Source organism: Aquarana catesbeiana, linkage group LG07, assembly GCF_042186555.1.
Source record: "Aquarana catesbeiana isolate 2022-GZ linkage group LG07, ASM4218655v1, whole genome shotgun sequence".
Lineage (NCBI taxonomy): Eukaryota > Metazoa > Chordata > Amphibia > Anura > Ranidae > Aquarana > Aquarana catesbeiana.
In genome coordinates, this window is record NC_133330.1 from 239786141 (window position 1) to 240042582 (window position 256442).

At 43.5% G+C, this 256442-nt stretch overlaps 2 protein-coding genes across 2 annotated transcripts in view; both read right to left on the minus strand.

The window, feature by feature from the left end:
- The window catches only part of BTBD8 (BTB domain containing 8), a 159775-nt gene extending 119820 nt beyond the window's left edge, over nt 1-39955 (minus strand). The window contains exons 1-4 of the mRNA XM_073593149.1: nt 39708-39955; nt 36034-36152; nt 17079-17261; nt 11234-11442 (exon numbers count right to left, since the gene is read on the minus strand). Coding sequence (XP_073449250.1) covers nt 11234-11442; nt 17079-17261; nt 36034-36143 — 502 coding nt within the window. The 5' untranslated portion in view covers nt 36144-36152; nt 39708-39955. The remainder of the gene's footprint in view (nt 1-11233; nt 11443-17078; nt 17262-36033; nt 36153-39707) is intronic.
- A 56567-nt stretch (nt 39956-96522) lies between these two features.
- On the minus strand, nt 96523-230920 carry EPHX4 (epoxide hydrolase 4). Its single transcript, XM_073593151.1, has 7 exons — nt 230591-230920; nt 180962-181047; nt 161059-161216; nt 134868-134996; nt 118826-118929; nt 112002-112150; nt 96523-97692 (listed from the first exon to the last, which is right to left on the minus strand). Exons 1-7 carry the CDS (start codon nt 230825-230827, stop codon nt 97458-97460), a joined length of 1098 nt encoding a protein of 365 aa, XP_073449252.1. The 5' UTR covers nt 230828-230920; the 3' UTR covers nt 96523-97457.
- Between the last annotated feature and the right edge of the window lie 25522 nt (nt 230921-256442).

The window sequence follows — 256442 nt, forward strand, 5'->3', positions numbered from 1 at the left end:
TACACATGAAAATACAAAAAATGAATGACTAAAAAGGTTTCAAAGAAAACCTGTACTGAAGGAATATGAAGGCTGCCATTGTTGACCTTTTTCTTTTTTAAATGGTAGCAGGCTGTCACTTGCTTTAGTACTTTTTGAGTAATGGACACAGAGGGGGTTATTTACTAAAACTGAAGAGTGCAAAATCTGGAGCTGCACTGCATAGAAACCAATCAGCTTCCAGGTGATCTTGCCAAGTTAGCTTATTCTGTGTATGGTGGCCAATTGACCACCATACAAAGCTGCACCAGATTCTAAATGTTCCAGCTTTAGTAAATCTACCCCAGAACATGCTTACAGCTCAGGAGCCCTGACTTCACTCTGATTTTTAATCTCCTGCTTGCTCCAGTGCAGCAAAAGTTCAGTTCAGCTCCTGCAAAAGTTACTCAAACCAGATGCGCCAGGCAAATAGCATTTTTAAAAGAGATCATAAATACCAGCCTCCATATTTTTCTTTCCTTCACTGTCCACCCAGTGACAAATTTTTTTTCCAAATATGGACACTGCCCATAATTGGGTAATGACATCACATGTATCCCTTTTACATGTAGCTTTCAGTTTGGGAATTTGTTGCCACCACACTGCAAAGGTTAAACTCTCATTTAGGTCTAAGAAGGGAAAAGCATTTTTACTTGCCCAATCACTCTCTATGCTCCAGGAGTGGACTGTTACTCAGCGTCCTAATGCCCAATGCATAGATGTGTGCATTGGTCTTGATGACATCAAATGACTTTCAACTGTCAGGTCATGGGGGGGAAGAAGAGACTGGTCTTGCAGCGCAGAAGGAGCCTGAGCCCACGTTCACACTGTGGGCCAGTTTGAATTTGCACGATTTCTAACCGGCATTTCAGCCCGACTTTGATTTGACAGACATCTGTGCGGTTTCAAGCACAGATGTTTATTGAAATCGCCCCCGAAGTCGCCAAAAGTAGTGCAGGAACTACTTTCAGGAATTAGCGTGGCGCTGCAAATTGGACAGTGCCATTTCTGGCAATAGGATCACATTCACCAAATCGGCCCAATGTGGGCTGAAGGATCGGGGGAAGCAAAACTGCTGGGAAGGCGGGTTGCCAAGCCCAAATCGCGAGTGCCCGACCTGCCATCCCAGAGCATCAGTGTTGAGAATGGGGCCGGCGGTAGAGGAAGCAGTAGAGAGCAGAGCCAACGCTTCCTGTATAGTGCCAGCTCCGGTCACAGGCAGAGCGAGACCAAATGCACTCTGCCTGGGACAGCAACAGCCAGTAATACCTGCTGGGCAAAGTGAAGTTTGTGTATAAAAAAAAGGCAGTATTTTTTTTTTGGTTTTGTTTAGAAACACATGGCAATAGGCATATCTGTTCTAGTTCTGCACTGGTTACTGCTTTTTTTTTGGGGGCTGCTTTCAAAAACTGACCTGCAGGTGCAGCGCAGTGCACCAGCAGGTTACCTGCACTGAGCCATAGACTTCTGTTATTACCTGCAGGTTTAGTGCACCACACCTGTAGGATATAAAATAGAAGTCTATGGCAAAGTGCAGCTAACTTGCAGTAAAACGCAGCAGTGTGCAAGCAGCCTTAAGCGCCTTTCACATGATTGGTCTGATTTGGTCCACCTGTCCATTTTTCAGGCAGCAATCGGACCTTCCATTCACCTTTATGGTGGACTTGGGTCCATTTACACCTTCTTAACTCTAAGCCAAATCACACAAAAAAAAAAAAAAAAAACACCCCAGCAGACACAGAAGGGGATCTGTCAATCTGTCCCCTTCCATGTGGGCAGATCAAGGGTCCAGTGGAGCGGCACCGGCTGCATTTCTGCCCACTCTGCATATGCGTGGACACAGGCCCATCATCCGCCCGCTCATTGTGGCTCGCGACCGCTTACCAAGTCGCTTAAGTGGCACTTCAAAATTTTGGGTACCCCTGCCCTAGACCTAAATTAGAGTTTAACCTTTGCTTTTAAAGCGGAGTTCCACCCAAATTTTGAACAATATCTGTATGTATTCTCTTCCTTGCCTAGATGCTGACATGCCGTTTAAAAAAAATTGAAATCGCCGTAATTACCTTTTATTTTTCTATTCTTCTTTGCACTTCCTGGTTCTCCTCCCGTGGGAGTAGGCGTGTTTCTAGCCTCTCCCAGACTCCTGGGAGCTAGTCTCAGGCTTCCCAGGATGCCACTGAGCATGTGCGGGAACGAGCGGTGAATGCTGGGAGCACAGCATTCACCACATCCAGGAAATAAATGCTTGTGGGCTTCAAATGCTCACAATGAAGATGGAAACCGCCTGCAGTGAATAATATAAGTTATACTTTCCGACTAAATCTGACACAGGCGGACATATTATACACAATATGTGAGTATGTAATGCTGAGAAGAAAAGTTTGTGAATGAACTAAAAAAAAAAAAAAAAAAACGATAGATAGGTGGACCCCGCTTTAAATTAAAAAAAAAAATTAAGTTATTGTGCAAAATTACATAAAGTACAAAACATTCCAAGTATAGACTCTGCAAGCATTAAGAAAGCAAACAGGGAATCATTTTTCTCTGCATAAAGTATGAACTTGTCTACATAGAGTCCACACCATGCAATCAGTAGCATTTTCTATTCAAGTAAAATAGCAATTTAAACTAAACAAACTCAAAAACGAAAAATAAAAAACAAAAACTCGTACAGTGTATGTATCCCTCTTCTATCTAGGTAGTTTTCCAAGTCTGCCTATTCCAAATTTGACACACCATTTATAGAAACATTGACCAAGTTTCCTTCACCCTGCTGAGAACACAAAGCATTCTTCAAGTCTGAAGTAATCTGGTAAGTATGAGCTAAGAAGGAGCCACCCCAGGAGTATCTAGCCATTCCTGCCACACTTTTTGAAATTTATGGAGGTGTATTCCTGTGTGGATACATATTTTTTTCCCGAACTAAGATGTTATTAACCGGTTGATTCCACTGCTGACATGTAGGGGTTTGAGGGGACAACCAGAACTTCGCTATCAACTTTCTGGCCAAATAAAGCAGCCTGACAAGTGCTAGGGGGATAGAATTCTTCTGACAAACCACATAGAACACACAAAACTGGGTTTAATTCAAGTTGTACCTGATAAATAGTATTAATCAACCTGATAACTTCCTGCCAATATCTCACTCGTTTGGGTAATTTCCATAGCATATACATTAGATTTGCCTGGTGTATTTGACATTTCAGACATAGAGGAATCCCTCCTAGGGCTGGGCAATTTTCTCAAAAAAAAAAAAAAAAAACAAACACCACACACCTCGATTCACGATTCGAATCAAGTTTTTTTTTTTTTGGACACCGCACTGGTCCTGAGGAGCCTCACCTAAAAACTCCTGCCCGCAGCTCCTCAGGACCGGCGCGGTGAAAAAAAAAAAAAATCGATTTGCTTAAATTTTTAATCGATTTGACCTCTCAACTCGATTCAAGATTTAGATTGTTTTTTTTTTCCCTAGCCCTAATCCCTCCTACCCCATTTATGGAGCTGTACTGGCATGTGATATGCACGCTAAAGTATAAATTTTTGCGCCGCCGATACTGACACCAGTGGGCCAGCTGCCAAGATTTGTTCCCAGGCATCCCCATCTATAGGGCCAATATCTACTGCCCATTTTTCTCTACAAGGCAACAGGTCTGGGGCCTGGATATAAGTCAGCATAGCACCCCCTACCTAAGGTAGGTAGGTGCTAGGTGTAGGTTTTGTGTAAGCTGCCAGCACAGGTAAATTTAGGCAGGCCTATGCTGTGAGCTAGGTCTGTTTGTTTTGATCTGGGGGCAGGGGAGTGGTTTAGTATAGCAGTAGGTGACTGACATGTGCTTCAGCTCTTGGGCACCTCCTCAGTTTCCAGGGAGAAGGTTCTGGAAAGGAGGCAGGGCAGAGAGCTGGAGTGACATGGAATGCCTGTGGGAGCCCTGACCAAACCCAAACTAGGATTGGCAGGGGGCAGGCTATTTTTTATATATATATTAGCCTGCCCCCTGCCAATCCTAGTTTGGGTTTGGTCAGGGCTCCCACATATATATTACACCCCCATGGTCAGCCCACTGGGGGAGGAGTTATCGGCTGGGTGAACTGCAGGATTCGCATTAGACTGTCGTGTTTGAGGGAACCCCCTTTCTGGGAGGGGGGGTGCCTCTAGGCAGGGAGCGGGAGGGAGTCTCTCTTTACATGGTGATAGAGAGGTGTCCTGGAACAGGAGCTGGAAGAGACAGTTGGTAGCATGTCCGAAGAAAGTCATTCAGGAGGGATCCAGGCTGGGCGTCGGTGCGTGGAAAACACAATGGAAAGCTCTGGAAGAGACATGCCAGGAGTTGGAGCTAGAGCCAGAGGGAGAGACTGTGGGTGTTGTGTGTCAAGTCGCAGCAGCCAGGAGGGCGGACAGGATTTGCTGGGATCAGTAGTCCATCAAGTACATTTATTCTTCTCAATCAAATTGGTTGCTACCACAAAGGGGTACTGCAGACCCCTGCCTGCAAAGGGCTATCAAGAAAAGACACTAGGACTTGAGGCTTAGTCATGTGCTAATGGTGTGACAAGAGGCTAAATTTGGACAGTGGAGCAAGTGCATAGCTCCCAACTGTTCCTGATACATACATTAGCAAGTAGGTGTCCCTCATTCCCATCTCAAAATGTTGGGAGGTATGCAAGTGTTCCAAAGTAGTGTGCTGGAGGAACTGTGCTGAGGAAAAAAAACTGTCAAGTTTAGAGTCAACCCATCTTTAAATTCTATAAAGAACTATTCATCTTATGGGCATCCCATGTCCCTTTTCCCCCCCAAGGAAGTTAATCCCCAAATAAAAAACAAGCAAGAGATTGTTCATTGATGGAGGAAGTGTGCCTAATGGATGTCTGACCAGCAGGGTGAAATGTGTGGATGCTGTAACACGTAGCAACTCCATGGGGGCACCGCTACATCAGTAAACAAGCATAGATACTAGAAATGATTCTTTTTTTATCTGACTTGGAGGAAATAGTAAAGACATTTAAGACATTCTGAGTCCTCTGCTTGTAGTGTGGAATTTCTACCCCGCATTCTGATAGCATGACGCAATTGCAGGTACATATAATCGGTTATGTAATAAAAGGGAACTCTATACAAAGTTGATCAAAGGATTTCACCCTTTTGCCTAGTAAAAAGCTGTAAAAGAAATTTAACTCCAGTTTCTATCCATATTGAATGGTTTACAAGCTTACACAGTTCCTCGTAGGACCTGTTGCGCTATATAGGGGTACAAGCAAGAAAACCGGTAATACCCAGCCTATGCTTTAACTCCACCCTGAGCTTTCCTAGTAGCTGTAATGTAGGACAATTGTAGGGCATCTCTGGCAGGCCCATTTCCAGCTGACACATAGCAGAGAACTCCAATAAAGGAGCGAATCAACAAAGGTCCTGGAGGGGTCAGCCACCACTGGAAGATCCCACCCAGCCAGATGCTGCAACTGGACTGCCAGAATATATGTAAGGGAAAGTGGGACTGCCATTCCACCCGATCTTTAGGATATTGCAAAGTGGTCAATTTCTATATTGGGAATCTATCCGGTCAAACCAATACTTAGGAATCCATGGACCTCCAAGGTAGTATTCTCAGGAATACTACCGGTACATCGAGCCACACCAGAAAGGCAGAGGGAGATTAGGGAAGTAAACAAGTGGCTGAAGAGCTGGTGTAGTAAGGAGGGGTTTGGGTTCCTGGAGGACTGGGCCGACTTCTCAGTCGGTAACCAGTACTATAGAAGGGACGGACTGCACCTAAATGAGGAGGGTGCAGATCTGCTGGGAATGAAGTCAGCCAAAAAGTTAGAGGGGTAAACTAGGCGATGGGGGGGGTCCAGAGGCAGCGATAGCCAGCGCGGAAGATATTCCAGAGGGTAGTATTGGGGGCATTAGTGGTAGGTTAACCAAAGCACAAAAAAAACACAAGGTGAGTATAGTAGCAAGTCCTGGTTGCAATCTCGAAACACCCAATACGAGGACAATATGCGACCGGTCTAAAATATGTGGCATGTTCACCAATGCCAGGAGCATGGCGGACAAGATGGGTGAACTAGAGATACTGTTGTACGAGGAGGATTTGGATTTTGTGGGAATTTCAGAGACCTGGTTCAACAGCTCTCATGATTGGCTGGCAAACATTCAAGGGTATACCCTATACCGCAAGGATAGAGAGGGTAAAAAAGGGGGAGGGGTATGCCTATATATCAAGAATAATGTACAAGTGAATGTGAGAGATGACATCACTGAGGGAGCTAGAGAGGAGGTGGAATCCTTATGGGTAGAGCTCCAAAGGGATGAAGCTAAGGGGAAAATAATACTGGGAGTATGCTATAGGCCCCCTAACTCGAGGGAGGAAGTGGAGACAGATCTATCACAATTTGGATTAGCAGCAAGGATGGGAAGCGTTATCACAATGGGGGATTTTAATTATACAGACATAGACTGGGCGGAGGGAACCGCGCATTCATTTAAGGCTCGCCAGTTCCTTAATGTCTTGCAGGACAATTTTATGGGTCAGATGGTAGACGTACCAACTAGAAATAAAACATTACTGGATCTACTGATTACCAACAATACAGATCTGATCACGGATGTGGAAATACAGGGCAATTTAGGTAGCAGCGATCACAGGTCAATTCGTTTCAGTATAAATCACACAAATAGGAAACATAAAGGGAATACAAAGACACTGAATTTCAAAAGAGCCAACTTCCCTAAACTACAAACCTTGCTAAAAGGCATAAATTGGGATAAAATATTAGGAACAAAGAATACAGAGGAGAGATGGGTTTGCTTTAAGAGCATATTAAATAAGGGCATTAGCCAATGTATCCCATTGGGTAATAAATTTAAAAGAGCGAACAAAAGTCCTGGATGGCTTAACTCCAACGTAAAAATGCATATAAAAGCAAAGGAGAAGGCCTTCAAAAAATACAAGGTTGAGGGATCATCCTCCGCATTCAGACTTTATAAAGAATGCAACAAGAAATGTAAGGGTGCAATTAGGACAGCTAAGATAGAACATGAAAGACACATAGCGGAGGAGAGCAAAAAAAAATCCCAAGAAATTCTTTAAGTATGTAAACCGTAAAAAAGGGAGGACAGACCATATTGGCCCCATAAAGAATGAGGATGGACATCTGGTTACAAAGGATGGGGAGATGGCGAAGGTATTGAATTTATTCTTCTCCTCAGTATTCACGAGTGAATCGGGGGGCTTCAGTAACCAAAACTGCAGTGTTTATCCTCATGACACAACACAGGAAGCACCTCCATGGTTAACAGAGGACAGAATTAAAATTAGACTTGAGAAACTTAACATTAATAAATCACCGGGACCAGATGGCTTGCATCCGAGGGTACTTAGGGAACTCAGTCAAGTGATTGCTAGACCGTCGTTCCTAATTTTTACAGTCTACTGGTTGGAATGGTACCAGCTGATTGGAGAAAAGCCAATGTAGCACCAATATTTAAAAAGGGCCCAAAATGCATCCCTGGGAATTACAGACCAGTTAGCCTAACATCAATAGTATGTAAAATCTTGGAGGGGATGATAAGGGACTATATACAAGATTCTAGTAATAAGAGCGGTATCATTAGCAGTAATCAGCATGGATTCATGAAGAATCGTTCTTGCCAAACCAATCTATTAACCTTCTATGAGGAGGTGAGTTGCCATCTAGATAAAGGAAGGCCAGTAGACGTGGTGTATCTGGATTTTGCAACAGTTCCCCATAAACGTTTACTGTACAAAATAAGGTCCGTTGGCATGGACCATAAGGTGAGTACATGGATTGAAAACTGGCTACAAGGGCGAGTTCAGAGGGTGGTGATAAATGGGGAGTACTCAAAATGGTCAGGGGTGGGTAGTGGGGTGCTGGGACCAATCCTATTTAATTTGTTCATAAACAATCTGGAGGATGGGATAAACAGTTCAATCTCTGTATTTGCAGACAATACTAAGCTAAGCAGGGCAATAACTTCTCCGCAGGATGTGGAAACCTTGCAAAAAGACCTGAACAAATTAATGGGGTGGGCGACTACATGGCAAATGAGGTTCAATGTAGAAAAATGTAAAATAATGCATTTGGGTGGCAAAAATATGAATGCAATCTATACACTGGGGGGAGAACCTCTGGGGGAATCTAGGATGGAAAAGGACCTGGGGGTCTTAGTAGATGATGGCATGCAATGCCAAGCTGCTGCTAACAAAGCAAACAGAATATTGGCATGCATTAAAAAGGGGATCAACTCCAGAGATAAAATGATAATTCTCCCACTCTACAAGGCTCTGGTCTGGCCACACCTGGAGTATGCTGTCCAGTTCTGGGCATCAGTCCTCAGGAAGGATGTACTGGAAATGGAGCGAGTACAAAGAAGGGCAACAAAGCTAATAAAGGGTCTAGAGGATCTTAGTTATGAGGAAAGGTTGCGAGCACTGAACTTATTCTCTCCGGAGAAGAGACGCTTGAGAGAGGATATGATTTCAATATACAAATACCGTACTGGTGACCCCACAATAGGGATAAAACTTTTTCGCAGAAGAGAGTTTAACAAGACTCGTGGCCACCAATTAAAATTAGAAGAAAAGAGGTTTAACCTTAAACTACGTAGAGGGGCAAGGATGTGGAATTCCCTTCCACAGGCGGTGGTCTCAGCGGGGAGCATTGATGGCTTCAAGAAACTATTAGATAAGCACCTGAATGACCGCAACATACAGGGATATATAATGTAATGCTGACACATAATCACACACATAGGTTGGACTTGATGGACTTGTGTCTTTTTTCAACATCACCTACTATGTAACTATGTAACTATGGGGGGGGGCGTTGCAGAGAACATACAACAGTTGAGAGGTCCACGCCATTTTCATGAGGTTGGCTCTGCCAGTAACAGATAAGGGTAACTTAAACCAGCTTGAGCACTTCTGCTTAAATTTTTGGAAAATGGGTTTAAGGTTCAATGGCATATAGTCTCCAACATTCCCCATCACAGTGATTCCCAAATATTTAAAAGTGTTAGCCTCACAGGTGGAAGTGGTTATCAATGGGAAAACTGAGGGTAAAGGATCTAAAAGGCAATAGAGAGAGGATTTATGCCAATTGATAGCAAACCCAGAGTGTTGCCCAAATCTGTCAAAAAGCCACATAATAGCCTCCGGGGAGCCAACTGTGTCTCTCAGGTATATCAAAGTGTCGTCTGCATAGAGGGAAAGTTTATCTACCCTCTCTCCTCTGTGGAACCCCATTATGTCAGGAGATGATCTCACCATAGCCATCAGAGGTTCCAATGCCAGGGCGAAGAGCAAAGGAGACAGTGGACACCCCTGCCTAGTCTCACATTGCAAAGGAAAGGCCTCTGAAAGTACCCCATTACTTCGAAGTCTCGGCTGGGGGCCACAGAGTAATTGAATCCAGGCAATAAAGGATTTCTCCACTCTGAATTTATGCAAGACAGCCCACAGGTATCTCCACTCTACGCTGTCGAAAGCTTTGGCAGCGTCAAGTGAGAACACTGCCCTATTGCCTGGATATCTACCGGTAACTGTATATTCAGAAATAACCGGATATTTAATGCCATAGACTGATCAAGATGTACCAGTTCTTTCACCACCTTTGCCAAATGCGTGGCAAGCACCCTGGCTAACAGCTTGTGGTCTATGTTTATTAGCGAGATTGGCCTATAAGAGTAAGGCAATAACGGATCTTTACCAGGCTTTGGCAATACTACAATGATAGCTTCTCTCAGAGCATGGCAAAGTACCTCTCTGGACAGCATCATTTAAAGCAGCCAAAAGTACAGTCAAGAGAGGCTTGCTGTACCGTTTTTTACGCCTTTGCAGTTAGCCCGCCAGTCCCCAGGGATTTGCTATTGGCCGCTTCAGTAAGTTCCTAAATTGTTATGGGCGCATTCAACATTTTTACTACCCTGTTTTGACAGCGACGGGAGGGTACATTGGTTCAAGATCTGCACTAGTTCGATCTCTGTGGGATTAATAATAGAGGCAAATATCTCCCTAAAGTAATTACTGAAAACACCTAAGATATGATTTACATCTGTACGGTATCCCCTGTGGGTCTCTGGATGGAACCAACATGTGGTACTCCATACTTTGACCGAGATATCACAGCCAACAGATGCTCAGTGTTTTCCCCTTCCTCAAAGTACTTCTGCTGCATGAAAAACCTTTTATTTTCAGCAGTTGTAAGGGTGACCTGCTGGTGTAGTGACTGCACTGCCAACCAACTTTGTTCTGAGGCAGGTGAAGGGTTGTGAAAAAAAAAAAAAAAAAGATTCTCCTCCGCTTTTCTAGCCTCACTAAGTACCAATATTTCCCACTCCTTAGGTGGCAAATTTAATGTTGGAAATTTGCTTAATAAGGCACTGAATATTTGCCTTAAGGGCACCCCAGAGTCAACTGTCCCCCTATTATATTGCATAAAAAATTCGAATCTCTTCAGGTATAGGGTCAGTGGGCGGGAAGAGATTAAACCAGGAAGGGTTAACCTTCCATGATCTAGTACTAGAGACACCGGAAATGGAAACCTGTATTTTTAGGAGCAAGTGGTCAGAGATACTGCGCAAAACATTCAGCAATGTGTACCATAAGCAGTGCCACGGAGTTCCATATGCACAGATCTATACAGGATAACCCTCTATGTGAGGCAGAAAGCGTTTTACCGTTGTAGTGTGAGAGCGTCCCCCACTGCAAGGGTGGATTTTTAGATTTCGCTGGAGAGTTTAGCTTTGGGGTTGAACCGAAACCATAGATAGAGGAATTTAGCTTACAGGATTGTAAAATTCAAATCCAGCAACAGTAAATCAGTAAAAAGACCACAAAAGCAGTCAAAAGATCAAAAAACAAAACAAAAAAAAAAAAAAAAAAAAAAAAAAAAAACAAAACACATTTTTGCAGAAGACTGCATAAACAATTTTTAGGATTGTGAAAATGCTCCTTCGAGGTTATATTTGGGGGCACACAGCTCAAGCTTTTCACTACTGGCTGTATTGAAGCCAAATCCCTTCTACAGCAAAACGGCCTTGTCGTGCCACCAGACTTTGTGATAATGTCAAGTGTACAATGTGTCACATGTACTTTATATAAGCATTTAGGGCATATTTCAGGTGTTAGCACTGGCAATTACATACTGCAGGTGTGGAAATGCAGATGCCATCACAACATTTGAGTTCACATCTTACCTTCACAGTTGTGGTTCTCCTCAGAGTGTGGATTCTGCTCTGGAGATTTGTTAATGGGAAAATCAGTACTTTCTTCAGTAGAAGGTGAACTACTATGCAAGTTAGTGCATCCATCAGTGTGATCCTGATCGGAAATAGACTGGCCCTTTATGATCTCAAGAATATGGTCTTCTGTCTCTTTAATACTCCAGAGGGAGCAGTACACAAGCCTTTAAAAACAAAAAATAAATAAATAAATGAAGGCTCAAAGAATGGAAATATTAAGTCCCAATCTGAAAGAATTTGCGAGAAATTAAAAACAAATGTGCAATTATGGATACACTGCAATATGGATATCAAAGCCCATAACTTAAAGGGTAACTCCACTTTTGTGTGAAAAAAAAAAAAAAATATTATATTAAATATATACACAATATATTGTAATTGAATGTTATCAAAAATTACCTTTCCTTTTCAATCTGTAGCTCTGTACATTTTTTGTAAAATGCAATCCAATATGTCTACCTGGAGGCGTTCTGTACACAGATTGCGTACAGGACACCCCCCAGATATGTAATTTTCTACATGTGCGATTGGTTTTACTTATTTTCTCAGAAGTCTACACTAAGATACAAATCAGAGATTGAGCATCCTCGGGAACAAGAAATTTCATTTTTGGCGAGATACTCCCAAAAGGAAAAAAGATCTAAAAAGGGATGCAGACCCTGCCAATTCCCTCAGAGCCCTGAAGGTGCAGCAGCTGATTGATAATTATAAAACCACTCCCATACAGATTCACTCAGGACATGGACACAGAAACTATTCCTTCAGAGTAACAAAAAGTAAATAACAAAAGTAAAGGGAATCATATCAACATAGCCATCTAAAAATCCTATGTGGTCAGTGGAGATCCAGATATTGGCTATTGTGCACTATCTGGATCTCCACTGACCACATAGGATTTTTAGATGGCTACGTTGATATGATTCACTTTACTTTTGAACACTCATGAAGTACTATTCCCGGGGATCGCCGTCTCCTGCCGATGTCTCCTGCTGTTGTGTCATGGGTGTACCGCTTCAGTTCCCGGGGCTGATGAACCATGCGGCCAGCTTCCAGCTCTCCACACCTGTGCCCAGATTCACAAGTGCATCTACACCTACCTTTACATCTGCTCCCGATGAGTGGCGGCAGCCACGAAACGCGTTTAGTTATTACATGCCCCCTTCTTATATCCCAAGACTGTTACCAACATGTTACCGATCATGCCTTACTGGATTATACCAATGAATTAAGGTTATGTTTTTATACTGTGGAGACACGGCATAATGATTCGTTTTTTTTTTAAATAATGTTTATAACATGAACAAATACGTTACCATCCTGTTATAGAATCATGTTACTATATTTTCTGTATGAAATAACATTTACCGTATTTTGTCATACATTATATTACTATGCAACTTTTATGGTTCTTATGTGCTATGTACCTGCCAGACACATTCTTTTCGTGTTATCCCCCTGGCTGCATGCTTCATATAAAGTCCCTGTGATGGAGCCTGGACACCCTGTTGGGTATTTCCTCCAAAAACTGCTTCCCAAGTTTTGGAATACGAGACCAATGGATCTGGCTATAGTACCCCAAGAACCAGACAACACCAGTCTAATGCTCTGTACACACAAACACGATATGATTTTCCGATGGAAAATGTGTGATAGGACCTTGTTGTAGGAAATTCCGACCATGTGTAGGCTCCATCACACATTTTCCATAGGAATTTCCGACACAAAGTTTGAGAGCTTGCTAAAAAATTTTCCGACAACAAAATCCGTTATCCGAAATTCCGAACACATGTACACAAATCCGTCACACAAAGTGCCACGCATGCTCAGAATAGAGACGAAAGCTATTGGCTACTGCCCCGTTTATAGTCCCGACGTACGTGTTTTACGTCACCGCGTTCAGGGCGATCAGATTTTCCGACAACTTTGTGTGACCGTGTGTATGCAAGACAAGTTTGAGCCAACATCCGTTGGAAAAAATCCATGGATTTTGTTGTCGGATTGTCCGATCAATGTCCGACCGTGTGTACAGGGCATTAGAGTACACCAGAAACAGAAATGCTTTATTTTTAGAAACACGCTAAATTTATACAGAAAACCCATCAGATAAGGGCTTCTCCTATTATCTCAGACAAAGTTCATCTTAGACAATAGAGCTAATCCTATTATTATAACAATGACCACCTTAGACAGTCTGGCTCCCCCATAGGACTAACTTCTGCATAAGAAACCAAAAGCAATTAGTGACCAGCTCTGGATAACTTAAGAACACATTAAAAACAGAGTTCTCCAGGCAATGGCTCTCCTGCAGCCCAAAGTCTGACAGTCCCAATTCCTTCCCCCATTTTATTTAGCAATTAGGGATGGAGGCATTCAGTCCACACTGCCTTGTGCCTCATATAAAGTCCCAACCTCTCTTTTCTCTTCATTGCTAACTGTCACATTTGCTTGTCCTCAACCAAACCATCAAATGGCTGGTGTCATAACTGATCACATGTGCAGCTCCATGGCAGTTGCAGATCAAACAGAAGCAGCTTCCTTGGCTGCAAGACCAGTTTTCACACTGGGGCTGCCCGTGCATTAGCGGTAAAGTGCAGCTCGTTTTAGCGGCGCTTTATCGCTGTTTAAGTGGCGCTTTTTGGCCACTAGCAGGGCGCTTTTAACCCCAAAGGGGTTATTGCAATGGGCAGGGGCGTTTTGGGAGAGGTGCGTACAACACTCCCAAACCGCCCCAAAGATGCTTCTTGCAGGACTTTTTCTAACGTCCCGCAAGCGTACTGCCCGGGTGTGAAAGTACCCATTGCAATGAATGGGAAGCAGTTTTCAGGTGCTATTTCTAGTGCTAAAATGCCTGAACACTACCTCAGTGTGAAAGGGGTCTAAAGAATAGGAGGGTTTGATTCTGCTTTAAGGCCCTTCCCCCCCCCCCCGGTCCATACCAGGCCCTTGGGTCTAGTATGGATTCGGAGGGGACCCCCCCATATCAAAATTTAGGAAAGAAAGAAAAAGAAAAAGAAGAAAAAGAGAAAAATAGGTGCTTTGGGGCAGGGGGAACTCTGCGCCCCCCCTCACCCCAAAGCACCTTGCCCCCATGTTGATGGGGACAAGGGCCTCTTTCGGACAACCCTTGCCCAGTAGTTGACGGGGTCTGCGGGCGGGGGGCTTATCGGAATCTGGAAGCCCACAAATCCCGCCCCCCCCCACATGTGAATGAGTATGGGGTAAAGACCAGTGTTAAAAAAATACAGTAGACAGTTTTTGGCAATTCTTTTTTATTTACATGCAGCGGGAAGCCTGCTGACATATGATGACTCACCGATTGTTAAGGACGAGGCGGCCGGCTTCCCGGCACCCTCCTTAGCAACCAGCTATATACAGTGTAAAAAAAAAAAAAAGAGAAGGAGAGAAAGAAAAGGCTGAAGTTGACCAAGCACCGGAAAGAACGCCACTAGGGATGCCTCTGTGGGGTTTCAAGGATGTTTAATAGGACCATGAGTGAGGTGGACATATTATATTCCACCAACAATCACCCCCACAGGCAATGGGCAGAAACGGGCTGGGCCCACCAAGACAGAACAGAAGGCAAAACAAGGAAGAGAGGAGGGGGGGGGGGGGGGAACACCCATACTTAGGCCAGTCCCTACATAAAAGAAATGGCAAATGTCAACGTTTATTATATTTCAACAGAGAAAATGTTTCTCTTTACCATTGGTCTGTGTATCCTTAATATGGCTCATGACCACTACAGGACATTCACAATACAAACTCAGATATATGCACTACATCAAAAGCACACATTTTAAACATATAAGTTTTATTGCTATTAGTGCAATTTTTGGCTGTAGGTCTTACCAGAGGGGGAGGGAAGGGGAGGAGAGGAAAAGGGAGGGGGAGGAAAATAAAGGGGGGGGGGGGGGGGAAACCCACAGTTGGCATTTAAAGGAAAAGGGGCATAACTGATGGCATCATTCAACCCTGGTGGTTGAGTGGCCCTCAGTTTGTAAATAAATTTGGCCTCTATTTGCAAGATTTACTGGTCAAAATCACAGCCCCCCCCCCCAGGGGTGAACTCTGGCCAGTACTTGGAATTTTAACCACTTCCGGATCGGCTCATGCCAATATACATTGGCACTTTGAAGAGGAATATCGTTATGGCAGCAGCTAGCTGCCATAAACCCGGTATCCTTTTCCTCAGGGAGCGGTCCAGCTTCAGATAAAAGTGGTCTTTGTGGCGGATTCGCCACAAGATCACTTTTATCGGTGGCGGGAGAGGGGGGCCCCCTCCCGCTGCGCTCCGGTGCCCTCTGACGCTCAGGAGATTGCTTTAACCACTTGAAGCCTGCCACATAGCAGAATGATGGCCGAAAAGTGGTTGTATTATCCTGATGGGCGTCATATGTCCAGTAGGATAAGCCGTGGAGGCACGCAGCGCCGCGAGTGGTGCGTTGTTCTGACACACCACATCTCCAATCCCGGTAAAGAGCCTATGACGTAGGCTCTTTACCATGTGATCAACTGTGTCCAATCACAGCTGATCACATGGTAACCAGGAAGTGCTGCTTATTGGCGGCTCTCCTGACAGTGTTGCATGAACGTGCAATTGTCATTTTGACATTGCTGAAACCTCAAAATTGGCCTGGGCAGGAAGGGGGCAAAAGTTCCCTGTATTGAAATGGTTAAAAAAAAAAAAAAAAAAAAAGGCCTGGATTCTTTCCTAGGTGTACATAATATAACTGGATACTAACATTTATATGGAAAATTGATCCAGGGAATATCCGATTGCCTCTGGGGGGGGGGGGGGGGGATCAGGAAGGAATTTTTTCCCCCACTGTAACAAATTGGATCATGCTTTGCTGGGGTTTCTCGCCTTCCTCTGGATCAACTGTGGGTATAGAATTGTGTATATGGGATTGTATTTTTTTGGTTGAACTAGATGGACGTGTCATGTCTTTTTTCAGCCTAACTATGTAGCTATGCAAGGCTGTCAGCAGACAGGGGTGCGACAGTATTACAGGATTTTAAACCATATAGACACTTATTGTTAATGTTTTACATAGCTATACCTGCAAAAGGGGCCAGCCTGAAGTGATCTAGCAGGACGTAATTGTTAGTGCCACTTTAAAGATCTATACAAAAGCTGGATAGCTTTTTAAAAGAAAATTCCCAGGACACATCTTTAATTCTCAGAGTCTTCAATACAGTCATGTGACAAGCCCTCTTTAATCACCTCAGCATGGGTGGTCAGTCCTCTGTTGCTCAGACCCACAGGAACGGTATGAAGTGAGCGTTTGTTTAGGTAATATTACATTGTGAGCCCAGGCTGCCATTGATGCACCCTTGGATCACAGACGGGCAATGGCAGAACCCTGGAAACAATGGCAGAGCCCAGCATTACTCAATCTTGAAGAAACCGGCACTAGATGATGACTCAGGTACTTTGTACATACATGTGGTGACAAGGAGTAAAATGACAGGAGCTCAGCAGTTTGTCGCTACTCCTTCACTGTGGGGAAAAAACTAGAAAAAAAAAAAATTAAAAAAACATTAAAAAAAGGGGAAGGAAGATGAAGTGCAGTAACTGCAGATGAGAAAAGTAAAGGTCATCAACTTAGCTTTGTCGGGCAAGGCTGTGCATATCTCAAAACTGGATGGACAAATACATATCTTTTAGCTAATGATACAGCTTCCATGTGCCATTTTCAACCGTTTCCTTGAAGTTCAGCTATAACTTGCATAAACAATATGCATCAACTATATATACTTTTTATGGAGAAATTCAACAATCTGACATGGTGCAACTTACTTTAAAAAGCCTTTTATTTCAGTTGGTTCCACATGCTGCACAGCAACAGTGTCTTCAGTGGCCTTTTGTATAATAAACCTATAGAATCTTGGAACTCTCGCCCAGAGAACAGCCTTGTGTACTTTAAATGTTGTCTGTCCAACACACAGAGTGAGATCTGGGTGGATTTCTTCATTTAGGAGTCTGCAGAAATATAACAAGTTAGAAAAGTTTAATGTTTATGTACACTTTAACTTAGTTTCTCCTACTATTGAAAGCATTTTTAACTTTTATTGAACAGATAAAAGTTAGCAATCCAGTAAGTTTGTAACTCTCTGTGTTCTACTGAAATCTCAAGCATTGTTATCGGCTCCACAGTTTACCTCTGAACTACAAAACACATCTCCCCATGTTATGAAGACGAGGAGAGGGAGGTTTTTGTGCCATTCAAAAAGGACTGTCATAAAGATTAACACAATAGTGTAACAAATGAGACTGACCCAATCTAAATTTTAAAGGGCAACCCCTTTTTTTTTTTTTTTTTCCCAAAAAAGTGAAGAGCAAAAAAATAAAATAAAGAAAATATAGGTTATACAATTGCGACAAGTCATATTGTAATTGAACATTAACCACTTCAGTCCCGGAAGGATTTACCCCCTTCCTGACCAGAGCACTTTTTCCAATTTGGCACTGCGTCGCTTTAACTGCTAATTGCGCGGTCATGCAATGCTGTACCCAAACGAAATTTGCATCCTTTTCTTCCCACAAATAGAGCTTTCTTTTGATGGTATTTGATCACCTCTGCGGTTTTTATTTTTTGCGCTATAAATGGAAAAAGACTGAAAATTTTGAAAAAAAAAAAAAGATGATATTTTGTACTTTTTGTTATAAAAAAAATCCAATAAACTCAATTTTAGTCATACAATTAGGCCAAAATGTATTCGGCCACATGTCTTTGGTAAAAAAAATGTCAATAAGCGTATATTTATTGGTTTACGCAAAAGTTATAGCGTCTACAAACTAGGGTACATTTTCTGGAATTTACACAGCTTTTAGTTTATGACTGCCTATGTCATTTCTTGAGGTGCTAAAATGGCAGGGAAGTACAAAACCCCCCCAAATGACCCCATTTTGGAAAGTAGACACCCCAAGGAAATTGCTGAGAGGCATGTTGAGCCCATTGAATATTAATTTTTTTTGTCCCAAGTGATTGAATAATGACAAAAAAAAAAAAAATTACAAAAAGTTGTCACTAAATGATATATTGCTCACACAGGCCATGGGCATATGTGGAATTGCACCCCAAAATATATTCAGCTGCTTCTCCTGAGTACGGGGATACCACATGTGTGGGACTTTTTGGGAGCCTAGCTACGTACGGGGCCCCGAAAACCAATCACCGCCTTCAGGATTTCTAAGGGCGTAAATTTTTGATTTCATTCCTCACTACCTATCACAGTTTTGAAGGCCATAAAATGCCCAGATGGCACAAACCCCCCCCAAATTACCCCATTTTGGAAAGTAGACACCCCAAGCTATTTGGTTTGAGGCATGTTGAGTGCATGGAATATTTTATATTTTGACACAAGTTGCAGGAATGTGACAATTTTTTTTTTTTTTTGCACAAAGTTGTCACTAAATGATATATTGCTCACACAGGCCATGGGCATATGTGGAATTGCACCCCAAAATACATTTAGCTGCTTCTCCTGAGTATGGGGATATCACATGTGTGGGACTTTTTGGGAGCCTAGCCACGTACGGGGACCCGAAAACCAATTATCACCTTCAGGATTTCTAAGGGTGTAAATTTTTGATTTCACTCTTTACTGCCTATCACAGTTTCGGAGGCCATGGAATGCCCAGGTGGCACAACCCCCCCAAATGACCCCATTTTGGAAAGTAGACACCCCAAGCTATTTGCTGAGAGGCATGGTGAGTATTTTGCAGCTCTCATTTGTTTTTGAAAATGAAGAAAGACAAGAAAAAAAACATTTTTTTTTTCTTTTTTCAATTTTCAAAACTTTGTGACAAAAAGTGAGGTCTGCAAAATACTCACTATACCTCTCAGCAAATAGCTTGGGGTGTCTACTTTCCAAAATGGGGTCATTTGGGGGGGGGGGGGTTGTGTCACCTGGGCATTCCATGGCCTCCAAAACTGTGATAGGCAGTGAAGAGTGAAATCAAAAATTTACGCCCTTACAAAGCCTGAAGGCGGTGCTGGGTTTTCGGGGTCCCGTACGCGGCTAGGGTCCCAAAAAGTCTCACACATGTGGTATCCCCGTACTCAGGAGAAGCAACAGAATGTATTTTAGGGTGTAATTTCACATATTCCCATGGCATGTTTGAGCAATATATCAACTTTGTGCAAAAAAAAAAAAAAATTGTCTCTTTCCCGCAACTTGTGTCACAATATAAAATATTCCATGGACTCGACATGCCTCTCAGCAAATAGCTTGGGGTGTCTACTTTCCAAAATGGGGCCATTTGGGAGGGGGGTTTTGAACTGTCCAGGCATTTTATGCACAACATTTAGAAGCTTATGTCACATATCACCCACTCTTCTAACCACTTGAAGACAAAGCCCTTTCTGACACTTTTTGTTTACATGAAAAAATTATTTTTTGTTGCAAGAAAATGACTTTGAACCCCCAAACATTATATTTTTTTTTTAAAGCAAATGCCCTACAGATTAAAATGGTGGGTGTTTCAGGTTTTTTTTTTTTTTCACACAGTATTTGCGCAGCAATTTTTCAAACGCATTTTTTTGGGGAAAAAACACACTTTTTAAAATTTTAATGCACTAAAACACACTATATTGCCCAAATGTTTGATGAAATAAAAAAGATGATCTTAGGCCGAGTACATGGATACCAAACATGACATGCTTTAAAATTGCCCAAAAACGTGCAGTGGCAACAAAATAAATACATTTTTAAAAGCCTTTACAGGTTACCACTTTAGATTTACAGAGGAGGTCTACTGCTAAAATTACTGCCCTCGATCACCTTCGCGGTGATACCTCACATGCATGGTGCAATTGATGTTTACATTTGACGCCAGACCGACGCTTGCGTTCGCCTTAGCACGAGAGCAGGGGGGGACAGGGGTGCTTTTTTTTTTTTTTTGCTTTTTTATCTTATTTTTAAACTGTTCCTTTCATTTTTTTTTTTAAATCATTTTTATTGTTATCTCAGGGAATGTAAATATCCCCTATGATAGCAATGGGTAGTGACAGGTACTCTTTTTTTAAAAAATTGGGGTCTATTAGACCCTAGATCTCTCTTCTGCCCTCAAAGCATCTGACCACACCAAGATCGGTGTGATAAAATGCTTTCCCAATGGCGCTGTTTACATCCGGTGAAATCTAAGTCATGAAATGCTCGTAGCTTCCGGTTTCTTAGGCCATAGAGATGTTTGGAGCCACTCTGGTCTCTGATCAGCTGGCTGAATCACCAGCTGCATTCTCAGGTTCCCTGTTGAGACAGGAGAGCCAGAAAAAAAACACGGAAGATGGTGGGGGGGGGGGGCATTCCCTCCCACTGCTTGTAAAAGCAGTCTAGAGGCTAATTAGCCGCTAGGATTGCTTTTACATGAAAGCCGACCGCTGGCTGAAAAGAATGATACCAAGATGATACCTAAACCTGCAGGCATCATTCTGGTAGAACCACTCAAAGTCGTGAATGGCGTACCTGAAGACAAAAAAATGGTTAACAATAAAACACAGTAAACGGTAAAGTATAAAAAATTGCATACCTGAAAAGCAAACATTATAACAATAAAACATTGCAGAATAGAATACAGTAAAAAAGAGGGGTGGGAGAGAGAGAGAGAGAGAGAGAGAGAGAGAGAGAGAGAGAGAGAGAGAGAGAGAGAGAGAGAGAGAGAGAGAGAGAGAGAGAGAGAGAGAGAGAGAGAGAGAGAGAGAGAGAGAGAGAGAGAGAGAGAGAGAGAGAGAGAGAGAGAGAGAGAGAGAGAGAGAGAGAGAGAGAGAGAGAGAGAGAGAGAGAGAGAGAGAGAGATTCGGGTCTCTCAAAATGCGATGGCATCTTGGGAGACCCTGTGAAAGTGTGCCTAGTTTGTGCAGTGCTGTACCCTACGCTAATACTCAACTAGTGAATGGTAGCATTCAAAACATTCACCAATGCAAAGACCAGGATTGTCAGGACAGGAGGGACAATAATAGCGGGTGTCACGCCTATATCCGCGCTTGCTGCAGACACATCTTTTTTGGGGGGATTCGTTGGGTAGGGGTACTCAGGAGGACATAAAGAAAATGCCTCTCATGCAGCCGACTGCATTTGGTTGGGGATGTGAATGGGGGAAGTACGGGAGCTGCAGAAGTGGTGGGTTCCCAATTAGGATTGGCGAATGCAGCAGGAAGGGCATTATGGGCACGACGGGCCTGTTTGTCTTCTTCTTGGTGGCAGCGGGACACTACTTGTGCTTGCCACCTCACCAGCTTGAACTGCACTTATGGGACTCGCCACATCACCAAGTGTTACTGCAGAGCTGGTTTGACTATGACCAGGGTGTACTAGGCCGCTGGCGCTTGCCAGTTCACCAAAACGCTACCAAAAAAACTGTTAGCGATCGCAGGGATCAGGCCTGACTCTGCGAACGCTGCAGTTATGCGTTTAGTGTTTTGTAAGTGACAGTGATCAATCGATACTGCACTTGGGTGGGCTGGGCCGGGCGGAGGGGCAAAACGCAGGTGCTAGCAGGTATCTGGGCTGATCCCGCTAACACTGCGTTTTTGGGAACCCTAAACTGCTGGGGACGCTAGTACAGATCTGATCGGATCAGATATTGATCCGTTCAGATACTATACCACTAAGGGAGGTGTACGGTGCATGCGTGGGAGTTAGCGCTACTGGCACCAACCTGACGCTGCCCGGGGCTGGTGCTTGCCAGTTCACCAAAAAACCTGTTAGCGATCGCAGGGATCAGGCCTTACTCTGCGAACGCTGCAGTTATGCGTTTAGTGTTTTGTAAGTGACAGTGATCAATCGATACTGCACTTGGGTGGGCTGGGCGGAGGGGCAAAACGCAGGTGCTAGCAGGTATCTGGGCTGATCCCGCTAACACTGGGTTTTTGGGAACCCTAAACTGCTGGGGACGCTAGTATAGATCTGATCGGATTAGATATTGATCCGTTCAGATACTATACCACTAAGGGAGGCGTATGCTGCGTGCGTGGGTGTTAGCGGTACTGGTGCTAATCTGATGCTGCCTGGGGCGACGCATATCACTGCCGGGCGATCAGGGGGCTAAACCTTTATTCGGTAATAAACGGCGGGTGCCCTGACACTATAAAAAATAAACGAACTAACCAGCGTCACCCGTAACGGTTATACGGTGATCAGTGGTGAAAGGGTTAACTAGGGGGCAATCAAGGGGTTAAAACATTTATTAGGTAGTATATGGGGGTCCCTGTCGCTATAAAACACTGACAGCGAACCTAAATATTTACCTCCCTAACTAGCGTCACCAGTGACACTAATACAGCGTTCAGAAAAATGATCGCTTAGCGACACTGGCGACGGGGGGTGATCAAGGGGTTAAAACTTTATTAGGGGGTGTTAGGGGGGTACCCTAGACCTAAAGGGGGCTAACACTAACTGCCCTACCACACTAACTGTCACAAACTGACACCAATGCAGTAATCAGAAAAAAAAAAAAAACTGCTTGGTGTCAGTGTGACGGGGGGGGGGGGTGATTAGGGGGTGATCGGGGGGGTGTTATGTGTGCCTGGCATGTTCTACTGTGATGTGTGTGTGTTTTACACTCACATTGCAGTCTTCTCTCCTCTGCGCCGGAACGGAAAATGCCGAGCCGAGGAGAGATGACATCATTTCCTCTGCCTCTGTGTACTATACAGAGGCAGGAGAATGATCTCATTGGCTGGGAGCGAGATGGGGCCACGAATGGATGGCCTCCCCCTCATCTCTGAACGCTCCCAGACCAAAGCCGACCGCCTCGGGCACCGGGGGGGGGGGTCCGATCGGACCCCCCGCCCGCGGGAAAGCAATCACGTACCAGGTACGTGATTTTGCCTGCCCGTACCATTCTGCCGCAGTATATCTGCGTGAGGCAGTCGGCAAGTGGTTAATAAAAATACCTTTACTGTTCAATTTGCAGCTCTGTCATTTTCTGAAAATGCAATATGGCTACCAGGAAGTATTTTGTACACAGATGGTTTACAGAATGCCCCCAGAAATGTAATTTCCTGCTTGTGTGATTGGCTAACTGAATTTCCCAGAAGTCTGCACTAAGATACAAGTTAGATTTTGAGCACCCCTCATATCTTAAGGCCCAAAAATGCCAGAAGAAATACCCTCCAAATGACCCCTTTTTGGAAAGTAGGCAGTCTGAGATATTTAGTAAGAGGCACGGCAAGTTTTTAAAAATTGTAATATTTTGTCAGTGGTTTTGAAAATTAAGCAAATAACTTTTTTTTTTTTTAAATACTGTCACCAGTGCAGTACAGTGTCATCATATGACTGGCGTGGCAATGATCAGGGATACTAACTGGTGACCGTATGTAAAATTTGTATTCAATTTTTTTTTTTTTTTTTAAAACACACATACTCAGAGTAGTTCACCCTAATGACATTACTACTCTGAAGGGGTGATTGGGATTTATTTATTATTTACACTGTTAATCACTGTTCTAAGTAATAGTTATAACTGTCATGAATGGCTTTTATGCACGACGGCTTGTTTACTATTGTGATCTGTGATTGGTACAGCTAATTACATGGTACCAAGTACCATGTGATAGCTGTGGGCCAATTATAGCAGCACAATAGTAAGCAATCATTAATGGAAGCCAGTCACGATGGTTTGGTTTACAAGCAATTGCTATGATTGTTCATAGCAATCACGATACCCCAGCTGCTCACAGTGGCCGGGTACCAAGCTCCACACAACGGTGACTGGATCTCGCTGCTGTGCACCCCATGGGGCGCACTAGTACGTTGTGGTGCCTCAAGCTGTCGCCCGCTCACAGTACGTATACTGTGCGTGGAAGGTAAGTGGTTAAATAGAACTAGAAACTACTGGGTTTAACGGCTTCCCACCCGGGTCATTGTAAAATGACGTTCAGGTGAGAACCCTATTGTTCTGGGAGGACGTTTTATGATGTCCTTCCGAGAACAGGCCTTGCTCCAGCACCATGTGATCGCTGTGACCAACCACAGCAGATCACATGACAGTTGTAAACAATGAATGGCTTCCTTTCATGCCACTAATTGGTCACATGATACAGACAGGGCCAATCACAGACTATTTGTACCATGCGATTAGCTATGGTCAATCACAGCTAATCACAACAATACACAGCGTCTACACACTTTGATAGAGTGTAGAGAGCGCTCTATAACAATAATTAACTAAACAAAATTAAAGCGGGGGTCCACCTATCTATCGTTTTTTTTTTTTTTTGAGTTCATTCACAAACTTTTCTTCTCAGCATTACATACTCACATATTGTGTGTAATATGTCCGCCTGTGTCAGATTTCGTCGGAAAAATAACTTATATTATTCACTGCAGGCGGTTTCCATCTTCATTGTGGGCATTTGAAGCCCACAAGCATTTATTTCCTGGATGTGGCGAATGCTGTGCTCCCAGCATTCACCGCTCATTCCTGCACATGCTCAGTGGCATCCTGGGAAGCCTGAGACTAGCTCCCAGGAGTCTGGGAGAGGCTAGAAACACGCCTACTCCCACGGGAGGAGAACCAGGAAGTGCAAAGAAGAATAGAAAAATAAAAAGGTAATTACGAGGATTTAAGTTTTTTTAAACGGCATGTCAGCATCTAGGCAAGGAAGAGAATACATACAGATATTGTTCAAAATTTGGGTGGAACCCCGCTTTAAATAGTGAATTATACTCAATTAACATTTGTATATACAGATAAAGTGCAATGTGCCATATACACAAGTGATATAAATATGTGGTACTGGCTATATGAAAATCAGGAATAAGGTGTGCAAAGGAATAAAATGTCCCAATTAAACCACAAAAGAAATCCAGATAAGCTTCTGTGTTGGGATTCTTCCAAAGAAAAGTAGATATTCCTTCACCAGGTTATATAAAAATCTGCTTACCAGAGAACATTGACTCCTTTAATTAAAAAGCGAGTCAAAATAAACTTTAGTAAGATAATGTTTGCTGCAAGGTTGAAGGCTATGGATAAAGGTAACCCCTCCTCCGCAGAGATCATAGATGGGATATGTGGAAAGGTAATAGGGAACCAATAGCGTAATCCTGTTTGTTTTAAAGATTAAAAAATACATATGCCAAATGGCTGCTTACATGAAGACGCTTCCTGATGACCTAATAACAAAACGTACATCGAGGCGGTACTTGATCACGTTACTTCACACACTTCCGGTCCCTTTGGTTGTTCCGGGTAGGACAGTGGAACGCGCGCCAGCTACGGGGGCTAACCGCGAGGCAACTTCCGACAACAGTCACGCTTGCAGCCCCAGTGCCGGACCAAGGCACATCTTCATGTAAGCAGCCATTTGGCATATGTATTTTTTAATCTTTAAAACAAACAGGATTAGGCTATTGGTTCCCTATTATCTTTCCACACATCCCCATGATCTCTGCGGAGGAGGGGTTACCTTTATCCATAGCCTTTATCATTGCAGCAAGCATTATCTTGCTAAAGTTTATTTTGACTCGCTTTTTAACCGCTTTAGCCCCGGAAGATTTTACCCCCTTCCTGACCAGAGCGTTTTTGCGATTCGGCACTGCGTCGCTTTAACTGACAATTGCGCTGTCGTGTGACGTGTCTCCCAAAACAAAATTGACGTCCTTTTTTCCTCACAAATGGAGCTTTCTTTTGGTGGCATTTGATCGCCTCTGCGATTTTTATTTTTTGTGCTATAAACAAGATAAGAGCGACAATTTAAAAAAAAAAAAAAAACGCATTATTTTTTACATTTTGTTATAATAAATATCCCCCCCAAAAAATTTAAAAAAAACATTTTTTTCCTCAGTTTAGGCCGATCGTATTCTTCTATTTTTGTTAAAAAAAAAATTGATTGGTTTGCGCAAAAGTTGTATCGTTTACAAAATAGGAGATAGTTTTATGGCATTTTTATTAATTTTTTTTTTTTTTTTTTTTACTAGTAATGGTAGCGATTAGCGATTTTTATTGTGACTGCGACATTATGGCAGACATTTTTGGGACCATTGTCATTAATACAGCAATCAGTGCATTGCAATGCACCAATTCCTGTGTAAATGACACTGGCAGTGAAGGGGTTAACCACTAGGGGGCATGGAGGGGTTAAGTCAGTACTAGGGAGTGATTACTAACTGTAAGGGGGATGGGCTAGCAGTGTCACTACACTGATCACTGCTCCCAATGACAGGGAGCAGTGATCAATGACACTTGTCACTAGGCAGACCGGGGAGATGCTGTTTACATCAGCATCTCCCCATTCGTCCTCTCCGTGAGGCGATCGCGGGTGTCCCCGCAGCGATCTAGTCCGCGGGACCCGCGACCCGACTCACGGAGCTCCCGGCCGGTGTGTACGCAATGGCACGGCGGCAAATTCAAATGGACGTACCTGTAAGTCCATTTGCCCAGCCGTGCCATTCTGCCGACGTACATCGGCGTGCGCCGGTCGGGAAGGAGTTAATTAGAGGAGTCAATGTTCTCTGGTAAGCAGATTTTATATAAGAGCACATTGGGTGTATTCTTATCAAGCTGGTGAAGGAATATCTACTTTTCTTCGGAAGAATCTGAACACAGACGCTTATCTGGATTTCTTTTGTGGTTTAACCACTTCAGCCCCGGACCATTTGGCTGGCCAAAGACCAGAGCTTTTTTTTTTGCGATTCGGCACTGCGTCGCTTTAACTGACAATTGCGCGGTCTTGCAAAGCGGCTCCCAAACAAAATTGACGTCCTTTTTTTACCACAAAAAGAGCTTTCTTTTGGTGGTATTTGAACACCTCTGCGGTTTTTATTTTTTGCACTATAAAACAAAAAAAACAAAAAAAAGAGTGTCAGTTTTGAAAAAAAAAAAAAAAAAAAAAAAAAAAAAAAAAAAAAAAAAAAGGAAGAAGAAGAAGAAGAAGAAGAGCAATATTTTTTACTTTTTGCTATAATATATAATAAATATCACCAAAAAAAAATTTATATATATTATTTATTTATTATGTTTTTTCCTTAGGTTTAGGCTGATACGCATTCTACATATTTTTGGTAAAAAAAAAAAAAAAAAAAAACACAAACACACACAACGCAATAAGCGTTTATTGATTGGTTTGCCCAAAAGTTATAGCGCCTACAAAATAGGGGATAGTTGTATGGCATTTTTATTAATTTTTTTTTTTACTAGTAATGGCAGCGATCTGCGATTTTTATCGTGACTGCGACATTATGGCGGACAGATCAGACACTTTTGGCGCTATTTTGGGACCATTCACATTTATACAGTGACTGTGTAAATGTGACTGGCAGTGAAGGGGTTAACCAGTAGGGGGCTCTGCAGGGGTTAAGTGTGTCCTAGGGAGTGCTTCTAACTGTGGGGGGATGGGCTACATGTGTCACGACACTGATCACCGCTCCCGATCACAGGGAGCGGTGATTAGTGTCCTTTCACTAGGAAGAATGGGGAAATGCTGATGTACATCAGCATTTCCCCGTTCTTCCTCTCCGTGAGACGATCGCGGGTATCCCCGCAGACATTGAGTGTGTGGGACCCGCGATCACACTCACAGAGCTCTCGGCGGGCGCTCGCCCACAATGCCGCGTCTTAAAGGGCAACGTACAGGTACGTTAATATGCCTGTACGTGCCCTTATGCCAATGTATATTGGCGTGAGCCAGTCGGCAAGGGGTTAATTGAGACATTTTTTTTCCTTTGCACGCCTTATTTCTGGTTTTCATATAGCCAGTACCACATATTTATATCACTTGTGTATAATCACCTATGGCACATTGCACTTTATCTGTACATGCAAATGTTCATTGTTTCAGTATAATTCACTATTAATTTTGGAGAGGGAGGGGGGGAGAGGGAGAGAGGGAGAGAGGGGGAGAGGGGGAGAGGGGGAGAGGGGGAGAGGGGGAGAGGGGGAGAGGGGGAGAGGGGGAGAGGGGGAGAGGGGGAGAGGGGGAGAGGGGGAGAGGGGGAGAGGGGGAGAGGGTGTATATATCTCCCCCAACACACAAAATGTGAAAACTTTTTTTTTTTTTTTAAAAGAAGGCACCATGCCTCTTACTAAAGACCTTAGACTGTCTACTTTCCAAAAAGTTCATTTGGGAGGCATTTGTGCTGTACTGTCCTGGCGTTTCAGGTCTGAAATAATGAGATAGTCAGTACATCAGGATTGATTTTCAGATATACAGTATCTCACAAAAGTGAGTACACCCCTCACATTTTTGTAAATATTTAATAGATCTTTTTATGTGACAACACTGAAGAAATGACACTTTGCTACAATGTAAAGTAGTGAGTGTACAGCTTGTATAACAGTGTAAATTTGCTGTCCCCTCAAAATAACTCAACACACAGCCATTAATGTCTAAACCGCTGGCAACAAAGTGAGTACACCCCTAAATGAAAATGTCCAAATTGGGCCCAAAGTGTCAATATTTTGTGTGGCCACCATTATTTTCCAGCACTGCCTTAACCCTCTTGGGCATGGCATTCACCAGACCTTCACAGGTTGCCACTGGAGTCCTCTTCCACTCCTCCATGACGAGATCACGGAGCTGGTGGATGTTAAAGACCTTGTGCTCCTCCACCTTCCGTTTGAGGATTCCCCACAGATGCTCAATAATGTTTAGGTCTGGAGACATGCTTGACCAGTCCATCACATTTACCCTCAGCTTCTTTAGCAAGGCAGTGGTCGTGGTGTTTGGGGTCGTTATGTTGGAATACTGCCCTGCGGCCTAGTCTCCGAAGGGGGGAGATCATGCTCTACTTCAGTATTACATGTTGGCATTCGTGGTTCCCTCAATGAACTGTAGCTCCCCAGTGACGACAGCACTCATGCAGCCCCAGACCATGACACTCCCACCACCATGCTTGACTGTAGGGAAGACACACTTGTCTTTGTACTCCTCACCTGGTTGCTGCCACACACACTTGACACCATCTGAACCAAATAAGTTTATCTTGGTCTCATCAGACCACAGTACATGGTTCCAGTAATCCATGTCCTTAGTCTGCTTGTCTTCAGCAAACTGTATGCAGGCCTTCTTGTGCATCATTTTTAGAGGAGGCTTCCTTCAGGGACAACAACCATGCAGACCAATTTGATGCAGTGTGCGGCGTATGGTCTAAGCACTGACAGGCTGACGCCCCACCCCTTCAACCTCTGCAGCAATGCTGGCAGCACTCATACGTCTATTTCCCAAAGACAAACTCTGGATATGACGCTGAGCACATGCACTCAACTTCTTTGGTCGACCATGGCAAGGCCTGTTCTGAGTGGAACCTGTCCTGTTAAACCGCTGTATGGTCTTGGCCACCGTGCTGCAGCTCAGTTTCAGGCTCTTGGCAATCTTCCTATAGCCTAGGCCAGTGATGGCGAACCGTGGCAACCCAGATGCTTTGGAACTACATTTCCCATAATGCTCAACAACACTGCAGAGTGCATGAGCATCATGGGAAATGTAGTTACAAAACATCTGGGGTGCCAAGGTTCACCATCACTGGCCTAGGCCATCTTTATGTAGAGCCACAATTCTTTTTTTTTTTTTTTTTAGATCCTCAGAGTTCTTTGCCATGAGGTGCCAATTTGAACTTCAGTGATTTTATAAATTATCAATCAGCTACGGCACCTGCGGGGCTCTAATGAGGAAAGTGTCAGGGTCTGCATCCCTTTAGACGTGACTTCCCTTGGAGAGCGTCACCAAAAATTACATTTTTGCTGCAGGGGATGCTCAAAATCTGACTTGTATTCTACTGCAGACTTCGGAGAAAATCAGTAAGCCAATCACACAAACAGGAAATTATATTTCTAGGGGGCGTTCTGTACACATCTGTGTACAGAATGTCTCCAGGTTGCCATATTGGATTGTATTTTACAAAACGAAAAGGAAGTTTTTAATACCATTCAATTACAATAGGACTTGTGTCACAACTAGATATGCTATATTTTTTTCCCTTTGAAAGCAGAGTTACCCTTTCACTGCCAGGTCTGTATGTCGCACGGAGCTGACAGCGGGGGGGGTTCACACACTGCAGTCACTAGGATTGTGTGTAACTCTGACAAACAGACTCCTGCCTGCTGCTCAATTGCTTCCACTCACCCCACAGTAACGTACCCCCTCCAGTGCGCACCCCCCCCACCACCATGTATCTTGGGCTTCGGTTACCCATCTGCGGGCTTGAGACAGGCATAGCGGGTGCTGAGCGGACTCCCATCCCCTCACCTCCCCTCTTTGTTGCTGACCAGGAAAGCAATGTGTTTAATGTCACTTCCAATGTCCCTGGCCAGCATGACCGGGAAAACCCCCGTTAGACCCCCGTTAGACTTACCAGTAACGGTATTTCCAGGAACCTTCCAGGACAGCTACTTGAGAGATGATTGGCTCCACCCTCTACAGGAAACACAAATCAGATACAATTTAAAAGGCCCCTCCCTTTCCTCTGACCCTCAGTTGTTTAGAAGATCAAAGGTGCACTCAGCAGAGGAAAAAAACAGAAACCATAAAACACACCATCACCAGGTAAAACATGGTCGACCAGTGCAAAAATAGAATAGGCTGGGAATATAGATGCTGTCCTGGAAGGTTCCTGGAAATACCATTACCGGTAAGTCTAACGGGGGTTTTCCCCCCCTCACCTTCCAGGGCAGCTACTTGAGAAGATAAGCAAGATTTTATATCTTAGGGAGGGACGACAGCCTGAAGCACTTTCCTACCAAAGGAAAGGTCCTGGCTGGAAAGCATCTGAACTCTATAATGCTTGACAAATGCATGAGAGGAGGACCAGAAGGCAGCTTTAGAGATTTCTTCCCATGAAGCCCCCGCTCTTTCTGCCCATGATGTGGCCATGGATCTCATTGAATGGGCCCTAATTCTAGAAGCAGACGCTTTATATGCCTCACAGATAACTCCCCTAATCAACCTAGCAATAGAACCTTTAGATGCTTTGGACCCTTTCTTGGGGCCACTGAACAAAGCCAACAGTTGGGAGGAATTCCTAAACCCACTGGTCTTTTCTAGATAAAGCAGAAGACACCTCTTTACGTCTAAAAGACCAAACCTTTCCTCTTCTGTATTTTTGGGAGAGGTGCAGAAACTAGGAAGGACTATCTTCTTCTCGTGACCAACTTACGGCTGTCCAGGATAGTTGAAATAACCCTCTCTGAACACCCCTTTAACTGTAGGATGCGCCGCTCAGCCTCCAGGCCGTCAAATGGAAGGTCTGAGGGTTTGGATGTAACACCGGTCCCTGATGGAGCAGATCCTTCCGAACTGGTAGGGGCCAGGGAGGATACACAGATAGGGCCTTCAGACAGGAGAACCAACTCCTCCTGGGCCACCAGAACAACTTCTGCCCTGTCCTGAATAATTTTTCGAACCACTAGGGGCAAGAGGGGAAAAGGAGGGAAGGCATAGGCCAGAGTGAAGTCCCACGGGAAGGACAGAGCATCCGTCCCCAAGGGCTCTGTTTCTCTCTCAAGAGAGAAGAACGCCGGCAGTTTCCTGTTGAGACTGGAGGCAAAAAGATCCACTGTGGGGAGACCCCATCTTAGCACCACCTCCTGGAACGTGCCTTGATGTAGTTCCCAACCGCTGAAACTGATGCTGACCCTGCTCAAATAGTCTGCCAGCACATTTTCTGACCCCTTGATGTGGACTGCCCTTACTGAAGTGACATAGATCTCCGCCCAGGACAGAATCTGCTGTGTTAAAGACAGAAGCAATTCTGAGCGAGTGCCCCCTTGCTTGTTCAGGTAGGCCACTGTTGTGGCATTGTCTGAAAATATCAATAGGTCTTTTGAATAGACCCTCTCTTCCAGAGATATAAGTGCTTTCCTCACAGCGAGAAGTTCTCTGAAATTTGAGGAGCGACCTGCTTCCTCTGGCAACCAGGCTCCCTGTGCTTGCCAGTCCTGTGAGTGAGCACCCCAACCCCACAGACTGGCGTCTGTGGTAATTTTGACCAGGGAATGTTGTGTCCAATCCTTTCCTCTCTGCAGATGTTCTCGCTGCTCCCACCAGGCGAGATCGAGAAAATTCCCTTCTGGTAATTTTACCAGCTGATCCAGAGAATCCTTCCTGCGATCCCAATGGAGTAAAAGAAAAGCCTGAAGGGGCCTGGAGTGCAATTGGGCCCAAGGCACCCCTGGAATGGCCGCAGTCATCAGACCCTGCAACTGCATGATCCGCTGAAGGGAGGTCTGAGGGAACAGCTTGAAGGCCTGCACAGAGAGAAGAATTTTCAAAATCTTCTCTTCGGGAAGAAAATTTTTTAGGGCAACAGAGTCTATTAGATAACCCAGGAAAAGTATGCTCTGTGAGGGTACCAGGCAAGATTTCTGCTGCTTGACCTTCCACCCTAATTTTTGAAAAGTCCGCAAAACCAACTGCAGGTCTTGAACAAGAGACTCCTTGTCTCGAGGAGAAAAAAAAAAAAAAATGGTCTAGATATGGGACGATCGATACACTTTGACTCCGAAAAAAGGCCGTGACTTCGGCCATGATTTTTGTAAAAATCCTCGGTGCTGCCGAGAGACCAAAAGGAAGGGCATTGAACTGCCAGTGAGATGACTTGTTTCCCATTAGAACTGCAAACCTGAGGAACCTTTGGTGGCTCTGGCAGATTGGTACATGAAGATAAGCGTCCTGAAGGTCAGGGTCACCATGAAGACCTTTGGCAACAACAGATTCCTTACTGAATAAATGTTCTTTCTTGACCAGAAAGACATGAGAATAAAATCCCCGGAACTTCTGAATTTCTGGGACAGGAGAAATAACTCCCTCTGTTTCCCACACAGAAATCAAATTTATCATGGCTTGCCGTCTCTCTTGGTCTCTCGGCAGGTGGGTAAGAAAAAACTTCTGGGGAGGAAGACTTTTGAATTCCAGCCTGTAACCCTTTTCCAAAGTTTGAAGGATAAAGAAAGTGGTGGAAATTTCTGCCCATTCCTTGACCAAATGGCACAATCTTCCCCCTACCCCAAACATGGCATCACTGGGTATTTTTGGAAGAGGCTGAAGGAGCAAAGGGAGCCCCCCCTTTTTGCTTGTCTTTGTTAAAAGGACCATTTCTTTTTAGTCTGTTGCCTGTTGGCTTTAAAATTAGCCTTGTTTTGGAAGCCACGAAAGGGCTTCTTATTCTGGGGCTTATTCCTTTGGGAAAAGGGGAATTGTTTACTTTTCTCAGAGGAACAAGCTAAGACCTCTTCTAAGGAAGAACCGAACAAGAGTTTGCCTTCAAAGTGAATGTCACAGAGCTTATTCTTGGAAGTAAGGTCACCTTCCCAAAATTTAAGCCAGATAGCTCGCCTAGCTGAATTAATGAGAGCAGAAGCTCTGGCTGCGGATGTCACTGAATCTGCTGCTGCACCAGCTAAGAAGGCGACTGACTTGGCAATAAGTGGGAGGGACTCCCTAATCTCTTTTTTGGGGGTGTCAGATGCAAGAAGATCATCCAGACGCTGAACCCATACGTCTAAATTTCTAGCCACACAGGTGGATTCTACTGCCGGGCCTAAGGAAAAAGCTGAAGCATCCCAGGCCTTATGTAGCAATGAGTCAGCCTTTCTATCCATTTGATCTTTAAGGACCCCAGAATCATCAAAAGAAAGATCTGATCTTTTGGACACCTGCGACATAGGGGCATCTAATCTAGGACACTTAAAAAAAACCTCCTCAAATTCAGACTGAAAAGGAAATCTTCTTTTGTGTCCCCTGGATTGGAACAACCTATTTTCAGGTTCTTTCCATTCAGACAGAATCATGTCCCTAAGAGACTGGTGTACCGGAAAAGGTTTTTGATTTCCGTCCCTGTAGGCCCCTATACATTTTATCCTGTACAGATTGGGCTTGTTGTGGCACCTCAATCTGCTCTGAGGTATATATTGCTTTTAGTAGTTCATCAATATCCTCGACTAGAAAAAGATGCTTAGATGAGCTACCTGTATCCTCCTCTGATGCAGACTTTTCATCAGATGAAGAAACTGGATTCTCACCTTCTTCCAGATCAGAGGTATCGCGTGAACTAATAGTCTCAGATACTAACAAGGGAAAGGACCTGGCAGAGTTAGAAGGGTCTTGGGCTATGGGTCTAGATGAGGAAGAGCCTAGACTAGTAACCCTGTCATTAAGTGACCGAAAGGAGTCCACTACCTCCTTCAAAGAAGTCAGTAACTCCTTAAAAAAAGAGGAAGACTCTGAACTAGTTCTGGGTGGAATACAATCCTCACAAAATAGCTTTTTATAAAAAGCCTGGCCCTACAGTTCCCACATTTCTTCTTCACTGGTTTGGCCTAGAAAAAAAAAAGCAGAAACAAGGACCATAAATAAAAAGGTTCCATACAAAAAAGTCCCTTGCTGTAGACTATCCACAGACAAGGGCTTACCTTGGGGGCAGTATGGGACCCAGATGCTGCCGCTGGTTCAATACGAGCAGATGCTCCATCCTCAGACCTGTCCTCAAGCGGAGAACGGCTGTAGAGAAGACTGCTGCTGTACTGAAAAACTGCACTTAGAACGGCGTTTTTAGCACACTATACCCCTGCAGCATGTCCTCAGTGTCTCCACACCATGCTCCTTTAAAAAAAAACTCGGCGTCCGGAAGTGCGCCATGTGACTTCTGGTTCCGGCGCCATCTTGCCGCGTCACCGGAAGACCTCCTGACGCCATCTTGGTACACCGAAATGAAGCATTTAGGACACAGTTCCACACAGCAGCGCTGGGGAAAAAAGGAAGGGAGTTGCCACCACTCACATAGGCAAGTAGCCCTTAGAAATAGGGAACCCTTCAGGTACAGACTATCATCCAGGAATTGGCCACAACTAGTCTTGGATGAAACCAGAGAAGGGGGGTCCACCAACCACAGTTACCAGACCTTAAGAAAATAAAAAACGTGTCGGTGCTCCTGGAGGATCTGGAAAAACAAAACAACTGAGGGTCAGAGGAAACGGAGGGGACTTTTAAATTGTATCTGATTTGTGTTTCCTGTAGAGGGCAGAGCCAATCATCTCTCAAGTAGCTGTCCTGGAAGGTGAGGGGGGAAAGAATGTAATGCAATCTGCATTACAGTACATTACATTCATTGGCGCACAAGGGAGACATCCAGGGTCTTTAAGGCCAAGGATGTCTCCTTACAGAGAACCTGTCACCCCAAAAAATCCTCAGATAGGGGGGACTTTTTGGCCCTATGTGATTAAAAAAAAAAAAAATGGAACTACCACTGGGTTTATTCTCTAGGGTCAGCTATTCTACTACCCAAAGAGAATTGGTGCAAAATACAAAAAAAGGGGTTTGGGGGGACACCTTGGGCCCAGCTTCCAGGAGGGATGAGTGATGTCTCTGGGCCTCTCCACTGCCTCCTGGGATAGCTGGGTACTTAAAACTTCTGAGAGATGGCTCCCCGATCCATTCATGTGGGATTTCAAGGGTCCAAGAGGAGCGGCGAGGTGGTGCACCTCCCAGAAACTTCAGGAGCCAGCTCTGTGTGCAAGAAGCCCATTTCTGCGCCTAGGAATCACGTGTTGATGTAAAGATGCAACCTGTACAAAATCAATGAAAGGCTGACAGATCCCGTCCAGTGGCACTCATCCATCACTGTATATGGCCAGTATCTGGCAGCCTGTCATTGATTTGTACAGGCAGCTGTACACCGACACATGTTACTCCTGGCTGCAGAAATACGCTGAACACCTGGATGCGTATGAGTAATTACCCCGTTGCTAGCAGAGGCTGAGCTGTGTCCAGGCTCTCTGCAGACACCAGGTCCATAGAACATAGTCCATAGCACATTACCTGAGCAGATCTCTGCTGAGCTGGTCACACAGGAGATCTCTAAGTTTGCGTCGCTCAGCCCCCAGCTTGGCACGGAAGCTCTTCAGCTCTCCCTGGGCTGCAGATGCCATCTCCAGAGTCTGCAGGAAGAAGACATCAGACAAGCAGAGATCCCAGAGACACCATTCATCACCAGTCTACAGACAATGGGGGTTATTTACTAAAGGCAAATCCACATTGCACTACAGTGCACTTGGAAGTGCAGTCGCTGTAGATCCGAGGGGGACATGCAAGGAAAATAAACTGCATTTTAGCTTGCACATGATTGGATGATAAAATCAGCAGAGCTTCCCCTCATTTCAGATCTTCCCCTCAGATTTAAAGCAACTGCACTTCCAAGTGCATTTGCAGTGAACTTGTAGAGCAAAGTGGATTCGCCTTTGGTAAATAACCCCCAATGTCACCTGTACACACACACACACACACACACACACACACACACACACACACACACACACACACTACAGATATGTCACCTGTACACACACACACCCTACAGACAATTTACACCTGTACACACACACACACACACACACACACACACACACAGCCTATAGACAGGTCACCTGTACACACACACACACAGCCTATGGACATGTCACCTGTACATGCACAGCCTATAGACATGTCACCTGTACACACACACAACCTATAGACATGTCACCTGTACACACACACACAACCTATAGACATGTCACCTGTACACACACACACAACCTATAGACATGTCACCTGTACACACACACACACACACAACCTATAGACATGTCACCTGTACACACACACACACAACCTATAGACATGTCACCTGTACACACACACACGCAGCCTATAGACATGTCACCTGTACACACACACACACACACACACACTATAGAAAATGCCACCTGTACACACACACACACACACCCTACAGACATGTCACCTGTACACACACACCCTATAGACATGTCACCTGTACACACACACACACACAACCTATAGACATGTCACCTGTACACACACACACACACACACACACCCTATAGACATGTCACCTGTACACACACACACACACAAAACCTATAGACATGTCACCTGTACACACACACACACCCTATAGACATGTCACCTGTACACACACACACACTATAGACATGTCACCTGTACACACACACACACACACAACCTATAGGCATGTCACCTGTACACACACACACAACCTATAGACATGTCACCTGTACACACACACACACACACACACACACACCCTATAGACATGTCACCTGTACACACACACACACACAACCTATAGACATGTCACCTGTACACACACACAACCTATAGACATGTCACCTGTACACACACACACACACACACACAACCTGTACACACACACACACACACAACCTATAGACATGTCACCTGTACACACACACACACCCTATAGACATGTCACCTGTACACACACCCTATAGACATGTCACCTGTACACGTACACACACACACACACACACACACACACACACACACACCCTATAGACATGTCACCTGTACACACACACACACACAACCTATAGACATGTCACCTGTACACACACACACACAACCTATAGACATGTCACCTGTACACACACACACACACACACACACACACACAACCTATAGACATGTCACCTGTACACACACACACACAACCTATAGACATGTCACCTGTACACACACACACACACACACAACCTATAGACATGTCACCTGTACACACACGCGCAGCCTATAGACATGTCACCTGTACACACACACACACTATAGAAAATGCCACCTGTACACACACACACACACCCTATAGACATGTCACCTGTACACACACACAACCTATAGACATGTCACCTGTACACACACCCTATAGACATGTCACCTGTACACACACACACACAACCTATAGACATGTCACCTGTACACACACACACACAACCTATAGACATGTCACCTGTACACACACACAACCTATAGACATGTCACCTGTACACACACACACACACACAACCTATAGACATGTCACCTGTACACACACACACACACAACCTATAGACATGTCACCTGTACACACACAACCTATAGACATGTCACCTGTACACACACAACCTATAGACATGTCACCTGTACACACACAACCTATAGACATGTCACCTGTACACACACACACACACACAACCTATAGACATGTCACCTGTACACACACACACACACACAACCTATAGACATGTCACCTGTACACACACACAACCTATAGACATGTCACCTGTACACACACACACACACACAACCTATAGACATGTCACCTGTACACACACACACACACACACACACACACACACACACACACACCCTATAGACATGTCACCTGTACACACACACAACCTATAGACATGTCACCTGTACACACACACACACAACCTATAGACATGTCACCTGTACACACACACACAACCTATAGACATGTCACCTGTACACACACACACACACACAACCTATAGACATGTCACCTGTACACACACACACACACACACACACACACACACACCCTATAGACATATCACCTGTACACACACACACACACACAACCTATAGACATGTCACCTGTACACACACACACACACAACCTATAGACATGTCACCTGTACACACACACACACACACACACACACACACACAACCTATAGACATGTCACCTGTACACACACACACACACACACACACACACACACACACAACCTATAGACATGTCACCTGTACACACACACACACAACCTATAGACATGTCACCTGTACACACACACACACACACACACAACCTATAGACATGTCACCTGTACACACACACACACACAACCTATAGACATGTCACCTGTACACACACACACACACAACCTATAGACATGTCACCTGTACACACACACACAACCTATAGACATGTCACCTGTACACACACACACACACACACACACACAACCTATAGACATGTCACCTGTACACACACACACACACAACCTATAGACATGTCACCTGTACACACACACACACAACCTATAGACATGTCACCTGTACACACACACACACACAACCTATAGACATGTCACCTGTACACACACACACACACAACCTATAGACATGTCACCTGTACACACACACACACACACACACACACACACACACAACCTATAGACATGTCACCTGTACACACACACAACCTATAGACATGTCACCTGTACACACACACACACACACACACAACCTATAGACATGTCACCTGTACACACACACAACCTATAGACATGTCACCTGTACACACACACACAACCTATAGACATGTCACCTGTACACACACACACACACAACCTATAGACATGTCACCTGTACACACACACACACACAACCTATAGACATGTCACCTGTACACACACACACACAACCTATAGACATGTCACCTGTACACACACACACAACCTATAGACATGTCACCTGTACACACACACAACCTATAGACATGTCACCTGTACACACGCACACACAACCTATAGACATGTCACCTGTACACACGCACACACAACCTATAGACATGTCACCTGTACACACACAACCTATAGACATGTCACCTGTACACACAGAGCCTCCACCAGTCTACAGCTCCATGGCAGCAACAGGCTCCTCCCCCTTCTCCTCCGAGTGACAGCTCCAGCCAGCTATGGAGGAGAGCCGTACATTACAGGTACAGGGAGCAGCCTGACCCGCACACACAGCACGGCGTCGGACTAATGACGAAGCACAGCCAGCTGCACCTTCCACTTTCTTTTCGAACACAAACTACAACCCGGCTGGATGAGGTCATGGACGGAAGTAACGCCCCTAAACATTACAGATGACCAATGAAAAGCGCCTGGTTGGCCGGTCCTGTCTTCTAATTGGTTACATGAGAGCAGGTGGCTGCAGGGCGGGAAAGAATCATTTGTTAACTCTCCAATGACCAGACCCCTACCGCCCCTCCAACTCACATTCCCACGTTCCCATTTCCAGTCACTGTCTGTTAACCATCTCCATTCCGGCCTAGCTCTGATATTTCTCACATACGTGTGAAAAGCAGTATTTTTTTGCTAGAACAATACTTAGAACCCCCGAATACTACCTATATGTGTATATATATATATATATATATATATATATATATATATATATATATATGAATCCACTTGAGATGTAGTGCATGCAGACACAATATAACACCAAATTTTTTTTGTACAGTATAAAAGATGATTTACGTCATGTAAATAGATACCCAACCGTCAGTAAATTTACTGTCAGTTTATAAAAAAGCTGTGAATTTTAACTGTCTGTAGATAATCAGGGGCTGATATTTTGTCATGCTGTGTAGACTTGTGTAAGTGTGAAGCTGGCAAACTACTTGTTATGTGTATTGCCAGTGTTTCCATATTGTGTTTATGCTGATGTAGTAATAACTCTCGGTGGAGCTGCTGGTTTAAGCGGGCTTGTTACCTTCACTCTCCTTCACTCTGTTTTACCGGCACCGGTCTAGGGGTTCAGTTGAGTTTACCTCAGTACGACACACGCACCAACACTTGAGTACGTTTTCAATGCTTTATTAAACAATTTACTAAGGAAGTAGCAGAAAAGAGGCAGAAGGGAAACCGCAGAAGAAAGTCAAATATCTTCTTGTAAGGTTCTAGACAAATGTCCGGTAGAATTTGGATATTACAATAGAATGCGTTCCCCTCGTGGGACACACTCTTTGCTCGCCTGGATAGGCCTAGCAGCCAGTACGCAGCACGAACAAAAGTCTCTGCCACAGACTTGTTTGGGATAAACCGGTACGATCCTCTGCCACAGGATGTATGGGTTTTCTGCAATGAACGTCAGTCACAGTGCTTGAACCTTTAAGCCAACCCGGCAACACTATGCTGTATAGTTACTTTTAGGATACGTCCTCCAACCGGCCCCTCTCCAGACCAGCACTCTGCATGATCCTTCCATGATGGGTCCCCCCCTGGGATCTCCTCGGTTGTCCAGCTTCCTCCCTTTGGATAGACAGCTCAGGACCATTCCTCGGCTGCTGTGGTAGGCCCCAGACAAGCTTCTGGGCCCACCCATGGATGCAGCGACGTGGGCCTCCGGAACGGAGGACCAAGAGATTGCTCTCTAACGCATACCTGTCGGCCAGGAGGGCCAGCAGGTGGCTGTAAAACGAACCCCACAATATGGCATCTGTCCCATAAATACCCTCACCCAGAATGCAACTCGGAGGACCACCTCCACCGAGTTGTCTCCAGGACAGAAGAGCATCCATACGCTTCAACATGTTGCCTTTCCAAGACTGACCAGTAATAACAGCGACACCCACGGGTCAGTATGGAAACACATGCAACGTCAGCCAAGCTGGAACAGAGGCAAACCTAACCTGTTTAACCACTTGCCGACCGCCTCACGCAGATATACTGCGGCAGAATGGCACGGGCAGGCAAAATCACGTACCTGGTACGTGATTGCCTTCCTGCGGGCGGGGGGTCCAATCGGACCCCCCCCCCCAGTGCCCGAGGCGGTCGGCTTTGGTCTGGGAGCGTTCAGAGATGAGGGGGAGGCCATCCATTCGTGGCCCCCTCCTTGCGATCGCTCCCAGCCAATGAGAATCTTCCCCTGCCTCTGTATAGTACACAGAGGCAGGGGATGTGATGTCATCTCTCCTCGGCTCGGCAGTTTCCGTTCCGGCACCGAGGAGAGAAGACATCTGAGTGAGTTGCACAACACAACACACACAGTAGAACATGCCAGGCACACTTTACACCCCCCTCTACCCCTCGATCCCCCCCGATCACCCCCTAATCACCCCTCCCCCCCCCCCGTCACACTGACAGCAAGCTGTTTTTTTTTTTTTTTTTCTGATTACTGCATGGTGTCAGTTTGTGACAGTTGGTGTGGTAGAGCAGTAAGTGTTAGCCCCCTTTAGGTCTAGGGTACCCCCCTAACCCCCCTAATAAAGTTTTAACCCCTTGATCACCCCCCATCACCAGTGTCGCTAAGCGATCATTTTTCTGATCGCTGTATTAGTGTCGCTGGTGACGCTAGTTAGGGAGGTAAATATTTAGGTTCGCCGTCAGCGTTTTATAGCGACAGGGACCCCCATATACTACCTAATAAATGTTTTAACCCCTTGATTGCCCCCTAGTTAACCCTTTCACCACTGATCACCGTATAACCGTTACGGGTGACGCTGGTTAGTTCGTTTATTTTTTATAGTGTCAGGGCACCCGCCGTTTATTACCTAATAAAGGTTTAGCCCCCTGATCGCCTGGCGGTGATATGCGTCACCCCAGGCAGCGTCAGATTAGCGCCAGTACCGCTAACACCCACGCACGCAGCATACGCCTCCCTTAGTGGTATAGTATCTGAACGGATCAATATCTGATCCGATCAGATCTATACTAGTGTCCCCAGCTGTTTAGGGTTCCCAAAAACGCAGTGTTAGCGGGATCAGCCCAGATACCTGCTAGCACCTGCGTTTTGCCCCTCCGCCCGGCCCAGTCCAGCCCACCCAAGTGTAGTATCGATCGATAGTCAGGCCTGATCCCTGCGATCGCTAACAGTTTTTTTGGTAGCGTTTTGGTGAACTGGCAAGCGCCAGTGGCCTAGTACACCCCGGTCAGAGTCACACCAGCACTGCAGTAACACTTGGTGACGTGGCGAGTCCCATAAGTGCAGTTCAAGCTGGTGAGGTGGCAAGCACAAGTAGTGTCCCGCTGCCACCAAGAAGAAGACAAACACAGGCCCGTCGTGCCCATAGTGCCCTTCCTGCTGCATTCACCAATCCTAATTGGGAACCCACCACTTCTGCAGCACCCGTGCTACCGCCATTCACATCCCCAACCAAATGCAGTCGGCTGCATGAGAGGCATTTTCTTTATGTCCTCCCGAGTACCCCTACCCAGCGAACCCCCCCAAAAAAGATGTTGTGTCTGCAGCAAGCGCGGATTTAGGCGTGACACCCGCTATTATTTTCCCTCCTGTCCTGACAATCCTGGTCTTTGCATTGGTGAATGTTTTGAACGCTACCATACACTAGTTGAGTATTAGCGTAGGGTACAGCATTGCACAGACTAGGCACACTTTCACAGGGTCTCCCAAGATGCCATCGCATTTTGAGAGACACGAAACTGAAACCGGTTACAGTTATAAAAGTTACAGTTACAAAAAAAAGTGTAAAAAAAAAAAAAAAAACACAAAAAAAATATAAAATAAAAAAAAATAGTTGTCGTTTCATTGTTCTCTCTCTCTCTATTCTCTCTCTATTGTTCTGCTCTTTTTTTTACTGTATTCTATTCTGCAATGTTTTATGTTTTATCATGTTTGCTTTTCAGATATGCAATTTTTTATACCTTACCGTTTACTGTGTTTTATTGTTAACCATTTTTTTGTCTTCAGGTACGCCATTCACGACTTTGAGTGGTTATACCAGAATGATGCCTGCAGGTTTAGGTATCATCTTGGTATCATTGGTATCATTCTTTTCAGCCAGCGGTCGGCTTTCATGTAAAAGCAATCCTAGTGGCTAATTAGCCTCTAGACTGCTTATACAAGCAGTGGGAGGGAATGCCCCCCCCCCACCGTCTTCCGTGTTTTTCTTTGGCTCTCCTGTCTCAACAGGGAACCTGAGAATGCAGCCGGTGATTCAGCCAGCTGACCATAGAGCTGATCAGAGACCAGAATGGCTCCAAAAATCTCTATGGCCTAAGAAACCGGAAGCTACGAGCATTTTATGACTTAGATTTCGCCGGATGTAAACAGCGCCATTGGGAAATTGGGGAAGCATTTTTATCACCGATCTTGGTGTGGTCAGATGCTTTGAGGGCAGAGGAGAGATCTAGGTTCTAATAGACCCCATTTTTTTCAAAAGAGAGTACCTGTCACTACCTATTGCTATCATAGGGGATATTTACATTCCCTGAGATAACAATAAAAATGATTAAAAAAAAAAATGAAAGGAACAGTTTAAAAATAAGATAAAAAAGCAAATAAATAATAAAGAAAAAAAAAAAAAAAAGCACCCCTGTCCCCCCTGCTCTCCCACTAAGGAGAACGCAAGCGTCGGTCTGGCGTCAAATGTAAACAGCAATTGCACCATGCATGTGAAGTATCACCGCGAAGGTCAGATCGAGGGCAGTAATTTTAGCAGTAGACCTCCTCTGTAAATCTAAAGTGGTAACCTGTAAAGGCTTTTAAAAATGTATTTATTTTGCTGCCACTGCACGTTTGTACGCAATTTTAAAGCATGTTTGGTATCCATGTACTCGGCCTAAGATCATCTTTTTTATTTCATCAAACATTTGGGCAATATAGTGTGTTTTAGTGCATTAAAATTTTAAAAAGTGTGTTTTTTCCCAAAAAAGAGACATTTTTTTTTTGCACAAATTTGTCACTAAATGATATATTGCTCAAACATGCCATGGGAATATGTGAAATTACACCCCAAAATACATTCTGTTGCTTCTCCTGAGTACGGGGATACCACATGTGTGAGACTTTTTGGGAGCCTAACCTCGTACGGGACCCCGAAAACCAAGCACCGCCTTCAGGCTTTCTAAGGGCGTAAATTTTTTATTTCATTCTTCACTGCCTATCACAGTTTCAGAGGCCATGGAATGCCCAGGTGGCACAAACCCCCCCCCCCCCCCCAAATGACCCCATTTTGGAAAGTAGACACCCCAAGCTATTTCCTGAGAGGTATAGCGAGTATGTTGCAGACCTCACTTTTTGTCACAAAGTTTTAAAAATTGAAAAAAGAAAAAAAAATAAATTTTTCTTGTCTTTCTTCATTTTCAAAAACAAATGAGAGCTGCAAAATACTCACCATGCCTCTCAGCAAATAGCTTGGGGTGTCTACTTTCCAAAATGGGATCATTTGGGGGGGGGGGGGGGGTTGTGCCACCTGGGCATTCCATGGCCTCCTAAACTGTGATAGGCAGTAAAGAGTGAAATCAAAAATTTACACCCTTAGAAATCCTGAAGGCGGTGCTTGGTTTTCGGGGCCCCGTACGCGGCTAGTCTCCCAAAAAGTCCCACACATGTGGTATCCCCGTACTCAGGAGAAGCAGCTGAATATATTTTGGGGTGCAATTCCACATATGTCTATGGCCTGTGTGAGCAATATATCATTTAGTGACAACTTTTTGTAATTTTTTTTTTTTTTGTCATTATTCAATCACTTGGGACAAAAAAAATTAATATTCAATGGGCTCAACATGCCTCTCAGCAATTTCCTTGGGGTGTCTACTTTCCAAAATGGGGTAATTTGTGGGGGTTTTGTACTGCCCTGCCATTTTAGCACCTCAAGAAATGACATAGGCAGTCATAAATTAAAGGCTGTGTAAATTCCAGAAAATGTACCCTAGTTTGTAGGCGCTATAACTTTTGCGCAAACCAATAAATATACACTTATTGACATTTTTTTTACCAAAGACATGTGGCCGAATACATTTTGGCCTAAATGTATGACTAAAATTTAGTTTGTTGTATTTTTTTTATAACAAAAAGTAGAAAATATCATTTTTTTTCAAAATTTTCGGTCTTTTTCCGTTTATAGCGCAAAAAATAAAAACGGCAGAGGTGATCAAATACCATCAAAAGAAAGCTCTATTTGTGGGAAGAAAAGCTCTATTTGTGGGAATCCAGGCGGAGATCAGAGAAACCAAATTCACCAAGCGGGTCCTTCGGGTGTGGTGCTACACTAGTAATGGTGGCGATCTGTGATTTTTATCAGGACTGCGACATTGTGGCGAGCAGATCGAACACTTTTGACACTATTTTGGGACAACTGACATTTATACAGCGATCAGAGCTAAAAATAGCCATTGATTACTGTATAAATGTCACTGGCAGGGAAGGGGTTAACACTAGGGGGCGATCAAGAGGTTAAATGTTATGTTAAAAGTCCGCGCTTAGGAGAATAAACAGAAGGACTGTAGCCTCCCCCTAATTAATTCCCACTGGGAGTTAACTGAATGTATATGGAAAAAGAGGTTGGGGAAATTGGCGCTGCCCTGTTAGCAGTATCTATTGCTTACAAATTCAAAGTAATGATAAAAGTGATTAAATACACATACTAAAAGTGATCGTGAAATATCTATGCAAATATCAAGCACCTATGCAGTCAGGTGACAAGAGCATGTATGAGGGGAGATACGCTTATAATTTATCCCCTGAGTGAACGAACCCTTACGCATGTGCAAAGGTAGATGCAGAGAGCAAATAATTTAGGTTAAAATAAAAAATAAAAAATAACAAGATATATATATATATATATAAGCCCTCTGGAAATAAACGTGCAGCTCCTCTGTGTTATATAAGTGTGTGATAAATCTCATGTGTTCCAACAGATGAAATGAATTTACACTTGCCCATCTTGCAATATAAAATTGTACATTTCCAACCCCAACTTTCAACGTAATTTTATATAATGGTGTACCACTCCCTGTTTTGGGGCTACCAGCATCCGTGAAAAAACACTATATTGGGGCTACCACCATCCGTGAAAAAACATAGAAATTAGTTAAAACATATCAGCAGCATGTGTAGTAACTAAAGTGCACTGTGTTTAATAGGTAAACAATAAATTCCTGAGACTCTATGTTATTATATACTAGACCCCCTCAAGGCTCATATATGATTTAAAATAGAATCCATACAGGCAATTATGTTATAAGCAATATATATATAAAGTCTCTATGGTGGAACCAGGCAGAATTGAATGTCTATTTGGAGAAACAGGAGTTCTATAGAAGCCCAGGATCAGTCAGCATGCAGTTATAAATGCCAAAGGGTAATGAATGGTGACTTCCGTGCATGTACAAGCTGGTGACTTCAAGTGCTCCCCCCCCCGTGCTCCCCCACTTACCAGAATCAGTCACCCCCACAGGGGTACTGTGCAGAGGAGTGGGTGTCTTTAGGATGGCTGTCTCTTGTAGATGTCCCGCTTAAGCTCCGCTGCTCCGTGCGATCGCTCCGGTGATCCAATTCAGGGATCCCCACCTAGTGATCCAGGCCTGGGTTCTTTCACAACTCCCCACCTCCGTTCTGCTATATCCTCCTCTCCTCCCGCCTCTCTCCGGACCCCAAACACATACAACTACCGTCCTCTTCCGTCCAAGAGGTTAAATGTGTTCCCTCAGCGTGTTCTAACTGTAGGGGGGATGGGACTGACTAGGGGAAGAGAGAGATCGGTGTTCATACTTAGTATGAACACACGATCTCTCTTCTCTAACCTAAGAGAACTGGGATTTGTGTGTTTACACACACAGATCCCGGTTCTCGCTCTGTCACGGCCGACCGCCTGGAAGTCATCGCGTCCGCTGGGCATGTGCATCGTCTCCGGGGACAGGTGGTGGGTGCGTCCGCGCAATTGTCAGTTAAAGCGACGCAGTGCCGTGTCTCAAAAAGTGGCCTGGTCAGGAAGGGGGCAAATAGTTCCGGGGCTGAAGTGGTTAAATCATCCACAGGTGATGCTTTAACAGACTTTACAGGTTACCCGCTTAGAGGTAATCAGGAGGTCCGGTGCTGGAATATTGACATTTGTAGCGGCCCCTCACATGTGTGGTGCGATCACTGTTTACATATGCATGTAGGACCTATGTGCTCTGGAGGCATTGGGGGGGGGGACACAGGTTGCCTATGGGTTATTTAGATAGTGGCTGACCCAGGCTGGGAAGGGGTAATACTGTGCCTTGCTGTTCCCGGGCTTTTTGAACCAAGCCTATCCGCCTGGTATTATAAAAAGGGAAAGGCCGGGGTCCGTGGCCTTTTTTCTGATTCCCGCTCAGCAGAAGATGTGAATGCTGCAGAGGAGGACTGCTGTGCCTTGCAGTCCATCGGAGGCACCAGGAGTCTGGAGATCTTCCAGCCCTTGAGAGCACCAAACGTGGACTTCTACCTTTTGGAGGTAAGCCTGGGCAGCCTAGAGAGAGATAGTAAGGGGGAAGCTCTATTGTTTTTGTTCATGTTGGACTGTATTGTTGAAGCATTTCAGTAAAAGTTGTATCAACCGTGCCAAGCTTGGTCTGAAGTTCTTTAAAGGTGTGCATAATGGTTCCTGGCATATCAAAAGAACAAGAGTCAGTAAACCACTCAGGTATGAAGTAAAGCCACCACAAAAGGTTGACTCAGCAAGTCAAGCAGGAGTAATGCAGTTGCTAGGGGTAACTAAGAACTAGTACAAGTTATGTTGCAGCCACCTGTGAAGCGTGGCACTTGGCATTGGTGAAGGGTTCCCCAGTAGCGTGGGGGTCGGTGTTCTGGCTCCCTCCTCAGCAGTCAGTTTCCATAGGCAACCGGGACCGAAGTTGTGTTACGGAGACCCATAGCCTGGCCGCATAGAATGGGAAGGAAGGAGTTAGCAAGTGCACGCATGAGGTTCATACTATGTGCAAGGCAGGACCCCATTCTGTCACTAGGAGTGAGGTGGCTGAGGTTCCATGGACTGGTGGAGAGGGCACGGGCCCAGCAGTGTCCCTCTGATATGCAACACCAGACAACAGTGTGCAGTGACACGGGACAGCACTTTTCAGAGGAACTCTGTTTTATTACTGCACAAAGTGTCACGGCTCATCTCTAAGTCTAGAAACTGCCTTAATGTTAGATTCTAACATGACCGCAGTCCCCGCCTGGTCCCAGGCATTGATGAGCGTGTTCACAGCAAAAGGTACCCCCACATGCAGGGTGAGTATCCCTGCCCAAGTGCCGCCTGTAAAAGTGACATGTATAGCCACCACTTCCATCTGTGGATGTACAGGTACATCCTAAGGACAGGAATTGATTAAAGCACTCTGAATATATCAATAGTAAAATGGTTATATAAGAACAGATAGGTCAGATAGGAGGTATTTTTATCTCTTTATTTTTATTTTATTTTTATTTTATCTCTTTATTTTTATTTTTACAAATTAAAGGTTGGGTTTGATAGTCCTAAAAGTAATACTAATGATGTTTCACCCAAGGTGCCAAATTTTACCAGACCTAGCCCTGCACTTCCAGCTTTCTCATCCAGGCAAGTATGACCCATGGGATATAGCAGATCTCAGGAGGCTTGAGACAGTCTCCATCACACTGCACATTGCAAGTCTTCAGGAGGTTGGTTGTCTCCTCTGGGATACTCCTGACTTCTTAGAAACCCATGTCATGTATCCCAAGAGGCTTGGGGCCAATTTCCACCCCACCCCGTGTGTCATCAGGAAACCGATTATAAGAACATGGAAGAGACAGCCACAGCACATGCAAAGCGTAGTGGAGATCGAACCAAAGCCTTCTGGGATGCATGATGTGAGTATCCCAGGAAGGAAACTAAACACATCAATTTAACTGTTTTCCCAAAACAATTATATTTAAGGTATGCCCCTTATTGATAACTGTCACATTTGCTTGTGTGCTTCTGAACAATGTTTGTCCTAACGAGAGTTAAATATTTACAAGCTTGGCTTCATACTTCATTGTATGTTAATGAGAAGGAGCTCACCCTGTCAACAGACTTTCTATTGGGACAGAATACACAGAATTTGTTCAGAAATGCTTGCAGGCAACCATGAGCTTGGTGTCTCCTAAGAAACATTTAAAAAGTGTTTAGCAAATATAGACAGGTGCAATCTACGTTCTCCAGTGCAGGTTATGCTCAACCGCAGCGACATTGCAGAGGGAGAGGAAGTCAAGAGAAACACGGGTCTTCTATGGTTTCCTGGGTCACTGGGGAAGCAATCCGGTTGGATGCTATCTCCCCATGTGATTCCAGCAGCCATCTTGGGTCAGGCAGAGTCCAGAGACCCTGGCTCCCAGTCTTGGCATATATTTCGAGTGTGGGTAGTGTGGACAGAGGTCACATGTCTGTCAGGGACAGTATTAGCGATAGGAGAAATTCCAGAAGAGTAGGGAAAGAGCAGGGACATGCTATCCTTCCTGGAAACCTCCCCTTTTGGGCACAGACCAGCAAGGCCGCATTCCATGCCTGGAAACAGACGCTGTCGGTGCATTTGAGAGCAGCTGCTTCACTGTTCTTTTCAACCTACTGTGAGTGCATCCAGTCGGTTAACTTCCTGCGAGGTAGTTGTGCGGGTTTGAACTACATTTACAATACAGTTTTGTTACTGCATCTGGACTTTGAGTGTTTACTGCCGCAACACCACACTGCACCTCTCCACACACTCACCCCCGAAGGGGCCACTGGAAATAACCCTGGCCTCCCTTATCTGTTCACAGGCTAGGAGTTGTCTTTTTTTTTAAGATTTATTGTAGCACGTAAACAGGTGGAGAAATGAGTGTGCAGAACACTTCAAAACACATGTAGACATTAGAGGACAGATTCTCAGACAAAGTCCTTTAGAGGAGACAGCCAGTTAGTCTGAGACTCTGTAAGAGTAGTGACAGTCCTTGTCACTACTGGTGTCTAACCCTCAAAGCACAGGTATATCTGGAGCTCAAGTCAAAGGATCCTACTCACAATGTCCAGGGACAACTCCCAACCAGCTTCCCTGACACTCTCTTTAGTGAAAGGGGTCCTTCTCTAGTCCAGCTTCCTGAGTTAGCATCCTCCAGTAAAATTTCCTAAATCCAGGCTCATTCAGGCCCTCAGCCAAGCATAAGGCTCTGAGGCCTGATAATAACAGCTCTTCGAGTAAAACTAAAGGAAAAACTTTTATTTTCACAGTGAATAGAGTAATGCCCCGTACACACGGTCGGATTTTCCAATGGAAAATGTCCGATCGGAGCGTGTTGTCGGACATTCCGACCGTGTGTGGGCTCCATCGGACATTTTCCATCGGATTTTCCGACAACAAAATCCGATCGCGTCAATTCTGACCGTGTGTGGCCATTTCCGACGCACAAAGTGCCATGTATGCTCAGAAGAAATTCCGAGACGGAACAGCTCGGTCTGGTAAAATTAGCGTTCGGAATGGATACAACACTTTCGTCACGCTGCAATGTCAAAAATAGTTTAATGCAGCGCACTCTCTTCTTCTTTATAATGTGAGAAGAATGAAGTAGTTTTGCTGCTCATATTCACACAGACTTCTCACAAACTTATTTCTTTATTATTTATTGGGATTCCCTCAATATATTTACATTTGTCACATCTGACCAAATATTTTTTGGGATGTTTTTAAATATTTTTTCTTTTTTTCAAGGCTGTTTTTGTATTTGTTTGGTGGTTTGTATTTTTTCCAAGGCTGTTTTTTTTTTTTTTTTTTGTGGTTTGTATTTATAAAAAGTCTGATGTTTTTTGGGGTTTTTTTGTGTGTGTTTTACTCCATAATATTTTTGTGTGTGTTTTGTGTGTCAAGTTACCACAACACCATTATTATCTTGTATTATTGAATCTCAAGGAGATTGTTTGGTGCTGGTGTCTCTTGTTAATTTCACATTGTATATTTGAAATGTACCTGCCTCCTCACAAATAAACTGTCCTTTTAAAAGGAAAACACACATATAATTGTAAAAAAAAATCCTTTATTAGGGGCTCACAACTAAACAAAGAGGGAGGCAACTCTGGAGAAACAGCTGAAATGGGTGAAGCCTTTGGCCCCCAGGGCACACATCAACTATTTTCTTGCAAAATTGGTGGCCTGAGGAGTCCATATCTAAGGGAGTGCAGTCTGGTCCATAAGTCCCAGAGATCCAGAAAGCAGCAGATGACATCTGTGTCCCCAGGCTGTGGTTATACAAGAGCCTGCATCTTTGGCCAGACCAGACTGAACCCAGGGCCATCACTCTCTGGTCTTCCTTCCACGCTTTCTTCCACGCTGTGGCTGTGGTGGTGGAGTTGTGGCAGCAGGAGGAGGAGGAGGAGGAGGGGCCAACTCACTCAGGTGGGTATTGGGTGTTAGTTCACCACTCACCCCCTTACTTAGGACTTTATAAAGCAGGTCCTCACATAGCTTGCGTTGACCCTCCTGCATGCCCTTCAGTTTGGTGGCAGCCATGCAGGCAAAGGCCTCTTCAGGAGTGGGAAAGGCTCTGAGGGACGCAGAAGCCTCCTGAATGAGCCTGAGAGCAGAATCCTGCATGCGAGTCGCCTTCCTCGCTCATTTGTATGGAAGGCGGAGGGGAGGGACCTGCGATTCGGTCAGGCTGCGACTGGTCCCAGGCTTCTCCTGGCTGCCACTTAGCCCCGCCTCCTCCTGGCTGCCACTAACCCCCGCCTCCTCCTGGCTGCCACATTCCACAGCTTCCTCCTGTGTGCCACATTCCACAACCTCCTCCTGGCTGAGGTCTTCCTGTGTATGAAAAAGGGACATCGTTTTAGTTTTTTATTCATCAATCACACACAATTTTCATCTTATGACTGTTGCAAATTGAATGTTAACAAATATAACAGACTATCCTTCTGAGCCCACCATTTTTCAGTCTTGTCCAAAATCTTTTTGCCCACTACTGTCTATTGATATGTAAAACACTTTTTTCAATCAGCAATTAGTGATCAATAATAACATCTAGTAAACATCATTTATTTATTGACCAGAAATCTTTAGAAGAATGCTATACCTGGCTCCATCTGGGCTCCTCCACTTCTTCCTGGCTGGAAGTCCCAGGTTGGACATCAGAAGCCTTAGCTGGGGTGGAAGGAAGAGTGGAAGGAAGAGTGGAGAGGGATTCCCTGACTTCAGTGTGGTCTGACAGAAATTGCAGTCTCTCATAGTACCAACTTGGGGACATAAATGTCATCTGCTGCAGCTCCGGATCTCTGGGAATCTGTGACCTTCTTGCGCTCCCTAAGATATGTGCTTCTCAGGCCACCAATTTTGGTTTTTAAATAGGGGATGGTTGCCCTGGGGACCACTGGTGTCACCAACTCCAGCAGTTTCTCCAGCGCTGCCTGCCTCTTTTGTTTATTATTGTAATGTGGATATCTCACCTGCCACAGACAGGGCAGCTCCCTGTACTTGTCTATGAACAGGGGGAGGAAGTTGTGGTCATTGAAGCCATCCATTTTATTATCTGCAAGACACAACACAAGACAAACCCTAATGTCAGCCTAAAGTCTACTAAACTTGTGCAAATACAGGCCTCAATCTAGAAGCAGTATTGGCCCAATGTAAAATCTTACCTTCGCAATCATGATCAGAGCCTCCGTTACTCCTTCCTCCTTCACAGATTGTACATACTACGCACGCGTGTTACGCTTTATAGACACTGCGCGTGCGTGAAACTCCGCCCGTCCCTGACGTTCTTTCTAATCTATTCCCCGCCCCTTTTCGTTCGGTGCAGTGGGGGAAGAGCACATGGCGGAAACACAGCAGGTGTCTGATAATTACACCAACGAAGAGGAGGAGGAGGAAAGCCCGGAGCCTGAAACGTCCAGAAGGAGACGATATAAGGCATCAAATATGTCCTTTGGGGAGATGTTGGAGATGGTCGACATCCTGAAGAAGGCCAACTATGATGGAAAGTATGGACCTTACCCCAACCCCAATGTCAGAAAAGCCAAGATAATGGCGAAAGTAGTCAAGAGTCTGCACCGGAATTTCGGGGTACGACGATCGAAAGATCAGCTCAGGAAGCGTTGGTCGGACCTCAAATTAAGAGAACACGAGCAGTACAGAAAGATCCGGAGAGTGCTGCAAAAAAGTAAGTAGTTGTGCTGTGTTCCTATTCTTTATGTTTATTTCGTTTGTGCTGCTCCATGTGCTTTTCTTAATAACTGTTATCCAGTTTAAAATGGCAACTTTCATGTTCATGGGCACATTATTTGTTCGTTTCAAACATAGTTCGTTTGGCCATATGCAATTGCAGTCATTTTTTGGGGCCTACTTGTGTGAAAAGAATTGGGTGGTGTAGATGTGTTTGTTACTAGAATGAAATGCCAACTAGATTCTGTGTAAGGAGAGGTCACTCAGCAGCAGTTTTCACATCTGGACGCTGGAGCACTAGTGTGGGACACAAGAACACCCTTTTTATTAGGGGGCCCACACAGGTGCTCCAGTGTATACTATAGGGGTGTCTCCATCTGTGAAGCTTGTACAAGACAGGTAAAGTATTGAAGCTTGACAAAGGAAAATGCTACATCTTGGAACTCTGCCAAAATAGACAATTGTACCCCACTTCCAAGCAATGCTTCATATTTATAGTTCTGACATTAAATATCTGTGTGCTAAGTATACCTATTTTTTTTTACATAGGGGATAAAAAACTCGGAGGACACCCCTCATCCGAGGAGACCACAGAACCCCCACCTCTGGAAGAAGGTGAAATCCCCCAAAGACAAGAAGAGCAGGAGGAGGAAATTGTCACCACAACAGGTGAGTGTCTGCGACCACAGGCTCAGGTAAGAGATGGATGCCGCCATATTTATAATACCTGTTTTTTTTTTTGGTTTCTCTCTTTTTAGGTGATCGTGATGTTGTGGATCCTGATCCTTTCACCTCTGAAAGTGGCCAGATCCTGATCGGGGAGATCATGGGGTGTAATGTTGCATTGGAAAACATCAAGAAAAACATCAATGAGGTTCTTCAAAAAAATAAGAACATCATTGATGTTTTAGGGCGAGTTTAAAAGCCCTCCAAATCCCTTTGTTATTTGGTGTGCTACAATTTTTGAAAATTTAAAAAAAAATATTAGAAAAGCCAAATTTTGAAGATGCACACAGTGTGTCAACATATGCTCTCTGCCATCACGGGAGATCAATGGACGCGTTTTGGGGGTGCAACCCCTTCCTCAATAATAAAGTAGCTGTGAGGAAGGGGTGCAAGCACCCCCAAAACACGTCCCTTGATCCCCCATGATGGCAGCTAGCACATGTTGACATTCTTAAATTTGTGTGCATCTTCAAAATTTGGCTTTTCCTGGGGTGACTTCACCCTATCTGAAAGTAATATCAAACTCAGTTTGTAAATACTCATGTCTGATATTGCCTTCAAGTTCTACCAAATGTGAACTTTGTAAGTTCAAGATTTGTGTTTTTCTTGTTGGTTTTAAACATGCCTGTTTGATCTAAAATGGACATTTCTAATTTTTCTAATGTGACCCCAAAAATTGTTAGACAACAAACATGTTGGTTTGTTTTAAAAACCTTTTCTAAATGCACATGTGATTGTGCTGGTATTAAAAAGATTGTTAATCAAGATTGTGTGGATTATTGTCTCAACGCTACAAAACTTTTGTTTTGTTGTGCTGTAATGGGTGTTTTCTGTGACAATGGGTGTTATTTCCTGAGGGGAAATCCACTTTGCACTACAAGTGCAGTTTCAGTGCAGTTTCAAGTGCACTTGTAGTGCAAAGTGTCTTTGCCTTTAGGAAATAACACCCAACAGTGCTTTGTAAGGTTACACAATCACACCAATTTCAGGACTCACTACATTTCTCTCAGGGTCAGCTAAAACAAACACAAGCAGGAAATGTCACCAAACCTTGGTTTTATTTTTTTTTATATTTAAAAAATGTTTTAGACATTGTCTTGCATATTGATGGCCCCCCTACCCGCAAAGAATTCAAGGTATCTTAGCCGGACATCACGGCACTCGGGGGGGTGCAAGCCAGGACGGCCACTTTCAAGCGCCGTCAGGGTTGGTTCATTAGGAATTCCGGCCTCAGGCCCAACTGAGCCAGCATAGTTGGCAGAATGTTTCCGTAAAAAGTTGTGTAGAACACAGCACGCCAGGATAATATGATTCAGTTTGTACTCCGCCATATGTATGGGTGTAAGAAATAGGCGGAACCGGCTGGCCATGATTCCAAACGTGTTCTCCACCACTCTTCTGGCTCTGGCCAGTCGGTAATTAAAAACCCTCTGGTCCGGGGTGAGGGTCCTCGTTGGGAATGGCCGCATAAGATGGTCCCCCAGCGCAAATGCTTCATCCGCAACGAAGACAAATGGGAGTCCTTCCACATTGTCTTCTGGAGGTGGCAAGTCCAAGCTGCCATTCTCGAAATACCTGTAAAACTCTGTCTGGGCGATGACTCCACCATCGGACATCCGGCCATTCTTCCCCACGTCCACATACAGGAACTCATAATTAGCCGACACCACCGCCGACATCACAATACTATTGAACCCCTTGTAGTTGTAATAGTACGACCCCGAGTTGGGTGGTGGGACGATGTGGACGTGTTTCCCATCAATTGCCCCTCCGCAGTTAGGAAAGTCCCACCGCTGGGCAAAGTGGGAGGCCACAGTCTGCCATTCCTGTGGCGTGGAAGGAAACTGTGGAGTCAAAACAAAATAAAAAATTAGTCATTTTGCACATAAACATCAACACCAACATCAAGCTAAAATTTTTATGAGGGAATTTTTTAAGACCAAAGTATAAGGTACACCTATAAGATCCCCCCCCCCCTCCTGGGCCATTTCTAACATTATGGGGGGGGGACTCTGGGACAGGTAACCCTCTCCACTTCATTGAGATATGAATGCATACATAAATGCCTAAATAATGGGTATTGCTTTGAACAGTCCCTCCTTAGTTACAGTATTGGCAGCCCACTGGACAGGTAAGAAGTGTCATAATACAAAGATATAAATACACACTGTACACATTTTAGCACATTTGGACATTCTGCTATTACCTATCAAGATAATAATAGTATACAAAAACTTGAAACAGTACCATTTGAAAGTATACAGGCAGGCCCTTGCACTACATGCTTTGGGGAATTCCTCCATAAATCTGAGCACAAAAGAGGTGGGTATAGTGTGTATGGGTTTGGCAAAGTCAGCAGATAGATGATTGAGGATAGATAGAGAATTGGTATCAGCCGACTTAGCAGTTGGGGGAGGGAGGGTTCCAAATGATTTGGGGACACCCAAAAAAGCCCCTGGCACTCTGCCTGTATTTAAAGCACAAATCACATTTCTAAACATTTTAGGGGGTGTTTGGGGTAAAGCACTACTATGGAGCTGATGAAATACATTGTTAATTGAATACATGAGGTGAATATAGGGGCAGGAGAGCATGCTGGGGAGGTAAGTGAAGGCAAATATGTATGAAGGACAAAAAAATAATTACATCCAGCATGCATGAGGACAAAGGGCACATTCACAGCATATTACATTAATGGTAATTAGGGAATGAGGAAAGAAATACAATACATTAGCAAACATTAAATACAATAAAATGTGATATTAAAGGATAAAAATCTTACCTTAATATACTCCTTCTGCAAGACCTGGATGATGGCAGAACAGGTCTCTGGGATAATGATCCCTGATGCCTGTCGAGAACTTCAAGTCCTGCAGGCTTCTCCCCGTCGCCAAGTACTGCAGGGTGGCGACTAACCTCTGCTCCGGAGTGATGGCTTGCCTCATGCAGGTATCCTGCCTGCTGATGTAGGGGGTCAGCAAAGCCAACAAACGGTGAAATACGGGGTCCGTCATCCGGAGAAAGTTCCTGAAATCATCAGGATTATTCTCACGGATCAATTCTTGGTCCATGAACTCCTCCCCACCCTGTTCATGGACTGGACTTGTATCAAGGTCAGGACCCCAACACCAAGCCCCCACACAGCAGGAACTCTACGAGGAGTACGTATACGCAACATGGCTAGAAAACGGTCGGTTGCTCAGAACGAGGTAACAGAACGCACTGAAGAACAGCAAGGCCTGTGAAGAGCGACCTGAAAAACAGCAACGAGCGGACAAGAACGCAATGAATAATCAAATACGAACTCACTGCACGCACTGAAGAGCAGATACAAACCCACAAGCACAAACTGAACAGCAGAAAACGATCTGAAAACCACGAGTCTGAAAAAGCGCGAATCGTCTCTCACCAAACTTTTACTAACACGAGATTAGCAAAAGGAGCCCAAAGGGTGCTGCGCTTGGTTCTGAAATGGCCTTTTATAGTCTCGTCGTACGTGTGTACGCAAAGCAAGTTTGAACCAACATCCGTCGGAAAAAATCCTAGGATTTTGTTGGAATGTCTGATCAATGTCCGACCGTGTGTACGGGGCATATGAGAGGTTTATAACCCCTTTATTTTTTAGTTTATTTTTGCCATCTGTGTCCCATTGGGGAGATTTCCCCTCACTTCCTGTTCTATAGCCAAAACAAGAAGTGAGAGAAAATCCCTCAAAAGTGAGGGAATCCCTGATTGCCACCAGAGTTACTAGAACTAGTATTCCCAATAGAAGATATGCCCACTATTCCTGTTCTGTGGACAACCCAAAATTTTGGATTTTCTTTTACTTTCACTGTTGGTGACAATGGTAAACAGGACTAATAGAGGGGGTAAATAACCCTAATGGGGGTACAGACAGGAGTAAAAACCTGACAGAGGGAGGGGGTGGTGGTACAAAAGGTAATAGATGCGGGGAATGATTTGATGGGGTTGTTAGGTGGACGTGGGATAGGCTTCCCTGAATAAGTGAGTTTTCAGGAATCTCCTAAAGGTGGACAGATTAGGGGCTGATCAGATATACCGGGACAGGGAATTCCAGAGGATAGGAGAGGCTCTGGAGAAGTCCTGAAGACAAGCGTGAGAGGCGTTAACAAGGGACTTAGAGAGCAGGAGGTCCTGGGAGGAGGGGACCATTTGTGCGATATCTGCAGATGAGGTTGGTGATGTAGCTGGGGGCGATGTTGTGGATGGCCTTGTATGTTGTGGTTAGCATTTTGAATTTTATACGGTGGGGTAAGGGAAGCCAGTGAAGGGATTGGCAGAGAGAAGCAGAAGTCAGGGATCGGTTAGTGAGGTGTATTAGTCTAGCAGCAGCATTCATAATAGACTGAAGGGGGGGGGGGGTAGCCTGCGTAAGGGTAGGCCATTAAGGAGAGAGTTGCGGTAGTCAAGGTGGAAAATAATCAAGGAGTAAATAAGTTGCTTTGTGGCGTTATTAGTCAGGAAGGGTCGAATTCTGAAGATGTTGCGGAGGTTAAGGTGGCAGGATTTAGCCAGTGATTGGATGATGGGGCTGAAGGAGAGGTCAGAGTCAAGGATTACACCCAGCACCCTGGCATGTGTGGAGGGAGCAATGGTTGTGCTGTTGATCTTAATGGTAAAGTCATGGGGGGGACCGGGAAGGAGGAAATATTACAAGCTCAGTTTTAGAAAGATTGAGTTTGAGGTAGTGGTGTGACATCCATACCGAGATGTCTTTCAATAAGTTTGAGATTCGTGAGGAGATCGAGGGGGTGAGTTGAGGAGTGGAGAGATAGATCTGGGTGTCATTGGCATAGAGGTGGTATTTTAGTTATGCTATCAGTAACACAGGCTGCCTGCTAGGAGCAGAGGCCCCAGGAGAAAGAGAGAGAGATCTGAACAGATCCTTCCAAACATCCTCTTCCCAGCCACACCTTCTGCACCCCCCCCCCCCCACGCTCCATTACCCCTTAGGGATTGGCTGGGGTAAGATAAATATTAATAGCCCAGAGATTGATCCTCTTACTATATATCTGTAAGCTTCTTCTAGAGGCAGGCAGGAACAATCAACTCCCAGGTTTGGGTAAAGATCTGAAAAAAATAATTTGCTGTTTAACTTGGTAAAAACATGTGATTACTCAAAATTGTGTGTGACCATGAAATTGCCAAAAACATCGGTACCTAAAATAGTTCATAGGTGATGTTTTAAAAGCCTTTGCAGGTTGTCAGTTTAGAGCTGACCATGAATTATAGCCCTGAAATTATTGTTCTAGCTCTGAATGTGTTGGAGGGGGGTTCCTTCTCACTAATGTAAAAGTGACCTAGCCACCTGGATCACTGTTACCGAACAGCCGGTCTGTTGAAAAGAATAGCACCAAGCTCTTGGCAGCAGCTGCAGCCACCAGTTTACTTTAACCACTTCAAGTCTAGGATGCTTTTGGACGTGAACTGATTAAAAGAGACAACATCACTTTGTCCATGTAGGGCACGGCAACAGCGACTGAGTAAGAGCCTCTATCAGTCAGTGCTAGAGGAGGACACTCTTGTAGGTAAGTGTGCCATAATGTGCAAGTATTCTATGATTGACACCAATTCCGTTGTGTATCCTCCCCACTCACTCTGCTGTACACAGCATAGTTGAGGCGCCTTGTGAAAAAGGCCCTTTTTACACTGGTGCGCTTTTGCTGCACTTTTCCAGGGCGACAGAAGGACATGAAATCTATTCCCAATTAAATCCTATGTAACTCTTCACAAAGCAGGTGAGCTGTGCTTTGATATGTCCTGCATGCTGCATCTTTGGTGCACCAAAAAGGCACCTTCCATTGTAAGTCAAGGATAACATATCAAAAGTACATCAGTGTGAAAGGGCCCTTAAAGTGTTACTAAACCCACAACAGTAAAATCAGTCTTGTATATGCAATAAGCATGCTTGTTATGCTCACTATGGAACCTGTGGAAGTGGTTAATCCTGCACATTGTGTAATAAGGTTTTTTGATCCTGTGTTCTCTGATCCTCCCCTTATTTTGCTGTCCCCAAACTAATTCCTGCTAGAACAAATCCCTAGGAGGCACTTTGCACATACTCATATACAGTTTAATGTGTATTGCTAGAGAGTTTTTTTTGGGAGGGTGCATGTGATCAGCACAGAGCCAATCAGCACTGTCCAGACAGAAAGTCAGGGGTCATGCAGCCTCATAGGACAGTGAATGAAAACTTCTCCTACAAGCTTTAACCAGACACTGATAGAAGTCAAAAGACTGCTATATACTGCTGATGAGAAAAGGTATTTAGCAGTTTATATTTACTAAAATAATTGCGTTTCCACGTTCTGTGTACTGTGGCAGACTAGATATAGTGAATGCAGGGTCCTGGGTTTAGTAATACTTTAAGCTGCACAAAAGCGCATAACCATAAACAGTGCATTAGAGTGAAAGGGCCCTTACACAGCCGCAGGGTGGAGGCACAGCATTGGAACCGGTTTTGATCATAGATTCTGTTCCAATCCAGTGGGGAGATGGAAATGTTGCTTCCAACTGTACATATCAGAAGGGCTCAGCAGAGCTTAGCAAGAAGATGTGAAATAAAGACTTTTTTTTGTGTTGATTAAAGAAAAAAATACATGAACATTGCTGTGCCTGGAGTTGGACCTTAACTTACTTTAATTGTCTTCTGCTGCATACAATGTTCATCCATGAAAGTACAGTATTCTTCCAATTTAACTGCCATTTTCTTTTTAAAATTTCGAAACTTTAGTTAACCAATATTTACCAACAGCTTTTTTTCTTTACAAAGTAAAATCATCAGTCAAATAGTAATTCATTAATGTTCCGATTGGAAAAACTATACTAGAGCTTCAGGGTATGTTACTTGTGCTGTAAAATGTTCTCTTAGTTAAAGTGCACCATGCATGGGTCAACTATTATTTAAATCAAATCAGCACACCAATAAATAAAATGGATTTCCCTGAGGCTTGGTCCTTGCTAAAGTTAAATTAGCATGCTGCTAAAGGATACATACAACATAACATTGTATTCATGTTACTGTTAAGCCCCGTACATACGGTCGGACATTGATCGGACATTCCGACAACAAAATCCTAGGATTTTTTCCGACGGATGTTGGCTCAAACTTGTCTTGCATACACACGGTCACACAAAGTTGTCGGAAAATCCGATCATTCTGAACGCAGTGATGTAAAACGCGTACGTCGGGACTATAAACGAGGCAGTAGCCAATAGCTTTCATCTCTTTATTTATTCTAAGCATGAGTGGCACTTTGTGCGTCGGATTTGTGTACACACGATCGGAAATTCTGACAACGGATTTTGTTGTCGGAAAATTTTATAGCCTGCTCTCAAACTTTGTGTGTCGGAAAATCCGATGGAAAATGTGTGATGGAGCCTACACACGGTTGGAATTTCCGACAACAAGGTCCTATCACACATTTTCCGTCAGAAAATCCGACCGTGTGTACGGGGCATAAGAATTCCTGTTGTAATAAAAATCCATACCGCCCCCCCTCCCCAGGTGACTATATTTACCTTTACTCCCCCACCGTTCTCCCACTGCTAACGGCCAACTAGCCCCATGTGACAGTGCTAGAGCCTGGTTATCAGCTGCCTAGGCCCCAAGCACTATAATGTGGAGAAGCAGAGGGAATGACATGGTAAAGTTCTGTGATTTTTTTGTGTAGTGGTGAGGACCAGAATGGAAGGGTTCATTCCCCCATTTCTTGTATAGTCAAAGGAAGTGAGGAAGAATTTCCCCAGTCAGGTCACAAACAAAGCTAAAAGCCTGGGATAAATGTAACTCTCACGTTCTCTGCCTAAAAGTTATAAAAAATAAATAAATAGTTAGGCTTAAAGCAATATTAACCACTTCACCTTCTGAAGATTTACCCCCTTCCTGACCAGGCCATTTTTTGCGATATGGCACTGTGCTACTTTATTTGAAATATGTGTGGTCGTGCGGCACTGTACCTAAATAAAATGTATGTCCCTTTTTCCCACGAATAGAGCTCTCTTTTGGTGGTATTTGATCACCTCTGCGGTTTTGATTTTTGTGCTATAAACCAGTGGCGGCCCATTCATAGGGGGCACAGGGGCGCCACCCCCCTAATCCATGCACCTGGCTCCTAATCCACATGCAGGGCGCTGGAGGTATGGATTTGAATGGGATTTTCTTTTTTTTTTTTTTTGGAAGCATATGATTAGAGCATGAGGCTCTAAATGGCTTAAAAAAAAGGTGGTCTCGGGGTGCTGCACCCTGAACCCACCCAGTTGTGTGACAATAGCGAATTAATATTCGCTATTGTCTTCCTGATTCTCCTCCCAGCCAATCAGGAAGTGGGTCCTGATACCCGATTGGCCAAGAGAAGAAGTGACCGTACTGGCTGTCAAGGAGGAAGCCGCGGAGGAGGAGGAGACGCAGGAGAAGCTGCCGTGAAGCCGCCGAGGAGGAGACACAGGAAGGAGCCGAAGCTGTCCCCGACCTACATGGGGTAAGTGCGTGGCTGGTGGGCGGATGAGCGAGCAATGGGGGGGGGGTTGGATTAACCAACAAAATCAAAATAAAAAAAAAATCAAATTCCTTCATCAATTTAGGCCAATATGCATTCTGCTTCATATTTTATATAAAAAAAATCCCAATAAGCGTATATTGATTGGTTTGCGCAAAAGTTATGGCATCTACAAACTATGGGATATTTTTGCTTATTTTATTTATTTTTATTCTTTACTAGTAACGGCAGCGATCCGCGACTTATAGAGGAACTGCGATATTGCGTCGGACATTATTACAGTGATCAGTGCTAAAAACATGCACTCTCACTGCACTAATGACACTGGCTGGGAAGGGGTTAATTTCAGGGGCAATCAAAGCATTAACTGTGTGCAGAGGTGTATTTAGGTTTTGTGCTGCCCTAGGCCTGACTAAACTTGTGCACCCCCTAATTTAAATACGACCCACCCTTTCCTGTCAATGCCATGCCCCTTCCTGTTTAAGACCCGCCCTGTCATCTGTAAACCACACCCTTTCCTCTTTAGGCTCCACCTTTTCTTCTTAGAGCTCCACCTCTTTCTCTCTGTACATTAACCACCTCCCACCCGGCCACTGCACATAAACGGCCGGGTGGTCATTTCCTTGTCCTGAGTGGACATTCAGGAACGTCCCTCAGAGCGAGTGCTTGCAGAATTGCCACAAGGCGCACTGCGGCTTGATCCTGTGATCATTATGATCACAGAATCCAGCTGAGCAGAAGATCGGGATATGGGTGCTGTGATCGGCCCTCCCGATCACGTGACGGATGTGTCCAATCGCAGCCATCACAATGTAAACAGAGACGCATGTCCCCATACACATGTCAGTGTCCCCATAAAACATCTGTCTGTCCCCCATCACTCCCAACACCAAATAAACACTGATTTGGATTATTTTTACCAAAGAAATGTAGCAGCATCATTTTTGGTCAAAATTTATCAAAAGAAAATACTTATTTGCTAAATTTTATAACAGAAACTAAGAAAAATGCTTTTTTTTTGAAAATTTTCAGTCTTTTTTTTATTTGTAGAGTAAAAAATTAAAATACCAGCGGTGATTAAATACCACCAAAGAAAAGCTCTATTTGTGTGAAAAAAATGATAAAAATGTAATTTGAGTACAGTGCTGCATGACCACGCAATTGTCATTCAAAGTGTGACAGCGCTGAAAGCTAAAAATTGGTCTGGGAAGGAGGGGGGTGAGAGTGCCCAGTATTGAAGTGGTTAAAAGTGGGTACCAAGTGCAGCCTCATCAGTGCCCATCAATGCAGCCTCATCAGTGCCCAGCAAAGCTGCCTCATCAGTGCCCATCAAAGCAGCCTCATCATTGCCCATCAAAGCTACCTCATCAGTGCCCATCAAAGCAGCCTCATCATTGCCCATCAAAGCTACCTCATCAGTGCCCATCAAAGCAGCCTCATTAGTGCTCATCAGTGCAGCCTCGTCAGTGCCCATCAATGCAGCCTCATCAGTGCCCATCAATGCAGCCTCATCATTGCCCATCAAAGCTGCCTCATCAGTGCCCATCAAAGCAGCCTCATTAGTGCTCATCAGTGCAGCCTCGTCAGTGCCCATCAATGCAGCCTCATCAGTGCCCATCAATGCAGCCTCATCAGTGCCCATCAATGCAGCCTCATCAGTGCCCATCAATGCAGCCTCATCAGTGCCCATCAAAGCAGCCTCATTAGTGCTCATCAGTGCAGCCTCGTCAGTGCCCATCAAAGCAGCCTCATCAGTGCCCATCAATGCAGCCTCATCAGTGCCCATCAATGCAGCCTCGTCAGTGCCCATCAAAGCAGCCTCATCAGTGCCTATCAATGCAGCCTCATCAGTGCCCATCAATGCAGCCTCATCAATGTAGCCTCATCAGTGCCCATCAATGTAGCCTCATCAGTGCCCATCAAAGCAACCTCATTAGTGCCCAACAATGCAGCCTCGTCAGTGCCCATCAAAGCCAGTGTGAACTGAGCCTAAGCTTAGGTTCACATTGGAGCAATTTGTCATGCGATTTGAGAGATCAAATCACATAAAAAGTCGCAGGCTATTGGAGGCAATGGCACTGTTCCAATCGGTGCGACACTGATTTTGCAGCGTCGCACCGATTTGCAAAAGTAGTTTCTGTACTACTTTTGCCGATTTCAGGGGCGACTTCAATAGACATCTGTGAATGAAGCCACACAAATGTCTATCAAGTAGCAACTGAAATCGCGCTGACCTTGCTACTTTGAACTTGCGCTACTTCAAGTGAAATAGTGTGATTTCAAAGTAGCATCAATGTGAACCAGGGCAAAGAGATACAAGTAGCTATGAAAGATTAACCACATATACAAGCAGACACTAAGGTGTTAAATGCCATTGATTCCAGAAGCACCAGCCTGCAGATATTGAGTTGTAAAGAGTTAACCATATATGTAAACAGCAGTGTACATGTGTCCATTGAAGCAAAGTAGTAAAGCACAGCAAGGACACAGAGGGTTAATTATCAGAGAGTCCTATTTCAGATAACAGGGAGATAGGAGAAACAAAGTCAGAGCAGAGATAAGTCCTGTGTGAGGTTTTCAAGGAGAGACAGTGAAGAGGATCAGTATTTTATTCTCACCCTCCAGGTTATGCAGACTGTAGCTGGGTCTGCCCACTGAAGACACAATCCGAGCGGCCCTGGAATCACAACACCCGCTGACAAGTTCTCTCTCCCTCCTGTCTGTGCAGAGGGGAAGGGGAGGGGGGAATTGTGGAGCACATGCTGTGTGTGCTCCATGTAAGAGACGCTCGGCCAGCAACCTCCTGCAGTGAATGGACTGACTCAGGAGGCAGAGGAGGCGCTTTTTTCGTGCGGGGGGTGGTGCGGCGCCGGCCGCCGCCCCCCCACAAAGTGCGTGCCGCCCTAGGCCTGGGCCGTGTCGGTCTTGGCCAAAATACAGCACTGACTGTGTGCCTAGCTAATGTTTCAGTATAGTGGGGGAGGTGCTAGTAGAAGACATGGATCAGTGTTTCTGCTTTACAGGAACACAGGATCCATGTCTTCTGTACTGACAGAACAGCAATCTGCCTTGTTTACATAGGCAGACTGCCATTCTGTCACTGTACCCAAGGATCAGTGGCTGCCGACGGACATCACATATAATATCACAGCGGGAGCGAGCCGCCGATGGAGCGCACTCGCGCCCGATACTAGGGTTGCCACTTGATCCCTTTAACCTCCCTGGCGGTATTCCCTGAGTCTGGCTCGGAGTGGATTTTCAGTACCAAAAGTGGTATTGCCGAGCCAGACTCGGGATCGCATCGCAGGATCCATGTAGAGGCTACTTACCTTGTCCCCTGGATCCTGCAATGTCTCCTCGCTGTGATCTGTGAGCCGCCGTGTCTCGCTCGATTCACAGTGCCGAGCTCCGTTCCCTGCAAGCGTTGCGATGCACGGGAACGGAGTTCGGCGCCAAATTCAAAAAGTAAAAAACACAGTATAGAAACAGTATACTGTAATCTTACAGATTACAGTACTGTATCAAATAATTACACATCCCCTTTGTCCCTAGTGGTCTGTCCAGTCTCCTGCATGCAGTTTTATATTATATATACTGTTTTCTGCCAGGAAAGTGGAGATTGTCCATAGCAACCAAAAAATGTCCGTTTACGTCAAAAGTGCTTTTAGACCAGCTAGAAAACAGCGATAATAAATTAGAATCACTTGCAGAATTGAGCGATAGAGATTCGTGGGGAAATTCGTCATCAAAAACTGAAAGTAAATTCCAACTTATCAAATTCTGAAACTTATAACAGAACAGCGGCCGCCGACTGACTATATGGCTCCTGCTGCGCTGCACTCTGGGAGTTGTAGTCCGGCCGCGCTTGAGTTCCTGTCGGTGTGAGGAACTCGGCAGCGCAGCAAACTACAACTCCCACCTCCCAGGAGTCTCAGAGGCAGCCGTCAGGGCGTATGACATGCCAGGGGAGGAGGTGCGTCACGTCACACATGACCTGATCGGTTGTGGGCTGGGGCCGGGCGCTGGCTTGAGGAGTGGCAGAGAAGAGGTGACAGATTTATCACCCCCCCTCAAGGAGACCGTGCAAGGCAAGGACCTGGCTGTGAGACAGACCCAGACCCTGACACACCCCCAGCTGACCCCCCACATCCCATGGGCACTGATCAAACTGCACTGATGATGGGCACTGCACTGGTGAGGTTGCATTGATGTGCACTGATGGTGGGCACTTATCAAACTGCACTGATGATGGGCACTTATCAAACTTCACTGATGATGGGCACCTAAACTGCACTGATGACGGACACTGCGCTGGTGAGGCTGCTTTGATGGGCACTGATTCGGCTGCACTGATGCCTGGGCACTGTCTGCACTGGTGAGGCCACACTGATGGACACTGATCAAGCTGCACTGATGATGGACACTTCACTGGTGAGGCTGCATTGATCAGCACTGATCAGGCTGCACTGATGCCTGAGCACTGTCTGCACTGATGAGGCGGCACTGATCAGGCTGCACTAATGTGCACAGTCTGCACCGATGAGGCTGCACTGATGGGCACTGATCAGGATGCACTGATGCCTGGGCACTGTCTGCACTGACGGGCACTGTCTGCACTGGTGAGGCTGCATTGATGGGCACTGATCAGGCTGCACTGATGCCTGGGCACGGTCTGCACTGGTGGGGCTGCACTGATGCCTGGGCACTGTCTGCACTGGTGAGACTGCACTGATGGGCACTGATCAGGCTGCACTGATGGGCACTGATCAGGCTGCACAGGTGAGGCTGCATTGATGGGCACTGATCACGCTGCACTGATGCCTAGGCACTGTCTGCACTGGTGAGGCGGCACTGATCAGGCTGCACTGATGGGCACTGTTTGCACTGGTAAGGCTGCACTGATGCCTGGGCACTGTCTGCACTGGTGAGACAGCAGTGATCAGGCTGCACTGATGGGTACTGTCGAGGCTGCACTGATGGGTACTAATCAAGCTGCACTGATGATGGGCACTGCACTGGTGAGGCTGCATTGATGGGCACTGATCAGGCTGCACTAATGCCTGGGCACTGTCTGGGCATCTACAAAATAGGATATGTTTATGGCATTTTTATTATTATTTTTTTTATCTAATAATGGCTGTGATCAGCGATATTTAGCGGGCAGATCGAACACTTTTTTTGGGACCATTGACATTTATACAGTGATCAGTGCTAAAAATAGCCACTGACTACTGTATAAATGTAACTAGAAGGCAAGGGGTCAATTGTGTGTTCCCTGGGAGGTGTTTCTAACTGTGGGGGGGTGTACTGACTAGGAGTAGAGAGAGATCGCTGTTCCTGATCACTAGGAATAGCAGATCTCTCTCTAACTTTTCTGTCAGAATGGGGATCTGTCTGTTTACATTGACTGGTTCTCTCAGGAGCAATCGTGGGTTGCCGGTAGATATCGCGACCACGTGCATCGGCTCCGGCGTTACCCTGCGTAGCGGGGGAGCCAATTTGCCACCGTATAATGACGGCGGCTGGTCGGCAAGGTGCCAATGGGCCACTTGACTGGACTTGCCCCCCAGGCCTAAGGCTGCCAGCCCTCCCCTGATCATATATACCCTGTTTCCCTGAAAATAAGACCTAGCGTGATTGTCGGTGATGGCTGCAATATAAGCCCTACCCCCCAAATAAGCCCTACCCTGTTTCCCCGAAAATAAGCCCTACCCTGAAAATAAGACCTGCAAGGACTTTAACTAGGACTTATTTGGGCGGTAGGGCTTATATTGCAGCCATCACAGACAATCACGCTAGGTCTTATTTTCAGGGAAACAGGGTATATATATATACCCTATGGGGCTGTCGGGAAGTGGTTAATTGCTGATCGCCCTATAGCGGTTTTACTGCTATAAGGCAGCAGCTGTGTGCTGGATCACGTGTATATATATATATATATATATATATATATATATATATATATATATATATATATATATACATGTGATCCAGTTCCGGGTAGCAGGCGCGAATGATGATCTCTGCCATTACTAGTAAAATAAATAAATAAATAAAAATACCCCATAGTTTGTAGACGCTATAACTTTTGAAATTTTGCGCAAATCAATCAATATACACTTATTGGTATTTTTTTTACCATAAATATGTAGCAGAATACATATTGGCCTAAATTTATAAAGGAATTGGATTTTTAAAAAAATGTTTTTAATTGTATGTGTTTTCATAGCAGAAAGTACAAAATATAGTTTTTTTTTTCAAAATTGTCGGTTGTTCTTTGTTTATACCGCAAAAAAAATAAAAATGCAGAGGTGATCAAATAGCACCAAAAGAAACAAAGGACATACATGACTGCAAAATTGCCAGTTAAAGTAACGCAGTGCCATATCACAAAAAATGGCCTGGTCATGAAGGGGAGTAAATCTTCTGGAGCTGAAGTGGTTAAACCACAACCAAAAATGTAATATATTGCAGCTTACCAATCATTAGAGTGGTGGCTGCATCGGTTTTCTTTTCTTATGCCGCGTACACACGAGCGGACTTTACGGCAGACTTTGCCCGGCAGACGGGATTTCGTCAGATAATTCGATCGTGTGTGGGCTCCAGCAGACTTTGTTTTCTCAAAAGTTGGACGGACTTAGATTTGAAACATGTTTCAAATCTATCCGACGGACTTGAGTCCGGTCGAAAAGTCCGCTCGTCTGTATGCTAGTTCGACGGACAAAAAGCCACTCTAGGGCAGCTATTGGCTACTGGCTATGAACTCGACGGACTTTGGTTGATTGTGTGTAGGCAAGTCCGTTAATTCAGAAAGTCCGTCGTAAAGTCCGTCGAAAAGTCCGTCGAAAAGTCCGCCGGGCAAAGTCCGCTCGTGTGTACGCGGCATTGAGCTTACCCCCTCTGTTTTCACCTGGTGATCTGGCCTGTAACACACCTCTTGTATTAGAATGCATACATTCTGAATAAAGGAGCATATGGGGCACCTTGTGACAGCAGCTTTGTCAGTCTGGGGGGAGGGGAGTGTAAGATGTACTAGCAGACCTACAATCATGGCCAAAAATTTTGGCACCTCTGCATTTCTGTCAGATAATGCACCACTTTGCCCAAAAAAATTGTTGCAATTACAAATGTTTAGGCATTCTCGTGTTTATTTATTTTGTTTGTATTGGTATGACACAAAAAAGTGGAGAAACAAAACGCCAAATCTGACACATTCCACGACAAACTCCAAAAATGGACTGGACAAAATTATTGGCACCCTTAATGTATTATTTGGTAGCACACCCCTTGGAAAAAATAACTGAAATCAATTTCTTCCTGTAACTATCAATGAGTTTCTTACACCTCTCTACTGGAATTTTGGACCACTCTTCTTTCTCCAAATGCTCCAGGTCTCTGTTTGGAAGGGTTCCTTTTCCCAACTGCTGTTTTGAGATCTCTCCACAGGTGCTCTATGGGATTTAGATCTGGACTCATTGCTGGTCAGTTCAGTACTCTCGAGTGCTTTGTCTTCCATTTCTGGGTGCTTTTTGAGGTGTGCTTTGGGTTATTGTCTGGCTGTAAGACCCATGACCTCTGACGGAGACCCAACTTTCTGACACTGGTACCTACACAGGACCGCCCGCCGTCGTTTGACGACGGCAGAATAGTTCCCCTGCGCGAATCGCCATAGCTGTACAGCAACCACTTTGAGGGGTATAGGGGACGTGTGTGCCTGCCCTGGTACTAAGGAGCCAATGCACATGCCCGGCGGCCGTGATGTCCACAGGGTACATGCGATCGCTCCTGACAGAGCCAGAACGAGGATCTGAGTGTGTAAACACACAAAATCCACATTCTGACAGGGGAGAGGAGACAGATCGTGTGTTCCTAGTATATAGGAACACTGATCAGTCTCCTCCCCTTGGCAGTCCCATCCCCCCACAGTTAGAACACACTGAGGTAACACATTTAACCCCTTGATCGCCCCCTAGTGTTAACACCTTCCATGCCAGTGACATTTATACAGTAATCAGTGGCTGTTTATAGCTCTGATCGTTGTATATGTCAGTGGTCCCTAAAAAGTGTCAATAGTGTCTGATCTGTCTGCTGCAATCCAAATAAAAATCACAGATTGCCGCCATTACTAGTAAAAAAAAATAATAATAAAAATGCCATAAATCTGTCCCCTATTTTATAGACGCTATAACTTTTGCGCAAACCAATCAATATACGCTTATTGCTATTTTTTTTTTTACCAAAAATATGTAGAAGATTACATATCGGCCTAAGATGAGGAAAATAAAAAAATTTGGGGGATATTTATTATAGCAAAAAGTAAAAAATATTGTGTTTTTTTCAAAATTGTCGCTCTCTTTTTGTTTAAAGCGCTAAAAAAAAGGCGCAGAGGTGATCAAATACCACTAAAAGAAAGCTCTATTTGTGGGGAAAAAAGGACGTCAATTTTGTTTGGGTACAGCATCGCACGTCCACGCAATTGTCAGTAAAAGTGACGCAGTGCCATATCGCAAAAAATGGCACGGTCAGGAAGGGGGTAAATCCTGAAGTGGTTAAGATCTCTGGAGATGGATTTGTAACCTTGAGATTGTCAATGCTTTTCCACAATTTTTGTTCTCAAATCCTCAGACAATTCTTTGCTGCTCTTTCTCTTCTCCATGCTCCGTGTGGCACACAGACACACACAACAGAATGGTTGAGTAAGGGTCGGTTCACACTGGGGCGACTTGGGATCCGACTTGTTCGCCCTCAAGTCACCCCAAGTCGCCCCAGAAATAGATTCAATGGGAGTGAACGCTAGCGTCTTAATAGACACTACTGAAGTCGCTCCGACTTCAGAGCGTACTCCCTGTACTACTTTTATCCGACTTGGTAGGCGACCTGTACCATAGAAATCAATGGAAGTCGCCTCCAAGTCGGATCTCTCTGTAAAGTCAAGCGACTTTGCAGGGAAAACCCCTCCCTCCCCCCCTCCCTCCCAGAGAGCTGATTGCCCTGTGATTGGCCACAGCCGAAGTCGCCTGTCATGGAGGCGACTTCAAGTCGCCTTGTAATTTGCTGAAGTCGCGCTGAAGTCGCGCTGAAGCCGCGGTACAAAGTCGCGCTGAAGTCGTGTTGCCCCTGTGTGAATCGAGCCTAAATGTTTTACCATTTTGGAATGTGTCAGATTTGGCTCTTTGTTTCTCCATTTTTTGTGTTATACCAATACAAACAAAAGAAATAAACATGAGCATTCCTAAACATTTGTAATTGCAACAATATTCTGGGCGAAGTGGTACATTATTACAGAAATGCAGGGGTGCCAATATTTTAACAAATTGAAGTCAAACTCCGGTTAATACTTTATAATCAGTTACAGCAAACAGGTTTTTTTTGCCTTTTGGGATAAAGATTTTATAAGAATATAAAACTGATCATTATAAGCACCCCTGCAAGAGTTAAAGGGTTTGTCCCATCTCTGTAACATATACATTCTGCTGGAGAGCTTGTTCTTTTGAAAAACAACAGACTTACTGGCCAGATAACCCGATGGAAATAGAAGAAAGAAAGCCTAAAAAAGAAAATGATTGCAGCCTTCACATCTAAGCATTGGTAAGCTGCAATATAATAAATGTTTGCTTTTGGGTTTAATGCCATTTTAAAGTGACACTAAATAATATCCTTATGCTCCAAAAATAATCCATATACATCCACTACTTAATGGTCATGTAACCTATTATTCATGGAATTGTTTGTGCATAAAGAAAAAACCCTAAAGTGCATAGCTAAATAGGATTTTAACGTTACCACATCAAAAGAGTTTATGTATAAAAGCAATCAAATTTTATTATAGCATTCAATAAAAAAATCCAAAATGAGGGACTAAATTACAAATATAACAAAGACTATACAATTTAAAATCCTCATATAGACAGTTACAAGATGAGTTACATTATCCCTTCAATGCAGTTCATGGCAGTTCCTTCAATAGTGTAACTTCAGAGTAAAAAGTTCCAGTTATGACATCTTGATCACTTCTTCGAACACATTTTTTAGGACATAGCCTGCTATCTCTGTCCTGTGAAACTAAAGCCTTAAAGAGGAATGATGTTATCCCATGCTACCTGTTATGTCCTGTGTGTAAAGATCAAAATATGGTAGATGGCTGCAAGCAACCAAACTGTGTTCCCACAATGTTCACTTAAATAAATGTTGCTGCGCCTATCCCTTAATATACTATGTATAATGTATCACATTATGATTAAATCACCAAATCATTGTAAAAAAAGTGCATCAATCATGAGTATATGAAGTCAAACTTCTCTGTATATTCCCAAATCTGTATGGACCTTCCAATCTTATACGTGTGTAAAAAAAAAAAAAAAAAAAATATATATATATATATATATATATATATATATATATATATATATATATTTATATATATACATTTCAAGAGTCCTTCAAAATGAATTCAAGTTTGATGTAGTTCAAAAAGTGAATCATATATTCTCCATAATAATGTGCCGATTCTTCAGTGACTCCTACCACCATTCAACCTATACGCTCACCTCACCATTTGACCTCTCATACCAGGTCAAATCACACTTTCCCCTGCTATAGGGCACAAAAACTGGGCTCCTCTGCACTCCTCCTCCTGTGCACATTAATTTGCATGTGTGGCCATTTAAATTCGCGGTTCCATCTCTCTATGCAAACTCATACAAGAAAGGGCATCTTCATGGTATAGTATGTAAAAACAAGTATTTATTAAAACTTGTAGCAACTTACAGTACATTTAAGTTGAAAACCTTCTGCTGATTACCCCTGAGGAAGTCACGTGACCATGATGAGGTGCGTCGGGTGGATCCGGGTGAGGTTGCTGAGACAAGAAGTGACACAGGAGCCTCCGAGTCCTGGTGAAATTTTCAGCAGAAGGTTTTCAACTTAAATGTAAGTTGCTACAAGTTTTAATAAAAAACTTGTTTTTACATACTATGTCATGAGGATGCCCTTTCTTGTATGAGTTTGGATAGAGAGATGGAACCGCAAATTTAAAAGGGCCACACATACGAATAATAGATCCAGAATACCAAAATGTGCACTGGAGGAGGAGGAGGAGTGCAGAGGAGCCCAGTTTTTGTGCCCCATAGCAGGGGAAAGCGTGATTTGACCTGGTATGAGAGGTCAAATGGTGAGGTGAGCGCATATGTTGAATGGTGGTGGGAGTCACTGAAGAATTACCACATTATTTTGGAGAATACTGTACATGATTCACTGTTTGAACTACATCACAACTTTTTAATTTTGAAGGGCACTTGAAAAATGTATATATATTATATACTCACTGTATTAATTTAAAATGGTTTTTTGTTATTTTACACACGTATAAGATTGGAAGCGCCATACAGATTGTCACGCTTTTGGGAACATACAGAGAAGTTTGACTTTATATACTCATAAATGATGCACTTTTTTGTAATGATTTGGTGATTTAATTATTATTTGATACATATATTAAGGGATAGGCGCAGCAACATTTATTTGTTTATTTAAATATCCTGTGAACAGTGAAACGTGTTGAAAAAGCTATTCTTTCTGAAGAAGCAGGCTCTGTCCTGCGAAACACATTGAAGAAATGATCAAGATGTCATAACTGGTACTTTTTTACTCTGAAGTTACACTATTGAGAAGAAGCCATCAAAATGTTGATAGGTTGGACTTGATGGACTTGTGTCTTTTTTCGGCATCACCTACTATGTAACTATGTAATAATTGGAACCTCTTACTCTGAAGATACACTATTGAAGGAACTGCCATAAAGGGATAATGTAACCCATCTTGTAACTGTCTATATGAGGATTTTAAATTGTATAGCCTTTGTTATATTTGTAATTAAGTCTCTCATTTTGTATTTTTTTTTTGTTATTGAATGCTATAATAAAATTTGATTGCTTTTATACATAGATGCTTTTGGTGTGGTACTGTTAAAGTCCTATTTAGCTATGCACTTTAAGGGTTTTATCTTTATGCAAATGAAATAGTAAATAATGTGGCACCAGCAAATCCATGAAGCACAGGAGGAGGCCTTTTTGCCTTCCTCCCCCAACTTTAACTACTTAAGAGATTAATTATAAACACCCTAACAGAAAGAGAGAGATGACCTCAAGGGTCACTTTTTGCTCTTTTACAGTACAGTCATAGGGAGGGAGGTGACCAGCTGTTTTGCCTCACTACAACAGAGGTCAACCTAGCTGTGCTGTCTTTCAGAGCTGTGTAAATATCAGGACTGGGTGGACAAAAAAACAAATCCCTTGGCAAGTAAAATAGTTCCAATTTATGTTTTTGAACCATCCATTTAGTTTTTTGTCTGGAGTTCAGCTTTTTTTCAACTAATAGTGTTCTTGGTATACTAAAGAAAAATGCTGTTCATGCTCCAAAATATTAAAGAACATTTGGAATAACAATCTTTATGCAAACCTCCTCTTTATGCAAATGAAATAGTAAATAATGTGGCACCAGCAAATTCATGAAGCACAGGAGGAGGCCTTTTTGCCTTCCTCCCCCAACTTTAACTACTTAGGAGATTAATTATAAACATGCTAACAGAAAGAGAGAGGGGTCAATTTTTGCTCTTTTACAGTACAGTCATAGGTATACTGTTCTTGGTATACTAAAGAAAAATGCTGTTCATGCTCCCAAATATTAAAGAACATTTGGAATATCAATCAGCTACAAAATAAAAAATGCAAAGTTCATCTGAAATATATACATTCACCCGCACAGCCCTATCAATTTTACTTTAGAAAGATGGATTGTTCAGAAGTTCAGGGAAAAACAAAGTAAATGTCAACATTTATAGAGATCCAATTATTTTTTTATTACAAGATTAATGATCAGGATAGAAATACAACATACCAGCAGTCCCAAAGGACACAGTGCAGAGAAGATTTCAGTACATCGGATTGTATCTTTACTGGGGTCATTGACAAAGTCGTGCACAGTTCACAAACATATCAAAAAAGGATCCCATCTGTGTGCAATGGCGACCCTAGGGGGGGCCAGAGGGGGCCCTGACCCCCCCAACATTATGCTGGGCCCCACCATGTGCCCCCCCCCCCCAAAAAAAATATTTTTTTTTTTCTTATTTTTTTTTTTTTTTTTTTTACAAAAAGGCAATTTCTTTTTGTTTGTATTCATATCGGATTCCTCCCCCCTCCCTCTGCTCGCTGACACTGCATAATGCAAGCGCTCACACAACCACGGCCGCCCAATATGCTCCTTCCCCTGCATCCTCATTGGCAGGGAGAAGAGCGAGTGGCAGGAAGGACTCCACCAGGACTCTCAGTTACTGAAAAAACAGACTGATTTCTCCCGTCCTTAGGACAAGAGAACCAGCCTGTAAATTCCAAGAAATGCCAGACCAGCGCTGTCAATAGCAGGGGCAGGACAGCAAGAGGAGGCTGGGGAACCCCACAGTGACAGAACACCAGGGCCCGGTGGCAAGACAACCTTTGCAACCCTGATAGTTCTCCCACTGCTTTGGACCCTTATATTTTCTTGGTATGCTGGTGACATATATCTCTTGTTCTCTGTCACCCTGGGGGGGCCCCAGTAGGAAGGGAGCTCACTGCAGAACATGTGAAAGGGCCGTTGTGGGATCGTAGTAAAGGGGTAAAGGGCCCCAGGATAGATAAAATATATATATATATATATATATATATATATATATATATATATATATATTTGCATTTTATATTGCCCCCCTATTTTTGTCCCTGTCCCCCCATGTGCCCCCCCTAAATATGAAAGCTGGAGATGCCACTGTCTGTGTGTGTGTGTGTGTGATATATTTGAAGCTCAGTACTGTTTTCTATTTGTACCAGATTCCAAAAAGTTGCTCGTTTTGTTTTACTTTATGGGGAGAGTAGCAGCCTTTACTTTGCCGACAAGGTCATGGGCTAAATTAATAAAGATCACTGAATGTGCAGCTTAAGCATTACTGAGAGTAAAGCAATTCCCTGCTTCAGTAAACCCTACCATGTTCTGTAGCAACTTGCTGTGTAATGAGTCTCAGTTAAACTGTGAATAAGCTGACCGTGACTTTGCTTTAATGCAAAACACCAACGAAAATGCATACACAGCTCAGAAAAAGAGCAATTTTATATGCATTTTTCATATACACACTGGGACTGTTAGGGGTCACTGTCTTGTCTTTTAACCCAGATGTGGAGACACTATAACTGTATTTGAGAGGTTTTTTTTTTAGCTTACAATTAAAATCCTTTTTTTGCATTCACTGGAGGGCATAGCTCTGCTCCAGATCATCACAAACTGGGTATAGCGTGGCCCCTGTGGGTGGCAGGGGGGTGAAGGCGCTAGCGAGACACTACTTACCATACCTGGCCAAAACCAGGAGCCACAGACATCTGCCATAGTGATTGCAGACACCACTTGAGGAGCTGCTGGCCTTTAAGGGGACACTGTGACTGGAGTTGCCACCTCATCCCTTTAAACCCGAACACATATGAGTTACACAGGTTCTGAGGCTAATATAATGCAGATAAGGCACCAAGTGAGTTTAATTACCACCTTAATCAGCCACAGAACCTGTGTAATTAATATGTGTTCAGTTTTAAAGGGATGAGGTTGCAACCCTAACTGTGACTCACCATTTGATCATGAATAACATTGACATCACTTCCTCCAAAGATGACATTTCAGTTTTAGGTGGAATTATTTGCCAATTTCTTATATCTGTTGTGACTCCAGGAGCAAGCTCTAAAAGTTCTCAGCAGCAGTTTGGTGTTCCTACTGCTCCAGGGTGAGGAGTATTAATAATATAAAATATATGTTAAAATCAAACAGGGTAAAAAGAAACATTTGTAAATCATGTGTAACTGACAGATATAAGAACATTTTAGGTGAAATTTGAAGTAATAGTTTTGTGTGTAATAACCCTTTAAAGGTGTGGCTGTGCAATATATAAAAATATAAGCTTTAAAACAAGCCCTCATTGAGCTCTGTAGCAGCAGACACTGTGGAAGTCTTTGTCGAAGCCAGCTTGGCCCCTTTTTCTGCCCCTCCCAGTAATAGCTTGGCAGCCTTGACAGCAGGGTTACCTGACTGCTGAGAGTGTCTGTCACGGGCATGGCCAGAGCGGAGGCTGTTGGAGAGGACTGTGTGCAAGCCTGTTGCCCACCGATTATGGGCCCTAGCATTTGAGGTGAATGAGAAATCCAGTCTGAACTGTATTAATCGGACTCAGTCATGTATATATTGTATGGGGACTCCTTACTGTATATTTGTGTCCCTGAAGAGGGAGGGGGGATTCCTCCAGCAGCCCCCTGCTGATAAGACTGATTCATTCTGCTGGGACACATCCTGTGAGGAGATGCTGGTGTTATCAACATGTGTTTATGTTAATTGAGAGAGCTGATCACATTAGCCACCAGCCCTGGCTAATAGACGAATGATCTAGGCTGAGGAGGGGGGAGATTGTTGTTTGTATTGTTAATTGTATTAATGTGTGAAGCTCGGTGCCCACAAGACTGTCATCTGGTCTGGGTACATTTTGTAGTAAATTAGGTCATGTTAATTAGGTTAGCTTTGAGTCATCCCTGCTGTATAAAGGTCTGTGAGATCTCAAAATAAAGTTAGTTCTGATGTACTCCAAGACTGGTGTTGTCTAGTTCTTGGGGTTCCTATAGCCAGATCCATTGGACTCGTGTTCCAGAACTTAGGAAGCGGTATATGACGGAAGCACTCAAGCGGAGTGTGGGGCGTTCCGTGACATTGGTGGCAAGCAGCGGGAAAGCTTCCTGAAGTCTGGGACATCCAAACTTCCATCTGGATCCAAGGTCCAGATAGCAGGAGAGGAGAGGTACAGATACCAGCCGCCATGGATGAGGAATTCAGAAGGAGGTTGCGAGAGATGCAGATACAGCACAGAGGACCAGTATCGGAGCAGGTCCTGCTGGGATGGTGTGATTCTATACGCAGCAAACTCTGGAAGGAAGCGCTAGCCCGTGAGCAGCGACACCAGGGAAAAGTTCTCCCCTTCATCGAGGAAAGGTACTGGTCGCAGTATGGACTGCGGGTGCGGTTTTTGGGAGAAAAACCACACAAGAAGCAGACAGCTGAATTAAGCAGGCTGGTCTGGGCAGAGATGAAGCTGGATGAGAGCTACAGAGCCCTCCGGTGGCATGTATCCCAAGCATGTCCCTGGATAGCGGATGACAGCCCAACGGAAGGCTTAAGCTACGGCGGCTTGGGACTGTTGTTTGGAAGCTGACAGGGAACCCTAACTTTGGGAGTGATTTGGAGCGGCGGGTGGACGAAATCATGGATTTCAGAGAAGGGCTACTGAACATTTCGGAAGTGCACTGGGCACAGGAAGATTTGGAGTTTCTGGCCGTTCAGGAATGGGAGCTAGAGATCGCCTACAGACGGCTGCTAGACATTGCTCAGTGCCAGGGCTGGGCTCCCTTTGCTTGGGACTATCAGGAAATACCAGCTGACAACCCTGAAATCCTGGCTGAAGAGTCGGCAATGTGGCAGAGCAATAGTGTGCTTTGCCAACCTGCCCCCACAGCTATGGAGGCGGAGGTCTTATGGCGGATGCAGCAAGTGCTGACTGACCTTGATGATCCTGTTTCTGCATGGGATGATCTTGGATGGAGGAATGTACCTGTCCAGCAGCATGCCAGAGAATCTGCAGTGGAAAATCTGGAGATTGCCATCCCCAAAACTGAAGTGCTGACAACAGGGCAGAGCTCTGCTAACCTCTGCCCAGCACTGATAACATCTTCTGGGTTCCATGGACAGGAGATGGTGAACCTCCATCCCCAGACACCAGTTGCAGAGACAGGGGATTTGATAGACTTTTCTGCTGAGGAAGAACCATCGGGTGAGCCCCCAGCAGAAGAGTTGGGATTAGGGCCAAAGTTCATTGCGCTCTGCTCAGCACTGATGGCATCTTCTGAGTTCCACGGACAGGAGATGGTGAACCTCTATCCACAGACACCAGTTATAGAGGTAGAGGATTTAATAGACTTTTCTGCTGAGGAAGAACAACCTGATGAGCCTCCAGCAGAAGAGCTGCTATCAGGGCCAAAGTTCACTGTGTTCTGCCCAGCACCAACAGTGGCTTCAGCCTTCCTGAGAGAAGAGGTAGTCAGCCTTTCTCCCACAACACTGACAGGGACATGTGATTTTCTGCCAGCAGCATCTATGGAGTTAAAACAAACTTCTCCAGCTGAAGATCTGGTAACTGAACAGAGGGTCCAAGACCTCTGTCCCACACTTTTACCAATTACAGAGACTGGGGATTTAATAGACGTTTCTGTAGAGGAGGAACCACCTGGCAAACCCCCAGCAGAAGTGCTGGCAACCGGACAGAGGGTCCAAGACCTCTGCCCCACACCTGCAGCAATTGTGGAGGCCCAAGGTGAGGAGGTTGCAGTCTATCGCGAGCTGCAGATCAGGATCCAAGGAGAGAATGCAGTCATCACCTCACAACTGCAGCTTGATCTGGTGTCGGTTGATGGGGCTTCAGTCCCCACCTGTATACCCCAGGGATGCTGGGCAGTCGGCCCAGATCCCCAACAGCAGGATGGAGTGAGCCCAGTCCCCCTGTCTTCTCTCCAGCGGCAGAAAGGATTCCAGGGAGAAGGGCCAGTCCGGGCCTCTCCCCAGCGGCAGATATGTTCTCTGAGAGAGGCAGAGGATGGCTGGGTGAGTAATGCACTGTTTGGGATGATTTGTTTGGGGTACTGTGTGGGTACAGGCAGTAGAGGACTGGAGCTGTGGACTAACTTCGGAGTCAACCCGTCTGGGGTCTCCTCCTGTGTTAGTCTCCTGCCGAAAGGGGAGAAATGTCACGGGCATGGCCAGAGCGGAGGCTGTTGGAGAGGACTGTGTGCAAGCCTGTTGCCCACCGATTATGGGCCCTAGCATTTGAGGTGAATGAGAAATCCAGTCTGAACTGTATTAATCGGACTCAGTCATGTATATATTGTATGGGGACTCCTTACTGTATATTTGTGTCCCTGAAGAGGGAGGGGGGATTCCTCCAGCAGCCCCCTGCTGATAAGACTGATTCATTCTGCTGGGACACATCCTGTGAGGAGATGCTGGTGTTATCAACATGTGTTTATGTTAATTGAGAGAGCTGATCACATTAGCCACCAGCCCTGGCTAATAGACGAATGGTCTAGGCTGAGGAGGGGGGAGATTGTTGTTTGTATTGTTAATTGTATTAATGTGTGAAGCTCGGTGCCCACAAGACTGTCATCTGGTCTGGGTACATTTTGTAGTAAATTAGGTCATGTTAATTAGGTTAGCTTTGAGTCATCCCTGCTGTATAAAGGTCTGTGAGATCTCAAAATAAAGTTAGTTCTGATGTACTCCAAGACTGGTGTTGTCTAGTTCTTGGGGTTCCTATAGCCAGATCCATTGGACTCGTGTTCCAGAACTTAGGAAGCGGTATATGACGGAAGCACTCAAGCGGAGTGTGGGGCGTTCCGTGACATTGGTGGCAAGCAGCGGGAAAGCTTCCTGAAGTCTGGGACATCCAAACTTCCATCTGGATCCAAGGTCCAGATAGCAGGAGAGGAGAGGTACAGATACCAGCCGCCATGGATGAGGAATTCAGAAGGAGGTTGCGAGAGATGCAGATACAGCACAGAGGACCAGTATCGGAGCAGGTCCTGCTGGGATGGTGTGATTCTATACGCAGCAAACTCTGGAAGGAAGCGCTAGCCCGTGAGCAGCGACACCAGGGAAAAGTTCTCCCCTTCATCGAGGAAAGGTACTGGTCGCAGTATGGACTGCGGGTGCGGTTTTTGGGAGAAAAACCACACAAGAAGCAGACAGCTGAATTAAGCAGGCTGGTCTGGGCAGAGATGAAGCTGGATGAGAGCTACAGAGCCCTCCGGTGGCATGTATCCCAAGCGTGTCCACTTGTATACCTTCAGTGCTGCTGCTAAAATATTTGAGGATAAATTGATCCACAATGCCTGCAGCTACAGACATCATTGAGGGCATGTTTTAAAGCTCACTTACTTCTGGATACAATTCAGTCCTTTTAAACCAAAGCAGTTAAAACCCTTTTGCCAAGGTTTGTAATAGTATTTCAAAATAGTTTCTCCAATAGTACAAAATTGAGTCCCCCCCAAACGCCTGTAGCGCTGGTAGATTTTTTAATCTACCGCTGATAGGTAAATCTTGTGGGTTACTTGTTAGGTGAAGTTAGATTTGCCTCTGTTCCAGCTTGGCTGAGTTGCGTGTAGTTCCACACTGCACCGGTGGGTGTCGTTGTCACCATGGGCTGGTGTTGGAAAGGCAACGTGTTAAAGCGTATGAGTGCTCCACTGTCCCGGAGACAACTCGGTGGAGGTGGTCCTCCGAGTTGAATTCTGGGAGAAGGTATTTATGGGACAAACGCCATGTTTAGGGGTTCATTTTCCAGCCACCTGCTGGCCCTCCTGGCCGACAGGTATGCGTTAAGAGTACCACCTCGTGGTCCTCTGTTCCGGAGGACCACATCGCTGCGGCGTGTGGGTGGGCCCAGAAGCCTGTCTGGGGCCTACCACAGCAGCAGAGGAACGGTCCTGAGCTGTCTATCCTGAGTGAAGAAGCTGGACAACTGAGGAGATCCCAGGGGAGGAACCGTCATGGAAGGTTCATGCAGAGTGCTGGTCTGGAGAGGGGCCTGGTGACTCGGTTGGAGGACGTATCCTGAAGTAATCTTACTGCATAGTACTGCCGGGTTGGCTTAAAGGTTCAAGTACTATGTCTGACATTGATCGTAAACCAATACATCCTGTGGCAGAGGATCGTACGGGTTTTATTCCAAACAAGTCTGTGGCAGAGACTTTTGTTCGTGCTACATACTGGCTGCTAGGCAAGTGAGAGAGGCCTATCCAGGCGGGCAAAGATTGAATCCCACAAGGGGAGTGCATTCAACTACAAGTGTTCAATTCCAAATAATGTTCTAAAGAATACTAAGGAAAGGTATTTGAGCTTCCCTGCAACTTTCCTTCTGCCTCTTTCCTGCTACTTCCTTTATTACTTGTTCATTAAAGCATTGGAAAACATACTCAAGTGTTTGGTTCTTATGTCGTCCAGAGGTAAACTCAACGGGACCCTAGAACCAGTGCCGGTGAAACAGAGGTATCGAGAGTGAAAGTAACAGCCCGCTTTAAACCAGCAGCTCCACCGAGAGTTATTGCTACATGTGGGAGCGTCGTCCGGGATTTGTTGGCCATCAGTTTCTTGCAACCTAGAGAAGTGTTTCACCGGGAGTTTACGGTGAGAGCTGGACTTTGTCAATTTCTCAGGAGAAGAAGAGGTTAAAAGTTGCAGGACTTTATTTCTGACTGCTTAGGCGGCGGGTGCCAGTGAAAGCCCGGGAGCTACGTGATCAGAGGAACAAGTGGGAGGAGCCTAGCCTACTTGATACCGTGTGGGGCGCGTGCGTGTGTGTGTTGGCGCCAGAGAAGAAGAGAGGCCTTGTGATCGTGCTGAGAAGATCAGAGTGTGGCTATGTCTTTTTCGGTGATGTAACCAACTGTGGGGCCTAAGATGTTCACTACCAGCACCGCTGTGGGTGCTATGCTGACCGGAACCTTGCTTAAAGATACCGGCATTCGTCTGAAACCGCAGGGGAGGTTTGTTTTTTATACAGTTGGAGATATTGAAGGACTGGGCATGCTTTGCCAAAAGTGTGAAGGACTAGTCATACATCTCCGTCCATTTGTTCGTTGCTCGCAATGTGGAGAATATTTGTTTGTGGTGGAGCAACCTACCATGTCGCCCCGTGCTTATCGTATGGACTGGGCTACAGGTATCACCACAGTAGAAGCTGCTACTACTGCTGAAAAAGAACGGCAGGCCGTGATTTTGCCTGTTGTCACCGAAAGTGTTCCTGAGAGAGATACTGCGTAACTGACTCATCAGCGGACATTACTTTGATTTCTGCGTCCACTACGCCTACCCCTGTTGTACCTGTCCAGAGGAAGGTGGGATATGTAAAGGCTATCCGCGGCCGTGGTCGAGGCTTACCCCAGAGACTACCCGAACCGGCGAAGTCCACGTCAGGAACGGGTGAGAGATCAGAGGGGAATGTATCTGGGACTTTGTGTAAATATTTGCCGGCGGAAGAGTTGAGAGATTCGGAGATAGATTTCATGTCGGATCTCTCCGGTGATGATGATTTATTTGAGACAATGTCACAAGAACTGTTATGGGCTCAGGGTGAAGACGTTGCTTCTGCCTTAACTTTCTCAGAATGGACAGCCCTGAATTCTGGAAGAACATCACCTTGTGTGGAGCCACGCAGTACTGTCGGGGAGACATTGCCTAAAGTTACTAATTTGTTGCCGACACCCGTCGGGTCTATGGTGAGCAAGTTGTTGAACTCTTGTGTGCCACCTGGTTTGGGGAAAAATAGATTGTTGCCTAAACTTGCACGTTTACAGAGAATGCTTAACAAGCGTGTGGCCAGGGAATATGGTCTGGAGTTCCCATATGTTACCCAGGACATTATGCAAGAGATTGAAGCTAACCGGGAGCTGTGGTACAGTGAAGCTGTTTGGGACTATTTGTCTATGCCTAAGCCTTTCCAGAAAACTGGATGTTCTGTCGCTATGGATGAACGCTTCAGTGGATGTTTCCTACACCGGAACTATGGTCGGCACATTTATGCTGACAAAGTGGTCATTTGCAGACCAGGAAAATATGATGTGGTGTACTTTATTACTACGGTGGATAAACAAGGAAAATCACTGACATTGCCAGATCCTCGATTCTACTGGTGATTATGGATAAAGAACTGTGGGGTATGTAGATAGATAGTGTCAGTGTTCAGAGATCTTCGAGGTCAAGATTTGGTGTTCAGCTTTGTGTTTCTAAATCCAAGGCTCGTTTTTTCGCTAGCCGGACTTCCTTTGTTTAAAGATATGACATACCTAAATATATATAGGGATGGACTCCTCAAGTTATTCTAGTTGGTTCCTTAGTGGGAACATAAGAAAGATTATAGGAAGAGAGTTTCATTTTTTTAAGAATGAGACTTTGCTCCTAAAACTGTATATATCTCGTGTGTGTGTTTAACTTTGTTTCTTTTCAGGAGCAAATGCAACTGCTATCAAGCTGTTAGGCTTTTCAGCTAGATAGATAGTGGGGTTGCAACAGTATTAATCTGGTTTTGTTTACGGATGTGAACATATTGTTTAAAAGAAAAATGTTGAAATTGTAATATCTCTACTGTCTTCTCTTCTTTACTTTAATCCAAGTTTTAAGCTCAAATACCTGCTCTCAGGCTTGGGAGTTATTTTTTTTTGACAGACGTTGAGGACAACGTCTATTGTAGTGGGGGGAGTATGTAGCGCTGGTAGATTTTTTAATCTACCGCTGATAGGTAAATCTTGTGGGTTACTTGTTAGGTGAAGTTAGATTTGCCTGTGTTCCAGCTTGGCTGAGTTGCATGTAGTTCCACACTGCGCCGGTGGGTGGCGTTGTCACCATGGGCTGGTGTTGGAAAGGCAACGTGTTGAAGCGTATGAGTGCTGCTCTGTCCCGGAGACAACTCGGTGGAGGTGGTCCTCCGAGTTGCATTCTGGGAGAAGGTGTTTATGGGACAGACGCCATGTTGAGGGGTTCGTTTTCCAGCCACCTGCTGGCCCTCCTGGCTGACAGGTATGCGTTAAGAGTACCACCTCGTGGTCCTCCGTTCCGGAGGCCCATGTCGCTGCGGCGTGTGGGTGGGCCCAGAAGCCTGCCTGGGGCCTACCACAGCAGCTGAAGAACGGTCCTGAGCTGTCTATCCTGAGTGAAGAAGCTGGACAACTGAGGAGATCCCAGGGGAGGACCCGTCATGGAAGGATCATGCAGAGTGCTGGTCTGGAGAGGGGCCCGGTGACTCGGTTGGAGGACGTATCCTGAAGTAATCTTACTGCATAGTACTGCCGGGTTGGCTTAAAGGTTCAAGTACTGTGTCTGACATTCATCGTAAACCAATACATCCTGTGGCAGAGGATCGTACGGGTTTTATACCAAACAAGTCTGTGGCAGAGACTTTTGTCCGTGCTACGTACTGGCTGCTAGGCAAGTGAGAGAGGCCTATCCAGGTGGGCAAAGATTGAATCCCACAAGGGGAGTGCATTCAACTTCAAGTGTTCAATTCCAAATAATGATCTAAAGAATACTAAGGAAAGGTATTTGAGCTTCCCTGCAACTTTCCTTCTGCCTCTTTCCTGCTACTTCCTTTCTTACTTGTTCATTAAAGCATTGGAAAACATACTCAAGTGTTTGGTGCTTATATCGTCCAGAGGTAAACTCAACAGGACCCTAGATCCAGTGCCGGTGAAACAGAGGTATCGAGAGTGAAAGTAACAGCCCGCTTTAAACCAGCAGCTCCACCGAGAGTTATTGCTACACACCATTTCCTGATAAACGGTGCAGAGTACTTGTGGAATTCATTGTCCACGATGCCAGAGGGACCAAAAAAAAAATTGACCAAAATACACGCATTTGCCCTATGCAAGGACTATATGAGATACACAGCATTCAAACAGTCCCAACTGCCAACCACACCTTGGACACACCCTGACATTGTCAGGGGTCAGTCTTTCAAAAAGGAGATACAGTAGAGGTGTCACAGATAGTTCCTTGTTTTGTTATTATGAGGGAATTATCACTAATTTTGTAAATTATTAAGTTCCCCATGTACATGTAGTACTTTTCTCTTTCACAATATCTTTATTGAGTAAAAAAGCAATTCCACAATACAGTGAATAGGTACCAAGGCCAGTGACTGAAAGTAGTTTGAAAGTGAAAACATACATAACACAGACAAATTGGTCTCTTATATGGTATAAACAATAACAACAAATAAAAAGACAAAAGGTGTCTCGATACCAATACGGTCCATTAGGATAACAATGATCAGTGCAGCTCTCGATGAATGAGCTACACATAAACAATATTTCAGAGATCAAAATGTATAATACACAAAGCAGCACCCGTGTTCATATATAAAAATAAAGAGAAGTAGAGAAAAGGCCCAAGAGCCCTCTCAGGGGCCAAAGAAGAAGAAAAAAAAATTAAACCATAGACTTCCAGATGTACGAGAGGACAGTGCACCCACCCTAGGGCCAGAAAACCATATCAGCAAAAAAGTGACAGCAGACGTAGAATCAGAGAACAATGAACAGGCTCAGCATACTGGCAGTATATAACAATTAATGAAAAAGGGAAAACAGAGAAAAACTGAAAAAAAAAGAACAGGGTATGGATGAGAGATAAAAAAAGGGAGAGTAGGATAAGGAAAACAGGGGAAGGGGAGTCACAAAAAATAAAGTAAGCCCCAACCCAGGGAATCCAAGGCCATCACAGGTAGAGTAGGCAGGAGTTCTATAGGTCCAAAAAACGGGAAGGCGGGCTTATCACTGGAAACTAGTCCAACCAGGGTTGCCAGATCTTGAGAAATGTATCCCTAGTGTTCGCAAGTACCGCAATGAGCTTTTTATTCACCAACGTCCCATCCACCCATTGCTTCACCTCCTCAAAAGAGAGGAGAGGTGTTTTCCACGCCTTCGCAATGGTTTGTTTAGTGGCCATAAAAATGTATGGTGCCTAAATACTTTCTCGTTTCGTTAGTTCAAGTAGGGCTTCCCACAGGTCCTTGCATATTATAGAATGAAAGATCATATTGACCAAAGCGTATGTGGCTCCCAGCACTATCCCAAAGCGGCACCAGCAAGGACAATACAAAGGGACAGGAGGCTGCAAGGCCTCACCTCCATCTGCATTCCTCTGATGGTACTTGCCTCAGGCAAGCGCTGAAATCTGGAGACAAAGCAAAGTAGCCATATATCTTGATAGCTGCAGGGTTGGGTGGCCATGCACCAAGGTAGGGGCACCCTGGCCTGCACTGCAGCTAGTTCTAGGGCACCTAGGGACAGGGCCGATGCTACCACTAGGCAAACTAGGCAGCTGCTTAGGGCGCACTGCTGCCTAGGGTGCCCGGCCACTGGTGTTCCTACTCTCTTCTCTCTGCAGTAAGAGAGTAGGAAGAACCATGCTCCCCTCTGTGCTGTCATGATGCTGTAACCTCAATGGTTTTTCATGTTGGATGTTTTTATACCAATAAAACAATTTTCCTTATCCTTGGAGTGCGGTCAATCGTTTTGTCTCCTGCATCAGTTACCCAGATCACGGACTGGACCTGCACCTGATTATTAAGGAAGGTATTACCATCACCTGGAGCGGTGTTACTCCCTGTTGGTTGTTTGCAGCGGAGGACTCCAGAATGAATGGAAGCAAGCAAACATTTATTGATGGGCGCTGGTGAGGTTGCATTTGGTGGGCGCTGGTGGGCTGCATTTGATGGGCGCTTCATTAAAAAGGTGGGGTATATATGGGCAGGGAAAAGGAGGTGGAGTCAGGGGTGGGGCCAAGGGGGGCAGCAGCAAAATTAGGCTTTGCCTAGGGTGTCAAACATCCTTGCACCAGCTCTGTCTGGGGAGATAGGAAAAAGTACTACACATACTTTATCCCATGGGGAACTCAATAATGTAAAACAAATAGTGACAATTCTTTAAAGCGGTTCTTCAGTTTAGAAGAAAAAAATGTAAAGTCAGCAGCTACAAATCCTGTAGCTGCTGACTTTTAATAAAAGGACACTTACCAGTCCAGGGATCCAGCGCCATCCTCACTGGAGCAAGTTCTTCACTAGCCTTTGGGTTCCCAGCTCCAGCACCTTCACTGTACGCAGCCAGCTGCGCTCCTTGTGGCTTCACAGGCGGCTGCCCATTCCGCATGTATGAGCTGCGCTGCACTTTGTGAATGGTCCCCTAGTTTTATGTGACCTGTGGTGTGTCCCAGAAGACTGCAGGGAGGGAGGGGAAAAAGAACAGTTTTTTTTTTGTGGGGAGGGGGGCTGAGGAGTGGGTACCTAGTTTTGACAAGCACCCGCTCCCACTAGGTGATCTGAGCGGACCTGTCAAGGTACCTGTGCCAGAAAATGTGTCAGAGTAGGGGGGAGGAGGACTTAGACCCCTTTCACTCAGGGGGCATTATTCAGGCGCCTGAAAAAAGCTGCGCTGGCCAGGACGTCAAAAAAAGTCCTGCAAGCAGAATCTTTGAGGCGCTTTAGGAGTGCTCCTAAAGCACCCCTGACCATTGAAATCAATGACAGTGCCACTAAACGCGTGCAAAGCGCCTCGACAGCGGCGCTTTGCGGGCGCTTTTAACCCTTTATTCGGCAGCTAGCGGGGGGTTGAAAGCGCCCCGCTAGCGCCCGAAAAGCACCAAAGAAACAACGGTAAAGCGCCGCTATAACTAGTGGCGCTTTACCGCTGACGCCTGGGCACTGGCAGTGTGAAAGGGCGCTTAAAGCGGAACTTCCCCTTTTAGGTGAAGTTCCGCTTTAAGGACCAGTGATTTCCAAATCAATGCCACAAGTGATTGTACTCTTAAAGGGTCAGTCCATTTAAAAGTTGATTTTTCAGTACGAAGGGATTCTGGAAATCTGAATCTCCAATGGGACTCCAAAAAAATCCCTACTGAGTTTCTGGCTCTGCTTTCTCTATAAGAGAGGTGCATCACAAGGAGTCTCTGTTGTTTAAAGTAACTGCAAGGTCCATTGGCAAGAGTGAAACACCCTTGCAATAACCACAGCAGGTATATGGACCTGGAAAATCAAATGCTGATATCTAACTGCCAGAGTTCTGGGTGATTTGTCATTGGCAGAGTTCAGATTGACATGTCCTGCTAACATCTACACAAAACTGAAATGTCATGTTTTGGAAATGTAATGCCTTCAATGAAATTTATATAAATAATGAGAACATAATAAACAGCATGTAAAAATTCAATTAGTCGGTTGTGGTATGCATGAAAGCAATTCCATAAGAGTATCTACATTTGAAGGTAAACGAATGCCTATCTATTTGTAAAAAGGACAAACTTTAAAGCTAGAATGTGTAGGTGTCAGAATGAATGTAACTCATCATAGTGCCAAATCAGTGAATATTCATATTTTTCCAACTGATCATTTTAAATGCCACCTCCACTTAAAATAAATATTGTGGTTTTGTGTGGATGCTGGTAAGGTGAGTCACATATCTTGGCTTCCTATATCTTTTGGGGTCTTTGGTGGCAAAATCTCCACACCAAAATTCACATTTTCATACAGCTACTGCAGTCATTGTTAAAGTTGAATTTCAAGCAAAAAGCCAAGTACACAATTGAAATACTGATACTGGAGCTGTTTTATCTTGCAACAAAATTGTATCTGTAGCTACACAGTCCTCGTGTTTAATGAGCTTGGGAAGACAGCACAGACAGGCTGGTGACCTGATATTTCTCTAATGCTAGGTCACTTCCTTGCCTCCAGTGGGCTTGAACAGTGAACGAACAGCAGTAGACTGATGAGCTCCTCTCTATTCTCCCACTTCTTCTCAGCATCATACTTGTCAGTGTATTTTATGCAGCACACCTGACTGGACTCCTAGTGTTGCCATTCTCACCCCAGACTGAATTCTAACATGTAAATACAAACAAATGACCATTTGTACTATGAAGAAAATGCAAACGCTGGTAACTTTACTCATTCTTCTACAGCGGTGGATTCCTACGCACACATCGCCCGTGCATGAAGGACCAAGGAAGCAGGATTGTCATCACCAGGATTCGCCCTTGTTGGGACCCACATGCTCATACTTATCACTTAAATGTGAGTTGATAACCGTATCATTAAAGTTTTAGAAACGTCTACACTCAGATGCGCCTCTTTCCTTGTCTCTTGCAGTGCTTTTGGAACCTGGTTTCTGTTCCTATATGATGGCAGCCTTGAGTGCTCTGGATTTTTTATTTCCCATATGTTATTGATTACCTACATGGACTAATATAGACTGTGTATCTAATAAAATACTTTTTTTGCATTTGGGATATTAATGGTTCTAAGTTTTTTGTACCTTTACTTCTGTCATTCAAGAGAACAGAACCTGGAAATCACTTCCTGGGACCTCCTCCTCTGACATGTTTTAGCCAAAAGTCTGTGCTCATTTGTAGATTAAACATGTTGTCCAAATGAATAAAAAAAAACACTGTTTGAATTTTTTTTTCATAGTGCAACCTGTCTTTTCTTTTGGATTTGTACAGTCTGTGGAGCATAAGACCAGCGCCTGCCAGTGCTCAGCACTGGGGAGCAGGTCCAGTTTCAGTTTGAACACAAGTTCAGACAAAACTTTGCTTGTTTGGGTGTTTATCAGAACATTGCATCTTGTTCAGTGGGAGCAGAATTTCATGCATAGTAGTGGGTTTTTGCTCCCGCTACTATACGGGGCAGCTTCCGTCTTCCACCATCAGCGGTTGTTAAGGAAGTGGCAAGTAAACTGTCGGCGCTATATAAATCCTGTATATTAATAATAATAAGTACCGCCATCATGTAATTGCTGACTAAGAATCCGTGGTTTTTAAAGGGAAACCCCACGCAAAAATTAAGAAAAAAAATGTGTGGGGTCCCTAAATATCCATATCAGACTCTTATCCGAAGATGCAACCTGTCAGGCCAGGAAAGAAGAGGAAGAGCCTGTGCCCCTCACCTTCCCCTCCTGAATCATACCAGGTCACTTGCTTTCAACATGGGGGGTTACCCCTGGAAAAGGACCTTCAGGGGCCTTCTCCCCAGAACCCTGGTCTAGTAGATGCAGGGATCTATGGGTTTATTGGAAACTCAGAGCCACTTTTAACAATAAGAGGGCCCTCAGATACTGCCTGCCCATGTGAATGAGTAAAGCTGTACATAGTTCACATTCAAGGTGAATAGGGGAATCCCCCTGCTGTGCTATTTTATTCTGATAATGGAGAGACATATTCTGTTGTCAGAGTACACAGATCAGTGCTGCAGCTGCTGATCGAGTGGCTTTTATCTGACAGAGCTGATCAAAGTAGATCCAGTTGGCAACACATGGATTGAAATTCGGTCCCTGCTGAACCAGCCAAATTTCAATCCATCTATGGCAACCTTAAGGGGTATATAATACCCCTAACTATTCACAAAATAAACACAAACACTTTTTGACAATTCCTTTAATAAAAAATAAAAAACACAACAAAAATTGTCCCACAATATACATCCATTGTCAATCATGTCGTCCAGGGACGCAAATCATTGTTAATCTGGGTGCCCGAAGTCTGCTGACCTGCCAGAAAACAAAATCCTTTTAACTGTCAACATGATCCTCTCCCGACTACTGCTTACCCGCAAATGATAGATCTGGCAGATGATAGCGGAGTATAAACAAAGTGGTGGGATCTTCCAAGTGACGGCATTACCATATTTGGTCAATAACATCACAGGGATTCAGGGTAGTGACAGGGCAGCCCCCCCCGGCATGTCATTTAAAGAAATCTTGCATTTTTAATGTTGCCCTTTAGACACTATTAAAACTGTTGCTCCCCATCAAACATAGTTTTTAAAGAATTGTTTTTGCCTTGGTACAGGTCAGTGTCCAATCCCCTATGTTATTTATTTGACAATCCCTTCCTTCCTATTTTGACCAATTGTAAGTTTACATGTCCCATACCTGGTCGATCCTTGTGGAAGCTGGAAAACACTGTAGTAGGTACTGCTACTACAGTGATCACCACTAATGTCTTGGTCCTGTGTGTTGGAAGTGCAACAACATGTACTACAGTGTGTGTGTTTATACTGTATATGCTTGAATATCCTGAACAGGATGGAAGCTCTTTTTTCTCCCCTCTCGTGTGTAATGTTGTTCTCCTATGCAAGTAGAGGTAAATTCCACATTACTCAAGATCTCAGTACCTTGTCTTAACACATAACCAACACTGTGCCAAGCAGCTGCACTGCTGCAGTATGAAGACAAGAAGCTGCTTGCTCGGCACAAGGCCATTCAGAGAACACTTTGCATTTTCTCAAAGAATGAAAGGGGGTTGATTCACTAAAACTAGAGAGTGCAAAATCTGGTGCAGCTCTGCATAGAAACCAATTGGCTTCCAGGTTTTTTTGTTAAATCTTAACTGAACAAGCTGAGGTTAGGAGCTGACTAGCTACCCTGCCCAGCTGCACCACATTTTGCACTTTCCAGTTTTAGAAAATTGACCCCTAAGCATTTTTTATTGAATGAAGTGGAGAGGTAGGGCAGTGATGTCATGGCCAGCGATGCAGAGGGCAGTAAGGTAAGTGTAAATCTAACTTATGTAAATATATAAATAGCACCAATTAAAAACAATGGTAAATATCCCATATATTCCACGGGTTTTAATAAACATTGGAGATAGGATAGTTGGGATGTTCATGACCTTGAGTGCCCCCTTTAGTTTGCTACCTCAGCCTATAAGGTAGTTATCCTATCTCCAATGTTTATTAAAACCCATATAACATATGGGATATTTACCATTGTTTTTACTTGGTGCTATTTATATACTTACATATTTCATCACTTTTTCCAGTACTTAGTTCTCTTGTTTTCTCATTTTGCTCTCCTGAAGAAGTGGGGAATCAGTGAAACATGTTGGGAGCTTGACCTTTAATATTCACTGGTAACTGGAGACACCTATCATTCTTAGTGGCACTCTAATAAAGGTGGTGTGACCACTTAGAAAGAAAATGATTTGTAATATCCAATGTTTTAAAAATGAATGTTGACTGTATGTAAAATAAACTATATTGATTTTAAAGAATCATGTTGTAATGTCTTGTGATGGTACTGGGAAAATCCTATTTGTCTCAACCCTCCCCTTTTTTTAGAATTTTATATTATTGGGATGTTGGTACCTTTAATTTTGTCTATATATACCTGAGCAATTATTGTTAAATATTTACAATAGGTGATTTGTAGGTGAGAAATGGGCTCAGGCAATTTGAGCAGACCTTGCATTTCACTGCAAAGTCCGCTTAAATGGGGGTAGCTGCACAAAGTACTGTGGGGAAATCTTGCCACATTAAAAGAGATAAGAAATCGACTAGCAATTCAGCTCAATGGTACCAACCTAAAGCCATAAAAAACATTTTGGGTTTTGTTGACCTTTAAAGAATAAGTGCACTTTCAGACACTTATTTGCCCTTATGCTCTGACCTAAATCGCCCACCCCCTCCACCAATTCATATTCCTAAGATCTGTTGCCTGTGGCCTTTGTAAACAATCTCAGATGATGGATCACGGTAAGGCTCCTTTCACACAGGGTGGATCCAATTGACGGACTCCACTTGCTTGGCGGAGATCGATCCGGACCTGTGGGAGTCCCGCTCACCTCTATGGGGAGATCGGATGAAAACGGCCTGTCTGTCCATTTTCATCCGATCCCATCCGATCCACCAGATGGATGAAAATAGGACCATCATGGCGGACAGGATCAGATCGGATAGCAGCGGGGGTCAGCGGACATGTCACTGCTGACATTCGCTGCCTCATAGGGGTGAATGGAGCGTCCGATCAGGTGCCCCTGAAAAACTGACGGGTGGACCTGATTGGACAGCCCGTGTGAAAGGGCCCTTAGGATCCATGCAGGTTGAGGGTGGAATTGTTTAGGTCAGAACACAGGGGCCAAAAAAATGATTGTGCGCTTTCATTTAAAGTGCCCTTTTTCTTTAAAGTGGTTGTAAAGCCTTACATATACCCAGTGAAGTGATTGGCCTCAGGTGATACACAGAGATGAAATAAATTTTCCTACATAAGCTGTGTCCGTTTATTTGCAGTGTTCTCTTCTCTAAATCTATTCAAAATGCTGAATTAATATAGCTTATCTTAAAGTTCAGAAAAAAAGGGGTCAGGAAAGCTGAAGTCATACACTGCAGAGCTCAGTGAAGAGAGCTCTAAAAGCTGATTGGAGGGAAGAGACACACCTTCCTTCACAAAGCACAGAGGAACAGAGCTGAGGCTGTCACTCAGCTGGAGGTCCCTCCCCTGTCACCATTTTTCTCTTGGTGTCAGGAAAACGTGTCAGAAGTGATTCATGAAGATAGCAACAGAACTAAGCAGCAAATCCAAATGACACTTAGTGCTCTTAATTGGGACAAGCAAACACTATAGAGAGATATGCTTTGTTCATAATTCATGTCTTCTACTTTAAGATATGTAAGCAAAGTGTCTTCAAAAAGTTAAAATAAGCTACAGTATATGTACATTTAATAAAGAAACAAAAAAGTGTAGCGCTATACTGTATCAGTTAGCAGCATCAAAAATGTGCTAGGGTGACGAACAGTGTATACCAAAAGTTAGACCATATGCGAAAGTACAGTGAACCATTAAGAAATCTAATATTCCAAAAGGGACATCTGTTCACATATCAGCTATACTTTATCGGTTAACACCATCACAATGTGTCAGGATGACAAACAGTGTGTATCAACAATTGAATTAATATTTGACCTCATACAAGAGGATAGTACATCCGTGAGAAATCCAATATTCAAAAGAGGACCTCTGTTAGCATATCCTCTATAATAAAACAATGTGAATCAAATGTGCATCACACAAATTAAAAATCATACATAAGCATGTGTGGATAAGTGTAAATAATAAGTCTCTGAGGTGGGGACAGTTCATATAATCAAATGGAGACTTCTTGGAGCATAGGTATCTATCTCAAAATGACATTTGTTGCTGGATTCCTCCAGTGATCAGCCTGGTGTAATAATCAACTGGTACCCCAGTTGATGTCTTTTCAGACGAAACGCGTCGGGTGTAGGACGCTACCTCAAACCATTTATCTACTGCGCTTACTACATTTTTTCATGTTTTTATAAATTTTGCTTTTATCTGGAATTTTTTATGCTGGAATTTTTTATGCAATAAAATCCTTTCGGAATTCACACTATGTGGAGCCTTTCTTCTCCTATTGTCCCTGTCCTGAATTGTCGGAGACCAAAGTGAGTGTTGGAGGACGAACCGGGAGACCGTTTATGATTGGAGTTTTCTATCAAGATCATCTGATGGTGGACCAGGAACAACTATAACTCTACCGTGGTACACGGTTCAAGCTCGTATGACTCACCGCTGTACGGCCTGTGAGTCCACCGCGTCCGGTAAGGGCATTTTATATTATTACACCAGGCTGATCACTGGAGGAATCCAGCAACAAATGTCATTTTGAGATAGATACCTATGCTCCAAGAAGTCTCCATTTGATTATATGAACTGTCCCCACCTCAGAGACTTATTATTTACACTTATCCACACATGCTTATGTATGATTTTTAATTTGTGTGATGCACATTTGATTCACATTGTTTTATTATAGAGGATATGCTAACAGAGGTCCTCTTTTGAATATTGGATTTCTCACGGATGTACTATCCTCTTGTATGAGGTCAAATATTAATTCAATTGTTGATACACACTGTTTGTCATCCTGACACATTGTGATGGTGTTAACCGATAAAGTATAGCTGATATGTGAACAGATGTCCCTTTTGGAATATTAGATTTCTTAATGGTTCACTGTACTTTCGCATATGGTCTAACTTTTGGTATACACTGTTCGTCACCCTAGCACATTTTTGATGCTGCTAACTGATACAGTATAGCGCTACACTTTTTTGTTTCTTTATTTATTGTCACAATTTGTCTAATTGTTGGTGTTGGCTGCTTATTGTTTCACTACATTTTATTTTCACTTTTATTGGTTTGTTGGGTTGGCGCAGCAGTTTCTCTTCTCCTTTTTTTTACTATATGTACATTTAATGCTGTCATTGTACATTATGAACAATTTAATGTCAGTTTTCATATAAAATAATTTTATTTCATTAAATCGATTTACTGCTAAACAATTTTCTTATTTATAAAGAACAGCCTCTTTCAAGTAACTGAGCCAAATCTCGCAAGGATTGTGTTATAGTTTACATTGTGCTAGCTATTAGGATGAAATAAAAACATTTGAATTTCACATCCTCCTATTGAACAAGGACAAAGCAGTATTACGAACAGTACCACCATCACTAAATCCAGTACAAAGACTCAGCATCAAAACAAGTCATTTTATCTAGTGACAACACTTCAGTGATGTTACAAAACGCAGTAAAAAAATAAAAATAAAATTATACCCATATGACCAGCAGGCCAATGGCACCCCTGTATTGTCATTTTAAAAAGTTCAACAAGGCACCACACAACAATTTTTAAAGAACACGACATATCATAGACTTCCATGACTTTTTGTTTGTTGTACAGTGTAAACTTAGAGATGTTAAGGCATGTGCATGTGCAAAATATAACACTACAATTCAGACTGGCATTAACAATTGACACAGCTTACGGGACAATCCGCTCTTGTTATAATACACAGTGACATTATAAGAGACACAGTATATTTACCATGTTCACTGAGACAAGCTAAATATGGCCCTTTGTTTGATAATTGCTGTTTTTCTTATTGTTAACCAGCTTCCCGTTAGATGGATTTTATAATATCAGGAAAGAGGTTAAAAAAAGCAAAATTAGACCTTTATTTTCTATCCATATATGAATAACAGTGCCTGAAATCAGTCCTTTGTTCGAAACCTCTCCTCCTCTAGAAAGGTCCATATTAAATTGTTGACCAGTTCTGGCTGATCCTGCTGAAGCCAATGACTGGCTTGTGACAGCACTGATAATTGGAAATAATTCTTTGCGTAGATCCTGGTCAGTTCGGCCATCTCCACTTCAACAAATGCATCGTTTTCACCCCACAGCAGGAGAGTTGGCATGGTCACCTGGTGGTGTTTCAAAGGGAGGCAGCTTTATTGAGAAAAAAAGAAATCATTTGGATTGTGATTTTCTTTCCAAATCTTCATAAAGTTTTGCTAATTTTCACTGTGTTGTTAGATGCAAATTTTGATTCTTTAAAAGCACACAAAGCTATATATCCTATTATGTCCTATTATGTTATGTAATAATGGCCAATGTTATACTACTAAATCACTAGATTAACAATGCTTACACCATAGCTCCCAACTGTCCCTGATTTCGAGGGACTGTCCCTGATTTGGAGCAATGTCCTTCTGACAGGGCTTCTGTCCCTCATTCCTTCTCATGTGTGCCTCATTTTGGTCTGATCTATATAGATGTATATAAAATGCACGTTTTATCTATCAAAAAGTGTTTCCCAGTGCTAAACATTTCATCTGATTTCTAAATTGCTGCATTTGTAATTTCCAAAAGCCAATATAAAGGAATAGTAGTGGTAAAAAAAACGCACTTGTGGGTTTAACCAATCTTGTTTTTTTGTACAATTCTCCTTTAAGGGGGCGTGGCAAGAGGCATGCCCTTACCTTCATACTTTTGCTGATAGGTGTCCCTCATTCCCATCTCAAAAAGTTGGGAGGTATGTTACACTGTAGAAAAGATCCAAGACTTGGAGAGATATATCAAGAAGGGCGCAAAACATTTGCTACAAACATATAATTGCACATCTTTTTATTTAAAGTAAACTTCCTCTGCAGACATTTACCTATAGGTAAGCCTATAATAAGGCTTACCTATAGGTAGTTTAAATATCTCCTAAACGTGTACCCTTTAGGAGATATTTACGTTACATGCAGCCAGTGACATCACTGGTGCATGCCCTCTGAATGGCCATGGGTGCCATTCCTTCCGAGCCCTGTGCTGTAAACGGCGGGAGTGACGTCGTCATGGCTCCGGCCACTCTCAGTGCTGGAGTCCACGAACCTGGAAGAAACCCCCGGGGAAAATGCCAGCTGTCTCATCGGTGTGTGAGCTCTGCTGGAAGGCTTTGTTCTAAGGTAAGTATTTCATAATGAGCTAGTATGCCATGCATACTAGCTCATTATATCTTTGTCTTGCAGATTATTTTCTTTTCTTTCTTTTTTTTTTTTTAAAGAGTTTACAACCTCTTTAATTTCAGAAACTTACAGGAGAGTTCCTGTCATTTGTTAGTTTATGAAAAGTCAGCAGCTACAAAAACTGTAGCTGCTGACTTTTAATAAACACACACTAACCTGTCCCACGATCGAGCGGTGAACTAACCCCAGCCATGTTCTCCCTGTGTCCTCCCTCGGCAGGGCCGACATCTCTACTATGGGCAGCCGACTGTGACAGCTTGCTACTTCACAGTCGGGTGCCCACTACACATGCGCGAGAGGCGCTGCACTCTGTGACTGGTCCCGAAGTCTTCTAGGACCTGTCATGTGTCCCAGAAGACTTCTGGAAGGAGAACTTCTGCTTCCAATCATTGGTAAACCATAAAAACTTGCGCTACGTGAAAAAGTTAAATAATTGAATTAAATCTACAGCAGCTGTCCACAAGGTGCTAAAACCTCAAAATCAGATATGAATATATAAGTACAGCACTTACAGCAGTGGCCATTTAGATAAACACTATTATGAACCTACATACACTTTTGACATATAAAGTGTTAAATATTCAATGTTCAATATTGGGAAACACACAGTCTCTGGTAAAGTGCTTAGTGCTCAAAAAGAAAAAAAAAAGACGAAGAAAGAGCTGTGGTGCTGGAAAATTGCAATGTCTTGTGCCACACTTCCCTCTTGTGTCCCCACTCACCAAAAACAATGGACCCTCAGCTTTGCAGTCTGTGGGTCAAAACACACTGTGATCTATTAATCTGGTGGTGATGTCTAAGCCGCCTAAGTCAACCAGAACGGAAGTGGGAGCAGGTACCTGCTCCCCCGCTCCTCCCCAAAAGCTCCGCAATCTCTCCTCAAAGTATGGCTCCTCCCCAGCCCCTATCAGGGAACTCTATATTAACCTGTGCAGTGCAAGTCAGCCTTGCTGATCAATATTGCGTTTTTGGCTTCCATGTGCTACTTGCTCTGTGTGCTAAGTCTGATTCCAGTTACCGATCTTGGCTTGTTCTTGACTATTCTTACCTGCTTGTTACCCCGACCTTTGGCTATCTCGTGACTATCCTTACCTGCTTGTTGCCCTGACTTTTGGCTATCTCCTGACTATCCTTTTTTGTCTCAGTCTGCTGCTTCCTCTCTACCTCCCTGTAGTCTACCATGAGCGTGAGCTGGGAGGCCCTAGGGGTTGCAACCTAGAGCCAGACTGCAGCTAAATCCATCCCCACCACTAGGGGCCTCTGGTGAACACCCGCTGACTCTTAGATTCCGCGCCCTGGGAAATCTCATGCTCTAGCTCCCAGTGTCATCTGTGTTGGTACCTGCTCTCCTGTATCACCTAGAGCTCCATCCGCAGCAGTCAGCCGTAGGATCCACTACCTTGCAGTGCACTCCAGACCCCAACAGGGTGCATATGTCACCTGGACTCAAGTGACCTGACATACACCCTCTGAAGGCGGGAAGACAGAGGAGAAATCACCACTCCAGGTAAGCTGAGGATATCTCACAGCACGTAACCCCACAGGTGCTGGCCCGACTCACCACCGTGACAAACAAGGGCGTTTGGAATAGGCTTCACGCATCTTGTGCTTAGTCATAACCTAATATGACTTATTATGACTAAGCACAAGATATGTGAAACATGTTAACATTACAATAAAGATGTTTTTATTGGCATCCCGTTGCGGTGTGTGGCTGCCTATTCCAAGTTTCCTAAGCAAACCCCCTGCTTGCATGCCTAAGCTAAGGACAGATGGACTCCAGGGAATAAATGCTACATAAGAATCATCTGCCCTTACTCAAGATGGCCATGACCAGAAATGATAGGGGGTGCTTTTCAAAATGATTTCTCAGCAAAATAAAGCATGGAGACATGGATGGATAGGCGAGTATGATGTGAATGTTAAAAATTTATTAAAGTGGAGTTCGACCCACAAATGGAACTTCCGCTTTAAGGGAAGGGGACCCCCTGACATGCCACATTTGGCATGTCATTTTTTTGGGGGGGAGCGGATACGCTATTTTTAGAGGGTTCCAGCTCCCACTTCCTTCTGGTGCACCATGGCACCGGAAGGGAGATCACCTCTCCCCCCCCCCACGGCAATCATCTGGGACACGTCACAGGTCCCAGATGATTGCACGGCCAGTCACGGCGCGCCGTGCGGCTTGTGCAGGAGCAGTGGGTTCCCGGCTGCCACAGCTGGGCGCCCACAGTGACAATGCCGGCACCGCAGAGAGGAGGGGGAGACGAGCGGGGCTTCATTCCCCCGCATCACTGGACCCTGGGACAGGTAAGTGTCCGATTATTAAAAGTCAGCAGCTGCAGTATTTGTAGCTGCTGACTTTTAATTTTTTTTTAAGCAGAACCCCGCTTTAAATAGCATTTTTGGTTTGCAGCGTTCAGATGCAGTTTAACTCTGCTTTAAAATGTAATTTCCTGGCCACATAGGGGAACCATACTCATGGAAGCCCCCAGCCACCTAGTGGAATGCAGCTCACCTACAGGAACAAATAGGGATGAGGGTGTGAGCACAGTAGGAAGAATACCTGGCCAGGACATTTCCTTGCAAAGGTAGTAGACATGACTGCACAATGAATATGGTTGGAAAGGGGAGGAAGGAAAATATGATACTTGGTGAGGGGTACTGAAGGAGGTTGGGGGGATTAAAGGACAACATTACTAAAGGACATTATTATTGGAGAAAAATCCAGATTGCTCCTATTACTACTCTATAAGTAATTTCATAATGTTTATAGAAACTGTGAAAAAGGTTGCATTTGTCCCTTTGGTCATTTTTGTGATTGAAAATGGTGCAAGTTGCATATCAATTGCTGAGTATGTAGCCAACATTGAAGTGGATTTAATATTGACCCCTAAAAGGATAAATTCAGAAAAAACTTGCAGACTTATGGCAGATCCGACACAATTAATTCCACGTTGCCTTCCTTCTGCACTGCATTCTCTGAAGATCATCTACTTGTGTTTGGACACCTTAAGAAACAAATGGCATCCCATTCTGCATGATTATACATATTCGGAACAGCTGTAGATGTTTCACAGATCATTGAAGATACCAAGCTACTCCTCTGAAGGTCAATGTGTATATTATAATTAAAATTAAATTAGTTGATCTTATATCCAAGTTTGGAGGGTAAATGAATTATGGAAAATAATGATCTGTATCTGGAAAGGATCAGAGGAGGTTACTGGTTTCCTCAAGAGGTAAGGTGCCAGTGCACAGAATAGGCAGAGTTGATTGTGCGGTCTTATTCAGAAAGACAGTACTGTCAAATCATGGGGACGCAGACAGGAACATTTATGTAAATGCCATAACCAGTTCAACTTCATACAGGTACACTGACATGATATTAAAGTGCACCTGTCATAAAAGAAATATAAAAGCTGTCATTGCTCACCTCTCCTTTTGCAGAGGCCAGTTGCATGGCTATTCTGCTAATGTTTTGGCTTTAATATTTATTCCTTGATGTTCATTTGCTGCATATTTGTTTCTGGTTTGTGATTCAGAGTAATGCCTCATTTACAGGGGCGTGCACCTGTGTGAGGGCCATGTCCCGAACAGTGTCCGTCAATCTCTGAAGGCGGTTCTGTAATACCAGGACATAAGCCACTATACCTCAACCAATGCACCCTCCCAGTGCTCCCGAAGCAAATCTAGGGGACCCCGTACCCTCCTACCATATAGCAGTTCTATGGGAGAAAAACCTGCAGCCTCCTGGGGTACCTCCCGGTATGCAAAAAGTTGATGGGAAAGGTAACTTTCCCAATCCTTATATGTCAAGGCGAACGTCCAAAGCATCTGCTTCAGGGTGCCGTTGAACCGCTCACAAAGCCTATTGGTCTGTGGGTGGTATGGGGAGCTGTATAGGGGCTTAATCCCGCACAACTCCCACAACTGCGTCCCTCTATCGGACAGGATTTCTCATGGGAAACCCACTCTGGTGAATATCTGAAGCAGGGCACCAGCCACGGTCTTGGTATAAATATTTCCCAGAGCAACAGCCTCCAGATATCGGGTGGCGTAGTCTACTTTGGTCAAAATATACTTCTTGCCCGTAGAACTAGGCATAGCTAGGGGCCCTATTATATCCACTGCTATTCGACTGAAAAGTTCCCCAACTATGGGCAGGGGTCTAAGTGTAGCCCGAGCAATGTTCCCATTCTTCAATACTCTCGGGCACACCTCACAGGTCCTACAATAGTCCCTAACATCTCCAGAAAGTCCTGGCCAGAAGAAGTTTTGAGTCAGGCGATGCAGTGTCCGCCGATGCCCCAGATGACCGGCTAGAGGAATATCATGCCCAATCTGTAACAGATTTTGCCAATATTTTCAAGGCACTACCATCTGTCCTCTGGGAATCTGGGCCGCTCCTCTCCCTGCTCCCCCGGTGAACCTATATAGCTTCCCTCGGTCCAACTCATACCTAACATCACTCATCCCTCCCTGATCCGTCCCTGCTTTTTGTCTATATGGAGCGGGTGTATTTTCCTCTAAGGTCTCCCATCCAAAATCTTCTGGAGAGTCCCAAGTTGGGATAGATAGGGCAGGGTTCATGTCAGAGGTTGTAGGTCTTACCTGAGCCCCGTTGGAGTGAGATGAAGTGATTCCCTGTGCCTGTACCCAGGTGGTGACTGGATGTACTTCATCCTCCATAGCAGGGGTGAATATAGAAGTTAAGAGTCCGAGGTCATTGCCCAATAGTACCTCGGCAGGTAAATTCCGCATAAACCCAACTTCAATGTCTCGAGCGCGAGCTCCCCAATCTAGACGTACCCGAGCAGTGGGAATGCAGTACACATGTCCTCCAGCTACCCGCACCACGACAGAGAGCCCAGTTTTCTCAGGTTCACATATCAGTTGTGGTTGAACCAGAGTAAGTGTGGCTCCTGTGTCCCTTAATCCTTGGACCACTCTCCCTTTAATCTGCACAACCTGATGGTGATGTCTATTATCTTCCACTGCTTGTACTGGATCAGCCTCATACAGAACTCCAAAATCTTCCTCCCCTACATTACTGCCTTTAAGAGACGGGGAATGGTAAAGGGTATAGTCCTCTTCTCAATGCACACAGTATGCTGTAGCCCTGGCCAGATTTCCAGTATGCCATGGTAGGGGACCCCTACTGTAAATCTGTTTTCTCAAAGGTGGTAAAGGAGCCATAATAGGTCAATGAAGAGACCTGGCTGCTGCTGGGATGGGTGCCGCTGCGGATCCCCTCCAGCATCCTGAAATTCATCTGCCAGGCTAGTTGCTTTCTGCAGCGTTAGTGGGTGTCTGTCTCTCACCCAGTTACAAACCTCCTGGGGAACACTATTAAAGAACTGTTCCAGGAGAATAAGCTTGAGCACCTCCTCCACCTTAGTTGCCTGGCAGCCCTGGACCCAACTTTTCACAGCATGTTGTAGACGATGACCCCACTCACTGTAGGAGTCCTTATCCTCTTTTTTCAGACTCCGGAACTTGCATCAATATGCCTCCGGGGTTAACAAATAGCGGGTCAGTATCTGTTCTTTGACTTGCTGATAGATCACACAGTCCTCATCGGCTACTACCCTGTATGCTTCGGCCGCTCGGCCCAACAGCTTGCTGACCAGAATGGTTACCCAGACTGTAACTGAGATCCCCTGGAGGCAACAAAGCCTCTCAAAATCTTGTAAGAACCCATCAATGTCTCCATCCAGTTCCGAGAAGGTTTTAAAGGCGGCGTATGGCAACTTCTTCTTGTCGACCCCCCCGGAGACACTGGGTGGAGTGGATCTTCCCAGCTGCTGCCCCAGCTCTGCGAGTCGTAGTGTCTTGGTGTCCGCCAGTACTGAAGAGACTATCTCAGCCGATGGGGAGGGTCCATACAGCGCTAATCGCCACTGTACCTCCTTGTGGAAGTCATCCGACCCATCTGCCGGTATGATGCTCGCCTGATCGTCTTCCATAAACTCTGCGATGAGTGCTGCTTTAGGTTTGTTACTGGCGATTCTACCTCGAACTTCCACCAGATCTTTGAGGGTTGTCCTTTTACGTTTGTTGTAGTTATTTTCCATTCACCTCTGGGTTGCCTCTCTTCCGATAATGAGGGATAGATCCCGGTGGTGGTTTTTTGCTGTGTTCACAGTAAGGAAGCACGATCCCACCACTGCCAACCAATTGTGACAGACCCTGACCTCAACAGGATTGTTATGTCTGCTGTATATAAGCTTCCTTGCCCAGTACCAGCATGGTCCAAGACCCCTTAGCTCTCCCTTTCACTTTGTCGAAGCATCAGTGTAGGGTAAAACATCAGACTGTTTATTCAAACCCATGTAACAACAGATACACTCAGGGACAATCCCCCCTCCCTTTGATTCAGGGTGGGGTAATCTGTTCAATCAGCAATAAGGGACACACAGGTAAATCATACATTTCAACAATAGACAATGTTATCAGCAGGAGAGGCTGTAGGAGGAATCCCCCCCCCCTCCTCCTTGACCCCGATCTTCCTGCGAGATATACATAATACAGTGGGGCAAAAAAGTATTTAGTCTGCCACCAATTGTGCAAGTTCTCCCACTTAAAGTGGAGGGCCACCCTAAAAAAAAAAAAAAATTGCACCAAAAATCTTTAAAAATGTAAAAAAAAATGTGAAAAAAAAAAAATTTACTTACCTGAAATCCTTGTTGCTAGGCAGTGACGTGTCCTGCTCCTCAGTGAGCAGCCCCGTTGCCTTCTGGGAACTGTGTGTGTTCCCAGAAAACCACGGGGCCATTCACAGAGCGCTCGCGCGTGCGCAGTAGGATACTGGCAGTGAAGCCGCAAGGCTCCACTGCTTGTTTCCCTTACTTAGGATGGCAGTACTGGGACCCGAGAGCCGAGGGACGGGTAAGTCTACTTATTTAAAGTCAGCAGCTACAGTGTTTGTAGCTGCTGACTTTTAAAAAAAAATTATCCTGCCCGGAATCCCGCTTTAAAAAGATGAGTGAGGCCTGTAATTGTCATCATAGATATACCTCAACTATGAGAGACAAAATGTGGAAACAAATCCAGACAATCACATTGTCTGATTTTTGAAAGAATTTATTTGCAAATTATGGTGGAAAATAAGTATTTGGTCAATATCAAAAGTTCATTTAAATACTTTGTTATATATCCTTTGCTGGCAATGACAGAGGTCAAACGTTTTCTGTAAGTCTTCACAAGGTTGTCACACACTGTAGCTGGTATGTTGGCCCATTCCTCCATGCAGATCTCCTCTAGAGCAGTGATGTTTTGGAGCTGTCGCTGGGCAACACGGCCTTTCAATTCCCTCGAAAGGTTTTCTATGGGGTTGAGATCTGGAGGCTGGCTAGCCCACTCCAGGACCTTGAAATGCTTCTTACGAAGCTACTCCTTCATTGTCCGGGCGGTGTGTTTGGGATCATTGTCATGCTGAAAGACCCAGCCACGTTTCATCTTCAATGCCCTTGCTGATGGGAGGAGGTTTGCACTAAAAATCTCACAATACATGGCCCCATTCATTCTTTCATGTACACGGATCAGTCATCCTGTTCCCTTTGCAGAGAAACTACGCCAAAGCATGATGTTGCCACCCCCATGCTTCACAGTAGGTATGGTGTTCTTTGGTTGCAACTCAGCATTCTCTCTCCTCCAAACACGACGAGTTGTGTTTCTATCAAACAGTTCTACTTTGGTTTCATCTGACCATATGACATTCTCCCAACTGGCACTGTAGGATCTGAGTCCCTGGTGGCTTAGTGTGTTACTGATGATAGCCTTTGTTACGTTGGTCCCAGCTCTCTGCAGGTCATTCACTAGGTCCCCCATGTGGTTCTGGGATTTTTGCTCACTGTTCTTGTGATCATTTTGACCCCACAGGGTGAGATCTTGTGTGGAGCCCCAGATCGAGGGAGATTATCAGTGGTCTTGTATGTCTTCCATTTTCTAATTATTGCTCCCACAGTTGATTTCTTCACACCAAGCTGCTTGCCTATTGCAGATTCAGTCTTCCCAGCCTGGTGCAGGTCTACAAATTTGTTTCTGGTGTCCTTCAAAAGCTCTTTGGTCTTCACCATAGTGGAGTTTGGAGTGTGACTGTTTGAGGTTGTGGACAGGTGTCTTTTATACTGATAACAAGTTCAAACAGGTGCCATTAATACAGATAATGAGTGGAGGACAGAGGAGCCTCTTAAAGAAGAAGATACAGGTCTGTGAGAGCCAGAAATCTTGCTTGTTTGTAGGTGACCAAATACTTATTTTCCACCATAATTTGCAAATAAATGCTTTCAAAAATCAGACAATGTGATTGTCTGGATTTGTTTCCACATTTTGTCTCTCATAGTTGAGGTATACCTATGATGACAAATAGAGGCCTCTCTCATCTTTTTAAGTGGGAGAACTTGCACAATTAGTGGCTGACTAAATACTTTTTTGCCCCACCGTTAAAACAGTAAGGAGGAGAAAGGCTTGGTAACAATGGTGGCTGATAATAGTTCCACAAGCCTGGCTGGGAGAAATGTGACTGCCCGGTAACTTAAAAATATGGGACAGGAGTCACACTTAAATCTGGGTAACAAAGTGCTGTATGGTCATTGTTATTTCCAATGTCAGTGTCACAGGGAATGACCAGGGCATATCAGGCAAATATACCCAGAAATAGTCCCGTACAAGCACATAACATTAGATGACTTGGCTGGTTCAGGGAACAGGTAATCCAGGGAACCAAGGACAGAGACTAAATGGGACTGGTACTGTCACAGGTATTAATTACTGTAATAATTTGGTAAATGTATTTTCTTTAACTGATTAGGTATCTCCGGCAATCCCTTATACAGCAGCACCCAGACTAAAATGTGGAGAGGCAGGGCTGTAAGTCAGTCAGGTGCACTGCATGCAATATGTTGAAAAGGGACATGCAGATAGGAAGAAAGAGCAGTGTGAGCAACAGGATGACCTCAACAGTCTGCTCATTTACTATCCGGTCAGCAGGCAGGAGGTGGGGAGAGGACACCACTGCATGCCTTAACTGTTTTTTATGTTATCCACCTGTGCTGTGTGGCAGAGCTTTGTAGAGCTCAAGGATAAATGGAAAGAAATAGAATACATGCCATATCTGGCAGGTAAAACTTACACACATGTATTTTATGTATATTTAGATGTTTTCTTGTTGTCCAGCATTAAGACATAAGCATAGTTCACCATGAAAAAATTGTAAAATACATGTAATTATTTAAAGAAGTATTGTCTAGCTAGTTACATTATATTCAACAAAAAATATCTGAAAGTGTTTTTTAACCCAAAAAAAAACAGAGATCCTGTTCCCTTAAAGCAGATTAAACAGCACAGTGCTTGTGCTGTGTAATCTGTCCCTCTCTAAACTGTAAAAAAACCTGGCTGATCCTGACACTTCTTGTTTCCCCCTCTCTGTGCTGACCACGATAATCAGGGCTGCTGAGCCCTGACCACCATGGTCAGCGTACATCCCTCCGTCATCCCCAGCTCTTCTCTGTCTCCCTCCCTTCCTGCCTGTCAGCTCCGTGTTCTGTGTCTTTGTCTCCGCCCTGCACCCCCGCCGCTATTAGTAGAAATAGCATTTTACAAAAGGTCACTGCCCACCCCTCTATTATAGTTAAGCATAGAACACCATATAAGTCTTTTATAAAAACGAGGCATGTAAATACCGTTTTAGAGTGATCTGCAGGCAGGTCATGTGACTCGCGGCCGCTGTACAGCTCCGATATAATCGACATATACAGTGTGCTATGCCTCTCTTTAATAGAGCGGCTGGCAGTTCTTTGTATATTTGGGTTAACAAACACTTTAGCTAGAAGTGATGGGCGAGAGTGTGATTAAGCAACATTTGTAAATCAAGTTTGCCCTTCCTTGGGGGAGACGTTCATGTTTTTTTCAGTGCATATATTTTTGCCATCTGAATATGTATTTTTGTATAAACATTTCTGAACATCTTTGAAAGACCACTAAACTGTAATAATTTTTGTAGATATTGCTTGAATTACATTTTTCTTCCCAATCTGGCTTCCTGCTGTTTACATCTAGGCATAATACCCTAGACAGCTGTAGATTTGTGATAGTGCTGGGTAATTTACATATTTAATGAGAGCTATTTTGCATATTTGGAACACTATCTCTTTTAATTATCCCAACAAGTGAACAGAAAAATTATTATATATATAAAGTTACAGTAACCCATAGCAATCAATCAGAAATAATCTCATAATCTTTCAACAGTAAATTCAAATCTGATTGGTTGCCACTTCAGTTTCTAGAAACACATCTCGAAGTCCAATGGGAGCATGATTTAGGGGGCACTAAAACAAATGTAGTCAGCACTACATGCATTAACCATTTAAGGACCTCTTTCTGAGATTTGGTGTTTACAAGTTAAAAAAAATTTTTTTTGCTACAAAATTACTTAGAACCCCCAAACATTATATATATATTTTTTCTAACACCCTAGAGAATATAATGGCGGTCCTTGCAATACTTTCTGTCACACCTTATTTGCGCAGCTGTCTTACAAGCGCACTTTTTTGGAAAAAATACACTTTTTTAATTTAAAAAAATAAGACAACAGTAAAGGTAGCCCAATTTTTTTTTTATATTGTGAAAGATAATGTTATGCCGAGTAAATTGATATGCAACATGTCACGCTTCAAAATTGCTCCCCGCTCGTGTTATGGCGACAAACTTTTACCCTTAAAAATCTCCATAGGCGACGTTTAAAAAATTCTACAGGTTGCATGTTTTGAGTTACAGAGGAGGTCTAGGGCTAGAATTATTGCTCTCGCTTTAACGGTCACATTGATACCTCACATGTGTGGTTTGAACACCGTTTTCATATGTGGGCGCAACTCACGTATGCGTTCGCTTCTGCACGCGAGCTTGGCGGGAGGGGGCGCGTTAAATTTTTTTTTCTTATTTATTTTACCTTTTATTTATTCTTACACTGTTCTTTAAAAAAAAAAAATTTTGTCACTTTTATTCCTATTACAAGGAATGTAAATAATAGAAAAAAAGCATGGCAGGACCTCTTAAATAGGAGATCTGGAGTCAAAAAGACCTCAGATATTTACACTAAAATGCAATAAAAAAACCAAAAAAAAAACAAATGTCCCTTTAAGAGCTATGGGCGGAAGTGATGTTTTGACGTTGCTTCTGCCCTGCAATGGTATGGAGACGGTTGGGGGCCATCTTCCCCTCACTCGGCTCCATACCACAGAGGGGAGCGGACGCGATCGCCTCTGCCGCTGCCGGTGGCTCTGGTAAGCAGCAGAGGACACTGGAGTGCAGTGGGAGGGGGGGCCCTCTCCTGCCGCCGATAAAAGTGATCACGTGGTGAATCCACCGCAGAGACCACTTTTATCTGAAAGCGGACTGCCCGCTGAAGAAGAGGATACCCGAGATTATGGCAGCTAGTTGCTGCCATAACAATGATTATCCTCTTCAAAGTGCCGACGTATAATGATGGCGGGCGGTCCGGAAGTGGTTGACACACTTAACCCAGCTCGGCCTCATCCCCCTCATCCCCCACTCCATACTCACAGGATTTGATTGACAGCAGTAAGAGCCAATGGCTCCCATTGCTGCCTTCATGTCCAGTGTGGAGAGAGAGAGAGAGGGCACAGTGCTGGATCGAGATTTGGCTCGTATGGGGGGGGGGAGGGCGAATACATTAAGATAAAAAACCTTAAAGTATAACTAGAGGGAAAACTTTTTTTTTAAAGTTTTGGATAGAGTAGAGATGGATTAGAACACCTATCCATTTTTATTGCTGTCTGTGCCCCCATTAAGGAGATTCGCCCTCTCTATTTGTCCTGTTTACTATTGTCCATGAAAGTGAAAGTAAAAGAAAATCCCAAATTTTGGGTTATCCACAGAAAAGTAAGAGAGGGGAAATCCTTTAATTTGGACACTAGTACTGATGATATAGGCGGGCCCCAAGGAATTCCCTTAATTTGCAAAGATATCCTCTCACTTCCTGTTTGGTTATGGGACATGAAGTGATGGGAAATCTCTGCAATGGGACACAGATGGTGAAAAATAAACTGACAAAGGATATAACTCTCCCTTGCTTTATCCAAAATAAAAAAATGTATTTTTTTTAAAAAGTGCAGTGCAACATAAAATAAAATTATATCTAAAGTGAAATTATATCTAAATTAATATAAAACTACATTAATCCCCTTCCCAGATAGCAAGCAATTGTGCTCCATGTTTGAAAATGACTTGCTAAACTATTGCTATTGCTATTTCACCCTTTCAAAATTAAATTATGTCATCCAAGCAAAAAGGTGGAGTAAGTTTTGCTAGGAGGTAAGACAGAGGTTAGGCTGAGGTAGCACGATGTCATGCAGATGGAATGTCTCACATTTACATATACAGCCTATACTCTTAGCTGTGGGCCCGGAAAACAGAACAGAAAGAAAAAAAAATCCTTTTTATTTTAATTAAAAGCATATTGGACAATTTCTTAAAGGAGAAGTACAGCCAAAGTTTGTTTGGCTGTACATTTCCTGTAGAACACAGGAGTTCTGCACTCCTGTGACCTGTTTTCAGGCTGACATCACAGAGCCGGTCCAGGTCGGGATCCACCCACATGCCTGGACTGGCACCTGGCTCAGCCGGCCACTCCCACCCCTCAACAGCCCAGCGCTCCAGTGAGCTTGGGGGGCAGAGAAGAGAGATACTGACTGTCAGTCACCAGCTTTCTGCTCATGGAGCTGTGAGAACCGAGCCATTGGCAGTGTTTGATCGCTCGGTTCTTAGTCTTAGAGCCAACGGGGGACAGGTGCAGCATCAGACTGATGCTGCATCCACCTAGGTAAGTATGATTTAAACAAATCCAGTACTTCTCTTTTAACTTCCATTAGGTTGACTAATGAATGGGTTTTTCATAAATCACAGAGCCTCCTAAAGATAAAGAAGATGTCTACGAGTGAAGAGCATGATAGTTTGAACTATCGTACTTAATACTAGTAGTGGCCCTTGACTTTACATGAATAAAACGCTGACAGAGGGGGGCTGCATTTGTTAGGCTAAGCACTCATTAATTACAATATTAAGCTCACGTGTAAGTGTATATGTTAGTCAAAAAGGGTAATCAGATCCTTTAGATCCACACAACAGGCAGAGAAAGGATGTGCCTTATGTTCCATTTTCTGATTTCATACTAATAATAACTAGACAGAAAGATAAAATAATATTTCCTGTATATATTACCTGAATATATTTCGATAATGGTTTAAAGGACCACTTAGGGCTCCTGGTTGTGAAAATATATAAAGGTAAGCTTCCATATCTTCCTCTGTGAACCTGCAACTTTGTTTCCTGATGCCAGTTTCATCACTGGTGAAAAGATCTTTAAGGATCTAGAAAAAAAGTCAAAATACAGACACAATATCAAGTCGCAAACAGATACACAAAAAACAGACATCCTCTTTGTAAATACACTGTACATGTATATATCTATATATACAATGCTATGTAACAATTACTTTATATGAGGAATCTACACCTTTCAAGGGTTAGTTCACCTTTACCAAAAACTGCCTTTTTTTTTAGGCAAGGGGTATCTGTACGTAAAAACAAACTGCAGCTTTGAATAATGTTGGATGATGCCCTTGTTATAGGTGTAGGCCATTTGTGTACTTCCTGAGGCCTGGCCAAAAAACTCATAGAAATTGTATCATCCTGTCCTGCCTTGTTGCCAGGACATTGCTAGGACATTTCCAGCTATTACTGCTTACCCCCACTATCCAATGAGCAATGTGGGTAAGAGGATGTGTGCTAAGGGGCCCATTGTAAGGGTAGAGGACTTGTGCTAGAAGGGGGGTTGGTTTTAAAATATAACTCCTCCCACTCCACCTTCTAGCACAAGTCCTCTCCCTTCCCAAAGAGTCCCCTAGCACATATCCTCTTACCCCCTCTCCCCCAAATCAAAGACATGCCAGCTGCCACAGAGGGGATGATCGCAGTGTTTGGGACCCCGCACTACACAAGAGATGCAGGGCAATGGCCCTGGGTGCCCAAGCTAGTGAGCCCCTGCCAGGCAAGTGGAGCCAAGTACCGCCAGCCCAGATTTGCGGGACACCTGGATTTTGTTCAAATCTTGGGAAGGTCCAACCAAAACTGGGAACAGCTCGGAGGTATGGATTCATACTAGAAGGGTGGAGAGGATTTGTGTTTGGGGGGTTGTACTGAGAGAGGGAATTTTGGTAGGAGAATTTGTGATAAAATTGGGGAGAGGACTTGTGCTGGTGTAGGGGATTTGGGGGAGGAAAGATTTGTACCGGGATGGAGGTATGTTGTGCTGGGAGGAAGGATTTGGGGGTATAAAAGGATATGTTCTGGATAGGATTCATTCCAAGCACAGGGGGAGGTTGTGCTTGCTGAAAGTGGGAATTTAGGGGAAAAAATTTGTGCTAGAAGTGGGGAGAGGATTTGTGTTGGGGGGGGATTGGGAGGAGGGAATTGTGCTGGGTTTTTTGGAAGAGGCGGAAGAAGGGTTTGTGCTGGGATTGGGGGTGGTAATAGATTTGTATGATTTGTACTAGAAGTGGGGAGAAGATTTATGATGGAGGGGGAGTTGGGAAGGGTGGAGGAAGACTTGTTCTGTGGAAGGGGGAGGAAGATTATTGTTGGTAAGAGGGATTGTGGGGGGGGGGGGATTTGTTCTGGGAGAGAGAAGGAGGATTTATGCTGGTGGGGGAGGGGAAGGGGGGCGTTGAATGTGCAGATTAGTGCTTGTTTTAGGGAGTGAGGATTTTTGCTGGAAGGGTAAAGTAGGGGAGGGTATTACCAGCGCGGGGGGGGGAGTTTTGCACTCCCCTTACTCCTACACTGCATTTCACATCCTGACTTTTGCACTCTTTTTGTTTTGTACTCCTGACCCCTACTATGCATTACACCCTTCTGTTCCCTGCGTTCTGTGCATAACACTCCTGTCCCCTGCATTCTATCCATTACATACTCTTGACATACATACTCTTGACCTCTGCATAACACTCATGTGCCCTGCATTCAGTGCATTACACACTCCCATCCCCTGCATTTTGTGAATAACCTATTCCTGGACCCTGCTCTCTATGCGTCATGTACTACTGAACCCAGTACTGACTACTGTGTGTTAAATACTCCTGATCTTTGAACACTGAACTGCATTACACACCTTGGACCCCTGCACTTTGCATTATGTATCCTAAACCTGACACTGACTGCAGAACTCTGTGCATTGCACACCACCAACCCCTACACTCTGCCTTACAGACTCCTGCACTATATACACAATACTAAACATTATATACTTCCCACCAAATTGTTCATTGCCTCAACAGTTGCTAGTTGCTATGCAGTCCATTAGGCTCAGACAAAGTATTAGCTCTCTATTTTCAGTGTGTGCAAAACCATATGAAATAGAAGCTTTTTTTTCAATGGCTGCACTGAAGTATGTATGTGTCTGTGAGACTCTTGCTTGTGCCACAGAAATCAAAGTTTCTTTTATAGGTACAAGTGAGCCCGGGTTTTGTCTAACCATGCCCTTAAGCCCCTCCCACTGTTAAGTTTGATCACACTCACTATTTGCCACAGCACACTATGGGTGCCAAATATCACTGCCTCCCTAAAGTGTCCCTCATTCTGAAGTTCAGAAGTTGGAAGGTATGCATTAGGCAATAGCTGATGCCCCACCAAACCCTATGGTAAGACTTTAATAAATAAACTGTTAACATACCAGTCAGTTGGAGCTTAGAACTTATTTTATCAAAGTTTAACAGCTCATCTATTTAGTTTCTAAGGCTAGCCATACCTGGCTCGAATTTCAGCGGATTTCTATGAATCGGACAAAATTCAAGTTGTGGTGGCTCTGCTGACACCCCTCAGCTCAACAAACTTCAGTTGGGAAATCAAAGGTACCCATAAAAAAATGGCAGCCAAACAGTGACTGCACCCCACCTGTCAAAATACAATAACCAGAAGTAGGAGATTTCTCCATCCATGCTTTTTATTGTGTATGGGGGAATCTTCAGACCACTGGGCTGAATGAGAGAAATCTTTACATGTATGGCCAGCTTTAGGGTGAAGTCTAAGCAGTGTAAAAAGCAAACATCATGTTTAAAGCTGAAGTCTAGGTATGAATACAAGGCGTTCTCTGATTGAATGGGGTGGAGAGGTAGGAGGAAAACATACACATCTCCCCCAATCAGAGAACGCCTTGTATTTATAAAAAAAAAAATACAAGACACTCTGTGAATGGCCACAGTGCCAAGCAAGCGACCCCCTGTACTCACTATGCGTAAAGCTGTGTACACACAACCTGGACTTTTCGACCGGACTGGTCCGACGGAACGAATCGGACAGTCCAATCGTGTGTGGGCTTCATCAGACCTTCAGCGGACTTTTTCTGTCGAAAATCACACGGACTTTAGATTTGGAACATGTTTTAAATCTTTCCGATGGACTCGAGTCAGGTTGAAAAATCCGTTCGTCTGTATGCTAGTCCGACGGACAAAAAAGGACGCAAGGGCAGCTATTGGCTACTGGCTATGAACTTATTCTAGTCCCTTCGTACGTCATCAAGTTAAAAAAAACGGACTTTCGAACTGAGTTTAGTCCATTCGAGTGTGGGCAAGTCCGGTCGTTCGAAAGTCCATGATAATTCAGTCGAAAGTCCATTGGAAAGACCGTCGGACCTTTGATGCTAAAAAGCCCACTCGTGTGTACGCGACATAAGGAAAGCTGCACGGCACAGGACCTGGAAGAAAGCAGAATCACTGCATACCTCACAACTTTTTATGAAGAGAATGAGGGACACCTATTAGCAAAAGTATGTAAGCATAGGACACACACCCCTGCCATGCTCCCTTAAAGGAGAATTCTACAAAAAAAATATTCGTTAAACCCACAAGTGCTTTTTTTAACCACTATTATTCCTTTATATTGGCTTTTGACAGTTACAAATGCAGCAATTTAGAAATTGGATGAAAGATTTAGCACTGGGAAACTTTTTTGAAAGATAAATAGTGCATTTTATATATAGCTATATAGATCAGACCAAAATGAGGGACACATGAGGAGGAATGAGGGACAAAGGGACATTGTTCCAAATCAGGGACAGTCCCTCCAAATCAGGGACAGTTGGGAGCTATGTCATTGTAGTAGTTGCAACTACTACAGTGATTGTCACCTCTCACAGCAGTCCCTCAGGTAATGCATATTTACATTGGTCCAAGTTGGACCAACATAACTATGCAATAAAGATCATACCTAGAATTCAGCATTAATCATGAAAATAGGGCTGTGTTTTGGATCCCAAATAGATCCTTTACCAAGTCTAATCCATTATATACATTTAAAATACACACACCATATACCCACATATGAAAAGTAGAAAGAGAAAACCAACAAGCCATTAATAAGCTCAAAAGAGTGGACCCAAGAGGAACTTTAATGCTCAAATCACATTGCAGAGAGCCCAGAGTTTGCACTGATTTTTGCTAGTCCCCCAAAAATAATATAAACAGAAAGGGCCTGATTGAAAAAAGTAATTAGAACAAAGGCAAAATCAAAACTGGTTTGTCTTCAAATACAAACCTAACAAAACATAGGTTAAACTCTAGCCAAAACATTTTTCTACTTCTGAATACAGTGTATAATGCTTATAACCTCTGTCAGGCTTTTATTGCAATTTCTATCCCCATGGGGAATTTTCCACAAACTTATGGGGCTTTATTTACTAAAAGCAAATAGACTTTTCACTTTGCAAGGGACCTTGCGCCCTGCATGGGAATTTTCCCCACAGCTCAGAGCTTAGTAAATGATTTAATGCTCTGCAGACTTCCCTCATCCAATCATGTACAAGCAAATTGCTGTTCTTTTATCTTCCTTGCATGTAATTGGATATTCTTTACAAATTAAAATTTCACCACATAAACTAAGCTCAAAACTCTCATGCAAAGTGCAACTTCTCTTGCAAACTGAACAGCATATTTGCCTTTAATAAATCAATCTCGTGGACTCTAAACTTGATAAAAGATATATTTGTGATCCAAAACACTGATTCATAAAAGATCTGTTTTGTCTGCATAAACAAAGCTCTTAGTACCAACTTACCTTCAATGTTGAATTCTAAAAACCATGTTCTAGGAAAATACTGTCAGGCTTAAGAAAAACTTTTTAAAGAAAGGACACCAGCAGAACACTTTCAAAATGTGCTTTCTTTCTTAAAACAAATTTAGTTAATTCATGATAAGCGATTGTCCGCCTAGCCAAATACTCCACTCTCAGTCTACATACTGCCTAACACAATGTTGCAATCAGAGTTTGAGTACAGACTGAAAAATATATAAAATATATATGTTTAAAATCAGGATTTTCCATTTTAAATAGGCTTAATAGACAAAAAAAAAAAAACTCTAAACACATTTGGAAAGCAGCTGCAATTACATGAGGTACACATATTTATATTTTTAAGCATTTAAAGAGGGTGGTCCACTTTAAGACAACCTATCCTTAACCCAAAAAAGCCCCATGTGCACACTTTAGAGGGAATAACCTCCTTTTCTATACAGATGACTAACAATATGCCCCATTCTGTGCTGAAGAACCAAAATCATCTGTATTTCCATAAAGGTACCCAGATATAGAGGATTCTAATAGCTACATGTGTAATAATCAGGCCATAAGAAGGCACGTAAAGTAGAACTCAAGGCAAAACATTTTTTATCCCATTTGTGATAGAGTAAGGGAGGGTTAAAACCTCAGTCAGTATTTTTTTCCAAAGTAAAAGGAAATCCCTTGACAGTGAGATCCCTAGTTGCCACTAGGGTCAAAGCTGTCTCCACTGGAAGATTTGCCTCTATCCCTGTTCTGGTGACCATCCAAAATTGTGGGTTTTCTTTCACTTTCAGTGATAAAGGTAAACAAAACAAATAGGGTGAATCTCCCCAATGGAGACAGACATCAGTAAAAAAATGTGTCAGGTGTTCTAATCCTTCTCCACTCTATTCAAAACCAAAAATAGGTTTTGAATAGTATATATGGTACTTTAATCAGCAGGGAAAACCAATCTGATCAATATCCTAACCATAGGATGCTAATTTAAAAAGGGGATTTTATTGGCATATACTGTATACAGTTGAAATCACTGCACAGTTGTATTATAATCCTATGGTTCTTCCTTGTAAGAGTACCATATCCTTTATAAAAAATGAGATGAAGAACTGGTTTACTAGAAAATTTTACATACCCTAGAGCTAAATGTCAAGCACTGAAAGTAATTGGGAAGTTTAGGCACAGGCAACACAGATTAAGGAAGGATCTCCAAAAGGTACAACCCCCTTTCACTTTTCAGCAAGACAGCTTTCCAAAGGCAGAAAAAATGAGACATGCGCAAATCTTCCATTTCTCTATCATTCATTGAGGAACACATCTAAAGAGTAAGCAATTTAGGCTTCAAGTTTTTTATTTTAACCTGTTAACGGTTCCAAAGTCAAAAGTTAGCAATCCACCCATCCTAGACTTGGAGGCTCTCAACACCTTTATTTGTCCTCAGAAGTTCAGGGTTGAGTGTATTTGGTCAGTTAGTGCCTCCCTTCATCAGGGGAGCCAATAAATGATTGAATAGACTATATCCAGAATTTTTTAAGATGAATGAAGGTTTTGAGAGCCTTCAAGTCAAATAGGTCAAATGTCACCTTTTGGATTTGGACCTGTATACAGGTTGGGGTAAAAATCTTAAAACCTAGGTTGCTTATTTTAAAGTTGTGTTCCTCAATGGACTTTAAGAAAAGGACTTTACAGTGAGTAAAAAATTCCCATGTTTTCAAGTGATAACAAACAATTCACCATGAAACTGTAAAATAAAAATAATGTAAAGGGGTTGTTATAATGGCCACATCATGCCCAAAGCACATTACGTATAACTTAAGTGAGCTGTAAAATGGATATGGAATGCTGATTCTTTTGTACATTTTTTTTTTGTTAGACTGATTTAAGTGTGATAACTTTGAATAATGACATCTGTAATGTAACAGTCTAGGTCAGCTCACCTTGTAATCATTTACAGTATACATGAGTTCGGGGAACCAAGGCATTTGGAAAAAGAAGTAGTAACCAGATTTAATCAATTGTGAAGGGTGTTGTAGAATATATTCTGAAACAAAAATGCCCATGAATTATTTTCTAAACCACTACTGAAAACGTTATTTCAAAATATAAAAACTGGGTGGAAGAATATTATTTATGAAGGGTAGGGCCAAGATAATATATCAAACAACAAAACAATGTTAAGGCATTATGAAGACCTTGGATTAATAAAACTTAAATATACAGTACAGCAAGGTTCCCTTCTCATTTAGCACTCAGAACACAAAAACCTATAAAAAAAAAGGAATCTTTTATACTTATAGAATTTATAGTACGTGTAAGATGACGGTTTTATATGCATGGACTTAGCATTCAATAGAAGACTGTAATTACAATCCAGTTTTTAATTACACATGGATTTTACAGTCTTTCTCAGTAAATGGTGATCAAGATACTGTCATTTTTTATATCTCTTATGTGACAACACTGAAGAAATTACACTTTGCTACAATGTAAAGTAGTGAGTGTACATCTTGTATAACAGTGTAAATTTGCTGTCTCCTCAAAATAACTGAACACACAGCCATTAATGTCTAAACTGCTGGCAACAAAAGTGAGTACACCCCTAAGTGAAAATGTCCAAATTGGGCCAAAGTGTCAATATTTTGTGTGGCCACCATTATTTTCAAGCACTGCCTTAACCCTCTTGGGCATGGAGTTCACCAGAGCTTCACAGGTTGCCACTGGAGTCCTCTTCCACTCCTCCATGATGATATCACGGAGCTGGTGGATGTTAGAGACCTTGCGCTCTTCCACCTTCCGTTTGAGGATGCCCTACAGATGCTCAATAGGGTTTAGGTCTGGGGACATGCTTGGCCAGTCCATCACATTTACCTCAGCTTCTTTAGCAAGGCAGTGGTCATCTTGGAGGTGTGTTTGAGGTCGTTATCATGTTGGAATATTGCCCTGCGGCTCAGTCTCCGAAGGGAGGGGATCATGCTCTGCTTCAGTATGTCACAGTACATGTTGGCATTCATGGTTCCCACAATGAACTGTAGCTCCCCAGTGGTGGCAGCACTCATGCAGCCCCAGACCATGACATCCAACCACCATGCTTGATTGTAGGCAAGACACACTTGTCTTTGTACTCCTCACCTGGTTGCTGCCACACACACTTGACACCATCTGAACCAAATAAGTTTATCTTGGTCTCATCAGACCACAGGACATGGTTCCAGTAATCCATGTCCTTAGTCTGCTTGTCTTCAGCAAACTGTTTGCGGGCTTTCTTGTGCATCATTTTGCCTTCTGGGACGACAGCCACGCAGACCAATTTGATGCAGTGTGCGGCGTATGGTCTGAGCACTGACAGGCTGACCCCCCACCCCTTCAACCTCTGCAGCAATGCTGGCAGCACCCATATGTCTATTTCCCAAAGACAATCTCTGGATATGATGCTGAGCACATGCACTCAACTTCTTTGGTCAACCATGGTGAGGCCTGTACTGGGTGGAACCTGTCCTGTTAAACTGCTGTATGGTCTTGGCCCCTGTGCTGCAGCTTAGTTTCAGGGTCTTGGCAATCTTCTTGTAGCCTAGGCCATCTTTCTGTAGAGCAACAATTCTTTTTTTCAGATCCTCAGAGAGTCCTTTGCCAAGAGGTGCCATGTTGAACTTCCAGTGACCAGTATGAGAGAGTGAGAGCGATAACACCAAATTGAACACACCTGCTTCCCATTCGCACCTGAGACCTTGTAACACTAACGAGTCACATGACACCGGGGAGGGAGGCCCAATTTGGACATTTTCCCGTAGGGGTGTACTCACTTTTGTTGCCAGCGGTTTAGACATTAATGGCTGTTTGTTGAGTTATTTTGAGGGGACAGCAAATTTACACTGTTATACAAGCTGTACACTCACTACTTTACATTGAAGCAAAGTGTAATTTCTTCAGTGTTGTCACATGAGAAGACATAATAAAATATTTACAAAAATTAGTGTACTCACTTTTGTGAGATACTGTATATATATATATATATATATATATATATATATATATATATATATATATGTATCAATTATAAGTAACTGCAATTCTCACTTGAGAAAATGTAATAAACACCTGTTAACAAAATGTTGATAATTTGTAATTAAATAATTGCTAATAGGTTTACTTTTTTTATGAAAACAATTTGAATTATGTTTTCATTTCTCCCACCATCGGACCTATTAATTAAACCAATGCAATGACAAAGTACAAAATACATAGTGGATAATCTGTCTGGTTACAGTTTGCTTACTGCTCTTTGTTCATAATTAATGCTCTTTGCATAGAGTAACTGAATAGCCTGTCTATTGATATATATTACTGATATTCGTCCAACTTGGGAACATTAGTATTATCCATAGCTTTTCCAGTGTCTCATTTACATCCATGAGATGTTCAGCATGCATTGACAGTACCTATCAGCACATGATCGTAACAGATAAGCTATACATAACACAAGGAGTGACTCTGTGTCCATCCATGAACACCACCAAATTCATTTCACACCAACCAAGTAAGAATTCTACAAATAGGCACATCCTGACCTCTTGAGCCATGACATTCAATAATCAACCTGACTACTGTCAGCAACTCACTGGCCTTATATTAATCACACCACAAATATGTTAAATTGTACCCACAGATCTAATTGTATCAGTCTAATGTATTCATCTATGCCCAGAGACGATAAAATAAAGGCGGGATAAGCTGTCAAATTATCAATTTAAAATAAGTGCAATTTGCCATAGCCTCTCACAGGAGGCTCAGCAGCAGTGGGAGCCATTGGCTTCTGCTTCTGTCAGTCAAACACTGTGAGGATGGAGCAGGGGGCAGGGCTGAGCAGCACTATGTGTGTCAATAGATGCACACAATGAAGCTCGGGATCGAGTCTTCACTAGTGCCCCCTTACCAAGTGGCTTGTTATAATGGCACTCAGAAGGCAGGAGGAGCCAGGAGCACGGGGGGGGGGATCACAGAAGTGGAGGATTGGGGCTTATCTGTGCAAAATCATTGCACAAAGCAGGTAAATATAATGTGTTTGTTATTTTAGAAAATGGATTAAACCTTTTGAATCACCTTAAATCAAATATATAAAAGCTAAAACTGCATATTAGTATCAACATGTTTACTTGCATTTCCTTTTCAGCTAGAAGGCACAGTTTATCTGCTAATCTGGGAGCTGAATCTTCCTTGCTCTCATGCCTTCATATAATCAATGCTTACAATATTATATGAGAAAAGAAAGAAAACACATTTCAGCTCGAGGTTAGTGCAATTTCGTCTGCATGACCAATACATACTAGAGAAAAACAGCCAGCACAAACATCAGCCACTGATTAGAGATCAGGAAATGAACGCTTGTACTTCACTTCTAGTGAACCAAGACCAAACATTTATTATATTGCAGGTTATCAATTCTTACATGTGGTGGATGCATTCATTTTCTTTGTAGGCTTTCTTTCTTCTATTTTCATCTGGTGTTTAAGCCAGCAAGTCTGTTGTTGTTCAAAAGCACAAGCTCTCCAGTTCTGTATCAGTTTATATGGATGAAACAAAATACTTAACACTAGCAGGGGCTAAAATCAGCTTTTATTTATCCATTGTACAACCTCTATCCCAAAATGAAAAAAAACGGTTTTGCTGTAACTGATTATAACGTTTGTGCTGGAAAGTGGCTTCAATTTGCTAGTGTGTTTAAATCTGCTAATACATTTAACACTACCCTCCCTCCCCCCGACTGCCAATGCTGAAGTCTGCTGTGCCCTCTGTGCTCATTCTTCCAGAGTTGTGTCTCACTAATACAGGATTTGTGTTACTGGCCAGATCACCAGGTGAAAACAGAGGGAAAAAGCCAAAGAAAAAAACAAAACAAATGCAATCTCCACATCTAATGATCCAATAGCTGCAATATAATACGTTTTTTGGTTTTGGGTTTAATACAGTTTTTACACAAAATACAGACCTCATAATAAATATTCTAAATACAACAATATGCAACATATTTACTAAAGACGAACAAACTGTGAACTCTGCAAGTGCAGTTGCTCCAGAGCTTAGTCAATGAGATGAAGTTTAATTTGGAAAGAATACCCAATCACATGCAAGGAAAATGAAAAAAAAAACAAAAAACAGCATTTTTGCTTGCACAGGATTGGATGATGGAAGTCAGCAGAGTTTCTCCTCAGTTACTAAGCTCTAGAGCAATTGCACTTGCAATGTACACAGTCTGTCTTTAGTAAATCCATGACACTGTTTCTCCTTGTAAATTAATTGCATCTAAGATCTTTGCAATGACTGCAAATCCCTAATGTATCTAATCCCAAAACTTTTGTAGCACCCACCACAGACAGAGCTGATGTTTGTTTTTGGGTCTCTCCTGAATGTCTTCAACAGCAGTACACTGGGCAGGGGGCAGTTTGAACACTGGACAGCAGGATAGCTGGAACACTGCACACTACAAATGGCAGAGTACTTTAACCCAGCAGTTCCTTGAAGTGGTTGTAAAGTCAGGAGGTTTTTTTATCTTAATGCATTCTATGCATTAAGATTAAAAGCCTTCTGTGTGTAGCAGCTCCCATAAAACTTACCTGAGCCCCATCTCTATCCAGCAACGTCCACGAGTGCCTCCGGCGTCTAGGACTCTCCCTCCTGATTGGCTGAGACACAGCAGCGGTGCCATTAGCTCCTGCTACTGTCAATCAAACTCAGTTGGCTAATCAGGAGAGAGAGGGGGCGGGGCCAAACCAGGGTTTTGTGTTTGAATGGATACACAGAGCTGCAGCTCAGCTCAGGTGCCCCCATAGCAAGCTGCTTGCTGTGGGGGCACTCAACAGGAGGGAGGGGCCAGGAGCTCCAGCCAGGGACCCGAGAAGAGGAGGATCGGGGCTGCCCTGTGCAAAGCCAACTGCACAGAGCAGGTAAGTATAACTTGTTTGTTATTTTAATAGAAAAAAAGGAGACTTTACAATCATTTTAACTACTTGCCTACTGGGCACTTTTACCCCCTTCCTGCCCAGGCCAATTTTCAGATTTCAGCGCTGTCGCACTTTCAATGACAATTGCGCAGTCATGCAACACTGTACCAAAACAACATTTTATAATTTTTTTGAGACAGATAGAGCTTTCTTTTGGTGGCATTTAATCACCACTGTGTTTTTTATTTTTTGCTAAAAAAAAAAGAAAAATTACTGAAAAATTTAAAAAAAGGAACGTTTTTCTTTGTTTCTGTTATAAAATGTTGTAATTAAGTAATTTTTCTCCTTCACTGATGTGCACTGATGAGGCTGCACTGATGGTCACCGATAGGCTGTATTGATGGGCACTGATGAGGTGACACTGACGGACACTGATGAGGAGGCCCTAATATGCAGCACTGATAGGCAGCACTGATGAGCACTGATAGATGGCATTGATAGGCAGCACTTATGGGCACTGATAGGTGGCATGGATAGGCGGCACTGATAAGCACTAATTGGCGGCACTGATGGGTACTGATGAGTGGCACTGATGGGCACTGAAAAGCAGCACAGATTGGAATCACTGATTGGCAACACTGCTGGGCACTGTTGGGGCTGCACTGCTCATCAGAGCACCAATGATCAGTGCCCTGATTATCTGTGCAGATCTCCCCTGTGAGGAAATGCTGCTGATCGGCTCTCCTCTCATCACATGCTGTCAGTGTGAGGAGAGGAATGCTGATAACTGGCATGTCCTTGTTTACATGTGATCAGCTGTGACTGGTCATCGGCTCTTTACTGAGATCAATGATGCACCATGTCCGTGCGGGGAGAGTGGAACGACTTCATATGACGTTGTCCCAGAACACGAAAGCCACCTTGTGCTCGTCATATTACAATACAGCGGTTGGGAGGTGGTTACTAAACCCAGGACACTGGGTCTCCCACAGAACACAACATGGAAATGCAATTATTTTAAACAATTTAAACTGCTAAATACCTTTTCTCATCAGCAGTATATAGCAGTCTTGTGACTTTTATCAGTGTCTGATTAAAGCTTGGAGGAGGAATTTTCATTATACTCTGACTGTCCTATGAGGCTGCAGGACCCCTGACCCTCTGTCTGGACAGTGCTGATTGGCCCTGTGCTGATCACATGCACCCTCCCCCCAAAAAAAAAAAAAAAGAAGAAAACTCTAGCAATACACACCAAACCAAGCATGTGCAGAGTGACTCCAAAGGCTCTGTACTATCAGGAGATAGATTGGGGACAGTAGAAAAAGAAGGAGAGCATCAGAGAAGACAGGATCAAACAGCACTTTTACACAATGCAGAGGATTAACCCCTTAGGTTCCACAGTGAGTATAATAAGCATGTTTTATTGCATATACAGACTGATTTTCCTGTTGTGGGTTTAGTACCACTTTAACTGTCAAAAATGACAGTTGGGGGTTGTAAATACAGAAGATGTAATTGCTGCTGCTGTAAAAAACAGACCATCTAATACAGTGTACAGGCGGTCCCCGGGTTACAAACAAAATAGGGACTGGAAGTTTGTTCTTAAGTTGAATCTGTTTGTAAGTCGGAACAGGTACATTTTTTAAGTGTAGCTCCAGCCAAAACATTTTTTTAAGCTTTTTGGATAACATTGGGAAGGGTTATCACCCCTGTAACATTTGTTTTGCTGTTTGTTCCCCTGTTCAGAAGATTTCACCTCACTTTCTGTCCCAATGACAATTGGATTTTGAAAATTTTGGGTTATTAAGGAAACAAGGATTGGTGAGAAAACATCAGTGGAGACACCTTTTTCCCATAATAACTCTTACAGGAGAGAATTTCCCTTCCTAGGGGTAGATTTCCTCTCACTTCCTGTTGTCTCCTTCCGTTTGTAAGTAGGAGTCGTTTGTAAGTCAGATGTTTGTAAGTAGGGCACCTCCTGTATATCAACACTGTTCCGATGCGAGTTAAAGAGATACAGATGATTTTTTTTGGTATAAAATGTGTTCCTATTTAACCCCCTTATTGAGCTTAGGCCTAATTAACTCCTTCACTTTCTGGCTTAGCTATTATTTTCCTGATTTTTTAATTTCTATTGTTCTAAGCACTATTTTTTTAAATGGCTTTCATTTTGTATGTTATTTTTTTCAGTGTTGCATTTTAAAAGCTTAAAATTGAAACATTTTATTCTATTTGTAGATACGCGTGCAATGCTTGTACCAGGATCATAATTTTAGCATTATTTTAAATGGCACAAATAATAGAATAAAATTTATACTTTTTATATGCAGTAATGATATTTTTTAAACATTAAAGTGTAACTAAAGACAAAACTTAAAAAAAATTTTTTTTTTGAGGGTTATAATCCCGTCAGCTTTTTTTATGCCATCTGTATCCCATTGGGGAGATTTCCTTTTACTTCCTATTCAATAGCCAAAACAGGAAGTGAGAGGAAATCCCTCCAAAATGAGGGAATGCCGGGGTGTCACCTGGGTCACCAGAACTAGTGTTCCCATTGGAAGATTTCCCCTCCTTAACTGTTCAGATATCAACCCAAATAATCCCCCTTCATCTGGGCTTTAGCACTAGTCAGAATGAAGCAGCTGACACAGGTTTTTACTTACTGGTCACTATTCTGGTCTTTACTCTGATCCTAAAAACATTCCGACGTGCTTAAAGAGGATCTTCTTTCTTAAAACAAAAATTAAAAGTCAGCAGCTACAAATACTGTAACTGCAGACTTTTGAAAAAAAAAGGACAGTTACCTGTCCAGGGATCCAGCGCTATACTCACCCAGGCTGATTCTTTGCTGGCCTGCAGGTCACTGGCGCCGGCATGTTTATTAAGGGAAGCTGACTGTGACTCCTTACTTCCCACTGTGCATGCATAGGCCACGCTGTACTGTATGAATGGTTCCACAGCCTACTGGGACTGTGTACTCAACCCCCCCCAAAAAAAATCAAAAGGTGGGAGAGGAGGAGTAAGGATGTGGTAAAGTGGAAGTTCCCTTTCAGGGTTGAGAGTAACTCCACTAGAGGTGCGCATATTCACTGGTCTCACTATTCGATTCGATCCAGATTTTCAAATGGGAAATGTGTGATGACAGGCTGTTGGCGGAAAATCCGACCGTTTGTACGCTCCATCGGACAATTGTCGGATTTTCCGCAGACAAATGTTGGATGGCAGGCTTTAAAATTTTCCAAATGTCTGTTGTTGGGTTTTCCAAGCGTGTGTACACAAGTCTGTCGGACAAAAGTCCAATGTACAAACACACATGCTCGGAAGCAAGGACGAGCTGGAAGCAGTTAGTCTTGTAAACTATCGTTTGTAATGGAGAATTAACAATTGTGACATGGCAAATTATGAAATCTCGAAATGCAGCGCACAATTCTCTTCTTCTTTATTTAATGGGATAATAATGAAGCTGTTTTACTGGTGATACTGTTGGAGTTATGGCAAACTTATTTTTTAAAAGGCTTTTATTTTATAGTGATATCAAGAATAATATTATTATGCTTTTTTTTTGGGGGGGGGGCGGGGGCAAGTTACCACAACACCTTGGTTTTGAAGATCAAAGATACAACAATGTTGGTGTCCCTTGTCAATTTTACATTGTATTTTTTAAAATGTAGCTACCTACTCCCAAACTGTCATTTGAAGTAAAACACATAGCCAAAAAAAGAAAACAGATAAAATTAGACATGCTACCTGCCAATAGAAATTAACCAAAAAGGGCATTCTATGCATCCAAAAGTATAGAAAATATACCAAATCAAATCATTATTCAACCAAAAAATAAAATAAAAGCCTCATGCATGTGTCTGCTTCTTAATATAGGGGGTCAACAATGCCAAGGGTTGGTGAAAGCAGGGGTCCGTCATCCGGAGATAATTCTGAAAATCATCCGGATTATTCTCCTGGAGTTCCCGCAGCAAAGGCATATGACATAATTGGTCACCATTAATAAAGCAACAAATTTTTGGTCCAAGAAATCCTCCTCCTGTTCCTGGATTGGACTTGGGTCAAAACAATAACTCCAAGGCCAATAATAAATAAAACGTTATCTCTTCCTATTCCGCAACATGGCTGGTTGACGAACGGCCATTCAGAAATGAACTGAAAAGCGCTAAATGAAAAGCGCGAATCAACACTCACCAAACTTCTACTAACACAAAATTAGCAGAAGGAGCCCAAAGGGTGGTGCTAAAGAGCTGAAAAACCAGGTAGTACGTCACTACGTTCATGTCTGTTGGCCGACAATTCCTTGCTGTTTGTATGCAAGACAAAATCCAGGCACATGCCTTCGGACAAAAGTCTGAGGTTTTGTCTGCAGAAAATCCGATCGTGTGTATGAGGCTTTAGGCATGAAGGGGTCAAGTTCCATTTTAAGCCCTGATGAAGGGGGATTTTTGGCCACGAAACATGTTGGCTCCCTTTTGTCTTTGCAGATTAAATACAACGCTTTTTTGGATTCCAAGAATATCCATGCAGCACTCATCCTGGTTCAAATACATCAAGAAAAACCTGACAGGGATTCTAACTCCTTTCTATTCTACCCAAAACAAAGAAAAGTGGCTTTAGATATACAGTACTTATTAAACAGCACAGAAGGAAATATTTCATGCTGCCTTAACCACATTTCGGCATGAAATTTTTTTCCATGTGGCGTGTGTGTGTAATAATCTTCACAGAGATACACATTACATTACAAGTGATGTGGGTCATGCTGTGTTACTGACATTCTGATAAATAATACATTGTAAACCAGGGAAGCCTCAACAGTTAGTAGTGCCTGAGGAAAATATAAATTTATTCCCAGACATGCTCCCATTTCTTATTTATCTGTTTATATCCCAATTCAGAGCAACAAGAGGCTGCTAGATAGAACTAGAAGAATAGAACCTTGCTGAGATCATAGCAGGGCAAGCAGATGCAACATTGACAAACGCAGTTTATTAGGGACTCATTTGTAAAGATGAACATATGTGTGTTTGTATGTTCTATATATTGTATAATAAGCATTACATTTTTTTTTTCATAAGGTCAGTAACCCATACCTGCCAATAAAAAATAATATTTCATCTTTTTGACTGTTGTAAGCTTTTAATAAATGCTAAAATCATGATCTTAAATTGTTGTGGATTACTGTATATCCCATTGATTAGGTAAATAATAAATTAGCCTTCAGATAGGAATCCAACATATTAACTGAAATTGCTGTTGATTTTGCTAAGTGTCCTGGCAGATAATGCTGTACAGAGCCATAGCTTGGCTGCCTACCGCACATAGAGCCGCTCCAGGCCAGAAGTAAAATCAATCCATTAACTGCTAAAGCTATTGAAACATTGCCACAAAGTCAGAAAATCCAGTCAATCTACCTTTAATCTGAGCTTTATACAATCAATTTTAATCACGTTCTAAGAGAAGCATGTGGGGTTGTTTGCATCCCTGTAAAATTTTAGTTGCCTGGCTACTATGGTGACCCCAAATGGCTTTAAGACCACAGTCGCATGGGCGACTAGAGCCGGTGCGAATGACAACGGCAGAGATCTGCTAATTGCTGTAGCTATTTCAGGGGATAGCTGTGGCTGCTGAGCCCTGTACACTTCACTGACAGATCAGTAGCAGTCACAGCTATCCATAGCTGTCCACTTAGCCAGCGATTATCAGTTGTGGCTGAAACAGCTGCAGATTCCTGCTGCTGTCATTGGCGCCCGCACTAGTCACCCGTGCAAATGTAGCCTAATACTTTTTGAGTCACTGACCTAAAACAAATGTGCAGATCAGGAAGACAGAGGAAAGTCAGATCACTCCATCTGCATGCTTGATCTGGGTCAATGACTTGACGGATCAGCATAACATCCAGACAACTAGCATTTGCAGAACCAGGTAATTATAATGAACCAGACCCATTTGGTATCAGTCACAGGATATGGTCAAACAGCTATTTCTTCATAGCGGAAACAGGTGGGAAATGTTTGTTAAAATCCCTGCATTGTACTGTAATCACCCAGAGGGGATCGTTTTTTTTCTCAACAGTTAGTTTCTCTTTAAAGTGCTTGTAAATTTACATTACTGACTTAAAGCTATCCCCACTGGTTTATAAACATATAAACTACAGTGTTTGTGTTTTTCGAAAATGACAATTCTAAATACCTTTTCTCACACCGCCGATGTGAGGTCACATGACCTCCCTCTCCGCTCTCCTCCCCCAATCTAAGGAGAGCAGTGGGAGGAGCTGAGATTCCCCTCTGACATCAGTCAGCCAGCAGAGGGGATCACAGTGGCGGTGTGAGAAAGGGTATTTAGCATTATCGTTTTCAAAAAACACAAACACTGTAGTTTATATCTTTATAAACCAAAGGGGATACAAGTCTTTGTTTTACATATTGAATGGAATAGCGGCAGGTGGGGGGGGGGGCAGAGAGGAGATCAGCTCTCACTAACTAGGAAATGACAGGCAGGGAGGGAGGGGGGAGAGACTCAGCGGGATGACGGAGGCATGTAAACTGACCACGGTATTATGAATCAGCAGCCATGATTACCGTGGTCAGCATACACAGGGGGACACAGGAAGGATCAACCGGGTACTTTGTCACAGAATGGGAGAAATAACACTGCAGAAGCACGATGCTATGTACCATGCTTTAAAGGATAACTAAAGGTTAGTTTTTTTAGTTTTGTTTTTTTAAAAGAAACATGTCATACTTACCTCCTCTGGGCAGCTGGTTTTGCACAGAGTGGCCCCGATCCTCCTCCTCTGGGGTCCCTTAGCGACGCTCCTGGCTCTTCCTCTCCTCGAGTTCCCCGTTGGAGAGCCGTTCTCCCTCGGGGGGCACTCGTGTGGGCGTGCTCCCGTGTCCTGCTGCTGCGTCTATTGACACAGACAGCAGGGCTCGACCCTGCCCCCCGGCTCCCGTGTCATTGGATTTGATTGACAGCAGCGGGAGCCAATGGCTGTGCTGCTATCAGTCTATCCAATCAGGACCCGAGACACCGGTTGGAGCTGGTGTGCTCGTCCTTGTCGCTGGAAAGACCAGGTTCAGGTAGGGTTGCCACCTCATCCGTTTAAACCTAAACACATATTAATTACACAGGTTCTGAGGCTAATTTAATGCAGATAAGGCACCAAGTGAGTTTAATTCCTACCTTAATCAGCCACAGAACCTGTGTAATTGATATGTGTTTGGTTTTAAAGGGATGAGGTGGCAACCCTAGGTTCAGGTAAGTAAAAGTAGGGCTTTGGGGGGCAGCTGCATCACAGGAGGTTTTTCACCTTAATGCATAGAATGCATTAAGGTGAAAAACCTGGAAGGTTTACAGCTTCTTTAAGGGAACAGGACCTTTTTTTTTTTTAATAGGGTTACAACCCCGTTAAAGCCGATGATAGACACTAGGAACAAATCACTAGAGGTAGGATTAATAAAGAGGCTGCCTGTCTATCCCTATGGAATTACTACCTTTGTATTTATTCAGCATGCTGTTGCTTTGTCACTGGCCCAAATACTGCTGAATCTCTATCACTGGCGCTGGGAGTGACATCTTGCTGCCTCAGCTACATAGAGAACAATTTCTTAAGGACAAACAGGACCACTTAGTGATCCTGCCAAATTGTCAGTTGAAGGAACACTAGTGCCCATCTGACATCAGCCTAAGGGTTTAACTATAGCCATAGTTAACCATTTGACTGCTATGGGACCAGGAAGCCCAGGAGCCCAACACTGTCTGACCGAACAGTGATACATGGAGGTATTTTTAATATTTTGGAATTAAGTTTGAATGAAATTAATGTATGTATAGTTTGGGAAGCTAGAGAAACAATTAGTTATCTGCATTACATAAGTCTTACACCACAAGAGCCATTTATTTCAGTCAAGAACTACATTGCTCCCAAGAACTACATTGCTTATAGCATCCACCCACTCCGTCCCCTGTATTCCACTTGCTTCCACCCATAGTGTCAGGAGAGTACACAGCCCCAGCACCACAGGACAGAGTATACAGCCCCAGAATCACAGCAGAGTATACAGCCCCAGAATCACAGCAGAGTATACAGCCCAGACTCACAGCAGAGTATACAGCCCAGAATCACAGCAGAGTATACAGCACAGACTCACAGCAGAGTATACAGCCCAGACTCGAAGCAGAGTATGTAGCCCAGACTTACAGCAGAGTATACAGCCCAGACTCACCACAGAGTATACAGCCCAGAATCACAGCATACTGATCATCACTGTTCACATCATTGATTATCATCACATTGCATCACTGATCATCATCCCATTACTGATCATCAATGATCACATCATCAATGAACATCACATTGATGGAACATAGTGTGCCCTTGTACACCTTGTGCCCCCTAGAGTCCATGAGGTTATATTTATACAGGCTCTTATGTGACAGGCCAATGACCTGTAGTACATAGACAGGACTCTACTCACTACCCGCACTGTCTGCCCGGACACCTCCTGATCAGAGGACTTGTCTGCTGTTGCTGGGCTTAGGAGTCAGTTGCTGGGACAAGCCCTTGGGGGGAGTCCTGAGTCTGGACTGTCCAGCACCCCGTCCCCCTTCTTCTTCGTGTCCAGCAGCTCAGAGACATCCTGCAAGGCTAGCCTGCCAAACATAGCTGCCCATGCGCGGATGAGGGGTCAGTGTAGAGAGGAGGGAGGGCTGTGTGCTGTCTTACCAATTCGTGAATAAAAAGTCCGCTCGGGCCGTGCTGCCAACATCACTTCTGGTTTATCACTGGCACAGGGAAAGTGGCGTCGCAACTCGGAGGGAAAGCACCGCCCATGTCCTAGGGTGGTGGCAATCATAAACAAAGCACCCGCAGTAATACTACGGTGCGGAAGTATTCCGGTGCAATGCATTGCGCCACAAGGTAGGTCAAAACCCTGCAAATGAAGCGTCTCGTCTGCAATCACGTGATTGCATAGACGTCACGCTTCCCATAGTGCACTGTGTCCGGCACCTGAACACAGTGCACTCAAAGGACCTTTTTTATTCATGTGTGACTGCCTGGGGGGGTGGCGCCCATGCGCCCCCCTATGGACAGGCCGCCACTGGACTATACGGTTAATTTGCTCTAGATGGCACAGGTGTACTTACTTGTTCATTTATTTCCCACATCATGCATTATTACATGCTAGCTTCCTGTTTGGTTTTCTTACAACTGAAAGAAGATTATCCATGCTGTTCTCTTAAGGTTTAAAGTGTTTTTTTATTGTGTGTAAAGTAAACCATCTACTAAGAATCTTCAAGATACAAGATTCACTTTATTCAGTTCTACGGTGTTGATGTAAATGTCGGTGTAAGAACTTGATATGTACAATAAACATCAGTGAGACAAGAACCTCAGCATTCTCATTGTGACTAGGGGCGGCACAATACCCTTGGACCTAGCTAAGATTGCAATCTCATGGACTATGAAGCATTCCCTTGGATTAACAGAAAATATTTGTAAATGTTTGGGCACCATGGGGTTGATTTACAAAAGACAAATACTTTAGGCTATTCGCTTTGCAAGGGAATTTACCCTTAGGTCAGTGAATGAGATGACACTGTGCTGACTTCCATCATCCAATCATGGGCAAGAACAAATGTGTTTTGTTTTTTCTTGTATATGATTGGATATTCTTTGCAAAGTGAATTTTCACCACATTCATTATGCTAAGAGCCACAGTTAGAGGTCAATGGCCACACCCTCCTGAGGGGGTCAGTGTGTGAAGGGAGCTGTGACAGGTGCACGTTGCACTGCACTGTCAAGGTCAGGACAGACAAAGGCCCAGCCTGTGAGGATGTAGCAGCTGGAAGCTGCAGGAGAAACAGTCAAGCTGACAAAGGTACAGTGGTTTGTGCACGAGCACTGGGACTGTGTGTTTGATGATCTGGAGGACCAAGGCATGAGGCCTGAGCATTGAGGCTGCAAAGAGAGCCACACGGTTGAATGCTATGTTTTGTTGCATTGATGGGAAAAACCCCACTACGTGGGAAACTATTCAAATGTGAACTGTTCGCTTTGTTTTAAATAAAAGCGGACAGAAAAAGTCCTAAAACGTACTTCTGGTGTGTACTAAACTCACTGTTTGGCACTACCAATGAGCTACAAATTCCCCAAGTTGTCACAACAGGTACAGAGAATAAAAGCAACCAAATCACAAGCACAAACACTAACCTAGATTTTACCTAATCCCTAACCCTAAGTTATTTCCTTAAAGCTGTCTTAAAGGGCCCCAGATCTAACAGTCCTCAACAATTTTGCACAATTAACTTAGAGTGTTGAGCTTTTGGTGTCAAAGATACTGATCGAAAGAGAATACCACCTTGTATTTTTAAAGGTTTAGGATCAAAACCATAAGGAAGATAGAGATACCAGCAAGCATAGTGATTTAACGGGGCAGCCATTTGCATAGATGAATGCAGGATAGCAATTCAATACACAATAAGAGCAAACAAGTCGTGTTTCTGAGCATCGTCAAAAAAGCATCCTTCTTAATTCTCACTAGCATTTCCTAGCATAGCAATAGCACAAGCCTAATCAAAATAAAAAGCCAATGTGACGTCTAACTCAAGCATAGATGTATGCCAAGTCTTAACTCTAAATCTTCACCAACCTGTAAAACTACTTCTACCTCTGAAAGGAGCTCTCTAAACAACAATATGCATTTCTAAATCAAATGTCATAACGTATATCATTGGGACAGCTGTAAATATTATAGGCTTAATATGGGCACTATGCCCATACATTTACTACTATCAAGTATTGGGTTAAGTCATGTTATGTTTGTTAGTTAATGAAGGTACAGGTTAATAGGTGCAAGTAAATACTATGTAATATGGTCTTGTACTTTTGTTTATAATTTTACCAGGTAACAAATCATTTGTATTTTTTAATTAAAATGTAAAGATTAAAATGATAAAAGAAATAAGATGTTAAACATTTACAGTTTGTTAATTGTATATCTAGTGGAAAGAAAGTGATGTATTTTTAAAAACTCACCTGTAAAAACAGTTGGATGGGGAAAACTTAGAACTATAAGCTTGGTGACCATCTCTGGATAACATATGGCAATTAACCATGCAATCATCCCACCCCAGTCATGGCCAATAAGGACACATTTCGAATAACCTGAAAGACAATAGGAAACATATTTATAGCTAGACATGACACTGTAGGCATGTGCACATAATACGAGGGGCATTCAAGTCAAATCATGGTGGTGATTTACGAAAATATTAAATGAAATTATTCCCGCGCTATCGGATATGGAGTCGGCTGGGGGTGGAAAAGCTGCTTGCACCGATTCTGGTATACACCCGACCTTAAAAATGGATATATAAATGGGTGGTGCTGCGCTAATCCTAAATGTAGAAAACACATCGAAAGAATCACCACAAAATGATAATAAATGCAAATGGTGCGTAGTGCTAACCAAAAACGTATAAATATCATAACCGTGAGCAAATTTTACTAAAATGCACTTATTTAAAAACTTATATCACCGTGGTGTATGACTGACTAAAATCAGTAACAAAACAATGCTTAATGCAGTGTAGGTAGGTTGTAAGTGGTGGTTTAAGCTATGTGCACACACAGCTCATAAAAAGTGACATTGTGCAATGTGCAATACAATACAATATTAGTGGCAGTATGTTGAACTTCACATAAGGTGCAAAGGTGCAAAAAACATCCAAAAATAGATACGATCTGAATGTCCCAAATTAAGAAATAATTGTTTCAAGTAAAATCCTTTTGTGGAATAAAATATGTGACAGCAACGTCCTGGCATGCAGACGTGGCAATTAAAGTGCTCAAAGTGAATCACATCAGGTGCATCTTCGTGTGCAAACACACCGGTGGGTATTGGCCCCTTACCATAAGGTAATAGGGCAAAAGCATATAACCAGACAAAGCCTTTGTGGTATCCACCTAGATCCTGGGATGTGGTTCCCTCAGATGCAGTGCGGGGGGGTATGTAAGATAATAAGGCAAGAAGGGACCCAATAGTGTAATACCATTTGATAAAGTTTGAAAAAACAGGTGTTTTCACCAGGCCTGCAGATACACCACTCAGCGCCAGGTCACGATACTGTTCTTAATGCAGAAAAAACATTATATATATATATATATATAAAAATCCAAAATAAAATTCGTACATATATAAGAGTGACACCCAATCTGCAACCATGCAGAGAGGTAAAAAGCCCCAAGGCAGGGAAAGCAGCCGTTTAAAAATCACTACATAAATGTAAACACAGTGTTTTAAATAATCTAAAAACAGACTAAATTATCACACTAAAACAGCGCTAATGTTGAGCAAAATGATAGACATGTGGCCAACCACACATGCATAAAAAAGTCCTTTAAAAGAAAGTCCATTAGAAAGAAAAGTGATGCAGAGTTCAGAGTGTAGTTCCAAGAGCATTCATCAGGTGATCATGAAAAATTCCTCAGCGTGCACCTTCCACCGATCACTCGAGATTCCACCCAGTGCGAACACACTCCCCCTAAGGGGTTAAACTCACCAGAACTGGGAAGTAATAGAGCATTCAAAATAATACTTCGCACCAGCAGCTGTTGTTAACACCACTCAGGAGGGATCACAGATGTTCAGGGCTCATAATAAGTCAAAAAACAAAGAAAGAGGCGCACATAGCGTAATCCTGTTTATTGACTAAAATCCCTTCTGACATACAAAAACACCCCCCCTTCAATAAATAAACGTACATCAATATTCTTAATAAGCTTGCAGGGCGTGGCTTACGCGACGTAGGAAGTGACGCGTGCGCGCCACCTTAGCCAGCTACACAATCAGGAAGTGGTCAACGTCTCCTGTACAGCGGCATTGGCTTGTTATGGTGAAGTAGAACGCTCCTTACTGCCTGCTTGATTGATTGTAAGTTTATTAAGAATATTGATGTACGTTTATTTATTGAAGGGGGGTGTTTTTGTATGTTGCTCAACATACAACATTTTGCTCAACATTAGCGCTGTTTTAGTGTGATAATTTAGTCTGTTTTTAGATTATTTATTTAAAACACTGTGTTTACATTTGATAAAGTTTGCTTGTTTATTAGAAGGAAATATAGGTACTCACATTTAAAATCAATGAACAGCAGTTTTATCCGACGAGCGGCGAGCTCGTATGCTTCTAACAGTGTATGCAGCCTGTCCCGTCCCTACGCATGACGTCACACCACACATGACTTCATCAGGGGATAAGTACAGGCTAGAAAAGTGTCCTTAAATAGTTTAATACTGGCCGGCAATGGGCAGCCATTTTGCCGAAGTCTAATGCATTATAATGCGGTGGCCATTTTCCTAGGGGTCATACAACACTAGTTCCGCTTATGATGTGCATCGATGTGAGGCATCAGCTGACTTGTAGGGCCAATAGGCAGTCTACAGACAATTCCAGCCCCTCATACTGTCAGCAGAGGAAGGCAGATGCCGGTTCTAAATTAAAAAACAGAGCGGAGGGAAAAACGAATGAAGATCCCCACAGAATAGATGTTATTGACTATGTGATGATTAATTAGCATTCCCACAGTTCTCTTATCATAGCAGAAAGGGGATATTGTGTACCGCAACCCCTCTCTATGGGATCTGTACTGGGCTAAGCTTGTAAAATACTACAGGCAGTGGATCTTATATTTAAAAAGAACCAGGGAAGGGAGAGGCGGCAATACTGGTAGCAAGCTAGCATACACGCTATGTTGCAATGTAAAAAACCTTCATATATATTAAAATGGATAGCTAAAGATAAACACTACATTTAATTGCTAAAATTGTGATTGAAGACATATTCAAAACAATTATACATAAATAAATAAGCCAGAGTTTACGAATAATATAAAATAAAAATAAAGAGAATTAAAATCAGAGACTGCTTAATTAAATGTTTCTAAAAAAGTGGGGGAACGAACTTCAATTAATGGTCTGATAGGGGCGCTTATAGACACCCCAAGTCCATTCAGCCAAATTGTAAGGGATGGATGAATGGGTAGACACAGACATCTTCAGTCTACGGCAAGAGTCTCCAACTATTGGGAGTAGGTAGGCTGGTTGCCAATAGATGGCAAAAATGAGAGGTTAGGTATAATAGCAATCTTGGACAATAGGTTAAATAATTACATTAATTAAAAGTGGGATAATGACAATGGCAAAAATTTAAATATGGTGCTAAAAGATGTGTAATTTAAAATATGGAGTTAAAACTTTTTGAAGATTAAAAGTCACTCAGGAAACAGTTTAAGTCAAACTCAATGTTTAGGCCACGGGGCCAGAAAGTATCTAAGGTGAAAATCCATTTGGATTCCAGTCTGCTCAGAGTTCTCACCTTGTGACCCCACCGCCAATGTTTGATATATGGGGTAATGCCCCAGAAACTAAGATGGGTGGAGTCTTTATTGTGGCAAGTCAGGAAATGTTTTGACACACAGTGTTTGTCATAGCCGTTAAGGATATTTTTAACATGTTCCTTAATCCGAACTCTCAGGGATCTTTTTGTGCGGCCTACATACTGAAGGCCGCAGCTACATTCAAGTACGTATACTGCCCCTTCCGTATTGCAACAAATAAAGTCTTTAATTACATGGTTCTCTCCTGTACTAGTTGAAGTGAAATGGAACACTTTTTTGTTTGGGTGTTTGGTCCTCAAGCAGGCAAAACATTGTTTGCACGGAAAAAAAACGTTACCGGTAAAAAAAGATAACAGTTTCTTAGGTGGGTCTACAACATTTTTCACTACTAAATCCCTAATCGTGGGTGCCTTTTTATATATAAATTTCGGATCCTTGGGGAGAATATCTTGTAATTGTCTGTCTGCCAGTAAGATGTGCCAGTGGCGCTTGATTATCCTTTCAATTTTCTTATATTGTACATTGAAGTCTAGGATCAACGGTATTCCCTCGATTGGATTTTTTTGTATAGACTTTTCTTCAATCAGTTGGTTCCGATCAAGTTTGGAGACTTCAGCGATTTTGCTCTTAATAAATCGGCGATCGTAGCCTTTTGACATAAACCTCTCGCCCATTTTTTCTGCTTGTTCGAAATAAGTGTCTATTTTGGTACAATTTCTCTTTATCCGCATTAATTGACCTTTTGGAATATTGAAGATCCAGTTTTGATGGTGACAACTTGTGGTCGGGAGATAGCTGTTCCTATCTACTCCCTTAAAGTGCGTCTTTGTGCTAAATATGGAGTTGTCTAATGAGATCTCCAAATCCAGAAAGTTAATTTTCTCTGGACTGATATCCCAAGTGAGTGAGATATTTCTGTCATTATTGTTGAGTTTTACAAGGAATTCGGTTAAATCGCTTTCTTTTCCATCCCACAATATAAAGATGTCATCGATGTATCTTTTGTATATGACCAGCTGTCTTGGGCGCTCACTAAAAATGTTGTATTCTTCCCACTGTGCCATAAACAGACCGGCTATGCTCGGGGCAAACCTAGCACCCATAGCCACCCCGGTCTGTTGATGGTAGTAGGTCTTGTTGTACCAAAAGTAGTTGTTTTTAAGGCTGAATTCCAAACATTTAATTAGGAACTTCCTCTGTATACACGGTAGTTTAGTGTATTTCCTTAAACCCCATTTTGCTGCCACACATGCCTTATGATGGGGGATGATCGTGTAGAGGGCCGACACATCGGCAGTGGCCATGACCCATGATCTATCTTCTCCCTGGATATTTTCTATAACTCGCAACATCTCTTTGCTATCTTTCAGATATGCTTCTGTTTTCTGGACCGCTGGTTGTAGGAAAACATCTATATAATGGCCCATCCTTGATGTTAGCGACTCGATGCCATTAACTATCGGTCTGGGTGGTGGGTCTGTTCTATTTTTATGTATTTTGGGTACTGAATAAATGATTGGTGTGCGACAGGAGTCTGGTATGAGGAATCTCGCTTCTTTTTTATTCAGTATGGTCCTCTTTACCCCCAAGTGGACAACCTGCTCAAGCGCTTTGCGGCCTCCAAATACCGGATTCTTCAATAGTTTGGTGTATGTGTTAGTGTCATCCAGCATGAGAGTCATTGTATTGTGGTACTGTTCTTTTGAGAGGATTACAATCCCTCCTCCCTTATCGGCTGGTCGGATAACAATATCCCGCCTCTTAGTTAGCTTGCGAATCCCACTTTTAATATGATTCGGTTCTTCTTTCTTCTTAATTTTCACATCTTTTATTTCATCTAAAACAATTTTTTTTAAAACATCAATGTGTTTATTATCTTTTGTTGGCGGATTAAAAACAGATTTGTTCCTGAGTGAACTATGTAAAATACCATTATCTGCAGGTTCTGCTATTCTAGGCATCGGAGGATTCCCTGCCATATATTTTTGTATATTCAACTTTCATACGAATTTTTGAATCCCAATGTAGGTCTCGAATTTATTAAGATTTTTTGTGGGTGCATATTTCAACCCTTTATCGAGTACTCCGACTTCTTCGTGTGTCAATGCCTGCCCACTAAGATTAAAAATCCCCTCTCCTTTTACTCTCTCTTTCTTTTGCTGTCTCTTGCCGGATCTTCGTCCTCTCTTCTTTCGGGGCTTTTTCTGAGGACGCGCATCTCGTCTAGGTTTCTCACCGTATGGTTCTCTCTGCTCCGGTCTAAAAAAGGCCTATTTGATTCCTGATCTCCGTATGGTGGAGGGTATGGTCTGGCTGATCTTTCTTCTTCTTCTCTATTCAGAGGAGCATAGTAGTTGTAAGTGGGAAATGGACTTCTTTCCTCCGGCCGATAGTTTCTCTGTGGTGGGCCTCTTCTATCTTCATATCTATATTCCTGTATGGGACTCCTATCCCTTGGTCTATAGTATTCTAAATTTCTATTGTCTCTATATTCCTGCATGGGTCTCCTTTGATCTCTGTGATCATATGGTGGGCCTCTATATTCTTGTTCTTCGTATGGGGGTCTATAACAATTATTCCGGTTTTGAGGTCTTCTGTTATTTTTCCCATAATAAGGTTTTCTTCCTCCATTTCATGGTGTCCGGTTATTTTGTTGGGGCCTCCTTTCGTTCCGATATGGGGTATAGCTTTGGTTTTCAGTGTTTCTTCCATCATTCTCTCTTTGTCTAGGGGTCATGGCCCTATTTTCTTCTCTGGGGTCATGATGTCTTATGTTTTCCATAGTTGGCCTAGGTGGTTCATTTTGAGGCTGGGAGTACATTCTTACTATTTTTTCGGGTGTAGAGTATGTGGATGGGGGTTCAGTTTTCCCCAATTGGCTTTGCCATTTAAAAACCTGGTCATTGCGAAAGTTGTTGGTGTCTCTTGTATGTTTCTTGCTTTTCCTTTGTTGGACCTCTTTATCTTTTTTAGCCAGGTCTTTATTCAGTTGGGTCATTAAGGTTTTATATTCGATCGTATCTTTATGTAGTTCTAATTCTTCTTTGAGGTCTGCAATATTCTGGTCAATAATCTTGTTTTTCCTCCTTTTTCTGTCTAGCAGGAAACCTATGAGTTCTAGGCCTTTATAGTAAAATTTATACCATTCATCATTTGATTTCTGGTCACTGAGGCCATCATTTGGAGGGACATCCCACCTCAACCTTCTAGGGACAATACTTTCTTTGAGATATGTCTCAAAGGTGCAGATGTTCCACCATAGGCTTAATTTCTTTTCCATATTGTGTCCTAATTTACGCATTAAGCTGTCAGGTACTCACCAAGGCCGAGTTGCTGAGAGAGGCTCCCCCTGCAGCTGGGCGCACGATACCCTCTGGAAGTGGCACAGCGGGTATTGGGCACGAAGAAGCACGGGTCGCCAGCAGGTATTAGAGGAGCTGGGCGATTCTTCAGGCAGGGAAGAGATCTGTGCTGGGTAGCTGAGCCGGGTACTGAGGGTCAACCACAAGGCAGACGTCTGGAAGTAGGCCGAGGGTCAAACACCGGTATGCAAGTAGGCAAAAGTCCAACACTGGATAAGGTTGAGACAAAGTCCAAGAACAGGCCGGGGGTCAAACACAGGTGGCCAGGCAGGCAGATAATCCACAGTAGGGTGAGGCAGAAGCAAGTCCAGGAACAGGCCGAGGGTCAAACACAGGTAATCAGGCAGGCAGATAATCCACAGTAGGGTGAGGCAGAAGCAAGTCCAGGAACAGGCCGAGGGTCAAACACAGGTAATCAGGCAGGCAGATAATCCACAGTGGGGTAAGGCAGAAGCAAGTCCAGGAGCAGGCCGAGGGTCAAACACAGGTAGTCAGGCAGGTAGCGAAGTCCAGAAGGCAGCCGAGGGTCAAGCACAAGAGAGGTTCAAGCAGAGTCGGGGTTGGTCCGGGTCACAACGGGTAGGCACAGGTACACAGATTCAGGAGCAGGTTACAGGAGCTGAAAAGACAAACCAGCAACAAAACACAGGCCATGGCCGTCTTATATAGGCCCGCCAGGGGGACGTCCCGAAGTGCGTGCACGCGTTCGTAACGATGCGCTGCGTTGTGCACCCACGTGAGCGGATCCGATCGGAACACGCGCTCGTACCCGCCGACTGTGAAATGGTACGTGCCGATGTGCAATTCTACCACGCAGGCGCATGGGGAAATGCCTATATTGACAGGCCCTGATTCTGGCATTTCCCTGACAGTGCCCCCCCCCAAGGGGCAACCTCCGGGTGCCCAACCTAGCTCGGATCCCAGGATGTCTTCTGTGAAACTCTCGGACAAGACGAGGGGCATGAATATTGCTGGCGGGCTCCCAGGAATTGTCCTCCGGGGGGTACCCTTTCCATTTAACTAGATACTGTTCCTGCCCCCCCCTCCATTTGTGATCTACTATTGCCTCCACTTCGAATTCTTCCTCCCCTTCAATCCGGATTGGTGGAGGAGGTAGTTCTTCCCGTCCTGGAAAAGAGTTAGGAGTGACCGGTTTTAATAAGGAGGCATGGAACACCGGATGTATCCGATAAGAACCAGGTAAGGTCAGTTCAAAAGCCACGGGGTTTACAACTCTCTTAATTTCAAAAGGACCAATGAATTTTGGCCCTAATTTGCGTGATGGGCAAGGCAATTTGAGGTTGATGGCTGATAGCCAAACTTTATCTCCAACCTTGAAACTTGGGTTACTTCTTCTTCCCCTGTTATAGAATTTTTCATAACTTTCTTGAGCTTTCTTCATCGTTTCCTGAATTTGCAGAAAATTTGTTTGAATGGCACGTATACGGTCTTGTACTGCGGGAGTAGTGATTTCGGGAATAGAATCCGGGAGAAAGGAAGGGTGAAAACCATAGTTTGCCCAGAAAGGTGTTTGGTTGATGGAGGAATGTACCGAATTGTTGTAGGCGAACTCTGCGCACGGTAAGAGGGAAGACCAGTTGTCCTGGGACCAGGAGCAGAAACATCGAAGGTATTGCTCTAAGGATTGATTTGTTCTTTCTGTCTGGCCATTACTTTGTGGGTGATAGGCGGAAGAAAGGGATGTCTTGATTTCTAAAGACTTGCACATATCCTTCCAGAATCTTGACGTGAACTGAATCCCCCTATCTGATACAATGTTGTGGGGAACGCCATGGAGTCTCACTACTTCTTTTATAAAAACCTCTGCGGTTGTGGAAGCAGAGGGGGTACCTACTAATGGCAGGAAGTGGGCCATCTTTGAAAGGCGGTCAACAACCACTAAGATGGTAGTAAACTTCTCGGAAGGAGGCAGATCGACAATAAAGTCCATAGAGACCTCTGTCCAGGGACGTTCTGGTATAGATAAAGATTTTAAAAGTCCCCACGACTTGGCATTAGATCCCTTATTGCGTTGGCAAATGATGCAAGATTGTATATATCTTCTGCAGTCTTGTCTCCACCCCGGCCACCAGAACGAGCGATTAATTAGTTCGGAGGTCTTTTGTATACCAAAATGTCCTGCCAACTTGTGATCGTGGAAGGTTTGAAGAATCTGAAGTCTTACTGGTAGTGGCACAAATACCTTGTCCTGGGCCCAAAGTAGACCATCCTTCTTTTCTAGGGCGGATACTTCAGGTTCTGTACATTGACTGGAAGCCTGTATGATAATTGACCTAAGGTTGGGCTGAACCAGGCTGAGAAAGTGGTGAGGAGCTAGGATGGTTCCGGGTTCTTCCGGTCCACTGGTTTCTGGGAACATACGGGAAAGTGCGTCCGCCTTCCCGTTCTTGGAGCCAGGTCGAAAGGTAATATGGAAGTTAAACCTGGAGAAGAATAAGGCCCAACGGGCCTGACGAGGTCGGAGGCGTTTAGCTGTTCGAAGATATTCTAGGTTACGGTGGTCAGTGAAGATCATGATGGGTTGGGAAGCCCCTTCCAGCAGATATCTCCACTCTTCTAAGGCAAACTTTATAGCAAGTAATTCCCGATCCCCGACATCATAATTCTTCTCAGGAGGGGTGAGCTTGCGAGAGGCAAAGGCCACCGGATGGAGCAAGGCTTTTTGGCCACTTCTCTGAGACAGGATTGCCCCTATTGCAGACTCCGAAGCGTCCACTTCAAGCACATAGGGTAGGACTGGGTTGGGATGTTGGAGGACGGGAGCCGATGTAAACAGTCTCTTTAGTTCATCGAAGGCTTCTTGAGCATCTGGGGTCCATTGGAACCTAGTCTGCTGGCGAGTTAGTTGAGTAATAGGGGAGATGATAGAGGAGAAACCCTTAATAAATCTGCGATAGAAATTGGCGAAGCCAACGAATCGCTGAATTCCCTTTTTATCTATGGGAGCTGGCCATTCCTGGATGGCCCTAACTTTCTGCGGATCCATTGCGACCCCTCCTACTGAAATAATGAATCCGAGGAACTGGATGGTGGTTTTCTCGAAGTCACATTTCTCCCCCTTTAAGTATAGGCCATGTCTTCTGAGGACCGAGAGTACTTTTTTCACATGGGTACGATGTGCTTCTAAAGTGGTGGAAAAGATCAGGATGTCATCGAGATAAACAATTACAAAGTTATCTAGATACTCACGGAAGATGTCATTGACTAGATGTTGAAATGTAGCCGGGGCATTGCAGAGACCAAAAGGCATCACCAAATATTCGAAATGCCCGAATCTGGACCGGAAAGCTGTCTTCCATTCATCTCCTTCCCGTATCCGAACCAAATTGTACGCCCCCCGGAGATCTAATTTAGTAAAGATCTGGGCGGTTCGGAGACGCTGGAACAGTTCAGGAATAAGAGGGAGCGGGTACCTGTTCTTGATGGTAACTTTGTTAAGCTCCCTATAGTCCACACAAGGCCTCAAGGATCCATCCTTTTTCTCCACAAAAAAGATTCCCGCTCCAGCTGGAGAAGAAGAAGCCCGGATGAATCCCTTTTCAAGATTTTCATCGATGTAGGAGCGAAGAGCTTCTAGCTCGATTTCTGATAGAGGGAAAATGCGGCCGAAGGGGATCTCGGAACCGGGTAGGAGGTCGATGGGGCAATCATAGGGTCGGTGTGGAGGTAGACTGTCAGCTTTCTTCTTATCAAAGATGTCCAGGAATTCATGGTATGCTGCTGGGACATGTTGGAGATTATCCGGTACTGGTTGTAACGTCAGACATGGAACCGTTCTGTCGTTTTTTGGTGAAAAGCAGTGTTGAGAGCAGTATATGGAAGAGAAGAGGACTTCTTTCTTGCTCCAGTTTATCCGAGGATCATGGGCCTGCAACCATGGAAACCCCAAAATGATGGGAAACATCGGTGAACTTATAATGTCAAAGCAAAGAAATTCGGAGTGATCTGAGTCTATATGAGTGAGGATAGGCTTCGTTTCCTGTGTGACAGGGCCAGAACAAGGTAGGGATCCATCTGCCAGATGGATTTGTAGCTGTTGCTCCTTAACTCGGAGAGGGATGTGCAGATTTTGGGCCAAAGATGCATCCAAGAAGCAACTGCAGGCTCCTGAGTCAACGATGGCTGGCAACCGGACCTTCTCTTCCGCCACCTGTAATGAGATCATGAGGACAAGATGAGACTGGCTTGAATTAGCGACTTGAAAGTTGGTGGCAGACCGAGTGCGGTACTTACTGGGTCTCACAGGGCAGTTGTTTAGGAAGTGACCGGCTCCTCCACAATAAAGACAAAGGTTGGCCTGGCGCCGGCGGAGCTTTTCATCAGGAGAGAGTGGGGGTCGAACTAGACCCAGTTGCATGGGCTCACCATGAGAGGATGATGAAGAAGTTGTAGGGGGTGCAGGAACAGGTGGTACCCGTGGCATCATCCAAGTGGGCCTTGGAGACTGGAAACGCTCACTGCGACGTTCCCGGAGGCGTCTGTCCAGTTTAGTAGCGAGCTGGATCAGGTCTTCTAGAGAGGCCGGGGTGTCCACTCGAGCCAGTTCATCCTTTAGGATCTCAGAGAGTCCCTGGCGATACTGATATTTTAATGCAGCTTCGTTCCAGCTGGTGTCCCCTGACCATTTTCGAAATTCCACAGTGTAATCTTCCACTGGTCTCTTTCCCTGGGTCAGGGTATGCAGGACGGACTCAGCTGTGGCAGTACGCTGAGGATCGTCGTATAGCTGGGCCATGGAAACAAAAAATGCATCTACAGAGTCAAGGAGGGGACTCTTCTGCTCAAGGAGGTTGTGAGCCCAGGATTGCGGTTCATCAGAAAGCAAAGAGATAATGAACCCCACTTTCACAGTCTCAGAATAAAAAGTCCTGGGTTGAAGGGCAAAGTATAGTAGACAAGCGTTTCTAAATGCCCTGTACTTCTTCCGGTTACCGGAGAATCGTTCCGGAATGGGAACCCTGGGTTCAGGTAAGGCCATTACTGCTGCAGAAGCCGGGTTGGCTTGATCCCGAGAAGGAGATGTTCCACTAGCAGATGCTGATGCGGCGTCCGAGGGGTTAGGAAATGTGGTTAGATGTTGCAGACGACCCTCAATCTGAAAGTAGCCGTCTTGGAGTCTCTGGACAGCCTGGGTGAGGGCTGTGACTTGCTGGCAGAGTGCCTCAAGGGGAGAGCCAGCTCTGTCGGCCTCGCTCATGGCTGGTTTGTACTGTCAGGTACTCACCAAGGCCGAGTTGCTGAGAGAGGCTCCCCCTGCAGCTGGGCGCACGATACCCTCTGGAAGTGGCACAGCGGGTATTGGGCACGAAGAAGCACGGGTCGCCAGCAGGTATTAGAGGAGCTGGGCGATTCTTCAGGCAGGGAAGAGATCTGTGCTGGGTAGCTGAGCCGGGTACTGAGGGTCAACCACAAGGCAGACGTCTGGAAGTAGGCCGAGGGTCAAACACCGGTATGCAAGTAGGCAAAAGTCCAACACTGGATAAGGTTGAGACAAAGTCCAAGAACAGGCCGGGGGTCAAACACAGGTGGCCAGGCAGGCAGATAATCCACAGTAGGGTGAGGCAGAAGCAAGTCCAGGAACAGGCCGAGGGTCAAACACAGGTAATCAGGCAGGCAGATAATCCACAGTAGGGTGAGGCAGAAGCAAGTCCAGGAACAGGCCGAGGGTCAAACACAGGTAATCAGGCAGGCAGATAATCCACAGTGGGGTAAGGCAGAAGCAAGTCCAGGAGCAGGCCGAGGGTCAAACACAGGTAGTCAGGCAGGTAGCGAAGTCCAGAAGGCAGCCGAGGGTCAAGCACAAGAGAGGTTCAAGCAGAGTCGGGGTTGGTCCGGGTCACAACGGGTAGGCACAGGTACACAGATTCAGGAGCAGGTTACAGGAGCTGAAAAGACAAACCAGCAACAAAACACAGGCCATGGCCGTCTTATATAGGCCCGCCAGGGGGACGTCCCGAAGTGCGTGCACGCGTTCGTAAAGATGCGCTGCGTTGTGCACCCACGTGAGCGGATCCGATCGGAACACGCGCTCGTACCCGCCGACTGTGAAATGGTACGTGCCGATGTGCAATTCTACCACGCAGGCGCATGGGGAAATGCCTATATTGACAGGCCCTGATTCTGGCATTTCCCTGACATAAGCTTTCAAGGTCTAGATTACTATTGGTTTTTGTATTGGTAATATTAAATACTTCTTCTAGATTCACTTGCCTTTTTTCCATATATGAGAACACATCCATGATTGCCGCAGAAATGAGAGGTATATAAGCATAAGCTAATATTAAATGAAATTATTCCTGCACTATCGGGTATGGAGTCGGCTGGGGGTGGAAAAGCTGCTTGCACCGATTCTGGTATACACCTGACCTTAAAAATAGATATATAAATGGGTGGTGCTGCGCTAATCCTAAATGTAGAAAACAGTGTAGCTTAAATGGTAAGAATCACCACAAAATGATAATAAATTCAAATGGTGCGTAGTGCTAACCAAAAACGTATAAATATCATAACCGTGAGAAAATTTTCCTAAAATGCACTTATGCATGAAGAATGGGTGGTGTGACGTCACGCGTAGGGACGGGACAGGCTGCGTACACTGTTAGAAGCATACGAGCTCGCCGCTCGTCGGATAAAACTGCTGTTCATTGATTTTAAATGTGAGTACCTATATTTCCTTCTAATAAACAAGCAAACTTTATCAAATGGTATTACATTATTGGGTCCCTTCTTGCCTTATTATCTTACATACCCCCCCGCACTGCATCTGAGGGAACCACATCCCAGGATCTAGGACGGTGAGGAAAGCGCTGGAACCCCTAGGTGGATACCACAAAGGCTTTGTCTGGCTATATGCTTTTGCCCTATTACCTTAAGGTAAGGGGCCAATACCCACCGGTGTGTTTGCACACGAAGATGCACCTGATGTGATTCACTTTGAGCACTTTAATTGCCACGTCTGCATGCCAGGACGTTGCTGTCACATATTTTATTCCACAAAAGGATTTTACTTGAAACAATGATTTACGAAAGCCGTGTGCCATCAGTAGAGGCGCACAGTGAGGCGCAACGCACATTTCCATTTTTACGAAATGGTGCATCGGTAACAGAGCTCGGATACCGCATTTACTATAGCGATCTCGGTGCACTGGAGGATGCAATCTGTGCGCCACTATGGACACTGCGCACGGCATCTCCAAATCAATATTGACAGAAGATGGAGGTGCCAATAATATGGGGTGATGTGAGGAAGTTTAGTAACAACTGCCCAAGTAAAAAATATGCCCAAAATAGAATTAGAAAGTAACTTTTTCAGTGAAAGTCTGCTGTGCCTGCAAGTACGTTTAGAACTGCGTGAAATCAATGTAAGCACCTAATACCTCAGCTCTTTGTTTTCGAGGATGCCCAGAAATAGGCACATATTTACACATATGGTGGATGTGCCCAGTAATCCAAACCTTCTGGAGGGAAGTCTTCGTGATTGCATCTAAAATATTTAAAAAAATAATACAACCAGATCCATATTTAACTTTACTTAATCTAAAACCGGAATGGTTAACACTCTCTCAATTCAAACTTATGATCCAACTAATAACGGCTGCAAAACAAACAGTGGCCAAGGCATGGAAATCTCCTACATTGGTACTAGCAGAAACAATTCACAGAATGAATAATACAATGTCCCATGCTAAGATGGTAGCCATCGATCAAAATCAAATTCCAAAATTTGAAAAACTTTGGCATCCTTGGATAAAACAACAGCTCCTGTCAAACTTCAATGACTCTGTCCTGTTGCCATGGTAACAGATTAAATGACTTACAGAGACACCCATTCTAAGGCTTCAAAGAGAACTAAAAAGAATAATAAACTGACGAGCGGGACATCCTTGTGGACCATATCTCTACCTTTCAACCCTTTTTCTTCTTTCTCTTTCCTTTTCTCCACCTTACGATTAAAGCTCATTATCAGAATTTATTTGACCTATATACACTCTACTTGTAAACAATATGTATAGTAGGTATAAATCATTTAAATACCTACAAAAGTAACTAAGGAAATGATATATATCTTTAATTTAGGTTTACGTGAACCCAATGTTTAATATTTGAAATTTCATGATATTTACCTATATAAACCCTACTGTAAAACAATGAGCTTACTTTATAGATCCTTGTAAACTTACTTTATGTATCTTTATAACATTGTATACTCAATAAACTTCTTTTGACAAGGAAATCAATGTAAGCAGTGCATATGTGCATGCGGCTGTTGCGCTCGTTCACATGCGTTTGTTCACTGCGTGGCCAAAATCTTAGTACATGTTAAGCAAAGTACATTGCACGGGTTGAACGGGCGCACCTCTAAACTTGACAATTTTTTTTTACGCTGGTTCACCGTTGTTTTTTTAAAGAGATTTGCACACAGGTCATGCTAGCATGTCACGTTACCAACATGTGACATGCACCTTTTTAAAATTATGTAAAAAGACTCTCGCTCCATATGATTTCCTTGGGCTAGCTTTTGCTTTTAAAGGAGAACTCCACACTCCATTCTCCAATGCTCTTGTCTCCCCCCTCTAACCCCTTGGATTTCCATGGGCTAACTTTTGCTTTTAAAGGGGAACTGCACTCTATTCTCAAAAGGCTGTGAGCTGCCTTCACCAATCCAAACCACATCCTTTTTCAGAGCATACAACAGGGCCAGCTAGGAAAGGGGCGAGAAGAGCGATCGCCCAACCCCCTCCTGAACCTTTGAGGCATGTTGGGCTCAGCCCAATACCAACCACAAAGTACCATGTACTCACTAGTTTAAAGGGGTTTTCCACATTCCGTAAAGCCCCCTGTCTGCAGCCCCCCACAACCCCAGCCTAGGGTTGTGTGGAAGAGGCCCTTGTCCCCCTGAATATAGGAACAAGTTGGTTGACTTTTGGGGTGCCCCAGCCCATAGACTGCAATGGTATTAGTTGTATAACTTTTGCTCATTTTAGGCTCTGTGTTTGCCCCCCTGAACCGGGGGGGGGGGGTTGTCCCATCTGTAATTTTGTAGCATGCTGGATGAGGTGCTTAATTTTGGACAGGGGGTGGCTTTTTGTGTGTGTGTGTGTGTGTTTTTTTTGTGGGGGGGATATTGTTCACTGAAATATTTTTGATGTTGTCAATGTGTGTTGTTTGTAGGTTGTTAGTTTCACTATGATTTAATTATCTGTGCTGCATTATTTTGCAAAATCTTCCTCAAGCTGTTGTGACTACCACTTACTGTTCTCTGAGGAAGAGATGATCCTTATTTGCTAATTAACCACTTGCCGACCGCCTAACGCAGATATACTGCGGCAGAATGGCACAAGCAGGCAAAATCACGTACCTGGTACGTGATCTGCCTCCCGCGGGTGGGGGGCGCGATGTGCCCCCCGGTGCCCGAGGCAGTCGGCATTGTTAGGGGAGCGATCCAGGCTGAGGGGGAGACCACTCATTCGTGGCCATCCCCTCGCGATCAATCCCAACGAGTGAGAATCTTCCTCTCCTGCTGTATAGTGAACAGCGGCAGAGGAAGTGATGCCATCGCTCCTCGGGTCGGTATTTTCCGTTCCGGCGCCGAGAAGAGAAGACATCTGAGTAAGTGCACAACACATACACTTACATTAAAACACACCAGGCACACTTTACAGCCCCCATCACCCCCCGATCACCCCCTAATCACCTCCCCCCCCTCCGTAACAGTGACACCAATAGCAGTTTTTTTTTTTTTTCTGATTACTGCATTGGTGTCAGTTTGTGACAGTTAGAAGTGGTAGGGCGGTTAGTGTTAGCCCCCTTTAGGTCTAAGGTACCCCCCTAACCCCCCTAATAAAGTTTTAACCCCTTGATCATCCCCCGTCGCCAATGTCACTAAGCGATCATTTTTCTGATCGTTGTATTAGTGTCACTGGTGACGCTAGTTAGGGAGGTAAATATATAGGTTCGCCATCAGCGTTTTATAGCGTCAGGAAGAAGAAGACAAACATAGGCCCGTCGTGCCCATAATGCCCTTCCTGTACTTCCCCCATTCACATCCCCAACCAAATGCAGTCGGCTGCATGAGAGGCATTTTCTTTATGTCCTCCTGAGTACCTCTACCCAACGAACCCCCCAAAAAAGATGTTATGTCTGCAGCAAGCGCGGATATAGGAGTGACACCCGCTATTATTGTCCCTCCTGTCCTGACAATCCTGGTCTTTGCATTGGTGAATGTTTTGAACGCTACCATACACTAGTTGAGTATTAGTGTAGGGTACAGCATTGCACAGAATAGGCACACTTTCACAGGGTCTCCCAAGATGCCATCACATTTTGAGAGACCCGAGCCTGGAACCGGTTAAAGTTATAAAAGTGACAGTTACACAAAAAAAGTGTAAAAAAAAAACAAAAAACACAAAAAAACACAAAAAAATATATAAAATAAAAAAAACAAAAATAGTTGTCACTTTATTGTTCTCTCTCTCTCTATTGTTCTGCTCTTTTTTACTGTATTCTATTCTGCAATGTTTTATTGTTATGTTTTATCATGTTTGCTTTTCAGGTATGCAATTTTTTATACATTACTGTTTACTGTGTTTTATTGTTAACCATTTTTTTGTCTTCAGGTACGCCTTTCAGCTGCAGCGCGGATTTATTTATCTTGACAGCAACAGCGTTTCCTCCCACGATACATAAAGCCGTGACTCCAGCACTGTCGGAGGTGATATATGCCAAAGCATGGGGGCAGCAGGGGCAGAGAAGCGATTTGCTCCTAACTTTTGGGGCGGATGCCCCCCATGCTTCGGCATATATAAATGGTGAATGTATGCCCATCATTAGAAGTGGGTGGATGAAGGGAGGTATTCTAATGGTGGGCATACCCACCAATCAATCTCTTTTTTTCGTTCAGCCCACAGGCTGCATGAAAAAAAAGATTACAATATATGCCCATCAAGGACCAGCAACGTACTGGTATGTTGCTGGACTTTGAGTGGTTATACCAGAATGATGCTTTCAGGTTTAGGTATCATCTTGGTATCATTCTTTTCAGCCAGCGGTCGGCTTTCATGTAAAAGCAATCCTAGTGGCTAATTAGCCTCTATACTGCTTTTACAAGCAGTGGGAGGGAATGTCCCCCCTCCCACCGTCTTCCATGTTTTTCTCTGGCTCTCCTGTCCCAACAGGGAACCTGAGAATGCAGCCGGGGATTCGGCCAGCTGACCATAAAGCTGATCAGAGACTAGAATGGCTTCAATCATCTCTATGGCCTAAGAAACCGGAAGCTACGAGCATTTCATGACTTAGATTTCGCTGGATGTAAACAACGCCATTGGGAAATTGGGAAAGCATTTTATCACACCGATCTTGGTGTGGTCAGATGCTTTGAGGGCAGAGGAGAGATTTAGGGATCAATAAACCCCATTTTTTTCAAAAAAGAATACCTGTCACTACCTATTGCTATCATAGGGGATATTTACATTCCCTGACATAACAATAAAAATGATTAAAAAAAAAAAAAAAAAAAAATGAAAGGAACAGTTTAAAAATAAGATAAAAAAGCAAAAAAAAAAAAAAAAAAAAAAGAAAAAAAAAAAGCACCCCTGTCCCCCCCTGCTATCGCGCAAAGGCTAACGCAAGCGTTGGTCTGGCGTCAAATGTAAACAGCAATTGCACCATGCATGTGAGGTATCACCGTGAAGGTCAGATCGAGGGCAGTAATTTTAGCAGTAGATCTCCGCTGTAAATCTAAAGTGGTAACCTGTAAAGGCTTTTAAAGGCTTTTAAAATGTATGTAGTTTGTCGCCACTGCACGTTTGTGTGCAATTTTAAAGCATGTCATGTTTGGTATCCATGTACTCGGCCTAAGATCATCTTTTTTATTTCATCAAACATTTTGGCAATATAGTGTGTTTTAGTGCATTAAAATAAAAAAAAAGTGTGTTTTTTCCCCAAAAAATGCGTTTGAAAAATCGCTGCGCAAATACTGTGTGAAAAAAAAAATGAAACACCCACCATTTTAATCTGTAGGGCCTTTGCTTAAAAAAAAATATATAATGTTTGGGGGTTCAAAGTAATTTTTTTGAAAAAAAAAAAATGTTTTCATGTAAACAAATAGTGTTAGAAAGGGCTTTGTCTTCAAGTGGTTAGAAGAGTTGGTGATGTGTGACATAAGCTTCTAAATGTTATGCATAAAATGCCAGGACAGTTCAACCCCCCCCCCAAAAAGACCCCATTTTGGAAAGTAGACACCCCAAGCTATTTGCTGATAGGCATGTCGAGTCCATGGAATATTTTATATTGTGACACAAGTTGCGGGGAAAAGACAATTTTTTTTTTTTTTGCACAAAGTTGTCACTAAATGATATATTGCTCAAACATGCCATGGGAATATGTGAAATTACACCCCAAAATACATGCTGTTGCTTCTCCTGAGTACGGGGATACCACATGTGTGAGACTTTTTGGGAGCCTAGCCACATACGGAACCCCAAAAACCAAGCACTGCCTTCAGGGTTTCTAAGGGTGTAAATTTTTGATTTCACTCCTCACTGCCTATCACAGTTTCGGAGGCCATGGAATGCCCAGATAGCACAAACCCCCCCCAAATGACCCATTTTGGAAAGTAGACACCCCAAGCTATTTGCTGAGAGGTATGGTGAGTATTTTGCAGACCTCGCTTTTTGTCACAAAGTTTAGAAAATTGAAAAAAGAAAAAAAAAAAAATAGCTTGGGGTGTCTAATTTCCAAAATGGGGTCATTAAGGGAGGTTTTGTGCCATCTTGGCATTTTATGGCCTTCAAAACTGTGATAGGTAGTGAGGAGTGAAATCAAAAATTTACGCCCTTAGAAATCCTGAAGGCGGTGATTGGTTTTCGGGGCCCCGTACGCAGCTAGGCTCCCAAAAAGTCCCACACATGTGGTATCCCCATACTCAGGAGAAGTAGCAGAATGGATTTTGGGGTGTAATTCCACATATGCCCATGGCATGTTTGAGCAATATATCATTTAGTGACAACTTTGTGCAAAAAAAAAAAAAGTTTGTAATTTTCCCGCAACTTGTGGCAAAATATAAAATATTCCATGGACTCAACATGCCTCTCAACAATTTCCTTGGGGTGTCTACTTTCCAAAATGGGGTCATTTGGGGGGGGGGGGTTTGTACTGCCCTGCCATTTTAGCACCTCAAGAAATGAGATAGGCAGTCATAAACTAAAAGCTGTGTAAATTCCAGAAAATGTACCATAGTTTGTAGACACTAACTTTTGCGCAAACCAATAAATATACGCTTATTGACATTTTTTTTTACTAAAGACATGTGGCTGAATACATTTTGGACTAAATGGATTTTTTTTAATAACAAAAAGTAGAAAATATTGTTTTTTTCTCAAAATTTTCGGTCTTTTCCCGTTTATAGCGCAAAAAATAAAAACCGCAGAGGTGATCAAATACCATCAAAAGAAAGCTCTATTTGTGGGAAAAAAAAAGGATGCAAATTTCGTTTAGGTACAGCATTGCATGACCGCGCAATTACCAGTTAAAGCAATGCAGTGAGAAATTGTAAAAAGTGCTCTGGTCAGGAAGGGGGTAAATCCTTCCGGGGCTGAAGTGGTTAAGATAATTTTTAATTTTGTTTTACATGGGGTGGTGTTTGTGTGGGTCATGTGTGTATGTCTAAATGATTTAGCCTCAAAACACACACCTACTTCCTGTGTACAGATTCACTTCCGGGCCAATGTATATTGCTTCCTGCTTCAGGTGTCCGTTTATGAAGCGGTGATCAGCGGTGATCCCGAGGATCACCGCTGATCACAGTCCATAAACAGTTTATGAAACAGTGATAATTGGGGGAGAACATGTTTGAACTTGTTCTCCCGCCGATTATCTCTACACGCGGAGAATACCCATGAATGACACAGTAAGGGCCAGTTTATGAAGCGGTGATCTCACTGCTTCACTGGCGATCTGAGTCAGAATTCACACTCCCAGGTTCACCAGCTCAGAGGTGGTGAATCGGGAAGTGAAGAGGAAATCTGGGGGGATCTGAGGGGGAAGGAGGAAGATTTTTAACTTCCTTATGCCTTGTTCAGACCCCCCAACACTGTTAGCATGTCCCCCTGTCATATTTATGTGTGTACATATATATACATATATACATATAATGTGTATATGTATATATATATATAATGTGTGTGTATATACATGTATATATAATGTGTGTGTGTGTATACATATGTATATAATGTAGGGGGACTCATTATTTTATTAACATTAATCGTCCGTGTATTGAGCGGTGATAATTTATCACCGCTTAATAAACTGACATCTCTGTATTTCTGGTGCTGTAATCTCGTAAAGTCTCACGAGATTCCAGTATTAGGGGCCGTTCTCCACTGTTTGAAGCATTTGTAGATCTCTTCACTCCTCCGAAGGTGAAGCGATCTACAAAGCTTCATAAACAGGCACGCAGAGGAGAAAAATCTTCACTGTGAATGCCGGAGAACGAAGCAGTGAATAGATTTCACTGCTTCATAAACGGACACCTCAGTGTGTGTGTATATATAGATATGTGTGAAAAAAGTTCAAAGGTTGCTGCACTCACAAACATCATCACACATGAAATCAATTACATGGTATAATTACTCCCTGCTTCAATTAAATTCCTACTTTAAATATTAGTTTCACACCATAGATACAAAAATGATTACTTAAGCTTTTCACAATCTCATTATTCCCTTAGAAGTCATCCCTTTGTCAATCTGAAAAACATATATATAAAAAAATATAATAAAATAATGCCTACAAAACTATATATATATTTTTTTAAATATAAATATATATAAAAAATAATATAAATCAAAAAATTTGTATAGATATGTGTGTATATATATAGATATATCTATATCTATATCTATATATAGATATAGATATATATATATCTATAAATGTAGGTTCTTGTGTTCACCAGCAGAGAGAAGTTGGGTAGATCACACACTCCCAATTCTGGAGGCACAACAATGGTCCAGCACAGGGGTCTTCAAACTACGGCCCTCCAGTTGTTCAGAAACTACAAATCCCATCATGCCTAGTCATGTCTGTGAATGTCAGAGTTTTACAATGCCTCATGGGATGTATAGTTCTGCAACAGCTAAAGAGCCGTAGTTCATGGCACATCTACATTCCAAATTTGGCACTTAGGATGGTCATGCACTATGCAATCTGATTGGCCAATCGATATTTAGGCAAAATAGGTAGTAGGAAAACGCACTTGAACAATTAATTCAAATGATAGGAAATCAAACAGGCTCTTGCACTAAATCTAATTTATTTAAGATCTAAATGATTGCAGTGTATGATCACCTTCAAAGATCAAGATATGAAAACATGAATTTATTGGGTTTAAAAACTCTTCTCTGTTCTTTGTAATGTATTGAAAGATTTGGGTCAAAAAAGAAAAAAAACACATTTCAAAGATATATTAGAAATGATAGGAATGAGATTAGCATCAAAAGGGTTAATTAACTGAGAACACCTACTAAATGCCTAACAAGGCACATCCAATGAGATGAAATTAACCAATTGTATTGGTTGTGCGCTATTATCAATTAGAAAACCGCAGTTACCCTAGCGACAGTTGCAGTTTACATATGTGGGTATTTATTATCACTATTTGTGCTTTAATGTGCACCAGTTTGAACTTTCAATTAATGACTTTTCCCCGACACCAATTAATGTATGAACTGGTGCAGTGCCTTCTTCTTAGTAAATCACCCCCGGGGACTTTCAATTTTACAGGTATAAAAAGGGATGCTAGCATGGCGGTACTACATGCAGTAGTAAGTGGCAAGTGTGTCCTATTACTGATAGACTTCATACATGGTATGGGCCAGTCCAGAGACTGTTAATCAAGATGGCAGACAACAATGATAGTGTGTGCATGGAACAGCGTGTGGTGATTACGTTTCTTGTCAACAAAGGCGTAAAAAACCCACGGAAAGCTACAGAAGACTTTAAGCATGGCACAGTGATGAAATACTTAGCCACAGTAAGACACTTGAATGGTGTAAATCAGGGGTCTCTAAACTTTATAAACAAAGGGCCACTTTATTGTCCTTCAGACTTTAGGGGGACCGGACTGTGGCCAGTGGGAGTGGAAGTTTTCTTGGCAGTAAACATTGCCATATTTGGTATTAGTGGGAGGAATAGTGCTCCATCCTTGGTATCATTGGGAGGAATAGTGCCACATTGTTGGTGTCAGTTGGAAGAATAGTGTCTCATATCAGTGGGAAGAATAGTGTCCCAAGGGCTGGATAAAAGCAAGCAAAGGCCGCATCTGGCCCCCGGGCCGCAGTTTGGAGACCACTTGTGTAAATGTTTTAAAGATGGCCGTACGTTCGTCAGTAATGATCCTGGTTGTGGTGGTTCCCAGCCCACGGTAGTCATTCCTGTGAACATTCAACGCGTGGAATGCCTGTTTGTGAATAATGAACGCATAACCTGTTGTAAAAGAGACAAATCTTTCTGTGGGAATGGGGAACAAAATCATTCACAAACATTTGCATTTTTTCAAAAAGTTAGCACACGCAGGGTACCAAGACAGCTTTTGACCGAATGTTGGGTTCTGAATGATGTTCATGCACGTCTGCAGAAAAAAACAGCCTAGTTTGATCACTGAAAATGTTGTGTTTCTCCAGGACAATGCACAAGCTCATACTGCTCACAGCGCATTACAGCAACTCGGCTGGGAGGTATTGTCCTATCCCCCTTACAGTGTTTTCAGTCTGTTTGGACCCCTAAAAGAGTTCCTCAGAGGTCAGCATTTAAGCACTGATGATGAAGTGAAGAGGATGTCCTAGGATGGTTCAGATGTACTGACAAATCTTTCTATACTGAAGCTTTCCAGGCATTAGTTAAACGCTGGGATAAGTGTATAAATGTAGCAGAGGAGTATGTTGAAATGAAATGCAGTTTGCACTCCTTGAAATGTGTTCTTTTATTATATAAACTCAAAAGTCCTGGTGTGACTTGAACATCCCTTGTAGTATTTGAATACTCTATATCATCATATCATGATGAATCATCAATCATTCTACAAATCAAGCCTGGTATGAAGTTAGTACATTATAGAACCAACCATCAAGACTGTGTCAGTAAACTGTGATCATTTTTAATAGCCTTCAACTAGGAAAGGAAAATATTCTGTAACAGGTCTACACCAAAGTGGAATGGTAACTGAGCTGTATGGAAAAAGCAGGTTGGTAATCATGGCACACACATGAAAATTTTAAGCAACAGATGGTGAATATGCTCATCCACAGGCTTCAGGGTTAGGTTTCAGGTGATCTTTTCTTTGTTGTCTTGATGCTGTATCTCATAACTGGTGTTACTCAAACACGCCTCTGTGTGATTTAAGGGCAGTTCAGTTGAATAGGTCAAAATTGACATGATTCAGAAGGCATTGAATCCGAACCCCATTGAAGTTAAAGAAGAAAAATTCTGATGGTTTGTTCCCATCTTTGGAGGGAAGCTGCAGCAGCCAAATGCAACAATATGGCATGGGTAGCTCATCAAATCTCTGGGGAACATGCCTGAGAAAAATGTGTACAGCAGTGAGGAAGGGCTATTTCATGTGGATTCAAGGGCAACAGGGCAAAGATGCAAATCTTTTAATACAAAGCTTTGCAGGATCCCTTAATGCTGTCAACACTGTTACAGAATCGCTAAGGCTCATTTCTGGGATTCCCAACAGTGCCTACTTGCACTATACAGTATGTCAGCATTTAAAAAAATACCTTTGTTTGTACACAATATTAGCAACACTCCAAACATTTTTAAAGATATATCAGTCGAATTAAAAGGCTTTTCTTTTGTAACACCTGGATCTGTCCATCTCTGTTGAGGTCTTCTCTGCCTTTCTTTTAAATGGTGGTGGTATATGTGAACATGTTGCTGTTGTTCTAGGTAGGCTGTGCTTTGGAACATAGAGATGACATTGTGGCTATGATAGAATATTGGAAATTACAACTTGTCTATTTATGTTACAGATAAGGGGAATATTTTCTGTTATTACTGAAGAAGCAGGCACTGACCTGTGAAACGCGTTGAATGTGGAGAACCCATCTTTTGTCTTTTTGATTGTAACCAATTATTGCTTTCATTCATATATATCATGGATAACATCTGTTCTTATGGTTATAGTAATGGTGACTTCCACTAAGGATATTACAGGACACAGGGCTTACTAGCTGCTTGGCAAAGCTCCTTATGTGTTCCAGAACAAACATTTTCCCCCACAAGGCTCTATTGTATATTTTGGGCCTTTCTTTTTCTATTTGTAAAAACAGTTGTTTAGGGATATAAGGGAATGCCATATTGGGTACTCACATATTGTTCCATGTATTGCTGTAAATGTGCGAGAAGGGTAATCTGAGTTTTGTAGTGAAGCGACCCTTGTGGCAGATAGGCGTCAGGTGACTAGAAGTACTTGTACCCTGTATGCTCCATCAGGGTCGAGATAGCAGTTTGTGGTACCCATGGGAGAGGGGGATGTGGATGAGGGATGCTTTGTGAACTTCTGTTACTCTTGGTAATGACTTGCTTGCACTCCACACTGTATTAACTCATTAGACTATACGTGGGGATTACTTGCATTACACCCCTTTAGTAACTTCAGATCAGGCAGGAACAAGGTTTCAAAACTTTACTTGAAAAAGTGCAAGAAGCATTACAAAGTCTATCTTAAGGAGACATTATTCTTCCCTACATCCCCAACCCTAACAGGTTAACCCCGGCATACCTGCAAAGGCAGAGTCCATGTAAATACAGAGTCCATCAGAGGCATTCTCCAGCAGTTGGTGTCTTTGGGGCAAACCCAAAGTTCTGATGCGCTTTACATTCCAGTAGTAGTAAGCAACATTAACAGCAGTAAGTAGTAGTATGTGACATTTTTTTGCTTCCCACGGGTCCTGTTCTCTGTCTCTTTCCCATTATGGTCCCCAGACCTCTCTGCTTGATGGCTCTCTATCTCCATCCACATCCAATCAGGATAAAGAGAAATTGGCCACACAACACTATAGGACGCATCCAACCACACGCTCTGGACCACTGTACCTCTTTTATAACATCATAAGTGTCTGTGTCAACCATGGCTGTCCTGACACCCAATGTGAAAGCCTATGATAGCTATGCAACTTTCCAACCCACTAACTGACCAACTTTTATGGCTGCTAGAGGCTAAAACAGTACCTTTACATGCTAGTATTTTAATACTATGAATACAGAGATCAGGCTGGGGATAAGAAGGCCAGATACTTGAGCTAACTTATTTTTGACAGGGAGGAGATGCAAGTAAATAACCATAAGACAAGTAATTCCTAAGAGGTAAGATTGCACTAATATAACAATTCAAGAATGAGAATGGAAATTCAGTTTGGAATAAATCTGATTTGTTTCTCTTACCTAAAGAGTCTAAAATTTCTTTAACATCCACAATAATATAGTCTAGTTTGTAATTCTCTTTACAAGAGGGAGCATCTGTTTCCCCATATCCTCGTAAATCAAGAGCCACCACACGATATTCACGCTTAAACTCCCGCAGTTGATGGCGCCAAGAATACCTGCATTATATGAGAAATATAAGAAATATAAGTAATGATGCCAATCAACCAGAGCATCATTATTTTTAGCATCCAAAAAGTTGTTATATATTATTTAAAAATAACGCAACTAATAATTCAAAAAGTAATACAGTTACATAGTTACAAAGTAGGTGAGGTTGAAAAAAGACACAAGTCCATCAAGTCCAACCTATTATTAGTTCCATGCACCCGTCCCTGCATGCGTGCAAAACTCTGATGTGCAGGTCAGTTACTACAGCCCATGTGTCTCCACTGACTAACATAGGCTACCTTCATGCAGCTCCATACTGCCCTGGACTCATAAACAAACAGCTCTGGCATGCTTTAAAGGCTTCTGTACCTGTGTGAGTGAGCCATTACACTATCATGAAATGTAAATTCCCTAATGCTTCAGTATTTGTGGAAATGCCACATAATCCTGGTCCTGGCAAAACCTCAGAGTGGTTGGACTCCCACTTATTATCTAATTTCTACAGTTTTACACTTAACACCCACACTGCTTAAAGTATAACTAAAGGCAAAACTTTTTTTTTATCGATAGAGTGAAGACTGATTAAATCACCTGTCAGGTTTTTACTGCTGTCTATGTCCATGTTATGGAGGTCCACCCCCTCTATTGGTTATGTTTACCGTCATCACCAAGAGTAAAAATGAAAGAAAATACCAAATTTTGGGTTGTCACCAAAAGATTAGAGGGTACATTTTCCAAATCGGTACACTAGTTCTGGTGACCCTGATGACAATCAGGGATTCCCTCACTTTGGAAGGTTTTCCTCTCACTGCCTTTAGTTCTACTTAAATTTACACCTTTGCAGAGTTCTTCTTAAATGCAAAAGTAGTGAAAAGTTAATGAGCAGATGGCTAATGAACAACTCTTATACCTCCAATGTATTATTATGAGGAACAATGTTATGAATATGCTATTTGTTAAGTCAGGCGTTTGTATCTACTTAAGGCAGACTGTGTCTACAACTGGGACATCATTATACAACCAGTATGAAATTTGTGATGAGCCCAGCAGGATTTACACTGCAGGCAATAAAACATGTCCATGCTTTGTGATTATTAATAGCGTAACTAAACTCAGAATGGGACAAGGCACAAAAGGAAGTATATGCAAACAAGCGGGATGAAATGCTTGTGTCAAGTGAAATGATCTGACAAGTCTTCACACAAAACAGTACAAGTGTAAGACTCAAAATAAACTTAATAATAAGGGTCATAAGATGCATAAAAAGTGAAAAGTCTGAGTTTTAAACTCATTAACAGGTCTTTGTACACAGCAGTGATATTCTTCTGTAGAAAATCAATACCAAGAACAGCAGGCTCAGCTGTGATTTGCGGTGGATGGCCAGACTGCAGCTCATCTGATATTTCCCATCGCAGCTTGTGCTCTGCAGTTATGTGGGCAGTACCCTGTCCAGAGGAACAATAAACTACCCAGCTACACATCATTAATCTGACTCTGTGACTTCAATCATAATTATTGCTATCATGTGTCCTATTCTTTAGTACCAAGAGCGTGACTGTCCCGATTGTTGCCACTCCTAACCTACAGCAGACTTTTCTTCACAGCACAAATATTTCTGATTCAGTATGTGCATTAAAGCTGATCTTTATGCAAACAGATACAAAAATTTTAAATTTGTGGTTTCTGTTTTACAAAAGAATTTGCATTTCTGTCCATTCAGTTGTAAAATGTAAACAGCCCAATAGCAAGGCAGGTGACTTGGCTTTTCTCTGCCGCAGTTCAACAATAAAGTTAAAGAGGAAGTAAACTCTCCCGCTCTGATGCTTCTTTGCATTTAGTCCATTATAATAAGTAATTATCAAACTATAGCCACTGTAATCCAGCCCACATTGCAAATTACTTACTGTTTAAAGAAACTTTAAAAAACTTGTTTCCAGGGGTAAGGCAGCGCCATCTTAAGCATTGTTTTCTGAGTCCACAGTAGAGTGTATTTCTGCCCTTACATTGAGCACTTCCTGTACTGTTAACCAAGCCTCCTTCTCAATCCAACGTTTCTATGGCAACCCTGCTTCCCTGCTCATAGCTGACTTGTTTTATTTCATAGTATTTACTTGTGCCGATTATTAGTGTTTGCCTATGTCAGTCTTATCAGCTTCAGCTGATAAGACTGCAGTAATGCTGTCCGATGCCTTTTTTTCCACTCCATGTGATGTCACATGGTGACATGGGGAGTAGTAGGAAGCTCTGAGTGATTATGCAGTCTCATGGGATTTCAGTGTTGTGCCATAGGAAGTCCTGATAATAGATAGACAAGCACACAGAGTGTGCCGTAAATCATGGGAGATATGGGCATGCTCAGTGACGTCATTCTAAAGAACAAAAAAGGATTACAACAATACGATGCAAGTAAGGAGATATCTACAAGCAGTGTTCATTAGGGTTTTTTTATGCTGATTCACATGGGACAAAGTTGTAGGGGAGAGTTTACAACAACTTTAAGTTACTTCTCTGCCTTCAGCCTGTAACTGGACTGTGATGGAGCAGCAGCAGACTGATGAGCTCATCACTCTGCTCACCCTGTTTTCTCCTGTCCCCATGTTCCTTGTGAGCACACAGTGCATGAAGAACAGATGATTGGTTCCTCTCTCTCCCTCTCCTAGTTACCTGTACAGAGATATACTATATACATACACCTATCAGCAAAAGTATGCAAGCATAGGAGACACCCCTGCCACACCCCCTTAAAGGAGAATTGTACAAAAAAAACAAGATTGGTTAAACCCACAAGTGCTTTTTGTACCACTACTATTCCTTTATATTGGCTTTTGGAATTTACAAACACAGCAATTTAGAAATCAGATGAAAGGTTTAGTGCTGGAAAACACTTTTTGATAGATAAAAAGTGCATTTTATATACATCAGACCAAAATGAGGGACAAATGAGGAGGAATGAGGGACAGAGGGACATTGCTCTAAATCAGGGACAGTCCCTCGAAATCAGGGACAGTTGGGAGCTATGCATTTATAGAGAGGGGTGAGATTTCTGAAGGGTATCTTGGGACAAGAGTCTCTCTATCAGATCAGCTGGGAGTACAGGATAATGGGGAAACTGAGAACAAGCAGCATTGCCTATCTGAAAATAGCAGAACATCATCCAGCCAGGTAACTGAAATTTTTAATATAGATCCTGAATCAAAAACAATGTACCATGGGGCATGACATCTTGAAAAGTTTTCTTTACCAAAACATGGCCATAGCTGAGGATCCGGAATAGTTTTAAAGTGAGACAGGGAGGAGGGATTTCCCCACAGAGGCTAAAAAGGAGACCAGTGATTGACTCCACCTAGCTATGTCACCCACTCAAAGAATGGTCATAGTAGAAGTTATTTAAATTCTTATACAAATAAATAAACTTTTAATAATTTCTTTAATGCTGTAAAGAAATGCCCTTTCATATGTGCAGTGTTAACTATTAAATATAGACTTGCGTCTAAAATATGTTCGTGCCACATCTAATTCCATATATTGCACTAAATCTAAACGAAAGCTGGACTTATTTTCCTCCAAAAGCAACTCCAGACACCCAAACCTCTCCTCAGCAGAGTCCAAATCTACCTGGACTTCCGTATTACCCACTGCCCTCACGTTATTGTTAACTCTCCTAAAGCAATACCTACTTAAGCATGAGTGATGAAGTGTGTTATACCCTGGAAGCAACGGTCTGCACATCGGCAGTTAGTGTCAGCTGTGTCACCCATTTGATCCTATTGAGGTTTTGGCTGGAGTGCATGGCTGCCTGGGTGATATTCTGGACACATGATCCCCAAACGCTGGCTAACAGTGAGAGCTGAGACGTAAAAAAAGGTGAAAATTCTATAGTATAAAAAATATGGGACCTGTTTATGATTTACAGGGCTTTAGCAAACTAATCCAGTTAGTGTTTACATCTACTTTAAGTTAGATGTTTTCAACCTTTCCCTTAGGAAGGTGATTATGCATGTTTTTCTTGCTGACATTATGCAAAAGCCAGTAGTTTAGCTTTCTGCCAGAAAAACAGATTAGAATATTAACTCATGTGACAGCCAGCAAGGGCTGGGAAAACACATCTTTGATATACTCAGTTTATATTATGAGTGGAAGAAAATCTAAAGTTAGGAATGAAGGATATGTATGCAGTAATTTTTACCAGTCATTCCAGAAACTGGGATTGACAGGGAAAGTAAGATAAAGGGTAGCAAGCGATGGATCTAGAGATGGGTGAGACATAAGTAGCCCTGATTTGTATAATTAATGTAGATTTTAAGGTGAAATTAAAATCCAGGGCCCATAATCAGTAGGCAAGAGGTCAGTATTAAGTACCCTCCAAAAGCCTCTGTCCCAGGTTAGTCCATCACATTAATTATTCAGAGTATGGGGGGGGGTCTTTGTTAGACATCCTGGAGATTGGTTTGGATTTGTACATGGAGTACTCCAAGGCTGCAGCTTTTATTAGTGACAAACACTGACAAATACGGACTGGCAAGAAGCACGGTGGGTATAAAAGAAGGAACTAGGCAAAAGCAGACCAGAAGCAACAAGGAGCATCAAGACTTAATGGAAAGAGCATGAAAAGAAAAAGTTGGTGGAGCACAGGCAATAACTGAGAAAGCAATGTGCAGTGGAATGCTTGTGGGGTACTCTATGGAACATTGAGTAAAGTTCACAAAAGCTACTGCATTGCCTTGTTACTAACTACAGATGATCCAGCTTGGACCAATGTAATTATACAGTACATATTCCATAACTGGCTGATTCCTGCAGAAGCTCCCACTACTACAGTGATTGTGGCTGTCTTCCAGGTCCTGTGCCAAGTGTCTGCCCTGCTGCATAGTAACCAGAGGGGGTCACCCACTCAACATAGGCACCATTCAGAGAAAGCCTTGAATTTTTGTCAGAAGGCATTCTCTGATTGGATGTGATTGAGAATTTGATGTCACCATCCCTTCTTGCCACCTGGTTCAATCAGAGAAGATTTTGCATTCATGACTCAATGATCGGCAACCACGAGTTAATACAGTGAGGATCACTATAGTAGCGGAGGCTATGACACTGATTCTTCATTTCCACGGGGACCAGTCAGGTATGGAATATGAATATTTACTCTGGTCAAAGCTGGACCAATGTAACTATGCAAAAAAATACATGCCCGGAATTCAGATTTAGTAAACCATCAGAGGTATTTTTTTTTAATACAACTAGTATAACAATAAAAAGGGGGGAGTTTGGGACTTTGAATGAGGCACAATAAATGTACCTCCATCCCTGATTCAGGTAAATAAGAAAGGAGTGTGGGACATTAAATGAGGCAATTGACTTGTGGAGGTAGAGTGGTTGGTAAAGGTTATTTATTAGTAACAATAGTATGAAGCAAGTAAAAAAGTATTTTCATATATATATATACATACATACATACACATGCACAATGGCATGAGCATGATGGATACAAATGTTTCAGCTTAGCAGCACATGAGAAGTATTTGAATACTGATAAAAAGGTATAAATACAAATATGTAACATGTCATAGAAACGACATTTGGCAATAAGATGAACAATATCAATCTTGAGCATGATTAATTGTAGATATAATACAGGATATTTCCTATTAACAGGCAATGGTACATCATATGCAACAGAGCTGCTGTAAAAACAAAAAAAAAGGAAAAAAGAGCTCTGTTGCATATGGTTAATGGGAAATATCCTGTATTATATCTACAATTAATCATGCTCAAGATTGATATTGTTCATCTTATTGCCAAATGTCGTTTCTATGACATGTTACATATTTGTATTTATACCTTTTTATCAGTATTCAAATACTTCTCATGTGCTGCTAAGCTGAAACATTTGTATCCATCATGCTCATGCCATTGTGCATGTGTATGTATGTATGTATGTATGTATGTATGTATGTATATATATATATATACACTACCGTTCAAAAGTTTGGGGTCACCCAAACAATTTTGTGTTTTCCATGAAAAGTCACACTTATTCACCACCATACGTTGTGAAATGAATAGAAAATAGAGTCAAGACATTGACAAGGTTAGAAATAATGATTTGTATTTGAAATAACATTGTTTTTACATCAAACTTTGCTTTCATCAAAGAATCCTCCTTTTGCAGCAATTACAGCATTGCACACCTTTGGCATCTGTCCACAACACTTTTTTCCAGTCTTCCTCTGTCCAATGTCTGTGTTCTTTTGCCCATCTTAATCTTTTTCTTTTATTGGCCAGTCTCAGATATGGCTTTTTCTTTGCCACTCTGCCCTGAAGCCCAAAATCCCGCAGCCGCCTCTTCACTGTAGATGTTGACACTGGTGTTTTGCGGGTACTATTTAATGAAGATGCCAGTTGGGGACCTGTGAGGCGTCTGTTTCTCAAACTAGAGACTCTAATGTGCTTATCTTCTTGCTTAGTTGTGCAACGCGGCCTCCCACTTCTTTTTCTACTCTGGTTAGAGCCTGTTTGTGCTGTCCTCTGAAGGGAGTAGTACACACCGTTGTAGGAAATCTTCAATTTCTTTGCAATTTCTCGCATGGAATAGCCTTCATTTCTAAGAACAAGAATAGACTGTCGAGTTTCAGATGAAAGTTCTCTTTTTCTGGCCATTTTGAGCGTTTAATTGACCCCACAAATGTGATGCTCCAGAAACTCAATCTGCTCACAGGAAGGTCAGTTTTGTAGTTTCTGGAAGGAGCTAGACTGTTTTTAGATGTGTGAACATGATTGCACAAGGGTTTGCTAATCATCAATTAGCCTTCTGAGCCAATGAGCAAACACATTGTACCATTAGAACACTGGAGTGATAGTTGCTGGAAATGGGCCTCTATACACCTATGTAGATATTGCACCAAAAACTAGACATTTGCAGTTAGAATAGTCATTTACCACATTAGCAATGTATAGAGTATATTTGTTTAAAGTTAGGACTAGTTTAAAGTTATCTTCATTTAAAAGTACAGTGCTTTTCCTTCAAAAATAAGGACATTTCAATGTGACCCCAAACTTTTGAACGGTAGTGTATATATATATATATATATATATATATATATAAATACTTTTTTACTTGTTTGATACTATTGTTACTAATAAACAACGTTTACCAACTACTCAATTCAATTGCCTCATTTAAAGTCCCACACTACTTTCTTATTTACAATTAGTATAAGTATCTTAATTTACCTTTGTATTAGCCACTTACGAGCCCATATGGCAACACTTGAACTGGGAGACGGAAGGGCAGAACTGTGAGCCAATCAGGTGTGCCATATACAAATGTGTTGGCTAGAAACTGCTTATGGAGTGAGCAGGGAGATGATCTCATCAGTCTGCTGCCTCTCTTTCACTATCCAGTCAGCAGGTAGAGATGGAAAAAGGTTACCAAGGAATCCCTTACTATAAGTGGTATCATTCACCAGGCTGTGTTGTGTGACAGAGCTGTATAAATCTCAGGAGACATGCAAAGAACACAAGCAAACATGGATAACGAGATAATAAAATTTATTATATGCATACAATTTGCTACAGTAATTGAAGTACCAATTGGTTGATTTATATAAACCTGAATTATACCTAAATAAAAACCTTTTTTGTTGTATTTGATTAGGAAAATGTTAAACGCCGTCTGTTTTTTTTCTGTCTATATTCTGTTGAGGAGATTTCCCCTGTGACAGAGACAAAAAAAGGGGAAAACTCTGCAAAGTAAGGCGAAAATCCCCTCTTAGAAAGTAAAGTAGTCACTCAAACAAAGATATGTTTTGGGAGGTATTCTCTTACCTCCTGTTCTGGTAATAATTGGAAACTTTCTATCCTGAGTAAATACATCCAATGGAGACAACAATAAAACCTGGCAGGGGTTCTAACTCCTTTTACACTGTACCCAAAACAAGAAACAATGTTTTTTTACTTTGTTTCACATTAAAATGACTTGTCACATTGTGGCTAATTTATCTACTAGAACATATCGTGTTGACTAATACCACCTGATTTATCTCTCTAGTAAAGGACGGTTGTGAATGAATTTAGAAATGATAGTAATAACATAGAGCATACAAATACAAATAAATTCACTCTCATTCATCTAATTTCTCTAAGCACAAAGAAGAGTACCCATGAAAAGAGTTTTCTAGAATGGAGCAAGAAAAGTTGATGTAAGTAAATACCCCAGATAGCAAGCAATTGTGATACAAATTTGCAAATGAATTGCTAACTTATTGCTAGACTTGCCAGGTTTCACATGTTTGTTGCACAATTGCAGCAAGTCTGCATTACAATGACTCCAGATCAACTTTCTTTGCAAACATTCTGCAAGTCTGCTGCAAGTTCTGGTTCAGTTATGTTGTGCAATAGTCATCCCACCACAGGGGTCACTGTGACTTGCAGAGCTCTTGCTGTAGACTCACCACTGCAACTTTGCTCTCGCTACAGACTTGCCATGCAAATTTGCTATAAATTGGAAAAGTGTCAACTAGAAGTTGTGCTTCAAGTGCTATATAAGCGTACAACTTGTCAGTAAAATTGTGCAGCAAGTTAACAAGACTTACAATTCAACACTGCCACAAATTTGTGGCAAGTTATCCTTGTTATCTTTAAATCTTTAAAAATGATTTTCAGATCCCATCACTTCCTGTAGATTCTCTCGGCATTCGTTTCCTGTAGGCCATCTCCCAGAAGCCTTCACTTTCTTGTTGTATCACAGAAGAGGCAGGTCCTTGCACTATATCAGGGGTGTCCCATGGGCTACATGTGGCCCCAGGGAGTTTAGCATGCAGCCTGAGCCTATCTGAAGGAATGCTGGGGAAGCCAGGCAAATGCACACATGGAGAAATGTTGGGGATGCTGAGGTCAGCTGGTAAACTCCTTCCTGTGTCTTACTGGTTTCTCTGTCTCTGTCTGTATACCAGGGAGTCTCTGAAGCTTTCTAAGAAATATAGCAAGGCTTAAAGTAAGGCCTTGTTCTCAAAATCAAAGAAAGTTTGTATTTTTCTGCAACTGAGGTATACTAATGGTATATTGGTACATAGGGGAGCTGGATTTAAAAAAAAAAAAAGGTGAACTTAGCCTTTAGGAAATTTAACTGGTGTCCTTCAACACACTTCTTCTGAGTCCAAACTGTTATGGGCACACCCCTTAGGGGTGCATCATCATACCACCTATGGTTGCCACATTATTCCTTTAATCCAGGATACATATTAATTACACAGGTTCTGAGGTTGATTTAATGCAGATGAGGCACCAAGTGAGTTTAATTACCACCTTAATCAGCCACAGAACCTGTGTAATTAATGTGTGTTCTGGATTAAAGGGATGATGTGGCAACCCTAATACCACCCTGCCATTGTAAAAACACTGTACAATGCAGGACAAAAGACTATCCATCACCAACCAATGGAGGACGTGTGGAAGGGCCCATGATGATGGGGCTGAGATGTGAAAACGCTTCATTCAAATTTTAAAAGAACATGACGTTCAGACTTGTGAAAATGTCCTAATAACACCAGATTCCTTTATTTGGAAATATAGCATAAAAATGGATAAGACACCTGGGGACATCAGCTTTATTTTGGGATTTGGCTGGCTGATCCTTCCAGGGGGTGGGGGGGATTTCAGTACTGCAAAGCAGAATGGATGTGACTCCATCACACAGAATGTCACATCAATTAGAACTGGAGTTTCTGCAGTGAACTGCTGCAGTCTGGAATTCCTCTGTCCAAAGAAAGAGATTTATTCATAGCACATTGCATAAAGTGTGTTTCAAGTAGTCCGCAATATGCACTTCATTGGCGCTGTAACAGCAATATTTTGCTCATATTAGGTTTGGATTTTCCCAGCAACTCTTAGCAATACGTATTAGGTACAGTAAATCACACCCACAAAAAACCCAAAATGTCAAGGGAACTATATCAACTGCTAGTCAAGATGAATCGTACATGCTGATTTCTGATTCAATAAGTTGAGTAATAGAAGTTGAATAACAGAAGGCAGGCAACTCCAGGGGCATTTCTATTACAAGATAAGTGAAAATGTTGCCTCAGACAATCACTCGCCTCCAGGCCCCTTAATTGCCCCTAAATACTAATGTATTAGTATGGCGGGATGGGGGGCAGCAATTCAGGCCTGTTCCAGTAGGTGGAACAGAAGCACTCTTGGTTACATCTATACTACTACTCAAAAAAAGTAAATGTAATACAGATAGACTTGTATTTTTTCAGAGATGTCACCCCCATTTTAAAAGTGTACACTTTAAAAGCTTCCGTTTGTGTTCAGGAACTGGCTCCCCCAAACTTTATGGCTGAAAAGTGCTAATACAGGCGCTGGTTGAAGAAGGGTCTCAAAAAAAATACTGGCCGTGCTCTGACCACTCAGTAATACCCACTGCATGGTGTTCACATTTATTATATTGCAGCTTACCATTTTTTAGATGTGATGGCTGCATTCATTTTTCTTTTTTAGACTTTTTTCTTTTATTTTCATCTGGTGATCCAGTTCTCCAGCAGAATGTATCAGTTTACATGGGTGAGACAAACCCTTTAATACTGGAAGGGATTCTTAAATGATCAGCTTTTATTTATTCATGGAAAACTTTTATCCCGGAAGGAAAAAAAAGCTATCTGCTAATTATAAAGTGTTAGCTGAAGTTTGGCTTCAATTCGTTAGTGTATCTAAATCTGATTTAACACTCCCCTCCTCCCTGGACTGACAATGGTGCTGTCTGCTGTGTCTCCTACGCTCCTTCATCCAGTGTCTTGCTAACACGTGAGGTTACTGGCCAGATCACCAGGTTAAACAGTGGGGGAAAAAGCCTAAGAAAAGAAACCTGATGCAGCCACCACATCTAATGATTGGTAAACTACAACAGATTACATTTTTGGTTTTGGGTTTAATACCGCTTTAATTAGAGATTGAAGACTCTGCACAAAGTGGCCATAGACAATCCCCTGCTGCCTTGAATGGGCAAAGTGCAAGACATCTCAAAGATAAATCCTTAAAGTGATTGTAAAGGCTATTTTTTTTTTTTAAATAACAAACATGTTATACTTACCTCTGTGCAGTTGGTTTTGCACAGACCAGCCTGGATCCTCCTCTTCTCGGGTCCCTCTTTGCTGCTCCTGAATGGCTGAGGGGATAATGTAGTTTAGCAACCTTGTAATGGGGGAAGTAATGATTGTACCTGTGGGCATGAAGTGTAAAGTGTGGAGTGTATCTGAACAGCAGAGATCTCCTTGCAAAATGTATCAATTTTCTGTTTGAAGTGATTGGCGATCTCCTGGGCAGTGAGTGAGTTAGTGAGTGGAGGCAGTGGAGGGCGAGGTAAAGAGTTGAAGGTAGAGAAGAGTTGATGGGGACGGGATGATAAGTTGTTAATAAGAGTGATAAAATAGGACTGCTTGGTAGTGAGGAGGATGGAACTGTAGTTTCTGAGGGCTAATTTATATTGTTTGAAAACTTTCTGAGACTTATGCCCTGTACACACGGTCGGACATTGATCGGACATTCCGACAACAAAATCCATGGATTTTTTCCGACGGATGTTGGCTCAAACTTGTCTTGCATACACACAGTCACACAAAGTTGTCGGAAAATCCGATCGTTCTGAACGCGGTGACGTAAAACACGTATGTAGGGACTATAAACGGGGCAGCAGCCAAGCTTTCGTCTCTTAATTTATTCCGAGCATGCGTGGCACTTTGTGTGTCGGATTTGTGTACACACGATCGGAATTTCCGACAAAGGATTTTGTTGTCGGAAAATTTTATAGCAAGCTCTCAAACTTTGTGTGTCAGAAATTCCTATGGAAAATGTTTGATGGAGCCTACACACGGTCGGAATTTCCAACAACAAGGTCCTATCACACATTTTCCATCGGAAAATCCGAACGTGTGTACAGGGCATTTGTCTTATGCCACAGGTGTTCATGAGCAGGGATATGTTTTTTCAGACTTCTAGCATCATCTGTTTGCCAAGGTTGAATGGTCGGGGCCTGATTCTTTGTGTAGTGAGGGGAGACAGTGTGTCCAGTAAGGCTAGAAGTGAAGCACTGTAGAGAGAAGTGGCTAGGTCGGTGCAGGATAGGGGTGAGATTTTGTCATAGAGGTGGTCGGTTGCAGAGTAGAAAAGAGAAGAGTTGAGATGGCGTAGGTTTCTACGGGTGCCCCTCACTATCGGAACCATCATCACCAGCAACTGCCACCTCTTCTTTTTCCAGCTGGTTGCTTCTCCTTCTGATGCTATTCCTCTCACACCTCCACAGGTTAACTTACTATACACTTCTTACTGGTTAACAATGGCTTTGACTCACTATCCCCTTGATCTTTAGATACACCATGAATACACTTATTTCAATTTTAAGAACGTGGGACCAGGCAACTTCTTCTTTAAATAAGAATTCCCTTTACTGAATAAATGATGATTACAGGTTGAGGTAGAAGATGGCATTTGAAGTTACAGAATTGTCCATCACATAACATTCCCTTTTGCGTTAATTGACCCTTTAAAGTGACCTTGTCCCTGTCAGGGCAAAGTGACAGGTTCCATGAAAAAAAGACTTAAAGCGCAGTTCCACCCAAAAATGGAAACTTCCGCTTTAAGGGAGGTGATTCCCTGACACGCCACATTTGGCATGTCATTTTTTGGGGGGGGGGGGGTTACCCTCTTTTCAGAGGGTTCCAGCTCCCACTTCCTCCCGGCGCACCGCGGCACAGGAAGGGAGATCTGGGACACATCACAGGTTCCAGATGATTGCCCGGCCAGTCACGGCGTGTGGTGCGGCTCGTGCATGCGCAGTGGGTGCCCGGCTGTGAAGCCACAGTCGGGCGCCCACACTTACAATGCTGGCACCGCAGAGAGGAGGGGGAGACGAGTGGGGCCTCGCTCCCCCACATCACTGGACCCTGGGACAGGTAAGTGTCCGATTATTAGTCAGCAGCTGCAGTATTTGTAGCTGCTGACTTTTAATTTTTTTTTTTTAGCAGAACTCCGCTTTAAAGGAGTTGTAAAGGCAGAAGGTTTTTTATCTGATTGCATTCTATGCATTCAGATAAAAAACCTTCTGTGTGTAGCAGCCTCTCCAGCACCCCCAATTACCTACCTGAGCTCCTTCTCTCTCCAGCGATGTTCATGATCCCCTCAGCTATCCAGTACACTCCTTCTGATTGGCTGAGAGAGCAGCGGCACTATTGGCTCCCGCGGCTGTCAATCAGCCAATCAAGGGAAAGAGGGGGCGGGCCAGGTCGGGGATCCATGTCTGAATAGATACACGGAGCTCTGACTCAGCTTGGGTGACCCCTGTAGCAAGCTGCCGACTGAGGGGCACTCAAAGGAGGCAGGGACTAGGAGCAGGAAAAAGGGGCCCGAGAAGAGGATGATCCGGGCTGCTCTTTGCAAAACCAACTGCACAGAGGAGGTAAGTATATCATGTTTGTTATTTAAAAAAAAAAAAAACGAGCCTTTACAATCACTTTAATACTCACTGTTAATTACTTTCCCTATGCCTTGTTCCTCCATCAGGGTCCAAACTCTGGTTAACCACTTGCCGACCGCCTAACGTATATATACGTCGGCAGAATGGCACGGGCAGGCAGAATCACGTACCTGTACGTGATCTGCCTCCCGCGGGCGGGGGGTCCGATCGGACCCCCCCCCGGTGCCATCGGCGGTCGGCATCTGACTGGGAGCGTCGGGAGGCGAGGGGGAGACCATCCGATCGTGGCCCCCCCCTCGCGATCGCTCCCAGCCAATGGGAATCCTCCTCTGCCTGTGTGTAGTTTCACACAGGCAGAGGATGTGATGTCATCTCTCCTCGGTCTGGCAGTTTCCGTCCCAGCGCCGAGGAGAGAAGACATGTAAGTGCACACAACACAAACACACACAGTAGAACATGCCAGGCATACCTTACACCCCCGATCCCCCCCCGATCGCCCCCCGATCCCCCCCCCAATCACCCCCCCCCCCCCCCGTCACAAACTGACATTAGCAGTATTTTTTTTTTTTTTTTTCTGATTACTGCATAATGTCAGTTTGTGACAGTTACAGTGTTAGGGCAGTGAATATTACCCCCCTTTAGGTCTAGGATACCCCCCTAACCCCCCCTAATAAAGTTTTAACCCCTTGATCACCCCCTGTCACCAGTGTCACTAAGCGATCATTTTTCTGATCGCTGTATTAGTGTCGCTGGTGACGCTAGTTAGAGACGTAAATATTTAGGTTCGCCGTCAGCGTTTTATAGCGACAGGGACCCCCATATACTATCTAATAAATGTTTTAACCCCTTGATTGCCCCCTAGTTAACCCTTTCACCACTGATCACCATATAAGTGTTACGGGTGACGCTGGTTAGTTTGTTTATTTTTTATAGTGTCAGGGCACCCGCCGTTTATTACCTAATAAAGGTTTAGCCCCCTGATCGCCCGGCGGTGATATGCGTCGCCCCAGGCAGCGTCAGATTAGCGCCAGTACCGCTAACACCCTCGCACGCAGCATACGCCTCCCTTAGTGGTATAGTATCTGTACGGATCAATATCTGATCCGATCAGATCTATACTAGCGTCCCCAGCAGTTTAGGGTTCCCGAAAACGCAGTGTTAGCGGGATCAGCCCAGATACCCGCTAGCACCTGCGTTTTGCCCCTCTGCCCGGCCCACCCAAGTGCAGTATCGATCGATCACTGTCACTTACAAAACACTAAACGCATAACTGCAGCGTTCGCATAGTCAGGCCTGATCCCTGCGATCGCTAACAGTTTTTTTGGTAGCGTTTTGGTGAACTGGCAAGCACCAGCCCCAGGCAGCGTCAGATTAGCGCCAGTACCGCTAACACCCACGCACGCACCGTACACCTCCCTTAGTGGTATAGTATCTGATCGGATCAATATCTGATCTGATCAGATCTATACTAGCGTCCCCAGCAGTTTAGGGTTCCCACAAACGCAGTGTTAGCGGGATCAGCCCAGATACCTGCTAGCACCTGCGTTTTGCCCCTCCGCCCGGCCCAGCCCAGCCCACCCAAGTGCAGTATCGATCGATCACTGACACTTACAAAACACTAAACACATAACTGCAGCGTTCGCAGAGTCAGGCCTGATCCCTGCGATCGCTAACAGTTTTTCTGGTAGCGTTTTGGTGAACTGGCAAGCACCAGCCCCAGGCAGCGTCAGGTTAGCGCCAGTACCGCTAACACCCACGCACGCAGCATACGCCTCCCTTAGTGGTATAGTATCTGATCGGATCAATATCTGATCCGATCAGATCTATACTAGCGTCCCCAGCAGTTTAGGGTTCCCACAAACGCAGTGTTAGCGGGATCAGCCCAGATACCTGCTAGCACCTGCGTTTTGCCCCTCCGCCCGGCCCAGCCCAGCCCACCCAAGTGCAGTATCGATCGATCACTGTCACTTACAAAACACTAAACGCATAACTGCAGCGTTCGCAGAGTCAGGCCTGATCCCTGCGATCGCTAACAGTTTTTTTGGTAGCATTTTGGTGAACTGGCAAGCACCAGCGGCCTAGTACACCCCGGTCGTAGTCAAACCAGCACTGCAGTAACACTTGGTGACGTGGCGAGTCCCATAAGTGCAGTTCAAGCTGGTGAGGTGGCAAGCACAAGTAGTGTCCCGCTGCCACCAAGAAGACGAACACAGGCCCGTCGTGCCCATAGTGCCCTTCCTGCTGCATTCGCCAATCCTAATTGGGAACCCACCACTTCTGCAGCGCCCGTACTTCCCCCATTCACATCCCCAACCAAATGCAGTCGGCTGCATGAGAGGCATTTTCTTTATGTCCTCCCGAGTACCCCTACCCAACGAACCCCCCAAAAAAGATGTCGTGTCTACAGCAAGCGCGGATATAGACGTGACACCCGCTATTATTGTCCCTCCTGTCCTGACAATCCTGGTCTTTGCATTGGTGAATATTTTGAACGCTACCATGCACTAGTTGAGTATTAGCGTAGGGTACAGCATTCCACAGACTAGGCACACTTTCACAGGGTCTCCCAAGATGCCATCGCATTTTGAGAGACCCGAACCTGGAACCGGTTACAGTTATAAAAGTTAGTTACAAAAAAAAGTGTAAAAAAAAAAAAAAAACATACAAAAATATAAAATAAAAAAAAAATAGTTGTCGTTTTATTGTTCTTTCTCTCTCTATTCTCTCTCTCTATTGTTCTGTTCTTTTTTACTGTATTATATTCTGCAATGTTTTATTGTTATTATGTTTTATCATGTTTGCTTTTCAGGTATGCAATTTTTTATACCTTACCGTTTACTGTGCTTTATTGTTAACCATTTTTTTGTCTTCAGGTACGCCATTCACGACTTTGAGTGGTTATACCAGAATGATGCCTGCAGGTTTAGGTATCATCTTGGTATCATTCTTTTCAGCCAGCGGTCGGCTTTCATGTAAAAGCAATCCTAGCGGCTAATTAGCCTCTAGACTGCTTTTACAAGCAGTGGGAGGGAATGCCCCTCCCCCCCCAACGTCTTCCGTGTTTTTCTCTGGCTCTCCTGTCTCAACAGGGAACCTGAAAATGCAGCCGGTGATTCAGCCAGCTGACCATAGAGCTGATCAGAGACCAGAGTGGCTCCAAACATCTCTATGGCCTAAGAAACCGGAAGCTACGAGCATTTTATGACTTAGATTTCGCCGGATGTAAACAGCGCCATTGGGAAATTGGGAAAGCATTTTATCACACCGATCTTGGTGTGGTCAGATGCTTTGAGGGCAGAGGAGAAATCTAGGGTCTAATAGACCCCAATTTTTGCAAAAAAGAGTACCTGTCACTACCTATTGCTATGATAGGGGATATTTACATTCCCTGAGATAACAATAAAAATGATTAAAAAAAAAAAAAAATGAAAGGAACAGTTTAAAAATAAGATAAAAAAATAATAATAATAAAGAAAAAAAAAAAAAAAAAAAAAAAAAGCACCCCTGTCCCCCCTGCTCTCGCGCTAAGGCGAACGCAAGCGTTGGTCTGGCGTCAAATGTAAACAGCAATTGCACCATGCATGTGAGGTATCGCCGCGAAGGTCAGATCGAGGGCAGTAAGTTTAGCAGTAGACCTCCTCTGTAAATCTAAAGTGGTAACCTGTAAAGGCTTTTAAAGGCTTTTAAAAATGTATTTAGTTTGTCGCCACTGCACGTTTGTGCGCAATTTTAAAGCATGTCATGTTTGGTATCCATGTACTCGGCCTAAGATCATCTTTTTTATTTCATCAAACATTTGGGCAATATAGTGTGTTTTAGTGCATTAAAATGTAAAAAAGTGTGTTTTTTCCCCAAAAAATGCGTTTGAAAAATCGCTGCGCAAATACTGTGTGAAAAAAAAAAATGAAACACCCACCATTTTAATCTGTAGGGCATTTGCTTTAAAAAAAATATATAATGTTTGGGGGTTCAAAGTAATTTTCTTGCAAAAAAAAATTATTTTTTTATGTAAACAATAAGTGTCAGAAAGGGCTTTGTCTTCAAGTGGTTAGAAGTGTGGGTGATGTGTGACATAAGCTTCTAGATGTTGTGCATAAAATGCCAGGACAGTTCAAAACCCCCCCAAATGACCCCATTTTGGAAAGTAGACACCCCAAGCTATTTGCTGAGAGTCATGTTGAGTCCATGGAATAATTTATATTGTGACACAAGTTGCGGGAAAGAGACAATTTTTTATTTTTTTTATTTTTTTTTGCGCAAAGTTGTCACTAAATGATATATTGCTCAAACATGCCATGGGAATATGTGAAATTACACCCCAAAATACATTCTGCTGCTTCTCCTGAGTACGGGGATACCACATGTGTGGGACTTTTTGGGAGCCTAGCCGCGTACGGGACCCCGAAAACCAAGCACCGCCTTCAGGCTTTCTAAGGCCGTAAATTTTTGATTTCACTCTTCACTGCCTATCACAGTTTCGGAGGCCATGGAATGCCCAGGTGGCAAAAAAACCCCCCAAATGACCCCATTTTGGAAAGTAGACACCCCAAGCTATTTGATGAGCGGTATAGTGAGTATTTTGCAGACCTCACTTTTTGTCACAAAGTTTTGAAAATTGAAAAAAGAAAAAAAAAAATTTTTTTTTCTCGTCTTTCTTTATTTTCAAAAACAAATGAGAGCTGCAAAATACTCACCATGCCTCTCAGCAAATAGCTTGGGGTGTCTACTTTCCAAAATGGGGTCATTTGGGGGGGGTTTGTGCCACCTGGGCATTCCATGGCCTCCGAAACTGTGATAGGCAGTGAGGAGTAAAATCAAAAATGTACGCCCTTAGAAATCCTGAAGGCGGTGCTTGGTTTTCGGGGCCCCGTACGCGGCTAGGCTCCCAAAAAGTCCCACACATGTGGTATCCCCATACTCAGGAGAAGCAGCTAAATGTATTTTGGGGTGCAATTCCACATATGCCCATGGCCTGTGTGAGCAATATATCATTTAGTGACAACTTTGTGCAAAAAAAAAAAAAAAAAAAAAAATTTGTCACTTTCCTGCAACTTGTGTCAAAATATAAAACATTCCATGGACTCAACATGCCTCAAAGCAAATAGCTTGGGGTGTCTACTTTCCAAAATGGGGTCATTTGGGGGGGTTTTATGTCATCTGGGCATTTTATGGCCTTCAAAACTGTGATAGGTAGTGAGGAGTAAAATCAAAAATGTACGCCCTTAGAAATCCTGAAGGCAGTGATTGGTTTTCGGGGCCCCGTACGCGGCTAGGCTCCCAAAAAGTCTCACACATGTGGTATCCCCATACTCAGGAGAAGCAGCTAAATGTATTTTGGGGTGCAATTCCACATATGCCCATGGCCTGTGTGAGCAATATATCATTTAGTGACAACTTTTTGTAATTTTTTTTTTTTTTTTTTTTTTTTGTCATTGTTCAATCACTTGGGACAAAAAAAATGAATATTCAATGGGCTCAACATGCCTCTCAGCAAATTCCTTGGGGTGTCTACTTTCCAAAATGGGGTCATTTGGGGGGGTTTTGTACTGCCCTGCCATTTTAGCACCTCAAGAAACGACATAGGCAGTCATAAATTAAAGGCTGTGTAAATTCCAGAAAATGTACCCTAGTTTGTAGACGCTATAACTTTTGCGCAAACCAATAAATATACACTTATTGACATTTTTTTTACCAAAGACATGTGGCCGAATACATTTTGGCCTAAATGTATGACTAAAATTGAGTTTATTGGATTTTTTTTAGAACAAAAAGTAGAAAATATCATTTTTTTTCAAAATTTTCGGTCTTTTTCCGTGTATAGCGCAAAAAATAAAAACGGCAGAGGTGATCAAATACTATCAAAAGAAAGCTCTATTTGTGGGAAGAAAAGGACGCAAATTTCGTTTGGGTACAGCATTGCATGACCGCGCAATTAGCAGTTAAAGCGACGCAGTGCCGAATTGTAAAAAGTGCTCTGGTCAGGAAGGGGGTAAAACCTTCCGGGGCTGAAGTGGTTAATGGGTGGTTAAAAAAATGGTTAATGATTTCCTCCCCTCCCTCCTGCTCGAAGACTCCATCTTTCAGGAATCCTCCATGCTTGGAAGCACCTGGTATTTCCCAACTGCTCCAACAAAAAATGGAGTGTCTGGGGGGGGGGGGGGGGACAGTTGGGGCATGGTTAAGGTGGGTGGTTGTGGTTTAGGAGAACCTGTGCTGAAAGGGAGTGAGAAGTGAAAGAATATCCTTAAGACATTAGCCTTTTAGATTATAGAGGAGAAAATGTATTACCAGAATTCTGGAAATCCATGTAGAAGCAACATTAGCGGTTTCCCTCGTTCCCCTGCAGCAACATAGTGGAATCGTAATCCAGAATCCTGTGGATACAATTAAAATACAAGAAAGAAGTTAGATCTGTGAGAGATTGACTTTTGTCACACCTTTGTCTTTTTTTCCTGAATCTTGTAACGATGGGAAAAGGATGTGCATCTGTTTGCATCCCATTACCTACAATCCATCATGTTTAGGTCCAAAAAAACTGAGAAAGAGGGAAACCTCTTTGTTGTTTTTTTCGGACCTACTGAGACTCATATGTAGCCAGAGGTAAAGGGATGTACATTGAGCTTTTATTTTAGATCCACTTGAAAAACTGACAAGCGGATTTAATCAGAACAATCATCTAAAAGGACCCCAACATAAAACAAAGAACAAAATGGTAAAGAAGGAAGAGTATACAGAACTACTGCAAATTCCCTTTTATTCGATTCTTTGATCTCAGTGGACTGAAAAGGACATCACTTCAGCAAAGCCACAAATTCTGCTGCAGAGAGAAAAAAGAAAAGGGCTAAATGCTTTCCTAGCCAGAGTCTTCTCCTTTCTGTGTGTCACTGTTCCCACATGCTGTAAAGAAGAAATGTTCTCCAATATCCAGGAGTCCTCTGGGACTTATTTCTACTAGATATATGACCAACAGTATCCGGGATTTCCTCTGGCTGTCATGTAGGTCTGGGCACTGCTCACTTCTAGGGCAGATGAGAAGCAGGAGGCGGAGCCTAGCAGAGCAGACATGCATTGTTAGAGCTCCACACCGCTGAGGAGAGAAGAGAAGGACAAAGCGGAGCCTGCAGGCTCAAAAGGTATCCATTTGAACCTTTTTGCCCCAGGGAACAAACTGTGAAAGTTTGGGCAGGAAATATGGTACTGGGAGGAAACCAAGGCAGAAATAAAAATCACCTCACAAAGAGCTTACAGGCACTCACTGCAGCTGAAGCAGCTCCAGTCACCTCACAAGATACAGCATCAGGGCGCTCTCACAGACAGAAAATGTCACAGCAAGACTCTCCATTTGAGTCAGATACAGAACAAATCCTCTCACAAACTTCTCCACAAGCCTCCTCAGTATCCCCAGTAATATTATTACAATTTGAAAAGATGCTTCATAAGGCTTTAAAACAAACCTCAGACCAAATAACAAAAAGCCTAACCAAAGAAATAAGAGAGCTGGGAAACCGCACCGCAGCCTTAGAAATAAAAATGGATGAAATTGAAATTACAACCCAAGAAAATATAACAGAATTGGAACAATAAAAAAAAGAGAATTTAATACTTCAAACTAAGCTTGAAGATTACGAAAATAGAGCCAGACGTTCAAACTTGCGCATAAGGGGAATACCTGAAACTGTGACAGACCTGCAATCTACTATTACTGCTCTATTACAAGAACTAAAGCCAGATATCCCTATTGAACGTTTAGAACTGGACAGAGTACACAGAGCCCTCACAGCCAAAAAGAAAGATGGACCCCCACGTGATATAATCACAAAATTTCATTATTACAGAACGAAAGAACAAATACTAATTGCTGCAAGAGAAAAAAAGGAACTTAATTTTCAAGGACACAATTATCAAATTTTTGCTGACCTATCCCAATTTACTATTACTAAAAGACGATCCATGAAACCCCAACTAATGGAACTGCAACGCCACAACATTATGTATCAATGGGGCTTTCCCTTTTCAGTCAGATTTAACTACCAAGGTACAATTTACAGAAGCAGATCAGCAGATGAACTACAACAAACCCTTTTAAAATTAAATCTGACAGAACCCACAAGCAGCAACACTCCCACACGCAGAAGAATGGCGTCATCTTCACCTTCAGGCAGCACCCAGAAAATTTCAGAACAAAATGGGAATCATCATTCTCACAAAAGAGGCCGTTATGCCACATCATCCATGGACCAAGAAGATTCAATGGACTGACATCCTAATTCCTGATATCTCTTCATTTATTATACTAAGAGATGGTTCTCTATAAAAAACCTATATTTATAACTGAATGTAACTGCGTTCTGATAGTCACACACTGTGTGGGATCATGTTACATTCCAGTTATATTTCTTATTACTTCTGATTCATATAGCCTTAGAATATATAAGTGAAATAAGGAAATTCTTGTTCAGTTATATATTATCAGGTAATAACAATAGATTTATTACTTTTTAGGACAAATATGTTCAATAATCCAGAAGTAATGGAAGCTTATATATTATTACCTAACTAGTTCCTAGAATTATGTTTTTGTTTATTCTAATCTGAAGCAATACAACCTCAATTTTATGAGTTAACATATCTAAATAGTTGCGTATGAATAAAATATGTAATTGTTTACTCTAAAAGGGTTAAAATCCCAAAATAATTCAAACTATCTTCATCAATACCAAAGTTATTAACAGTACCTTTCTAACTGAATTATTTAGCCTAGGGCAAGACTAACCATATACAACCACCCTGGAATAAATAATTTCAACAAAAACTATATTCTGCACTCCAATTAATGAAACATCATTTTGATGTCTTTTGACATAGCACTTCTCTCCTGTAAGCGGAAGATCCGTGTACCCCCATTAGCCCTCCTCATTCTCCCAACCATATTATGTGGGAGTGTGACGAAGGCACTTATTCCCCTGAGAGAGATATTTATTCTCTTTCACGGGTAAATTGTGATTACTTGCAAAAAATAATTTATGCAATGTATCATCTAATCTCATATGTTTTTTGTTTACTCTTTACTCCAGAATTCACTGGTTTCTTTTCTATCTATTCATCTCTTCAGTCCACACAGGTTGATCTGCGCAGTCAGCTCTGCATAACAAAAAGTAAGTCAAAACTATTTGATCTATTGCCATGGCACCACTGAATATACTTTCCCTGAATGTTCAGGGAATAAATGTCCCTCAAAAAAGGACCAAAGCCTTCCGTACTTTCCATAACAAGAAGGCTCACATAGTATGCCTCCAAGAAACACACTTCACCAAAGATTCTACTCCAAAATATATTTCTCCTTTTTATCAACAAATTTACACGGCTTCTGCCTGTACCAAGCAAAGGGGAACTCTAATTGCATTTCACCGATCCACACCATTCACCTTATCATCAGAAATTAAAGACCCAGAAGGTAGATACCTGATACTCATGGGTTATATAATGGATACAGCAATCACGGTGATTTCCTACTACGCTCCTAACAAACAACCTACACCATTCCTCTCACATATATTACAAGTGATTAATACACACAAAATAGGAACAGTGATAATGTGTGGGGATTCGAACCAGGTCCTCCTCCCATTTCTAGATAAATCACCTTTTACACCATCTAAAATAACCTCTAGATGACCTTTTTCTCAACTTCTTTCCAAATACAATCTGGTAGATTCATGGAGAGAAAGTAACCCAATGAAAAAGAAATTCACTTATTTCTCGCACCCTCATCAAACCTTCACCAGAATAGATCATATTTTTCTAACAATAGGAATGATACCAGAAATTATTGCATCAGATATAATTCCGATTCCGTGGTCTGACCATAATGCAGTATACACTACTATAGCCTCAGCCATACCAAAAGCGCATGACCCAACGTGGTACTTACCGGACATAATGCTCAAACACCCACTACATCAGATGGCCATTGAACAAGCTTTAAAGGAATACATATCAATTAATAACACAACAGACATCTCCCCAATAACACTGTGGGAAGCTCATAAGCCTGTCTTGCGTGGTACAATACAAAGACAAATGGCACTATTTAAACGGGAACGCAAAAATCTAGCAAAAAAACTAGAACTCAATTTTAATGCAGCCTACATATCATTTCAAGATAATCCATCTCAGAGTACAAAATCTCATCTGGAAAAATCTAGATTGGAATACGATCTATTTCTCACTGAATCAGTTGATAAATCCCTCAAACGCTCCAAACACAATTTCTACATGAATACAAACAAACCAGGTACATATTTGGCTCGGGCATTAAATTCAACTAACAAATCTTTCAAACCAATACGTTTGAAATTATCAAAAAATGTTTACACTTGTAATCCAGTTAAAATAGTCCATAAATTTCACTCACATCTCGCAACTTTATACAAGACAAACAATGAATTTAATCCTACAGAAGCTGAATCCTTCTTCTCAAAAATAACCTTACCTGAGTTATCTCAGAATCAAAAAAGCAGTTTGGATGAGCCTATAACTATAGATGAAGTTGCTAACGCCATAAAAGACCTAAAATTTAACAAAAGACCAGGCCCAGACGGCTACTCGGCTTTATACTATAAAACATTCTCAGAAATACTCTCTCCCATTCTCACTGAAACTTTTAACAAACTTCTAGATGGACATTCTTTTCGGCAAGAAATTGCTAATGGCAATTGTTTGTATGATCCCAAAACCTCTTTCTGATGATACTTCCTGTGAGAATTATCGGCCTATCTCTCTGTTAAACCTCGATATTAAATTATTAGCAAAACTAATAGCAAAACGCCTCAATAACATTATAGGAAAATTAATACATAGAGATCAAGTAGGCTTCATGCCAAATAGACAGGCAGGCGATAATATACGCAGGGCAGTGTTATTGGCACATATTGCTAAAAAACGGAAAATCCCTTTATGTTTTCTATCTCTCGATATTAAGAGGGCATTTGACACAGTATCCTTGCAATATATGCAATATTCATTACAAAAATGGGGTTTTGGACCCCACTTTTTAACATGGATCAAAGCATTATATAATAAACCCAAAGCCTATATAAAATATGCTGGATACAAATCTGAAGCCTTTAATATCGAAAGAGGTACCCGACAGGGTTGCCCATTATCTCCCTTATTATTTGCCCTTATACTCGAACCCATGGCCCAATACATCAGAACAAACCAAACCATAACTGGCATTGAAGTAGGAGGTATTACACACAAATTATGTATATTTGCAGACGATATATTACTTTTTCTATCATCACCACAGGTCTCTGGTCCTAACTTAATACCAGCTCTTGATGGGTTTGCAGCCCTATCCGGCCTTATGATTAATCCTAAGAAATGCCTAGTGCTTAATATTTCACTCACAAACATGGAATTGATCCCGGCTAGGGCTGCACTCCCATTTACATGGGCAGAAAAATCAATCCCATATCTTGGAATTCATTTAACAGCATCTCATTCTGACTTATTCTCAACCAATTATCCTCCAGTATTAAGACAGATCACAAATCTAATAAAACAATGGTCGCAACTTCCTTTATCCTGGATAGGGAAGATTAATGCAATCAAAATGACTATTCTACCCAAATTGCTTTATCTATTCAGAGTCCTCCCTATTCCAATTCCTTCCTATTTTTTGAGAAAAGCACAAAAAAGAGCAACTTCGTTTATATGGGGCTCTTCTAAACCACGTATACCTATACACACACTACATCTTCCCAAAAATAAAGGAGGCCTGGGATACCCTAATTTTACTAACTACTACAGAGCAGCACATTTGGCCAGTCTGTCCAAATACCATGCAAAACAGGAAATCCCATTATGGGTATTTATAGAGGCATCAGAAAATGACCCTCTATTAATATCAAATTTATTATGGCTTGATCCTAAAGACCGCTTTAAAATTCATAATCCCATAACTAAACACTTCTTATCTCTCTGGGATAAACTAAAAACCAAATATCAGTTACAATCTCCACACAATCCTCTCCTTTCTTTTATCAGAAATCCGGCCTTTTATCCGGCATGGATCTACCCAAATTCTTTTAAAGCTTGGACAACATCAGGCATTCAGACACTAAATGACTTCATAGCATCTAAATCATTCCTTTCATTCCCATCGCTTAGAGAAAAATATGATCTACCAAACTCTGAGATATTTAGATATCTCCAAATCAAAAATTTCTATACACCATTCCTAAAGGGGGATACACCATTATCCCAATTATCCATTTTTGAATCAATCTGTACAAAAGATCCATTTGCTAAAGGTACAATTTCATCACTTTATAATCAATTATATGGAGTAGCAAATCTTAATAGACCCTCTTACGTTCAGAGGTGGGAGGAGGACCTGGGACGAACTTTAGAAGACATGGACTGGTCTAATATATGGCTCACATCTAAGTCATCTTCACCCAACATCTTAGCACTGGAGACAAATTATAAAGTCCTAACTCGCTGGTACCTTGTACCCGCTAGAGTGGCAAAATATTCACCTAATACCTCAACTCTTTGTTTTCGAGGATGCCCAGAAATAGGCACATATTTACACATATGGTGGACGTGCCCAGTAATCCAAACCTTCTGGAAGGAAGTCTTCGTGATTGCATCTAAAATATTTAAAAAAATAATACAACCAGATCCATATTTAACTTTACTTAATCTAAAACCGGAATGGTTAACACTCTCTCAATTCAAACTTATGATCCAACTAATAACGGCTGCAAAACAAACAGTGGCCAAGGCATGGAAATCTCCTACATTGGTACTAGCAGAAACAATTCACAGAATGAATAATACAATGTCCCATGCTAAGATGGTAGCCATCGATCAAAATCAAATTCCAAAATTTGAAAAACTTTGGCATCCTTGGATAAAACAACAGTTCCTGTCAAATTTCAATGACTCTGTCCTGTTGCCATGGTAACAAATTAAATGACTTACAGAGACACCCATTCTAAGGCTTCAAAGAGAACTAAAAAGAATAATAAACTGACGAGCGGGACAACCTTGTGGACCATACCTCTACCTTTCAACCCTTTTTCTTCTTTCTCTTTCCTTTTCTCCACCTTACGATTAAAGCTCATTATCAGAATTTATTTGACCTATATACACTCTACTTGTAAACAATATGTATAGTAGGTATAAATCATTTAAATACCTACAAAAGTAACTAAGGAAATGATATATATCTTTAATTTAGGTTTACGTGAACCCAATGTTTAATATTTGAAATTTCATGATATTTACCTATATAAACCCTACTGTAAAACAATGAGCTTACTTTATAGATCCTTGTAAACTTACTTTATGTATCTTTATGTATCTTTATAACATTGTATACTCAATAAACTTCTTTTGACAAGGAGAAGCAGGAGGCATTCTTCATAATGCCCTAACAGCTCATCTATCTATCTATCTATCTATCTATCTATCTATCTATCTATCTATCTATCTATCTATCTATCTATCTATCTATCTATCTATCTATCTATCTATCTATAATGTGTTTGTACTAGGGCAGTGAATGGGGTACGTAAAGTTGCCCTTGTACAGGTCCCCTTTAGGCGACTTTATCCATCACTGTTCTAGACTGCTTCTGACAGCAGACATCAAAATAAGGATCAGAGAATGGTTTGGACTGAACACGCTCCTCTTTAATCACTTATCTACCGGTCTCTTTCACCAACTTCCTGCCCAGGCCATTTTTCAGCTTTCAGCGCTGTCACACTGTGAATGACAATAGAACCAGGGCTTTTTTTCTCAAACAATAGGTGCTGGAACTTAACCACGGCCCCACAAAACCCTTCCCCCTACACACACCCTCCAAATCACATCAAATAGTGAATCTTAAAGGGGCATTAAATACCAAGATTGCATTACAGAGTGCAGAGCTTCTGTGTTTACAAGTGATTGTGGTGAGCAGGCACCAAAGGGTCTGAGCCAGAGGTGGTGGAACTGAGTTCCACCAAGTTCCCCCTGAAAAAAAAGCCCTGCATACAACACTCTAACCATGTGAAATTTTTAGCATTTTCTCCACACAAATAGAGCTTTCTTTTGGTGGTATTTAATCACTGCAGGGATTTTTTTTTCCTTAAAAATTAAAAAAAAAACAAAAATGTTGAAAGTTTTTCTTAGTTTCTGTCAGTAAATTTTGTAAATAAGTAATTTTTCTCCTTCACTGATGTGCGCTGATGAGGCGGCACTAATAGGCTGCACTAATGGAAACTGATGAGGTACTTATGGGCACTGATTAGGTGGCACTGATGAGGAGGCACTAATATTCTGCACTTAAGGGCACTGATAGGTGGCACTGATAGCTGACACTGGTGGGCACTGATAGGTGGCACTGACGGGCCCTGATAGGCGGCATGGATAAGCGGCACTAATGGGCACTGATGGGCATTAATGGGTGGCACTGATGGGCTTTACTGATGGGTATAACTGATAGGCGGCACTGAAAGTCAGCACTGACTGGCATCACTAATGGGCACTGATTTCTAGCTGTGGTGGGCACTGATTGTTGGCACTGGTGGACATTGATTGCTGGCACTGGTTGGCACTGGTTGCTGGCACTGGTTAGCATGGGTTGCTGGCACTGGTGGCACTCTGATGTAATCAGGACACTGATCATGAGTGCCCTGATTACATCTCTCACTGTCCCCTGCGAGGAAATGCCGCTGATCAGCTCTCCTCACCACACACTCTGTCAATGTGAGGCGAGGAGAGCTAATTACCGGCACTTCCTTGCTTACATGTGACCGGCTGTGATTGGACACAGGCGATCACATGATTAAAGAGCCGCGTCATTGGTGCTTTACAGAGATCGGGGTCACTCCGTGTCCTAGCAACGAGGCGTGACCGCGATCACTGCGCTGCGCTCCCCCGTGGGTGCGCAGGAGCGGACGTTCGGGTGCGCTGTCATACGACGTCCACCCAGAACGAGAGCCGCACCGTCCCACCGTCATTTCACGGTGGGTGGGCGGCAAGTGGTTAAAGCATATGTAAACCCTCACCTTGTAAAACAACCCATTTGGTTTAAAATAGAAATGAAAGGCAAAACATTTGTATATTGATATAAAAAACATCACAAACATGGTTTTCCCTTTTTTTTTTAGAAGCGATCACATTCCCTCTGTTCTCAGCTGCATAAGAGCTGTGGGAGGAGAAGCAACAATACACTGATCTTCCCAGTGATAGGCTGTGCAGGAGGGGCGTGCCAGGACAAGTCTGATCATTGGAAGAGAGTGGGCTCAGTTCCCAGCACAGAACTACAGAACTGACCACGGTGTGCTCTCCTGCTTAGTGTGGTCAGTTTGTAATAGGAAAGCAGAGGGACTGGCAGGTACACCATAAATTTCACACAAAGGAAGCAATACAAAGAGAACAGGATACTTTTTCATACAAGTACAAGGTACAGCCGGCACATATCAGGAATATGAAGTGTTGGGTTTACATACTCTTTAATTTTATTAACCATCATCATTACAGCAGCTGTTAAAACATGTATTATCTACATTACACTGAAGAAAGTATGGTAAGTTTTCACACATTGCGTCAAAAGTAAAGGCACATTTTCTTGTTCACACCTGAGCGATTTGAGGTGTGATTTGAAGCTTCAGCAGAATTTTCTCCTTTTATACAGTTTTTTTCAAATGAAGAACATAAATTCTGCAATGAATATAGCCTGTGGACATTCAATTTTGTCTTATTTGTACAGAACAATTATACATTAAGTTTGGACAAACAGCTATGCAATTTTTTTATAAATACACCTGACTGACAGTCACCTCTCTTTGCTTCGGGAAGACTGAGAACTATCAGCAGTTATGTGATCGCTCAGTTCTTGGGCTTAGGGTCGGGACAGCTACAGCATCACACCGATGTGAGTATGTATGTTTATTTTTTTAGTCACCTCAAACTTCTTCTTTAATTTAAACATAGTGGTGTCTACTGAGGACATTAAAATGCATGGTATACCAGCGCAATTATGCATGTTTATTAATTATTATACAGCAGCCTTTCTCAGCCTTTTAAAAGGAAGGAACTCTTGAAATAATTTTCCAGGCTCAGGGAACCTCTGCTAATAATTACTAAATAAAAGGTTCACAGTACATCAGTGTGATGTAGATGATAAAGATGATGGAGAAGAATGCTCCTTAAATTGGGAAGACCCCCTCCTCTTTACAGATAGCTAAAAAGATTATTGTTGATAGTGATTACTCATCTGAGAGGTGAATGTTGCCCATTACTGGACAACAGTTTGTACGCAATTTATTTGTATGCTAACATTATGTTTCCTGTAGTGAGTTGGTTTATACTCTACATAATCCGAGTACTTTATGTCCTGTTGTATTTGGGCATTTTTGAACCTTTATACTTTGTATTATTGTCTTACCTTCTTGGAAAACAAAAACAATTATTGGAAAGAAAGAAGGTCCCCATTGTTCAAAAAAACACCTAGAAACCACTGAAGGAACCCTGATTGGGAAAGATTGTTCTACAAAGTCTAATGAGTGGTCAACATCTCATCAGTTTCTTTTTTTTAGCCTTAAGCAAGAAGGGTGTTGGCTAAAACTTGTCTTGCATACACACGGTCACACAAATGTTGGCCAACAATTACGAACGTAGTGACATACTAGATGTACTATGTGGTTTTTCAGCTCTTTAGCGCCACCTTTTGGGCTCCTTCTGCTAATTTCGTGTTAGTAGAAGTTTGGCGAGCGTTGATTTGCGCTTTTCTTTTTGCGTTTTTCATTTATCGCTTTTCATTTCGTGCTTTTCAGTTTGTTTCTGAACGGCCGTTCGTCAACCAGACATTTTGCAGAATCAGAGGAGATAACGTGTTATTTATTATTGGCCTTGGAGTTATTGCTTTGACAATGTTTTTTTGGTTGAATAATGATTCGATTTGGTAAATTTTCTATATTTTTGGATGCATAGAATGCACTTTTTGGTTATTTTCCATTGGCAGATAGCATGTCTTTTTTAATTTATTTTTTATTTTTAATGCACAATTAAAAAAATTGTGGAGAATAATACTTGGCTATGTGTTTTACTTCAAATGACAGTTTGGGAGTAGGCAGTTACATTTTAAAAAATACAATGTAAAATTGACAAGGGACACCAACATAGTTGTATCTTTGTTCTTAAAAACTACGGGATAATGGTGTTGTGGTAACTTGCACAAATAAAAAAAAACAAAAAAACATAATATTATTCTTGATATCACTAGAAAAAAAAAGCCTTTGAAAATTAATTTGCAAAAACTCCATCAGTATCACCAGCAAAGCAGCTTCATTATTATCCCATTAAAGAGAATTGTGCGCTGCATTAGGAGATTTCATAATTTGCCACGTCACAAATGTTAATTCTCCATTACGAATGCTAGTTTACAAGACCGACCGCTTCTGCTTCCAAGAATGCGTGTTTGTACTTTGGACTTTTGTCCGATGGACTTGTGTACACATGATTGGAAAGTCCGACAACACACATTTGTTGGCGGAAAATTTGAAAACCTGCTATCCAACATTTGTTGGCGGAAAGTCTGACAGCAAATGTCGGATGGAGCATACACATGGTCGGACTTACTGCCAACAAGCTCACATCCAACATTTCCCGTCGGAAAATCCGACCGCGTGTACGCGGCATAATAATGTCATCTGCTGATGAGATCATCTGCCTGCTAGTAATTTTAAATGTAATATAGACAGCATGGTGGTTATTGTTCTTTGATTGCAGCATTGTCGTTGATTCCTGCTGTTGCTTCTACTTTATCTGTACGGACTTTCAATGCTCTTTGTTTCAACATACGTTTTCTTGGGTAGGTTAGTTGACATCCAACAGCCTGGCCTAACCGCTAGTTAGCGGAAGAGGAAGATATTATTAGAGGAAAATGGCATAATGTAAATGAAGTGCTATGGATGGGATCTCCCAAATAGGCACTGGAGAATTGTAAAGGCCAGAGGGGGACCAAATCCTGGAAATATCTGTTTTTGAGACTTTCCACTAACTTTCAGCTTCAATGAAAATGGATCATTATTATTTTTGTTACACCATTGCATATTTAAACAACTCAAGTTGCTAGTTATGTCTTTTAATATGGTTCTACCCCAGGAACTATGAATCTGTTTTATCCCGAAGATGGCTCTGTATAATTTATGGGAACATGATAAAGAGATTAATTCATTCTTTTTACTATATTAAAATGTAGGTCAGATCCCAATTGCGATTCTGAAAGAGTGGGAAGTGGTAGAAGCCTTCAGGCTAAAGTGCTGTGCTTTGAAGTTGGAAGTACATGAGGGAGAAGTGTACATGTGACCTGCATACAAACTGCACTCTGAAAAGCTCTACATTACAGATTGAGAATAACTAGAAAAATTAAAATACCCCACATTTTACACTCTCGACATCTGAAAACTAGGGGTGCTTACAGATTCTGAGATTGCGGATAATGAAGGGCACCCCCTGATGGTGACATCAAGTAATTGCATATTAAAGCATTGGTAAACCCAAAAACAAAAAAAAGTATTATAATGAAAGCTTACCAATCGTTAAAAGTGGCGGCTGCATTGATTTTCTTTTTTTTAGGCTTATTTTTACTCATTTTCACCAACTGATCCAGTCTTATGCCCCGTACACACGATCAGACATTGATCGCACATTCCGACAACAAAATCCATTGATTTTTTCCGACGGATGTTGGCTCAAACTTGTTTCGCATACACACGGTCACACAAAGTTGTCTGAAAATCCGATCGCTCTGAACACGGTGGCGTAATACATGTACGTCGGGACTATAAACAGGGCACTAGCCAATAGCTTTCGTCTCTTAATTTATTCTGAGCATGCGTGGCACTTTGTGCATCGGATTTGTGTACACATGATCGGAATTTCCGACAACGGATTTTGTTGTCGGAAAATTTTATAGCAAGCTCTCAAACTTTGTGTGTCAGAAATGCCGATGGAAAATGTGTGATGGAGCCACACACGGTCGGAATTTCCGACAACAAGGTCCTATCACACATTTTCCATAGGAAAATCCGACCATGTGTAGGGGGCATTAGTGTGTCTCCACTCTGGATGGAGGAGTAAGGAAGACACCTTTAAACAACAGCATTGTCAATCTAAGAAGATATTGTTAGACATCATTGAACAGCAGAGAAGATAGTGTTAAGCCAGGTACACACTGGCCAAAAATCAGTCAGTGTGTACAGCTGTGTCTCCGACAGAAACCAGTCTAATGATTGGCTTTTATTGAAGGGACATGCTGGAAAACCATGGCTTGGGATACAGGTTTTACATAAATTAATAAATTAATAATTGTAACACCCCTCTCTGTGTTCAATGGTTTGTCTTAAAGCTCTAACTCCAATAAAAAATAAAACAATTATTAATTTTATACAAAGTAGTGAGAGGTCAAAAATATTTTTCAGAGCCCACTGACTCAGGTTAGTTCCTGACAGATAAGGCTACCCTCCAGAGGGTACCCCAGTAGGTTACCAGAAATAAAAGTGCATACACTAAAGAAGCGCCAGACCAAACGGTAAAAGGGTCCAATTTTATTTATTGGTATTGTGCTAAAAGACAGCCAACGTGTTTTGGGGGTCAAAGAAATTCCCCCTTCATCAGGGCTTCAGTTAAAAATGATAATCTTGAATGGAGGTCTTATCTTGAGTGTTCATGCAGATGCTGACGAGTAACGCTACTAATCCAGCATTCAGCTTCCTGCAAAGATTCACACAGGAATGCCTTACTTTGAGTCCATTCGAGGTTCTCATTTTTAACTGAAGTCCTGATAAAGGAAGAGTTTCTTAGACCCCGAAGCACGTTGGCTGTCTTTTAGCACAATACAAAGAAGTGAAATTGGACTCCTATCTTTTGGTCTGGCGCTCCTTTTGTGTAGGCATATTTTTAACTACCTCAGCACCGGAGGGTTTTACTCTCTTCGTGGCCAGGTCATTTTTTGCTATTTAGCACTGCTAATTTAACCGGTAATTGCACGGTCAAGCAATGATGTGCCCGAACAGTATTTGTATCTATTTTTTTTTTACACAAATAGAGCTTTCCTTTGCTGGTATTTGATCACCACTGGGTTTTTTATTTTTTATTATATGAATGATAAAAAGGCAAATTTTGATAAAAAACCCAAAAGTATCCAATATAAATATTTAAAAAAAATCGAATTTCTTCATAAATTTAGGTCAAAATGTAATCTGCTACATGTCTTTGGTAAAAAAAAATCCAAGTAAGTGTATATTGTTTGATTTGCATTAATGTTATAGTGTCTACAAACTATGGTATATATATTGGATTTTTTTATACTACTAATAGCGGTGATCAGCAAATTATAGTGGGACTGTGATGGTGCGTCAGACAATCCGACACTAACTTACACTGGGTGGGACTGACTAACTACCACTGACATCACCAGTGACACTAATACAGTGATCGGTGATAATACTATACACTGTCACTGTACCAATGACACTGGCTGGGAAGGGGTTAAATGGCATCATTTCCGGCCGGTGAGGCGCAGGTCGTTGTAGACTTCCGGTTTCGGTTTTATGCCTATTGTTTTCCTATACCATGTGAGTGGATATATATTAAACTATTTGATTTTATAATAAAACCGAATTACGCTATGTGGACTTTCTTTGCCATTTATTTACATCATGTACAAGCATCCCATTGCCCAATAATTAGGGAGTGACAAAGGAGAACTACAAAGCTCATCAGACTCAGGATATCTGCACAAGTGCATCTCACTCCTGTCATTGGGAGTTCATAGCAGCTGGAGTGATGAAGGAGGACTACAAAATTCAGCAGACCTAGGATATTTGCAAAAGCACATATGACTCCTGTCATTGGAAGGCAGCTGGTGAGTGAATGGGCACACAGGAGGGGAGCATGATTTGCACCGCATTTGAGTTTACAGCACTTGGCACTTTAGCACGATGGATCTTTATTTCACTATTAAGAAGGTTTGAGATAATGGACTTTATGTGAATTATGATGCATTGTATTTGATTTGTATTAATCATTTATGGTTGATTGATATTTTTTTGTTTATATCCAAACACGAGGTAATAGAAGGAACCCATATAGGGTAGTGCTTTTTATATACGCTATTTAAAGGCGCAGCACCTTCTAGAGCAGCAACCCATATTAATATATATTTTTTTCACTTACACAATAAGCACAGGAATATATATGAAAGAGGTTTACACACACGCATGTACAGTGCCTTGTAAAAGTTTTCATACCCCCATTGAAATTTCCTACATTTTGTCATGTTACAACCAAAAACGTAAATGTATTTTATTGGGATTTTAAGTAATAGACCAACACACATAATTTTGAAGTGGAAGGAAAATGATAAATGTTTTTAAAAATGCTTTACAAATAAAATATGTGAAAAGTGTGGCGTGCATTTGTATTCAGCCCCCTTTACTCTGATACCCCTAACTAAAACCTAATGGAACCAATTGCCTTCAGAAGTCACCTAATTAGTAAATAGAGTCCACCTGTGTGTAATTTAATCTCAGTATAAATACAGCTGTTTTGTGAAGTCCTCAGAGGTTTGTTAGAGAACCTTAGTGAACAAACAGCATTGCGAAGGCCAAGGAACACACCAAACAGGTCAGGGATAAAGTTGTGAAGTTTAAAGTAGGGTAAGGTTATAAAAAAAATCCTATCCTAAGCTTTGAACAGCTCACAGAGCACTGTTCAATCCATCATCCGAAAATGGAAAGAGTATGGCACAACTGCAAACCTACCAAGACATGGCCGTCTACCTAAACTGACAGGCTGGGCAAGGAGAGCATTAATCAGAGAAGTAGCCAAGAGGCCCATGGTAACTAGAGGAGCTGCAGAGATCCACAGCTAAGGTGGGGGAATCTGTCCACAGGGCAACTATTAGTTGTGCATGCCACAAATCTGGCCTTCATGGAAGAGTGGAAATAAGAAAGCCATTGTTGAAAGAAAGCCATAAGAAGTCCTGTTTGCAGTTTGCAAGAATCCATGTGGGGGACACAGCAAACATGGAAGAAAGTGCTCTGGTCAAATGCGAACAAAATTTAACTTTTTGGCCTAAAAGCAAAACGCTATGTGTGGCGAAAAACTAATGCCCTGTACACACAGTCGGATTTTTGCTCGATGGGAGCTTGTTGTCGAAAATTCCGGCCATGTGTAGGCTCCATTGGACATTTTCCATCGGAATTTCCGTCACACAAAATTTGAGATCTGGATCTCAAATTTTCCGACAACAAAATCCGTTCTCGTAAATTACGATCGTGTTTACACAATTCCGACGCACCAAGTTCCATGTATGCTCTCAATCAAGTACGAGACGGAAGCGCTCGTTCTGGTAAAACTAGCGTTTGTAATGGAGATAGCACATTCGTCACGCTGCAAATTTTAAAATCTTTTAATGCAGCACATTCTCTTCTTTATAATGCTAGAATAATGAAGTTGCTTTGCTGCTGATATTCACACAGAGTTCTGACAAACTGATTTTTTTTGTATTTTTCGTAATCTCATCAATACTTTTTTTTCGTTAGATCTCCATAATAATGTTTTGAATTTTGTTTTTCGTTTTTTTTTTTTTGATCGAGATCTCCTATTTTTATTTAGTTTTTTTATAGTGATCTCCATAATTTTTTCTTTTGTTTTGTGTCAAGTTACCACAACACCATTATTATCTTGTATTTTTTAACCTCAAGTCGGTTGGTGTCCCTTGTTAATTTGACATTGTATTTTTGAAATGTAACTGCCTACTCACAAACAAACTGTCCTTTTTGAAGTAAAACACATAGGCAAGTATTTGTGAAAAATAAATAGCCATTTATTCTAGATCATAACAAAATAAAGAGGAAGACAACGCTGGAGAAACTTGTGAAGTTTGCGAAGCCTTTGTACCCCAGGGCAGACATCAATTATTTTACAGTCAAAATTGGTGGCTTGAGGAGTCCTTATAATAGTGAGCACAATCCGGTCCAGGACTACAAGAGATCAGGAACAGCAGCAGATGACATATCTGTCCCCAGGCTGTGGTCTTACCACAGCCTGCGTCTTTTGTCAGGCCAGACAGAACCCAGACCATCACTTTCTGGTCTTCCTTCCACGCTTCCTTCCACGCGTGCTTCCAGGCTGTGGCTCTGGTGTTGTAGTTGTGGCAGGAGGTGGAGGAGGAGGACCATGGTTGAGCTCACAAACGTGGCTTTGGCTTGTGTGTTTGCCCCTCAACCCCTTATTTAGGGCTTGTAAGCTAACTTCCTCACATAAGAGGCGTTGGCCCTCCTCCATTTCCTGCATTTTGCAGGCTGCCATGTAGGCATAGTCCTCTTGAATATTAGGGGGGGGGGGTTTCTGATGGCCGCAGTAGCCTTCCGAAATAGGCCAAGTGCTGCCTCCTCCAGGTTACTCCTCTTCCTGGGCCTTTTTTTTGGAAGGTGGAGGTGAGGGCCCTGGGATTCGGGCAGGCTACTGGGCCTGGCCACCTCCCGACTGCCACTTACCCCACCACCTTCTGACTGCCACTTACCCCCGCCACCTCCTGGCTGCCATTTTCCACAGCCTCCTCCTGGCTGAGACTTTCCTGTGTATTTAAGGGAGATAGTTTTAGTTTTTGGTTCATCAATCACACACAATTTTCTGCTCATGACTGTTGCAAATTGAATGTTAATAAATAGAAAAGACTATCATTCTGACCCCAGCATTTTTCATTCTTGTCACAATCATTTGTGGCCACTACTGTCTATTGATATGTAAAACACTTTGTAAAATCAGAACTTACTGCTCAATAATAACATCTAGTTAACATCATTAATTATTTGACAAGAAATATGTTGAACAATGTTATACCTGGCTCAAGCTGGGCTCCTTCGCATCTTCCTGGCTGGAAGGCCCAGGTTGGACGTCAGAAGCCTCAGCTGAGGTGGAAGGAAGCCTTGAAGGAAGACTGGAAAGTGCTGGCCTGGGTTCAGTCTGGCCTGCCAGAAAATGCAGTCTGTCATAGTACAACAGCCTGGGTACATAAATGTCATCTGCTGCAGCTCCTGATCTCTGGGAATCCTGGACCTTCTTGCGCTCCCTATTATAAGTGCTCCTCAGGCCACCAATTAGGGCCTTCAAATAGGGGATGTCTGCCGTGGGGATCACCGGCTTCACAAATTCCAGCAATTGATCCAGCGCTGCCTTCCTCTTTGTTTGATTGTTATAAAAGGGGTGGTTTACCTGCCACAGACAGGGCAGCTCCATGTAGATATCAATGAATATGGGGATAAAGTCCTGATCATTCAATAGATCCATTTTTTTCTGCAAGACACAACACAAGACAAACCCTAATGTCAGGCTAAACCCTTCTAATCTTGTCCCAATATAGGTCTCAATCTATAAGCAGTATAGGCCACTGATGCACCAAGTTAAAATTGTACCTTCGTTCAAACGATCTGCGCTTCCGATACACCTTCCTCCTCTCACAGATCGTACGTACGACGCACACGTGTTATGCTTTATAAACACTGCGCATGCATGAAACTCCACCCTCCCCTGACGTTCTTTCTAGTCTATTCCCCGCCCCTTCTCTTTAGGCGCAGTGGGTGAGCACATGGCGGAGAAAGAGCAAGTGCATGCAGAGGAGAGTAGCAACGACGAAAGCCCGGAGCCACGAACGTCCCGATCCCGGAGGAGATTTAAGGCCTCAAATATGTCCTTTATAGAGATGGTGGAGATGGTGGACATCTTGAAGAGGGACGACTATGGGAAGCATGGACCTTACCCAAACCCAAATGTCAGAAAGGCCATGATCATGGCTAAAGTTATGAAAAGTCTGCACAGGAATTTTGGGGTACATTGATCCAAAGATCAATTGAGGAAACGCTGGTCAGACCTGAAATTGAGGGAGCACGATCAGTACAGAAAGATCAAGAGAGTTCTTCAAAAAAGTAAGTAGTTGTCGTGTGTTCCTATTATTATTATTATTACTTGCATGCTGCTCCACGTGCTTTTCTTTACTGTTGTACAGTTTAAAATGGCAACTTTTAGGTTCGTAGGCACAGTAATCGTTCGTAGTAAACAGATACAGGTTAACTACATTTGTTCAGGCCTATTTGTATTAAAAGAAGTTTAGCACATTGTTGTCTTGATGGGTTTGTACTAGAATGAAATGCAAACTTGATTCAGTGTAATGTAAGGAGAGGACACTCAGCAGCTATTTACACATCTGGACGCAGGAGCACTAGTGTGGCACACCAGACAGTGGTGTATTTAGGTTTTGTGCTGCCCTAGGCCTGACTGAGCTTGCGCACCCCCTAATTTAAATATGACCCACCCCTTCCTGTCAAGGCCACACCCCTTTCTTTTGAGACCCCATTCACACAGGGGCAACACAACTTGCAGGTCGCCTCAGCGAGGCGACCTGCAAACGAATGCCCGGGCGACTTGCAAAATGACTTCTGCATAGAAGTCTATGCAAGTCGCCTCAAGTCGCCCCCGAAGTCGTACAGGAACCTTTTTCTAAGTCGGAGCGACTTGCGTCGCTCCCCTTAGAACGGCTCCATAGTACAGAACGGGAGGCGACTTGTCAGGCGACTAGGTCGCCTGACAAGTCGTCCCTGTGTGAATGGGGTCTAAAGATCCGCCCTGTCATCTTCATTGGAGGAGGACAGCAGCATCTTTTCATTTGGTGGGTAAGGGGATATGTGCTGGTTGCTTTGGGAGGGGAGGATCAGACCCCTCCCAAAGCACCCAGCACATATCCCCTTACCCCCCCTCCCCTCATCCATGTGTGCATTTGTTATCTGCCCCCTTCCCGGTTACTGTGTCCCCCTCCACTGTAAACTATACACAGACCTCAGAGCAGAAGCGCGGCTCTTGCACTGAAGTCGTGTCCCTCCTCTGTGGCTCCTTCTCCTCCTGGCTGTGTACACTAGAACATTGGAGCCGAGAAGGAGGAGGAGCTGAGGAGTGTGTGTGGCTGACAGTGGGGAGAGAGGTGGTGGCTGCTACGGAAAGTCGATCGCCGCTTGTGGGACCCTGGGTGGCAGATGTCCTGGGTGCCCACGCTAGCGCACTCTGGCTGCCAGTTACCAAAGCTCAGTGCCGGAACTTGTTGTGGGCTCTGGGACAGTGGCGTCACTAGGTTTGGTGTCACCTGGAGCTGTAAAAATTGTGTCATCCCCCCTTAATTTTTTGACTGGAGGCCCAGCGTTGGAGCTCATTGTGGCGGTCAACAAGGCCCAGAGGATATCAGGTTAGGCACTTCCTAATGGCTTAGTCCCTGGGAACAGTAATGAATAATGGCCAACAGGCTCTCTTACCAGACCCGGTGAAACCGCAACAGTGATCCCTCCGGCTGGACGTTCGCTCACTCTGGGTTGCCCAGGCTGACTCTGGTCAGTAGTGTAGCATGGCAGTGGCTTCATCTTTCTCCCCCTCTGGTGGTGCGGGTACAGCGTGGCTCTCTGGTGGTGCGGGTACAGCGTGGCTCTCTGGTGGTGCGGGTACAGCGTGGCTCTCTGGTGGTGCGGGTACAGCGTGGCTCTCTGGTGGTGCAGGTACAGCGTGGCTCTCTGGTGGTGCAGGTACAGCGTGGCTCTCTGGTGGTGCGGGTACAGCGTGGCTCTCTGGTGGTGCGGGTACAGCGTGGCTCTCTGGTGGTGAGGGTACAGCGTGGCTCTCTGGTGGTGAGGGTACAGCGTGGCTCTCTGGTGGTGCAGGTACAGCGTGGCTCTCTGGTGGTGCAGGTACAGCGTGGCTCTCTGGTGGTGCGGGTACAGCGTGGCTCTTTGGTGGTGCGGGTACAGCGTGGCTCTTTGGTGGTGCGGGTACAGCGTGGCTCTCTGGTGGTGCGGGTACAGCTTGGCTCTTTGGTGGTGCGGGTACAGCGTGGCTCTCTGGTGGTGCGGGTACAGCGTGGCTCTTTGGTGGTGCGGGTACAGCGTGGCTCTCTGGTGGTGCGGGTACAGAGTGGCTCTTTGGTGGTGCTGGTACAGCGTGGCTCTCTGGTGGTGCGGGTACAGCGTGGCTCTTTGGTGGTGCGGGTACAGCGTGGCTCTCTGGTGGTGCGGGTACAGCGTGGCTCTTTGGTGGTGCGGGTACAGCGTGGCTCTCTGGTGGTGCGGGTACAGAGTGGCTCTTTGGTGGTGCAGGTACAGCGTGGCTCTCTGGTGGTGCAGGTACAGCGTGGCTCTCTGGTGGTGCAGGTACAGCGTGGCTCTCTGGTGGTGCAGGTACAGCGTGGCTCTCTGGTGGTGCGGGTACAGCGTGGCTCTTTGGTGGTGCGGGTACAGCGTGGCTCTCTGGTGGTGCAGGTACAGCGTGGCTCTCTGGTGGTGCGGGTACAGCGTGGCTCTTTGGTGGTGCGGGTACAGCGTGGCTCTTTGGTGGTGCAGGTACAGCGTGGCTCTTTGGTGGTGCGGGTACAGCGTGGCTCCCTCTTTGGCTTCCCCCAGCACAGTACTCTCTTTTTCTCCTCTAACACCCCCCCTCAGCAGAGTGCATGCTGGGGGCTGTAGCATGTCTGTGGGGGCTACTTTTCCCATGATGCCCCCCAGAGTCTTCTGATTGGCCCTCTGCTGTGGCCAATCATGGGGAGGAAAACAGCGGTCAGGAAGCTGGGCGACGGCGCAGGGAAACCAATTAGAGCCGCTCTCTCTTCTCCCTTCGGCTGACAGAAAGGGGAGGGGGGGCGAGCGGGGGAGTTCTCTGGCAAATGGAGCAGCAGATCTGTGACAGGGAGAGGAGAGATGCGTGCTGTCTGTGTATCTCCCCCGCTCGCCCCCCCTCCCCTGACAACCCGCATCTCTCCTCTCCCTGTCACAGATCTGCTGCTCCATTTGCCAGAGAACTCCCCCTCCCCTTTCTGTCAGCCGAAGGGAGAAGAGAGAGAGAGAGCGGCTCTAATTGGTTTCGCCGTGCCGCCGCTCAGCTTCCTGACCGCTGTTTTCCTCAGAACAGACAGACAGACAGAATCACAGCTTTACGGAGGGGCGGCTTGACGGCACCCGGGACGCCACTGTACTGCACTGCTAAGCTGTACCCCCTGCTGTGCGGGAGTCGGGAAGAGGGCGCCGCTGCCATTTTCGGGGGGGGGGGGGGCGGCTTTCTGCCGCCCCCCCGCACAGTGCCGCCCTAGGCCTGGGCCTTGTTGGCCTAGGCCAAGACACAGCACTGACACCAGAACAAACTTTTTAGGGTGTCCCACACAGGTGCTCCAGTGGATACTAGGGGTGTCTCCATGTGTGAACATTTTACAAAAAAAGTAAGTATTCCAGCTTTAGAAAGGGAAAAAAATGTCTTCAGCTTGGAACTCTGCCAAAAAAGACAATTGTACGACACTTCCAAGTAATGTTGTAATGTTTCATATTACTATTTCTGGCCTCAAATATCTGTGTGCTAAGTATCCTTTTTTTTTATTCACGTAGGGGAGAAAAGACTCAGGACATCTGAGGACACCAGGGACCCCCCACCTCTGAAAGAAAAGCAAACCCCCACACCACAACCAGAAGATGTGGAGGAAAGAGATGTTTATGAAGTGGGTGAAATAGTGACCACAACAGGTGAGTGTCTGAGACCACAGCTTTAGGTAATTGATGTATGCCTGCATATTTATAATACATGGTGTGTTTAATTTTAGGTGATGTGGATGTTGTGGAAGAAGATTTGCATTTCACAAGTGCACACATCCTCATCGGGGAGATCGTGGTGTGCAATCGTGATTTACAAAAGATCAATTTTGACTCTCAATTTGTGTGCATCTTCAAAATTTGGCTTTCACAGGGGTGACATCACCCCATCTGATGAAGGCAAGATCAACACAGTTTGGACATACTAATGTGTGATCTTGCCTTCATTTTTTCAAAGTTGAACTTTGTAAGTTCCTGAGTTGGGTATTGTTTTATGGTTTTAAACATACCTATATAACACAAAAAAGGCTATTTGTACTGTCTATAACAAAAAATTTTATTCCTAAAATGGTTTGTTTAAAAACTCTTTTCTAAGGCACATGTGAATGTGCACAGAGTAAAAATTTTAAGATTCAACAATGTGTGGCTTCTTCTTTCAATGCTCAATAGCAGTTTTTGGAGTAAGTTTTTGTTTACAGTGACAATGGGGGTTATTTCCTAAAGGCAAATTCACTTGTAGTGCAAAGTGAATTTTCCTTTATTAAATGACTCCCACAGTGCTTTATAATTTTCCACAATAATGCCATTTTCGTGACTCTGCAAAATTAATTCATGGTGCTGAAAATGATGTATATTTTTAACTGTAATGCATTACATACATTAACAACAAAAACAAGGTGTGTGTGTAGCAGACCCACAACATAATACTTCGCTGAAGAAGAGATTGTCACTTCATGTATCAAATAAATTACGTTTGCACTATTGAAGAAAATGTCAAAAAATAAAAGCACATTGGAGAACCTAGGAGATAGCTAAAAAAAACACAAGCAGTAAATCAAAGGAAATATTATTTCAGTTTAAATAAAAAAATTTATTTTTAAAATGTTTATTAAACATTTTCTGGCATATCAATGGCCCCCTACCCGCAAAGTACTCCATATATTTCATACGGACCTCACGTGCGCTTTGGGGGAGCAAGCACTGAAAACCAGATACAAACCCACAAGCACAAACTGAAGAGCAGTAACGATCGAAAAAGCACGAGACTGAAAAGTGTGAATCGTCTCTCACCAAACTTCTACTAACACGAGATTAGCAGAAGGAGTCCAAAGGGTGGTGCACTTGGTATTGAACTTCCCTTTTCTAGTGCCGTCGTACGTGTTGAACGTCACCGTGTTCTTGATGTTTGGAATTTCTGACAAGATTTGTGTGACCGTGTATATGCAAGACAAGTTTGAGCCAACATCCGTTGGAAAAAAAAACATGGATTTTGTCGGAATGTCCGATCGTGTGTACGGGGTATTACGCTGCACATCACTCTGAACACACCATTCCCACCGTGAAACATGGTAGTGGCAGCATCATGTTGTGGTGATGCTTTTCTTCAGTAGTGAAAGGGAAGATGGTCAGGGTTGATGGAAAGATGGATGATGCCAAATACAGGGCAATCTTAAAAGAAAAGCTGTTAGAGTTTGCAAAAGGCTTGAGACCAGGGTGGAGGTTCACCTTCCATCAGGACAACGACCCTAAACATACAGCCAGAGCTACAATGAAATGGTTTCGATCAAAGCATATTCATGTGTTAGAATGGCCCAGTCAAAGTCCAGATCTAAATACAATTGAGAATCTGTAGCAAGACTTGAAAATCCATCCAATATGACAGAGCTTGAGCTATTTTGCGATGAAGGATGGGAAAAATGTAATTCTCTAGATGTGCAAAGCTGGTAGAGACATACCCAAAAAGACTTGCAGCAGTAATTGCAGTGAAAGGTGGTTCTACAAAGTATTGGCTCAGAGGGGCTGAGAAAAAATGCACACCACCCTTTTCACATATTTTTTGTAAAAAATTTTGAAAACCATTTATCATTTTCCTTCCACTTCACAATTATGTGCCACTTTGTTTTGGTCTATCACATAAAATCCCTATAAAATACATTTATGTTTTTGGTTGTAATAAAATGTGGAAAATTTCAAGGGGTGTGAATACTTTTTCAAGGAACTGTATAAATATATATTGTGGAGAGTCAGCCTGGGGCAGGGTCAGGAAGGGTTAATTGAGGAGGGCAGGTACTTCCCCTTCAGACCTGCTTATTAATCAGGTGCTCTAAAAATGTCAGTGGAGCAGTGTGCTTGGAATGAGAGAGACATCAGCACATTGAGAGGAGAGCTCTATTGCTGGATTGTGGCCTGCTGGGGTGAGCTAAATCTAATTAAAGACTGTAACTCTGGGTAGAGCTGTGAACTGTGCACATAAACCTGTTTGCTACACAGACTGAACTTTACCTGTGGGTGCAACTGTGTTACAAGACAAGCCTGTCGTTTTTCTGTTTGACTTACCTTTTGCTGAATAAAGCTTACTTTAATTTTATTGGACTGTCTCTGAGACGGCTGTTCAACCCTCTGGTCCCTTACACTTTGCCCGCATCCTCCACCAAGTGTAAGGGACCAGAGGGTTGAACAGCTGGCTCAGAGACAGTCCAGTAAAATTAAAGTAAGCTTTATTCAGCAAAAGCTAAGTCAAACAGAAAAACGACAGGCTTGTCATCGGGACCTGCTGACAAACTTTCGCTGTGTCGGTGGGGGGCGCGTGTGTACGCACCCTAAACCCGGAAACAGGCAGCAAATGTACCAGTAGATCGTTGTGCCTGTACTGGCCACAATGCATTGCAGGTGGGTAGTCTGCCTCCAGAATGATCTTTATTCTGAGTTTTTAATTTTATTTAGCTTGCTTTTCCACATGCTTGGATTCCGGGCCAATCACAGCATGAATGTAAGTAGAGTGAAGAGTTAATCCACTGTGCTTTTATATGCTTTTACATCAACATATTTTCTGTATTGTTTACCAATTTGTTGTTAATATTATTTGATTTATTTATTTGAAGTATAAGCAACAGAGACCTGCAGCCCTGTAACTTAGCAACAAGGAGCTGCAGGTCCAATGTATTCGAAGCCTACCCATCATCTGATCTGACCCATTATGGCCTCTCTAGACAACAGTCAGGAAGCTTTAAAGTAGAAGTCCACCCTAACACTAAAATCTGTAAATCTACAGACATCCACAATCTAACACTAACCTTGTAAAGAAGAAAAACATATACATACCTTTTTTGAAGCCGCTCTGGTCTCCAGCGGCGGAAGCTCTACAGAGGACACAGCCGACAATGGCTGTGAAATGAATAGAAAGTCATGTCACCCATAGAGTTACAATGGGGCTTCCGATGTCAGCTGCCTCCTCTGCATCCGCCTCCACAATGAAGCCGCCGCTGACAGCTCAGCATGGGACTGGACCGGAGTGGCTTCAGAAAAGGTATGTATAGCGATTTCTTTTTTTACAGGGTTAGGATAGGGTAATGTTAGATTGTGAATTCTTGTAGATTTAGAGACTTTAGTGTTAGGGTGGACTTCTACTTTAACCACTTGCCTACTGGGCACTTTCCCCCCCATTTCCTGCCCAGGCCAATTTTCAGCTTTCAGTGCTGTCGCAATTTGAATGACAATTGTGTAGTCATGCAACACTGTACTCAAACAAAGTTTTTATAATTTTTTCACACAAATAGAGCTTTCTTTTGGTGGTATTTAATCACCACTGGGTTTTTATTTTTTGATAAACAAAAAAAGTCCAAAAATTTTGAAAAAAAACACAAAAAACTTTTTCATAGTTTGTTGTAAAATTTTGCAAACAGGTAATTTTTCTCCTTCACTGATGTGCGCTGATGAGGCTGCACTGATGGGCACTGATGAGGCGGCACTGATAGTCTGCACTGATGCAGTGGCACTGGTGAACACTAATCAGGAGGAATTGATGAGGCTGCACTGATAGTCGGCACTGATAGGTGACACTAATGGGCACTGACAGGCGGCACTAATGGGCACAGATTGGCAGCAGGCGGTGACACTGATGAGGAGGCACTGATGGGCATAGATTGGCAGCACTGATGGACACAGATTGGCATCACTGGTGGGCACAGCTTGGCAGCACTGCTGGGCACTGTTGGGACTAAACTGATAATCAGGACACTGATAATCAGTACCCTGATTATCAGTGTACGTGTTCCTTTTAAAGAAGCCGGTTATCGGCTCTCATCTCTGCTGTCAGCATGAGGAAAGGAGTGCCGATAACCGGCTTCTGTTTACATCGTGCTCAGCTGTGATTGGACACAGATGGTAAAGAGCTGCTGATTGGCTCTTTACCTCAGTCTGTGATCTGCAGTGTCCGGAGGACACTATGATCAGAGAGCGTGCCGCCCGCACCCTGCAGCGTGTGAGCGTGATTACAGGAGGACGTCATATGATGACCTCTCTGAACTAGCCGGCCACGCTGTAGCCGTCATTCAGCTATAGCGCGGTAAGCAAGTGGTTAAAGTGTATCTATAGTCAAAATGTAAAGTCATATATTCATTTCCACATTGTATTCTAAAGAGTAATCCCACTTTTGTTGGGAAAAAAACATTCCCTTCTGGGTGATCTATGTACATTGCAAGGATTTTACCAAACCTTGTTGCAGATTCCTACCTTTTTGTTATTCTGAAGAAATCCCTGTGTGTTTGTCTGTGCCCATGTCGGAAAGGGAGCCTAATGGGAGTGGTTTCATAATTGTCAATAATCTGCAGCACCTACAGGGCTCTAATGAGGAAAGCTGCTGGGCCTGCATTCCTTTAGCTGTGATTTCCTATTGGAATTATCTCACCAAAAATTTAATTTTTGTTGTAGGGGATGCCTAAAATCTGATTTGTATCTTGGTGCAGATTTCTGGGAAAATTGGTGTGCCAGTCACACAAGCACAAAATTATGTTTTTCTGGGGGGTGCTCTGCACACACTCTGTGTAAAGAACACCTCTAGGTAGCTATATTGCATTGCATTTTCAGAAAATTAGAGCTGCAGATTGAAAAGGAAAGGTAATTTTTATTAACATTCAATCACAATATGACTTGTGTCGCAATTGTATACGCTATAATATTTTTTTCTTTATTTGCAATTTTTTTTCTTTATTTCTAGCCTGCTCCAATTAATCTGAACGTCTGATTAATCTGAAAGTTTGTAAATGTACTTTTTGAAGATCCCTACATATTTATGTACATACATATAAGATCCCTACAAATTTACCCTGATGCTGGGAAACATGGACGGAAAAAGGAGAAGGGAATGACAGAAAACAAGATGGATAGATAGCATCATCGAAACAATGAACATGAAGTTAAGTAAGCCCAGGGAGGCAGTGGAGGACAGAAAAGCCTGGTGCGCTATGGTCCATGAGGTCACGAAGAGTCGAACACGACTAAACGACTGAACAACAACATATTGACTTCCTTGAATTCTGTGTCACTATGCCCTGTGATTACGCAATGCTATGTCACATATTTCACAGAGCCTGCCTTCTGAACTTCAGAGGTGCTGAGAGGAGGAGTTTCATGAGGCGGAGTCAGTACAGAAATCACAGCTTGCAGGCAGTAAGATACCATGGGATATGTAGTCCTTAGAAATTGAACGTAAACAGAGGGGAAGCCACAAAGCATGCAGGGAATCCAGGACGTTGTGTAAAGAGATGCCCAAGAGACAGGCAACATGTAAGGAGATTTTTCAAGAAAGATTATATTTGACTGTCAAATATCACTATTGATTGCATTGTTATTACAGTGCTGATGTTATCAAATGAAAGTGTATGCTGTGACCATAGAACTCCTTTAAAAAAAAAACAAAAAAAAAACCTCATAATATGATAACAAGGGAGAGTCTCAGGCCAACCACCATGACCTGCTTCATAAGGTACTACATCTAAATAAACTCTATGAAAGAGTTTACAGAGCGATGTTCAGAAGTAGAGAGTTTGTTACCATAAGGCAGGCATGTACTGGCCATCGGGACTACAGGGAGTTTCCCGGTGGGCCGATGGCTCAGTGGGCCGGTTTCAGTGAAAGCCTGTCAAAGTAATGGCTTTCTTGGTTCACCCTCAACTTCACGCAGTGATGTGAGAAAGATGAGAAAAATACAGAGGAGAATAAGTGAAATAATAAAAGAGGTTAGTGAGGACTCCTTAAGTTATGCTACTTATGTTTTTTTGCACAATTGCGTATAGTTTATATACTGTTTTTGTGCTTGTTTGCACAATTAAAGTGCGCCGGTCTGGATGAAGTCCAGGGCCAAATTTTTGTCCCAGTCCAGCCCTGCCATAAGGAGTGCGTCATATTGGGGTATGGAGTTTGTTTATGATGGATACTAGGTAAAGAGATTTCCCGGACTGAGTGATAGTAGCTGATTGCTCTCAGGGTGCAAGAAACTCCGGAGTTAAAATTAATGAGAGCATGACGTTGGTCGGAAAAAGCTGGATGAGCAATTTTTTAGAGTTGGCAGCGTGACAATGAGACAGAGACGGTAGGGAATTTGTTTCTGGTCAGATCCTCATCAAAATAGGGGCCGTATTGCCAGCTCACGTATGGGAATGTTTGCAAATAATATCTGTAATTGGAAAACAAGAGCTTGTTGAACTACTAGCTATCAATTTATTATTTGTTTTTTGGTAAAAAAAACTGTCATAGTAAGAAGTAAGCTCTTATAGTAGGCAGATCTTTTTAGGTGGGTTGCTCTTCTGCCCAAGGATATCAGAAAAAAAACAACAACTTTTTGTTATTTCATAATACCGTAATTGCCCTTTCATTCTCAGCCCTATTACATTTAGTGCCAGCAAACCTGACGATCTTCTGTTGCCATAGAAACCACAACCAATGATGCATCCGTCACCATACAGGGAATAAACCCTATGGGAGCCATCGAAGCCAACCTCCCAAGTTTGATATCTATAATATCTCTCTGGGTGAAAGGGTTGAGAAATACCACCAACTGTACTGAATTTCCCAGTCCTTCCAAATAGATTTGGCACTTCTGTCATGAGTGAGACAGATGCCCAGAATGATTTGGCATATGACTAGAAACATGTTCACCCTTAGATAAAAGAACGCTGACCTTGGAGCGCATTTATGGTGACATCACTCCAGATGGGGGATGTGGACTAGTACCAACAAGGTTACCTTATGAAGCCTGCTTTACAGCAGCTGTGTCACATGACTTAGCTGACATGAATTACAGGCTTCTTTTAAGTGATCTATTGCTCTTACTAGATCTATGCAAAGGTGCAAGAAATTAAAACTTATTTTTTTCATAGTCATTGTTTGATTACTTTACCTGATTAACCACTTCAATACCAGGCACTTAGACTCCTTCCTGCCCAAAGCCAATTTTCAGCTTTCAGAGCTGTCGCAATTTGAATGACAATTGCGCGGTCATGCAACACTGTACCCAAACAAATTTTTTATCATTTTGTTCTCACAAATAGAGCTTTCTTTTGGTGGTATTTGATCACCTCTGTGGTTTTTATTTTTTGCGCAACAAATAAAAGAAGACTGAAAATTTTGAAAAAAACACGGTTTTTTTGTTTCTGTTAAAAATTTTTGTAAATAAGTACGTTTTCTTCTTCAATGATACGGCGGCACTGATGGGCACCTATGAGGTGGCACTGACGGGCACTGATGATGGGCACTGATAGGTGGCACTCGTATGCGGCACTGATGGGCACTCATAAGCGGCACTGATAGGTGGCATGGATGGACACTGATGGGCACTGACAGGTGGCACCGATGGACACTGATTGGTGGCACTGATGACACTAATGGGTGGCATTGCTGGGCATCACTGAAATATAATGGTGCCAGTCAGTGCCCATTTGTGGGCACTGATTGGCACAGATCTGGCATGATTTGCACATGTGGATGGCCATGGGGTAAATACCTGGCCATCCACATGTTGCCTGCCTCCCTGGTCGTCCTGGCGGCTTCCCTGGTGGTTTAGTGCGGGCATCCGAGGGCGGGCTGCGCTGATAAACATTCAGCGCAGACCCCCCTGTCAGGAGAGCCGCCAATCGGCTCTCCTCTACTCGCGTCTGTCGGACGCGAGTGAGGAAAAGCCGATCAAAGGCTTTTCCTGTTGAAATCGTGATCAGCAGTGATTGGACACAGCTGATCACATGGTAAAGAGCTTCCACCGGAGGCTCTTTACCAAGATCGGTGGAGCGGTGTGTCAGACTGACACACCGCTCCACCAATCGCCGCAATGCGTGCCCCCACGGGGGCACCCGGCAGCATGTTATCTGCTGGATGTCATATGACGCCCAGTCAGGATAACTGAACCACCGCCCAGCCGTCAATCTGCTATAGGCCAGGCGTGAACTGGTTAAGCAGGTTATTTTCTATCCTATTATATACATATTTAGTGCATGGGGCATGCAAATGACATTAAATGAAATCCTCCTATCCTTTACAGTGAAGGAAGCTACCATTTTAGCTTTGCAAACCTTTAGATGTCTGGTGTCATAATTGATCACATGTGTAGCACCATGGAAACTGCAGACCAAGAAGAGGCCAAGATGGCAACTTCCTCACCTGTAAAAAATAGGAGGGATCAGTTGTGCTTTAAATGTAAGCTTGATGTTTTTTATTGCAGTGCACCATATTTCATCATTCTGATTACTCTACAGGAGTGGTCCCCAAGCCTTGTCCATTGCCTGCCAGCTGGCCCTCCTGTACCTGGCCCCATCAGTTGAAAAGGGGGCCCGGGCACCTGCTGAGCAGGGGGGGTCAGCTGCACTGCCTTATTGCTGACATCAATGCCCCCGGGCCTCCCTCTACAGCACTGCCAGCTATTGCTCTTCTTTCTTCCTCCGGCTCCGCTGCAGGGGGATCTGTTCTAGTATCTGTGCCCCACCCACCTGCTGTTCAGGTCCCCATTGTGCCCCCCTTCAATCTGCTGTCCGGGGTCCGCTGTGTGCCCCTTTGCCCCCCATCTTCCGGCTTCCCTCCTCTCATCTCCCACTGGCAGCAGCTGTGGGTACACAGGAGGATGTTTTAGGATGGAGAGTTGGGGAAGGGGTCAGTAAATATGTCATATTTACAAGCCTCTTCTTTTCCTGCATGAACACGGTGAGTGATCAGTACTGTGTCCATTCATCACTGAAGCATGGTAAAGTATATTTACTATGCTTCAGTTTGTAAATATACAGGAAGCCTCAGAGTTCTTCCTATTCATTCATCTGTACAGCTAAGGCTGCAGAAAAAGGGAATTGATGAGTTTCACACAGAAAATCCTAATTCGGCAGATGTGCAGGCAATGGGCGAGTGGCCCTGAATGCACACTGTCTTTGTTTGGGGCTGTACACCTGCAACCACATGCCTGTCCAATTAGGACCGGTGGCTATGTGCGTGCAGCTGCTGCATTCCTGTTGAGTAAGATAGGCTGCCTGCACACAGTTCCAGAGGGCTCCAGCCACATAAACATACCACTGATTCACATTGTGTGAATGAGCCTAATACCTCATTTACACACAGAGTTGTTAGCAGGAATCTTGTTGTGTTTGTTGCACTAATAATGATTCTAGTGTATTTTTAGCAAAATTATAATTTGATATTCTCGGGGGCAGTGGTATCAGGTTGCCCGTATGTGGCTCCATGATTTCTAACAGCAGCCCTGCTTGTAGCATTATTGATCTTCCCACTAGCAATGGTGCATTATTCCAAGTGGTGCACTTACACCAATGACAGGGCACTATTCCTCCTACTGACACTCATAACCAACCCTGTGGCTTTCCTTACTCCCACTAAAAACTGATTCTTGGGCATTGTTTACTCCCACTAACACCAGGGCAATTTCTGTTCTCAAGGCAGAATACATCAATGCAGCATTACAAGCAATGATATACTGTACCTGCCTTGAAACTAGTATTACCTCTTGGAGTCAGATCATGACAGCAACCAACAATTTAAGGGTGCTACCTTTTCTTCAAGTCAAACCCGAACACTTTAGCGGCGCACAGCAAGGTTTTTATTTTTTTGTATAAACTATACATATATTTTGCTAATAAATAACATTTCTAATCATATTACGTTAATAACAAGAGTCCCCCTTTACATCAGTCCACAGAGTTCCACTTTTACATCTGAACTTGCAGAGTTCCCTTTCACTGTAAGGGGGGACTCTGCAGACTGATTTAAGGGAGAACACTGGGGATCCCATTATAAGGGATGCTCTGGAACCCTGATTTAAGGAGGGGGGACACTGAGAACTCTGGTGTAAAGAGGAACTCTAAAGTAAGGGGTGCTCTGAGAACCCCATATTGCCTTAGTGTACTCACTCAGAAGTAGGAGAGAGAAGGGGAAGACTTCAGTCACAGACAGGGATGGATGGTGAGCTCACTCACCTCTTGGCAGTCAGCACCTCTCATCCAGATGTATCTGAGACTGCTGGACTTCAAATTTCCAGCCCCCACTTTTCTTTTCTGAGGCACAGCCCCAGGGATTGGAGTGTGGGCAGATACAGAGGGGTAGGGGCCAGAAGAAGAGGTGCAGATCGAGCCCTCTCTTCTCTCCCTTCTGTGTGTGTTTTGGGGGGGGGGGATTGTTAGTGTTGGCTTTGGGCAGCATGAAAGAGAGTGTAACAGACACTCTCAGCTTAGACAACTGCAGCCAGTAACCCTGCTGGGAGGCCAGAGTCCAGTCTAAATAATGTGTCCAGGTTTCAGGCAGTCTGAAACCTGGACACATGATTCCAATCCCGAACTGAATGGGTGAATCCTGGACAGGTGGCAACTTTACCAACAATGGACAAATGCCTTGCCTGTAACAGGTCACATTCAGTGTGACAGGTCACAGCTAGTTTGACATTTGCATGTAAAGTATATACTGTAAAAAGATGTAGTAAAAGTGTATGCTTCAAAATGCAATTATAGATAGCAATACTAAGACCGATTTCAATTTTTGAAACATAAGCTTCAGCTACTAGCATAAGCACAGGTTACAATTTGTAGACAGGATTTCACAGAATCAATATAATTTGGTTCTTGTAATTTGCTTACCTTTCTCTTGCAGTGCTGTGCACAGTATTTTGAGTCGGCAGTTCATATCTGAAATATTACATTTTCAGCATCTCCTTCGAAAGTCCCAGTGTAGTAACAAATTTCCAAGTCTCCTAATGTGATTATTTTTTTTTTTTTGCCTAAGCAAAATATCTTGTGGCAGGGCTAGCTTAAGGGCTACTGATGCCGTAAGCACAGCCCAGTGATGGTATCCCTTAAGACCTTCCATTAATAACTGACAAGACATGAAAGTAGAACTTTACTTACCTGTTCCCCAGCACTGCGATGTTCTGGAGATCCATGCCGGCCGCTGACATCTTCAGCCCAGCGGGAATCCAGGTATCGATCCCAACCATGTCCATTGGTTGGGCTGAGATGTCCTAGCATTGCTGAAATTTGTACACTGGGCTGCGCATGAATCACTCAGTGTACAGTGCAGACCGACAGGCAAGTAACTTTAATGTGGTTGGCTCCCACTGCTGTCAATCACAGCCAGTGAGCCAATGAGGAAAGAGCGGGGGGCGGGCCGGGTCTAATGGACACATATAGCAGGGCTCGGGTGTGAGCACGCACTAGTGCCCCCATAGCAAGTTGCTTGCTATTGGGGGAACTGGTCAAGGGGGTGGAGCCAGGAACCCTGGCAGGGGACCCCAGAAGAAGAGGATCGGGGCTGCTCTGTGGAAAACCTTTGCACAGAACAGGTAAGTATAGCATGTTTGTTTTTTGTTTTTTAAATGCTGAAGCTTTAATACCTCTTTAACCAGTTGCCGACTGCCTCACACCGATATACATCGGCACAATGGCAGCGGTGGGCAAATGGGCGTACCTGTACATCCCTTTTAAGAGCTGGGAATAGCAGGTGGACTCGACGTCCGCCGGTCTCCCGGCGATCGTGTCATGGAGCCACAGAACGGGGAAGTGCCTATGTAAACAAGGCGTTTCCCCGTTCTGACTTGTGTCATGACAGAGATCACCGCTCCTTTTCATCGTGAGTGGCGATTGCTGTCATGTGACTTGAAGCCCATCCCCCCCCCCCACAGTTAGAATCACTCCCTAGGACACACTTAACCCCTTCATCACCCTTAGTGGTTAACCCCTTCACTGCCAGTGTCATTTTAGTAAAAAATAATGCATTTTTTTCAAAATCGTCGCTCTTGTTTTGTTAATAGCAGAAAAAATCAAAACTGCAGAGGTGATCAAATACCACCAAAAGAAAGCTCTATTTGTGGGGAAAAAAGGACGTCAATTTTGTTTGGGTGCAACGTTGCACGACTGCGCAATTGTCAGTTAAAGCAACGCAGTGCCGAATCGCAAAAAGTGCTCCGGTCAGGAAGGGGGTAAAATCTTCCAGGGCTGAAGCGGTTAATGCAGAAGAGGTATAGCCTGTCTCTTCTGCATTAAAATTCTGCCTGTTTCCATTTTTTTGGTAAAGTTCCACTGTAAAACTTATTCTGTTGATTTCCATAAAGCGGTAACAGTTTTCCAGTGGTAGTTCCATTTAAAACTAACAATATGGACACTCTGAACCCAGTACTGGCCTCTGGCACCAACAATTTCGATGAGGAGGCCCAAAAGAAATCTATGCAAATCATCATTTATTAAAGAGGTAAATACAAAGACAAAATAAGTTACAGATTATGTCGTATAGTGGTTCCAACAATTTACCATTCTACAAGGCTGTAGAATGCAAATGACATAGCCGTGAAACTTTTGTTATTAAATTATTATACAGGATTTATATAGCGCTAACAGTTTACACAGCGCTTTGCAACATAAGGGCAGACAGTACAATTACAATACAATTTTAATACAGTAGGAATGAGTAGGACTACACAAATGAAGTGGCAAATGGTAGTCACAAATAAGGCAGCAGCTGGACAGATTGCTTTTTCAAGGTACCTGCATGATTTTAAAGAAGGTCCAAGAGAATCCTAAAGAATATCTAGGACACCGTTTATAAATTTTCCCTTAACCACTTCCCGACCGCCGCACGACTATATACATCCTAATTTTGAACGGGGATATCGTTGTTATGGCAGCAGTTAGCTGCCATAACCCCGGTATCCCCTTTTTCGTGCGGCGGCCGGCTTTCAGATAAAAGTGGTCCCTGCAGCGGATTCGCCGCGAGATCACTTTTATCGGTGAGGGAGAGGGGCCCCCCCCTCCCGCCGCGATCCGGTGCCCTCCGCCGCTTACCGGAGCCGTCGGTAGCGGCGGAGGCGATCGCATCCTGCTCAGTGGTTTGTCTGGAGACGAGTGAGGCCAAGATGGCGCTCACTCGTTTCCATGACACTGCTGGGCGGAAGCGACGTCAAAACGTCACTTCCGTCCACGCCTCTTAAAGGCATATTTTTTCAAATGTCATTTTTCTAAATGACTTTTTTTTTTTTTTTTTTATTGCATTTTAGTGTAAATATGAGATCTGAGGTCTTTTTGACCCCAGATCTCATATTTAAGAGGTCCTGCCATGCTTTTTTCTATTACAAGGGATGTTTACATTCCTTGTAATAGGAATAAAAGTGACACAATTTTTTTTTTTTTTAAACAGTGTAAAAATAAATAAAATATTGTAAAATAAATAATAAAAATAAAAAAAAAAATTTTTAAAACCCCCCTGTCCCGACGAGCTCGCACGCAGAAGCAAACGCATATGCGAGTAGCGCCCGCATATGAAAACGGTGGTCAAACCACACATGTGAGGTATCGCTGCGACCGGTAGAGTGAGAGCAATAATTCTAGCCCTAGACCTCCTCTGTAGCGGAAAATATGCAACCTGTAGAATGTTTTAAACGTCGCCTATGGAGATTTTTGAGGGTAAAAGTTTGACGCCATTCCACGAGCGGGCGCAATTTTCAAGCATGACATGTTGGGTATCAATTTACTTGGCGTAACATTATATTTCACAATATAAAAAAAAATTGGGATAACTTTACTGTTGTTTTATTTTTTTATTCAAAAAAGTGAATTTTTTCCAAAAAAAGTGCGCTTATAAGACCGCTGCGCAAATATGGTGCAAAAAAAAGTATTGCAATGACCGCCATTGTATTCTCTAGGGTGTTAGAAGAAAAACCATATATAATGTTTGGGGGTTCTAAGTAATTTTCTAGCAGAAAAACCTGTATTAAACATGTAAACACCTAAAATCCAAAACGAGGCTGGTCTTTAAGTGGTTAAATAAGTGCTGAAAATGAAAAAAAAAGTTTGAACATTTGTAAACCTTCTTCACTTTTCTTTCAGGCCAGCCCCAGGCCCTGCAACTTAAATAAAGCCCTACTCCGGGATACTACTCCGGGATAAAAGCATGGATCAAAACCAAGCAACTGACTGAGGTTTTTTATTTATGGATAAATAACTTCTTTGATAAATGATAATTAAAAATAATTATTGTTTTCTGGTCAGAAGTAAGAAGGCTAGCCCTAGACTACAGAGGTGTATACGTGTAGCGCTAAAGTGTTTGGTTTGATAGACACAACCTAACCATTGACATAAAAAAGTGAATCACAAAATATTGGTAAATCAAATTAAATAAATCTACAAACCGTAATAACTCAAAAATTATACAAAAGATTATAAAATTACCACATGTGATATGTATCATATAAGTGACTAGAAGCTAAATAAAAAAGTTTGTGCCAAAAATTGAATAAACAAATAAAGTCAGTGAAGTTGTTAGAAATCCACAATGTGCAATAGATGATTGAAGATCCACAGTGTATAGTGAATAAATAGGGGGTCCTGATCACCGCATAGGCATCCAATATGGTGGATGAAAACACCAGTGTAATTAAGCCACCACCGAGGTAGATGTAAGCTTACCGGATGGTTTGAACTCAGAAGAACATCCGTTCTGTGAGTCAAACAGGCTTATGTTGTCAACCGACAACCAGGATGGAGTCTTAAGAGTCCTCTGTGGTTGGAACCCAGAATATCCCGGAACCTCATGAGAAATCGCTCGCCATGCAAGATGGTTGTACATCAGAGGATGTGGTCAATTGAATGGGGGAAATGGAAAAACATGGCCACATAGCATAATTCCGTATGAACTTTGGCTTTTTCTGTCTTTTTTTTTACCCTCCATACATCGAGATCATTCACATTGACATACCCATCGTCCACATAAGATTGTCCTGCACCATACTTCAGTTCCCGATTCTAAAAAACAGCTGTGCCCAGTTAGCCTGTTTGACTCACAGAACGTATGTTCTTCTGAGTTCAAACCATCCGGTAATCTTACATCTACCTTGATGGTGGCTTAATTACACTGGTGTTTTCACCACCATATTGGATGCCTATGCGGTGATCAGGACCCCCTATTTATTCACTATACACTGTGGATCTTCAATCATCTATTGCACATTGTGGATTTCTAACAACTTCACAGACTTATTTATTTATTTATTCAATTTTTGGTACAAACTTTTTTATTTAGCTTTTAGTCACTTATATGATACATATCACATGTGGTAATTTTATAATCTTTTGTATAATTTTTGAGTTGTTATGGTTTGTAGATTTATTTAATTTGATTTACCAATATTTTGTGATTCACTTTTTTATGTCAATGGTTGGGTTGTGTCTATCAACCCAAACACTTTAGTGCTACACGTATACACCTCTGTGATTTAAACAAAAATATCTGTTTGTTGTGTTAGCTGCTACCACTAGTTTAGGCAGCGCGGGGTACTTCTTTACACTATAGCCCTAGACTAGGCAGACTTTGGGACTGTTATCCACTTGCATGGTCAGAAGAGAGAGGGCAGGCTATGGTATGTAAAAAAAAAAAATCAACGGAGGCTGCAGCCTCAAATCTCAGTAGGTATACATCCTTGGAAGGGGAAGATTAGATCAGTTAACTAAGGAAAAAATGGCAAAAAATAAATGGGTACTTGTACTTTTGTTTAAAAGTGCACTTATCCTTTAGGGACATGAAAGCTAGGGGAAAAAACTCTGTGATGCCCCCCTTCCTTGGGGCTCTGAGCACATGCCTATTTTGCTTAATGGTTAATTTAACCCTGTCTCAAGTCCAGAACAAGGTAAGAAGTTGGAATGAAACTTTATAAAGGCACTGCAGTATGTATAGTAGTACACCTGAGCCAGAGCTGAATTAACACTACTTTGGGCCAAAGGCAGGTAAAATCCCTGGCCCCAAGCTCTCATAAATAGCTTTTCATAAGTACCATTAGGTTCTATATACCAGAATAACTGACTGTAAGTTTAAAGCCTACTGTATGGTCCCTTAGGTGGTGGATTCCCTTTAAAGCTACAGTTATTCATTTGATATGTAAACTGTTTAACATCAGTGTGCACTGGAATCATGAATCATGTCCTTTTACTGATGGATGGTAGTTCTTTATCTTTGTCTTTTAAGGCTAAGATAGGAGTTCATATTCTTATCTGCAACCCAGTAGCTAAAAAGAAGACACTCTAATGCCAGTGCTCAATGATGAAAGATGTCTGCAATTTCATGACTCAGCAAACTTCCTCTGGCTGCCTAGTATTTGCATTATCTCTTTGCTGGATTCTACATGGGAATACAAGTGAGAACCTTATGGTTATAGCAGTTTTGGGTCTTACTAAGTAGTCTGCTGTTAGGTGCACATGGGATACCACATATATAATTTCAGAACACCTTCTTGTTCATGCCCCATTTGGAGGTTCTTCAATGAACATTTGATACCATCTGTGTAGGCAGCAGAGTGGCTTAGTTGTTACCTTATCTGTCTTGCAGGACTAGGGTAATTGGCTGAAATCTCAATCACAGTACTACCTGCTTGGAGTTTGAGTATTCTCCGTCTGATTCATGGATTTCTCACACTCAAAAGGCCATTCTGGAGGCTAATTGACTCCTGTCTAAACTGACCCTTGTATGTATGTGAGGTAAGCAGCCTTGGATTGTGTAAGCTCCTTGAGGGCATACCTTCATGTGAATGTATGATATAATGTATATGTAAATAGTTTTTTTAAATCATCTGCTCTATGTAAATGCCTGTAATAATAAATATCACTGTGGGTTCTGCATTATATGCTGCTCAGATTTTTACTGGAACTAGGTTTGGTTTATGCACTGTGAAATAAATATTTAAATTCATTTTTTTAAGCAAAACCAAATCCACATTGAAGAAAAAAAGGACTACACATGTAGGGATCTACTGCACTCTGCTGTTAATTGCTAATATCACAATGCTATGTATAATTATTTATTAACACTTCCTTTCTCAGGGAGAAGCTTTGAAAACCCCAGAAGGAGGAAGTAAAGAGGGAGGGACAGAGAACTGAGCCACATGGCCTATACACACACACACACAAGCTGCTACTGCTAATGTATTTTCACCCAGATCAGAAGCAGAGACTATTGGGCAAGTATTTCTATGTTCTAATAGTTTTACTGCTGCTCCCCATACGTAGCTTCTTAAGAGACATACTTTTTTCTTTCCTATTGTTATTATCTCATATGCACAGCGCCAGATAACTAGGTCTGTGCTACTTTATGTATGTAGTGGTCAACTTGCTGTATGTTGCAAGTGAACCTGTTTATTGCAAAACAGTGTTTATGCAGCTCCTGTTATTTTAGTTAACCTTGTCCCCTCTGGTCTGTGATTCCATAGCTAGTTTTAGCTCAGGGCTTATTAACTAGCATAGGCTAGGGCCAGGTAGTTAGAGGTCCGATTGCATGTTAGATTAGAAACTGTCAGGGAGAGACTAACGTGCAGAGTAAAAAGTACAACTCTGCATTCCAGTGCCACACCATGGTGGTTTCTGCTTGTGAAAAGCTGTGATCCAGGCCGGTTAGACAACAGTTGGAGAATCTACCCACTGATCTCGTCTATATGCCCCTTACACAAAGTCAGTCAGACACTGCATCACAATTATCCTCAGGGGCCCTGCAACTGGATTTTACTTAAACTGAACTTTGCTGCAACATTCATCTGGAGGTATCTCTAGCAATAAATAATTATACCCATGAATATGTGCACGATTCCACCAGGACTCCTATCGGGCTCTTTGCTGATAATACCTGCATGTACATTGGACGTATGTAATAATATTGTTAATCTTTTCCTATATAAAGCTTGTATTATTTACATACTGGTGTGCATCTATATACTTATGGTTAATGTTATATGTGGGTTGCAGTAGTTTCTCTTCTCCCAATTACTCAGATTACTGGTTCATTTTCCAGGAAGGGAACCACCTCTGTTCACAGAGGCCCTGTCCAGGGTGGTGGCACTGACAACTTTATTACCAAATCCACTCTTCCACTTAGCAAAGGTTCTGGTTCTGTTATTTACCTACAGCTTTAGTGCAATATCCTGTTTTGGGGAGGGCTGTTTGTCATAATTCCCCAAAAAAGGGCTACATAAGCTTTGGCTAAATATAAAGATTTAGGTTTAGTTTTCTGGTAAAGGTAATCTTGACTAAAGTTAGCTCTGCATGGAAAATTCATGTTTGGAACTGATTCTTGACCCAAAAGAACAAAAAAAAAGAGCATACCTTTTGCATTAAAGCACTGGTAAACTCGAAATAAGACAAAAAATCTCTCTGCAAGTTAAAAGCACAATGTGCTAGTATGCATTGCATACTAGCAAATTATGAAAGACCTGCCTGAAAACAGGTACACGTTTAGGAGATATTTACTGTATCTACAGGTAAGCTTTATTATAGGCTTACCTGTAGGTATAACTTATTAAATGCCTTTACTGGAGGGGCGTGTCCTAGTAATGGAGGAGTGAGGACGTGTGTCTCCACAGCTCCGTAGCACCGCCGCACTTAACCACTGCTACGAGGGATATTTTTGCCCCAGACACCTCCTGCTATGTCCCAGAGGAACTGGCCGTCCTCGCAACCACCGAGGATCGACCGCACGAGACAGGGGCAGCTGGATTCCTTCTTCCCCGGGACTCGCGAGCAGAGCCATGAGGCTGCCAAGATGGCGCCAGCCACGAAGGCCCAGAAGGCAGCTAAAGCCTCGCAGAATGCCCGGCTCCAGCAGCCTGAAACTTCCCTGATTCTCTCCCCAGGGTTGGTGAGTGGATCGGACCCCCCCACCCCGCTCCCCGGCTTCCCCAGACAGGGGCTCTGATGCCCTAGACCCCTGGAATATGAAGACATCAGGCACCATATTTGGTCGCTCCCTACCAGGGTAGGTAGTGGGCATATTTAAAGAAATATTAGAACTGCCTGCCAAAGCCACAATAGAGATTGATCGTGCTTACAGGGCACTCAGGCCTCCTTCTCAGGAGGTGGACAATCCGAGGGACATCATATGTAAGCTACATAAATACGCGCTTAAGGACCACATTATGCAAAAAATGCGGGGCAAGCCTTACATTGATTTTGATGGCGCACATTTATCCTTTCATCAAGATATTTCCAGGTGTACCCTCATGTAGCGCAGGGCACTTCGCCCCCTCCTGGCAGCCGTCCAAGATGCAGGTCTACCATACCGGTGGGGCTTCCCCTTTTTTCTCCAAGTGACCAAAGACGGCAAACCTGTGACCCTACGCACCAAAGATGACCTTCCGAATTTCTTATCCTCTCTTGGACTGGATCCTGTGGACTTTCCGGATTGGAGGGGATCAACAGATTTTCCATCCACCCGACCACCTCAACCATGGCTACCTGTTAAATGCAGAAGTGGCAGAAGGTATCGGCGACGTCACCCTTCTGACCCCTCACCAGGCCCAGCTACTTCTAGAGACTGACGGGGCAAGTCTTCCTGTCTTCTGTGCGTGACCCTTCTCTGTAAAGTGGTGTCCCCCCTGTTGTTCCTTAGACCTCCCTGGGGCACCCAAGCTGGGTCTTAAATGACTACATGTATTGTGCCAAATGGCATAGATTTCCTTTATGTTCCCCAGATTGGTTGAGTAGGTCTGGGATCCAAATGCCCTAGCTGCATCTTGACCACCTTTAGCTTGCCTAGTTTAATCCGCAACCTGCAAGCAGTTATTAGAGTAAATAACCCCCCCCCCCTTACCTGTAGCACATCGTTAGATGTGGTGGAGGGAGAGGGAAACTCCTTACCTCCCCCCCCATGTTGGCACACGTTCCCTGCCTAGGCTACCCTTCCTTGAGTATTGATCCTCTTTGGCATCCTGAGTTAGGGCTTGGGACCTCCCCTCCTATAGGACGGAGCCCCGGGCATGACTCACAGAAGTCTAGACCATTACAATGGCTTCTGCCATCTTGTTTTGTTTGTTATGTTTTTGATGCTCAGTTTACATGTTTGTTCTTTTTCTTCCCCATTTTCTCTTTCTCTCCATCTCCTTCCTCCTCTTATTCTTACAGGAACGACCTACTACATCATCGCCCACACCGAGCACACCAACGTTTTTGGCACTCCAACCGTCACCTAGATCCTCCATGGCTACTCTGACGGCAAGCTCCTATAATGTCCGGGGCCTCTGCTCCCCAAACAAGCGTAGTAAGTTGTGGTGGGAGCTAAAAAGGCTTGGGGCACAGGTGATCTTCTTGCAGGAAATCCATTTTACACCCCAGTCAACCCCTAAGCTTCCCACTCACCTCTTTAACCAGCGGTTCCTTAGCACCTCCCCGGTATCCAAATCTAGGGGGACAGCTATCTCAATCCACAAATCCTGCCCCTTTTAGCCCATGGGGACTAAAATAGATCCTCTGGGAAGACACGTCTTTCTGAAGGGCAGCATTGCTGGACAAACGTATACGTTCACCACGATTTATGTCCCCAACACTAACCAACTCAGCTTCATCGACACAACCTTGGAGCAGCTGTCTAAATTTAAGGAGGGTCTCCTGGTCCTTGGGGAAGACTTTAACATTAGCCCAGACCCCCTGCTTGACATGTCTCATACAAGGCCCTCACATTCCTATGTGTTCCTCAAACACTTTCGTAAGATCCTTCAGTCACACCTTTTGATGGACAGCTGGAGAGTACTAGACCCCTCGGACCGGGATCTTAGCTACTACTCCAAGGTACACGATGTATACTCCCGCATAGACCATATATACATAAACCACACTACCCTTGCATTCCTGCAGTCAGCGTCCATTGGCAATATTACCATCTCAGTTCATGCCCCGGTCACGATTACCTTCACCCTGTCATCATGCACCCACAGGGCTGGACATGGAGGATGAACGAAAATTTGCTGGACGAGTACTTGAAGCCCTTCAGAAGGCAAAGCTCCAACATAAACTTAGCGGAGACCCTGAGGCACTGAAGAAACTGACCGAATTGAGGGAGTTGTTCCTGTGCTTGCTAGACTGCCAAACCCGTAAACAGTTCAGATACATGTTTCATACATTTTATGAACATGGAGATAAAAGCGGTCGTATGCTCACAAGGGCACTCTGGGCATACATACAAAAACTCCATTCTTCCTCCGAAGAACTGATGGCACAGTCCTCTAAAATTGCCTCAGGGTTCCGAGGGTACTACGCCAAATTATATAACTTAGATTCTGGGCTACCCCCTGATGAACAAGCGACTAGACAGAAGGCTGTTCAGGAGTACTTGGCCTTGGCCGGTGACCCCCCCCAACTGAAGATCAGTGCTCCACTTTGGAGCTGTCGATCACACTAGTTGAGCTTAGGGAAACAGTGAAGTGCTTGCCCAATGGGAAAAGCCCTGGCCCTGATGGGTTAACCAAAGCATACTATAGAACTTTCTTCTCCCTTCTGGCGGCACCTATGTGCAAGTACTTTAACTCCATAGCAGGGGCAATGCTATCCCCCAGAGGCACTCTTAGCTCACATCACTGTGAAGGGGGGCAAGGACCCCACTGTCCCCCAGAGCTACCGCCCCATCTCCCTCTTGAATGTAGACATTAAAATTTTGGGAAAAATCTTAGCTAATAGGCTTAAACACCTTATGAATTAAAGGAAAAGTGTGTCACCGGCGCAAAAAATAGTGTGTGATTAAATATAGAATATTTAAAATTAGATCTGCTGCGGTTAGGAGTCCCCTATTAACATTAGGGGGTAAATTGTATTATAGGATATGTAAATTTGCTGAACCTAAAGTGTATATACAATTATTTACCACAAAAACAGTGTCTACAAAATGTGCACAAATAAACACAGTCATCAAAACTATATAACTATATAGTGCAAAGTATCATTGTATCAATAGATATAGTGGAAAATATCAAACACCATAACACAGGGTTTTATTTCGGGTAGAGAGGCTAAAGACAATTCTCTTAAAGCAGATCCACTGGGCTCGCACCCGCCAAGATCCTCGACCCTATATATTATTATCGACAGATGCTGAAAAAGCTTTCGAACGTGTCGACTGGTCCTACCTGAAAGTAGTACTAGAGACCCTGGGGCTGGGACTGCGTATGTTGACATTGACCATGGCCCTATATTCCAATCCCTGCGTGCAGGTTAAAGTAAACGGAATCTTCCCCTCGCAATTCCTGATCAGGAACGGCACGAGACAGGGGTGCCCCCTCTCGCCCCTCCTATTCGCCCTGGTGCTGAAGCCACTACTACACACTGTACGAGCTAGCAAGGACATTAAGGGCCTACAGGTTGGCAACACGAAACATAAGCTGTCGGCTTATGCTTACGATGTATTATTCCACCTCTCGGACCCCCTGATCTCGCCGCCCAACCTGATGAAAGAACTCAAACATTTTGGTTCGCTTTCCAACTTTAAGATTAATTACGCAAAGTCAGAAGTCCTACCCATCCCTTTGACTTCTCCTTTTAGTATTTTATATTTGATATTTGGGCTTACAACTCACGGACCACTTTGACGCTCTTTACACTGCCAATTACCCTCCGTTACTCAATGCGGTTAAAAGAGACCTCTCACAATGGATGCAGACTGCCTTCACATGGTTAAGATGGGTAAACATCATAAAAATGAACATTTTGCCATGTATACTCTTCTTTCTACAGATGATACCGATACCCCTACCTAGACACTTCTTTGACCATTTGTCCAGTATGCTGTCTGGGTTTGTGTGGAATAGCCCTAAGGGTGCTGAGATGCCCAAAACATGAAGGTGGTTTGGGAATCCCCGACATACAGTGCTACTATCAGGCCATTGTCCTCCAGAGGATACTCAACTGGCGCTTCCATACTCACTCCATGCTATGGGATTCCCTGGAGAAACGCTTGGCGGGCAGGAACTTATCTTATGCACTATGGTTACCCTGGGAACACAGGGGCTGTCTTATACAACCTCGCCGTTGACAGCCCATGTGCTTTCAGTCTGGGACCGGATCAACCCGGTTCTCAAAATGGCCCCTCCTGTGTCCCTGCTGGCTCCGCTGGGTGGGTTCCTATGGTTTCCCCCTGGTGGGCAAATGGCCCTCTTTGGGCCCTGGGTAGATGATGGCAACACCAGTTATGGTAAACTCATGAAAGATGGTAAGCTCTTGAGCTTTGACGCCCTGCAGGCTAGACACAAGGGCTCATGAATGGACTTTTGGAGGTATAAACAACTTCACCATTTTTTTGAGATGCATGGCCACTCAATCAGAGGCCTCTCCTCCCTTACACCGTTTGAACACCTATTCATAGATGAAGAAGCAATACCTCATATGGTATCTGAACTATACTGACTACTGAGCCCTGCCACACACGAGTCTAAGCCTGCTTATATTCGGGTGTGGGAAAGAGACTTGGGGTGCGAACTTACCGAGACCCAGTTAACCCACTTATCTGCTCACCCACTCATGCTCTATTGACTCTAAACCCCAGGAAACAAACTATAAGATAATGTCCCGCTGTTACCAGGTGCCAACAGACTTGGCACATATTTATCCCTCCAGGTTCGAGCTATGCTGGCAGGTTGTGGACACAGGGGTACACTTATCCATGTATGGTGGGAATGTCCCTTAATTAAACCCTTTTGGGAAGATATCAAGGACCAAATAAAAGACATACTAGGGCTCAACGTTCCTTTCTCCCCAACTCACTTCCTCCTGCACATCCCTCCAATTCCAATTAGCTAATACAAACAAATCACATTGCCTCACTTGCTGAATGTGGCATGGCGCCTGCTTCCAACTTACTGGAAACAGTCCTGAGTCCCTACCCGGGAAGAATGGATCAGCAGGGTTAGTGACATCCGGGAGGCGGAAGACTGGATAGTGACTTGTCGAGGTTCTCGAGACCAATTTGTCAGTATCTGGACACCCTGGATAGAATACGTTTCTGACCCTGGACACGTGCCCTCTAACCTAGAGATGGCTCTGTTGGAACTGGCAGAAACATCCCTTAAAGCCCATGTGCCACTAAGAACCTAGAGGGCAGGGAGACATCCCTTGCTGCACGGCAGCTTTCGGAGTCCTGATGGGCCACCTAGTCCAATCAAGAGCGGGGTGCTCGGTGTGGGCATGAAAAAGGCTTTTCGCAAGACCTCACGTATTATCTGGTGATTTCCTCTTCCCTCTTTTTTCTCCTATACCTTTCAAAAATGTTATATATCCCCATTACAGGGATGGGGGTGGTTTATGTATCACACACCATGATATTGATGGACATAATGCCTAATGCATCTTCGATGGATAGGAGGGCCCCTTCTTCAAAGGTGGTACTGTTTACCTCCCCGAGCATTTATTACCAACCTCAGGTACACCTGGCTTACGTGGAGGGCAGAGGGTGGTTAGTTGGAGGCTTTTTTGGCCCCCCTCCCCCTGTGCCAGGCGCTGACTAGGTGACCATATTTCCATTAAGAAATTAATGATAGCACCGCGGGCTTAGCGCCTGCGGCAAGGCTATCACGCAGAGGCTCTTCTATACCAATTGTTTTATATGCATACTAAAGATGTTCACTGTGATTATTACTTCCAATGAGACTTCCATAAACCCCTAATGGGGATAGCCCTACGGCTACCTCGCAAAATATTCACCTGTTATTTCCTTTCCTTTTTTATTTTTACTTTCCTGTTCAGCCTGATTGTATGTAATGTCTATGTGCTATGAGCCCATGTGGATTTGAGACTTAATTCAGATACAAATGTTGGGCATGACATGTTATTTGTCTTCTACAAAATAAAGATTTTACAAAAAAAAAAAAAAGGCCTTTACTACCACTTTAAAAAGTGGTGGCTTGTCCTCATGTATGACCTTTGCAAAACAGCAGCGTTATCTAATACTTAGTATAGAAGTACAATTGAGATGTCCTAAAATTAAACAATATAAGATGTCATGACCATAGGTGTGCACAGCCTATTGCATTAGGGTGTGCACCCTAAAGCTCAAAAACACGTGTGTGTCTACATATTTATGGCCCTAGCACATCGATCTCCCTGCCAGCACAGTGAAAGAGAAGTGCGTAAGCACTTCTCTTATGGCAGAGCCGGTCAGAAGGAGATCTTTCCTATCTTCTCGCTGGCACAGAGTGATAATGCTAATGCACATGGGGTGATTAGGGTGTGCCCAGGCACATCCAGAACACCCTGTGCGCACACCTATGGTCATGACTTATAACCTGCTCTTTTTTTTTATTGCACTGTGGCAACCATATGTGAAGTGTGGCATGAAACTTCAATGGTGTCTGACCTACACTACTCAACAACCAAGGCATGTCATAATAGAGCTATCTTCCTGAGCATTTTTGACTGATAGGTGACATTTCTTGTCTTGTCATTGCAATATGAATCCCTTCTCCTTTAAGCTCCGTCCTTATTGGTCATGCTTCTTGTTAAAAAGTCATCATTTAGTTATTAGAAGTGTGGTTATACGACTTCACTTTTTTAACAACACACACAAAATACATAGTTTACTTATACAAGTAAATATATAGAAAACCCTAAAATAAAGTGATGATTATGATATCCAATAATTTGGTCCACTGCCCAAGGTACATTCCTATATTTGCAGCCAGATTAAAATGCCAGCTGTAACTCTCTTTGCCATATTTTATCTCTGTTTGGCAAAAGAACTATGCACACACTTTATGTATAGGCAGAATATATAGCATTAAACTCTCTATGCATAAGTGCTATGGCAGCAAACAATACGCTATGTAATAACAAACAGATAACCTTGAAAAATGAGATGTATTTACTAAAAGCCACTATACAAAACCATAACACGCCTTCTAATAATTACCTTCAAGTGCTTAATCATTTTATGGGTTCTAGATCCCACTTGTGATGCCAATTGAACGGATAATTACTATTAGGTGCAGTAATTGCCTCAATGAAAAGGCTAGCTGCATGTTTACACTCAACTTGGCAGTAAGAATTGTTATTCTACTAACGTGGCATGGAACACACAGCGAAAGAAGGTGACCTGCAAAACTGCTACGTGCTCAGAGGAGAGGAGGAAAATATCACACTATACAAAGAGAACGAGAGAGACAATGAAATGGGCAACACATTCCTAATGATATAAATGTCCCTTTTTTGGGAAGGTCAGCAAACTGTGACCATTTACTATGTTTGGGGTTAAACTCTTTAAAACTGCCTAAGTGTGATTTTGGATAAAAAATAAATTTTTTGAAAAAAAAAAAAAATCATATCTTAAAAGCAAGGCACAGACAAACAGAGAATAATCATTGCAGTGCCATGTACAGATGATATGCAAAAATGCACATGGTCATTTGACAGCAAGGATAATCCCACCAGGAGGACCGAGTCATTGTTATGTGGAGGGAAGGAGTACCAAACACAAAGTAACACACATCCAATTCTCTATGTGTATTGACTTTAGAGACACAAGCCACATCTCTCATACAATGATCTGCAATTACTACAGAGGGAGTGAATGACAAACATGCCAAAGCAGATTCCTGAATGACGGATGGACCTATTATTAAAACAAGGCAATAGCTAATAGTCTTTCGATAGTATATCAGGACCTAATTATGCAAAGTAGCGGGTTATTTTATACCAAAGATGAAGCCGTGTTTTGATGGGTTTTGTATTCTAAATCACAAGCGATGGTAATTGGCAAGCAGTATTAAATATACATGCATTAAATGATATTTATATTGGAGTCTATTAACTATTAATCATCGTTATCGCTGCAGAAAAAATGGTTTAATATATCGGTGCTATGTAGATTAATTACAGAGCTTTCATTATCAGTTATGGTCTGCTCTGCAGAATATACTATAATAATTGATAGTGTGTTTGATAGTGTATAGCAGCTGATAATATGTGAGAACACTGGAATACACGCTAGATCTAGATCCAACTGTGTGTCTGCAGGATCCATCCAGCTTGCCTAGAGAAGTGAGAATTAATTGCTGCCATGCTGAATCCAAGTTTGAAGTTTCTCCAGTGTTTTCTAGGTATTAGAATGGGGGGGGGGGGAGTGAGAATAATTCAGCATGTCAATTAAAGGCTGCTGGCAGAAGGGAAAGAATTGGTAAAAGTTGGTTAGTCCATGACAATGGCATTACCTTGATCCGCACATAGCAGTGGGTGCCTAGGAAAGGGTCATTTAGGCAGCTCGGGGTGACCTCTCTGGGGGTCTTCTTAAAGGTCCTCTTTGGCCTGATTAGAATGCTGCAGAAAAGTTTGATGAACGCAGTGCAAGCGCAGAGCAGGCAATAGGAGTACACCAACGTCCAGAACGCTGCAGCACGCAGACAGCCCGGCAGGCTGTCCACAAACAGCGCCATACTGTGCCCAGGCATCCAGCTTAGAGAGGACACCCTCAAGTGGCAAGGAGAGCTGTGCGAGAAGTCATGGAAACAAGGGGAAGAAAAGAGAGGAGGAGGCGATGAGGGAGAGCGAGGGAGTGACTAGAGCTTAGTGCTGTGACTGATGCTGCTGCCTCTTAAAGGGAACAAATGAAAATAGGATGCAGGCTTGACTGCATGTTCTGTTTCCAGCGTAAGGCTCCATGCACACTAGACATTAAAATAACGTTATAAAAATGCCAGTAGCTTTGCAGTGAGTCTTTCAACGTTATTGCAATAGCGTTTATTAGCATTTTTTAGTGTTTTTTTTTTTTTTAATGTTTTTTTATTCCATTTTTTCAATGGATTAAAAATGTTTAAAAAAGCTGGTGAGCCACGTTTTTGAGCGTTTATCGTCATTTAGCAGCGTTTATGAGCATTTGGTGTTTTTTGTGGTCATAAAAAATGACTCCTGAACGCAATTTTATGGTGTTCAAAAAACAGCCCATAAACTCCACTGCTAATAAAAGTTAAAAAACGTCCATGTGTGCGGAGTGGAGTTTATGGGCTGTTAAAAAAAAATGCCCAAACTCCAAAAAACCTCCATTTATAAGCTCCAGTGTGCATGGAGCCTAACTCCTTTACATCTATATGTCCTGAATACACAATAATATTCTGTCCTGGTATATAGAAATCACAAATTTAGGATGATTCTTTTTTTTAGTAATAGTTTTATCAACAGCGGTAAATATAATAAAGTGCGCGTTTCGGTACTATCCATGGACTTTTTGTGGCTGATTTACTAAAGGCAAAAAGGCAGTTCAATTTGTAAGGGAATTTTCCATTAGCTTAAGGAATGTGGTGAAAAGTCACTATGCAAAGAGCACTCAATCACTTATGAAAAATAAAAAAAAAGGATAAACAGACCCCTGATGTTTTACTTTTGAGACAGAGAAAGGGACTGAGGACAGAGCCTCCCCAGCCTCTTTCTCTGCAGCCTCAGCTGCACTGGACGGTGAACTAATGGGAAGTGCTCTTTTTCCTGTTCATTCATAAACTGAAGCATAGTAAACATAGTTTAGTTCAGTTAAGAATGAACACAGGAGTGACCAGTATAGATTCATTCATAAAAGGAAGGGGCCTGCAAATGAAATAGTTACCATGCCCTTTCCCCACTCTTCATCCTGAAACATCCCGCGCAGCAGCCGGAGGGAGAAGAGAGGAGGGAAACTGGCAGCACTGCAAGGGGGCGCCAGGAAGCAGGGGAAATTTGGCACTGCACAGGGTGATTATGGTGTACCCAGGCACATCCAACACACTCTGTGTGCATGCCTATGAGTGCAATGTGAGGATACTGCACACCACTCCTCCAGCTATCTGCCTGTACCTCTGTACGGGCTTTTAGTTTGAAATCTGGTGGGAGTGTGAACGAACTATAAGTGCACTGGTCAGCACACTTGTTATCTATTAAAAACTGCAAGTCTGCCTGAAGTTCATTCATTCACGGATCTCAGTGAATGAATGACGCAGCTGTATGGGTGAAGCCCCGCGCAGCCGCGCCAATTTTAAATGTGACTGAGCAGCTGTAGAAGGGGGGGGGGGGGGACGACTTCTGGCCGCTGTCACAGGGAAGGGGTGGACTAAGAGGGAGAAGGGGGTCTGCTTGAATATGTTGCATGTCATACTCTAAATACGGATGTAATATGTAACATGTTCAAAAAGTGGACCTATCCTTTAATTTTCTTTGCGACCGATTTAACAGCAGGACTCACTTTTAGCTGCTGTCCCATCCATAACAAGCCCAGGTCATGGGTTCCAGACCTGCCATCCCTGAGCATCAGTGTGAAGAAAGGCAGAGTGATATCAAATTTACTCCGTCTGTGACAGGAGAGATACTGGAAGCATCAGCTCTGCTCTTTACTGCTGCCGCATGCTTCCTCCAGAGCCGGTTCCAATCACACTTCTTAATGGCGGGTCGGGAACCCGTGATCTGTGACAGCAGCCACCAGGGATACCCACCGCCAGTGCCAGCAGTACCCACCAACAGTGCCAGTGCCAGCAGTACCCACCAACAGTGTCAGCTGTACCCACCACTGATACCCACCAGCCATACCATCCACCAGGGATACCCACCAGCCATACCATCCACCAAGGATACCCGCCAGCAGGGTCATAGCAGTACCAGCCAGCAGTACCCACCAGCAGGACCGCAGCACTACCCACCAGCAGGACCCACAGCAGTATGCACAAGCAGCACCAACCAGCATGACCCGCAGCAGTACCCACCAGCAGATCTCGAATCAATACCAGCCAGCAATACCCACCAGCAGTACCAGCCAGCAGTACCCACAGCAATACCCACCAGCAGAACCCACCAGCAGTACCAGTCAGCAGTACCAGCCAGCAGAAACCACCAGCAGCAGTACCAGCCCTTGAGGATAGCCAGCAGCAGCCGCCAGCCATACCCGCCTGGGGGACAGCAGCAGCCAGTGATACCTGCAGGAATCCTGAGGAAGAAGCGACGATTGAGGTCAGTTGAGGTGCAGGTAAACCACAGTGCATCAATGTGAAAACAGCCTTAGGCCCTATTCACATGATCGGTCTGACCGGGTCTGCCTGTCTGTTCTTCGGGCGGACCCAATCAGACCCTCCATTCACCAATTTAGAGCCGCAGATGTAGATGGATTTGTGTCCGTTTAAACCCGCCTACCTTTCAATCTAATCTGTTTAAAAAAAACAGAAGGGGATCGATCACCTTCTGTCTGGGTGGATCAGATCGGAGCGGGCTGTGGACACGGACCTCTCATCTGCCTGCTATGCTCATTGTGGCCCGTGACCGGTTAACTAGTTGCTAAAGTGGCCCTCACTCTTCAAAAGGTTGGGCACCCTGTACTAGAGAGACTCTGATGCTTACATCTGTGCATGCATAGGTGTGTAGCTGTCTTTTGCTTGACCAGGTTTGTTAGAGTCATGGCACAAGAACAGAGGACCCGATAGATCAAGAGGCTACTTTGGGGTTAAGCGCAACCATTCTCTCTGATTCTTCAGCAAGTTGATCAAAAATTGATTGTTAATTGACTGGCAAACTATAGATTATAGAGTCCAGCACTCCAGGTCAGAGCGAGCAGGTGAACTGTGATCCTTTTGTTTGCTCAACAGAAAGTGAATACTGTGCCCCTGCATTGTTTAAAAAAAAACAAAACAAAAAGGAAGTTCAAAGCACCTAAACCACTTCACAATATATTACTTACATTCACATGTACATAACAGCACATAAGAGGAAATCTTTCTGGTTTCCGGTAAGATAAATTCCCTCTTAACCTTGGTTCACATCTATACAGCTGCGGTTGATGCGTTTCTCCAACACGTTTTGTGTTTTTAAACCCGTGCTTTTGATGCATTTTTGCATGCAGACCTTTATCCGAGCTTGCAGCCCCGCGGGTGAGGAAAGACAGGGGATGAGTAAGAGCCCCCAATCCGAACCATACCAGGCCACATGCTCTCAACATAGGGGGTGCGGAACTGCGGGTGGGGGACTTATCAGAGTTTGGAAGCCCCCTTTAACAAGGGAGCCCCCAGATCCTGCCCCCCATGTGAATGAGTATGGGGTACATAGTACCCCCACCCATTCACCAAAAAAGTAAAGACACAACACGAGTTTTTGATCAGTCCTTTATTAACAAATAAAAAATGTAAAAAAAATTTCCCTGATGTAGATCCTTAGTCAATCACGCTGCCCACCCCCACCGCCGAACCTGAAAAAATGAAAAAAAAAAATAAAAAAAAAAAAAAAAAAAGCTTTGCTCGCACAAAAGGCTCAAGCCATCTGCCAGTTCCTAAATAGCTAAGGGGCGAGTCACCTGGTGGCTCTGCCCCCTTGTGACGTCGGTGGCCCAGCATGAACCAGTCAATGGCATCACAGGGGGCGGTGCCACCAGGTGATGTTGCCGGGTGGCCCTGCCCCTTAGCTTTTTAAGAACTGTCAGACGGTCAGGCAGGCAGACAGTGGGAGCCCTCAGCGTGAGCAGAGCCTTTTTTTTCTTTCTTTGATTTTCCAGTGATGGCGGGCGTCGTGATCGACGATGAATCTACACACTTTTTTTTTATTAATAAAGGACTTGTCTAAAACTCGTGTTGTGTCTTTACTCATTTTTTACGCTTTTTTGGTGAATGTGTAGGGGTACTATATACCCCATACTCATTCACATAGGAGTAGCTGGGACCTGAGGGCCCTCTTGTTAAAGGGGGCCTCCCGATTCCAATAACTCCCCTGCCCGCAGATCCCCACAGCCACCGGCCAGGGCTGTGGGGAAGAGGCCCTTGTCCCCATCAACATGATTTCAAAGTTCACTCGTCCCCTCCCTTTAATGTCCTGCATGCTCGGATAAGGGTCTGGTATGGATTTTGCGGAGGAGCTCACGCCATTTTTTTTACTGATTTTTTTTTTTTTTTTTATTGCATTTAGCTGTCAGCGAGGAAGCTCGCTAACAGCTGATGACTCATTGATTGTTTAGGACGTGGCCGCCAGTTTCTCAGCTCGCTCTTTAACAACCAGCTATACACAGTTTGTTATGAAGAAAAAAAAATGCTTGTAAAAACACATCAAAAACGCAACACTCTCATTTTTGGTGCGGGTCCATTGAAGTCTATTAACCACTTGACGACCGCCTCACGCCGATGTACGTCGGCAAGGCGGCACGGACAGGCAAAATCACGTACAGGGTACGTGATTTGCCTTCCGCGGGTGGGGGGTCCGATCGGACCCCCCCCCGCCGCCCGAGGCGGTCCCGTTCTGTCCCCCGGTGATCAGAGACGAGGGGGAGGCCATCCGTTCGTGGCCCCCCCCTCGCGATCGCCGCCGGCCAATGGGAACACTCCTTTGCTGCTGTATGCTAAACAGCAGCAAAGGAAGTGATGTATTCTCCCCTCGGGTCGGTAGTTTCCGTTCCGGCCCGAGGAGAGACGGCATGTGAGTGAGTGCACAACACACACACACACACAGTAGAACATGCCAGGCACACATTACACCCCGATCCCCCCCCCCCGATCGCCCCCCCGATCGCCCCCCAATCACCCCCCCCCCCGTCACAAACTGACACCAGCAGTTTTTTGTTTTTTTTTTTTTTCTGATTACTGCTGTGTCAGTTTGTGACAGTTACAGTGTTAGCACAGTTACTGTTACCCCCCTGTAGGTCTAGGGTACCCCCCTAACCCCCCCTAATAAAGTTTTAACCCCTTGATCACCCCCTGTCACCAGTGTCGCTAAGCAATCATTTTTCTGATCGCTGTATTAGTGTCGCTGGTGACGCTAGTTAGGAACGTAAATATTTAGGTTCGCTGTCAGCGTTTTATAGCGACAGGGACCCCCATATACTACCTAATAAATGTTTTAACCCCTTGATTGCCCCCTAGTTAACCCTTTCACCACTGATCACCGTATAACTGTTACGGTTGACGCTGGTTAGTTTTTTTTTTTTTTATAGTGTCAGGGCACCCGCCGTTTATTACCGAATAAAGGTTTAGCCCCCCGATCGCCCGGCGGTGATATGCGTCGCCCCAGGCAGCATCAGATTAGCGCCAGTACCGCTAACACCCACGCACACAGCATGCGCCTCCCTTAGTGGTATAGTATCTGTACGGATCAATATCTGATCCGATCAGATCTATACTAGCGTCCCCAGCAGTTTAGGGTTCCCAAAAACGCAGTGTTAGCGGGATCAGCCCAGATACCTGCTAGCACCTGCGTTTTGCCCCTCCGCCCAGCCCACCCAAGTGCAGTATCGATCGATCGCTGTCACTTACAAGGCACTAAACGCATAACTGCAGCGTTCGCAGAGTCAGGCCTGATCCCTGCGATCGCTAACAGTTTTTTTGGTAGCATTTTGGTGAACTGGCAAGCACCAGCCCCAGGCAGCGTCAGGTTAGCGCCAGTACCGCTAACACCCACGCACGCACCGTACACCTCCCTTAGTGGTATAGTATCTGATCGCATCAATATCTGATCCGATCAGATCTATACTGGCGTCACCAGCAGTTTAGGGTTCCCAAAAACGCAGTGTTAGCGGGATCAGCCCAGATACCTGCTAGCACCTGCGTTTTGCCCCTCCGCCCGGCCCAGCCCACCCAAGTGCAGTATCGATCGATCACTGACACTTACAAAACACTAAACGCATAACTGCAGCGTTCGCAGAGTCAGGCCTGATCCCTGCGATCGCTAACAGTTTTTTTGGTAGCGTTTTGGGGAACTGGCAAGCACCAGCGGCCTAGTACACCCCGGTCGTAGTCAAACCAGCACTGCAGTAACACTTGGTGACGTGGCGAGTCCCATAAGTGCAGTTCAAGCTGGTGAGGTGGCAAGCACAAGTAGTGTCCCGCTGCCACCAAGAAGACAAACACAGGCCCGTCGTGCCCATAATGCCCTTCCTGCTGCATTCGCCAATCCTAATTGGGAACCCACCACTTCTGCAGCGCCCGTACTTCCCCCATTCACATCCCCAACCAAATGCAGTCGGCTGCATGAGAGGCATTTTCTTTATGTCCTCCCGAGTACCCCTACCCAGCGAACCCCCCAAAAAAGATGTTGTGTCTGCAGCAAGCGCGGATATAGGCGTGACACCCGCTATTATTGTCCCTCCTGTCCTGACAATCCTGGTCTTTGCATTGGTGAATGTTTTGAACGCTACCATTCACTAGTTGAGTATTAGCGTAGAGTACAGCATTGCACAGACTAGGCACACTTTCACAGGGTCTCCCAAGATGCCATCGCATTTTGAGAGACCCGAACCTGGAACCGGTTACCGTTATAAAAGTTAGTTACAAAAAAAGTGTAAAAAAAAAAAAAAATATGAAATAAAAAAAAAATAGTTGTCGTTTTATTGTTCTCTCTCTCTCTATTCTCTCTCTCTATTGTTCTGCTCTTTTTTACTGTATTCTATTCTGCAATGTTTTATTGTTATTGTTATTGTTATTATGTTTTATCATGTTTGTTTTTCAGGTGTGTAATTATTTATACTTTACTGTTTACTGTGCTTTATTGTTAACCATTGTTAACCATTTTTTTGTCTTCAGGTACGCCATTCACGACTTTGAGTGGTTATACCAGAATGATGCTTGCAGGTTTAGGTATCATCTTGGTATCATTCTTTTCAGCCAGCGGTCGGCTTTCATGTAAAAGCAATCCTAGCGGCTAATTAGCCTCTAGACTGCCTTTACAAGACGTGTGAGGGAATGCCCCCCCCCACCCCCACCGTCTTCCGTGTTTTTCTCTGGCTCTCCTGTCTCAACAGGGAACCTGAGAATGCAGCCGGTGATTCAGCCAGCTGACCATAGAGCTGATCAGAGACCAGAGTGGCTCCAAACATCTCTATGGCCTAAGAAACCGGAAGCTACGAGTATTTCATGACTTAGATTTCGCCGGATGTAAATAGCGCCATTGGGAAATTGGGGAAGCATTTTATCACACCGATCTTGGTGTGGTCAGATGCTTTGAGGGCAGAGGAGAGATCTAGGGTCTAATAGACCACAATTTTTTCAAAAAAGAGTACCTGTCACTACCTATTGCTATCATAGGGGATATTTACATTCCCCGAGATAACAATAAAAATGATTAAAAAAAAAAATATGAAAGGAACAGTTTAAAAGTAAGATTAAAAAAGCAAAAAAATAATAAAGAAAAAAAAAAAAAAAAAAAAAAAAAAGCACCCCTGTCGCCCCCTGCTCTCGCGCTAAGGCGAACGCAAGCGGCGGTCTGGCGTCATATGTAAACAGCAATTGCACCATGCATGTGAGGTATCACCGCGAAGGCCAGATCGAGTGCAGTAATTTTTCCAGTAGACCTCCTCTGTAAATCTAAAGTGGTAACCTGTAAAGGCTTTTGAAGGCTTTTAAACATGTATTTATTTTGTTGCCACTGCACGTTTGTGCGCAATTTTAAAGCATGTCATGTTTGGTATCCATGTACTCGGCCTAAGATCATCTTTTTTATTTCATCAAACATTTGGGCAATATAGTGTGTTTTAGTGCATTAAAATTTAAAAAAGTGTGTTTTTTCCCCAAAAAATGCGTTTGAAAAATCGCTGCGCAATTACTGTGTGAAAAAAAAAAATGAAACACCCACCATTTTAATCTGTAGGGCATTTGCTTTAAAAAAATATATAATGTTTGGGGGTTCAAAGTAATTTTTTTGCAAAAAAAAAAAACTTTTTCATGTAAACAATAAGTGTCAGAAAGGGCTTTGTCTTCAAGTGGTTAGAAGAGTGGGTGATGTGTGACATAAGCTTCTAAATGTTGTGCATAAAATGCCAGGACAGTTCAAAACCCCCCCAAATGACCCCATTTTGGAAAGTAGACACCCCAAGCTATTTGCTGAGAGGCATGTCGAGTCCATGGAATATTTTATATTGCGACACAAGTTGCGGGAAAGAGACAAATTTTTTTTTTTTGCACAAAGTTGTCACTAAATGATATATTGCTCAAACATGCCATGGGAATATGTGAAATTACACCCCAAAATACATTCTGCTGCTTCTCCTGAGTACGGGGATACCACATGTGTGAGACTTTTTGGGAGCCTAGCCGCGTACGGGACCCCGAAAACCAAGCACCGCCTTCAGGCTTTCTAAGGGCGTGAATTTTTGATTTCACTCTTCACTGCCTATCACAGTTTCGGAGGCCATGGAATGCCCAGGTGGCACAAAACCCCCCCAAATGACCCCATTTTGGAAAGTAGACACCCCAAGCTATGTGCTGAGAGGTATAGTGAGTATTTTGCAGACCTCACTTTTTGTCACAAAGTTTTGAAAATTGAAAAAAGAAAAAAAAAAATGTTTTTTCTTGTCTTTCTTCATTTTCAAAAACAAATGAGAGCTGCAAAATACTCACCATGCCTCTCAGCAAATAGCTTGGGGTGTCTACTTTCCAAAATGGGGTCATTTGGGGGGGGTTTATGCCACCTGGGCATTCCATGGCCTCCGAAACTGTGATAGGCAGTAAAGAGTGAAATCAAAAATTTTCACCCTTAGAAATCCTGAAGGCAGTGATTGGTTTTCGGGGCCCCGTACGCGGCTAGGCTCCCAAAAAGTCCCACACATGTGGTATCCCCATACTCAGGAGAAGCAGCTAAATGTATTTTGGGGTGCAATTCCACATATGCCCATGGCCTGTGTGAGCAATATATCATTTAGTGACAACTTTATGAAAAAAAAAAAAAAAAAAAGTGTCACTTTCCCGCAACTTGTGTCAAAATATAAAATATTCCATGGACTCAATATGCCTCTCAGCAAATAGCTTGGGGTGTCTACTTTCCAAAATGGGGTCATTTTGGGGGGTTTTGTGCCACCTGGGCATTCCATGGCCTCCGAAACTGTGATAGGCAGTGAAGAGTGAAAGCAAAAATTTACACCCTTAGAAATCCTGAAGGCGGTGATTGGTTTTCGGGGCCCCGTACGCGGCTAGGCTCCCAAAAAGTCCCACACATGTGGTATCCCCATACTCAGGAGAAGCAGCTGAATGTATTTTGGGGTGCAATTCCACATAGGCCCATGGCCTGTGTGAGCAATATATCATTTAGTGACAACTTTTTGTAAATATTTTTTTTTTTTTTTTTTTTTGTCATTTTTCAATCACTTGGGACAAAAAAAATGAATATTCAATGGGCTCAACATGCCTATCAGCAATTTCCTTGGGGTGTCTACTTTCCAAAATGGGGTCATTTGTGGGGGTTTTGTACTGCCCTGTCATTTTAGCACCTCAAGAAATGACATAGGCAGTCATAAACTAAAAGCTGTGTAAATTCCAGAAAATGTACCCTAGTTTGTAGACGCTATAACTTTTGCGCAAACCAATAAATATACGCTTATTGACATTTTTTTTACCAAAGACATGTGGCCGAATACATTTTGGCCTAAATGTATGACTAAAATTTAGTTTATTGGATTTTTTTTATAACAAAAATTAGAAAATATCATTTTTTTTCAAAATTTTTGGTCTTTTTCCGTTTATAGCGCAAAAAATAAAAACCGCAGAGGTGATCAAATACCATCAAAAGAAAGCTCTATTTGTGGGAAGAAAAGGACGCAAATTTCGTTTGGGTACAGCATTGCATGACCGCGCAATTAGCAGTTAAAGCGACGCAGTGCCAAATTGGAAAAAGACCTCTGGTCCTTAGGCAGCATAATGGTCCGGGGCTCAAGTGGTTAAACGCAAAACGCAATCTGCTGCGGGAAAAAAGTCCCTGACACTTTCCAAAAATGCACCGGCTGAAAAACGCATAGATGTGAATGTGTACCATAGGAAACCATGTTAAATGGACTGTAGTGCGTTTCTGCCAACTGCAAAATGAACTAAAAAATGCATAGTTGTGAATCTAGACCTAAGATGTTTGTTTACACAACAAGTGTCTTAATTGGAAGCTTTCACCTTTAAGGGTTCTTTCACACGTAGGATCCGTATGTCCGTTTTTCATCCTTCCGTTTTCGGATGAAAAACTGACATATTGTGTATCCCTATGGAATAGCGGATGTCAGCGGATGAACGTCCGCTGACATCTGACCGCTCCGATCCGAAAAGTGTAACGGAGGAGAACCCTACTTTTCCATCCTTTTTCGGATCGGTTTGGGTGACGACGGACTCTACGGTCCGTCATCATCCGATCCCCCATAGGGGAGAGCGGCGCTCTGACAGGTCCGTCGCTGCACACCTGTCATTTTCCTGCTCAGCGGGGATCGGCGGAGCGAGGTGTTCAGCGAGGTGTTCACGGGGCGGATCATCACTGATCCGCCCCGTGTGAAAGAGCCCTTACTCGTTTTCAGTGACAACTCAAATTTTGGATTTGAATGGTCGCCAGGACAAATAGAATGAATCTCTTTAGAGGGGACACAGACATCAATCAAAATCTAGTAGGGGTTCTCCTCCTTCCCTGCTCTATTCAAAACTATAAAAAAAAAATCTGGTTTTACATACATTTTAAAGTGAACCTGTACCCAAATCATGCACACTAAAATATTTACAGATTCTGAACAAGCAGTGAAATCACTTTAAACAAGCCTTACATTTATCTCTGTATCTATAAGTATCGTTGCAAAAACACATTTTTAATATTCGAAACAAAAGCAGTAAAATCTACCAACCCTCTACTGTAAACATCCAGCAGGTGTTTCTAAGATGTAGGGGTTTTTTGCACCTGCATTGCTCTCTGGAGAGTGATTTACAGGGGATGACTCTTCAGAGAGCAGTACAGGCACGGCTGTCTCCTCCTCAATGTCAGTTTTTTTATTGACAGTCGAACAGGATTTTTGATTGGGAATACTGCACTCCAAAAAAAGACAAAAACAGAACATTCCATAGCTCAACTCACCAACTAGTCTGCCAGCTGACCAAAAAAACCTGTCCAACAGTCTGCGTTAAAAACAGGGGTTTAGTTAGCACACATTTGCAAACGCATGCATAAGCTGCAAGGCCTCTTCACGGCACCCTGTGTATGCTTGCAGGCCTAACGCTACTGAATTTATAAGCGTCTCCACAATGGAAGCACATGCATTGCCTTTAAGGTGGATTGGGCTGCGGTCCAGGCCCACCTGCCCCTCATCTATCCATTTAATGCATGTGCTTCCATTGTGGAGACCATAGGCCTAGCCAGGGGGTGGCTATTGAGGCTGGAGCCCCGAATGTGGAGCCCATAGCCCCGAGTCTCAGCGGGTGTGGAAAAGAGACGAGCGGGCGGGCCGCGGATGCGGCGGTCGGCATTGGAGGTAGAGGAGAGACGAGCAGGCATGTACTGGCACTGAGCCATCAGACCGCCACTCCCCTCTGCTCCTCTGACTCCCCACCCTCAGCGCTCACCTCGCTCTTCTTCCTGCTTAGTTATGCAGCGCGGCTGCATACAGACATGTTCCTTAGGAGTGGACACTGAGCAGCTCATCGTACGATCCAGAAGACATGCAGCCGCACACAGCTGTGACATAAACTTCCTTGGCACACGTTCTCTTGTTCTTTCCTTCCCCCGCTCTCCATCCTGTCTGCTGCCGCGGAGAATCTAGATGAGATCGGGGGAAGGAAAGAACAAGAACACGAGTGCCGAGGAAGTCGGCTTCTCAGTGTCCACTCCTATGGGTCATGTCTGTATGCCTGTCTGTGTACTGTCATGTCTGTATGCCGCGCTGCATATCTAAGCAGGGAGAGGAGGTGAGCGCTGGGGGGGGATAGAGCAGCATGGGGGGGTGGAGAGAGGAGCACGGGGATCAGAGCAACAGGGGGGGACCAGCAGAGCACATGTGGGACCAGAGCAGCATGCGGGGGACCAGAGCAGCACATGGGGGGCCAGCGCAGCACGCGGGGGGGCCAGCGCAGCACGCGGGGGATCAGAAAATCAGGAGAGGAATGCAGAAGCATGTGGGGGAACAGAGAAGCAGGGGGGGCCAGAGCAGCACGTGGGGGACCAGAGGAGTACATGGGGGACCAGCGCAGCACGCTGGGGACAAGAGGAGCACAGGGGCACCACAGGAGCAAGGGGGACCAGAAGATCAGGAGAGAAATACAGATGCATGTGGGGGAACAGAGAAGCAGGGGGGACCAGAGAAACACGAGGGTACAGAGGAGCATGGGGGGGATCAGATGAGCATGGGGGGGGAACAGAGGAGCAGGAGAGGAATGCATAAGCATGTGGGGGAACAGAAAAGCAGGGGGAGGACCAGAGGAGCATGGGGAGGACCAGAGGAGCATGGGAGGGACCAGAAGGAGCACGGGGGAGGGGACAGACAGCTGACGCAACAGCTATGGCCTGTCCCATTACGGGGAGGGCACCGAACTGATTCTTTGCCCCGGGTGAAGTAATGTCTAACTTCCCCACTGGTACTGCCTACCAGTACCAGCCGTTCTACGCTAATAAAGTAGAAGAATGGCTAGTGAAGGGGGGGTGCTTGGGTGGCCATCGGGGTTGGCCGGCCGGGGGGGGGGGCAGGTTTGGCCGGCATGGGTGAGACCTGTCAAAGTTGGCCGGTCTGGATGATGTCCAGGGCCAAATTTTTGTCCCAGTCCAGCCCTGGAGACGAGCGGGTGGACGAGCAGAGATGACATCATCTCTCTCCGCCCGCCCGTCACCACTCTTCCGCCCTCACAGCCGGGACTTCAACGTGGGAGCGATGTGCGGTGGGGAGCAGAGAGATGACGTCATCTCTCACTGCCTGCCACACATCAGCACTCTTCTGCCCTCACAGCGCGGGCCTTTTAAATGTCGGAGGTGCGGCGGGAGCAGAGAGATTACATCATCTCTCACTGCCCGCCCTGCATCTCCGCTCTCCTGCCCTCACTAAATGGGCCAGTGCTGCCAGCCTGCCACCAATGCAGCGAGAATGCACATTTGGTGGCACTGGCTGGCATGGCAAGTGACAATCTGCAAATGGTGGCAAGTGACAATCTGCAAATGGTGGCAAGTGACAATCTGCAAATGGTGGCAGGTGATGTGGCAAGTGACAATCTGCAAATGGTGGCAAGTGACATGGCAAATGACAATCTGCTAATGGTAGCAGGTGACGTGGCAAGTGACAATTTGCAAATGGTGGCAAGTGACAATCTGCAAATGGTGGCAAGTGACAATCTGCAAATGGTGGCAAGTGACACGCCCAGGGCTCCCACTGATTCTGCATTATGGTGAGTTGAACCACTTCATTATATATTACAATATAGCAATAGAAACAATGCGCTTCGATCACCATGACACCATATCAACCATGGTGCCATGATGATTGAAACGCCAACACCAGCCTTCCTTTCCCAGCAAAAAATTGCTTACCACCGGCATGCCCCCCCAACCCCCCCCCCCCCCCGGTTGGTGACCACCATTATGTGCTCTAGCCCAGATCTTTTGCAGACCTAGCAACGCCCCTGGTGGAGACGCTTATAAATTCAGTAGCGTTAGACCTGCAAGCATACAAAAGGTGCCGTGAAGAGGCCTTGCAGCTTATGCATGCGTTTGCAAATGTGTGCTAACTAAACCATTGTTTTTAACGCAGACTGTTGGACAGGTTAATTTGGTCAGTTGGCAGACTGGTTGGAGAGTTGAGCTATGGAATGTTCTGTTTTTGTATTTCATGTGTTTGCCCTTCCATGTGTTCCTTGCAGTGAAGGCCAGTTATAGGTGGGGGCAGGGGCCATTTGTTTCCAGTACTCCAGCCTTGAGCCTCACTTTTGGATCTCAGTTGCAGTGCGGTCCAATTCATTTGAATGGGTCATGTTCAGGGGCGAGTCCTGCCTGCCAATCATGACAGGGGGAATCATGTTTGCTGTGAAGCAAAGCATTGCAGCCCCAGCAAGTGTACAACCCTGTTAGCCTGCTTAGCAGTTTAAGGTGGGGGGGTGGTTCAGGGTGGTAAAACCACGGCTCAACCGCCTATTTATTACTGCCTAATGCCGCGTACATACAAGCGGACTTTTCGACCGGACTGGTCCGACGGACCGAGTCCGGCGGACAATTTGACCGTGTGTGGGCTTCATCGGACCTGCAGCGGACTTTTTCGGTCGAAAATGTGACAGGTTTTAGATTTGGAACATGCTTCAAATCTTTCCGACGGACTTGAGTCCGGTCAAAAAGTCCGCTCGTCTGTATGCTAGTCCGACGGACGAAAACCGACGCTAGTGCAGCTATTGGCTACTGGCTATCAACCTCCTTATTTTAGTCCTGGCGTACGTCATCATGTACAAATCCATTAGACTTTGGTGTGATCGTGTGTAAGATAGACCGTCGGACCAGTCCGGTCGAAAAGTCCGCTCGTATGTACGCGGCATTAGAAAACCAACTGAAACCCAGCTTTGGGGTCTTTGTTGTAATCTTTGAGAATAAATAACGTCACATCTCTAGCTAGCTAGAGAGGTCAGGGATGAACTTTTGCTGCTTGTTAAAGCCATAAAAAGTTTTCAGGCATTAAATATGCCTAGAGTCAAAATCCTGGCTTTTTCCTGAATAAACGATCAAGGGATTAATATGGCGCACAATGGAGGTAGCCGAGTACATAGTCCCGCCCTCCTCTCAATTACCTCTCCACCCCTCCCATTGCCTATGGTATAAATTCCCACACTGAATATGGCCACCAGCATAGCCTGATGAAGGAGCACGCACGCTCTGAACGCGAAGCACCGCCCGCCTCACCCCGCTCCCGGAAGTGAAGACACAGGTCAGCACGGCGCTCCACGGAGGATCCATGACCGACATCCTGGCCGCCTGGAGGCTCTGAGGACCCTCGGCACCACTGGAACAGCTACCAGGATCCAGGTCACAGGACTCACATCCCAGGAACCCCCCCACTGGCCCATGACACCCACATCCCCCGAGAGCATGTAGATGAAACTACTTTACATGCTGGTTTATAGCAACTCAAATGTGAGTGTTTTTATCTATTGTAATAAATATTTTTAACATACATGCTGCACTTAGAGGGTGCCGTCCTTCTTTCTTTTTTATTGTTCCAGAGCTTCTTCTAGCTTTTATAGACTGGCTGCCTTCCATTTATTCAGCATCACTTTATCCTTACATGGACTAATACCTGAACTTGTTGTGAAACATTAACTACCACCACCAAGTTCCCCCTCTCAGGAACCCCCAACCCACCCCCTTCCCCCCACCATTTTTAGTTATATGTACTCGGCTACCTCCATTGTGCGCCATATTAACCCCTTGATCGTTTATTTATTTCCTCTTAAGAAGTTCACATATATGCGCAGCCTCTGGATCTATGCCAATTATTATTACTGTACATTCATCTTCAGCCCCATTATGTTCATGTGATTTACCCCCCCCCCAGTTTACATACCTAATACTTCAGCCTATGCTGTATAGTAACCATGGAAATTATACAAAAAATAGAATCAGTCAAGTACACCATATTAGATGACTTATACGCACACTTCCCAAATGGATACTTCCTCCCATCAGTAAAAATCCCATCGTCTGGAATACAGACACATATGTGCGAAGTTTCGCAAAATAGAGGACACCATCAATAACATTAACCAACAATGGTGGGATAAGTTCTTCTTGGAACTGTATTTGAACTACAAAATTTCTCCCAGAGGTCTCAGAAACCAAAAGACTTTCTCATTTCTGGGCACAGATTTAGCCGCTGAATGGTCCACCATATCCGAATTCTGCACTCAAAAATGGATGGAAATAATCATCAAGCAAAGGGATACCATATTCAACTCATTATCGTCCAAATCCCTTCCCATATATGTATATATATATGTATATATATAGATATGTGTGTGTGTATATATATATATATATATATCCCGTCCACTATGATCAATACAACATTCCTCGTCATATAGACCGCCTTCTCCTTACCCCACGATCCATATACACACATATATGTTCTTACCACAACATACTCATTTGCATATCTCCTCCCCCCCCCCCCTCCTCACTCCCCACCCTGCCCACTCCCCGTCTCCCTTCACTCCCCTTCCACATTGTGTACACCCCATCTCCATGGTTACCTACGCGCCCAATCATTATACATAGTCCCGCCCTCCTCTCAATTACCTCTCCACCCCTCCCATTGCCTATGGTATAAATTCCCACACTGAATATGGCCACCAGCATAGCCTGATGAAGGAGCACGCACGCACGCTCCGAACGCGAAGCACCGCCCGCCTCACCCTGCTCCCGGAAGTGAAGACGCAGGTCAGCACGACGCTCCACGGAGGATCCATGACCAACATCCTGGCCGCCTAGAGGCTCTGAGGACCCTCGGCACCACTGGAACAGCTACCAGGACCCAGGTCACAGGACTCACATCCCAGGAACCCCCCCACTGGCCCATGACACCCACATCCCCCGAGAGCATGCGGATGAAACTACTTTACATGCTGGTTTTTAGCAACTCAAATGTGAGCGTTTTTATCTATCGTAATAAATATTTTTAACATACATGCTGCACTTAGAGGGCGCCGTTCTTCTTTCTTTTTTACTGGCTTTTTCCTGAGTCTGAGGTGTCGTAGGTCAGGCAAATAGTCAGATATAGCAGTGAATGGCTGTACGCCCTTGTACTCATGTAAGAGGCGATGTTTCTGTGTATGGATGTTTTGTGTTCAGAAAATATGTGGAACTTGCATGTACAGGTGAACACTGATGCACAGAAGCACAAGTATATGGGGGTACAGGCATTCACTTCCATGGTTGGTTTTTTCCGCCCCACTTGCAGCACCTTCAGAGTGGGAAAGTACACAAGGCCTAATCATATGTAGAATCAGGGCTAAGTGGGGGTGGAGCAGGAGGGGCAAATGCCCTGGGAGCAGTGTTCTGAGGTGGAAGGGGTGTGAGCAGGGTGCAAACTGCTCATTACAGCTGACGAGGCAGGGCCACTCCAGGCTTTGGAAGGATCTTGACAATATTGTCTTTTGTTTTTTTTGTTTTTTTCCGAACCCCATACTTCATTTTTTTGCAAAGGAGGTAAGGTTCTACTAGAATCGAATTTCCAAAGTTGAAAAAAATACACCAGTCCATCCAGTTCAACCTGTGTATTGTGTGTGTTTAAGTCACAACCATTTCCCATATCCATGTACTGCATATTGCGTTTGCTAAGATGCCCATCTAAAAGGTTTTTGAAAATATCAATACTCCCTGCTGATATCACCAGCTATGTAAGAGCGTTCCACATCCTTACTGCTTCAACAGTAAAGAACCCCCTATGCAGTTTGTGATTAAATCAATTCTCATCCAACCTCATTGCGAGGCCGTGTCTCCATTTAAGCGACCTGAGATTGAATAGTTTTCTTCCTTTGCTAGAATCATGATTTAGATATTTGTATATTAAGAGTTCCTCTCCAAGGAGAATACATTTAATGATTGTAGTCGCTCCTCATCAATGAGGTCATAAATAATAAATTAGGTCCTCCAGTCCCCTTATTAACTTTGTTGCCCTAATCTGGACTCATTCCAGTACAAGCACATCCTTCCTGAAGATTGGGGACCAGAACTAGATGACATACTCAAGATGTTTCGAATTATAGTCTTGTCTCTTGAGTAAATACCCTTTTTAATGCATGCTAGTAGTCGGCTAGCTTTGCATTGCCTTGCAGACACAAGACAGCTGCATTATAGGCCCAATACAGTGAGTCTACATTTAATTGCCCGTCGCCGGCCGCTACATACATTGCCTTGTGCTGCATAGCCTCTTGCGGCGCAGTACCAGTGCGCCGAAGCTGAGCGCGTTTCTCCCCCTGGAGTCCAACACTTCTCTGTCGGGTGAAGCTTAACGTCCTAGCCGGCGTGACTTCATCCAGAGGCCAGCCTGGGAGGCCCAATGGGAAAAGAGTGCGGGCAGCGCCACTGCGAGCAAGGAGGAAGCGCTGTACAATTGCAAATATGCTTTGAATGGGGCTGGGCAAGTCAGGCAGATGATAAGTTGCTATGCTATTGTGCAGCTCAGTGTGTACTGGCTGAAGTGGGTTAACTCTTGGGGGGGGTGGCTATTAGTGCTGCCTATCAGTGCAGCTCATCAGAGCCCATCACTGCCGCATATTAGTGTTGCCTCATCAGTACCGCCTATCAGTGCAGCTCATCAGTACCCATCAGTGCTGCCTATCAGTGCAGTTCATCAGTACCCATCAGTGCCGCATATCAGTGCAGCCTCATCAGTGCCCATAAGTGCTGCCTATCAGTGCTGTCTATTAATGCAGCTCATTAGTGCAGCATATCAGTGCAGCCATATCAGTGCTGCCTCATCAGTGCCGCCTTATCAGTGCTGCTCGGTGCCCATCAGTACCTGTCAGTGCTGCCTATCAGTGTAGCATCATCAGTGCAGAAGAAAAATTACTTATGTGCAAAATGTTATAACAAACTAAGAAAAACATTTTTTTTTCAAAAATGATGTTTTTTATTTATGTTTAGCAAAAGATAAAAAAACTCAGTGGTGTTTAAATACCACCAAAAGACAGGTCTATTTGTGTGAACAAAATGATAAAAATGTAATAGGGGTAAAGTGCTGCATGACTGCACAATTGTCATTCAAAGTGTGACAGTGCTGAAAATTGGATTGGGAAGGAAGGGGGTTAAAGTGCCTGGTAGGCAAGTGGTTAAAGGATAAGTTCACCTTTGGGAACATGTAACATGTTCCCACTTCCCACTGCAGCGTCTCCCCTATCCACTGGATCTAGCGACAGAAAGCGGAGAATCTTCTCCCTGGACTCGCTGTCACTATTTAAAAAAATATCTAGTGTAGTTCCTGTGCGCCACCACTTAGGTTAGTGGAAATAATTGGATATGAGGAAATGTTAATCTATGGGGGTAGCTGCTCACGTCAAACATGTGTCCCCACATGGAAATCTCATAAATAGGTGAATGCAGAGCTCACTCCTGTATTAGTTCACTGTGTCATGCTACTGCTGTTAATAAATTAATTGACATACTGATTAAGTGGTTTAAGTGGAATAAAAAAACTAATAATAAAATATTTTCCACCTACTGGGTATTGTGCCCAATACAGCACTGCATTTTTGGACACAATACCCAGTAGGGGTAAAATATTTATTAGGTTTTTTGTTGCACATAATCAGTATGTCAATTAATTAGTTAACAGCAGTAAGATGACACAGTGAACTATTTAAAAAAAAAACACGGTCGTGTGGGGCTCCACCTGCCCAGCCACATCATTCATTCACAGGGTTCTGTGAATGTGAAACTACAAGCACCGACAGTCTTTGCATAGTTCTCAATGAACTATCAGGGCACTGTTGAGCACTTTAGACAGATACACTGACAAGTCTGCAGGAGTCTTGCATGGCACCCACAATCTGCTGATTGTGGGTGCAATGCTTCCCAGGCTACTAGTAAAAAAAAAAAAAAAAACATTTTATTTATTTCCATAAAAAGGCCCACCAAAATCCTCAGCACCATGATGCTCTTAATCCGGCCCTGGTCTGGCAAGAACGATCCTTCATGAATCCATGCTGATTACTTCTAATGATACCCTTTTCATCAGCAACAGCTTGGATATGTTCCATTATAATCCCCTCCAATAGTTTACATACTATTGATGTTAGACTGACTGGTCTGTAGTTTCCAGGTATATATATATATATATATATATCGCGGCCCCTCTTTGAATATTGGTACCGTAGAAGCTTTTTGCCAATCAGCCAGTACCATTCCAGTTTCCAAGCTTTCCTTAAAGATTATGAACAATGGTTTGGCTCAAACATGGCTAAGTTCTTTGAGGACTCTCAGCTGCAAGCCATCTGGTCCTGGTGATTTATTCACATTAAGTTTTTCCAAGTCTTTTTTGAACATTGCCTTCTGCTAGCCACAAGAGTGCATTCTGTGTTGTGTTACTAACCATATCGTTTTGTTTGTTATATCCCTCCCCTTCCTTTGTGAAAACTGAGGAACCAGAGTACACCAGACCAGAGTACATCATAAACAGTCTTTCTGGTTGCCATCACACCAGTCACAATATCATCAGACCAGTGTATAGCAGCAACAGTGTTCTTGATCACCACCACACAAGTCCCAGTGTCACCAGACCAATGTAAGCCAGCAACAGTTTTTCTGCTTGCTGCCAAACCAGTACCAGTGTCTCCACAGCCAGTGAGGCAAGCAACAGTGTTCCTGATAGTTACCCCACCAGTCCTAGTGTCGTCAGACCAGAGTAAGGAAGTGACAGTGTTCCTGATCACTGCCACACCAGTCTCAGTGTTACCAATCCAGTGTAAGTCAGAAACAGTGTTCTTGATTGCTAGACACACCAGTCTGAGTATCACCGGACCAGTGTCAGCCAGCAACAGTATTCCTGATCACCGCCACACCAGTGCCAGTGTCATCAGATCAGTGCAGCCAGCAACAGTGTTCCTGATCACCGTCACACCAGTCTTATGCCCCGTACACACGGTCGGATTTTCCGATGGAAAATGTTCGATCGGAGCGTGTTGTCGGAAATTCCGATCGTGTGTATAAATAGATGAAAGCTATTGGCCACTGCCCCGTTTATAGTCCCGACGTACGTGTTTTACGTCACCGCGTTCAGAACGATCGGATTTTCCAACAACTTTGTGTGACCGTGTGTATGCAGGACAAGTTTGAGCCAACATCTGTCGGAAAAAATCCTAGGATTTTGTTGTCGGAATGTCCGAACAAAGTCCGACCGTGTGTACGCCCTATTAGTGTCCCTAGACCAGTGTACTGTAAGTTATCAACAGTGTTCCTGATCGTTGCCACACCAATGACATTGTCGCCAGACCAGTGCAGCCAGCAACAATGTTCCTGATCTCTAGCCACACCAGTGTCAGGGTCACCAGATCCAGTGCAGCCATCAACAGTGTCCTTGATCACCACTACATCAGTACAATGTCACCAGAGCCAGTGCAGCTAGCAGGTGTTCCTGGTCACTGCCACACCAGTGTAGTGCTGCCTCTGTCTCCCACCTGTACTGACCACTTTTTATTGACCACATTTCTGTCTGCTGCCTGCACCAATCCTTTTCCTGTTTGAAGACCATGTCTGTGCCTGCCGCCTGAGTTGACCTATTTGCACATCCCACTGACTACATTTCTGTGAGACAGCAGTCATTGGCATCCCCTGTGGACAACCCCACTCCTGGAACCACTGGAACTCATTTGCACAGCCTTTGTTCAGCCTCCTGTACCTCCTGACCAGTGAACTTGGCATTCCTGGTGGAAACCATGTACCAGTAGGCTATGCTTGCTTGGCTTATAGGAATGGGGACGGCTATATGTGATCCTACACTAAGCTATATTCCCTGACCCCTCATACAGAAGTGACCATTACAATACACTGTTTTTGATACAATTGGTTGATTTTTTGTGATACACAAGATGCAATGTCCGCTACATAATCAGTCTAAACATTAAAAAAAAGTCTAATACACATGTGATATCCCCATATTCAGGAGAAGTAGCACAGTAGTATTTTAGTGTATTTGCTGTGTGTGATATTTTATTAAATTGAAAACTTTTTGAAAAAAAATGCTTTTCATTTTTTTTCTGCATTTATGGCACTTATGGCAAAAAAAGATGAAGTCATCAAAAGACTCACTATGCCTCTTAAAAAAATACCTTGGGGTGTTTACCCTCCAAAATGTGGTAATTTTGTGGCCGTTTTTTTTCCTGTCCTGGTGCTCCAGGGCCTCCATAAATATATTGGATAATCAGGAAATTAGATACCCCAAGACTAACCAAACACTATAGCTTCCCTTTAACTATTTGCTGCCCAAGGATGTCCATGGAGGTGCATGAGTTGCAGTGGTTATACCAGGATGATGCCTGCATTACAGGCATTATCCCAGTATCTTTGTTTTAGCCTGTGATTCTCTGTTTTTTAAAAGCGAACACTTTTACAGGCAGCGGGTGGGGGGGAACCTGGGATCGCAGCTGGTGATTTCGTCGGCTAACCATAGAGAACGTCGAAGACTGGAAGTGACAAGCATTTGTCACTTCTGATTTCACGGATGTAAATAGTACCATTTTTTTTTAACAGTCTTATCAATATTCCTATCACACACGTTCCTGGCAAATAAGGCTCATATAATGGTGGGTGCTGCAGCGATTACCAGCTGGGACCTGGAAATATCAAGCAAGTGTACATATTCGCCAGCACAGTGCAACGTTTCGGAGCCGCGCAGGGCCCCTTCGTCAGGCATGCGATGTGATCTCTCCACAATAAAGAAACCTTTGGACAGTGATTGTTGATCCATGGTGTGCTGGTGAATATGTACACATTTTTTTTTAACAGTGAAGTTTATTGAGTATTTCTTACAAATCTGTTACAAAACAGTAACAGTAAAACTGTACTGGCACAAGGGGGGAGGAAGGACAAAGGGGACAATAAATTCCAGGACACAATCCATGCAGGTCGACATTAACATCACAACTGATCACAAATACAGGTCAGAGTACCCAAAATGTTACATCAGTGATATAGCAGGGTCTGTCGCGACATTCCATACAATGAACCGTTACACTAATTGGTAACAAGATATCCAGTAAAATGCAAGGTTATACCCAAGAATTAGTTATAACTAATACTATATAGCAGGGGTGTCCAAACTTTTTTCAAAGAGGACCGGATTTGATGAAGTGAACATGTGTTAGGGCCGACCATTTTGCCTGACATTCTTTGAACCATTAAAATCCGGTCTAAGTGTGTTCGTCCGAGCACTAATACATTGCCCAACAAGAATTATCTTGCCTTTGTGGCTGTGTGTTGAAGAGATGAGCTCGGGCGTGATATTTGGAGATTATATATATATATATATATATATAAAATCTTTTTTGGCCCCCAACGAATCCCCAAGCGCCGCTCAGGACTAAGGATGACCTCGGGCTATATTTGGATATATTTGGATATACCGTATTTATCAGCATATAACACGCACCTTCACATTAAGAGGGAATTTTCAGGAAAAAAATATAATTTTAAATAAAGAACTGTGAAGCAAAATAAGGGTCAGTGCCCATCAATGCAGCCTAATCAGTGCCCATCTGCAGCCTCACCATTGCCATGAATGCAGCCTCGCCATTGCCATGAATGCAGCCTCGCCATTGCCATGAATGCAGCCTCGCCATTGCCATGAATGCAGCCTCCCCATTGCCATGAATGCAGCCTTACCATTGCCATGAATGCAGCCTCACCATTGCCATCAGTGCAGCCTGATCCATGCCCATCTGCAGCCTCAGAGGAGACAGGGAGGGGGCGGGACAAGCGCCGACAGACAGGACAGGATTCTCTCATACAGGAGAATCTCCTGTTTACTCGGCGGCCTCTTTAATACAAAGTCCCGCTTCCTATGATAGACAGAACAGTCATCCAATGCCAGCCCAGGAGACGAGACTTCCTGTTAGAGGCCATTGAGTAAACAGGAAAACACAAGAAAACTGGCACTCAGAGTTACCAATGCAATTTTGCACAAGCAGGCAGTACATAACTATAAAAAACAACTGTATAAAAAATGGTATATTAAAACAATCATTGCTGAGGCACAAAGTTCATAAATTCTTTAAATGTCCATTGGATGAAGGTAATTGATGGTTGGCTGATGGGAAGGGTAAATCACAACGATCGGCACTATCAACAAAGGGCAGCTCTTCCCAGGAGTGAAGCCGGGTCGGAGTCATCAAAGGAAACAAAAGAAAGAGGAGCGCCTCTAAGTAAAGTGCTTTATTGCATAAAATAAAGTGCTTTATTTCATATCGACATGTAAGTGGCTACTGTTTAATTTATTTTATGAAATAAAGCACTTTACTTAGAGGCGTTCCTCTTTCTTTTGTTTCCATTGAGTAAACAGGAGATTCTCCTGTAGGTAATCTGATGGCCTGCCCCCTCCCTGTCCCCTCCGAGGCACTAATAAATACGGGTAAATATCTTATGTGGCCCCTGTTGTGCTTGCAGCATCGTTGGGGGCCACGAAATCAGGGAGGATAAAGAAAGGAGAAGAGGGTAGGCAGGAGAGGGTGAGACAGAAGCATATGGAAGACAAAGCATGAGGCCATGAGCCTTAACCCAGTAATTCCATACCTTGTGGAATTTTTTGGGGCAGTTACAACCCAGGTAGAGTTTGTACAGTGGGAGGACATTGTTGAGCTGTACAGTGATATATGGAGGAGAGAGGTTTGTCCAATTGCTCTGTTCACAGAAGCGATTTCACCTGATGGGAACTCAACTCCGGAGGGAAGGTCAATTGTGATAGTGCAGCATGCCCGAGTTGTATGCAGGGAAAAAACATTTCATTGGGCAGCCGGTGAAGAGCCTTAAGGCTATTAAAGGACAGTAAGTGGCCCCCTGAAATGATATTCTAAAATGTTTTCACCCCATACCGTGCCCAGATAGCAGGGTCTGGGATAGACTGGAAATGTGGCAGTGTAGCATTATCCCATGAAGGACCACTTACCAGAAGCTCCCAAAAAGACCTCCACCTGCCTCCACACTCTTAAGGTAGTCTTCATAAATTGGGATTAGAATGGTGCCCTCTAAACACCAAATTGCTCAATTCGGAGTAGGAACCAAGCAGGGCAGCCTCCAAATCCACAGCTGAGTTATTTGGTATCTGTGAAGAACACCACTACAACCTTACTGATACGAAGACAGCAGCCCAGTAAAATTTCTGAAAACAAGGAAGTGCGAGACCACCCAGAGAAGGGGGCAACTAGTGGGTAGCCCTAGATATGTAAGGAACAAACAGAGCCATTTTTAAAGCATCTGATCACACCGATATTGGTGTGATCAGATGCTTGTAAGGGCAGAGGAGACATCTAGGGTCTACTAGATCCCAGATCTCTACATACAGAGTACCTGTCCCTGCCTATTGCTGTCACTTACATTTAAATTGGTAATAAACAGCGTGTGTATCATTAAAAGCAAACAGGTCAGTTTCCAACACTAAAGATGGCAGAACAATGATCGCAAATGCGCTGTAGAGGCACTGCCTGGCTCTGTCCTATGTGTTTCGTCAGAGGTGACGTCATTAGGGGCAAACTGACCTGTTTGCCTTTGATGGTACAAAAGCTGTTTACTACCCATTTAAATGTAAATGCAATACTTTTTAGATAGAGTTGCTTTTACAATATAGATGACCTTGTGGTCTGGATGAGGACCCGGTGGATTGGCCTTCTAGAGTCACTTGATTGGCCA

Coding starts and splice junctions, on each gene's coding strand:
- EPHX4 (XM_073593151.1), bottom strand. CDS start 230,827: ATGCCTGGGCACAGTATGGCGCTGTTTGTGGACAGCCTGCCGGGCTGT. Junction 134,997..161,058: donor AGAAATTTTAGACTCTTTAG/GTAAGAGAAACA, acceptor ATTGTCTTTCAG/GTTATTCGAAATGTGTCCTT. Junction 118,930..134,867: donor CCATCCAACTGTTTTTACAG/GTGAGTTTTTAA, acceptor TTTTTGTTTCAG/AATATATTCTACAACACCCT.